Here is a 288,358-nt window from a genome sequence, read left to right on the forward strand (position 1 = left end):
TTCCAAACAACCAACGGGGAGAATGCAATATTGATTAGCCATACATAGTTGAATAGGGGAAAATTCCAACTTGGGTTTTCCTAATGCCTCCCAAGTTTTCCTTGAAAAAATGTTTACATCTAATCCCAAACCTAACATAGAGTATTTAATCTGGAATCCTACAACTTGAGAATTAATGAGGAACTCTCTTCATGTTATCCTCTTGTTATAATGGACATGTCTGGAATGAAGTTTAGGAAAATTGGTAGAGATAGGACTTTCTAAAATCTCTTCATCTTTGACAACAATTTTGATCTTTTTGCTCAACCTACCAAACAATTGTTCATCAATCATAATGTGAAGGAACAACTTAAGCCACTCCATGACAGGATGAGATGTTGCTTGCAAATACCAAGAATTCTTCAATTGCTACTTTAATTGTTGATCTGCTCATGGGCTATAATAATTAACTAGTTATCTAAAAAAAATTGCAACATCCTTGTAGCACTCTTCCTGTTGTGTAAGTTCACAAGACTTCTTTGGAGACATAGGCCTTATTATAACAGGTTTCTCTAATACCTCCTTATCTTCTCTATTCTGCTTGCCTCCTCTGGTGACAATATTAATGTTTGATTGATGAACTAGTTTTTGCTCTCTACATTTTGCATTGATTAAATTAGTGTCCCTTTGTCGTTACCATCTTCCCAATGAGAAATCAACATAGGACAATCTTCAGTAGCATGTGTGTTTACCCGGTAGTGGTAACACTAGGGCCTCATAGGTAACAAACAATCACGGTTGACATGGCCCTCTTTGTCACAGTTGTAGCATCGAATAGTGCATCTTCCTCCATATCTCCCCCCTCTTAGGCCACCTCCCCCTCATCCTCAAGGAGCTTCATTAACCCATAATGCAGTGTGGTCAAGGTGGTCAGCCAAAGCATCCAAGGCTCTACACTGGTTTTTATGGTGGGTTGGAGACCCACAAAAGTCACAAAACATATTGTTTGGAACACTGGAGTACTTATGCTAAACAGGGCAAAGACAAGGTGTATTCTTGTAAGTGTGTCAAATCTCACAGTATTCATTAGCTAACGTACCTTAAAGGTTAGGAAATGCATGATACTAAGTATGACCCTGATATGAAATAATTGTGGAAACTTGTGCAACTCCAGAAGTAGGTCTTAGTGGTGGTGGAGGTGGTCTTATAGTCATAGTAAACAGACCTACACTCCACAACCTTAAGCACTCAGTAGCGTGATGCCCCTCAATATGACAATTAGTGCGCCATACTTGTGGATGAAGGGGTCGTGCGATATGCATATCCTTCAACCTCTCTGTAAAATCAACAATATGATGTTATAAACCAATGATAACAGGATCACTGGAAGTAGTACCCGACCTATACTCATGTGGGTATCTCACCATTGCTTCAATCTTCATAGCTTGTTCCAACGCATCCTATAAAGTATCAATCTTCTATTGCAACAACGAAATTCTAGTCAATGACAACAAACCTTTAATTAACCAATCTCATTGATGATGAGGATCAATTAGATAAGTGAGTTTCTCAATTGTGTCTTTAAACCATTGCATGCACTCCCATGCAGTCTCACCCTCGCGTTGTTTAATATCCCATAACTCTACTAAACCATGTTGGTTTGTATGAGGGAGCTTTAATTCTTTAATAAACTCTCATTTAATCACATCAAGAGTTGGATTTGGATTCAAATCAGACCACTTAATAAATTGTCTAAGTGTGTGATCCCTCAAAGTCATATGAAATTCAATGATCTTAGTAGCATATAGGTTTTGTCTAGTGCTCCAGATAGCTTCACATAGATACCAGTGGTGTTTAATGTCTATGTCTCCTCGGCATGAAAATTCCGGGTATTGAGTGAACAAACTTGCGACATTCCCTACCATAGTTGTTTGACTAGATGTGACTTCTATAAAGCCTTGCAAACTAGGCTATGAATAAACTACAGAATTCATCTGAACACTACTACTAGAAATATTGACTCCACTAGAGCTACCAGCTATGTATCTATTATAAACTTTCTGGAATTTTAAGTTTTGACTAGTTTGGAAATAAAATTAACAAGATTTTGATACAGTACCAGGGGGGTTAGGAAGAGAGTTAATTACATTACTACTTTGCAAATTGCTTCTTGTGGGGATTGAATCATCTTCAAAGAATAATCGTCCCATTATAAAATGAATTTCTTCATCTACGGGAGTATTTTTGTCACTCATCACAATTGGCTATTTAGGTATTTTGAGCATATGGTTTCCTCCTAACTCTTGGTGGGCTCCACTTATTCTATTTTGGTCTCCTATCACACCTCCTCTCGCTGCTCTTATTTCGCCAAAATGAGTCCTTCTCTTACATCACTATTTCGCAAATTTGGGCTAGCCATTGCATCTATCCACATCCTCGAACTACTCAAAGCTTCACCTATCCACTGCAACTCTCTTCTCCTCCTTCTAATCTCTCGCAACTTATTTTCCCTCCACTCATCAACTATCCATGCCCTTACGTGCCCTGAAATTTCCTTCCTTTTGTAATTAATTTGCATCCATCGCAACTTCTCCTCATCTTCCACGACCAAGCAACATCTCTCCCTTAAATCCCACCCCTAGTACCTAGGTTTTTAAGTTTCCATGTTAGTCTCCTTGAATGGTAGTAGGTTTTCTTCTACCATGAGGATCTTGATCCATAGAGGGATTTCTTTCAACAACCTACCCCACAACTCGTACTTAAATATTGCTTCAGATTTGGAGAAGGATTGATGGTTCTTCGTAGCAAATTCAATAATATAACCCTCTAGAGTCTCTTAAACCCAAAATTCAACAAATTTGGTCAGTTCAGTATCAAGCTAGCGTAAAGAAGCTAAATTGGTTGTATTCCAGGTTCTATGAATTTGAAGTAGATTCCCAGTTCCTGTCTTGATCTGCAATCTTCTCAACCAGTTATATAACTTCTAAGGAAACTTACACTAGAAAATTTCGTACTAGTTGCTTATAGGTTCTACAAATAAGATTTCCTCCCTAATCCACTCTAAGTTCTTATGTCTTACCGAAGCTTACAATAGGAAAAACGAATCAAGCTTCCCGTACCACCACTCTTGAATATCACCTTCGAGTACTCAACTATCGGCAATGGAACCATTTGTTGGCGGTAAGTTTTACTTTATAGACCTTGGGTTCGACCTCAAGTTGCCAACATAGATACCATCGAAGTCTAGCACAACATCAACATTTTCATTCCTCCGCGAGGGAGACACATCTAGACCGAGGCGTGCTAAGATGTCTAAAGATGATGGGAAATGCCAGATAGTGTCGAGGTTTGAATTACCACATACATTGTTCATTATTAATTTATATATGCAGGGAACTGAATAGTTTGCACACAATAAACAAAACCAAAATATATGCAGAACATGAAATTACAAACATTTTAAAAGGGCTAACTTAACATATCAATATACATTCCATAGAACTCATAATAATACCCTATAACACCTTTATATTATCAGATTTGGACCATTACATTATAGATCTGCGAAAATATGTGATTTATTTCAGAAGACTATCAAACTGAACCATGACAAAACGAGATTACAAACAAACACAAGAAAAAGGGTTTGGGCTTCATTCCAGCTGCATTTCGGTATAACCTTTATCTCTAACACTCTCTCAGCTCGTTCCCTATGGCCTTATATAGATTTCCTTCTCCATTCTAATCCACTCTCACTTGATCTGGTCCACTTTGATCCCTTTGACGAAATCTAGAGGCTTTAGTCCATGTCCTCTTTATCCTTTCAAAACTAATGCTTATATCCTTCTTCCACGGCTTTAGCAAGTCCTAATATAACCGATTTTGATCTATGCCTACCACTTTCTCTTTTTTGTTCTCAACTTCGAACCTATTTTTCCATTTTCCTTTCTTGCTTCTGTCGATCACTTTCGCAAGTCTTTTCCAGCCAAAATTGATCAAAATTTCCTAAAAAATGAATGACCTAACAGATCCCAACCACAGCCTCTTGACTCACCCTCGCGTTAATCCTATGTCTGTATACACGACTCTTCTTGTGGTTGTGTATCTTCTATTGATGTTTCTCCTCCGTGTTTTGTTATGTCACCTTCAATCGAAGGACCCAAAAATATTGATTAATTTTTATTATGTTTTTGGGGCATTTTTAATGTCCAAATTAATTTCTAGAAAAAGGGAAATGGAAAAAATACTTTTGTGATCCAACATGGCGACATGAAAAGTTATGAAGACATTTTTTATGTCAAGAAGCTATATTTATCTTCTTCTTCTTTTTTCTGGTCTCATGAATAGTTTTTTTTTAGATGATCAAATCGAGAATTGAAGAAGTTGTCATGGTTGAAAATTGGGGAAGAGATAGTGGTGGTACCGATATGAACAGATTTATGGAAGGGTATTGTTATAGATTGATGAGCGCCAGTATTGCAGTAAGGATGTTGCAACTCCTGGGCTACCATCTTTACTTATCAATCCAGGGTTGTACAAACTTGGAGGTGACAATGCTATATGCACAAGTAGAAGTGAAGGTCCTGCCTGTTGTCACTTGTTCATCTGGCAAGAGACCCCAGGGGTACCAAGCCAGACTTCTATAGGGTTAGAAGAAGCTTGATTCTTTGATGGAAGAAGAGCAAATATATTCTAAGAGAGCTTACTCTACTGCAATAATGAAGAAAACAACATGTAATGCTAAATCACACCATATCCTAATTAACCATTTAAACATCTAAACTAAGCATAATTGCTAAATCAACACTAACCTAATGATGGTATCTAAGTTACAGAAGTAAAGAGCATCAAACCAAACTAATGTGTAAGCAAGGAGACTAAACTAAGTCTGTTTTCGCATTTTTGGTGTTTTGGTAAAATCAAACATGCAAGGAGTCAAGCAGGAGAGCAAGCAAAGATAAAAATCAGTGAAAGGAGGACGTAACGAAGAAGCAGTGCATGGGAACTGTTGGATCGACCAGCGAACAGTAAAAATGGAAGATGAGCGGCGGAGATCTTATCGCAGGAGATTACATGAATAGATGGACGAACAAGACTAATGGGAGATGAATGGCAAAGATCTTATCGTGAGAGGTTAAGTCAATAGATGGACGAACAAGACTAACGGGAGATGAATGGCAGAGATCTTATCATGGGAGGTTAAGTCAAGAGATGGACGAACAGGACTAATGGAAGATGAATGGCAGAGATCTTATCGCGAGAGGTTAAGTCAATAGATGGACGAACAAGACTAATGGGAGATGAATGGCGGAGATCTTATCGCGAGAGATTAAGTCAAGAGATGGACGAACAAGACTAATGGAAGATGAAGGCAGAGATCTTATCGCAAGCGGTTAATTCAATAGATGGATGAATATGACTAATTGGAAGATGAATGACGGATATCTTATCACAGGAGGTTAAGTCAAGAGATGGACGAACATGACTAATCGGAAGATGAGCAGTGGAGATCTTATTGCGAAGATGAACCAAATAGATGGATGGATCACATCAAATCACATGGCAATAGAAGGGTAAAAAAACGTGCGGAATGATGGAGCGAGTTTCCGTAGGCGCTAAGCAGTTTCTCGCGTGCCCTTAAAGCTGTAAGCGAAATTCTAAGATTTTACGCGATTAGCCTAACTGGGTGACACGTAGCACGAAGAAACCACTTTTCTCGCATGCCCTCGGGTAGATATTTGTCGTGCAAGAGTCCGCATGAGATTGCACGATAGCAGTTGGATCAAGCTAAACAGATCAACAGTGGAGATTTGGAGCGCATAAAGTCAAATGTTGAAATGAATACGAAGAAGCTATGCGACACGCGGTTGACGGTGGTTGGTCAGGGTTGTTGTGAAAGGAAATCTATAGGTATAATCCTTGCTATCCTGCTAAATGAATACAAAGGCATAAACGGAAGCAAACTAGAGCACAACCAATCTACGCTACATTGTTGTAATGGAAATGCAGCTACTTAAGCAAATGAACGATTAAACCATGAATCTATGCGCTACCCTGTTGTAATGGAAATGCAGCTACTTAAGAAAATGAACGATTAAACCATGAATCTATGCTAACATACATGTACAATAAAGAGGAGCCTTAGTTTCTAGGGTTGGGCCCTAACCCAAGAGCTTCAGCCCTCTGAGTTAACTCAGTGCTGGCTCAAAACAAAACTCATTCTTATTATCAAAACAATGGATTACATCAACAACTTTCACAAGTCTTGCAACTCGAAAATAAAGTAGAGTTTTACAATCAAAAGTTTGAATCCTACTGAGGTCCTAGGCCTCTCTACTTATGCATCTGAAGTCTCCAACGACTTCCTTAAAATTAGGGAGGCTCAGCTCCCAAACTAGAGATAAACTGGTGCTTTGACTTCCACTTGCTCGGCTGCCTTCTAGTCCTCATGATTTGGCTGGTTGCACTCTGAGCTGATGGAGGAATATTCGAATGGGGGGGTAGTAAATGAGGAGGATTTCCCTCCTATAATTCCTCTCCCTTGTCCCATTCGAGTTTTAACCAAGATCTTTGCTAAAACTCTTTTCTTTTATCCTTTAATCTTGCATTACATGCACTTTAGACCACAAAGAAAAATATCAAACTCTAACTCATCTTATAAACAAAATATAATCAAAAGTATGCAATAAGTTGTGAGAATAGTTGGTTTGACTTAGCTAGGAGGTGAATTAAGGCCCATATAATTACCCAATGATGAGGCTTATCATCACCCCCCTACTGAAAGTGTTGCTCATCCTCTGAGAAACTTAGTCAATGTCCATGTCCTTCACGGCTCTGGTAGCCTCTCTGACATCCCATGCCTTTGTTGTGGTCTCTTCTTCTTGTGCATAGAAGCCTACTTTCCTTTCTACTTCTTCCCACTGGCTCTTCCCCTCTTCTTATTTTCTCCCTTCTAGCATTCTTAGTAGTAGTGGTGGACTAAGTTTTAGGACTATCCAATTGACCTTCAACCTTTGCATTGATTGCTTATACATAGGTGTCTTGTTGAGTGCATCTCTCAACCTTTGAGGGGAGTGATATTCTCTGATCTTCAAATTGTGTGGTAGTGTGTTCCATCTCCTTGAGCAGGCATGTATACTATCATCTCCTAGCAGCCTAAACATATCCTCAAAATGTGAAATTGCTTGCTCTTAGGCAACCAGATATCTAGGTGCCAACTGAGGATCATTTGCAATTAGATTATGGGTGCTTAATAGGGCCTTGGGATTTGATTGTTCAGCTCTGATGAAAAGAGTTTCATTCTGCTCTATGGCCAATATTCTTTTCATCTCCGTAGCCCTTGACTCCTCATGGTTCATCCATGATGCCAAAGCCATTAATTGCAAGTCTCCTACCTTGGCATTAGGATCCCAAACATTCTTGTCTGTGAGGGCCTTTTCGTGCAAGTAAAATTTAGCCATTTTGGCCCTATCCTCTAGTGTACTTTGATCACAAAGATCAATAAAATTCTTGTAGTCCTGAAATGGCAAGGTGCCCCTTTGTGCTAGTGTTTTAATCTGAAATTGCAGCCATTGTTCTCTGAGGTAAAGAGCATAGGATTTAGCTAGCATCCTACACTGGATGGCCTCTAAGGAGAGGCTGTCCATACATGCTAGTTGGTTTTCCCTTTCCTACAGTTGTCCTCTCAGCCATGCATTTTCCCTCTCAAGTTGATCTCTCATTATTGCTTCTCTGTCCCTTAAGCCACTTAGCTCTTTGTTTTTCTTATCTTCTTCCTCTTGTTGTTCTTTCTCATCTCCATCGGTTTCTTCCTTCGTTTCCTCCTCTGTTTCAACATCATCCTCCTTCTCTTCTCCTTCATCATGTTCCTCTGTATTAGTTTCTTCTTCATCCATCTCATCCCCATCTAGCTCAGTATCTTCTTCTTCTTGTTTTGCCTCCTCCTCATTCACAGAAGGACTAACATCTTAGGTGAGGGTTTTGATGTCATCCTCTGCTGGTAAATCTCTAAAGACCAACCATGTTATAGGGATTCTGAGGTTTTGGAGGGCATCCTCAATGAGGATCCTGGTCAACCCATTGTGAGCCAATTGTTGGGAATTCCCTTCCTTTACTTTGTTGTTGGAGTCTATGAGTGATTGCATCAAGAAATAGGTTATGTTGAGTCTTTGGTGAACTGGTGTTTCTACCCCAAATCTTAATTCTTCAAGCATTCTAAAATGGTAGCCATAAACCACACTGTATCTACCCTCACATGAGATATATTTAATGAGTTGGTAACCTACCTCACTCCATGGGTATGGCAGACTGTCTCCCCTTACTCCATTTTTATCCTCTATGGGTTCTTCAACTTTTGAAAAGAATTTCCTTTTTGCCACCTGATTGTCTGCTTTGTCTTCTTTTCTCTGTGGAATTCCTAGGGGAAGTGTGGTGACCCTACTGATGAGCTCTAGGTTGAGATCTATAGTGAGCCCTCTAACTATAACAATGGCATGGATTCTATTGTGTGGAGTGAGGGAATGAGGAAATTCTTGAGCCACCTCATCATCATACCCTGTGAATTTTTCAAAAAACCCAACCCATTGGGGTCTTATAAAGATTTCAAGAACTTGGGGGTGTTGTTGTATCCTCATAGTGTTTGTGGGTTCTCTCTTATTAAACCCTCTTGTCAACTTGCTTGTGAGGCTTGAGGAGGAAATGAGAGGTTTGACACAAGAATTTTAAATTCAAGAGAAAACAAAGTTTCTTGTGTATGTAATTCACCTTCCACAGTTGTTATATCCACTAGCTTTTAGAGCATTTCTAGTTCATTTGCTTGTAAATGGGGATGGATTTTTAGATCTTACCTCTTTAGAATGGTGGCAGTGGATAGTTCTCATGATATTCCCTCTTGAACCCCTCTCTGCCTATCTTGTAGACTGCCTCTATGTATCCTGTAGACTGCTCCTATAGATTGTTCCTGTAGGAATTCCTGTGCATGCTCCTGTAGAAATTCTCTTGTAGAACGATGGATCCTTGCTTCCGGTGGGTGGCCAGAGTTATGAGCATGACTTGTGCGAGGGAGTTTCGAGGAGGTGGAATGCACAAATGCATGCAAACAATGTTTTGTTTGCCTTTATAGATTTTTGTGGTGAGGTTCCTCGTAATGAGCTCCCACTCCTCGTAATCAAATCCCACCTCGTAGATCCATAGTTAACCACTTCTTGTCCTACTCCTCCTCTGTCTTTGAGTTGACTGCGGCCATGTGTGAGAGGACACTCGGTTTTGTATGTGATGACTGAACGAAGGTGGCCAAGTTAACTGGCCACCTTTTCACTTATAAACCAACTACCTCGTAACCTTTACAACTTTTGATCAAATTATGCATATGAGTGAGTGAGCAGGATACTTACCTGTGGTCTCGATGCCATGCTATAGTTGTCAAAGATCAGATGTGTTGTGTTGTTTATTTGCTGCATGGTCATTCTTCTTCCTCCTCTGCTATCTGTGACTGAAGAACTGATGTTGTTGTTGTTGTGGAGCTCCTGGATCATCCTAGTGAAGACCTGTAGCTGATGATTGATATGCTGTGGGATAGGTTGTTATAGGACCTGACCAACCTACCATTCACCCTCAGATTTCTCCCTGTAGATTTTCGGGGGATCCTATAGGAATACAGGGGATCCTATAGAAAACACAGTATTCGCCTAAATAGAAGCAATGAAGTGAAAAAAACAATGGAATTGATGGAGAGATGCATGGTAAGGAGTGGATGAGATGAATATATGTGAGGCAGGGTTCTCCTTGGATCCTCTCTTTGCTCCTTGATTGTCTTTCTCGCCCACCTGCAAATAACAATTATGTCTTTTTCTCTTTTTCCCTTTTTTTTTGAAAAGCACCTAAGCTTTCTCAGAGAGGTTTTCACCCTAGATGTTTGCCCTGGGCGCCTCAAGGAAGGTTTTCACCCAGGGATCTTCTTATTCTCTTTTATTTTTTATTTTTATTTTTTTCATCATTGGGCCACCTCACGAGGTTTTCAACCCAAATATGGGACTTAGGCGCCTCATGGAGGTTTTCACCTGAATCCTTTTTTTTTTTTTTTTTTTTTTTAGTGACCTGATGAGGGAGGAGTTGGAACTTGCTCCACCATCATCACTGTCTTATTAATATTGTCAATGAACTCTTGTTTTGATAAAGGCCTCTTGTACATTTTCAATCGGTGTCCATTAACAAGCAATGGAATGGCTTCTTCATCTATAGTCCTGATTTGCACTGAACCATTATCATGGCATCTTTCCACCACATAAGGTCCAAGCCATCTTGTCCTTAGCTTTCCCTTGAAGTCTTTATACCTAGAATCATATAACAATGCCCAATCGCCCTCTTGAAATTGCTTCTCCTTAATATGTCTATCATGTCAGATCTTCCTCTAAAGCTGAACTATCTCTGTATGTAGGAGGGCCTGCATTCTGAATTCATCTAAGCCATTCAACTGGAACAATTTTTCTTTTTGTGCATGAATGAGATCCAAATCTAGTTGGGCTACCATCCTCAATGTGTAATATTCAAGCTCAATGGACAACAAAGCCTTTTTCCCATAGACCAGCTCATAGGGTGTAAATCCAATGGTGGTCTTCCATGTTGTATTATAGGCCTAGGTGGCCTCAACTAGTCTCTATGCCCAATCCTTTCTGTTGCTGCTTACTACCTTGGTTAAGATGCTCTCCAGTGCCTTGTTAGTCACCTCCACTTGCCCATTAGCTTGTGGATGATGAGGAGTGGAGGTTCTATGCTTGATTTTGTGATGGCTGAGTAGTTCTTCAATCATGTTGGAGGTAAACTGGCTACCTTAGTCTGTGGCTAGCTCTCTAGGGTACCCAAATTTGTAGAATACATTCTCCCTTAGGAACTCAACCACCTTCTCTTTTGTTGCTACCTTAATCGCCTTGGTTTCAGCCCACTTAGTCAAATAATAAGTGCACACAATAATGTATTGTTTTTGCTTTGAAGGAGGGTTGATAGGCCCAATGAAGTACATGCCCCATTTGTCAAATGACTCGAAAGTCACTTGAGGTTGTAGGGGCATTTAATCTTTTGGAGTAGGCTTTCCCATCCTTTAGCACCAATCACACTAACTAATGTACTTCTTCACATCTTGATGAAGAGTGGGCCAATAATAGCCCGATTGTAACACTTTGAATGTTGTCCTCTTTGCTACAAAGTGGCCTCCACAAGGCCCATCATGATAGCTCAGAAGGATGTCAAAAACTTCCTCTTCCCTTACACACCTTCTCAAGATTTTATCTGGGCCAAGTTTGAAGAGATTGCCCCCAATCCAGGTGAATTAGGGCGCTTTTATTGACTATCTTGCTCTTTTCTTTGGAGGGAAAGTTTGGTGGGAACTGTGCTGATACCAAATAGTTTGTTATATCAGAAAACCATGGGGAAAGAACTAAAATATCAAACAAATGCTCAGCTGGTAACTGGTCATCCACCATTCCTTATTCATCTGCAGGTAGATTCATCCTAGATAGAAAGTCTGCAACAACATTTTCCTTACCAGGATTATCAAAAATAGTCAGATCAAGCTGTTGTAATAAAAGTAACCATCTTATAATTCTAGCATTCACATCTGGTTTGTTCATTAAATATTTGATTGCAACATGATCAGTATGCACAAATGTTTGGTAGCTTGTAATGTAATGCCTAAATTTATTTAATGAATGCACAACAGCTAGGATTTCCTTTTCAATCAAAGTATAATTTAGCTCAGCCTTTGGCAGGTTCTCACTGATAAAATAGATGGCACAGGGAAATTTCTACTCTACCTGGCCTAAGGCTACTCCTATGGCTTTGTGTGAGGCAACAACATGAATATGAAAAGGGAGGGCCTAGTTTGGGCCTCGAAGAATTGGTGAGTGGTTAACTTATCCTTTAAAATGTCTAAGGCCTCTTAAAAGATTTTTGATCATATAAACTCAGAATCTTTGGCCAACAACCTAAATAAAGGAGAGGCCAACTTTCTGAAGTCCTTTATGAACCTTTGATAATATCCAGCTAACTCCAAGAAACTCTTGACATCCCTCTACTTTTGAGGAGGTGGGACCCTTTGGATGATTGCCATTTTGTTTGGGTCCACCTACAGTCCTTGCTGAGATATTAAATGACCTAGCACGGTCCCTTCAGTCATTAAGAATTCACATTTTTTTGGACTAAGCGACAGGTTCATTTCAATTCATTTGTGCAATACTTTGCCTAGGTTAGTCAAGGCTTCTTAAAAATCACAGCCATAAGGTGTAAAATCATCCATATAAATTTCCACTGCATCATGTACTAGTTCAGTAAAATACTCAAGACTCCTCTCTGGAAAGTGGTAGGAGCATTGCATAGGCTAAAAGGAAGGACCCTATAGGAAAAATTACCCCAAGGACAGGTGAATGTGGTATTATCTTGGTCTTCTGGGCAGATTTGGATTTGGTTGTACCCACTAAATCCATCTAGGAAAGAAAAGAACTTCTTCCCTGCCAGGCCATCTAGCACTTGGTCAATGAAGGGTAGGGAAAAATGATCCTTCTTTGTGGCTTTGTTCAACTCCTTGTAATTGACACAAATCCTCCACTTACCATTTTTCTTGGGAAATAACACTAAAGGAGAGACCCACTCACTGCCAGAGATAGGGTAAATGAATCCTGCATCTAGCAGTTTTTGTATTTCTTCTTTGACTATATCTTTAAGAGTTGGATTCATCCTCCTTTATGGTTGTCGGACTGGCTTTCAACCTTCTTTGATGTATATGTAGTGAGTACACATTGAGGGGTGTACTCCCTTTATTTCCTTGTAACTCCAAGTGAAGGCTTCTCGGTTTTCTCTCAACATGTTGCATAGCTTTTCCTCTTCAAGAGCCGAAAGAGATGGATTAATTTTCAAAGTTTTCTCTGGGCCAAATTCTATGGTTTTGAAACGGAGTGGGTTGGAATTGGCCAAGAATAATTCAATTGGATGATTGTTCTGGGTTTCCCTTACTTCTTCTTCTGATGGTAACAAACTAGGAGTTGGACTTTGGAGCAGGTGCTCAATTAAGTCATCCTCATATTGTTGTCCTCCTCCTATGGTTGCTTCCAAAGCATAAAGTTGGGTTGAATAAGCCTCATCTTCTTCCTCCTCCTCCAACCATAAAGGTAAATCATGCTCTAGAGAAGGTTGAGTAGGAGGGTATAGGACTAACTGCTTGGACATATGCCCATTCTTGATGGTCATATTCCCAGCTCTGCAACTAATGTAAGCATCAGTTGTGGCCAACCATGGCCTCCCAAGGATGAGAGGGTAACCAGTAAGCTTAGCCTTAGGTTGGAGAACTAGAAAATATGCAAGGTACTCCCAGGAATCAATGGAGACCATCACATCCTCCACAATTCCCTCAGGGGTGACTGTGGAACGGTTTGCAAGTTGTAGAACTATTGTGGTCTTCCTTAATGACCCTTGGAGGTTGAGCTTAAGCATGGTGTCCTTAGTCATCACATTAATGGCAGCCCCCAGATCAATCAGAGTGTGTGGGATAATGGTGCCATTGATGTGCACATCTACTACAGGGCTTCCAAAGTCCAAATATTTTGGACATATTACCTGCCCCAGTGTTAAGTTAGACAACTGCCCAATGACATTAATGGTAGGGTCATCCCTTTTTCTTCTTCTTGGGTGCTTGAAGCATTTCTCCTTAATCAACTTATTGTAAATGGGAACATCTTTTATTGCTTGGAGAAGGGAGATCTTTACACATAGATTTTTCAATTCTCCCAAAAGTTCAAGTTCTTCTCGAGTAGGCTGGAGTGGTTGGGCTAATCTCTCAAGAAAGGGTGGATTTACTTTAAAGTTAATTTCCTCTCTTTCTTCCTCAGCCTCCCTATGTGGAGAGGGAGGTTGGTTATCTGGGAGAATTCTCCCAGATCTTAGGTTGATCTCCTGGATTTCTACCGCATAAGCTGGGTATGATGTCTCTCCACTGTAGAGTCTACCTATTGTTCAGATTCCTATTTGGTTGGTCAGGCATCTGGGGTTGCTTGGGTGGAGCAGAGTGCAAGAGTTGTGGTTGGGTAGATGGTGGAGGCAATAGAGCTGGAGCATTGTTGTATTGGGGCCTCCACCCCTGGTTTGGGGTATTCCACTGAGGTTGTGGTAGAACACAAGGTTGAAATGACTGGTTGGCTGGCTGGGAATGATACTGAGATGCATAGGATAAAGGAGGGGGTGTAGAGCAGGAAGGATGAGCAAGGGGTCCTCAAGAAGGTATAGTTGTGGCTTGGTTGGGGTTGTAATATGCATGGCATGACCCTTTCATACCTTGCTGGTATGGTCTAGGCCCAGGAGGTCTCCTTTGGTTGATGTAACAAAGCTACTCTTTGACCCCTTCAGTGCCTTGATATACAGCTTTGAGTCTGGGTAAAGAAGGGCACTTGTTTGTGGAGTGGTTTTCTTCACAGACTGAGCAAATCTCAATGCAGTTCAATGGACATTCATTCCTAGGATGCCTCCTAGTGCATCTAGGACAAAAGATGGCCAAGGCTCTCTCTGCTTCCTCTTACTTCCTTTTGATGTTCATGGTGTCCAATTGCAAGGCAAGGGTTTGCAGCATCTCACTTTTGAAATCTTCCAACATATTTCCAATTTCACCCTTGATGGATGAGTTGGAAGATGATGTACTAGCCATAGGTTGACTACCCCTACCCTTTTTCCTAGCTGTCCTAGAATGGTTTCTAAAGACAGTCTTGATATCCTCATAGGGTAATTGGTAGATATCCCCTCCTGCTAACAAATGTAAGGTATCCAGAAGATCTTCCCTTACTCCTCTGAGCAGGACCAGCTTTAGTGACTCAGGGTCAAGTGTGCACCTGACCCTTTTGTAACTGAGTTGGAATCTTTCTTCATAGTCTTCTAAGGATTCATCCTGATCCATGGTCATCCTAAAAATCTCTTCTTTAGTATCCTTTGACCTACAATAGTCCCTATATTTTTTGTTAAAATCCTACTACATCTGAGCCCAAGTTATGATGCTATCTCCAGGTAAACCCATGAACCAGCGCAATGCTGCATCCTTGAGGGTAGATGGAAATAATTTTAACTTTTTCTCATCATATGTATAGTCATAGGTTCGACATATAACAACAAACTCAAATAGGAAAGTGTCAGGGTCCTCTATGGTCAGGCCATGGAAATGAGGTAGGGCATAGGGGCTTATATTCTTCATCTTGGTGTCCCCATTGGTTTCCCTGATGGGGAAGGCACCCTCAACTCTCTCTCTATTCCCTCTGTCATTTCAGTTTTTAGCCATTGGTTCAGTAGGAATGGGTTCCTCTTCTTCTTCTTCCCCTATAGGTTCTTCAAATATGTCAGGTTGCTCACCTAAGGGTTCCTCCAGTTCACAGCCACCGAAGAAGAGAGAAGGTTGGCTGTTGGATGCAGTGGGGGTATTTGGAAAGAATTTTCCTAAATTGTCCCTACTCCTACGAGGCATGAAAGGAAATGTTTTTGGGTTGGTTTTTGGAAGAATTTTTTTTAGCAAGAAATTACTTTGTAGAAATGAAATTATTGATTGAATGAAAACTACTGACATAAAGAAACTACTTGCTGAATTGAAATTCTACTTGCAGAATGGAAAGGAAAGCAGATAATGACAAATGAAAGAAAGGAAGCTACTAGATTACTTTTGTAGAAATAAACTAATGGAAGAAAGTTGAAGACTAGAAATAGAAGAAAAGAAAGCAGTAATCACATTCTACTCTGACACCTCCCCGGAAACGGCGCCAAAAAGTGATGAGCGCCAGTATTGCAGCAAGGATGCTACAACTCCTGGGCTACCAGCTTTACTTATCAACCCGGGGTTCGTACAAACTTGGAGGTGACAGTGCTATATGCACAAGTAGAAGTGAAGGTCATGTCTGTTGTCACTTGTTCATCTAGTAAGAGACCCCAGGGGTTCCAAGCCAGACTTTTATAGAGTCGGAAGAAGCTTGATTCTTTGATGGAAGAAGAGCAAATCTATTCTAAGAGAGCTTACTCTACTTCAGTAATGAAGAAAACAACATGTAATGCTAAATCACACCATATCCTAATTAACCATATAAACAGCTAAACTAAGCAGAATTGCTAAATCAACACTCACCTAATGCTAGTATCTAAGTTACAGAAGCAAAGAGCATCAAACCAAACTAATGTGTAAGCAAGGAGACTAAACTAAGTCTGTTTTTGCGTTTTTGGTGTTTTGGTAAAATCAAGCATCCAAGGAGTCAAGCGGGAGAGCAAGTGAAGATCTAAATCAGTGAAAGGAGGACGCAACGAAGAAGCAGTGCATGAGAACCGTTGAATCGACCAGCAAATAGTAAAAATGGAAGATGAGCGGCGGAGATCTTATCGCAGGAGATTACGTGAATAGATGGATGAACAGGACTAACAAAAGATGAATGGCAGAGATCTTATCACGAGAGGTTAAGTCAATATATGGACGAACAGGACTAACGGGAGATGAATGGCGGAGATCTTATCGCGAGAGGTTAAGTCAAGAGATGGACGAATAAGACTAACGGAAGATGAATGGTGGAGATCTTATCATGAGAGGTTAAGTCAATAGATGGACAAACATGACTAATCAGAAGATTAATGGCGAAGATCTTATCGGTAGATTTTAAGTCAAGAGATGGACAAACATGACTAATCGGAAGATGAGCGGCGAAGATCTTATCGCGAAGATGAAGTGAACAGATGGATGGATCACATAAAATCACGTGGTGACAAAAGGATAAAAAAATGTGTGGAATGATGGAGCAAGTTTCCATAGGCAGTAAGCAGTTTCTCCCGCGCCCTCAAAATTGTAAGCGGAATTCCAAAATTTTACGCAATTAGCCTAACTGGGTGACACGTAGCACGAGAAAACCACTTTTCTTGCATGCTCTCGGGCAGATATTGACTGTGCAAGAATCCGTGCAAGATTGCGTAATAACCGTTGGATCAAGCGAGATAGATCGACGGTGGAGATTTGGAGTGCATAAAGTCAAGTGTTGAAATGAATACGAAGAAGCTATGTGACACATGGTTGATGGTGGGTGGTCAAGTTTGTTGTGAAAGGAAATCTACAGGAATAATCCTTGCTAACCTGCTAACTGAAGACAAATGCACAAACGGAAGCAAACTAAAGCACAACCAATCTACGCTACACTGCTGTAATGGAAATGCAACTACTTAAGCAAATGAACGATTAAACCATGAATCTATGTGCTACCCTGCTGTAATGGAAATGCAGCTACTTAAGCAAATGAACCATTAAATCATGAATCTACGTTAACATGCATGTACAATAAAGAGGAGCCTTAACTGCTAGGGTTGGGCCCTGACCCAAGAGCTTCAGCCCTCTGAGTTAACTCAATGTTGGCTCAAAACAAAACTCATTCTTGTTATCAAAACCATGGATTACATCAACAACTGTCACAAGTCTTGCAGCTTGAAAATAAAGTAGAGTTTTACAATCAAAAAATCTAAATCCTACTGAGGTCATAGGCCTCTTTACTTATGCATCTGAAGTCTCCAACGACTTCCTTAAAATTAGGGAGGCTTGGCTCCCAAACTAGAGATAAACTAGTGCTTTGACTTCCACTTGCTCGGGTGCCTTCTAGTCCTCATGATTTGGCTGGTTGCACTCCAAGCTAATGGAGGAATATTCGAATGGGGGGTAGTAAATGAGACGGATTTCCCTCCTATAATTCCTCTCCCTTGTCCCATTCGAGTTTTGATCAAGGTCTTTGCTAAAATTCCTTGCTTTTATCCTTTAATCCTGCATTACATGCACTTTAGACCACAAAGCAAAATATCGAACTCTAACTCATCTCATAAACAAAATATAATCAAAAGTATGCAATAAGTTGTGAGAATAGTTGGTTTGACTAAGCTAGGAGGTGAACTAAGGCCCATATCATTACTCAATGATGAGGCTCATCATAGATGCTCGCAGATCCAATTTGAAATATTGTGAAAAGGGATCCATGTCAGTTTGAAGAAGGAGATGGGTGCCTCCATCGAGGTTGGTGCCTCAATCAGGTTGGAGCCTATTGCAAGTTAGTGCTTGCATATTATCAATGTTGGTGCCTAAATAAGGTTGTAGCCTACTCTAATGCCTCCTCCCGCATATACCCACATTTACAATCTCTATAGGGTAAACATGAGTTGAGTGCTACTATGACATGACCTGACCTCCAAGTTCCAGTAATGGAAGTGGGGCCTACAAACCAATAACTTATTGATACTTTTTAGAAGCACTAGATCACCCAAAAGTCACTCCACAACCTTTGATGATCAAATCATGAGCTGGAACTGCTTTTCCACAAGCCTAAAACCCAAAGCTCACCCACCACACAACATGCATGTAGTTATGAGGCTCCATCCACACCCATAAGCCTGTCTCCATGTGGTTATGACCCAAATATTCTAATTATGTGAATGTGGTTTCGAGATATCTACAACCTTTTAAGGCTAACCTCTAGACCACTGCCCAAAACTACCTCTAACTTTCTTGAATCATTATTAGAATGATAACAATGTCAAGAATTCAAACTTATACAAGATCTTGACCTAGACATGCCTAGTACATAATCGACATATCGTCAAACATATGGTAAACTTATAAGCTACAAGTCATGAATGCATATATAATCATAAACCTATGAACTTCATCTAAAAATCACCAAGAAGGTCTAATTCCCTCTCAAGTAGATGCAACAACACTTGTTAGCACATGCATTCATCAACCATACAAATACATATCAAATCATGGACAAGAGCCATAGTTAGAGCACATCATAGACCCATGCTTATAACTAGCATATAACCAGAATATTAACCATGACAAATTAGTCATCAAATAAACATAATAACAAGTACAAGTGCTCATAGATAACAATAGGAAAATAACTCTTATTAACATATGCAAAAGCTAACCAAGTCAAGGACTTCCATGTACCACCTGACCAAATATTGGGATGAACCAAATCTTTCTTTTAGCCAATCACCCCCATGCCATATTCCAACCATGAATGTGGGACATCATGGGATAAAACAAGACATAATCAACCAGTGACTCCATAGGTTAAACCACCTCCACCCTCAAGTTACTGTGATATCACCTAAACCAGTCTCGAGATCACAACACTAAACCAAGCTTGTATGCCTCAGAATTCCTTCACAATAGCTTGAAGAATTTTCTTATCTCCACCCACCTGTCGAGGGCTTCCTAGAGAAAACCATCTCCACACCCAACACTTGGGAATTTTCCTAAGACCACCTCACCCGGTTCCAAAACCTTCCGGCATTCCAAAGCTCAACCAATAATGAATCTCATCACACCATGGCTACCCCAGAAATGGCAGGACATGGTTGAAGACACTATCAAAACTAGGCAAAACCCATTCCAATGACAATAAATGAACCAAATAAACAAATGTATATACCATGCATTCACACCTCAACTAGGAAATCACACATGCAACCTTTTACCACAAAATCCTCCTACTGAAGCTGCAAATCCAACCTTCTCCCTACTTTCCTTCACTTTTCTTTTCCTGCCTTTCCTTTCCTTTCCTTGCTTGCTTGCTTTCTCCTCTTGGAGCTCTCTCTCCCCCTATATCTAACACTATTCTCAAGCCAAAACTGAAAAAAGCTATGAACTGGTTCTTTGATGCCTTTTTATTATTGACGTCTCATTTTTCTTCATTTTCCTTCTAATTTCCTTGGCATGCAAATATGTGTCTCTTTACCTCCCTTTTCTCCTATTTTCCATTATTTCTCATAAATAAATGCCAATTATCGCCTCTTTGCCTTTGCCAATTTCCATAGCCATAAATAAACTGCAAGTGATCCCCACTATGATGTTCACTCACCATTCAACTTGGAATACGTGTCCTGTGGCCTTGGTCTTTTTTGTTACAAACCCCTCCCCCTTAGGGGAACACCATCCTCGGTGTTCTATGACGCTTATGACTAGCAAATCAATGAAAGCAAAACATACTACCTATGGAGCTTTATAACATAACTTGATACAATATTTACAATGACAACTACTGAAAAGATGGCAAACATACCGTTTACTGGAGCTTTATAACACAACTCATTACAGTATTTACAATAACAACCACATATACTCATGCACATTTGCTTCAACTAGCAAACAAACATATTGTTTATGGAGATTTAAAAATCCATCTCAATACAATATTCACAATAATATACACATATATAAATATGCACATTTTCTTTAACCAACAAATAAAAGGATACGATGCTTGCATCAACAACAAGGGAATACAGAGGTTCACACCTCCACCCTCAAAGTAATACTAGGATTTACCTCCTTCCCTGGAAGTCCAAAATCCACTGCCAAAGTCAAACCTGCATCCAATTTCCAGTGCCATGATCCTTACACTCCCCTCAATGAATAATTACTACATCATTGTTCCAAGGAACACTCCCAAAGTGCATCTGATTCCATCTGGCAATGCTAATGACCAAAATAAATTCATTTCATGATCTTCCTTTCTCTGCTACACAGTCCCTTGGGAAATACGGTCACCCCCTTTCGTGCAGTCACCCACCTTCCAAGTTCCTCGGCATCTCCTTCTTTGCTACATAGTCCCTCTGGCGATCCATCCCTTGAAAAGGTTTCTCACATCGGAATGTCCAAAAACCAAGGCATATCCCTCCCTCAAAACCATTATATCGGTTATTGCATGCTCATGGAAATCAATTGACACTATTGGGTACCAATGTCCCAAAATGGACCTATTGTTTTCTTTTTAACAGAGTCGGTTACTGGATTTCTATTACAAAAAATAAAAGAGGAGGCAAGCCCACATTACATCAATGCAAAACGGAGAGGGGCGACCCGGAAGAAAACCAGAGGGAAAACATTCCCTATCTTCCAAACGCTTCCCTTTTAATTTTGAAAGTACCGATTGCACTATCCTTGTAAATACCTACGAACTGATTCAACATGAATCTATATTTACATAACATAATAAACTATTGGAGGAAGAACTTTGAAGAGAGAAGAAGAGCAGAAATGAGGAGTCTATTTTTTGTTAGATGAAGATTCATGATGAGACAGAAGTCGATTCTTGCTGCTTTGATAGTTAGAGTTCTCTCCCATATGATTGATTAGTAAACTCTTCAAATAGTTGATCATTTCATCCATTTGCTTGCATTTGTTCTTTAGGGCTGCAATTTCCTTCCTCTGCTCTTCTAGATGTCTCTTCAGGAATGAGTTCTCATATTTTGCTTCAAATTTATAGTCCTTAATCATTTCTCTAATTTGTTCGATCATGAACTTGTTGGCTCTACACACAGTGCAACTCTTACACTTAGGTACATTTTTCCAGAGGATTCAATTCCATTTTTCCTGAGGAATGAAGGTGTTCTTTCTAGCATGTAGAATAAGAGGCGGAAAGTACATGAAAATAGATGATATTTTTTCCTGAAGACAGGACACCAATAATCAATAACTTCCACTAAGAGGAGAACAAAGGATCAACAATAAACGAGGCTCTCTTTGGATAAAATGAAATAATCCAAGAGTCAAAACTGGAAATAAGCCACCAAAGCAGCGCTAAGGGAAGAAGCACAGACCATCAAGACTGTGCGAGGGGAGGCACAGCCCTCCAGAGCTGCGCGACGGGGAGAGGCAGATACCACCAAAGCAGCACGAAGGGGAGAAATGAATACCACCAGAGCTGCACGAAGGGGAGGGGCAAGACTAAAACAAAGAGGATAAGCTTGGTCACCAAAGGAGCATAGTGACAGTTACAGGAAGATTGAGAGCTTCTTCTGAGACTAGTCAGAAAATAAAGGAGATCATAGGATATAGAGCGACTAGAGAAGTGAAGGCGTCCTTTCCAGTAGGGAGAAGAAGTAGCTATAATAAGTCGAGAATAAATGCTAACCCGACCACAAGGCAAGCCAACAGGGAGCTGTCAGTGAGAAGAGACCAAAGAATTGAAGGCTATAGTGGCGCTTTTTTAGAAAAAGAGATAAGCCAAGAGTCGAAGCAAGAAAAGAAGCCACCAGAGCTGCGCGAATGGGAGGGGCCAAACAATATCAGAGAGGATAAGCTCGATCATCCAAGAGGCGCAGAGACAGATGCAGGAAATTTGTAAGCTGCTTCTGGGACCAGGCAGAATATAAAGGAGAGCGCAAGCAACTAAGCCTAGGGACAGGAGAAAGACAGAGAGAAAGAGTAGCGAAGAGATGGGAACAAGTGCGGAGAGATGAAGGTTATATAGCTACGTTGAGGGCCTCTGCAGGATAGATAACTTGTTCATTTCACGGGGAGCCTGAGTAGCTGAGACTCACTTGATTGACAGAGTTTGACAATGTTGTCTGTACATTATGATTTTCCTGATTCTATTATGCTTCTGAGTTCTAGCTTTTCGTATTGAGGTGATTGATGCCCACCTTGATGTCCTCAGCTTGAGTGTAATTCTCTGCACTTGACGGCTTGAAGTCCTATGGAATGGGTTTTTGAGCAATTTCATTGTCAATTCTGGATTCTCCCATAGGACGATTGACAACCAAATTGGCCTACATATTAATTGTACCATTATTTTCTCTTAGGATATGATTGAAGGTGACTTCTCCAAGATACTGAAGATTTTTTTCCACCCTTTTGATTATTTGACTCAGAGTCTGGTTCTTGAGGCTTCTTCTCTCCACCATTGATTGAATAATTATTATCGAATCCCCCATTATGACCGGGTTCTTCATACCTCATTTCCATAATATTTCAGTTCCCGAGAGGACGTTGTATGCTTCTGCCCTATTGTTGGATAATTCTCCTAATCCCCATTCACAAGTGATGGTATTTATTCCTCCTGGGTCGAATATGAGACCTCCAGCTCCAACCTTGCCTAGATTAGACTGTAGAGCTTTGAAATTACACCTCTCCTACACATTTTCCCAGAATTTTTCCTCTCACCAATACTCCATAAGCTGTCATAAATCATTTCATATTGATTCTAAAAGAGCATTTGAGCGGTTTTCTAACTATGCTTTTGTGTTTGCTGTTTGAACTAGATTTTGCTCATTAGCTGCGAAATCCAGTCACTTTCCGCAGTTGTTTTTGTTAAACTCTAGGTTGCAGGTGTCACCAGGCAAAACAAGCCACATGGGCAAGTTAGAAATGACCTAGACATGGATCAGGTCCTATTGGTTCAGCCGAATTCATCAAGGGAAGTTGTGGTCAACGGTGGTCAAACAGTGGTCCAACATAAGAGTCCTACGGTAGCCAGACTCTGTTTTCAAACACGTGAAGGATTCTGAAGGATGCGTGGCCGTTCCTAAATCTCTGGGGGCGTCTTGCCACCTGTAGACTGCCCCACGATACGAATCAAACAGCCACAGTTGATAGATTTAATAGTCTCGGCAACCATTACGCTAAATCCATGGATGCTGTCTTTCACGTGTCTTTGTTCACGTAGTTTTACAAGAAAACAGTTATGTAAACTTTGTTATAAATAACACGTTTCTACAACGCATAGAGTTGGTATTTTGAATATAATTTTGTTGTTCAAAGTTCATTGTGCCGTGACACTAGTTTTATCGCTGTAACTGTGTTTTGAAATATATGAGAAGACTCTGTTTCTACATGACTGCCTGAACATAATCTTGGATTGATAGCCTGTTGACCGAGGCTGTGCAGAGGGCCCCTGTACGCTGAGGTTTCATTTCCCTTGTTGTTGTAAAGTTTTATGCATTGTTTTCTTATTTCCATTGCATATATTCCATAGTTATCCACTTGTGTATATTTCAGTTGTTATGATATTTCACTTCTGTTCATGATTTTACAAGTTTGTATAACACTGATCAGTACATGTATGTTTCAAGATAGAGTAGGCAGCCCGGGCATCTGCATATAATTTTCACAATGACTAGTGACATGGGATTAATTCTCTGCTGACTTTGCTTTTCTTAGTTTTTTTTTTTTAATTCCATTTCTGTTTTGTTGATTTCAGTCTTGTTCATTTGCTTTGTTAGTTAGTTTAGAAATCAACTTGCTCATGTCATTGACGATTACCTCCGAAAGCCATATCTAGACTAACTGGTGAGGGATCAGATTATGAATGTTGTGAATTGATTTTAGTTTTAATTTTCTGCAATTAGATATCAGATTGCTCATGTCATTGACGATTACCTCCGAAAGCCATAGCTAGACTAACTGGCGAGGGATCAGATTATGAATGTTGTGATTTGATTTTAGTTTTATTTTTCTGCAATTAGATATCAAATTGCTCATGTTATTGACGATTACCTCCGAAAGCCATAGCTAGACTAACTGGCGAGGGATCAGATTATGAATGTTGTGATTTGATTTTAGTTTTATTTTTCTGCAATTAGATATCAAATTGCTCATGTTATTGATGATTATCTCCGAAAGCCATAGTTAGACTAACTGGCGAGAAATCGGATTATGAACGATGTAATTTGATTTTAGTTTTACTTTCCTTGCAATTTTTTATTTCTTTGAGTGCAGTAGCTTAAATCACTTTTCTGTATTTGGACAGCAGCAGAGATAATAGTTTCATGATCAGTAGTTCATTATTTACTTGTTTTAAATAGCAGCACATTTTCCATTCTTGTTTAAACATTACTGTCATCACCAGTATATTCTAAGATCTTTTGAAGTGTTAAGTGTTGGAAACCATAATAGAGGACATAATTGCCTAAAATCTATATCCATACTTGCCTTCTAAAAGACTTAGCAATAGGATTTCCATTCATATTAAGGATGAACGAAGATAAAAACCCCCAAAACAAAATAAAATTTGAAAAACGACAAAAATATAAGAAAGAGGCTGTCTTGCACATATAGTGCGCCACACTTCATCAGTTTAGGACTCCCGGATTGATAATTAATGTAGCAATTTAGGACACGCTAAATTAACCAAACATTTTGGCGCCGTTGCCGGGGAAGTGTAACTAGGTAGCCAATCTCTTAAAAAAAAACGAAGGGAAAATTGATAACTTCTTGAAGTATGCTCTCCTCTTGCACCTAGTGTGATCTGGAGGATCAGAAAAGAGAGTTGTTAGTTTAATAATTTCTTGATTATGCTCTCTTCTTGCACCTAGTGTGACCTAGAAGATCAGAAACAGAATTATTAGCCCGACTTGAAAAATAAATAAATTAAAAAAAAAAAAAAAAAAAAAAATGACATGCATAGAGCAAGAGATTCTAGAGGAATGTTTATAGCTAGGGCCAAAAGTTCGATTTTCACAACTCCAGCTACTTCAAGGCATAGACAGATACACCTCCATCATCTCCGACTCACACTCCCAGCCTTAGGATTCCTGGAATTCAAGGGGCAGCAGCTGAATTAGGAGACTCTCCCACACTATCCATCAAATCTGACCTAGGAGAAGAACCTTTCTTCACTTCTATAGGGGAACACATTGTAATCAAAGAAGTAGAATCACCTAAAGAAGAGGAGGGAGAAATTCTTCCTCGTTCGCCATTAATAGAAGAACCAGAGGACTCTGAGAACTCTGAGGAAACTATCATGACAGAGGAAGTAGTGAATGGATTTGGAGGAGGGGGTCGAGGTAGAGGTAGAGGAGGAAGAAACAATGGAGGAGGTAGAGGTAAAAATGGGGGAAATAGGGATGGAGATAACTCATTTGGATTCCCTAGAGCCGATGATGAGACCCATACAACAATGAAAAACATTTCACCATCTGTCCTCCCAAACTTTTATGGGTTGCGAGGTGAGGATCCTGAAACATTTCTATTTGAGTTTGAAGTCTTGTGCCGAACCTATGACTATATGGAAGACTCTCAAAAACTCAAATTGTTTCCTTCAACGTTGAAAGGAGCCGCTTTGAAATGATTTATGGGATTAGTCACCCAATCTATTAGGACTTGGAATGATATGAAACAAACATTTTTGGATAGATACTTGGATTATTGTATGCCCACCAATCATAAGGATGATGTATTCAAGATGATGCAAAAAGAAGATGAAAACTTGGAGGATTTACTTGAAAGATTTCAATACAGCTTAAAGAGAGCAAAAATGAGTAATTTAGATGAGGAAACCTTGAAAGCCCTTCTATTAAAATCCATTAGAGATGAATGGATAGATATTTTAAACATGATGGGGAAGGGAGATATTTCTCAACTTCCACTCCATGGCATAGTAGAACTATGTGTCCATCTCTGAAGGGAAAAATCTAAAACTAGAAAAGGGCCTAGAGATCCTTCTCTTATTAGAGCAAACAAATCTGCAACTGGATCAGTAAGTAGGGCAGAGATTGGCAATATGCTTGATGAGTTCAAAACTGATATTCTAGGGAGCCTTAGTGAACAACTAGACACCCTTAAAATACAAAACAAGCAGAAAGCAGAAGCCGAAGCCTTAGCCATCTTTTGTCCAAAATGTAGAAAGAAACATGCTTTAAGGGAATGTCCCTTGGATGCAAAAGTTGTAGAGACATGTGTGATTTGCTCAGAAAGCCATGAGACCAAGGATTGTCCTTCAATTCCTGGGCTCAAAGCTGTCTTTCAGGAAGATCCAAATTCAATAGAATCCCTTTGTTTTGTTTCAAGAAAACCATGGCAGGGGCCACAAAATCAAGGATTTAACAATCCTATGAACTTTCAACACCCACCAAATTGGAATTCTTGGCAACAACCTTGGCCCCAATCTCAAAATCCATACCAATCATGGGCACAAGGGATGCAAAATCCTTATGGGAGATTTGCTCAATTTTATCAATATCCTCCATCTTTTCAAAATCAACAAAATCCACAAATTCCAAATCAAAACCCACAATTCTCATTACCATTTCCGCAACAAAAACCTTCTCAACAAAATCCAAATTCTCAACTCTTGCTTCCATTTCAACAAAAGACAAATCAACTACCAGCCCAGCCATTGCCAAATCCCAATAACAAAAATCCTCAAAATGCTTACATGGTAGAAGGACAACAATTTCCTACCTATATGATTGTTCCTCTCAACGATGTACAACTCAGGTCTGGTAGAGTTTTAGAAAAACCTTCTATAGATGTTCAAAAGCAAGATACCTCTGAGGAGGATTCTCTTAAAGCCAATAAAGGTTCTGAGGAAGCATCTCTTCATAACCCAAACATTCAAAAAGAAAAAGAAAAAGAGTCAACCCCCACAACTCCTGTAGTTGAGCAACCTGCATCTTCATCCACACCTCCTTTCCCTGAAAGATTACAAATTGACAAAGGGGTGGAAAAACAAATCTTGTTGCCTGACTATGACTTTCTAGATGAATTAAAGAATGTCTGTATCAAGATTCCCTTGCTACAAGCCATTAGAGAGATTCCTATTCTAGCAAAAACAATAAAGGAGTTGAGTCTTAAAAGACCAGGAAGGAAACCAAGAGATACAAGAAGAATCCACTTGGTAGGAAAAATTGCAGATATCATGATGGGAAAAATTACCATGCAGAAATATGTAGATCCAAGAAGTCCAATTGTCAAGACACATATAAATGGGATAGAAATTCCAAATACTTTGATTGACTTAGGGGTTGCTATCAACATTATGAGTAGACAGACTATGGAACAGCTAAAACTTCCTAATCTTCTTTTTACACCTACCTTACTGCAACTTGCAGATAGATCAATAATCAAACCAGATGGTGTATTAGAAGATATTTCAGTCTCCTTAGATTCTTGGGAATATCTAGTAGATTTCAGGATTTTTACTCCCAAGAGTAATTTAGGAGGGCACCCACTCATCTTAGGAAGACCTTGGCTAGCCACAATTGATGCTTTCATTAGTTGTAGATGTGGGGATATGTACATTTCTGATGGTAGTTTGACAAAGAAATTCAATTTGTATCCTCCAGCAAAAGCAATTACAGAAGTAGGAGACAATGAATGGGTTGATGGTGAGGACAGTATACAACCTGTCTTTACCATTTCTGAAATTAATGAAGATAGTCAAATTCTGAACACATTAGAAAATTTTGGAACATCTTCAGAATATGACCACACACAATTTCAGTTAGATTCTAACATTGAGTATTTATCATCAAGACAAATGTATCTTTACTCTATGGAAGAGTTTGGTAGTTCTACCATTGAGATTTTTCCAGGTAATACATTGAATATCAACAAAAATTTGGAAAAATCACAACAGGAAAAGCTATCCAAAATCTTGCAAAAACATTCTACTGCATTTGCATGGGAGTATACTGATATGAAAGGTATTGATCCTAAGACTTGCATCCATCATATCTATATTGAGTAAAACAGTAGACCAGTCAGACAACTTCAGAGAAGGATGAATCCAAATCTTAGGGAGATAGTGAAAGAAGAGCTCCAAAAACTACTCAATGTGAACTTCATTTATCCAATTTCAGATAGCCGATGGGTTTCTACTTTGGTTATAGTACCAAAAAAGAATGGTAAATGGAGGGTATGCATTGATTACAGGGAATTGAATAAAGCAACTTTGAAGGATCACTTTCCTTTGCCCTTTATCGATCAAGTATTAGATACATTAGCAGGCAAAAAGTACTTTTCATTTCTGGATGGTTTTAGTGGTTATAATCAAATTCAGGTAGCACCTGAGGATCAGGATAAGACCACATTTACCTGTCCATGGGGAATTTTTGCTTATCGAGTGCTTCCTTTTGGATTATGTAATGCACCCGCGACATTCCAAAGAGCAGTACTAGGAATTTTTTCTGATCTAATCCATGATTGTGTAGAGGTTTATATGGATGATTTTACAGTTTATGGTAATTCGTTTGAAGAGGCATTAGAAAATTTGGAAAAAGTCCTTATAAGATGTAAAGAGAAACCTTTCATTAAGTCATGAAAAATGGTTTATGATGTTTACTGAAGGTATTGTTTTAGGACAGGGGATGGGATTAAAGTTGATAGATCAAAAGTTGAAGTCATCTCCAAGTTGCTTATTCCAAATTGTCAAAAAGATGTTAGAAGTTTTCTAGGATTTACTGGATATTATAGAAGATTTATAGAGAACTTCACTAAAATCGCATCTCCACTCTTCAAACTGCTTACAAAAGACTGTGAATTCAAATGGGATCCTGATTGTCAATCAACGTTTGAAACTTTGAAAACAAGAATATTTGAAGCGCCTATCTTGAGAGGACCAAATTGGAAACTCCCTTTACATATTTCTACAGATGCTTCAGATACAGCTTTAGGAGCTGTGTTGGGTCAAAAAGATTTAGTTGCTTATGCCATTTACTATACCAGTAAAAGTTTGACTCCCACTGAGTTGAACTATAATGTAACTGAAAAAGGGTTCTTAGTTGTTGTTCATGCAATCAATAAGTTTAGACATTATATAACAGGGTATGAAACTTTTATTCATACTGATCATTCTGCAATTAGATATCTAATGAACAAACCTGTTACTAATGGCAGAGTTACAAGGTGGCTCCTACTTTTACAGGAATTCAATATCACTGTGTTGGATAGACCAGAGAAACAAAATAAAGTAGTTGATTTCTTGTCTAGGATTCAGAATACTAAAGAAGATTCTCCTGTAGAGGATAAGTTTCCTGATGGATATTTATTTGCAGTAACTACTAAGACCCCTTGGTATGCAGATATAGCTAAATATTTGGTTACAGGGAAACTACCTCCACATTTATTTTCTGGTGAAAGAAGAAGGATTATTCAGGAGAGTTCAAAATATTCATGGATTTCTAACGAATTGTTTAAAACAGGGCCAGATCTTGTGATCAGAATATGTGTTTGGGAAGATGAAATGTTTGATATCCTCAAAGCATGTCATGATGAACCATGCAGCGAACACTTTGCTGACAAAAGGACATCCTATAAAATCCTCTCTTTAGGATATCATTGGCCATCCCTCTTCAAGGATGCAAAACAATATGTCAAGAGGTGTGACAGCTGCCAAAGAGTAGGGAAACCTACCCTTTCAAATGAAATTCCATTGCAACCACAGGTACTCATCGAACCCTTTGAAAAATGGGCTTTAGATTTCATTGGACCTATTAACCCACCATCTAAACAAAGAAAGTATATATTGGTATGTATTGATTATGTCACTAAATGGGTAGAAGCCAAAGCATTATTTTCTGCTACTGAGAATTCAGTTGTTAGTTTTCTTTATGAGGATATTTTTACTCACTTTGGTGTTCCAAGAGAAATTGTGACAGATCAGGGAAGTCAATTCACATCCAACCTAGTGGAGAAGCTGATGGAAGAATACAAAATCAAGCACAGAAAATCTACTCCTTACCATCCGCAAGCAAATGGTCAAGTGGAGTCTACAAACAAAGTTATTGAAGGCATCATCACCAAAACTGTTCATCTACACAGAAGAGATTGGGCAGAAAGGCTTCTTGAAGCCTTGTGGACCTACAGAACTACATGGAGAAATACAACAGGACATTCTCCCTATGAACTTGTTTATGGGAAAGAAGTCCTGCTCCCCATTGAGTTCCAAGTTAAAACTTTCAAGATGGCAGTTCAGTTGGGAAAGGATCTATCAGAAGCCCAAAAGCATAGAATGGAGCAGTTGAATGAGCTAGATGAGACCAGACAAGAGGCAATCCTAAGAACTGATCTAGTTCAATATTAAAGAGCTAAGTGGCATGACAAATACATCAAGGAGAAAAATTTTCAAGAAGGAGATTGGGCATTGCTACTTGATTCCAAGTTTAAAGATTTTAAAGGAAAATTTCAGACTCATTGGCTTGGGCCATATGAGATTGACAAAATCTTTAGCAATGGAGCGGTAAGAATCAAAACTGTTACACAGTAATTTGTCACCGTTTGTCACCGTCCCTGTTACCCCTCTCCTACACCTTGGAGGACTCATGCCGGGACTTGTGAGAAGTGACAAGACTTGAAACCACTTGCATCATTCCCCTCTGAATATGAGCATCACATGCCTTGAAGACATCTGTTGCAGCTTACCCATAAAAATAGCCCTTTTTGCATTAGCGCGGGTTCACCATGTACTTCCCTCGCCAATGGGAAAAATCCTCCAAAGAAGGCGCGCTATTGGCGCTCTATCCCAGAGTCGCAATCGCGCCAACCAACTTGGGTAAACTTTTTAACAAATAAACTTCCAAAAGTTCTCTCCAACTCATTCACCAACTGAGTCTATGTTAGGTGAGGATGGTTTGGCTTCGAATCTCCTTGAATGGGAAGTAGTTTGCCACCCTTCCATGGAAGTTTCCAAGTGATAATGCCAAATCCATGATTTATGTGATTGATCTTATCTTTCCCTCCTTCATCTATAAAAGCTTGTCTCCATACCTTGAGCAAGCTAGTGGTAATGGTAGTGGTGATGCTGTAAGGAAGATATCAAGAGATTAAGAAGAGTTGAAAGAGCTTTCCTTGTGTCCATAAGGCTTAATCTAAGTAAGGAGATCTTGTTACCAAAGAGAGAGAGAGGCTTGTTCCCCATCCCCTCATGCTTTGCAAGACTTGTGTAGCTGAGCACCCAGCTAAAGGAGGACTCAACGTCAGAACATTGGTTGTATTCTCTTTTGTTGATTATCGATAATAGATGACTACTATTATGGTTCCACTCTCATTTGTCTTTGTAATGGTTAATGTGATTTATGTCCTTTCTGACTGATGTATAATTGCATTTATTAGATTTCATGCTTGTGTTTGTGTTTCTCTTTGTGTGTGTAGGTGTCTATTCACGAGGATCGTGGAGGATTGTGACCGGCCAAAGCGAAGGAGCGAGGGCGACGTCTCTTCAACAAACATTAGCGTTGGAATCCAAGTAGGTTTTCATTGCCTACCTTTTATTTGCAATTAGGAACTTGCATGGTAGCATTGACTGATTGTTGCTAGACCCATTCTGGGCTAGTAGGGATCGCCTCTATCCGTAGAGGGGATTTACCTCTCCAACAATTTGGCGACTCCGCTGGGGACCATCTTGTCTCTTTGGTTTTCTTGCTTGCTTGCTTAGATAGCTTTCTGGATTGAATTTCTTGCTGTCTCTTGCTTCCTGGCTTACCTAGGTACTGTAAACCGAGCTTAGGGTCATCTGTTTTTCTTTTTGATTAGGCAAAATTTATTAGCGCGACTTTTCCTCTGACAGTCGCGCCAGTTGGTGCATGTTGCTAAGTAACAACCCGCGCCAATCCCTTTATAGCGCTAGTTACAGCCTGACAGTCGCGCCAGGCCTGTTAACCTTTCCAGTCCGCTTGTTTGCCTGCTTGGTTTGTATCTTGCCACGTCTTTTACAGTTGCTGGAGTGTGTTAGATCCCTGTTTGACTGGTTTTAACCCCCGTCCTCCGGGTGTTTGCTTTTCTCTATTGATTTCACACCTTAGCCCTAGGGCATCTAGTGGCCGTGTGTGTCAAGCCTTCCGTAGGAGTCTTGGGTTTCTTGATTGTCCAGCCAACTTTGTGATTGCTTTTTACACTTGCTCAGCGATTGTTGAAGTATTTTTGGTTGATTTCCAAGTGACTTGCTTCCCTCTTGCTTGGGTTTCTTTTTGTCTTGTTGGGCTTAGATCACATAGCTCGTACAAGCCTTTGTTTTTCCCTTGATTTGGAGAACTGTTTTGGTGTCTTGGGGCTTTCTTGTGTTTTTCATTGAGTGATTTTATTTCTCTTTACTCGGTGTTGCTATCTCTCAAAATTCATTTTAAGTGCGTTGTGCCATTGGAAAAGAAATCGAACTAATATCTTTTGGCATTCAATAGTTAATGGGAAAAAGATTGTTTCATTGATTTGTGTTCTCAAAAGAAAAAGTCTCATTTCCTTGCCATTAGCTGCATTAGATTGTTTGATTGATTGTGTTCATTTTGTTTGATTGAAAATTCTTAACCCTCTCATAGTTAAAATTCATCGAACGAAATGGTATTCTTTGGCATGTAGTTTGCATCTAGGCAATTGTGAGAGATCACATGGTAGGACCTGAAACTGAAACTTAATTCAAGATCAACCATAAAATAAACTGAATAAACCTAAAAACGCATTGGAACTTAACGCAAACGATTAGAGGTCTAGGCTAGAGACGTGCTCCGGCGTCGTTAAAGCTAGTCACTGTCGTTTCACACTACGGTTGGGTGATTCCTCCTTTTGTGACTCGATAGTGGTCTAGCACGGACTTGAGCTCCCACGTACCGTCGCGTATATAGGGGAGACTCCACTAGGTTATCATCCTTGATCCATAGGAAGCCGAGTCTGCCGCCTTGCGAGCCGTAACGCACCGAACACAGCATTCGGGAAGATTGACTGCAGTACGGAAAGTCCTTGGTTCTCATACGATTTCCAAGGTGTATAAGCAGTTTTACGGATTGCCTGGTAAACCCTTTGCCTAGAGTCTCCAGAGTAGTCACTTTTGATCCTTTTCGGACTCCTTAAAAGAAAAGGTGCCAGTGAGCGTCTTGTCACTTCGTGCTCATTAAACATTCGAAGGAGACTAGAGTCATCTTTTCGTCCTTTTCTCGGCTCTTAAAACATGAAAAGGTCAAGTTTAGTTCCTGTGTCTTAAAAGTTTATTCGGCCACGTTAACACCACCTGATTAGATCTTGTGTGCGTTAGTTTGAGTAGGGTCCTTTATCATTAGACTCCCTTAGGTCTTGTTTGAAGTTTGTCATCCTGGCTGACCCGTCAACTCCCGTTCCAAGTGATCAAGGCTCTCCATCTTCCGCTACTCCTGAGGTACCAGTTGTAAGTGATACTCTTCCTGTTATCCCGAGTATCCAACCTATCAACTCTCGTGCCCCGGGCGACGAAGATTACAAAGTCGATTGGAACCCCATCTGGGAGCCCGACGAGGACGATATTCCTGTTACCCCCCCTGGTGTTTTGTCTCCAATGTCTACTTCCCATATGGATGAGACATCTCCTAGCACAAGTGAGACACCTGTGGTGTCAAACATTGACACTCCCATCCCAGCTACTTCTCCACTCCCCCCACGCTATCAGTCGTTGAGGGATAGGGTAGCTGCCAGGACTCCTGCTTCGACCATGTGGGATCCTCATGTCACTCCCACCACGGGACCTTTTGTTTCACAACCCCATACTACACCTGTTACCTCAGTTCCGACGAATCCAACTGTTTGTGTAGCACATTCAACTCCGGTCGTTAGTGCCGTAACAGCGTCTTCATCTTTGAACACTGGTGCTGGTCCCCCTCACGGTCAAGTGAGTAGTGGCCAGCCGGAACTCTCGCCTAGAGTCATCCACCCTGCACAAAGTGCTCCACCCTCTTCTGGTCCTGTTCCAGGAGGGGGGCCATATGATGCCTATGGGCAAGCTATTCAGGATCCAAACGCGCAAGGTCCACTCTTTTATTACGATTCTACTGGTCAATACCTTCAACTTTCTCAACCCTTGCCTACTCAACCTTTCGTTGAGGTTTCAGTATCGTTATCCATTGCTTGGGACCCTAGTACTCACTCTTTTCATGGAGGCCAAGCAATGCCTGCACAGCTCCAAGGACCGCCTAATCAAGGCCAGCCACCTTATGTGCAAGCCCCCCAAGGGCAGCCACATTATGGCCAGTCTTACCCAGGACAATCTGGGGGCCCACAAGGACAACCCTATCAGGGACAACCTTCGGCCGCTGGTGGTCCATCGTTTACCTATCTGAGTCAACCTTCTGGTTATCCGGGGCAACCTGGTACCCAGCAAGGTTACCCGTCTGGACAACCAGGACAACCTTACATCCAACAAGGCCAACCTGGTCTCCAGCAGGGTTATCCCTCTGGACAAGCTGGTCAAACTTATATTCCACAAGGTCAACCGGCAGTCCAACAGGGGTATCCTTCTGGGCAAGCGGGGCAGCCTTACGTACAACAGGGCCAACCCACTGCTCAGTCTAGTCATCCTTCTGGGCAAGGGGGGCAGCCCTACGTACAGCAGGGCCAACCCACTGCTCAGTCTATGCATCCTTCTGGGAAAACGGGCCAGCTTTCTGCGTAGCAAGGCCAACCCACTGCCCAGCTTAGTCATCCTTCTGGACAGGCTAGCCAACCTCAAGGACAACCGGCCGTCCAGCCCGCTCAACCATCTGTTCCGCAAGGACAACCCCTGGTTGCTCAAAGACAACCTGGTACCCAACCAGGCCAACCTTTCGGCCAGATGGTCCAAGCCCAACCTGTTCAAGGACATCTTTCTGGGCCCCAAACTCAAATAGGTTATCGAATGCAAGGTGGGCCACGGCCCCAACCTTCTTACCAAGCGCAGCCTTCTTATCAGGCTCAGTATGGAGCTCAACAAATGTATGGCTACCAACAACCCCAGGGGAAAACTCAGTTTACCCCTTATCAAAATTATCAACAGATGCAGGTCACTCCTTACCAGAATTATCAGTACGCTACACCTGCAGGTCAAGTTGCTAATCCATGGGGTGTTGGGGGGCAGACCCAGGGTCAACTGTCTGCATATGGATAGAATCCGTATGGACAGAACCCCTACGAGCAAAATCCCTATGGGAAAGTCCCTTCGGGCCGGGCCCATCTGGACAAAGTCCATGGGGGCAACCACCACCTGGTTGGAACCCTGGTACTACCTCTCTTCCACAGCCACAAATGTCCTTTAACCCTCAGTTGCCTTTCTTAGCGACGTTGGAACTCCCGGATGTGTCCAAGTTGACGAATGATCCCATTCTTCATAACCCATATTGGCCACCAGTTCCGACTAAAATACCCGGTGATTGCCCAAAATTTGATGGCAAAGCTGGTGAAGACCCTCAAGCCCATGTCATGACCTATCACCTTTGGTGCTCATCGAACTCGTGGCTTGATGACTCTATCCGACTCCGCCTCTTTCAAAGAACTCTCACCGGCTCAGCCGCTAAGTGGTATATTGAGTTGAATCGCAGAACATTTCAAGATTTCAACTCGTTGGCTATGGCATTCCTGACTCATTTTCAGTTACCCATTCGGTATGAGACAGGGACACATCTCCTTACGTCTCTCAAACAGGACACGGCTACGCACATATCCGATCGTATACATGAATGGAGACGGCGTCGTCGCTTGATCAAATTTTGGATTCCTGATCAATTCCTGACCGATTGGTTCACGACTTCCTTTGTCCCTGCTATCGCGCGAGACATCGCCATGGGAGCTTGTGTAACTGAAGAGAAAGCTATCGCGCGTGCTCAGTACCTTGACTTAGTATACTCTCAGTCGGGTACTTTATATGATTATTTGCCAGATGCCCCGAGGCCCGGACAATCCAAGGCTCCGCCAAAACCATCTGTTGACGGAGTTATTGGCTCTGTAAACTCGTCATCAAAGAAATCGGCCGCGAACCCTGGGAAGCAAAAACAGAACGCTTCTAATGGAAATGCTTCTCAGGGCCAATCTAATTCTGGAAGTACCTCCGAGGTAAATGCCGTTCAGTCCACCACGGCGGATAAATCCTCGAAAGGGAAAAAGAAAGGGAAAGCCAAGAATAAATCCGAACAGCCCAAACAGGATTCCCCTAAGCCTCCACCTGAGGAAGGAGCCAAACGTAAACCTAAGTATCCTTGTCTCATCTGTGATGAGGATCACTACACCAAAGACTGCCCTAGGCGGTCCGAAGTTAGTCGATTATTGAAAGGTGCTCCTGGGACTCCTGTCGTGCTTAAAGAACCTTTCCCTTCCCAGCAAACTCAAATGGTGGCAGATCCATCGCAACCCTCTTCTTCATTCGGCTCTCAAGTCTTCATGGCTGGAACGATTCCCATCCATGTCACCACTCGAGCGAAAGAATATCCATCTCATGCCGGGAAAGAGCCGGAGGTCCCCTGCAATGCTCCTCCGTCCAGTTCTGGTCCTCTCCACATCGAAAGACCCAGCACTGAGACGATCCCCCGACCCCCTCCGAAAGGTGTACTCCGGAAGTCGTCTTACAACCCTAATGCTCGTGTTGCCCAGCATTATAGCATTGTTGAGGACTTAGCTCAGGCTCCGTCTACTATGTCCGCTCTAGAAGTCCTCCAGAGCTGCCCCTCCCAGAGGAAGTCCTTGCTATCAGCTATCGGGGCATAGACCCGGCTGATTCAGATTTGATTTCTTTCGATCTCAAGGCCTTTACGCCGAGACTGCCTCACCAAGTCGCTTTCCTTATACAGGTCATCATCAATGGCAAAACAATTCATCGCACAGTCATTGATGAAGGTGCCTCAACTTGCATCATGTCTGTTGCTTGCTGGAAGGCCATTGGTTCTCCTACGTTAAGTCAGTCTCCTACGACGTTAGAAGCCTTTGATGGAAGAGAGTCTCGTCCTTACGGTATCCTCCAACGTTTGCCCATCTCTTTGGAAGGGAAGACGGTAGAAGTGGAGGTCGAAGTTGTCGATGCTAATCTTACCTACAACCTCCTCCTCAGACGTAGCTGGACATACGCCATGCAAGCCGTGGCTTCCTCCCTTTTCCGTGTCATTCGTTTCCCTCATCAAGGGAAGATTGTCACGGTGGACCAGCTCTCCTTCTTCGCCTCTTCTTCCGAAGGTAATGTGCCGTTCGTGGAGCATACCTCTAAATCATTCGAGAGTGTGGGAGCTGGGATCTTTAAAGATCCCGCCCTAATGGGTGTTTTTCCCCTTCCACCTCCGAATCTCGCCCCTATTAACATGATTTCCGTACGTTCTAATCCGTGGGTCCTTCCTCCCGCTAATCAGATAGACTCCTGGGGTGATATGATGCCGTTGAGTCCTGCCAAGCTCAACTACGTCGAAATCGTCGCTGCATCGGCTCCCCCTCCCAAACCTGCTCTTTCGAGCGGTGTTCCCGATTCGTATGTTCATTTCCCTTGGCTTGGAGATGATGCTACGCCGGATCCATTAAAGGAAATATTTCCTTCTGATGAAGCCATCATAGAGACCATGTCTCTTGAAGAGCTCCCTTGGTCAGATCATCACCACCGCTCTTCCTTTCTCCTTGACCATCAGGAAATGATCGCATGTCTCGAGCAGTTTGCTCTGTGTATCCCATCCTCGCCCCTCCAAACACCTATTCAAATTTACCAAGTATCTTCTGAGGGCAATATGGGGAACATTACGCAAACCCAACCTATCGACATCTCTGTGAAACCAGGGATTGTCGAGCACATTCATATTGGAGTCACTTGCACTCCAGAGGAAGTTCAACTCTACACTGACCTATTTCGCGAATTTCGTGATGTCTTTGCTTGGTCCTATGAAGAAATGCCTGGCATCAACCCTAGTATAGTGGTGCACGAGATACCTACGTATCCAGGTGCTAAGCCTGTTCGTCAGCGCTTACGCCCTGTGCACCCCCGAAAGGCCGCAACCATCAAAGCAGAAGTCGAAAAGCTTCTCAAGGCTGGTTTCATTTACCCCATTCCACTGACGAATTGGGTTTCTAATATAGTCCCTGTGAACAAAAAGCAGGGCACTATCCGAGTCTGTGTTGATTACCGTGATATCAATTGTGCCTGTCCTAAGGATAACTTCCCTACACCCTTCATCAATCAGCTTATCGATGAGTGTGCAGGAAGCGAAATTTACTCGTTTATGGACGGCTTCTCTGGATATAACCAGATCAACATTGCACCCGCTGATCAACATAAGACGGCTTTTATCTGTCCTTGGGGCACTTTTGCCTATAAGAAGCTCCCTTTCGGTCTAAAGAATGCCGGCGCTACATTCCAACGTGCAATGTCCTATGCCTTTCATGACATTCGTCACATTGTACAGCCGTACCTGGATGACCTCCCAGCTCATTCAGTCAAGCGTCAGGACCATCCCTCCCATCTTCGCGAAATTTTTCTCCGCTGTCGACACTACCGTATTAGGCTCAATCCTCATAAGTGTGTCTTCTGCGTGGAATCAGGCCGACTACTCGGGTTTATCGTCTCCCGAGAAGGCATCCGTCTGGATCCCCTCAAAGTCGAGGCCATCCTGAATCTTCCTCCCCCTGCTTCTTTGCAGCAGTTGCAGAGCTTGCAGGGCAAAGCAAATTTCCTTAGACGTTTCATCCCGAATTATGCCGAGGTGGCTAAGGGTTTCACACGGTTGTTGAAGCGAGACACACCCTTCCATTGGGATGCTATCGCTCAGGAGTCTTTCGAGTGACTCAAGGGCCTCCTTGTCTCTGCTCCATTATTAAGACCTCCAAACTACCATCGTGATTATACTCTCTATCTGGCTGCCGTCGATACCACTATCGGCATGGTTCTAGTGCAGGATGATGATGACGGCAATGAGCACATTATCTATTACCTCAGCTGCAACCTCTTGGATACGGAAACTCGCTACGCTTACGTCGAGAAGTTGGCATTGGCTGCTGTCTGCGCCGTCCAGCGTTTCCGGCATTATATCTAGTTGCGCACCACGACCGTGATTTCTGACTGCAACCCAATGACGTACATTTTGTCGCGTCAGTTGCTGGGGGGCAAATACTCGAAATGGATCGTAATCCTCCAAGAGTTTGACTCGGAATTTACTGCTGCCAAGTCTAAGAAGTCTCTGGTCTTTGTTGAATTGCTCTGTTCCTTGCCATCTCCTTCTGCACCCTCTCTTTCGGAAGAGCATATCCCGGACGAAACTTTGTTTCTAATCAGCACCCTCGACCCTTGGTACGGGGACATCATAGTATATTTGCAGACGTCTTCCTTCCGTCCCAATGTATCGAAAGACGCTTGACAAAGGATTCGTCATCAATCTCAACGCTATCGCATTATTGGCGATACCCTGTACCGCCTCGGCGCTGATTCTGTTCTCCGCCAATGTTTGACTCTCGAGGAGGCTGAGCGGGTGTTGAATGACTGCCACTCCGGCGCTTGTGGTGGTCACATGTCCGAATATGCCACCACTCAGAAAATCCTCTGTGCTGGTTATTTCTGGCCTTCTATCTTCAAGGATTGCATCCTTGTCGTCCGTTCATGCCATGAATGGCAGATCTACCACCGAGAATGCGTGCACCTCCTGCACCACTGCACCCTGTTGTTACCGTAGGTCCTTTTGCCAAATGGGGCATCGATTATACATCCTGTAACCCTCGTTCGGCCGGGGGGCATGGGTATATCATCGTTGCCGTGGATTATTTCACCAAATGGGCCGAAGTGATGCCTACATTAAATGAAGACGGTCACACAGTGGCGCAGTTTTTGTTTAATCATGTTATTACACGGTTTGGAGTCCCTCAGGCTATCGTCACGGACCACGGAAAGCATTTCCGTAATCATATGATGACGGAACTAACGACCCAACCAGGCTTGCGTCAAGATAGTTCGACGTCGTACTACCCTCGATCCAATGGCCAAGTTGAAGCCGTGAACAAAGTCTTGATCACAATGCTCCAATGTACCGTTGGTACACACAAGTCTAATTGGCATCTGATGTTGTTCCCCGCCTTGTGGGCCTACCGGACCTCTGTGAAGGACGCCACCGGTTTCACCCCTTTTCAGCTAGTTTATGGACTGGAGGCCACCCTTCCTATTGAATGTGAGATTCCTTTGTTAAAGTTAGCTGTCGAGTTGCTTCCCAACACCACTCCGGTGGAGCAACGGCTTCTTTATCTAGAACGGCTAGACGAGACCCGTCGCTTAGCTTCTCTAGCTATCGAAGCACAGAAGAAGAGAGTTAAGGCTCACTTCGACCATACCATTCAACCTCATTCCTTTGTTGAGGGAGATCTAGTACTGCTCTATGATCAAGCTAAGGATAAGCTAGGGGCAGGTAAACTCGAACCTACGTGGCTAGGCCCCTATATTGTGAAGAGAGTTTTGCAGAAGGGGGCATATGAGCTGATTGACTACGAAGGAAATCCTCTCGAAAAGCCACGTAACGGGCTTTATTTGAAAAAATACTATGCATGATTTCGTGCACCTAGTTTGTACATACGTGTGTTTTTAGCAAGTGTGTTATGTGTGTATGATTTCACGTTTTGCTTTGGTGTGAAGGCGTGTTTGCCTCTTATTGTGCTTTCTGCTTCTTGTGCAGATGTCTAGTGCACCTTATGTTGGTTTCGCTGATGGTGCCTACTGTAGCACTTGCAATTTGTCTTCTGCGGCGTGGGCGATCTATGATCCTCACGGAGAGTTGCTAGATCTTCAAGGTGTGTGCTTGGGTCATACCACTAACAATGTTGCCGAATACAGTGTTGTAATTGAGTTATTAGCCGAAGCAGTTGATCTTGGCATTCGTGCATTGGTGGTGAACCTGGACTCTCAACTTGTCGTCCATCAACTCAACGGGCGGTATTCCGTCAGAGACCAACGCATTCTAAGGTTGTATTTACATGTAAGATTGTTAGAAAGGAATTTTGATTACATCACATATCAACATATTCCAAGACGATTAAACACATTAACTGATGCATTGGCAAACCATGTATTAGATAGACATTTGCGTAACAGATAAACATTATACAAGAAGACATAGAAAACATAATAAGACCATAGGATAAGCATATGTATATATATATGTATGTCATAATGTTTGCACCGTGTGCATCAAAAAATAAGTCCAAAAATTAATACATGTTCGAATCTCATATGGCCGGAGACAACGTGTCTCTCAAAAATATGCAAAAATGAAACCTAGGCGTCTAATCACGGTGATGCTCATGATAGCATGTCACCGCTCGCACCAAACGTCTCAGCAGATGGTGGACGTGAGTCGGTACTCCCACTGTGTGCCTCTGGTACGCGAAGGGCACATCCGCCAATCTGGCATAGTCTGGAATCCCTCGAGTGAGTCCCTCAAGGTTTTGTACTAGCTCTTCACCCGCACCACCCTCTACCTGAGGGTTGGCTATGAGTTGTACCCTCCGTGCTATGTGGGACAGACCAACTGGTCGCTCTGCACCAACATCTGCATACATATATATAGCTGTTGTCAGAGACATGCATGTATTACAAAAAAATTAAATACATAAAAAGCATCAAAAACACAAAGAGTTCTTACCAAGCTCCTCATCCCAGTGTTCTCCCGCGGGCAATGGGAGATCTAGGTCTCCAGTAAAATCGGTCCCCGCATAGGGCCAATCCTCTATAACGATCATCTGGTGATGAAGCCATATGAAGAACTCGGGCCTCCAGGCCATCTGCTGGCCCCCTCCTCCTCTGGGCATGAGTGCTGCCCATCGAGTCATCCTCGGTTCCTGTGGCACTGGATCTGCCACTATACCTCCCTGAATCCGGAAAATTGGAAGTCGCTCCAAGAAGAAGGATACCACAATGGATCCATACCCGAACTGTTTGTTGCCCCCACGCTTACACTTCGTAAGCTGTCTCTTGATGTTAAGGGTCACAGCTGTGGCCCAGTCAAATAGAGTAGGGTTGAGACACTCGGTTGCCAGCAGTAAATGATTCTTACTGGCCTCATGGGACGCCTGTACCCCTGCCGTCCATGTAATAGTGAATAGTATCACCCGTAGCACTAGGTCTGGAACTGTGGCGATATCTACCTTGGCACTGTTCTGTCCAAACTGTGCCCCCGAACAAACCCGGTCCATCACCTCCCTCATCTTTTCTCCGGAAGGCCTACTTCCAGTCAAAATGGGTCGTGCACCTCTCCGCGATAACCCAATGATAAAATAGACATCGGAAACATCCAGCTCCAATGTCTGATCTCGCAAGCAGAATACCTGATCCTCTATGTCCCAAGCATCCACGATAAACCGTAGTAGCTCCAGTTGTGCACGCAAATAGGAGGTGAGGAAAAACTTCTTTAAGCCACAATCCCTCAAGGCATCCATGCAGGCTTCATCCTCTAGTGCCAGAGCATCCACAGCATCATGCTCTCTTTCTCTCCACTCTAAAACCATTTTTGACGAATCCCTGCAACCATAAAGTCGAAAATACCATCATTAGATCACTGGTGAAACCATAATTCAAGGAAATTTGTGAAATTAATGGTAAAATCCTCGGAAAAATTAGATCACGCGGTTGGCGCAACTGTTTTCAAAACAGTCGCGCCAATGGCGCACCCCCTTTTGGAAAATAATCCCATTAGCGCGGTCCCGAGTGGGAAACCCGCGCCAATGGCGCAACCCTAAATTTTGCAAATCCCCTTGCAGGGGATCAATCTGTGGATGGAAAACTGAAAAAACGGAACGAAAATGAAGCTAAGGACAAGACCTCTTACCTGCTCCAGACGGCGGCTCGATTGCTTTCCTGGATTGATCACAATCGACGGTTGAAGTTTGCACCCAAAACCCTCCAATGGTAAACTCACAAGGTGAAAAGTAAAAAGTGAATTTGTTTTTTACCATTTCACTATTTTATAGCATTTTTTCACCTAAAATGCATTAAAAAAATTATTTTTTGGGTTAAAATAATGTCTTTTAAGTGTTTTTTGAATATATTTATGTCAAAAAATGGATTTTACGCTATTTTGGGTATGTTTACAGGTGTTGGTGCAACTCGAGCAACGAAACGAGTTTTTTTTTCTACTTTTTCAAGCTCGGTAAAACATGTGAAAAGGTTACTTTGAGGTCCGCTTTCAGCTCTTTTCTGACCCTTTAAAGATGAAAAGATTGCCGAGTTCCCTCTTAACTCGTTAAATGGAAATAAGAGGCGGTCGTCTTTAAACCCTTTTCCGACCGTGTAAAAACGAAAAGATCGTCGGACCCTTGTCGTTTCCGGTTCGTAAATGGTTACGAAACGACGTGATGTTGATCGCTTTTCTACTTTTTCGGATCGATGTCACTATAATTGAAAAGTACTCCTCGATCATAACGGTCGGGCGGTTCTTTCAAGCATTGTTTTATACTTTTTCGGGCTCGAGAGACACAACTTTACGAAAAAGGACCCCCCTGGAGTTTTTCTTTTTGCTGTCTTTTCAGACTCTCTAAATAGGAAAAGACGCCAAGTTCTTCCTTTGTCAGACTCGTTAAAACTTAATGACATCGGATTCCGTCATACTGACGCCCACAAGCATATGCTATCCCCGTCAAGCTTGTTAAAAATAACTGGGGTACTTGCCATAAATGGTGGGGAAAATGGATCCATAATCATTGTCGTGTCGGCAGTATGTCGCTCTTGAACATGGCACTAGTCTGCATTCGTGTCTGGGTGGGAACATCTCATCTTGTTTCACATTAGCCTCCGTGGGTTTGGGTTATCCTATTTGACCTCTCATCTGCTCATTGCCTTATCACCATGACCTCTGCTCATTTGATGTCAAATACTGCCAAGTCCGTTGTCGTGCCGCCGATATGTTCGAGAGAAGTTGACCTCTGCTAAAATACAACCTTCCTCTGATACCTCGCATAATTTTGGTTCACTACAACATCTTTCCTCTGTCTTGTGTCAATGATGTGGGAAACATTATGGCCCACCGTTGATCAAGGTCACTTCCTGTCGACTCCAGCTCATTATCCAGGAAACTGATCTAGAGACTTCCTACTGGTGCCTTGGAGCCTGCATGCCTCAATGGCAGGTTCTTCGTGTTCGACGAGAGGTTTTCATCATTGGCCTCCGATCGAATGATTCTACGAGTGTTCGACGCCAGCTCATTGATTCGCACGCCGTAGATTGTACCTATAGTACCTTGAGGACCATTGTCATTATTGGTGGTACCTCTCGCGTCTGTTAATAGTTTTCATCATTGATTGGTAATCAGACAATGTTCATGCATGTTCGACTTCAACTCATATATTCACATGCTTGAACTTGTACTCTGTTCGGGTCGAGATGGAGCGCAAGACCCTGGGTTTTGTCTTTTAGAATCCAGGCTGCGATTTGTGGCTTGTTATGATTATTACATGACTCATTCACTGGATGGCTGCGACCATGCCTGAGTCTACTTTTCGATCCTCTCTGGATGGCTGCGTCCATGCCTTGGATCTAGATTATTATATACTCTCTTATGGATGGCTGCGCCCATACCACATACATCATGTACTTGAGATATCAGTTGTACTTCTTTACGCAGGTTCTCCGGCGGCCGTGTTTCAGTCACGCATGTTCTTGTAAAGCACTTCACCCCTCTCTCTCCCTCGGGCCTCATGCTTTAGGGGGCATCTGTTACACAGTAATTTGTCACCGTTTGTCACCGTCCCTGTTACCCCTCTCCTACACCTTGGAGGACTCATCCCGGGACTTGTGAGAAGTGACAAGACTTGAAACCACTTGCATCATTCCCCTCTGAATATGAGCATCACATGCCTTGAAGACATCTCCTGCAGCTTACCCATAAAAATAGCCCTTTTTGCATTAGCGCGGGTTCACCATGTACTTCCCGCACCAATGGGAAAAATCCTCCAAAGAGGGCGCGCTATTGGCGCTCTGTCCCAGAGTCGCAATCGCGCCAACCAACTTGGGTAAACTTTTTAACAAATAAACTTCTGAAAGTTCTCTCCAACTCATTCACCAACTGAGTCTATGTTAGGTGAGGATGGTTTGGCTTCGAATCTCCTTGAATGGGAAGTAGTTTGTCACCCTTCCATGGAAGTTTCCAAGTGATAATGCCAAATCCATGATTTATGTGATTGATCTTATCTTTCCCTCCTTCATCTATAAAAGTTTGTCTCCATACCTTGAGCAAGCTAGTGGTAATGGTAGTGGTGATGCTGTAAGGAAGATATCAAGAGATCAAGAAGAGTTGCAAGAGATTTCCTTGTGTCCATAAGGCTTAATCTAAGTAAGGAGATCTTGTTACCAAAGAGAGAGAGAGGCTTGTTCCCCATCCCCTCATGCTTTGCAAGACTTATGTAGCTGAGCACCCAGCCAAAGGAGGACTCAACGTCAGAACATTGGTTGTATTCTCTTTTGTTGATTATCAATAATAGATGACTACTATTATGGTTCCACTCTCATTTGTCTTTGTAATGGTTAATGTGAGTTATGTCCTTTCTAACTGATGTATAATTGCATTTATTAGATTTCACGCTTGTGTTTATGTTTCTCTTTGTGTGTGCAGGTGTCTATTCACGAGGATCGTGGAGGATTGTGACCGGCCAAAGTGAAGGAGCGAGGGCGACGTCTCTTCATCAAACATTAGCGTTGGAATCCAAGTAGGTTTTCATTACCTGCCTTTTATTTGCAATTAGGAACTTGCATGGTAGCATTGACTGATTGTTGCTAGACCCATTCTGGGCTAGTAGGGATCGCCTCTATCAATAATAGACTGATTTGTTGATTATCAATAATAGATGACTACTATTATGGTTCCACTCTCATTTGTCTTTGTAATGGTTAATGTGAGTTATGTCCTTTCTGACTGATGTATAATTGCATTTATTAGATTTCATGCTTGTGTTTGTGTTTCTCTTTGTGTGTGCAGGTGTCTATTCACGAAGATCGTGGAGGATTGTGACCGGCCAAAGCGAAGGAGCAAGGGCGACGTCTCTTCATCAAACATTAGCGTTGGAATCCAAGTAGGTTTTCATTGCCTACCTTTTATTTGAAATTAGGAACTTGCATGGTAGCATTGACTGATTGTTGCTAGACCCATTCTGGGCTAGTAGGGATCGCCTCTATCCGTAGAGGGGATTTACCTCTCCAACAAAAACCATTGATGAACATCAAACTCCTCTTATTGTGAATGGCCACAGATTAAAGATCTATCATAAGCCACTCTCAAAAGAGGAATTTGTCAAAATGTTTCAAGATAGTGTTGCAATAAGGCTGGTGAAGAAGAATCCTTCTTCTCCACCATCCTAGCCTTTGTTCTTTTATGTTTCTAAAAAAAAAAAATAACAATAATAATAATAATAATATGTATAAGCCTGAAAACCAATCACTGATTGGTAGTCTTATACAGAAAATACAGGGCGAAAATCAGGAACTCCTGACGCCCTATATTTTCCAAAAAAAAAAAAATCTCTCTCATTCCACAGTTTTGTGACACTCCACTTCATTTCATTCCATTACATTCCACTCCACTCCATTCATTTCATTCCGCCAATAAAAGTTTTTTTTCATGACCATTTTCATTCATTCAATTATCATTTATCCATCTCCATTCAGTCATATGATTACTGTGTCAGTTTCCGCAGCTGAACCCAGTTTCCGCAGCCAGAAGCAGTTTCCGCAGCCATCACTCTGTTTTTCAACACTGACAGTCAGATGTTAGTTAAAAGATCATGAAAATCAAATGCAGGTATGACCAAGCACATATTTTAAAGACATGAGGCACTTAAAAGCATCAACAAGGAGCAGTTGATCAAAGGTTAATGGACGAAAAGCGGCAAAAATTCCAAGGTATGAGTAAGGTTTATTTCAAATAGCATCTAGAGCACATTTTATATAGTTTTGAAACCACGGCTCCATTATATGCAATGATTGGCATTGATAGCGCATAACCGTTCCACGACCTATGATTCCTCCACGAACCTTGTATTTATTTTTCAAACGGCCTCATGATCAAGCCTCCAGATTTAAATCGTGTTTGGCTGTACTTTGACACTCCACTTGTAATTATGGGGACGTGGTTGATTTGATCACGACTCTTCTCCGCCGCACAAATTCCGTAGCCATTTCTTGAGCATGTTTACGTCTACTCCATAGACATTCAGTTTAAAACTCTGTCGGGCTCACTTTACTCCCCTACTATTCTATTGAAGTCACGTTTGCATTCCTACCCTGTTCACATAAGCCTCTGCTCCGCTGCATAAACTCACTCCCGCTACCTGTTCATTGTTTTCCATCTACAGTCACTGGTTTTTCTCCATAAATCCTGTCCATTTCACGCTAACCCAACCGTCTCACTTCCGTTCATCCAATACCCACACAGACATGTTTAAGACAGGAGGAAAGAATGGGTCCTCTGTTGAGAGCAGAACCGGAAGGGCCCAAATTTATGGAAGGGTATCTGCAAATGAAAAGCATGCTAAGGAAGGCCCGGTGGTTACAATTTATTCAGAAATTCAGAGGCTACAACAAGGAAGTTACGAAGACTTTTGCGAGGTCCTTTGACGGCATAGAAGCAGAGGTTGGAGACCTTAAATTCACAATCACAGAGGCGTCCATAGCAGCTGCAACCGAACTCCCACAGGAGGGAGAACGATGGTTCAAAAATAAGAGCTTTGACGAGAGAGCATGGAGGGTTATCCTACGAAATCCAGGTATGGATGTAACCATCTTTAATAGAGGAATCCTTGTCTCTGCTTTACAAGAAAAATGGGCTAGTTTACTATTAATAATCCAGAAATTCATTACCTGTGAGGGACGATTCGGGTCAATGTACATGTACCACACCCGGTTGCTGATGAATTTTCTAGAAAACCAAACTCTTAATTTGCCCTATTTCTTGCTAAATAGCCTGAAGAAAATGTCCACCACCGTCCAAAAGAATTTGGGGGATGTAGAACCCCACTTGTATCACCACGGCCTTGTGAAAATCTTGATTGAAAGACAATTAAAGGAAAAGAAGGATACCTGGGAGCAGTTTTTAGTTAGAAATTTCTTTAAAGATCCACAAGAAACCCCTAAAAGCAGCACATCAAGGAGAAGCAGAAGAAGAAAAAACAAGTGATAGAATTCAAGACACTCCTACTAACATAGTGGAAGAAACTAGTAGGGAGGAAAAACTATCTGAAAGTAGGAAGGAAAAGATTGAGGGTAAGAAGCCAAGAAAATCAAAAGGGAAAAGAAGTATTGAGGCTGTCCATCAAACCCCAAAACCTTCCTCAGAAGAGGACCACCAAATACTTTCTGAAATACTAGTTTACCTTCAGAAACAGTCAGCTACAGTAAAGAAGAAAGGGAAAGAAAAACAGAGTGGGGAGAAAGAGGACACTAGCCCAAAAAATTTGAGGAGAAGTTCCAGACTTAAAGGGAAATTGAGGAAGATACAAATTAAGGGGCCCCACTTTATTGATTTAGGAGGGGAAACACCAGAACAACCTTCAACAATCCCTCCTGGCCGTGGTCCCCACCATACTCCTATTTCTCAGCCAGATTTTGACATGAGTCCTTCTCGACCAGATTTTGAAATCAATCCTTCTCAACAGGATTTTGGGGTCAGCCCAAGAAAGACCACACCTGAGATAGACCCGAACCAACAAGAAATGTATGATTATATAGAGTCCTTGGAGAAAACGGCCACAGATCCAAGCACTTCATCTGCCCAGCCTAATACAACTCAAGAAGCTCAAATCCAATCACTAAAATAGGAAGTTTTTGAGCTGGAGGTCTTAAATAGACACATCAAAAGAGAAAATGAAACATTGAAGGAATAGGGCAGGTTAGATAAGATTATTCATGACAACACCATGTTGCATCTTGGGCTATGTCAGAAGAAAAATAGGAAATTAAAGAAAAAGAACAGAAGGTTAAACAGGGCTCTCATCAACCTCAAGTTCAGGTGTCTAATGAGGAAGCTGAGGATGCTAGTGGTCCCAAGAACGAAGAAAAGAAGGCTAGATGTATTGGCAGAGGTCTCAGAACACATGAGCCAAAAGGAGGGTGATCAAAGTTTTGGTTGCATGGGGACATGCAACACCTTCACAGTGGAGGTATGTAGAGCTTTGAAATTACACCTCTCCTACACATTTTCCCAGACTTTTTCCCCTCACTAGTACTCCATAAGTTGTCAGAAATCATTGCATATTGATTCTAAAAGAGCATTTAAGTGGTTTTCTAACTATGTTTTTATGTTTGTTGTTTGAACTAGATTTTTCTCATTAGCTGCGGAATCCAGTCACTTTCCGCAGTTGGTTTTGTTAAACTCTAGGTTGCAGGTGTCACCAGGCAAAACAAGCCACATGGGCAAGTTAGAAATGACCTAGACATGGATCAGGTCCTATTGGTTCACCTGAATTCATCAAGGGAAGTTGTGGTCAACGGTGGTCCAACGTAAGAGTCCTACGGCAGCCAGACTTTGTTTTCAAACACGTGAAGGATTCTGAAGGATGCGTGGCCGTTCCTAAATCTTTGGGGTCGTGTTCCCACCTGTAAACTATCCCACGATACGAATCCAGCAACCACAGTTGATAGATTTAATAGTCTCGGCAACCATTACGCTAAATCCATGGAAGTTGTCTTTCACGTGTCTCTGTTCACGTAGTTTTACAAGAAAACAGTTATGTAAACTTTGTTATAAATAGCGCGTTTCTACAACGCATAAAGTTAGTCTTTTGAATATAATTTTGTTGTTCAAAGTTCACTCTGTTGTGACACTAGTTTTATCGCTGTAACTGTGTTTTGAAATATATGAGAAGTCTCTGTTTCTACATGACTGCGTGAACATAATCTTGGATTGATAGCCTGTTGACCGAGGCTGTGCAGAGGGCCCCTGTACGCTGAGGTTTTGTTTCCCTTGTTGCTGTAAAGTTTTATGCATTGTTTTCTTATTTCCATTGCATATATTCCATAGTTATCCACTTGTGTATATTTCAATTGTTATGATATTTCACTTCTGTTCATGATTTTACAAGTTTGTATAACACTGATCAGTACATGTATGTTTCAGGATAGAGTAGGCAGCGCGGGCATCTGCATATAATTTTCACAATGACTAGTGACATGGGATTAATTCTCTGCTGACTTTGCTTTTCTTAGTTTTTTTTTAATTCCATTTCTGTTTTGTGGATTTGAGTCTTGTTGATTTGCTTTGTTAGTTAGTTTAGAAATCAACTTGCTCATGTCATTGACGATTACCTCCGAAAGCCATAGCTAGACTAACTGGTGAGGGATCAGATTATGAATGTTGTGAATTGATTTTAATTTTACTTTTCTGCAATTAGATATCAGATTGCTCATGTCATTGACGATTACCTCCGAAAGCCATAGCTAGACTAACTGGCGAGGGATCAGATTATGAATGTTGTGATTTGATTTTAGTTTTATTTTTCTGCAATTAGATATCAAATTGCTCATGTTATTGACGATTACCTCCGAAAGCCATAGCTAGACTAACTGGCGAGGGATCAGATTATGAATGTTGTGATTTGATTTTAGTTTTATTTTTCTGCAATTAGATATCAGATTGCTCATGTTATTGATGATTATCTCTGAAAGCCATAGCTAGACTAACTGGCGAGAAATCAGATTATGAACGATGTAATTTGATTTTAGTTTTACTTTCCTTGCAATTTTTTATTTCTTTGAGTGCAGTAGCTTAAATCACTTTTTTGTATTTGGACAGCAGCAGAGATAATAGTTTCATGATCAGTAGTTCATTATTTACTTGCTTTAAATAGCAGCACATTTTCCATTCTTGTTTAAGCATTACTGTCATCACTAGTATATTCTAAGATCTTTTGAAGTGTTAAGTGTTGGAAACCATTATAGAGGACATAATTGCCTAAAATCTATATCCATACTTGCCTTCTAAAGACTTAGGAATAGGATTTCCATTCATATTAGGAGATAAACGAAGATAAAAACCCCCAAAACAAAATAAAAATTGAAAAACGACAAAAATATAAGAAAGAGGTTGTCTTGCACATATAGTGCGCCACACTTCATCAGTTTACGACTCCCGGATTGATAATTAATGTAGCAATTTAGGACACACTAAATTGACCAAACATTTTGGCGCCGTTGCCGGGAAGTGTAACTAGGTAGCCAATCTCTTAAAAAAAAAACGAAGGGAAAATTGATAACTTCTTGAAGTATGCTCTCCTCTTGCACCTAGTGTGATCTGGAGGATCAGAAAAGAGAGTTGTTAGTTTAATAATTTCTTGATTATGCTCTCTTCTTGCACCTAGTGTGACCTAGAAGATCAGAAATATAATTATTAACCCGACTTGAAAAATAAATAAATTAAAAATAAAAATAAAAATGGCATGCATAGAGCAAGAGATTCTAGAGGAAGGTTTATAGCTAGGGCCAAAAGTTCGATTTTCACAACTCCAGCTACTTCAAGGCATAGACAGATACACCTCCATCATCTCCGACTCACACTCCCAGCCTTAGGATTTCTAGAATTCAAGGGGCAGCAGCTGAATTAGGAGACTCTCCCACACTATCCATCAAATCTGACCTAGGAGAAGAACCTTTTTTCACTTCTACAGGGGAACACATTGTAATCAAAGAAGTAGAATCACCTAAAGAAGAGGAGGGAGAAATTCTTCCTCGTTCGCCATTAATAGAAGAACCAGAGGACTCTGAGAACTCTGAGGAAACTATCATGACAGAGGAAGTAGTGAATGGATTTGGAGGAGGGGGTCGAGGTAGAGGTAGAGGAGGAGGAAACAATGGAGGAGGTAGAGGTAACAATGGGGGAAATAGGGATGGAGATAACTCATTTGGATTCCCTATAGCCGATGAGGAGACCCATACAACAATGAAAAACATTTCACCATCTGTCCTCCCAAACTTTTATGGGTTGCGAAGTGAGGATCCTGAAACATTTCTATTTGAGTTTGAAGTCTTGTGCCGAACCTATGACTATATGGAAGACTCTCAAAAACTCAAATTGTTTCCTTCAACGTTGAAAGGAGCCGCTTTGAAATGGTTTATGGGATTAGTCACCCAATCTATTAGGACTTGGAATGATATGAAACAAACATTTTTGGATAGATACTTGGATTATTGTATGCCCACCAATCATAAGGATGAGGTATTCAAGATGATGCAAAAAGAAGATGAAAACTTGGAGGATTTACTTGAAAGATTTCAATACAGCTTAAAGAGAGCAAAAATGAGTAATTTAGATGAGGAAACCTTGAAAGCCCTTCTATTAAAATCCATTAGAGATGAATGGATAGATATTTTAAACATGATGGGGAAGGGAGATATTTCTCAACTTCCACTCCATGGCATAGCAGAACTATGTGTCCATCTCTCAAGGGGAAAATCTAAAACTGGAAAAGGGCCTAGAGATCCTTCTCTTATTAGAGCAAACAAATCACGCGTTATAGTTCGTTTCTATAACACGTTTCTACAACGCATAGAGTTAGTCTTTTGAATATAATTTTGTTGTTCAAAGTTCACTGTGTCGTGACACTAGTTTTATTGCTGTAACTGTGTTTTGAAATATATGAAAAGACTCTGTTTCTACATGACTGCCTGAACATAATCTTGGATTGATACCCTGTTGACCGAGGCTGTGCAGAGGGCCCCTGTACGCTGAGGTTTCGTTTCCCTTGTTGCTGTAAAGTTTTATGCATTGTTTTCTTATTTCCATTGCATATATTCCATAGTTATCCACTTGTGTATATTTCAATTGTTATGGTATTTCACTTCTGTTCATGATTTTACAAGTTTGTATAACACTGATCAGTGCATGTATGTTTCAGGATAGAGTAGGCAGCCCGGGCATCTGCATATAATTTTCACAATGACTAGTGACATGGGATTAATTCTCTGCTGACTTTGCTTTTCTTAGTTTTTTTTTAATTCCAGTTCTGTTTTGTTGATTTCAGTCTTGTTCATTTGCTTTGTTAGTTAGTTTAGAAATCAACTTGCTCATGTCATTGACGATTACCTCCGAAAGCCATAGCTAGACTAACTGGCGAGGGATCAGATTATGAATGTTGTGAATTGATTTTAGTTTTACTTTTCTGCAATTAGATATCAGATTGCTCATGTCATTGACGATTACCTCCGAAAGCCATAGCTAGACTAACTGGCGAGGGATCAGATTATGAATGTTGTGATTTGATTTTAGTTTTACTTTTCTGCAATTAGATATCAAATTGCTCATGTTATTGACGATTACCTCCGAAAGCCATAGCTAGACTAACTGGCGAGGGATCAGATTATGAATGTTGTGATTTGATTTTAGTTTTATTTTTCTGCAATTAGATATCAGATTGCTCATGTTATTGATGATTATCTCCGAAAGCCATAGCTAGACTTACTGGCGAGAAATCGGATTATGAACGATGTAATTTGATTTTAGTTTTACTTTCCTTGCAATTTTTTATTTCTTTGAGTGCAATAGCTTAAATCACTTTTCTGTATTTGGACAGCAGCAGCGATAATAGTTTCATGATCAGTAGTTCATTATTTACTTGTTTTAAATAGCAGCACATTTTCCATTCTTGTTTAAGCATTACTGTCATCACGAGTATATTCTAAGATCTTTTGAAGTGTTAAGTGTTGGAAACCATTATAGAGGACATAATTGCCGAAAATCTATATCGATGCTTGCCTTCTAAAAGACTTAGGAATAGGATTTCCATTCATATTAAGAGATAAACGAAGATAAAAACCCCCAAAACAAAATAAAAATTGAAAAACGACAAAAATATAAGAAAGAGGTTGTCTTGCACATATAGTGCGCCACACTTCATCAGTTTACGACTCCCGGATTGATAATTAATGTAGAAATTTAGGACACACTAAATTGACCAAACATAGACTTAGAAGCTCCATTGAACAATAAACATGGCCTATTTAATTTTTCTGACCATGCTTTAAAATTTTATTTTTTAATTCTGATTTTCCAACTATGAGTGCTAATAGCAAATCTACTGATGGTTGATTTGTTGATGTTTGTTTTTTGTTGCTTGCTCATCACAAATTCTAACTAGGTTCTTTCCTCGTGCTGCATATTTTTTATATCCATTGCTTTTGCTCCTTTGGAGTTGATGAACTCGATTGTCATGCTCCAAGTTTTAGCTAGTATTGTTCTGTTGCTTGGAGTGTGGTCTTTGAAGATCCTCTAGTTTCTTGCTAACCAGATTTGCCAACACATAAATGAGGGCAAGGTCAGCCAATATATTTTGATTGTTTCTTTACTTTTTAAAGTATATGGATACTTTTTTTCCAGTTTGTTAGGAGCATTTGCAGAGGTAGCGAATGCTAAATACTTACCCCCAGAGGTCTTATGAGCTCTTGCCAACAGACACGAGCAAAGGGACATCCCATGAAGAGATGTTGGATGTTTTCTTCACTCTTCTAACACATTGCACAGCGTAAAGGGCCTTCATAACCTTTCTTTTTAAGATTATCAGCAGTAAGAATCTTGCCTTTGAGGAGTGTCCACATGAACACTTTGATTTTTGGCAGGGATTCGATTTTCCATGCCTACCTCCAGTGATCCCAATCACAATTTTCTTGTTGATGTAAGGAGGCATATCCAGATTTGATTGAAAAAATCCTCTGTCAAGATCCCAACGGAGAGAGTCCTTTGAGTCCAAACTCAATGGGGTAGCCCCTTTAAGACGCGATATTAGTGACCTCCACTAAGGGACAAGGCCTTGGGGAATATTGTGGACTCTCCAGTCCTCCCAATGTCCATCTATCCAAATAGAGATGTCTTCCAACGTACTGATACCTTTTGAATTCATCCACCTTCTTAGGTCTTGAAGATTTTCTTGGAAAGTTATAGGCTGATTTCCCATTATTTTGTCCTTCCATATTTTGATGAGTCTACCATTCCCATGGATCTTAGAGGAATTTTCTTTGATTAGAGGAAGGGTATTTTTAATCAAACTCCAAATATGGGAACATGGTCTTATTGGGAAATTTTTTTCTAATAATAGAATTCTATTATGGTTCATATATTGTACTTCCAGGATTTGCTTCCACCAACAACTTTCTCTAGTTATAAATGTCCAAGTTATTTTTGGCCCCCAGTGCCAAATTCATTATCCTAGGAAGTCTTATAGCCAAGTTTCATTTCTCATAGGGCTACGTTACTTCATCCCATTTCACTAGGATGTGCTTATTTGTTTCTACTTTTCCTCCTTGCCATAGGAAACCCCTTATTACTAGCTCGATTTGTTTACGTATGCTTGTCGGAGCTAGTATTGTTGTGTATTGATAAATTGGGAGTGTTGTGAGTAATGCTTTGATTAATACCACCCTTCCTGCCATGTTTAGCCAATTCATTCCCTAGTTTTGCACCTTTTTTTCATTTTTTCTATGTATTTATTCCATATCTTAGTCTTCAGATCTTCTTTGGAGATGGGGAGGCCTAGATAATGAAAATGGCTCCATTTTTCTTGTAAAGGAATTTCCAGAATTTCTGATTTTTTTTGGAGAGCACGAAGAGGAGAGTTCCATCCGAAGATTCTACATTTTTTATTATTTAGAAGTCCACCAGAGACTTCCATAAATTTGTTCAACACCTTTTTTATTCTTCTTGCCATTATACAAGATGCCCCTCCCATGACCAAGGTGTCATCTGCGAATAGAGAGTGGTTTATGCTTTTTACTTCAGGGGAGATTGAGAGACCTATGATAGACCACTCTTGTCTGCATTTCTTGAGATTTTGGCTCAGAGAGTTTGCCATTATAATATATAGGAAAGGAGAGAGGGGCAGCCCTGACGAAGCCCTCTTGAACTTTGGAAATATTCACTTGGTCTTCCATTGATCAATGGAGAAATCTAGGGACCTACTATACAGGCCTTAATTATATCTATTGCCTTTTTGAGAAACCAAATCTCTGAAGGACCGCCACAAGGAATTCCATATTGACCCTATCAAAGGCATTTGCCATATCAAGCTTTATAATCATACCTTTTTCCTTTTTAATAAGGCTAGAGTGCAAATCTTCTTGGGCAATTAGGATATTGTCAAGAATTTGTCTTTTTGGTACAAATCCTCCTTGGTTTTTTGAGATAATTTTTGGGAGCACTGCTTTTATTCTATTTGCCAGAATCTTTGTAATAATTTTGTAGGAGGAGTTACATAGAGAGATCGGCCTGAACCTACTAAAAGTGTTTGCATTCGGTTCTTTTGGGACTAGAGCAAGGAAGGAGGAATTTATGAATACTACTATCTTGAATTTCCCAAAAAAATTTATAATCATTCTTATCAAATCTTTTTTTATGATACTCTAATTATTTTTATAGAAGGAGATAGGGAACCCATTCGGGCTTGGAGCCTTATCCGGATGTAGATCCCAAATAACAACAACCACTTCCTTTTCTTCAACTTCTTTTGTAAATTCAATGTTTTCTCCATCGCTGATTTTTTTTGGGGTATGTTGTAGAAATTCTTCATACTCACTATTTGCTGTTGAGGATGATAACAGATTTTTGTAATATCTGAAAGCCTCCTTCTTTATTTCCTCTTGTCCTCTCACTTCTTTTCCCTCATTATCCATAATTCTGTCAATATGATTTTGTATTCTCCTGATCCTGGCAGTATTATGGAAGAAGGTTGTGTTCTTATCGCCTGCTTTAAGCCATAAACTTCTAGACTTTAGTCTCCACTCTTCTTCTTCCACTCTATTTTTCCTATACAATTCCCAATACACTTGTTTTTCCTGCCATAGACTCTCCTACGTTTCCGCTTGCTGCTCTTTTTCAACTTGGATTCTCTCTATTTTTTCTGTTATTTCTAGCTTTCTTTTTGTGTTTCTATTTGTTTGCTCCTTGCCCACTGTTTCAGCTCTTTCCTCAATGATTTAAGTTTAGTTTCCCAGACATAATTAGGAGAGCCAATGATTTGATTTTCCCATACATCTCCAATGATTTTTTTTACTTCTTCACTGTCATTCCAAATGGAACTGAATCTGAAAGGAACAGGGCCAAAGTTCTCTAATAACCCAAGTGAAAGTGCCACTAGTTTGTGATCTGATGCAATGTTATGAATGATTTTGGATTTTATTTCACTGAAGGAGGTGGCTATTGTATCTTGGATTAGGAATTTGTCCAACCTTTCCTTTATATTATTTTTACCAATTCTTTTGTTACTCCATGTATACTTCCCATTGCTAGGAGGCATGTCCATTAATCTGCAAGTTTCCATGATAGATTCTACCATTTCCCTTGATGGATCAACATTATATTTCCCACCAAACTTCTCCTCTGCATTCAGTACCAAGTTGAGATCCCCTCCTATTATTATGCCTCTATTTTGGACTTGCAAAAGATGATTTTTTAAGGTGTCCCAACAAACTTCCTTATCCATGTAATGATTTGGGGCATAAATGTTAACAATACAATATATCTCCTTTGAATTTTTGTTTTTCAAGTCTATTTTTATCCAATGCTGCTCTTTTTTTCCTGAATCAACTCCCACTTCGTTGTGTTCCATAATGTACAAATCCCTCCTGAAGCTCCTATCGTTGGGATTGATGTTCCTTGGTAGTTTTTCATTTTCTGATTCATTGCTTCCATTTCCTTTTCATTTATCTTCGTCTCCTGGATCATAAAAATATCAGGCTTCTTTGATGATATTAAGTCTTTCATTGCCTTGATTTTTGGCATACTTCCCATTCCTTTATAGTTCCAGGAGACTATATTCATTATCCCTTGGAGTTGAGGGTAGAGGGACCTTTCCCTCTGTTGGGTTGAGTGGTTTTCTCCTTGTTTTTTTCTAGAAAGGTGTCCAATGGTTGTTGGGTGCCCAAAGCCATATCCTTTGCCACAACTTCATCTTTGATTTCTCACTTGGATTTTCTGCCTGCCCGTTTAGGGTGGTCGAGGGAGGAGAGGAGATCTTTGGAGATGGTTCGAGTGATTATTCGATCGAAGGAGGAATGGGAAGGGCTATGGGAGAGGAGGGGAGAGGAGGGGGAGGGAATAGAGGGGAAGGGGAGGAGGGAAGATCAAGGTCCCCAAGAGAGCTAAAGGGGTTAGAAGCCAAAAGATCCGAAGAGGGGGAGGGGATAGAAGAAGGAGGTAAAGATGAGGAAGGAGAGGGGGGAGCTTTAGGAGGAGAAGGAAAAGGAGCCGAGGAGGAGGGGGGGAGGGGGAGGGTCGAAGATGGGAGGATGGAGACAGAAGAAGGATGGGATGAGGGTTTGGATGCTGACTTTTTCTTCTTGACCTGCTCCCATTTTGGTTCCTAGTTTTCTATTTCTTTTGATTCCTAATTTTTAGCACATCTATTAGCAAAATGACCATATTCATGGCATACCTTTCATTTGAACATAATTTGTTCATAATCTAGCTTTTGAATGTGAACCCAACTATCCACTTTGATCTTGACTGCTTCCGGAAGTCCTTTCCCCATATCTACTTCCATGCAGGCATGCATGTTTTCCTTTGGCTCACTTCTGTAGATATATTTCCCCACTGCATTCCCTATTGCTTTAACATATTCATCTCCCCAGCAATGCAGATGAAGATGGGGAAGCCTCACCCATACTAGCACTGTATTTGGCACATCCAACTCTGGATCAAAGTCAGAGTCCATTTGTTGAGATATAGCCCTCTTGAATCCATGAAATATGGTCCATTTATGAAGATTAAATCTCTGTCCTCTTTCGATTCGACTTGGAAGGTAAAATAACCTCTTCCACAAAACCTGATGGAGATTTTTCCCATGATAGATGAGGCCCAGTTTCTTTCCACCCATTTGAGAACTGAACGGAGAGAGGGCCAGATTCCAGTAAACTGACCAACCAATCCTCGTTCAGAGAGGGACAGAGCTGCGTGACGATGAAGGGAGGGAGGAAGAATTATTTCAGGTATTTCATCGATCTTCTTAACAAACTTTGATATTGATGGTCTGGGATGAGACGGTCTAAGGGAGGAGATTAGAGAGGCAAAGGCTTTCGCAATCCCTCCCAACTGAGTGAAGTTCCGTAGTTGAGGCAGGGGTCGATGCACCCACAGGACGAGGCTCCACATGGTCCATCGTGTACCAGTCGAGGGCAGCAAGCCCTGGGAGTAGGAGGCCCCAGGAGCTGAAGGGAGAAGACACACTCAGAGTTTGAAAATGCCAAGGCGGGAGCAGAGCACTTCACCGCAACTTTTTTCACTTTAGTACAATGGCCCTACTGTTGAATGCTTTACCATCACACTATTGCATGTTCCAATCATTTTACTACTGCTACTAACATTCTTTTAGTCAATTTAAACCACCCAAACCAATCATTTCCCTGCTTTCATGTACCAAACACATAATTTCCATTAGACTAAAAAGAAATTGAAATTAATTTAAATCATACCTCATTGGTAGGTCGCAAATAAGGTACACCTACAATTCTCTTTACTTCCTATCGCAACAAGTCAAACTAGTTCTTTGATTAAAATCATCATGTATAAACATATCACATATGGTTAGCTCAAAAATCAACCGTCATAAATCACGTGCACAATTAAAAACTGAAATGAAATACTAATACTTATCTTTCAAATGGTGCTTTTCTTTTTCCTTTATTTTTTGTCCTTTTCCGTACACACACTGAATCGTTTTCCAAACCCTGCAAGCAAGCAATCCCTTCTCTTCTCTTCAATCACGTACACACACTAGATCAGTTGCCAAACCCGGCAAGCACCCAGTGCCTTCTCTTCTCTTCAAAGAAACAAGGGAATCTGGAGACTGTATCGCCTCCTCCCTAATTATCAGCAACAAGGGCATCTAGGGACTAAACCACATCTACCTTCAATATCATTAACAAGGGAATCTAGAGGCTAAACTACCTTTACCCTCAATATCAACAACTCAAGATAGGCCTCATCCTAAGTTGTACAGGGCTCTAGGAACTAGTAACTCAACCCACAACTTTGCAAGGCTCCAGAGCATTTGTTCCAACCACAGATCCAAGAACTAGTAACTCAACTTACCAAGGGCTCCAAATCGTTTGTCTCAACCTATGAATCCAGGAACTAGTAACTCAACCCGAACTGTTCCAGGGCTTCCAGAACGTTTGTTCCAACCCACAACCATAGGGAACCCAAGGACCAATCCCCTTCAGAACACATACACATACACAATGTACATCACAACACATACACTTACACCTGGTGTACAACACCACACATACACCCACACCTGGTGTACAACATAACAAATATAGATACACACAGTATAATACAATGAATTCACATGTTACGATAAAACGACTACGCAAGACTTATGAAATAATACCACATGTACAAAACACAATATGTACATCATATACACAACAATAGTATTGCACATCCATAGACCACACTTTCTCTACTAGGCAAACTTGCCTCTAGTGTCTTTCCTGTTATCTCAAAATCAGATCCTGATAGGCTGCTGGTCAGGTTGACTCTAAGTAACTATTTCAACCTACTTTAGGCTGAGGCTTAGCCTCCTCAACCTAAGAGGGCTCTCTCTTGATGGATTAATGATTTTGATTAAAGATAAGATGGCTAACTCTTATAGAACAACTGTGAAAAATATGAATGGTGGAAACACATTAAACAACTATCCATTGGGCTTATGGAGTCAACAACACCTCAATATAACAATGAACTCAACCTTACATGGAAGTCAGGGCATTCAACATTTAAACATTCAGAACATAAACTCATATGGGACCACACAGTTTATAAATGTATACAGGAAGCCAGAGCACATTCAGTGAATTCTGAGTGATTATACATCCATAACACTGTAAGAATTAAGAAAAGGACAACATCACATATTCTGAACATAAAAAATCCTTCATGAATCCTGAGAAGTAAAGTCAAGCATGTATTACTGAAAATGAGTCTTACATAGGCCAAATACAAGCTTTTGCATAAAATTTCCAACCCTGATTACATTGTTGTTTCAGCTATATATAGAGCTCTTATTCTAACTGATCGAGATTCCTCCTCAAGCATGAGGGGAATTCGAAAACTACTTCTATTACTGACAACTCTTAAACTCTAACTACCTAATAAATACAACAAAGTGTTGACTGGAGTTTTTTTAGAGATCTAAATCAACTATGATTCTAACTCCATATTACATGCATGATGGCTTTAATTAAGATGATTCCATTCTATGACATCTGGTTCTCTTTCAGTTGGGATGAGATGGGTGTTTAATGCTCCATGTTAACCTTGGATGCTGTATCTTCTTCACTGTCCAGAAAAATTAGGAGACTATCCTTGCTTCTCAGCTGTATGATCTTCGAATCTTCATAAGTCGATTTTTTAATTGTTGTTCCTCAAAATATGACGGTGGCCACGTTTTGATGTGTTGTCCGCTGTTATGAAACCTGATTTGATGATGTGTCATCCACTGTTTTGAAAACAAAAAGGAAAATGTATTCAAGCTGTCTGATACACACTTCAATTTCCTTATGATATGTCAAAATGCCACTTTTTGATTCAAACTATTTATTTCCACTTGTGCTAGTCTGATTGGCTGTTGTAACTTCAGGTGTTCTCGTTGTATACAACTGTCCTTCAAAATTTTCCCGCTTCAACTTCAAAACTGCTTGATTTATGTTGAAATCATCACTTTCAGCAGTTTCGTAGTGCGCTACGAAACTGCTGAGTTATTTAAAACAACTTGTTTTTAACCTGAGACCTTTATTAACCGAGTGCTTGATTGCCAAAAACTTCTTTAGACTTTCCAAAGGCCGAATAGGGATTTAGATTTCTTTAGAAAGATAAGATCAAGCAAACTTATCAAAATTTTGAAATAGAATCTTACTTGAAATGAAAACTCATTTAGCAGGTCCTTTAAGCTGGCTTAGCTGTGCCTTCAGATCTTCAATTTGTTTCTTCATAACCTTATTCCCAGCTCTCAGTTGCATATTGATCCTTCTGATGTACTTGGCTTCTTTGATTGCTGGTACTGTCCAGGTGTGAAATTGTGAATGGCCATCAACCACTGAATTCATCTGGGCTTCTACAGTTGCATTCCCTTTCCATAGAGTTTTATAATAGTTTGCTTGTATGACTGCATGTCTTCTAGCAGCTTTCTTCAATTTGGCAATCTCGTGCTTAGCTGATTCTAATTGGCTCTTCAGGTCTGCTATATTATCTTCTTTAGATGTGATGACTGTTTTGCCTGTGTTTTTCTTTAGCCAATGTTTTGTCCCTTCCCCTGTTTCCTCTGTTCTTGACAGTGCTTCCTGTACTTGTTGGAATCTCCTTGTCATAGGTCTTCTAGGTTTAAAAACAAACTCTTCAGCTGGCTCATCAAATTTAAGCCTTTTTGAAGCCTTGGCTTTCTTGGTGCTTTCTTGTTTTGACTGTATCAACTCAATTTGAACTGGTAGAGACTGCTCAAAGTCAATAGCCTGTAATAAGGCATTTAAACTTCCCTTGGACACTGGACTTTCTTCGACTGCTACAGCTTTACCTTTTTCCTTATTCATCTGGCTTCTTGTTCTTATCCTTGAGACTACTTCAGATGTGCTTGTTTCAGGTACAATCTTTTTACCATGAGCTTTTTCCTTAGTTGATTGCTGAGGTTGATCTTGGATGATGAGTGGCTTCACTTGTTTTCTTACTTGTGAATTTGGAACTCTTTTAGCTCTTGCTTCTGTTTGGAGCTCAGCTATTGTAAAATCTCTAGCAGGTAGAGGAGTGAGGCCAGTCTGGCTTTTGAAGCCAGCCATAAAAATGAATGAATTCCAATCTCTGTCTACCTTTTGGAGCCCATCTAAAACCAGTAGTTTGATCAAACCATGATGAAACAAAGAGGTTTCACAATCCTCTTTCCTCAGTTGTACCTTATCACACATCTTACTCAAACTACGGAAAAGATAAAAAGGTAAGTCTATGGAGACCTTCCCGGTGAAATGCAAAAGGATTTTAAAATGGTAAGAGTAAACCTTGTTATACCTTCCTTCACAAGTCAGATATTTCTGTATGCAGGTGAGTAAATGAGCATAATATTATTTGACATAACTCCTGGGCACTGCCTTACTTAAATCTTCATTTACAAATTCATCCTTCAAAAACTCCTTGCAAGGATTCATGTCAAACTTGAAATTTTTAAACCATTGCTCTTGTCCTCGTGGGATCTCTGTCACAGTAGATATCACTTCTGGCGAAACCTGCAATTCTATCATGGCTACCTTTGAATTCAAGCCTATGAAGTTAAGTGCAAATTCTTTAGTTATCTGTGCGTGCCCTCCTTGTAACTTTTTGCAAAAATTCCAGCACCCGGCCTTTTTAAATGCTTTCTCCACCTCTTTGTTTCTCAGCGTTATATCTAAGCCTTCAGGCTCAGTCCTTAGACATTTGCCGGATCTGTGCTCCTTTTTCTCCATTGATTCTTCCAAATCTTCGCAAACAATGACTACCAACTCCAGTTGGAATTGTGATTCAGCTTCTATTTGAATTCAACCTCGCTTGATTATCAGCCTCGCTTGATTATCTTTGCAGTTGAATTTTAAATTTTGCCGTTTAAAATCTTTCAAGTTGTAATCTTGCAGATTTGTCATTTCATGCAAGACTTACGACCATCATTAAGTTTTATGCACGGTGGTCTTTCTTGGAAATGATGATTCATGCGTATCAACAGATCTAGTGGTGGTGATAGTGGCAATGAGTGGTGAAATGTGATAAGAGGGGTACATGAGTTGACATGAGAAGACACGGCCTATGACTCACCTAACGGATTTGATATTTCGGGAAAGATTCGCTGCGAAATGTACGAAACCATGATTTTGCAGCGCTGTCAGTTTTAAATTTGAATGATGCGCTGCGAAACTGCCTAATCAGGATTGCGCTGCGAAATTACAAAAAGGCACGGTGACTGACATAAGATAACAGGTGGCTATAAAACAATGGTAGATGGAGGGGAACCAATGGGAGCTGAGAATAACTTGACTCAAAAACTCTTCAAAACTTCAGATTCTAAGGGAAGAAAATTAAAACAAAAATAAACTAGCACTGACCTTTGTCATCGGGCTAGGATGAAAAGTTACATATATCAATTTTAGTTCTAAGTGATAACATTTCCCACGCCTTATTGTGTGCATCCACAACCCAGGTCCCAGGTTTGTGGCTCTTTCCACTATCCATGCTTGTCCCAACATGTCGCAGATCATGTTATTTTCATTTTGTTGATGTATCCTTCAACATTACCTGCCACAGCATAAACATAGGCATAGTTATAAGCACATAATATAAATCATATCCACATGATGCTAACCTCATATATTTGTCATGGCTACTCTTCCCACTTGATTCCTCATAAACCGGGAACCTTTTCATGCCATTCACCTACATAAACAATCATTCTTCCACAAGAATGATCCCTGACGACCCTGCCAGAAAATGACATTCATACACACACACACACACACACACACACACACACACACACATATATAAACATCATCATAATCATGATCACAACATAATTACTAGTTCTCATAAGGTCGGGTTACTAAAACTCCCTTTATCCATGCAACACATGCACAACATCGAGAACAACGGTTCCCAACATAATCAAGGAATTTGATACTTTAGATCCATTTACTTTACTTTTCCTTGATTACCTTTCTCATAACTCTCCTGTCACTGTCCATTTATCCCCATGGACCTAACCAGTCCAACTGGTTGTCATATTCTTGCCTTCAGGTGCTCTTATTCATGCATCGGGCTTCATCCGGGCCTCATATTACATGTTGGATTTTATTCAACTCTCCCTAAGCTCCATTAATTTTTCTCTTCCACCAACCAATTCCCAAGACCCTCAACATAAAAGGAAAGAACAAGAAGAAAACAAGTAGAAAATCATGAAAAACCAATAACAATATGACACCACAACAAAGTGGCATGTCCATGCACCAGATGCAATCAAAATCGCAAATCAAGTGTAAAAAATCACAAAATATTGAAAGCACAAAACTAGCAACAAACACCATGACTCAACCATGACATCCCCAACTACATGTGCCTCTTGCACATTGTAGATCTTAGGTTTTCCATGCATCTACTACGCACTCTGATACAAATGGAAATCCTTCCTGTGATGATCTCCATCATAGGATCAATGCCACATTAGTTCTACATCTTTTGGCATCAAACTCATCCCAAATCAGCTCTTCATCTTTGATGCCTCTAACGTGCATAATACCTTCGCACAAAATTTCTGTTTTTTCGTTTAAGACTAAGGGTAATTATCTTGCCTTTCTTAAATTGTTTTTACAGTACTACTTCTCACTCCTTCTATAAGGATGTTGGAGTAATGGTGGTGGTGTCTCTTGGAACCAGAGTTAGAATGAAATCCATAAGCACTACTCCTCCTATCAGGTGTGTACAACGATTTTCCACCTCTGACTGTATCATCCTTTTCCAACACGTGTCTTCTAAGAGACCTGATACTATATTCCCCATCATTATTCTCCTCCTATCCATGAATAATCCCCATATGTCTCTGCTTCTGCAAATCTAAAAGACTCTGAAGAATGACTAAATTAACTTCTACTTACTTTTCCTGAGCTCTTGCAAGGCCTTTCTTGTGCCTCAATCAACCTATTATTAACTATCTTGCAACTTTTGATCTTTGTCCTCAGACTCCTCAGTGTATCGACCATATCAGGAGAACTCTTCTCCTTGCTGCTCAACTGGCCTTTCTCATTCCATAGAATTCTCATGAGGCCTATAAGGGGAATCACGTGAAATGTAGTCCACCATTTTTCTCTTCATCTTTGATCTTCTATTTCCCTGCAACATACCATGTTAGATAAGCCAAATAGATGACATAATCAAAACCATACCTCAGTGTATCTCAGGGGAGGTTATCACATCTACACAATTAAATCCAGATTAGCACGATACATAATAACATCGACCTTAACCACAATGATAATAGTCATCATGCATATGACCATAATGCACATGAAAACAAGTTAACTATCATACATGTATAACCGTTGCATGTGCATTTGACCACATTAATCAACTAGCATCCATCATGCATGTAACCATGACAAAAATAAAATGGCAGGCATGCATATAACCATGATGCACATAACAACCATTAACCATCGTACCTATATGCCAAACATACAAACCTGTATGATGATCTGCTTTTACCCCGAGGTCCAGTGTTGCAACCTCACTCTGATACCAATTTGTAATGCCTCCTCCCACATTCACCCTCTTTTACAAGCTCTCTAGGGTGAACATGAGCTAAGTGCTACTAAGACATGACCCGACCTCTAAGTTCCAATTATGGAAGTGGGGCCTACAATCCGAAAACTTATTGATACCTCTCAGGAGCACTAGATCACCCAAAAGTTAGTCCACAACCTTTGATGATCATATCTGAGCCAGAATTTCTTTTCCACAAGCCTACCACCCAAACCGCACCCACAACACAACATGCATGTGGTTATGAGGCTCCAACCACACCCATAAGCCTGTCTCTATGCAGATATGACCCAAATCTTCTAGTTCTGTGCATGTAGTTCCGGGATCTCTACCATCTTTTTGGGATAGCCTCCATACCACTGACCAGAACTGCCTGTAACTTTCTTGGGTCATGGTTAGAATGATAGCAATGCCAAACATTCAAACTTGAACAAGATCTTGACCTAGATATGTTTGTTACATAATAGACATTTCGTCAAACATATAGTAAACTTGTAAGCTACATGTCATGAATGCATATTTGTTCATAAACCTCTAGAATTCATTTGAGAATCACCAAGAAGGTCTAATGCACTCTTAAGTAGCTGAAACAACACTTGTTAGATGATGCATTCATTAACCATTCAAATACTTATCAAATCATAGAAGCATGCTTGTAATCAACATATAACCAGAATATTAACCATGACAAATCAAATCAACATAATAAGTACAAGTTCTCGTAGATAATAATAAGAAAATATCACCTATTAACATATGTAAAATCCAACCAAGTTAGGGACTTCCAAGTACCACCTGACCATATATTGGGCTTAACCAAATATTTCTTTCAGCCAATCAACCCCATGCCATATTCCAAGCATGAATGTGTGATTAACCAAGACATAATCAGTCAAGGACTATAGAGGTTAAACCCCCTCCACCCTCAAGCTGCTGTGATCTCACCTAAATCGGTTATGAGATAAAAAAACCAAAACAAGCTTGGATGCCTTAGAATTCCTTCACCATAACTTGAGAAATTTTCCTGTCTCCACTCACCTATTGAGGGCTTCCTGGAGAAAACCATCTCCACCTCCAATCCTTGGGAATTTTCCTGAGACCACCTCACCCGGTTTCAAAACCTTCCGACAATCCAAAACTCAACCAATAATGAATCCCATCACACCATGGCTATCCAATCAATGGCAAGGCAATGCTAAAACCATTGTCAAAACCAAGAAAAACCCATGCTAATGACAAAAAATGAACCAAATAAACAAATGCATGTACCATGCATCCACACATCAGCTAGGAAATCACACACACAACCTGTTACCTGCAAAATCCTCCTGTTTAATTTGTTGATCTAACCTTTTCCTTGCTTTCCTTCGCTTTCATTTTCCTTCCTTTGCTTTCCTTTGCTTGGATTCTCCTCTAGCGCTCTCTCTCTAACACTATTCTCAAACAAAAACTCACAAAAGCTGTGAATTGGTTCTCTTATGCCTTTTTATTATTGATATGTCCTTTTTCTTCATTTTCTTATAATTTCCTTAGCATGCAAACTTGTGTCTCTTCACCTCCCTTTTCTCCTATTTTCCATTATTTCTCATAAATAAATGCCAATTATTTCCTCTTTGCCTTTGCCAACTTCCATAACCATAAATAAGCCGCAAGTGATCCCCACTATGATGTTCATTCACCATTCATATAGGAATACGTGTCCCATGACCTTGGTCATAATTTTATTTACATGGAAAATCAACCAGGGATTGTTACAGACCCCTCCCCCTTGGGGGGACACCGTCCTCGGTGTTCTATGACGCTTATGACTAGCAAACCGCTGAAAGGAAAACATACTGCCTATGGAACTTTATAACATATCCAATATTTACAATGAAACCTGTTGAAAACATGGCAAACATATTGTTTACTGGAGCTTTATAATACAACTCATTATAATATTTACAATAACAACCACATATACTCATGCACATTTGCTTTAGCCAGCAAACATACATATTATTTATGGAGCTTTATAAATCCAACTTGATACAATATTAACAATAATATACACATACATACATATGCACACTTTCTTTAACCAACAAATAAAAGGATGTGATGCCTACATCAGCAACAAGGGAATCTAGAGGCTCACACACTCAAAGTAATACCATGATTCACCTCCTTCCCAAGAAGTCCAGAATCCACTGCCAAAGTGAAACCTGCATCCATTGTCCAGTGCCATGATCCTTGCACTACCCTAAGTAATAGTTACCAACTCATTGTTCCAAGGCACACTCCCAATGTGCTTTTGATTCCATCTAGGAATGTTAATTACCAAAAAAAAAATCATTTCTCGGCCTTCCTTTCTCTAATACAGAGTCCCTCGAGAAATCTGATCACCCTCTTCCGTGCAGTCACTCACCTTCCAATTTCCTCAGCATCCCCTTCTCTGCTACACAATCCCTCGAATGATCCATCCCTTGGCAAGGTTTCCTCGCATCGAAAGGTCCAAAAACCAAGGCACATCCTTGCCTCAAAACCATCATATCGGTCATAGCATGCTCATGGAAATCAATGGACGCTATTGGGTACCAATGTCCCACAATGGCCCTGCTCCTGAATGCTTTACCATCACACTAACAACTTGTAGGGCATTGGAATATCAAGTAGTCTTCACTCGGATATCTTTTGTAGTTTCAAATGTTAGCCTAGGCTTCATGTTTTTAGTTCATAAGACTACAAGATTTTGGCTCTAACTCTAAAGGAGGGAGCAAGAAAAGAAATATCCTTTTAAAAGTGGTCACAATCAACCCCAACAACTTAATATAAAATTCAAATCAGGGGCTTTGCACAATGGGGGAGGAGAATTGAACACAACCTATTGTAGTCTTTGTTGGGATGCCTTGACCATAATAAATATAAATTTAGCCCAATGCTTATTTTTCTTTGAACATGTACAAAAGTCTAGATTGCAGCATAGTGTTTGCCTTGAATGCCAATCGTCAACCCACATTTTCAAATCCACAACACACTTACCAAAGGAAACCAATTTTAATTGAACACCTGAGTGGTTATTCCACTTGATGTAAATCAGTGCACGAAATTGGGAGACATGTAGCTTTATGCTATAAGCCAATTATAAGTGGGTGAACTGCAAGGATCAAAAATGCGTAAGTGGCTAGTGCATACCTCTCAAGACAAGGTGTGAACTAGATGCCTGGCAAGCATGGAGATTCATTTGAGCCTTCAACTTTGCCATCTCAAACTGAAAATTTTGCTCTATGCCATAGTTGACCAAGGATATATAGGAAGGAGTGCATGTGCATTTGGCTCTAGTGCTATATGAGTGCAAAAGTCCCAAAATCTAGTGAGTAAATCTGCCGCCATTTCTTTGGATAATTAGTAAGCACCTTAACAAAGGTTTAGTAGGTGGGGATACCAGGAAATCATTTGACTTAGTGTTGTTGGGAAAAGTATCCAATACGGAATGACCCTATCCCACTCTAAGGGTGATAGTACCTCAGCAACAATCAAAGCAAAGCTATTCGAGATTACTTCTTTATGAGATGTAAGAGAGAGGAGAAAGAGATCCACTAACCGTTATCTTCGGCTAATGATTGATCCAATCTTCCCTCTTTGCTGCTTGCTCCCAGCTCCTTGCTCTTTCACTGGCCCAGCTACACCAAGATCCTGCAAAATAACAAGAGAGGGAAACTACAAGAAGCATACATTCATAATTGATTCAAGGATTAGAATAAATCAAATATACAAGTATCAATTCGCCATAGAGACACATGCATATAGAAGAACCTAAAATGCTTTATTAATGGAAGAAGTAAAGTTCTGAGAGTGTTACAACCATAAAAGGCCCAATCCAGCAACACCTCCCAGCAGAAAGAAATCTCCTCTTCACCTCCTTCAAGCAAATCACCCAATAGTTCTATACTCAAACCAACATCACTTCCTTACATTCACAAGATTCCAGCCTCCATAGACCCCATGAGAGGGCTCTATATATAGGAGTTTTGGAGAAAGGATGAGTCAGCTTGAGGCTGGCATGAAGCTGACTAGTGTCCTCTCCCACTTCAGTTATTCTTCAGTTCTTGAGTCCACTTGGAGTTTCTTGCTTCCACTTGGAGATCTAGATCCTCTTACTCATCACAAGGCGAATTCCCTGATCCAAGTGTCATTTTGGAAGCTTCCTGGGCATTTGACACCTTGCAGAATGACTGTGCCACTTGGCCAATCTCGCCCAGGGTAGGTAGCCTTCATTAGAGTTGACATTCAGCGCAGGTACAGAGTGGAGCAGTTGACATTCAGCGCAGATGCTCAGTGGAGCAGTTGACATGATCCAAAATTAGCTTGTTTTTGAGTGTTTTCAGGTGGAGAACTGATATTTAGTGCTGTGGTTTGCTGACCTTGTTCCTCTAGGGGTAGGAACAACATGTTTAGGGACTTTGGATCCCTTAGATTATCGACATTTCATGCTTCATGCTGTAAGGCACAAAAATGTCTATAACAGTTGCCCCCTAAAGTATGAGGTCGTTTATCGGGTGAAATGCTTTATCAGGAGGATCCGAAGTTCATTCAATCGCTGAGAGGTGTCCTGTAATAAAATACAATACAATACATTATGATTCATTCTGCTTTCATGATCTAGCTGAGGCGGGCATTCCCATGCTCAGCTTTATAAATTCATTTTGGTACATATAACAGACGATCGTCTGATGATAGACTGATAATTCTTTGCTGAAATTATCATCCTTTGAGTAGGATGATCATCTGCTGCAATGATGTACATATCAAATGTCTTTATTTTTCCTGAATATATATCGCAGCCTGGATGGATGAAACTAGATCCGGGGTCTTCAAACTCGTTCGATCTTCACTCTAAGTACAAGTCGATCCATGTGAGAATTGCGCTGAAGTCGAACATGGAAAGACATCGCTTGATTACCGGTCAATAATGTAAACTGTTAACAAGCGCGAGAGGAATCACCGATAATGATAATGACCCTCAAGGTACTGCAGTACAATTCACGTGGTGTGAATATAGGACTTGGCGTCAAACACCACGCAAAATCTTCTGGTCGAAGGTCATTGATGTATACATGTCGCCGGAAGTGAGAAACTTGCCATTGAGGCATGCAAGCTTCAAAGTACTGGGGGGGTGTCCCTAGATCAACTTCTTGGATAATGAGCTGAAGTCGACAAGAAGCGATCCGTCAAAGGAGGGCCTTAATGAATCCCACATCAGTGACACGGAACGGAGCTAATGATTTTAGTGGAGGTGAAAACAATCTGTGAAATATGATTCAGGGTGGCGATCATGGGTGGATGAAGGATAATGTATGGCAGTGGATGGGACACGGTTGACTTTTTCTGAACAACATCTCTTGAACATATAACGACACTGATGTGATGGATCGGTAGCATTACCCCAAATGTGGATGGTTTGGCGAAGACCATGGTGATGAGACCGGTGAATGAAACAACCCAACCCGATGTGATACGGAGGACAAAGTGTCATGTTCAAGAGCGACTTGCTACCATTAAAGCTTTGAGGTTCTCCCAATTTTTCCCCAGTCATTTCTGACCAGTACCTCTTTATTTTTGTCAAGCTTGAGGAGGATAACATATGCTTGTTCTATAACCTGCCCTTCGGGCAAGCCCATCGCTATGTTTTAATGAGCCTAGCGATAGGGAAACTCGTTCTCGTCTAAAGACAAGTTTGTCGCTATTTAATCATTTTAACGAGTCTAACGACAAGGAAAACTCGGTCCTTTTCATTTTTAGAGAGTCTGAAAAGGTACAGAAAGTTAACTCCAAAATTCCTTTTTCGTCATCTAATCCCTTAAGTCCGAAAAAGTATAAAACGATACAGAAGGGATAAGTTTTCGATAACTTTAACGAGCCGAATAAAACAAGCGCTCGACCTTTTTGTGTAATAATCCCTCAGGTCCAAAAAGATTAAAATCTAGAGGAGGGATAGCTCTTCCGGTCACTTTAACGAGCTGGAAGGTCAAAACTCGGCAAACTTTTCATGTTTTACGAGTCAGATGAAAAGAGCTCAAAGAAGACTCGTCTTTTGAGGAACGAGTGATAAACAGGGATAGCAGCAGATTCCAGGTACAGGTTGGAATTTTCCAATCACGGCAGTGTCACAAGGATGGCTAAATGAAATCACTCTTCGCAGTTGTTCCTCAAAATGGGTAAACAATCATATGGGGGTGAACGATTGGCCAAATGGAGTGGAGGTGGCAAGTGCAAACACAACCAAGGCTTTTTATGGCTAATAAATTTACGATCACAATGGTTATTTACCGGAATAGGTTCATTTTTTAATGAGCTTAAACTCTGGAGGAAACTCTTGCTCACGCTTTTCTATTTTTTAACGAGCATAAATTCCACGGTAAAACTGCTCGATCTTATGTTTATTTTTTAACGAGCATGAACTATGTGCTAAAACTGCTCGGATCTCGCTTTTCTATTTTTTAACGAGCATAAATTCCGCGGTAAAACTGCTCGGATCTTGCGTTTATTTTTTAACGAGCATGAACTTTTTGCTAAAACTGCTTGATATTACCAGTCATAAGATAAGAATGTCTCCTGTGAGATCTCTATTTTTTATAGAGCTTCATCTTCACTAAGCTTTGCTCCCTCTCATCCTTTTTTTATGCAAGTTCGGAAACGGCTAATCCCAAAAACAGATAAATAACCGCTCTTAGCTTGCACTCCAAAAGGTTTGCATGCCCCCAGGTATAAAGTACAATTTCAAGGCTGCCCCTACTTATCCGATAAAACATTTGTTTTAAAGGGTGAGGCTTGCCTCTTTCTGGTTACCCAAAGATTGTTTTGTTAACAACATCAAACGAAAACATTTCCTCGGCACTGTCTACCGAAGTAGACAATGGTGAATGACTGTTGTCAAACAAGTAACCTTATCAAAAGAATCTTGTTCTAGAACAACCCCTCTTCCATCCACGGATGGGGTACGGACTAGTCATATTCTTTCGCGGAAATTCTACCTCATACCCAAGGTTTCCTCTGCCCGAAGCAGACCAGGATGCATGCCCCCCTGGGTTCCAGTCCCATCTTTCCGAATCACTCGCACTCATCGGGAAGGAGGACTGGGGGTGGAGACATTTCTTGGGTGAATAGACCATTGAGGGTTGGTATGTGACTATTTGCGATGTGTGATCCCGGAAATGAAAGTTGGTCTACAAGCTTGACCATTCTTCCTTCGTGTGGAAAACACATTACTCTAAAGAGTGAGGAGACTATAGCTCCCATGCAATATATATAGTCTCGTCCAAGGAGTAGGTTATAATCCAAGGGTCCTTGAACAACCATCACATTCATCTGAACGGTCTTCCCTTTCAATGTAACAGGTACATTGGGGAGGATCCCTAATGGTCGACTGGTTCCTTTATCAAAACCCGAGAGATTTATTATCTCAGGCAAAAGCTTCGGGGAACCCAGTGCTTTCCAAGCAATAGAGGAAAGGATACTCACAGATGCCCCTTCATCAATGATAGTTCCAACCATTACCATTCTATAAATTTGGACGATGATTCTGAATGGTATACTGGCTGGTAACCGGGGTCTGTCTAGTTGGTTCCAATCAAAGGACACAACCAGGTTGCTTGGTGGTGGGACCGAATACACGGCCGGATATGACCCTGACGATGTTCCTTCCTGCGATAAAGGAATGGGCGCATTGCCCTGATGCTCATCAGAGTCGGTGTTGATGAAAAGAATCTGGATGGTGTCATCCTTATTCTCTTCAGTGAGGGTGTCATTTGAAGATGAATCTTCATTGACGGTGTCATTTGAAGATGAAACCTCTGAAGGCGGAACCGGGTCAACTGCCGTTTCGACCTTTGGACTTTCGTCCGGTCTGGATTTAGTAGGTTCATTTTCAATGACTGACACTTCAGCTGACCACTTGAGCGGGCCAGCTGTATTTTCAACCAACGAAGGACTTGGCACGAGTTTTTTGTATCCAGGAGGAAGTCTTAACGGTGAAACCGGTCGATCTTCCAAAACTCTCTTCGCTTCGTCTAAGAAGGGACAACGGTGGATGGCGTGATCGCCTTCACACAGTCTGCAGGGGAATCTTGCTCCCCCTCTTTGTCTTGAACCTTCACTTTCGCTGGTTGACGGTAAGCAATCAACATGGATATCAGAGGTTGATGCTCCCGAATTGTGCAACCGAGGGGACCAGTCCCTTAGTATCCGGGGAATACAGGGACAATCTCTATGGAAGTGGTCTCCTCTACATATGACACATGGCGATTTAGGCCCGGTCTGTGCTGTGTGTGGATTTTTGTCAGATGTCTTTTGCTTGCCCCCAGTCGCCTTAGGCTCCTTCTTCTTCTTCTCCTTCTTCTCCATGGGAGCTTGGCTTTTGCCGGCTCTACCTTGCGAAGATGAAGGATTAGAGGAAGAGTTACAGGAAGTAGAAGGCTGGTGGGTAGCTCTAGACTCATCTAACTGTTGACTCGACTGTTCAGGAACCATGGTGGTCTGAACTACATTGGTTGAGAACAACCAAATAGGCAGGCCGATTGTCAGTCCTGGAAGCGACAATGTGGCCATGTGGGGTGCACCAACTTCTCCCCAAGAGGAGAATGGACTAGGATTCCCATCATGTGGAATTCCTTGGTTGGGGCGTTCCATGTTCTCAACCTAAGATCAACGCGGGAATAGGAGGTGATTATGTTCCGTTTAAAATAAATTTTATAACGACGCTTCAGACACAACTTGCTTTTTCACTTTTTAAGAGTCGAGAAAAAGCTAAAGATGACTCTAGTCTCCTTCGATGTTTTAACGAGCCCGAAGTGACAAATGCTCGGATGGACTTTTTCAGTTATAGAGTTCGAAAAAGGCCAAAAGAAACTACTCTGGAGTTCTAGGCAGAGGGTGTGCCAAACTTTTCGCAAAACCACAGAATACGTTTTACGGTACGAGTGGTCGATCTTCGTGAATGTTGTGTTCACTGCATTGCGATCAGTAGGGCGGCCGACACGGTTTCCTATGGATAAAGGCTTTATTCCTATAGGGGTCTCCCAATATATACGCGACGGTACGTGGGAGCACAAGTCCGTATTGATACTTATCGCTTCACCGTGGAGGAATCACCCAACCACTCAACGCTAAGATATCACGTTTAACGACGCCGGAACACGTCTCTAGCTTAGACCTCTATGTGTTTGCGTTATGTTTCAATGCGTTGTTATGTAAATTCAATTTATTTTAAGGTTGATCTTGTTTAGCAGTTTGCCTTTAGGGATCACCACGAGATGTATGATAACACTCCTAAATGCAGTCTAAGATGATAAGCAAGCTTTTCAATCTTTCAACTTTGAAAATCTTAACTACTGAGAGAAAAGAAAGACAACATCTTTTCACACAGATCATAGAGCACACACTAATGCACTTTTTCCTAAATCATCATACAAGCTGTCATAATGCACATGCACAATGCAAGTATTTCTTTTCTCTTTCTTAATGTTTGTGCGATACAAAAAGAAAGCTGTTGTATAACTTTGAATTCAATTTCAAGCGAAAGCAAACAAGCTTGTCCAAAATCAAAAGACACCTTAAGATTTACTCGTTTTGACACTAGAAATATATAAATTCAAACCATATGACGAAAGCAAAAGCTCAATCCGCTATGAACAGCAAACAAACTAACTCTTAAGATCAAAACGACACTTTATCACAGGTCTAGATCTAAGAGGCCACAGCAAGACTAGTTCACTTTCGTTATGGGAAACTGTAAATGATACAAGAAATACACAAAGAACAAACACAGTTTCTTTATACAACCGAGGCGGAATAGTGGCAAGGAAAGTTGGTTTCAGATAGGTACATTGACTGGTAACAGGCAGCAAAAACAAGGGTGAAAACAGGGCAAGAAACAGCAGGAAACCCCAGTAGCACAAGGCAAGACTGGTTCAGCGCAGGTGGTACACAGGCAGTTTGACCTTCAGCGCAGGTAGCCCCTTCGGGAACTGCGCTGAAATGCAGACAGCCTTCACACAGCCTGCACTGAAGAACGAAACTTTCGTTTCTCTTGGTTTCCGGGTCACAGATTGCTAAAAAATTCACAGTTTTTGGTCAAATCAGAAGCTATCAGTCAAGTACACACTAAGGGATGACAAGGAGGATGAAAAGCTATCACTAAGAGCTTATTAGAGTCCTTGTGGATCAGCTCTTCAAATCATAAACTTGCCCAAAAACCGAGCTAGAGTAGCTGCCCTCTACTTTGCATTTGAAAGATCCAAATGCAGTTCGATTCGGTACTCCCTGTGTTCATGAAATGAATAGCAAAAACACAAACAACCAACAAGATACGATCCCCAGTGGAGTCACCAATTTGTTGTTGGGAAAAGTATCCAATACGGAATGACCCTATCCCACTCTAAGGGTGATAGTACCTCAGCAACAATCAAAGCAAAGCTATTCGAGATTACTTCGTTATGAGATGTAAGAGAGAGGAGAAAGAGATCCACTAACCGTTATCTTCCGCTAATGATTGATCCAATCTTCCCTCTTTGCTGCTTGCTCCCAGCTCCTTGCTCTTTCACTGGCCCAGCTACACCAAGATCCTGCAAAATAACAAGAGAGGGAAACTACAAGAAGCATACATTCATAATTGATTCAAGGATTAGAATAAATCAAATATACAAGTATCAATTCGCCATAGAGACACATGCATATAGAAGAACTTCAAATGCTTTATTAATGGAAGAAGTAAAGTTCTGAGAGTGTTACAACCATAAAAGGCCCAATCCAGCAACACCTCCTAGCAGAAAGAAATCTCCTCTTCACCTCCTTCAAGCAAATCACCCAATAGTTCTATACTCAAACCAACAGCACTTCCTTACATTCACAAGATTCCAACCTCCATAGACCCCATGAGAGGGCTCTATATATAGGAGTTTTGGAGAAAGGATGAGTCAGCTTGAGGCTGGCATGAAGCTGACTAGTGTCCTCTCCCACTTCAGTTATTCTTCAGTTCTTGAGTCCACTTGGAGTTTCTTGCTTCCACTTGGAGATCTAGATCCTCTTACTCATCACAAGGCGAATTCCCTGATCCAAGTGTCATTTTGGAAGCTTCCTGGGCATTTGACACCTTGCAGAATGACTGTGCCACTTGGCCAATCTCGCCCAGGGTAGGTAGCCTTCATTAGAGTTGACATTCAGCGCAGGTACAGAGTGGAGCAGTTGACATTCAGCGCAAATGCTCAGTGGAGCAGTTGACATGATCCAGAATTAGCTTGTTTTTGAGTGTTTTCAGGTGGAGAACTGATATTTAGTGCTGTGGTTTGCTGACCTTGTTCCTCTAGGGGTAGGAACAACATGTTTAGGGACTTTGGATCCCTTAGATTATCGACATTTCATGCTTCATGCTGTAAGGCACAAAAATGTCTATAACACTTAGGCTTACAGGTACCTTACCCCATACAACATCCAACTAAGTTATAAGGTAAAGACGTTACAAATCAAATTATCTTTCCGAATTTATACTCCAATACAAAGAGTGGACTTTGGTACATAATTTTAATAAAAAAGACCTACGATCAACTCAAGAGCTTGGCTTCCCATGGTTCCCAATTTTATTCCAGTGGGCTCAAAATAGAGTTTGCATAGGAGAGATAGAAACAGGAAAATCCATGATTATTTTCACTACGAAAACATGCTCTGTTAATATCAACATAAGAAAATATATGTTTTGCAGAACAACCAACCCATAATTGATCTTTTTCCAATGCATATCTGTGCACCCACTTCACAAAAAAAAATCCAGACATAACCCACATATATTATGCCACGCCCATTCAAACAAATACAAAACCTAAAACACATAATTCAATTTTCCTTTAAAAAGAATAACAGATCTACAGGAGTGACTCACCTCAGAGACTAAGCCAATTATGATTAAAGGAATTCCTGGATCTAAATGGATAATCTCATTGTATGAACTGGAAGTGTGTCTCTTATTCATAGTTTAATGTGATATCTCTCAGTCCACTTCACAACTTGACAAATCTTCAACCTTATCCTTTAATGATTCGTCTCCATTCTTTCTCATTGTTAACTACTTCAAGAAATAAAGACACACAAGTTAAATGTCTGAGTTACCGCGTTTCAATTTTTTATTTTATTTTATTTTATTTATTTATTTTTAATTTTTTAAATCTTTTTAATTAATTAATTAATTTATTTTTTTAATTTTTAATTTATTTATTTTTTAAATTTTTAAATTTTTTTTATCATCATTATTATTACTATTATTATTATTATTTTTTTCCCAAGTAGGTTCTAATGGATTTCATTTTCTAACTGTATTTTTTTAAACTAGGGCAATCAACTTAAAACTGCGCTCTTAGAAGAACATATGGCAATGACAACATGAAAATTTCCAAATGACATTTGTAGTCCATTGGCAAAAATGTACATAATCCAATGGGATCAGAAACAAACACCTATGAACCCAACCTTGACTACATTACAAAACGCCCCAATTGTTGCCTCTCCCTTCTAGTATGTGCAACGATTTTTAGACGTTCTCTTCAGAAGGCAAATGAAAATAATGAATAGAAGCATGCAACCTACGAGGCAGATGAAAACACTGAACATAATTCAGAATGCAAAGCTGAAACCCTTAGCAATTTACGACTCTTGGAGTAATAACACTGTTAGTTGCAACAATTTGGCCATTTAATCCATCCGTTCAACCATTGAATCCACTCCGCCGTTACTTAAGAAATAACATTACAAGTACATATGAGCAAAAAATGCATTCCAAAGCTAAATCTACAATCGATATTCTGGCCAAATTTCTCAGTTCGCCCTGCATTAAAGTTCTTAGTTCACCCTGAATTAAAGTTCTTAGTTCACCCTACAATTAGACGTGATCAAAGAGTAAACAATAAATGCAGGTTGGAGATGCCTATACGATGGTGTATGAATCAATGATATGAATGTGGAGGAATCAATAAGTTAATAGAATAAATGCAAGTTGGCAAACGATGGAGGAATTAATGAATTACCCTCGTATTTATTTGCCGACCTCCCAACCCATACGTCAACCCTCAAAGAATGGTTCAGGCATGTGGTGATGCAATGATCTCATCTCATCAAAACCCCCAAAACCTAATGTTAACTTTAGCCACAACACAAAAAATTCCTCGATTATTTTGTAATAGCGTAAACTAATAACATGAAGCTGTAATTAGATATCACACAATGACATAATAATTTGGTTCAGGCATGTGGTGACACAATGATCTCATCTCATCAAAACACCCAAAACCTAATGTTAACTTTAGCCACAACACAAATTCCTCGATTATTTTGTAATAGCGTAAACTAATAACACGAAGCTATAATTAGATATCACACAATTACATAATAATAAGCGCACAAACACATATAAATAAAAGACATTATATTTTTTTTCTTCTTAATATTAAATAGTGAGATATTTTGAACAACATAATGTGTGTGTCTATATATATATGAATGTTATAAAAAAATATTTTTTTGATTTGATTTGATTTAAATTTTAAATTTAATATGAAAATGAGGGAGAAAATTTATATATATATATCACTGGGTTTGTGCAGAGAGTATTCTCCTTTTGAAATAATAATTTGTTGATTGACAACATTTTGATGATCTTCACTCTCCATTTTTGAAATAGTAATTTGCTAATATTTTCATCGTGTCAAAATTTCAAATTAAATTTATATCTTTTATATTTTTTTTGAATAAGCATATGGTTGAGAATAATAATTTTAAATATAATTTATTCATGAATTTTTATTCTTTATGAAAATCACATGCTCTAGAACAATAATTTTAAATATAATCTATTCATTCATATAATTGATATTCCAATATAATTGATATTAAAAAGTAAAAGTTGTATTCTTCCTTGCTTCTTCTATTGCGATTGCTTCTTATATTAAAAAATGTATATTTAACCTATAAAATAAAATTGATCATAAAATTTAAAAAACAATAAATGATTCCATTTTATTTAAAATAATAAAAATATAAATAAAATACAAATAAAATAGGATAAAACCTATATAAAAAAAATAAAACAATTTATTTTTATGAAAAAATATATATAATTATTTTATATTTAATGTATAACTAACCTATTAATATATATTTTATTTATATTTATGATATAATTAACATATTGATATGTAATTTATTTATATTTAACATATAATTCATATGTTATAATGGTTTTTGTTTTAAATTATTAATTAAATAAATAAAATTATATAATATTAATTTTGATTTAAAATTAATATATTTAAATATAAAGAAAAAAAAATATATATTTATCAAATAAATTTAAAATGAAAAGCATAACCAAAATTAAAATAAAAAACAATAAATATAAATTAATAGTTTATGATTTGAAAAATAATCCATTGCATTTCTCAATATGTGGGCAAGAAGGTTGTTTAAAAAAAATTAATTCACAACTATAATAGAATGTGTATTTAGAAGCTCCATTGCAAACTATCTCAAATAAAAGCACATTATTTGTTTATTTTTTTAATGATAAATTTATATAAATATATCTAGTATTTTATATATAGTATTATTTCAACTCATAAATATATTTATTTAAATTAAGATAATATTTATCAAGGTATTATAGCTCATTATATTACTAGTAAGGATTTAAACTAGTGGGAAAGATAACAACTATCTGATTCAATCACTCAAAGTAACCTTAATTGACTAATAATTTATATTTGAACTTGAGTAGGGAAAATAACAACCATTCACCCCAACCACTCAAGATAATCTTAATTGGCTAATAGTTTATATATATATGTAATTTCAATAGATTGGACCACTACGATACCATATACAACTATTCATAAATGCTACTAATAAGTTTGTTACAACATGTTTCCAAATATTTAAACCTATGCAATGGGAGAAACAAATTATTCATCAAACCACTCAATCTAAAATCTTTTAACAAATAATTTTATATTATACTATGGAAAATAAATAATTAAATAATTTTAACTACATGAAAATTTCACAAATATATTTTTTAAATAATTTTCCAATATACCACATTTCATAATTTCAAAATAACAAAATATATAAATATTGCATCATATGTTCCCATGGACATGAATTCCACTAATAGTCCACACATTTCCATCAGCGTTTCATTTGAAAAAGAAATAAATAAGAAGATGCATTCGAATAACAGCTTTCTGAACTTTCGATATAATAATATTCATGGCACATTCCGCTCAATGAGGTCTAGTTTGCATAATGGAACTAGAGTCTTTTATTGTACGCCTTAGTTAGATGGGGCCGGGGCAATCATATGACGGTGGTTCCCTTCTTTCCTGACACCATAAGCAACCCGCACATAACGAAACATAACTATTGCAAACAGGTATAATCAACTGTGTACAAGAGTCTATGCAGACGATGAAGCATAAGATACGGGAGAATATCACGTTCCACATGGATGGACTTCAGAATTTTTAGATTTGTCTAATAGCCGTGACGAAGGCTGTATATTAGAAGCCCAAATATTAGACCACATTAAGGCGGTTTAGTTGTAATCTGTGATCATTTTATGTAAGATTTTCAAGGTTAGTTCCTTCAGATTGATGAAACTAATCCATGTTATAAGTGTGTTTTATAATTTTTGAATTTTCTTTTGAGTTAATTTTTGCTTGCTGGCAATCTGTGTGGTTTCAGAGCAGAAAATGGCTCGTAAGCCTCGCAAGAGACAAAAGGGAGATGTTGAAATCGAAGCGGAGCACGTTTATGAAGATACAAACGTCTCAGCCCCACCATTGAGATTCGAACCGCATCCATGTCCGAAGTCCTCAGAGAACGCAGAGAATGAAAAGCCAGTGAGGGTCTATGCGGATGGAATTTACGATCTGTTTCATTTTGGACACGCGCGCGCCTTGGAACAGGCCAAGAAAGCGTAAGGCTTATTTTTCCGGTTTTGCATGTGTGAAGTATGTTATTTGATTGCCAGTCATCAATTTGCTAAGTTGCGAATGTTTTAAGAAGATATTATGCAGTTATTGTTTCGTTAAGTTGGAACTTGTTGAGGGTTTCATGTGCTGTCGGTTTATTAAACAACCGCATTGCATTTAGGACCTCAATTTTTATATAAAAACCCATTTTAAATTATTTTATTAATCAAGTTCGTGTGTGTAGGGTAAATTTATCATGGATCTCTGGGTATGTTAATTAAATAGTCATAGAAATCTCAATAAGGGAGATACCATTAATTCTCATGGATGATTTTAAATTTTTTGATTTTTGAAAACCTGAATGGAGTCACCTGGAAAGAACAATCTCAATTAATATCAGATCTCCTTGCCACTTTCTAAGCTGTAAAGAGTTATGTCAACAATCTGACATGTGAGGGGGGTGAGTTGTAGATCATTCGCTCTCCCTTCAGTCATTCTTTCAATCTGTCTCATTAGTTATGTAATTGTCCTAACCCTTGCTGCATCTATCGCTTTGTGAACTATGTTTGACCCTTGAGAAAAATAAAAAAGGCTTCCCCCAAAGAGGTTCTTTGTCAAGTTAGGAAATGGGAAGACCGCTGATTCGACACTTTAGGAGATCAAAGCGAAGGGTAGAGATGGGAACTGCCCTCAGGAGTGACTAGTTTGGTATCAAGAAATGATCTAGTTAGTGGAAGCGAACTGTTAAGGAGTAGGAGTCGTCCTTTTGGAAAAACCCAAAAGATTAAAGAGGTAGACCACATGACTATATGACGACCATGGTGTTCAATTAGGAAATGGAAAAAAGCTAACCGGTTTGAGGGCATGTTTGATGCAATGTTGCAAATATTGATGATATATTGTGAGTTTTTCACCTCCCTTATATGATCAGCGAATTTCGTGAGATGATGGATGATATCGGTTGGGGCAAGAGATTTTTTGAAATTTTTGCTCACTTTGAAGACGAAAAGAAGGAGACTGAGAGAAAAGGGTTTCCCATGATTACTTTACCATGAAAGGAGTAGAGGGGCTGCTTTAGATTTAAAAAAAAAATGAAAAAATTGAATATTCAAGTAGTTTTCTTTTTCTTTTTTTTTTGAAATTTAAAATTTGCCAATATTTTCCCATATTCTCCCCGATTTCTGATCAGTTTATTTCTGGATCCTCGATGGTATATTCACCGACACAATATCTGCAACGTTTATGAAAAAAGAGGGAAGGTTAGTGAGTGCTGAAATTTTGATAGAATCCATCAAGAAGATGGTGGCAATTTCGAAGATTGTGTTGGAACTAGGATCAGATGGATGCCATGAAAGATCAAGATGTGACAAACTTGGAGAGGCCACTAGAGCACATATGTCTTTTGTGTAATACCCTAGTTATGACCCATATAATGTATCGGATCAGACTATGCATAGTTTGTAAAAGCGAGGTTATAATTATGGGAGTGAAGCCATGTGAGCTTAAATAAATGAGCCCATGTATAAATGATGCAAATTTGTTTGTATTCATTCCTAGTGTGGAGCTCAAAGCCTGGGCTTGTCTAGTGAATGGCTGGGCATGTAGATGATGTAAATATAATTATATGGATTATGTGGTAGGCTTGCCATGGTGAATTCAAGCTATGTAAATATTAATGTTCGAATATAATATATAATGGTTGAAGATGGTTGTAGAGAGCATGAGAGGGGCTATGATTCTATTAGAGGGGAATAAGAGAAGGGGCCTATGGGAAAATAATCCTCTATGATCAAGTGTTAGCCTTAGAACTCATTTCTTTTTCCATAATGTTCCTTAAATGAAGTCATCCAACTGCATTGACTTGTAAATCCAATCATTGAATGCGTGTAGAGGTTTGTGGGTAAGCCTTCTTATATGGTTATTGAAGCATGGAATAAGTACAATCATTATGGGGAAGTATAAGAGTACTTTGTTCCCCTGGTAGAATGAATGTCAACCATCATTTCTCTTAACTGCCTCTTGGGTATTTGCTCTCTCACAACTCTCACACACTTTGGTGTTCATGCACTATGCTACTCGTGTTCTTCATTGTTAACCATGAATCAACTAGGGATTTGAACAAATTAGCATCGTGAAAGAGGAAACATAAACCTTGGATGAGAGATAGATTATTGTAGGTGAGCATGGATGTTTGGTAAGTTAGGATGCCTTCACTCATTGGTCATTACTCGTTGGTTTCGTTGGAGCCAAGTTCTATTTGCCTTGGCTATTCCTAGAAAGCGTTCAATAGATTGGACTCTTTTGCCTACACTAAAGAACACTAGAAGGGAAGATTATCTTGAGGGAAGATTTGCTCTTGCCATGGATGTTTGATGGTTGGATAAGATGCTTGGAGCACTCTACTTGAGTGTATTGGTTGAGTCATGAGAGCAAATGGTTTGAGTTGAACGAGCTAAAAGACTGTAGTTTGGTTCCTTCACCTTGGTGGCCTCATATCCTGGCTTGAAGGTGGCATTTGCATTGGATGCCTATGACTAGGTAGAAAATTACTCGCACAGAACAAATTTGTTGGATTATGTTTTATTAAAATATAAGTACTCTGTCTATCTATTTATGCATTTACAATTGAATGCTACTTATTATTACGTGAATATATGCATTTTGCATATTGTGTGTGATTATGTTTAAATATTTTGAGAAATGTAGCTTATGTAGGAACTTCTTGCAGAAGTTGTAATGCGAATGTGTAAGAAGTGGTTTGAGACATTTCAAAAGTGAACACTTAGGAAAAGTGGGTATTAATTCCATTTTGTAGTCCATTTAGGAAAAGTTGAAATATTTAATGTTTTGTAGTTGACATAGCCTATGAAGTCTAATAAAGTGTAGTTAATATATTAATGACTTAGATTTAATCTAAGCCATATATCTCAAGTTGAATGAGGGTTTTGGAAAATTAGGGTTTCAACAAAGCATAAATAAGACAATATAGAAGAGGTAAATCACAGTTGAGTAGATCTAGTGTGTAGGAGAAGAGCCAGAGTTCAGGAAGAAGGAGAAGAGCAGGACTGTACAGTAGGGCCATGTAGCAGCAGCTGTACAAAGGCCAGACAAGAGGTTATATTTATGTGTTGTTGTTTTTCCCTTTTTTGTGCAGGTTGTACAACTCTTTAGCAGGCTGTATAGGTCTGGTTTTGGGTGATTTTTTTTGATCGTATAGCTGCTGGTTTTGACTGATTTTTTGATCATATAGCCACTGGTTTTGCATTTTGTGGAGGTTACCTTTTAAGCTTCTATCTAAGAAATGAGAACCTCATTTGAAGGAGAAATCATTTGTATATGGTTATATTTCATTTATGCTTCCACTATTTACTTTTCCAGCTATTGTATGGTTGAAGCTATGTTTAGAAATAAATTTCAGCAGTAAAATAAATTTAGTTTGATTTGTTTGCTTTGAGATCATAAGGACATCAATCATCTCGGGTTGGAAATTTTGACATGTTATTGAATCTAGGTTATGAACTTATGATTGAGATTCTCAAGGATTTACAATAGTAGACCTTGGTAGGAAACAAAGGGCGGTAGTTAGAAGCTTTCAGAGATTATGCTTGAGCCTTGGAGGAGACTAAGTACACATGTAAGACAATTTTTTTTTGTCTTAATCAGATTTGGGAGTTTGTGTTTTAGATATCAGAGATGGCAGCAATTAGCCTCAGATTTGAGGACAGATTGGAAGGTACCTCAAATTTCTTGCCTTGGAAAATCAGGATAACATGTATTGGAGGAGAATGATCTCTGGGATGTCGTCAAAGGTGTTGTAATTGGCAGGTCATGAGAAGGAAATGAAGGCCAAGTAGATGATTATGGATGTTGTAAAGAATCACTTGATTCCTCATGTTAGCCTCCTGTTGCAACAGGTGTTCATATTTCATGATCGACATTTTTACATGCCAAATATGTCATCTTTCATGCTGCAAGGTTCCATATTTCCAAAAGAGGTCAAAGAAAAGGCCATGAAAGAGTGCTAGTCCAAATGCCACTGCTGTATTCCAATTTTGATGAGTTTTCAGTTAAGGGAAGGCCAAACAGTTTAATCTTGGCCTCCCTAGGTTTCAATTTCTTGTTTTAGAATATAGAGAATGATATCTGTCCAAACAGCTTAATCTTGGCAGATTTGTAGATAGGTAGAGAATCAAAGGAGCCCAACTGCTTAATTTGGGTCCTTGGCAGAAATAAGTGTAGATTTAGATAGGTGGACAGTCAAAAGAAAAATTGTAAAGCTGGGTCTGCAAGTCTAAGTGCACCCAAACCAAAAAGAAGAAAAAATGTTAGGCCAGTAGGCTGGGTAGGTAGTTTTGAGGTTGCAGAATGATGATTCATGATCAATTTTGTGTTTTAAAGTGTTATATCTTTTCAGATCACAGGTTGGAGGCAGTTTTCCATTTGGAGGAGCTCAAGCTGGACATCACTAACTCCACTTTCTTCTTATTCCCTAAATCACTTACTAACTTCCCCGAAGAGGTCAAGATCTGCTTGATTCCTCTTAATTTCATCATTTTCATATCATTTGCCTAAGTACAGATCTGCTTTACTTAGATACACTCATATCTTTTCTACAAGTTCTATTTTCCCTCTGTAGCCTAAGGTCCCTTACTTTAGCGCTTTCTTGTCATCTCCATATTAACTCCTAACTCTATTATCTAGCCCCCTATCTATTTTCCTTTCCCCTACTAAAACTATGTATAAAAATCCCAAAAATATAATAATACCCCCTCCCTGGCACTATAGCCCTATTCATCTAAGTCCGGGAAAAAACAGTCCAGCTGGGGCTGTTTTTAGCCCATCCGTGTCCTTACAGGGGTTAGTTTGACCTCTGGTCAAACTAATAACCATTTCCCCTAAGCCCTAACCCTGAAAAAACCCATTTTCCGCCTCATCCTAAGGTCTTACCCACCAAATATTCGACCCGCTCACTTTTAAAATCCCCAAAAACCCACATTTCCTAAGTTTTAAACCCCCCCCGCGGCATTGTATTAAAATTTGAATATTCGCGCGCCCATCCCTTAACCCTCAACTGCCTCGTCCATGCCGCCGGCCATCCGATCGCCCGCGCCCCAGATCTATGGTGGGCGGGCCTCCTCATATCCCAAACAGCCCGAGGGTTAGCGTCCGGGAGATGGGCGGTTTTCCCGCCGTACTCCCGCCACGCGTCGCCCTCTCGGCTGTGGCGGAGCCCCTCCTCCGATACCGCCGTCTGCCCAAAGGCGGTGCGCCCAAAACCGAAAACCGCTTCCGCCCTCCTGCGTCAGCGCCACGTCACCCGCTGACGTCATCTGCCTGCGTCGGCCTCCTGCCACCGCACTGCCTAGTCACCCTGCCACGTCTCTGCCACCGTGTAAATGCCACGTCACCCGCCGTACATGCTGATGTCACCCTGCTGACGTCACCCTGCCACGTCACCGCCGTACTAGGTCCCACCCGCTGACGTCATCAGGAAAAAGGCACGAAGGCGAAAATCGTGCTTAGGAAGCCCGGATTCAAATTCTGAGGTAGTTTTTCATCGCGCATGGCTACGGGAAATGGGCCAAAGTGGAAAGACCCTCATCGCGCAGCCCCCAGCAAGCCCGAAAGGCGCAGAATGACCCATTTTTCTTCGCGAAGCATTTAGAAAGGGGCAAACGAAGGTTTTAAAGCAACAGAAGGCCGAACAACGGCCATTAACTATTGATTTGACAATTTCATACACAGCAAAAGAGAGAAACGACCCGTTTCCACTGCGAAAGAGTATCAGAGGAAAGATGGAGCGACAAAGAGTATCAGTTGGATGTTTTAATCAAAGTCTTCATTTCCCAAGGCAGCTTAGAATTGAATGGCCTCCAACAAAGTCAAATAAAGCGGTGTAAGCCCATTAATACTCTCAAATCACAGTCAAAGCATTTAAAGCCACCGAACAGCAATGGACCAGAGACCCATGCACAGTTATTGCAGAAACCCTACACCAAGTCACCGAGAACAACACATTAACTCAGTTTTGATACGGCTGCCCTCAGCGCAGCTCAAAGATATTTCCTTGCATTTATTGCTGGATAGGATTAGGTTAAAGTAATCATTTTTCTTTCAGACCTGTTTAGGTCAAGCTGTAATAAACAGGTTTTGATATTTTTCCCTTTATATACCACCCTCTGTATTGTTTTAAGGGGGTTGGTTGATAGTCTTCATGAGAGACTCGCACTGGATATCTGAAATGTTTTAATTAATCAAAGATTGCTGAAAAGCTTGGAGGAATGACTGTCTGCTCTGTGTCTAATGGTCTGAAGAAATGAATGTGGAATTCTTGTGCTGCAGTATGAATCAATAAGTGTTTCTTACCTCTGTTATTCCAATTTCACATATGCTTAAGTTACAGAACAAAGGATTGGTTTAGAATTTGCTTAGCCGCACTCTATGCTCAGTTTCTGTGGCTTATTAATGTTTTCCTCTTGATTTAGGCATAAATATGAATTCCTTTATGGCTCATGTTTGATCTATTTCACATATGAATGACTGTTATCTAGGAATTCTTAACTGCTCCTAGATAGGGCTCATTTATCTCCTTTCTGCTAAACTGACTGTGAGATTCTTAATTGCCTCTCATTCCTTAGCCTTTAATCCATCTTTTACCTTAAATGATTGTTTCATATGCAGCTAGCTTGCTCCATATTCTTTCTTGTGACCAGGAAAACGCACCAGCAGTCTTACTCCTTGACTCCACGCCCAATGGTTCTAAAACTTTCGTGCTATCCCTGCCTCTTTACCTGAAATATCATCCTTCCCACCAAAACTTAAACAAAACCCCCTTGAACTCAATAACTAGCCTAAAATCATCTCCAACAAAGCTAAATCAGAAAGAGAGAGCCCTCTCTGATTGCAGGTGGGCTAGAACCTGCAGTCCAAAGATTGGTCTGTGGTTACCTCGGCCGTATCCTTTTGTGCTAATCAAAAGGACAACCTGAGTGATAACACCTCACACATCCTTGAAGGAGGTTGCAAAGGAGATATTTGATTCTGTTGAAATATGTAACTAGGTTTGGTCTTCATAATGACATATGTAATCATGATTTTATGTATTTGATATTAAAGAGAAAAAAATTTATTATTGTCATTCTTGATGCATGGGTTTCATGCTCAAGGTTATTTGATTTATAGGTCAAGCACCCATTGAGTGCTTCTAGGGCTTGTCATTGAGTCAACAAGTCAATTGAGTCATTGTCATGTATGGAAGACCCTCTTGGGCATCATGTATCAAGTCAAAGATATTTATTTGAGTCAAAATAGAGTCAAAGACCCCCTCCAAGACAAGTCGGCCTACATGAAGTGATAAGTCGGCCTCAAATAGGGCTACTTGACCTCTAAAGAACACACTATATATGGGAGCACTCAACCTCATTCAAGGGCATCCAATCAATTCGATCTTAAGAAAAGAAAACACAAGAAGATCCAGTGAAGAAGAGAGAAGACAAAAGGAAGAAGAAATCAGATTATTTAAGGTTTGTTTTGAGCTAATCTCTCACACGTGCGGACTACAATTAGGGCATCTTCTCAACTACAACAAAATCGAATTATAGTCAGGTTAATGAGCATCAAAATACAAGCCGAATAGTCAAAGAAAAGAAGGCAATCCTAGCGATGGAAAAAGGAGGACGATTTCTCCATTATCCTTACACATGCCAAAAAATAGGGTTATCATAGTATCCATAATTGTAGGTCCGAAAAATAGGTCGAAGGAGAAGTTGCAGCTGTTAAAAAGCTAGTTTGACTAAAGTTGACTTTGTGGAAGAGAAGCTCATTAAGGAGAGGTTTGACTTGGTCATGGAGGGATCTTGGACAAGGGTCATAGGTCTTCGAATTCGTCATTCGAAGTTTTACAAGAAGAGAAGAGTTCTTGTGGGTTTTCCTCTCAAGAGGAGAGATTTTGCTCCTAGCTGATAGCCTATATCTTGTGTCCTCTTCTCTCATTGTTTTTTCATAGTTTGGTAGGTGTTTGATGATAAAAACATAATAATAATTAAGTGAAAGAAGAAGCTAATCAAGTAAAGTCAAAATACATCACAAGCAATTATCAAAGCAAGATAAATCACCTAATCTAGCTGCCCCTACATTTCTCAATATGGTTTCAAAGCTAAGGTGACAAGTCAAGAAGAGGCAGCTTGAAGATCACATCATTGAAGAAGTATACATAAGGGCCGAGCACAAGGAAATCATTAAAGAGGACAAAGAAGCACCAAGGAGGAGTACTCATCTCAAAAGATCACATCATCACAAGGAGAAGAAGACCTCAAGGACCCTACCTCCACTCAAAGAAAGAAGGACTACACATTTGAAGCATCTTGAAGTCTCCATATTCTACATTTCTACATCCCAAGGAAGCAAGAAGAAGCATTGCCATCATCATCAAAGAAATCAAGGTGATCTCCCTCTCTTTGAAGAAAGGATCACATCTCAAGCATATTTGAAGAAAGACATCTCTAGAAGAAGAAGTATTGTCATCTTCAAGGAAGCAAACATCATCAATCATCATCAAAATCAAGAAGGCATCAAGTTGAAGATATCATTATCAAAGAAGCATCTTCACTTGACAAGTAAGTATCTTTAGACTTGATCCTCATAGGATAGAGTCTAGACTTGATCTTCATAGAGAATGAAGTTGTTGAATATGTAAAGGGCTCCTTCTCGAGACCATCTCAAGATCAAGCATTATCAAAGTATATGAAAGGGGAAATAAGGGCTCAAAGAATCCTCATAGAATCAATCAAGGATTCACTCATCCCTTATGTAGTAGAGATGGAGACATCGAAGGATATCTATGAGAAGTTGGTAGAATTGTTTTCTGTAAGCACTGCAGGAGAAGTCATATCGTTGAGAATCGAATTATACAAGATGAAGGTATCAAAGGAAGAAGGGATAGCCTCATACCTTATGAGTGTGTCACAAATAAGAGATCAACTACAAGAACTAGGAGAAATAATGTCTGATAAAGAAATGATCACCGTTGTGCTCAATGTACTACCTGATGAATGGGGCAACTTTGTATCAAGTATCTATGGAAAGAAGGAAGCCACTCCCTTTAGTGAACTTTGGTCATTATGTAAGATTGAAGAAACTAGGCGGCAAAAAAAGATGTTGGATCAAATGAACAAATTCAAGCATATCCTGCCATGGTTAGGAGAAAAGAAAAGTTTGGAAAGTTTGATCCTCGGAAAAAAAGAAGATCGATATGTGAAAGATACAATGCTATGAGTGTAATGAATATGGGTACTTTAAAAGGAATTGTCCCAAACTCAGGAAGGACAACAAAAAGAGAAAGGAAAGAAATGAAGCCCATGTTATCGAAGAAGTGGAAGAATCAAAAAAGAAGAAATCAAAGGAGGAAGTGAAAGATCTCTACTATGACTGAGATAATCTCCTTCACTTATTTCTTTTCAGTTATAGAAAAGAATAGAAAGCATCATAAGTATGATAGCATGCATTATAGCAAGATAGAGATGACATCATCATAGAAGCATTGAAGGATGGCTGAAGTAAAAAGTCTACATGGTTGTAGCAGTTACTATGATAGAAAGGAGATAGCTCATGGCATCTCCATTGGAAGCATATAAGGACAACCGAAGTAACAATCTATATGGTTGGAGAAAGTCATCTAGCAAGATAGAAGATAAAGAGATTATCAAACATCATCATCATTAGAAAGGAGCATTTGCAGAATGAGGGTCATTAAGATCCTCCATTGGAATTTTTGTTAGAAGATTCACCTCTACTTGGAAGAAGCAAGTGTTGCGCAAATTGTCCACATTCCACCTTGTGTGGGATCCATTGTTTAGAAGAATGATGGTATGGTGACAAAGGAGTGTAGAATGTCAAGTTGGTTCAAAAGGAAGCTACTGAAGGAAGTCTAGATAACCACATGAAGTACAAGGTATATATATTTGATAGATCGATAAAGTCATGTCATCATATGGTTGCAGATAGAATGGGTAGAATGCTCTATCTCATGAGCATGATCGAAGAAGAAGGATCTCTTCTTCCATTAGAATGATGCATGATGGCAGGTAGACAATGTGCCTTGAACTCTTCTACATATTGATGAGATGAAATCAACATAATGTGACTTCATATGAAATATGAGGTTGTTGACAATCATGGTTCCTATGTTGAAGGAACCATGTAAAGAAGATCCTGAGGGAAGCAATATGTGAAGAAAGGAAGAAGAGTTTGTGAAAGATGCAACTATAATCACGTAAGGTAAGTGATCAACATCTAATAACTAGAAGAATTAGCTATGATATCTACATGGAGAAGGTATAAAGACCTTGATAAAATTTGAAAAGGGAGGAGACCCTTGATATTAAATGTCTTGGAGATGGAATCATACATGTGCAGGATGTTGATGTTGCAAGACGCTGATGTCATGACGAAAGGCCATCACAAAAAGGTAACTCTGATTTGATGTTCATTTTGATTTTTGAAAACATTTGGTTCAGTTGTTACAAGGCTACCGAAAGAAGATTGTAGAAGTCACCTACAATCAATACTCATGTGATTGTATGGAAGATCTTGAAAGAAACATGACTTCGAAGAGGTCGCTGTATGAAGAAAAGCCAGATGTGGACTAGAAGATCACTTTTCGATGAAGAGAAGGATGACATGACTATTGATTCAACCCTATGGTTCGTTGAAGGAAAGTGATGGATGGCCGATGCCCTACGGAGAAGATCTAGGAGATGAAGGCTCCATGATGAAGAAGTTGAAGTTCATGACATCGAAAGGAGGAGCCCTACTAGTAGCTGATAGTACCATGATATCCACCAAAGATCAGATAGCTGCTGTTGGAAACAAGTCCCTAGTTGAGAAGGAGCTTGGGAAAGTCCCTAGTTAAGAGGGAGCTTGAGTATATTCCTTTATAAGAGTGAGTATATCCTCCCTAGTTGAGAGGGAGAGATAGACACATTATTCTTGTCTTCATGTTATGTAGAAAGAATGGAGGATTGGGTAAACATCTGAGATTGATTCTGATACTCTTTGAGGATGTGGTAGGTCATCCAATAGGCAAGCAGTCGAAGAGGAAATTCCTTGAGGATGTGTTATTCACGACAAGAATTGTCCTAAAAGGACATACCCTTTGAACACCCGGGTATGTGCCTTGAGAGACAATGATGATGGTGTCTATTAGTCATTTGTCTCACCAACATTATGCTCTGATCTTGTGGAGAGATAGAGCTGCAAGTCAAGGCCCTTGCTATGTGACAATGTTGGTTGGTACGATGATATGCACTGATATAAGCTGAGAAAATAGCTTATGAGATGGCTTACCAATCTAACTCTTCTTATGAGAATTCTTTAGTATGAGAATGTCCAAGTACCATGTATGGATTATGAATACCTCCCTAGTTAAGAGGGAGTGTTGAAATATGTAACTAGGTTCGGTCTTCATAATGACACATATAATCATGATTTTATGTATTTGATATTAAAGAGAAAGGAAACTTATTATTGTCATCCTTGATGCATGGGTTTCATGCTTAAGGTTATTTGATTTATAGGTCAAGGACCCATTGAGTGCTTCTAGGGCTTGTCGTTGAGTCAACAAGTCAATTGAGTCATTGTCATGTATGGAAGACCCTGTTGGGCATCATGTATCAAGTCAAAGATATTTATTTGAGTCAAAGTCCCCCTCCAAGACAAGTTGGCCTACATGAAGTGATAAGTCGGCCTCAAATGGGGCTACTTGACCTCCAAAGAAGACTATATCTATGGCAGCACTCGACCTCATTCAAGGGCATCAAATCAGTTCGATCATAAGAAAATAAAACACAAGAAGATCCAACGAAGAAAAGAGAAGACAAAAGGAAGAAGAAATCGGATTATTTAAGGTCCGTTTTGGGCTAATCTCTTACATGTGCAGACTGTAATTAGGGCATCTTCTCAGCTACAACAAGACCGAATTACAGTCAGGTTAAGGAGTTGAATCAAGGGTCAAAGAAGCATCAAAATACAAGCCGAATAGTCAAAGAAAAGAAGCCAATCCCAGCGAAGGAAAAAGGGGGAAAAATTCTCCATTACTCCCACACATGCCAAAAACTAGGGTTACTGCAGTAGCCGAAATTGCAGGTTTGAAAAAGAGGTCAAAGGAGAAGTTGTAGTTGTTGAAAAGCTAGTTTGACTGAAGTTGACTTTAGCTCATCAAGGAGAGGTTTGACTGGTCTTGGAGGGGTCCTGGTTAAGGGTCATAGGTCTGGGAATTCATCATTTGAAGTTCTACAAGAAGAGTAGAGTTCTTGTGGATTTTCTTCGCAAGAGGAGAGGTTTTGGCCCTGGCTAATAGCCTATATCTTCTGTCCTCTTGTCTCATTGTTCCTTCATAGTTTGGTAGTTGTTTGATGATAAAAGCATAATAATAATAAAGTGAAAGAAGAAGCTAATGAAGTTAAGTTAAAATACATCACAAGTAGTTATCAAAGCAAGAGAAATCACCTAATCTAGCTGCACGTACATTTCTCAGCATGGTTTCAGAGCTAAGGTGACAAGTCAAGAAGAGGCAGCTTGAAGATCACATCATTGAAGAAGGATACGTAAAGGCTGAGCACAAGGAAATTATTAGAGAGGACTAAGAAGCACTGAGGAGGACTAAGAAGTACTGAGGAGGAGTACTCATCTCAAAAGATCACATCAACACAAGGAGAAGAAGACCTCAAGGACCCTACCTCCACTCAAAGAAAGATGTACCACACATTTAAAGCATCTTGAAGTCTCCATATTCTACATTTCTACATCCCAATGAAGCAAGAAGAAGCATTGCCATCATCATCAAAGAAATCAAGGTGATCTCCCTCTCTTTAAAGAAAGGATCACATCTCAAGCATATTTGAAGAAAGGCATCTCTAGAAGAAGTATTGTCATCTTCTAGAAAGCAAACATCATAAAAATGAAGAAGGCATCAAATTGAAGATATCATCATCAAAGAGGCGTCTTCACTTGACAAGTAAGTATCTTTATATCTATGTTTGAATCTACTATCAAAATGACTTTATTTTGCAAGGAAAAGAAATAAATTGGTTGGGTCATCAAATTTCCTTGTATGGAAGAAGAGGATAGACTTGATCCTCATGGAGAATGAAATTGTTGAATATGTAAAGGGCTCCATCTTGAAACCATCTCAAGAGCAAGCATTATCAAAGTATATGAAAGGGGAAATAAGGGCTGAAAGAATCCTCATAGGATTAATCAATGGTTCACTCATCCCTTATGTAGATAAGCTGGAGACATCGAAGGATATCTATGAGAAGTTGGTAGAATTATTTTCTGTAAGTACTGTAGGAGAATTCATATCACTGAAAACCGAATTATACAAAATGAAGGTATCAAAGGAAGAAGGGATAGCCTCATAAATTATGAGGGTGCCACAAATAAGAGATCAACTACAAGAACTAGGAGAAATAATGTCCAATAAAGAAATGACCACCGTTGGGCTCAATGCACTACATGATGAATGGTGCAACTTTGTATCAAGTATTTATGGAAAGAAGGAAGCCACTCCATTCAGTGAACTTGGTCATTATGTAAGATTGAAGAAACCAAGTTGAAGGCAAAAAGAGATGCTGGATCAAATGAACAAGTTCAAGCATATGTTGCCATGGCTAGGAGAAAAGGAAAGTTGGAAAGTTTGATCCTTAGAAAAAGAAGAAGATCGATATGTCAAAGATACAATGCTATGAGTGTAATGAATATGGACACTTTAAAAGGAATTGTCCCAAACTCAGGAAGGTCAACAAAAAGAGAAAGGAAAGAAATGAAGCCCATGTTACCGAATAAATGGAAGAATCAGAAAAGAAGAAATCAAAGGAGGAGGAAGTGAAAGATCTCAACTATGACTGAGATAATCTCCTTCACTTATTTCTTTTCAGTTATAGAAAAATAAGAAAGCATCACAAGTATGATAGGATGCATTATAGCAAGATCTAGATGACATCATCATAGAAGCATGGAAGAATAGCTGAAGTAGAAAGTCTACATGGTTGTAGTAGTCACTCTGATAGAAAGGAGGTAGCTCATGGCATCTCCATTCGAAGCATATAAGGAAAATCGAAATGAAAGAAGAAGAAAGCTTGAAAACAACATCAGGATTATTGAGGACCCCAAAGGTTTGTGTTTACTTGTATATATATTTGAAAATTTATTACTAATTGGGATTTGTGTTTGTACAGGTAAATCTCTCCATAAGAAGGTTGAATACTTTGGAAGCATGCTTGGACAAATGGATATATCTGATTTAGTTTATTAGGGAGAGATGAAGCATCTAATGGCAGATGCTTGAGAGGACATCTGGCCAACCTATGTGTTGATGTCTAGATCCCAAAGAGGGAGGGTGGCGTTGGTCATGGAGCTCCGACCTTGGATACACACCTAGATCCCTGGGTTGATGGTTAGCAAGTAAGCCTGATGGTACCTAGAGTGGTTGAAAGCTTGAGTCCATCTTAGTCCCACCCGGATAGAATACCCTGGTCAGGTTTCTAGTCTGCAGCACTGAGTGTGCTAGAACTCTTCATAGTTCATTTTGGAGATCTTCCATGTACCTCTATATATTTGTAATTATGAATACCTCCCTAGTTAAGAGGGAGTGTTGAAGAATGTAACTAGTGTTGGTCTTCATAATTATATTTGAGTCATGATGTAATGTATTTGTCAAAAGAAAGAAAAATAAATTTTATTATTAAAGAAATTGACTTATTAAAGCATGGGTTTCATGCTTGGGTCAATTGTTTTTAGGTCAAATTCTCCATTGAAGACTTCTAGGGTTTATGTCAAGTGTCCTTGTCCATGTCATAATGTAAAAGACCCTTCTTGGGCTTTATTTTTCAAGAAAGAAATTTATTTTATTGTAAAATAGGTCAATTAGGCCTCCTCCACCAAGTTGGCCTCAAGAAAGGACAAGTCGGCCTCAACAAGGGAATTCAACCTCACAAACTCACTATATATTGGAGCAACTCGACTCATTTGGAAGCATATATCACACAAGTTCGAATTGCAGTAGCTAGGAGTAGAAAAAAAGTGTGAATTTCAAGAAGGAAGCTGGAATCAAAATTTTTGGGTCTCTCTCTCTCTCATGTGCAACGAAATTTTGAAGTTGCATCGAAGCTGGGAAACTGCATCGAAGCTGGGAAACTGCATCGAAGCTGTGAAGCTGCATCGAAGCTATGAAGGTGCATCAAGGTCGAAGCTGTGAAGGTGCATCGAGGTCGAAGCTGCTAGGCTGGAGCTACTGAAGTTGCTAGATCGAAACTACAATCCTAAAGCTAGGTTGAAGTTCTGAAGCTGGGGGTCGAAATTTTGGGTTGAAGCTGCGTTTGAGAAGATGGCACTTGGTAACTTTGGAAGAGACCATCTATCAGAAGGAATAGCAGACTTGGTGGAGGAGGAAGGTCTTTTGTTCTAGGGTCTTGGTCTATCTCAATTTGAATCCACTGAAGGAAGACTTCTAACTGGGTTTTTCCCCCATAAAGGCGTTTTATCCCTGGTTGAGTGCCTACATCTGGTGTCCATGATCTTCATGTTTTTGCTTTGATAATCACTTGATGAGAAGAAGATAAAAGAAGAACATAAAGAAGTAAATAAGAACATAACAATATCACAAGTAATTATCAACATAAGAAAATATTTATGCCTTTCTGATTTTCTAACATTTACCAATCTTAGTTTTGTGCAATTGAATTTCAAATGACATATTTCGGACTTGCAATAATTGAATTTAGGCTTTTGTGATCAGAAAAGTAAGAAAATTTTCGGTTAATCACATCATCAGATTTTTGTCGACGCGTTTCGAACCATCCAGTGTGGTTCATCGTTAGGAAAAGATGAAGAACCAGATCTTGGCATCAAGTTAAATAGATGAAGAGAAACCTAAATAATCAAAACAATAAAACAATTAATAAAATCAATATAATAATATAAAAAATAAAAATAATATTTGGTTCAAACTTAAATAGTCAAAACAATTAATTCTAAAAACTTAAAAATAAATAAAATTAATAAATGGTCAAACTTAAATAAAATATATTTGGGTGAACCTAAATAATCAAAACATTAAATAAAAATAATATTTGGGTCAAACTTAAATAATCGAAACAATTAATTCTAAAAACTTGAAAATAAATAAAAATAATAAATGGTCAAACTTAATATATATATATAATAATAATAATAATAATAATAGTAATAATAATAAATTAATAAATTAATAAATAATACATTTGGCATCTCATTTTGCATCTAAAAGTGTTCTAAACATAAAAAATTGCTGTCATAAGTTTACTTATTGTTCAACTGAATATCATAAGAACATAGGTAGCATAAAGGTTTACTCTTGTTTGTGTTCTAATTGCTCATTGTGGAAGGGATTTGCTTATGTTGTTTAATGTGCTTTGGAGCTAACATTGTGTTCTCTTGTAAAAGTTACACTTTATACTAATAATCTTACTCTCTAAAGCGCATTAATATCATAATTTTGTTAAATACTTGCTTAAGTGAATAAGCCTAAGAATTCATTGGATATTGGTATCTATTGTTACCATCATTGGCTAATTGTTCTAAGTTGATAAGTGCTCTAGTTCCTTTGCTTGTTATCATTGTCATCATTTCTTGGTTAATATCTTTGTGGATGATAACTTTATCTTGAGCATATTGGTGATCTATATTTTTAAACACTTGAGCAATTGTATCGTGGATATCTCTCATATCTTGTTTGCACTTGTTAAATTGGCACATACCCTTGTGGTTGAGATTGTCTCTTATTTTCCATTGATAAGTACTTGTTGATATAACTTAAGGTCAATCATAACTTAGGTACTTAACATAAACAATCTTAACTCAAAAGGCACTCGTTTATCTTGCATCTCATCCTAAGAGCTAGTCTTACATTTAATAACTTACCTCCAAGCATAAGCTTGGTTGATAGAGAATAGGATCACCTTTCTCATCTAGCTTGAGGAGCCTAACACCTCTTTAGTGGTTAACACGATGACCTTGCAGTTGTTAGAGCCACAGTCTCTGCAGCGCCAAAGGCACCTGGTGGTTAGTACCTAAGGGGAGGTATCATTAATCACGCCTTTGCTTGCTTCCCCTTGGCCTCATTCTCACAACCTACTCTAGAGACTTGCTTCAAAATAGTTAAGAGGAAGGATATGCCTAGAATAAACATTTAAATTAAAAGTAACCAAAATCCTTGCATCACACCTAAGTCTTAGGATTTGCATGGCTTATAGGATAGTTAGGCATTCAAGCAGTGGTTGTTCATTTGGTTACTTGGTCTTTAATTGATATAAAGCAAGAAATTGATTTCATAAGGCTCTGGTCTCACATCTATATCTAGTCTAATCTATAAATCATGCTAAATCAACCAAGTAACTAGGCCATTCAATCATGTCTCCCGGACTCGTTGGTTGCTAACTTGTCTTTCATTTCCATCTTCTATTATGGACTACCTCCCATAGTTGCTGTTGGGAGACAACTAGAACGAAGAGGTCACTGATCAGAGTGACAACCCTCGACGGGCCCCTCCTTGAGCCGGCATCGTATAGTAAGATGGGGCCCCATCACCCCACCTTCCAACCAAACATCCACCAACCCTCAGTGCCTTTGACCCCGCCGGCATGGGGCCCCTTCTACCCCGCCCTCCTGTACAATTTGAGCAACAAAAGTCCCAATATAGGTACAAAAATCTTGTGGCAATTACACAAATCCATTGCAACATAAATGATGAGTCATGTTTAAATGCAAGTGCCACTAGGTGGATAATCCTTAAGTGTCATCCTTTAACTTCAAAGTAACCCATTCAATTTATACCATTTTCCAAGTTTAACCACAATGAGGAGAACATCACCCTTTATTACATGTGACAACTCCTAAGACAAGAAGTAGTTGTCGATGTTTGTAGCTCAGGCAAGGTACTTCTACTCAGGCCTAAGTATCTGTGCGCAGAAGTTGCCTAAAGGACCCTTGAGCCTTAGTAATTACTTTAATAATTTAAGCAGTTTCTTTTATAAGGAAAATGTGAGTTTAATCTAATCTAATGCAAAGGTTATTTGTGAATTAGATGAATCTCAACCATCGATCTCAAGTGAGGCGATATCTAATCTCAACTGTCAATCATTTTGGAGATTAAGGTTGTGGATTCAATCATAACTCGAGGTTATAAATGAAGGGCTAGGCCCAGGGTGTAGACATAACAACGCGCAGGGGCACAAGGCATTGAGAGAGGCATCTCATTGTTGGGTGGAGAAGGAATTCTGCTCAAGTATACTAGGTCTGAGAATGGTGCAAAGGGAGCAACAAGGGGATCCAAATTAGCCAATTCTATTGCTTGATTAGCTGGATCAGATCCAGATTGTTGTGTGTATTTTCCTCAGTTTGGGCCATTTTCCGGGTAAATGATCCCAAGTAAGTTCTAATTAAGAAAAGGAAGAACTTTTGATAGGGTAGAAATTTGTGTGTGTATGTCTATGTTAGATTGGTTATTTAATTTGCTTCTGCTGAATACTTTTGTTTGTTTGTTAAGAACTCATTTGTTCTTTAATTTAGTAGACATAAATCTGCTAGGAATTAATTGCTAGGTTGCTGAGTTCAGAAATTAATAGTAGTTTCTAGAACATTAAATGAAGGGTATGTGATATTCATATCACATATATGACAAAGGTGACTAACTTCTTGAGTTGACTTGCATAGCCACATAAGGTTTGTTTTAGATATTCATCCACATGAGTGCCTTTAAAGATGAGGACCGAGGGAGCACTTTCACATTGAGTTACCATTCCTTATGATTGTTTCATACAACAACTTTTCTTGCCTTTTTCTTTATTTATTAATCCCTTTTCTTTAGATTTGCATTGTTAAGGATGGGACTTAAGGCATTGGTCTCATAGCGAGGTGGCATATCTCCAGCTTTATTATTTGGCCTTTCAGTTTTAATTGCATCAACCTTGAGCTTATAACCCTTAAGATGAGATTTTCTTCATGGGACTATTAATTATGAACATTGTTACGACACATGACAAGCCAACCATAAGTGAAAATATGAAATATGTGCATGGAATAATGGGGAAGATGAAAAGTGTTAAGTATGATTTGGGATACGGATATGCTACACCTTCCTAGGCCTCTAGTAGTACAACTCAACCCAAGAGTGACAACACTTGTCTAAAGAAAGACTATGATCCCCCATGTGGTACTGGAAGCCAAATAATAACAATTCAGAGTGCTATGATCCATTATTAGATTTAACTAATGTTCACCACGGTCATGACAAATACATGAAGCACTATCACCATACGTTAGCAAGAAAGGAAGATATGACAGTGTCCAATACATCAAGCCTATAATCATAATTATCATGGAGCATCATGTGTAAAGCATCATCATCACCGCCAAATCAAGTAAACCATGCTATCATCCTCATGAAATCATCAAAGACGTATCCACTGTGCAAGGAACATCACTGCACAGCAAGATTTCTGACATATAAGTTCTGGAAGAGCAATCTGAAGTGCTCATGATGAAATTTGAACTGGAACATCATGCCACTAGGAGGGTGGTGCTTCTGCAAAAATGTCTAGCATGTGATGAGAATCACATGGTTACCTGTCATGAGAATCACATGGTTACCTGTCATACAGTATGAGAGGTAGCAAACTCAGCTAGCTTTTCTCCAAAACTTTTAGTTCTCTCTTTGTATGTGAGCTGATTTTAATTCTCCATGGTTTGAATTGTAAGTATTTATCAATAAAGAATTAAAGTTTTTAAATATGATCATGTTAGCCCTGAGACAAGAACTGGCTCAGTTATTGCATGACGGTGTTGACACAGGTTGTCTAGATTATTAGTACACAGATCTGACCTAAGCACCATTCCGAAGAAGGGTTGCACTATTGATCAGAAGTGGCTCTGTGAGCTTGGTCAATCAGTGTCATTAGAGCTGATTAGTTAGTTAGGTATGTTCATCAGAGTGTACAGCATACTGGCAAGCCTTGGCACAGAAGATTTTGGTGCACCAGCGCTAATCATCGGAGTGCCAAACTTTCTCAAAATACTATCATCAAAGGCTGTTTCTTTCAGGGCTTAATGGCTTGGATGAGTTATTTGAAGTATATCTTATATATTTTGACGCTCTATATAATGTATACCCGTTTTCTTTCATAAGTAGATAAAGGACCCATTTTTATTCCCCACTAACTCAGTTACCTGGTAGATTTCCATCAATTGTTATGACTATAGTGTTTGCAAGTTGGAGAACCAATGTGAATGACCAATATTGGTAATTACCATCCATTAATCACCAGACCAAACCCATGTTGCTTCATGTGTAAGTGAAGAGATAAATTTTGTTATATTGTTTCCTTCTAACAACTATGCTTTGCATACACCTCATTATAAGTTGGAAATATTCATGATCCATGGCTATGAGAAATGAAAATCTGGAATCTTAATGTAACATATATTTATAGCTATTTTAAGGTGTTCTTGACTAGAGATGTTGCGTTTTGGACATGTTGCAGGTTTCCCAATACGTATCTTCTTGTTGGTTGCTGTAATGATGCAGTCACTCACAAGTATAAGGGGAAAACTGTGATGACAGAGGCTGAACGCTATGAATCTCTTCGCCATTGCAGGTTTGTACAGATAATTTTTTCTTTAAGTACTTTTTTACACAAGTGTTGTAATATTATCTCTTTTTTTGTATGAATGGTTATTGTTAGGCCAGCATAGACAAGCCGGGATATAGACACTAATGTTGCTGTACAAAGTTCAAACATCCTTTTTGGCTACATTGATATTGAATCATGATTTGAGTTCATCCTTATTGTTGTGTCCATCATTAGAAAAAGGTTTTAGCAATTTGGAATTATAGAAAATTTTAAAAGTCATAGGAAGAGACATAGGCATGCATTTAAACATTAAAACCTATTTGAGAAGGGTAAATGGCAAGTTTCAAATGACTCATTTTCTTTAGGTTTTTATATATATTTTTAGTACTTTGTGTTAGATTGTGTACCTCAGACAAGTGTTTTAGTCTCAGGAGGTGTCATTGAGGCTAAGTGCACAATAGAATTTAATATCTCCAAGCCTAGGAATTTTTCTAAGGGAAAATGTCTTAATTAGATTATTAACCAGTTTTTAATAATTTTTCTAAGTCTAACTTAGGAAAATAGGTTAATTAATCAATATTAATTAAGACAAGTCGATTTCTCTCTAGTGACTTCTAGAAAAGGTACTTAGTAAAGTCAAGATGATCTTTTAACGATTGACTTGGATTAGATCTTAGTTGTTGAATTTTCAACGAGAGATTATAAGAGGAAATCGATGGGCATCTTGGAGACATAACAAATGAACAGAGGTGTAGTGGTAGCGTGGGGTTTGACACTAGCAAGGTTTTCAATAGTGATTAAGCGAGAAGCACTTTTGGAGTTATTCTTCATCCTAGAGACTTCCAGCTTTAGAGGGTGTTTTGCTGGCTAGTTTATGTTTCTGCAGAGGAGGCCAAAATTGTCTCCATAAAGTCAGTGCGAATTGCTGGAGGGCAGTGCGAGTTGTCGAAACGGCAGTGCGAATTGCCAGAGTGAGGCAGTGCGAGTTGTCGAAAGGGCAGTGCGAATTTCCAGCGAGTCCGTCTGAGTTTCTAGAGAGGCCGTGCGCATAGCCAAAGAGGTAGTGCGAATTGCGGAATAAGGTCCAATGGGTTATACCCTAGCCGATTTGATTTGCAGAAGGGAAGATCGTTTTTTGTCGAAGTTTTGCCATTTTATGGCGAGCAGTTGTAATTTCTATCAATTATAAATTTGTTGAAGAAATAATAAAACCCTTGTTTGCATAACTGGTTTTCCCCACATTGGGGTTTTTCCAAGGATATTTGTCCAAAAATATCGGTGTTTATTTTTATATATGTGGTTTTATCAGTTCCTGTGAATTTTTAATTGGTGAATATTGCAGTGTCTTTCTTCAATATTTATAGTAAATATTTTTGCCGAGATAAATAATCTTTAATAAAAGATAGGTAGATAATTACCAAATAACTACAATAAGCCTAGATTAGATTTAGATATGGAATTTTCACACTTTGTGGGTGGAAAGTCAACAGACAAAATATTATGTATCAGTTTGAAGATTTCCATTTAACTTAGTGTTGCAAACACCTCGATTTTATCGTGAAAAAATCTCAAAATCGTAATTTGTTGGCCTAGCCTATGTTTGCCAATTTTTATCGATATTATGGTGGTATCTTAATTTTGCCATTGGTTGTCGTTTTTTTCCGATATTTTCTTGATTTTTATGATATTTTGGCTTTCCAGACCCTTGTTGATCTTCACAGATGATCTTGTTCATTGAGTCCTTAGGATCTTCAACATGATATTTCATGGGTGTCTCTTTGTATAGAGTCAAATATGTACCTTCACATGTGGGTATGGCAGCATAAGAGGGGTCCATATGAATACTACTACCAAGGTTCAAAACCCACTTTTTGGAGAGGATGGATCAGGGACATCTATGACAACCATGTGCATGAGAAGTGAAATATCAGGGCATTTAGCAAGCTTGACATGAAGATCCTTGATTAACCTAGACACCTTTATCTTTGTAGTGTCCATGGCACACACATTTCTACATGGATGGGTAATCTTTAATCCTAATTGGTTCATTGCTTTCAAGGTCATCAAATTTGTTGATGCCCTTGAATCCAACATACAATTGTGAAGTAGCCGAAGTTGTGGATTTTTGTCCCCATTGTAACATGCAATTGAACGCTTCGATCCTTACAAGAAGAATTGAACCTCAAATATTAGTGTGATAATGTAGTTGTTAATTGGCCAAGGTACCCCTCGGGGATGGGGATGGGGATGGTAATATTATATATAATCATAAAATAAATATTTAAAAAATTTAGGATTCACTAGAAACTTGAATGATGAACAAAACTAATTTATTGCATAATATTAAATATCAAGTTTAAACTTTTAGAAATAAGCAAGTGCTTAGTACATACTTTGGTTATGAATCAAAATATGAAATATCATAATAGGGTACGTTGTCCAATGTTGAGACATTCCCAAAGTCCAAAACCTTAAATAACTTACAAGTTATGGAATTACAACATGATAGTTTGATGGTTCATGAGTCATATTGCATAGTCTAAGCTCTAAGTTCATAAAATTTAAAAATTACCTATGTTGAATGGGGTAGCGTCCCCCACTAAATGTCCACATATCAACTGATCTAACACTTTAAGGACCTAGGAATGCCTCAAAAACCTTTCAATTTTCATAGGGAACTAGGATGTTTGGGTTGTATGTGAGCCATCTCTTGAAAATTTTATAGACGTTTAATGAACAATATGTTGAAATTTGTAGCTTGGATAGGTACTTCTACATTGGCTTTGTGTCTAGCATGTGGAAGTGTCCAAAAAGGTACTCTCTAGATATTAACTTTATTTTATAAAGTTAAAGTGACTTTTACTTTATAATGATTAAAAGGTGACTTAAGTTGTGTCAATGAGAGATTAAGTCACAACTGTTGATTTCAAGTGATTAAGATTAGATCTTGATTGTCAATCACTTTGGAGATAGGGTTTTAGTCATTGGAAAGTTATAAAAGCAAATCTAAGGAGAGGAAGAGACACACATTGCATGAACAAGTGAGGGTTTGAGTTGAAGAGGGAGAGGGAAAAAGATTGCAACATGAGAAAATTACAGGGGTAGTAAGGAGGGTGAGTTGGGGCATACATTTCAAGGTACCCCATACACAAACTTTGGGCACGAAGTTCCAAGCAACAGAGAAGCAATTTTCAGGTAGTGGGACAATAACAACTTACTGTATTGTATCGAATGGATCTGTACTGTACAAATATCGTATAGTTGTATGGACAAGTCGTACAAGCCTCAAAAATCACATTGTGCAAAGTTGTTTTGGCACACAATTTGAGGTGGATTTCTATGTGAATTTCTCAAATTTTTAGGCCAAGTACATGTTCATAAATTGCTATAATAATAATATAGGGAATGAAATCAGTCGGAATTGGCTTCTCGTGATTAGGCATATCAACGCTTGCAGGTCTTCTGAGGTATTCCAGGTTTGAGCCCTCTCTCCTCACCTTAATCTATAATAAATTATGAAACTGAAACATTAATAAATTAATAATTAGTAATAACCTCTTAAAGAATATTTATTAAAAAAAATCTCAAGTGATTAAATTATTAATTATTATTTATTCAGAATAATAATTATTATTTATTTATTCATTAAGAATAAATAATTAAGTATTATTAACTAAATAAAGAAATAATTGTTATTAATAATATTATTTGTTTTAATATAATATTTATTAGTTTATAAACATTATTAAGTATTTTATTTTATAATAAATAAATAAAGAAAAAATTTAGTAAAATTTAGGTCTTAAGCATTTTATATAATAAATTAATTTTATTATTATTAATAATAGATATTAATTTTAATCTATCAATAAATAAATATTTCATCATAAAATAAATTATAATAAAAATTTATTTATTTTATTAGGTTTTATTGATATTAGTAATCATTTATTATTAATATTTCTTATAAATAAATGAATTAACTCACTAGTAACGAAGGATATGAATATTAATCTACTAATAATAAAATAAATTTATTAATTTATTTATTTGAAAAATAGATAAAATAATTTCAGATAAAAAAGATATTAATTTTTTTTTTTTGTAAACTTGGCAATGCTTCCTCTATTTATATTACTTTTCCAAAATCATTAACTTCCATTTGTTCCAGGTGGCTTACCTGCCCGAAGGAAACCAGATAGCCACCTGTATGCATTAAACCCTGTCCAAAATTTAAAAAGGTTTTTTGCTATCCATCTAGCATCATTGTTTTGACTGTCTATACTACTGATTAGATAAAACAAATTAAACAAGTAAGTGCATGTCATCAAAATTTTCAGATTCGAACTGTACCACTACATCACTCCTCATCCGAGGATATTACTGGAGCTGGCACTTTGGCACTGGAGCCTGGCATCTCGCTCCTCTGCTCAATTCTCCACTTCAAATCTTTTAGTGTCTGTTCGATTCTTCCCAAGGCCAGGTTATTTCTGTAGGTCTATATCTGAACTGTTGCTATTTCCCTGAGTAGTTCAGCCCTGACTGGATCCTTTTCCTTGTTTTTCTCCTGTGCCTCTGTTCCGTCACCCGCTGCTTGCTCTCGATTCAGGGTCATGGCCCGTGCCACCACATTCTTCATTACCCAATATTGCTGTATGGTTTGCCTAAATAGGGAGTTCCTTCCACGAGAATTTCCTGGGTCGGGAACCATGCTTTCCCACTCCTCCATGGGGATGTCCTGTTGCTTGATGCTGTCATTTAGTTCCCTCTCCCAACTCGCAATTTGGGCTCTGATGTCTGGCGGGTTCCCTGCCATATATGCGTCGATAAGAGTCTTCATGTGTACACTGCCCGACTTCCTCCCTTTTTTCCTGGTTGACCCGCTTGTTCCTGTCCTGGGGACCATGTTAGTCCCTGCCTGTCTGCAACTTCCGTCTTCTTGTGGTTCTCTGTTCTCCTCGCTGTACTGTCCTCGGTATGGTAAGATACCTATCACAGAGCCATTGCATTTATCAAAATTATAATAGTAAATCTAAACTATTTCCCGTTTACCCATTTTCTTTCCCTTTCTAGGGTTTGTTGCCTTCGGGGTTTTTGTCGGAAGGGGTTTAGAGCCAATCCTTTTTCTGTTAATGGTTCGTTCCTTGCTTGGATATCTTGCCATTTTCCTTCCATGGCAACAGTCGGCGCTCGACCTATCTGTTTTGGCTAGCCTCATGGGTTCTTCCCTGGATGAGGTTAGTTTTCTATTCCTCCATTCCCAGGGTCTCCCTGGCTTGTCAACAGCTTCCCTCCGGGCGCTGGCTCTAAATCCCTCCCCCCAAGGTTTCTTGTTTTCCTGGTTCGCTATATTCCTTGGTTTCATTTCCCCCGAGTTGCTTCCTGTTTGCCTTCTGGCTCCCTCCCATCGATTCCTACAGGGCTGGCTAGATTCATGCTCTGTCGGGGTTTACTATGAGCTTTTGCCATTGTATGGTCCTCTCCCTTCCTGGGTGCGAGACCCTCCCACCTGATCTCCCTACCCCGGGATTTCTCAAACACTTCTATATTGTTTCTCTCAGTGTTGCAGGAGGTTCTGGTTTCCTTCTTAACAGACTTTTGCATGTTCCATCTTAGATATCCTATATTCCTACTGAAATTAATCCTGGGCCTAACGAGGATGGGGAGCATAGGAACTACATACCAACTTGTAGGTCTGATGCCGCTTTCGTTCGCGAGCTGAATCATCGCTCTTCGGCCACCTTTCCTCTCACCAGCTCTCCTCGCTGTCGTCTCCATGCGTTTAGCTATATCCTGATTTCCGTTCAGTTTTATGCCCCTCCCCCTCCTATCCCTTGCCTTTACTGCCACCTGTCTGGCCTTATTACCTACGCGGATCCCTACACCATCCTCTCGGGATGCTGCCCTCCTGTCCTCACTGCCATCTCCTCTCATTACTCCGCACTTTTTCCCGGCTGCTCTTGCTGTGTACGTGCTGTCCTTGCTCTGCCACTTGCTGACGTTCTTCAGCCTGCCCCCCTGTTCACTACTCTGCCCTCTTCTCTGTCATTCTCATCCGTCACTGCCCTCATTCTCTCAGGAGTTGTACCCTCTCTGCCCTGCTCCGTCACTTGCCAACTTGCCTGTCTGCTCACTTCATTCCCCTCATCTGTTTGTTCCCCCACCTGTCCTGTTCCTCCCCCTTCCTGGTCACTTCTCCCCGGTCTCACAAGATTTCCTATGTTGTTCCCCGATATGGGGTTCCTCACTCCTCCTTTGTCTTGTTCGAGGAGTTGCACTAAGTTTTCCATCTCCTCCATATGGAATAACTCGTCCTCGTTTGCGTCCAGGGTTCTTCCTCCATGTCTGCTCCCCTAGTTTGCCAGGTTGTCTGCTGGTGCGTTGCCTTTCCTTCTCACATGGGTGGGAAGGATGTAGTCTATTTGTCTTATGAGTTTGCCAATCTCCTGCACCAGCCAAGCGGTTCTCCAGCTACGGCTGATTTTCTTCGATTGGGTTCCTTGCTGTAGCTGTTTAACTATATCAATTACCATTTTCGAGTCTCCTTCAACCTGTAGATTTTGGTATTTCTCCCTTATGGCAATTTCCAACCCTTTTTTCAGTGCATGGAGCTCTGCTTCATTGTTTGTAGTGTTACCACAGTCCATTGCATAGATTCTGAGAGTCCTTCCCCTGTCGTCTCTGAATACTCCGCCAGTCCTTGCCTCGCCTGGGTTCCCTTTTGCAGCCCCGTCGAAGTTTAACTTAATAAACCCCTGTTGAGGTCTTTTGAAGTGATTGGCCTCCTCCGCCTTGTTGCTTTGGTGTTTCCTGGCTGTCTTGTGCGTCATGCTTGGCTTTAGGTTCAGGCGTATCATTATTTTTGTTTCTGTTGGGTCAGTTTTCCAATCCTCCTCGAACCACCTCTCGGTAAGAATGGTCTCTCTGATATTTTGTATAATTTGGTTCCATATCTCTGTTCTTGCTCTACCTTCCTCCTTGAATATCAGTCTGTTTCTCTCTTTCCAAATATTCCACAGAACAAAGCCTAGCGAGAGTCTCCATGCCCTGTTTAGGATCGTGTTCTGGTAAGGTTTTTTCCTCTAGTTCTCTATCGTTGTTTGCATGCTATTTATATTTCTGTCGCTGATTTCAAATATTTGTTGATGTTGTTTCCACAGGTTTACGCTAACTTTACAGGCATTGGTTAGATGCTCTATGGTCTCTTCTTGTTCTCTATAGAGGGCACATCTCGATGGGCCTTGCATTCCTTTTTTTCTCAGTTGGTCCCATGTTAGTGCTCTCCCGTGGCTTAGGATCTAGGTAAAGAATGCTACTTTCGGCCATGTTTTTGTTTTTGGGTGTCTGTTGTATCCTGCTTTTAATTGGTATCCTTTTCCTATTGTGAACATACCTTTGATTCTATGGCCCCATCTTAGAGTATCCGACCCTTCTTTTATCGCTACTTTCCTTGTTGCCATTTCCTTTTCATAGATTTCCCATTGGGGTGTTTCTGGCGCTTCTGGCCAGTTTTCCTGTTGTTTCCACTTTCTCCAATATCCTTTAGATTCTGGGCACCAGTAATTTCGTACTGTGTCGCCCTCATTTAGGCTGGTAAATTGGTGGATCTCTTTAAGCTGCGGCTGGTTGTTGAGTTTTTCTCTCTGTTGCCACGCTTCTTCCCAGAAGTTGGCTTTATCCCCTCCTCTGACTTCCTAGAAGTTGTGCTCCTTGATCAGATCCCTGTTGGCACTGGCCAAATTCCATATTGCAGAGCCTTTCTTCTCATTTTGACTTCTCAGCTTTCCTTCTGGGGACCTAGGCATCTCATATTTTCTCTCCCATAGTTTTTTCCACAGGTCTTCCCCTCCCTGTGTCCATCTCCACCACAACTTTGCCCCCATAACCTGGTTCAAGATGTATGGATCTCGAAGACCGAGTCCTCTTTTTTTTATGGATTTGCTTAGCCAGCTCCAGGATAGGAGCGCCCATTTCTTTGTCGTGCTAGGCCCTTACCATAGGAATTTTTTAAACATATCTACCATTTTCTAGCAGATTGTTTTAGGTGTGGCTTGGCTGGTAAGTTGATATATCGGGATGGATTGAAGCACCTATTTTAGTAGAATGATGCGGCTCGGGATATTCAGCGCCCTGAATGTCCAGTTTTGCATTCTCCGTTGAATCTTTCCCATCAGGGTACTCCAATTGGCCACTCTGTTTTGCTGGTCATTTAATAGGATGCCTAAATACTTAGTAGGTAAATTCCCAATTCTAAATCCCATGGTTCTTGCCAAGAAGGCTTGGGAGGAAGCAGGGGTATTGAAGAAATAAATTTCCGATTCTCTTTACTTATCTCTGTCCTAGAGGCACATGTGAAGTTTGTGAGGATTTCCATTATTTTTTTTGCTTCTTTGAGCGTTGCCTGTCCATCATCGACAAATCGCTGGTGGGTTAGAGGGAGATCATTTCCCCATAGTCTTAGGCCCTTAAGTTGTTAGTCTTCCTAGTCCATCCGCTACGAGGATAAATAGGAACAGGGATAGCGGGTCGCCTTGCCTGAGCCCCCTGAACGCATTGAAAGCTTCCGTAGGTGATCCGTTTAGTAGTACTGACAGAATTGGCATGGTTATCATTGATATTACCCAACTTATCCATCTGTCATTGAAGTCGAATGCCTTTAGGATTTTCTGGAGGTATCCCCAATTTATTCTGTCATAGGCTTTGGCTAAGTATAATTTTATCAGCATCCCTTTGGTTTTTGATTTTTTTAGTGAATGAATTGCTTCTTGTGTTACCACTGTGCCATCTATTATTTGTCTGCCTTTAACAAACCCTGTCTGCTCCTGGGATATTAACTTTGGTAGTATTGGTTTTAGTCGATTCACCATAATTGTAGCTAATATTTTGTATATAACATTGCACAGCGCTATAGGTCGGAATCCTTGTGGTTCTTCCGTAGGAACGGGGATAGTGGGTCGCCTTGCCTGAGCCCCCTGAACGCATTGAAAGCTTCCATAGGTGATCCGTTTAGTAGTACTGACAAAACTTGCGTGGTTATCATTGACATTACCCAACTTATCCATCTGTCATCGAAGTCGAATGCCTTTAGGATTTTTTGGAGGTATCCCCAATGTATTCTGTCGTAGGCTTTGGCTAAGTCTAATTTTATCAGCATCCCTTTGGTTTTTGAATTTTTCAGTGAATGAATTGCTTCTTGTGTTACCACTATGCCATCTGTTATTTGTTTGCCTTTAACAAACCCTATCTGCTCCTGGGATATTAACTTTGGTAGTATTGGTTTTAGTCGATTCACCATAATTGTAGCTAATATTTTGTATATAACATTGTAGAGTGCTATAGGTCGGAATCCTTGTGGTTCTTCCGTAGAAACAGGGATAGCGGGTCGCCTTGCCTGAGCCCCCTAAACGCATTGAAAGCTTCCGTAGGTGATCCGTTTAGTGGTACTGACAGAACTGGTGTGGTTATCATTGACATTACCCAACTTATCCATCTATCATCGAAGTCGAATGCCTTTAGGATTTTCTGGAGGTATCCCCAATTTATTCTGTCATAGGCTTTGGCTAAGTCTAATTTTATCAACATCTCTTTGGTTTTTGAATTTTTCAGTGAATGAATTGCTTCTTATGTTACCACTATGCCATTTGTTATTTGTCTGCCTTTAACAAACCCTGTCTGCTCTTGGGATATTAACTTTGGTAGTATTGGTTTTAGTCGATTCACCATAATTGTAGCTAATATTTTGTATATAACATTACAGAGCACTATAGGTTGGAATCCTTGTGGTTCTTCCGAGTTCTCCGTCTTTGGTATCAGGGCTAGGAATGTGGCGTTCAAGGTCGGATGCATTCTTTTGGTGCATCTGGATTCTTCTACTGCATTCACTATGTCTTGGCTCATGAAGTTCCACGTAGCTTGATAAAATTTTGAAGTGAATCCATCAGGCCCAGGTGCTTTATTCTTTGCCATCTTTTTGATTACCTCCTCCACCTCCGCTTTCGTTATGACTCTTAGGAGAGCCAAATTCTGATCTCTAGTTACTAGTTTAGGGATATGTTGACTAATTTTGCCAATGTTGTTCTCCCTTCTGATATTGGGTTCTGTCAGGAGCTCTTTAAAATGTTGTACCAACAGATTCTCCATTTCAACTTTCTGAGTTAGCCTGTTGCCTTGTTGGTCCCTTAGGGAGAAGATTCTGTTTTGCTGTCTATGCTGTACCATTGCTTTATGGAAGAATTTCGTGTTTCTTTCTCCTTCTTTTAGCCATTGGATTCTCAATTTTTGTTTCCATAGGATTTCCTCTTGTTTTCTCCTTTCTTCCAGATTATTTAGCACTAGTCCTTCCTCTTCTGCCAGCTCTTCACTTCTTCCTCCCTTTATGATTCTCTGTTGTATTTGTTTCATCTTTATTTGGAGTGTTTCTTGTTCCTTCTGGATGTTTCCAAATTCTTCCCTATTCCACTTCTTTATCCTTCCTTTTAAGTCTTTTAATCTGAGTTGGAGGGTGTGCATTTTGTTTCTTCCTTCCATCCTAGTCTCAGTCTCCTTCCACCAATTCTTCATTTTATCAATAAAGGTGGGTTCTCTTAGCCAGAATGCCTCAAACCTAAAGGGTCTATTCTGGTTCTGCTGATTCATAGCTATTTCTAATTTAATGGGCCAGTGGTCCGACCCTAAACACGGGAGGATTGTTGCTTCATAGAAAATATCTTTTCCAATGAAGTGTTCTGTTGCTAAGAGTCTGTCTAACCTAGATGTTATTTGTCTGCTCCCTCCTCTTCGATTGTTCCACGTATATTTTCCATTTATGGTTGGGATATCTACCATTTTCAGTTCTTCTTGAAGGTCCCTGAACCTCTCCATCTCTGGCTCTTCTCTTTGCAATCCGCCTTTCTTCTCATCTTTTGATGTTGTCATGTTAAAGTCCCCTGCTATCATCCACAGTTTCTCCTCGTGAAGGTTTCTAAGTTGTTGGAGTTGGAGGAGGAAGCTTCCTCTTTCCGCTGGGGTATGAGGGCCATATACTGCAGAGACTAGAAACCATTCTCTGTTTCCAATTAGATGGAATCTCCCCGTGAGTATTCTTTTCATGCCTATCCAATAATCTATAGTGATTTCTGCAGGGTTCCATAGTATTGCTATGCCTCCCACACTGCCTTTCGCATCTATGGACATGCATTCATATTTCGGTTTTATTTTATTTAGGATTTCCTCCATTTTCCTTCCTGAGATTTTTGTTTCCTGTAACAACATTAGTTGAGGTTTTTCTTTTCTTAACCTTTCCACTAAGTGTCTCTGTTTGCCTTTACTATTAAGGCCTCTTATATTCCAAGATGTAATTATCATTGGGGTGCTTGATTGGTTTGGTGGAATACCGCCGATAGCGGTACTACTCTCCCTGTATTCACTAACATTTCTCCCATGATCTGTATCGATTCCTGTAGGTTTCTTCGACCTCTTTTCTTTCCGCCTTTTGCTTTGCTCTGATGGTCTTGAGCATTGTCCTGTTGAAGGCTTAGTTGTTCTACCATTTCCATTTTCCCTTGTCCTTGTTTCGCTTGGTACTGTTGAAATGTTTCTCTGTATAGTCTTTTTGCTCTTCTGGAATGAATCTTTCGTCCAGGTGTCTCCACTCATTTAATAGTTTCCGCAACACTTCTTCTTCTGAACTTAGTTCTTCTCCTCTGCTTGTATCTATTTCCATTATTGCGTTATCCATCTTCTCCCTCTCTTCCTTTTCCTCCTTTGTCAGTTCGCTTTGTGCCTTCCTCTTAGGTTTTGATTTGCCTTGGCTTGTGCTGCTTTCCTTTCCTTTTTCCCCTTGATAGTCCATTGTTTGGGTCTCGTTGTTATCTTCTTCTTCTTCTTGCAGGATTTCAAAACTGTTTGTATTGCTTAGCTGGGCTTGTTGTTCTTTCTTTCCTTCTTTGGTGTTCTCTCTTGTTTGTCTTCTTTTGCTTTTTACTTCTTGAAACCCTTCCTTGTCTTCTTGGTTTTTTCTCTGCTGTTTATTCCTGCGCTCCTCTTCTTTTATATTGATTGGGCATTCCTTAAACAGATGTCCATACTCATGACATCTTCTGCATCTGAATGGAATATGTTCGTAGTCGAGGGTTTGCTGCCAGACCTCTTCATGATACTCTAGCTCAATTGTGTTTGGAATAGGGTCAGCTATATTCATGTAAACACAAATTCTAGCGTATGAGGTGTATCTTCCATTTTTTGTCATTTTTGCTATTTTAACAAAACTGCCTAATGTGTTTCCTATGCCCTTTAGGATCTCCGGGTCCTAGAAGTTCATTGGAAGCCCAAATAACCTAACCCATACTGGGGTTGCCAATTTTTTTTCCTTGTTTGGGTTATAGCATTCTTCCCAGTATCATTATAATGAAAGTAAGGGCCATTCTCAAACACTTTTTCTTTATCTTGCAGGTTCGAGAATATTACCGTGAAGAAGCCTCTTGCTCCCAGCTTTAGCTCGATGTGGCCTCGGGGTTGCCATTTTTGTTGGATCCATTTGGTGAGGTCCTTTTCTGTCGGCCATACTCCAATGAACTTGCATATGAGCGCATGGTCTTTCATGTAGCTTCTGTATTGCTCCAGTTTGTTCATCGGAATTATGAATCTTGGTTTCTCTGTCGCACATGGTAAACACTTGCCTCTGCTGCCTGCCTGCCATCGTGCTCCAAGGACAGGTCCTGGTTTTCTTGTTTCTCCCGCCTGGTTGCTGGTGTTCTGGCCTTCCCCTGCCGCCGCGTCTCGATAGGAGGGGACGTCTCCCCTCCTCTCCTCTTCTGTCATATTCTTCTGGTTCTTGGTTTTTGGGTCTATCACTTGTTGCAGTCTATGGTTCTTCCTAGCGTCGCCTAACTCATGGCCGCCTGACCATTAGGGTTGCAGAGCAGATCGTATATTAAAATTATTAATTTATTACATTTTAAATAATATAGTTTTATTAAATTAATAAATTAATTTATGATTTTGATATTTTAAGTTTTTCTTAGATAATAAAAAACCTTTGTCATTAAATAAAATTAAAAGCAATTAAAATTTCTTATTAAAAAAATTACTTAAATTACTACATATAAATATAAATTTATTTTCATGTAGGCTTAGGTTTAGTTTAGTTTTTTTTTTTTTTTTGGTGAAATTAGTCGGCTTTTTGTTTTTGTTTTTATGCATTGGTATTTATCTGGTTCAGATCGGTAAGCTTCTCCTTCAATCTATCACTCAAGATTTCTGTCCTGAAGATGGATCCCCGATGGGATTCGAAACGTCAACAAGATGCAAATATTACTGTGGATGTTCCAAATCACAATTTTCCAATTTCTAGATTTATTTTCTTTGTGGGATGAAATAAAAGAATCATTTGTTTGCTGATTTTCCCCATTGGGGTTTCCAGTGTAAATCACTGTCAAATTTTCTATGTAAATGGTTTTTATTTCCATTGCATTTTAAAGTTAGTGAACTCAATGTATTGCTGTTTATAAAATCAAAGCTGGAAAATATATTATTTTGTGAGTTTACAAATCTGGGTACAAATTTTTACTAGAATAGTATATCAAATCTGAGTTCGAGAAAATAAAAGAAGAAAAAAAATTAACATGGTATCAGAGCTCTATCTCTAAAAGGGAAACCAAATTTTTTTGACACAAGGGTTTATAGGTGTGGAGTGTTGCGAGAGCAATTATCTTCCTCATCAAAGAAAAGTTATTTTTGGTAGAGTTTGATCAGTTGGGCAAAGATGGCTACCGATCTTAGGTTTGATGATCATTTGGATGGGTTGTCTAACTATAGTATCTGGAAGGAGAGAATTGCGTTGGTGTTAGAGGAGAACAAGATATGGGAGTCTTTAGATCAAACTTAGATAACTCCTACTGATACGACACTTCTAGCCGCACCCATAAGAAGAAGGATGTGAAAGCCAGGGGGATTATCCTGGACGGAGTGAAGGATCTCATAGTTCCTCATGTGTCTGGGAAGAAAACCGCCAAAGAAATGTTAGAGGCATTGACCAAACTGTACCAAAGTGACAACCAAAAACGTAAAATGGTGCACTGCTGAGAGAGAAACTTAGGAGAACCAAGGTGCCTAAGACTGAGATGGTTTCTTCTTATCTCACTCGGATATCTCAAGTACAAGATGAGTTCGCTGTAGTAGGGGAGATCGTGTTAGAATTAAAACTGGTAAGGACAGCTTTGAATGGTTTTATAGAGTGGTGGGATACCTTCGTTAAGGGACTCGTGGTACAGGAGCATCTCCCAACCTAGGATAGGTTGTGTGGGACGACTTCACCCAGGACGAGACTCGCGAGGAGGTTCTATGTGGCAACTAGGTAAAAGGTGAAGGGGATGAGGAGAATGTTGCTCTTTAGGGTCATGCAAAAAAGGGCAAGGGGATTTCCACACTTAACATGGGAGAGGAAGGATCCTCTCATGATGGGAAGAAGAAGGACATGAACAAGGTCAAGTGGTTTGCATGTCACCAACCAAGATAATATGCGAGCCAGTGTCCAAACAAAAAGAAAGACAAAGGGGAAATACAGCCTGCAACATCAACAAAGATTGATGAGTTTGCAACAAAATTTGAGGAGTTCTCATTGGTGGTTGTTTGTCTTTCTGGCACTAGTGCTAGAAGTGCCCGATTTGTGGATAGTGATGCATGGTTTGTGGATAGTGCACCATATGACGAGAACGAGGGAAGTGTTCCTTAGTGTTTCAGAGACAGATTCAGTCATGCACGTGAAAGTTGTTATGAGTACCATAAATGCAATGAAAGTGGTTGGAACAGTGTTATTCAAGCTAGAATCAGGAGGATCGCTGAAGTTGGCAGAGGTGTTATATGTCCTAGAGATGAAGAAGAACTTGCTTTTAGTCTTAGATTTGGAGGACAAAGGGTATGATGTTGTGTTCCAGAAAGGACAAGTATTCATACGTTCAGAGGGAGCTACCTAGGACACAACAATAAAGCTTGGTGTTAGGAAGGGTAAGTTGTACAACTTGCAGGGCTAGCTTATAGGTAGATCCAAGGGGATCTTTGATCAAGGATCGATGTTGGTGACAAATAATGAGCAGGAGGCGTCTGAAGATTGAGTTGAGACCAGGGACTCAATTTTCTAATTTGGAAGATGGGCAAAAGTCCTCTTATAGATCTGTTATAACCAATTGCTATGAGCTAACATTGATGGATGCTCCGGAGCAAGTTAAGACTCATAGGAGCATGGTTGGGAGAAATATGCCTTCCGTGCAAATTTCAAAGCAAGTAGTAGGGAAGTCTTCTTGTTTATGGGGAGTAGCTATAGATGCGGATGACGTGCTGGGATTGGAGATAGATCTAGTGGGTTTATTCTAGAAGTACCTTCCTCGCTAAGAGGGAGTGCTGAAAGATGTAGCTCAGATAGGTACTTCTACATTGGTTTTGTGTCTAGCATGTGAAAGTGTCTGAAAATGTACTCTAGATATTAACTTTATTTTATGAAGTGACTCTTACTTTATAATGATTAAGATGTGACTTAAGTTGTGTCAATGAGAGATTAAGTCACAACCGTTGATCTCATGTGATCGAGATTAGATCTTGATCGTCAACCACTTTGGAGATAGGGTTTTAGTCATTGGAAATGTTGCAAGTTGTAGGTCAGACATGTACTTCTACATTGGCTTTGTGTCTAGCATGTGGAAGTGTCTGAAAATGTGCTCTTTAGATATTAACTTTATTTTATAAAGTTAAAGTGACTTTTCCTATATAATGAAAAAGGTGACTTAAGTTGTGTCAATGAGAGATTAAGTTACAATCGTTCATCTTAACTGATCAAGATTAAATCTTGACCGTCAATCACTTTGGCGATAGGCTTTTAGTGATTGGAAAGTTATAAAAGCAAATCTAAGGAGAGGAAGAGATGCACATTGCATGAACAAGTGAAGGTTTGAGCTGAAGAGGAGGGAAAAAGATTGTAGCAGGAGAAAATTACAGGGGCAGCAAGGAGGGCGAGGTAGGGCACACATTTCAAGGCAACCCATACATAGATTTTGGGCACGGAGTTCTAGGAAATGGAGCAGTTTTCAGGCAACGAGACAACAATAGCTTGTTGTATTGTATCGTACAGATTCCGTATAGTCAGTGTAGTAATATGGACAAGGTGTTTGTGCCTCGAAAATCACATTGTTCAGAGCTCTTTTGGCACACAGTTCGAGGCAGATTTCTGTGGGTGAATTTCTCAGATTTTTGGGCCAAGTAGATGTTCATAAATTGCTGTAATAATTTCCATGTTTACTTTCTGTGTGGGTTGAAATAAAAGAATCACTTGTTCGCTGGATTTGCCCCACTGGGGTTTCCAGGGTAAATTACTGGGTCAAATTTTCCGTGTAAATGGTTTCTATTTCTGTTGCATTTTAAAGTTAGTGAACTCAGAGTACTGTTGTTCATAAAATCAGATCTGGAAAATATTTTATTGTCAAAGTTAAAAAATCTGAGTAAATTTTCCTACTCTCCAACACCATAATAACCAAAAAAGGAACCAAGAAGAAGAAAATGCCAAGAAATATAACCATGATGTTTGAAATTTGAAGTTTTGAATCTGCAAAATTAAAAAAAATGGAATGGGAATGGGAAATAGACAAAAAAAAATATTTATTTATTTAGGAATGAACATTAAAAAAAAATTGCTAGACACTCTATTGTAGAGCCTACCTCTTTGGCCTCCAATCTCACCTTGCAAGCTCTTCAATCTCCCCTTGCTCCTTGCTTTCTCTTGCTCTCTCACTCTCTTGCTCCTTGCTCCTCACTCTCTCTTGCTCTCTCCTTGCTCCTCACTCTCTCACTCTCAAGCAATGATGAAATGAATGAGGGAGGGTCTATTTATATTCTTTCCCTCCCTCCCTCCCTCACTTTATTTTCACACAAATCGTGTTTTTTTTTTTTTTTTTTAAGTTGTTCCGACAAATTATATCTATATATATATATATATATATATATATATATATATTGTTCGCGCGTTTTTCTCGGGCGTCGCTCACCGCTGTCGGGAGCGACGCTCCCTCTGTCGGGAGCGACGCTCCCTCTGTCGATTTGAAAAAAACCAGGGAGCGGAATTTTTTTTAGGGAGCGCGCTCCCGACCCGCTCTCGAGTCGCTCCCGCCTGGAGCACAGACTGGGAGCGGGATCGAGAGGGGTGGAGGGGCGCTCCCCCGCAACACTGTGAGAAATCAATACAAGTAGATTCCTCTTACTTGATAATTACTTGTGAGTTATGTTGGCTTCTTTTACTTCTTTATGATCTTAGCTTTCATCAAGCAATTACCATATTATGTGTGTATGAATATAACAAAACAAAAGACACAAGATGTAGGCACTATGCCAGGGAAAAACCCCCTTGAGTGGAAAACCCAGTCAAAAATTCTCTTCCTTAAATAGTATTCTTTGAGACTCTTCAACCTAGACAAAAACCAAACCTTCCCTCCACACCAAGTCACCCTTCCAGATCTTCGACCCCTTTGCAGCAACACTTCCACCGCAGCAACTTCGACTATGCAAAAACTTACGGTGTTAGGCGGCAACTGGCAACAACAACACTTGGAAGACTTCGATCTCCCAAACTAGGGCATGAAACAGAGAGAGAGTAGCTCCAAAACTTCGATTTTCTTCTTCTCCTTAGACTTGACCCAACTCACACTTCCTTTAGACTTCTTTTACCTACTCCGCACTTCTGCAACTTCCTTAGAGATATCGAATTAGCTTGAGATGAGATGCTCCAAACGAATTCGACTTCCTTCTATTTATAGGCTCCAAGCGAGGTCGAATTAGTGTCCTTAGGCCGACTTGATCTCCTTTAGGCCGACTTGGTGTGGAGGTTACATAAATTATATTTGACTCAATAGTAAACCTTTTTACATGATTCAAAAGCCCAAGAAGGGTCTCTTTAAATGTACAATGACTCTATAGACTCAATATTAATCTTAGGAGTCCACAATGGAGACTTTGACTAACATAATGATGACCCAAGCATGAAACCCATGCTTTAATAAGTCGTTGATACAATAATAACAATTCTTTTCTTTATTCTTTTGACAAGTACACTTCATGATGTCTCAAATACATTAATGAAGACCAAACCTAGTTACATTTTCTAACACTCCCTCTTAACTAGGGAGGTATTCATCATATACAAATACAATGAAAGATCTCAAACTATATGAACAATGAAGAGTTTAGGCACTGCAATGCCATGGACTAGATTCCTGACCAGGGCAATCTATCCATTGGTCTCTCATCAATTTAGGCACTGCAATGCCACAAACTAGATTCCTGACTAGGGCAATCTATCCAAGTGGGAATAAGGTGGACTCAAGCTTTCAGCCTCTCTAGGTACCATCAAGCTTACTTGCTAACCACCAACCCAGGGACTTAGGTGCATATCCATGGTCAGAGTTCTACGACCCACGCCACCCTCCCTACTTTCGGACCTAGACATCAACAGAAAGTGCTGGCTAGATGTTCTCCCAGGCAATGCTTCACTCGCAAAGCCTCAACAAATCTCTTCCAATCTCTTATCATCAATATAATCAGCGATATCAACTAAACCAAGCATGTTACTTAGATATTCAAACTTCTTATTAGGAAGAGCCTTTGTTAGTATGTTTGTTACCTGCTCATCTGTTGAGACATACTCCAACTTCATGATCCCATCCTGCACCAATAAAGTGGAACTTATTGTTGATATGTTTTGTTCTAGCATGAAACACGGGATCTCTAGACATCTTGATACAACTTTGATAGTCACAATTAATCATAGTAGGACCCAAGGACTTCTCGAACAAATCTGTTAGAAGCTTCCTTAACCAAACAACCTCCTTTCCTACTTCACATGCAACCACATATTCTTCCTCAACACCACTTAAAGCAATAGGACCTTGCTTCCTACTCATCCATGAGATCATAGCAGCTCCCAGACTAAAACATCCTCTGGTAGTGCTCCTTCCATCGGTCTCACTGCCACCCCAATCAGAATCTGTGAAGCCAATCAGCGTGACTTCCTTACTTTCATACTTTAGGTAGTGATGTATAGTTCCACGAAGATATCTCAATATGTGTTTGGTAGCTATCCAGTGATCATGACAAGGCTCCAACTGAAACCGACTAAGCATGTTTACTGCAAAACATATATTTGGCATATTGTTTACCAGATACATTAGGGAGCCCACCAACTTACGATAAGAGTTAGGATCTACGAGACTAGAGTCAAAGCCCCTCAACTTCTTGAGATTTGTGATCATAGTAGTCATCGGCTTGGAATCCATCATCTAGAATTTCTGCAACTACTTGATGATGTACTTTCCTTGCCCCAAATATATCTCACCAGGTCTCTGCCATACTTCTAGACCCAGGTAATAGTGCATCAGTCCTAGATCCTTCATTTCAAATTCAGTTGCCAACATCTTCTTGCATTCTTGAATTCTTCGCTCTACACCTGTGATGAATAGATCATCCACATATAGTAGAATAATGACAGGCTCATTATTCACGACCTTGATGTAGAGATTCGGATCAACAGAACTCTTTACAAACCCAATTCTAAGTAGATATGCATCCATCCTTGCATACCATGCCCTAGGTGCTTGCTTCAAACCATATAGGGCCTTCTTAAGTCTGCAAACATGAGAGTCCCTGCTATTAACTTCAAAGCCTTCGGGTTGTTCGATATACACTTCCTCATCAATGGTCCCATTCAGAAATGTGGTCTTCACATCCATTTGATGGATATTCCAACCCATTGTAGCAACCAATGAAACCAAAGATCTAATGGTAGTGTACCTTGTTGTGGGTGCAAAGGTTTCTTCATAATCAATGCCTTCCTTTTGAGAGAAACCCCTTGCAACGAATCTAGCTTTGTACTTGTCTATACTTCCATCAACAACATGTTTGATCTTATAGATCCATTTGGAGGTGACAACCGATTTGTCACTAGGTCTAGGAACGATTTCCCAAACCCCATTCTTCATGATGGATTGATATTCTTCTTGCATCGCTTTCTTCCAAACCTCTTGATGAGCAGCTTCTTTGAATGTAGATGGTTCAACTTCAATTAACTTTGTCATATATGCAGCATAACCAGAATATCTCTTCGGTCTTTTACTTTCCCTGAAGGTTCTTTTCACAGCTTCATGTCCTTCAACATCTTCTAATGTAGCTTTTAACCAATTTGGCCATTTCCTTGTGATTGGGATGACCACGGATTGAATAGGCTCACTTGGTCCTTCTTCTTCTTCTTGATTTGTAGTAGGGTTTTCATGATGATCTTCTTCTTCTTGATTTGTAGTAGGGTTTTCATGATGATCTTCTTCTTCTTGATTTGTAGTAGGGTTTTCATGATGATCTTCTTCTTCTTCAAATATTGGAACTTCTTCGTCATCAGAGTCAATAGAAACATCCTTTGATTTCTTGTAGGCTTGATTTTCATAGAATATGACATCCCTGCTTACTTCGATATGTCTTCCTTCCTTAATGTAGATTCTATATGCTTTTGAGGAGAGACTATATCCAATGAATATTCCCTTGATACTTGTAGAATCCAACTTCTTTCGCTTGTCCTTTCGAACATGGATGTATGTTGGAATTCTAAAGATTCCGAAGTGATCCACACTTGGCTTCTTTCTTGTGAATACTTCTTCGGGTGTTATATTATTAAGAGTTTTATGAGGACGTCTATTTTGAATGTACACGACTGTCATTGCTGCTTCTCCCAATAAGAATTTTGATAGGTCTTGATCAAGGAACATAGTTCGAATGCCTTCTTCAGTTGACCTATCCTTCCTTTCGGCCACTCCATTTTGTTCAGGATAATAGGGAACAATGAACTCCCTCTTAATTCTTGCTTCCTTACAATATGCAATCAATTCCTTAGAAGTGTATTCCCCACCATTGTCGGACCCTAGAGTTTTTATCTTTCTTTCGGTAAGGGTTTCCACTTTGGACCTAAACTCTTTGAACTTTTCAAATACTTCATCTTTTGTTTTAAGAAGGTAGAGCCATGTCTTTCTAGAATGGCCATCAATGAATGTTACATAGTCCTCTATTTTGAATGTACATGACTGTCATTGCTGCTTCTCCCCATAAGAATTTTGATAGGTCTTGATTAAGGAACATAGTTCGAATGCCTTCTTCAATTGACCTATTCTTCCATTCGGCGACTCCATTTGTTTGGGATAATAGGGAACAATGAGCTCCCTCTTAATTCCTACTTCCTTACAATATGCAATCAATTCCTTAGAAGTGTATTCCCCACCATTGTCGGACCTTAGAGTTTTTATCTTTCTTTCAGTTAGGGTTTCCACTTTGGACCTAAACTCTTTGAACTTTTCAAATACTTCATCTTTTGTTTTGAGAAGGTAGAGCCATGTCTTTCTAGAATGGTCATCAATGAATGTTACATAGTAGAGATGACCTCCAAGTGATTTGTCAGACATGGGCCCACACACATCAGAATGAATGAGGTCTAATATCTCTTTAGACCTAGTTTCACTATTCGGAAATGGATTTCTTGTATGTTTTCCCAAAGAGCATCCCTTGCACACACCTTCATGATCTAACTTCATATTGGGGATGCCATGAACCAATTGACTAAGAGTAGGGATGACCTTATAATGTAGATGACCATACCTCCTATGCCATAGCTCAATGGGATTGATCTCCATGTGAACCAAAGCTTGAGGAGGTGGTGTAATAACTCTATAAAGACTTCCTTCACGAACTCCAATAACCCTAGCTTTATCAATGCTAGAGTCTTTTCCCCAAACCAATACTTTTCCATCAACAAAAGCAACTCTATCCCCTTTATCTTCTAAACAAGAAATAGAAAGAAAATTCTTTTTCAAACCTGGAACATATAGTATGTTGTTGAGGTGCAACTTTGATCCATTTTCTAGCTTCAACGATGTTGATCCCAACCTCTAACAACATAGCTTTTGTTGTCATCCAATTCCACTACATGAGAAGATGGCTCCTTTGATAGTGTATGTAGTGGTTTACTTTCTCCTATCATGTGTCTTGATGCTCCACTATCAATGATCCATGCATTGTCATCACTAAGAGAACCTGTAAGAGTAGCCAAAAACCCTTGACTTTTGACCTTGTTGAATAAGTAGTAGATGACCTTCTTGATCCAGCTTCCAACAATGTTGATACCCATTTTCATGTAGTTTATCAAAGAGGGAGAATCCATGCCAACAAAGTGATCTTCAACTTTTCCTGACCTTAGCTTTGAAACCATGTTGAGAAATCAATACAAGTAGATTAGGGTTTGATTCCTCTTACTTGATAATTACTTGTGAGTTATGTTGGCTTCTTTTACTTCTTTATTATCTTATCTTTCATCAAGCAATTACCATATTATGTGTGTATGAATATCACAAAACAAAAGACACAAGATGTAGGCACTATGCTAGGGCAAAACCCCCCTCAAGGGGAAAACCCAGTAAAAAATTCTCTTCCTTCAATATTATTCTTTGAGACTCTTCAACCTAGACAAAAACCAAACCTTCTTCTTCTCCTTGGACTTTACCCAACTCGCACTTCCTTTAGACTTCTTTTACCTACTTTTCACTTCTCCAACTTCCTTAGAGATATCGAACTAGCTTGAGAGGAGATGCTTCAAATGAATTTGACTTCCTTCTATGTATAGGGTCCAATTGAGGTCGAATTAGTGTTCTTAGGCCGACTTGGTGTGGAGGTTACATAAATTATATTTGACTCAATAGTAAACCTTTTTACATTATTCAAAAGCCCAAGAAGGGTCTCTTTAAATGTACAATGACTCTATAGACTCAATATTAATCCTAGGAGTCCACAATTGGGACCTTTACTAATATAATGATGACCCAAGCATGAAAATCATGCTTTAATAAGTCATTGATACAATAATAAAAAATCTTTTCTTTATTCTTTTGACAAGTACATTTCATGATGGCTCAAATGCATTAATGAAGACCAAGCCTAGTTGCATTTTCCAACATCCCCTCCCACCATGACCTTGTGGCATCCACAAAGCATAATATTATGAACAATGATCATTATAGGGAGTTCTTGAGCTTGGTCATTCATTCATCCATTTTGTGTCAGCAAGAAAGGCTTTGGATCTCTAAAAAGGGTGTCCTTCCCCTCATCCAAGACTCCTTTCTACGTCATATGGATATCATACTTTCCCTCCTCCCACTCGCATCATCCTCCATGTGATTGTGTCTACATTGGCTTTGGGATCTACCGCATGAGTAATCATATAGGCAGGCATATTTATAATGATCTAATGATATCTTGGTTGCACTGGCTCTATGATTACACTTAGTATTTTCCTGAAATGATATGCATGTTAGGGTAGGATGCATTGCACATTGATTTTCTTATTAGAACTAACATCATATTCTGTTATCATGTTAGATTAGATGCATTTAGATTAAAATTGCATTTAGAGTAAATTTTATTTCTTGTCAATTTTTATGGCCTAATATAATCATGGGCGATCATAAGATGCCACAAAAACATATTGCCCCGTGTGCTTGGTCTTTGATATGTGCAGGTAACAGCTCTGCAGTCCCAAGAGATTGCTCGTGTTCTCATGACCTCCCCGTTCGAGTATGTTTGTGCACTCTTTTGAGAGATCATGTCCCAGTTGGAGCCAGATGTGACCCACCACCAGTGGGTAGTATCCATAGGAGAATTTTTTTCTCCTATATGGTCCTCAGCCGATAGCCAGTAGCGCTTTGCAGCCACTGGATAGCTCGATGTGCCACTATCTCCGCAACTTGAGCTAGCCATATGCTCCCTCGTCCATCTGTTATGATCGTATGTTTGAAGGTGGGCCGTATGTTTGAAGGTGGGCCTCCCAACCTCGAAGGTATGGATTTTTATTGTGTAGTTGGGTATTTTTGTTTACTTATCATGGAGACCTTTGGGCATGGATTAGTGGGGGGATTCAGTGGAAAGAGCTGGCTTGGTTTACACTTTTGTCTCCTCTGTCCAACTTGATGGTTAACCTTGTATCTTAGTCCCGTGGGATCTCCTTTATTGGCTACTAGCTTTAGGGGTGGCACTACATGGGAAACCCTGATTTTGGTTTGCGTGGTATCACTTCCCGACACCATATACATCACTCCCCTCTGCTCATTATAACCCCATTCACCATATTGCCCATCTGGGTCCATATTTGTCCATTGGGTCCACAAGGAGTTAGCCTCCCCCTCCACTTGTCCTCACCTTGGGTTGATCCTGGAACGATGTCCCAGAGGTTGATGCAGCTAAAAGAAAAGAAAAAAAGCATAATTTGGCCACTCTCAACAGGAAATGTACCATAAAATGCAAAAGATGGCCAGGGCATACAAATTTAGCACGTGGGCAAAATCCAAATATGAGTTCTATCCCTATCATCGTGACCATTACCTTGGTTCTTAGGGCCCCTTCCATCATTAAGGAACCCATGATTGTCCCAACCCCTGGTGGGTGATGAACTGTCTCACTTTAAGGGGGGTATTCACTGCTATATCTTACATATCATGCTCTCATCCCTTGGAGCCTCGTGCAATTACTATTGGGAATCATGATTGCTGTTAGACCAAAATCCGCAGGTGTTAGTCAAGGATCGCATCGCCAGAGATAAGGATCCGAGAGAGGCGATTAGTCCTTGTCGCAAAACACACTGGGAGCGTTGGTTTATCCATTGTCCAACAGTGTCCCCCCCAATGCGAGTTGGGTGTGTATCGAATTCGTGACCTACGCTCTGATACCACTTGTTGGGAATCACGATTGCTGTTAGACCAAAACCGCAGGTGTTAGTTAACAATCGCATAGACAAAGATAAGGATCCACGAGAGGCGGTTAGTCCATGTCGCGAAAGACATGGGGAGTGTTGGTTTATCCAATGTCCAACAGTTACAGAAGAAAAATCTATAAAAGGCAAAATACATATGAAGAAGGGTAGAAAAACAATGGCTAGGGTAATTCATGTACCACGATTGCTCCCTCCTACATTCATATACCCAAGTGTGGAATTCCCTTATTTCAGCTACCCTTGTTTAGTGGCATGTGGCTTGAAGCCTTCCCCTAATGCCCCACTCCTTTCCATCATTATTTCACATACCACCTACCATTTGATGGATGTACCATGGAAATGTCACCCCCCTTAGAGGTTGAAACCACCTAATAGGGTCCTTGGTTAACCTTCTTCTTGAACTTGGAAACACTTGTATATTTCGACGCCCATTATGGAAGGGCATGCCAATGTGAAATGTCCACTTGGTTCCATGATTTCTAAGCTCATTTACTCAATTGCACTAATGTTTGGTTGTATTGGAATTGTATAATTTTAAAAACCAACCGGTATAAATCGGAAACCGGTCAAACCGTCCAGTTCATTGGCAAAGCTAGCCGGACTGGCCATAAAACCAAGTTTATGCCACCATTTCGCTGATTTTTCACAAAAACCGGACCTAACTGGCTAGTTTATGACGAAACCAACTGATTTATGGGTAAACCGGACGGTTCGTTGCCACGGCCGTCGCGGACCTACTGGGCTGGTTTTTGGAAGCTTCTTAGGTGGTTTGGAGGGAAACTAAGGGTTGTTTGCCTCCAAAAACACCCTCTCCAAGCCAATAAAAGGAGGTCACCCTCCTCATTTGCCTCACACATCTCATTTGGAGTTTTTGTGAGTTTCATTGGGAGCTTAGAGAGTGTTGAGTTTTTGTTGGAGTAGTCATCTTAGAGGCTTGGAGTTGGACTTGGCGCTATTTTGGAGATAGTTTCATTGTTTCTTGCCCTCAAGGAACCATGTTTTTGAGATCAGTTGATGCATCTGATAAGGTGAAGGATGCAACCCTTCTATTTGAGCTTTTGGATGAGATTATTCAGGAAGTGGGGGAGCAAAATGTTGTGCAGGTCATCACAGATAATGCCTCAAACTATGTTCTTGCTGGAAAGATGCTTGAGTCCAAATATAAGACCATATTTTGGACTCCATGTGCTATACATTGCATAGACCTCATGCTTGAGGACATAGGCAAAGTGGAGTGGGTAAAAAACACTATAGAGGAATGATCGTGATGAGGTATGATCATGTTGATCATTGATATGTACCAGTAAAGTTGTAGTCTTGTAGTAGACTGTAGGCCAATGGCCCCATAGCTTGTTGCATTGTTTTTGGACTTTATAGGCCATTTAGAGCCTCATTGCTTATGTATTTTGTCGATGATATGTATTGCACTTGGTTCCATTTTGAGATATTCACCTTTACATGGTATATAAATGAGCAAACTTTGCATATTTTGTCTCTATTGGTTTGGAATCATGGTTTTAAATCTTAAAAATAATTTTTTTCATTAAAAATTATTTATTTCATGTATTTTTTTAAAAACCGGTTCATTGAGATCTAACTAGTCTTGGTTTGAAACCCGGTTTATTAGGTGGACCGGTCTGTTCACTAGTTTTGGTTTTTAAAACTATTTCGGTATTGAGAAATCTAGGGCATTGGCATAAGATGATTTCTCTTCTATTAGTGACTGTTTGTGAATGCTTTTTACTTGTTCCGATTAGGATCTTCTTCATGTTAGATTATTAGTATTCTTCTTCATCAAACAGTGACTAATGCATGAACATAAATAGACTAGAGACACAGCGTGCAGGGTATCAGCTAGGGCCAAAACCTCTCACTCTTTAAGAGGAAAACCCACATAAATTCTTATTATAGAGATTCCAATTGATGAATACCAAGACCAAGACCCTTGACCTAGTAGCCACTCCAAGACCAAGACACACGTTCTCTTGACAGTCCTCTTCTTGACTCCACTTCCACCGAGATCTTCATCATTGTTTGGATACCGAGATCTGCCTTGACACTGAGATCTTTCATTCTTGACACCGAGATCTTCACCATTGCCTTGACACCGAGATCTTCACCACTGCTTTGATACTGAGATCTTCACCATTGATTTGACACCGAGATCTTCACCACAAAGATAATACAAATTGTAGTTACAACGAACTGTTATGTTATTAATGAGATCTTACTGCACCGAGATAGAGGTATACTTCACTGTTCCTTCACCGAGTCCCTTTTCTTTGATGATTGTAATAGAGGTCGAACCACAAAATCTTCACAGCTATTGTTCTTATGAAACCATAGAGAGGCTTCTGAATTTCTTACTGCAATGATATCTAAATTTACTTGACTGTGACTCACCACCAAAGCTAGTGATCCGAATTGCTTGATGACTGTACTAGAGGTCTGAGCCCATCACTGTTCTCCATCCAAAAAATATCTAAGCTGTTGACAGTGATCATCCTCCGAAAATCTCAGAGGAATCCGAACTCTCTTACTGTGCCAAAGATCCGATTTTTATCTCTGTCTTACCCATACAAAAACACAGAGATATCACCAAACTGTCTTCTATACTTCATCACCGAAACTTCAGAAGAAATCCGAATCTGTGTGCTTGACTAATGCGAGGTGCCTTCACACCTATTTATAGTGGTTTGCTTGTCATATTAAGCCGACATGAACCATGTGAACCAATGTGACTTCATAAGGTAGGCCGACGTGATCTTTACTTTGTTTGGAGGCCGACTTCAAGAGAGGAGAACCGTGCTTGTCTTTTGGAGGGCTTTCTAGACACTTAATTGACTCATATACATTTTACACATGCTCAAGAAGAACTCTTCATACATGACATTAATTTCTTTGACCTTAATGACAAATCCTAAGGCTCTTAATGGGAGCCATCTAAAATAAAATCACTTGTTCATGAAACCCATGAAGCAAGGCTTACAATAATAATTTTATTTTTCTTCATTACATCATTTACAAGAGTCACAATTACATGTCATTATGAAGACCGAACCTAGTTACACTTTTCAACATTTGGAAGGTGAGGGGATGCATTGGATCTTATACAAGATTGCAGGTGGGTCTTCATTTGGGGTTTGGTCTCCCTATACGGGGTCCAAGCTTTTTAGAGGGTCATATTGGCATTTGTAGTGTGAGCGTTGAGAGGCACGGGTCTCTACCATAGCAGAGAGCGGATTGCCACTTCATGAGATCCTTTAGTTTCACTCATTGCTTGCTCGTGTTCCACCTATTGGACAATGATGATGCACCTAGACCACCTTGCCCAGCCGGCTCCACCCCTACACCACACACTTGGCAGCTGATCTAGGGTCCAGATGAGGATTTGTCTCGTCATATGATACAATGGGAGGGCTCGCATCGTTTTTCCAACCCTAACAGATGGGATACAGGCTTGTTCGATCCATTTGGAGACCCATGAGGATGTTTTGTGCCCCCATAGCCACTTGGTGACACCATAGGTCATTTGCTTAGATATCAAAGGGCCACCCCCTTTATCACTATGTTTGGAGCCGATTCATTCGTCTTGGCAGGCATTGGACTCCACTAGGCCTCCTTAATGGCCCTTTGACCTATTGTATCTATTATTTTGCCCTCTTGAGAGGCTTATTTTTGTATTATGGAGCTATCCTGGTGGTCTTATGACCAAGGAATGTTATTTTGCAGATTATTTTATTAGTTGGGCCATTATTAGGCAAATCAAACCCCTTAGGGAGGATATATATTGTTGTGATGATCATTTCATTTGATCAACACTTGGATTTGGACTTGTTTTTCTTCTTGAGAATTTCACTAGCCTTATTGATGGACGAATTGGAATCTTGATGCATTTCGATGTTTGGAAGAGCTTGTCTTTAATCTTGGAGCTTCAATTTTTGTCTCTATTGATGATTGGAAGATTTCACTATTCTTGTAAGTGTCTTTTCATGGTTTATTTCTCATGTCTTGCACTTGTATAATGTATGGAAAATTTTCGCTCATGAAGCTGGTGTAGCTACCTTAAATGAAATGCGAATTTGTTTACCTTGTCTTTGTGAGGGCTTTTTCATATGTTCATGCAAAGTATAGTGAATGATTGTCCTAGGGGTATATGATTGTTCATAATTGCCTTGATAAGTCATCAATTGCAACACCAAAGAAGTATAAAATTCCCCAGTAACCTAGTTGCTGCTTCTAGGGCCATGTGAAGTTGTTGGGGAACTCCTTGATTGGGCATAAGCATCTCTAAACATTGAATCTCATTGACTCCATTCTCCCAATAGGCCAGGCACTGGTGTAGTCCTAGGTGGTCACCAAAACGAACATCTTTCTCACCTCTTTTTCTCTTTCTAAGCCCTAACCCTAGTAGGCTTCCTAGGGCATCACACAAAATCCATTTTAGCCATCCAAAGTTGATGAAACTTGGTCAAGAACTGCGTTGGTGTGTCCTCGTGAGGTCCTCCAATTCTCAAGCCATTTCGGCGGTGGAATCTCAAGTCATCCCAAGCCTTGGCTCAGGAACCATTTCTCCCTAGGTTTCCTTTGGTTAGTTGCTTCATTAAGGGTCATTGCATTGAGAATCCAAGTCAAATTCTATCTCTTTGATCCTTTTTTCCTCCCTCACTTGGTCAGGTCCATTTGTGTGAAGTTCAATCCCAAACCCTTGACTTCGTTTGGGTCCACTAGGGCTTCATTGTGGTCCCGCAACCTTGTTACTCCTTTTTCACAAGGATTGCTTAGAAACCCTATTCTTTTAGGATTCTTAGATCTCTAAACCCTAGGTATAGGTCCCCTTTTAGCCCTTTTTGGAGAGCCATCCATCTTGCTTCAAAAGCAAGCAATCCCTATTATTAGAGTCTCTCCTTTGAATAGGCTTTTGGAATCACTACCTTTACACCATTGATATATTTCCCCTAGTGATTTCCCAAATACCAGGACTCCTCCCATCGGTGAAAGTCCGTAAAGAGTAGGGAGCTTTCACTAAGGTGATAGTGGGCTATTGCTCCATTGTTGCCACTTGACCTTGTAGTTGCTCTCTAGGAAGCCCTCCTTGGACCCCTGCTAGTTTGAGTGGCAACAATGGGAACCTATGTTTCTTCTAAGTACTCAACATATTCTCTTCCACAGCCTCTGCAGCACGTTGCCATCAACAATTGATACACTTTTCTAAGCGATTTAGTTTTTTAAATCCCACTAGACTTCTGCCTGAAATTGCTGGGTTCTTGCCACCACGATTTGAGAATATCCTTAGTAGGATTCTTGAAATCACAATACCATCTTGGGCTGAGATAATCTTGAGGTGGGTCCATCTTATAATATACAACAATGTCCCTTGACTGGTATGATGCCAATGGTGCACCATGGATGCTTTTGAATATCATATTCTCATCATTAGTTTGCTGTAGGATCCTTTCAATAGTCTCAGCACAAGGAAAGACAGGTGTATGAGCTGCCAACTTATGAAATCGATACTTTTTAATATTAATACAAACATTACGATCCTCTTCATCTCCTGGAATCTCCTTTCTTGAGAATGCTCTATATACTTCTGGCCATGGTAAAGGCACTGACTTGTCTATGTAATAAATAGTATCCTTAAATATAGGAACTCTATTTCTTGGACTTTCAACCACCTTCTCAATACTACTGTCTGCCACATCTGTCACAGGTCTTTTCCTTGTAGTTAGTGCCACCTCTTGTGGATGATGATATACTAAAACAATGGAGATCAACTGTGCCTGACATTTCAAAAATGTTCATTGCAACATCCATTGTTAACCCAAAAACATAAATTTGTTTACTATTATGTTGAGTGGTGCAATCTATAAAAACACAATGCGTTGGTCTTAGTCGCAGTGTAGGATGGTAGAATGCGATTAGCGCAATCACAATTTACAGGCTGAGGCTAGACTCTTTGGGCATAGTCGGGATTAGCAGTAGTAGAATGCAATGAAGAGGGGTTAGAGACTAAATTGCGCGAATGCGATAATGAGAGTTGATTATCAGTATTAATCGCAATCAGGAATTGCAAGCTCGAGTGAAATCTATTAAGCGCAATCACGATCTATAGTGATAGAATGCGATCAAAAGGGATGAACAGATAGGTTGCGTGAATGCGATTGTCAGGAGTAGAATGCGATAAAAGGAAACAAATATTCAGTGTTAATCACAATTGCAAATTTTAATGAGTAAGAGCGATAGAAGAAAGAGTGGTTAAGGTTAATCGCAGTCGCGAGTTGCAAGGGCAAGGACTAAGAAGGAAAGTTATCGGCGACGGGAAAAATCGTAGTAGATGAGGGTAGAACTTTACTACACTAGATTGCGTCGATGCAATAGAGCAAAGTAGAAAAATGGCTAATGATTGAGCAAAGCAGAAAAATGGCTAAGTGTTGAACAAGGTCAGGCTCAGGTGGTATGAAGAAAAGAGTTTGAAACATTGCCTAAATGTAGGTATATATACAATTGATTATGAAAATGCGAAATGCCATGGAATGTGGAAAGACACAGACACAAAAGACAAAATTGCAGAAAAGAAAGGAAAGATATGCCACCTACCTTAGTCCAACACTCAGTCTCAATTGCAAGTCGCAGCAGTAGAGAAATATCTCTCGGAGAATTTTGTGTTGAGCACTCAAAGGTTTTAGAGCAAATGGCATGGTGAAAATGACATGGGGGGGTGCCCATATATATAGATTTTGCTCACACGTGTGATGATAGGTGCAATAAATGCGCTCTTGCAAGAGGAAATGCGACTTGGGTTAAGGTAGCGTGAGAAACTTCTTTAGTGCATTTTAGCCTTGCGAATTGTGATTGCGCAGGCTAGGTTGGGAAACTGTGCGGAGTGAATTGTAAGTGCAATGTGCGATTGCGACTAGTCGAAAGTTTCTGAGCTAAGATGCGATGAAGCTTTATGCAAGATTTTGCCAAGTAAAAGAGGGTTAGAAAAATTTAAGGAACTTATTCCTTTAAAATTTAATAATGGGGGGACTCCGAATTTTTAAAATGTCGAAAATTTGGTGGCTGTTTCAGCGACTACAACAAGTTCTCAACATCCTTAACTAGCTATATAGCTATTTCAAGAATGCCCATGAGATATTCCCCTTGTTTGAAGAGAGTCCATATGCTCATCAATGGTGAAAGTAATGATTGGATGCTCATGACCTATTGAGGAGCATCTAGACATTGGATGCTCTTCTACATGCCATGTAATGCTTAGACATTCTTGCTTGGATGGAACACATTTCAGGTTTTGAAATAAACTTGTAAAAAGGTTTGTCTCATTGAGCAAGCCCATTTCATATCTTTGTAATTTTTTTGAAAGTTCAAATAAATGAATTTTGATTATTAATTTTGTATTTAATGTTTCATTTTCCATTGTTCAAGATGTTTTTTTCATTTAAATTTATTGTCTTCAAGAAAAATTGCATTTGATGAACAAGAGAGAGTTTGATACAAATGAGCAATACTTGGTAGCCTAAGTTACGACCAATCTATGACTAGTTATGACCAATTTTCTTATCTCCATTATCCTATCTTGCACCTAAGCTAAGGTGTCCTAGGCTTTGGTTGTGTTCATGGCTTCTATGATTTTTTGTTACAACTTACCTATGCAAACTTTCTACCATAGAGAAATGTAATTTATATGCTAATTAAATGAGATAAGTGTGTTGTGAAATTTGTTTGTTGCTAAGTATTTTGATATACAAGAAGATAACATTTGCCAATAAATATATAATAATATTATATTGTTGCAAAATTAGCATTATGGAATATATATTGTGCTTTAGATGGTTGGGTTAATGAGTTTGTCTCATATGCTCCTTGGGTGATTAGTTAGGAGTTCATTGATAAGTAGGTGGTTTAGAGTTTTTTCTGTTTTTATGGCTTGTACTACCCATTCTCACTAATGTGAACTTTCTCCCACATGAAGATATAAAACATATGATAACTAGATTGCATGTACTATGTAGGGTTACATGAAATGACTTTGTTGTGATATTTGTCCGTAGTTTGACTCTTAGTATATAATAATATAACTTTTATCATGAAATATTTCGTAATATTATATGGTGAGAAATTAACATTGTAGAATATGTTTTTTGTTTATACAGATGGGTTGATGAGGTTATCCCAGATGCTCCATGGGTGATCACTCCGGAGTTCCTTGATAAATATCAAATTGACTATGTAGCCCATGATGCGCTTCCGTATGTCGTCTTTCCCTTGGCTCTCACTTTTGCTAAATGTGTTGATTTGAAATTATAACCATATAAGGGATGTAATATAAGATGTTGGAAAGCACATTCTCTCTTTCATTTTTCTTCTTGTGATTGATATCTTTTCATTCCTACATGACTCTTCAATTAATGTGTTAATGATAGTGGACACTGTGCTGATGCTTGTTTCTAGATTTTAGTGCATTTGTAGATTTCAACTTCTTATCATAGTAGGTAATTGTAGATTTCAGCTCCTTATCATAGCAAGACAATGAAAGACATGCATAGAACATATTGCAATAGATATTTAGTTATGAGAATGTTATGGAAAACTAGACATTGGAGGGGACAAATGGATATGACATATGGGGAAAACATGGGGACATTAAGCAAGTTTGGTGGACAGTTGAAGAGAAGATATGATGATTTTATTGATGCCTAACAAATGAACAAAATATAGGTCAACAGGCCTAAAAATTACAAAGAATAATACTAATTTGTAGGAGTAAACAATCTTGAAAAGATGAAACAAAATACAATAGGATCAAATGAGAAAACATGATTGGAATATGACATAAAAACATAGGGACATCAAGCAAGTTTGGTGGACAGTTGAAGAGAAGATAAGATGATTTTATTAATATCTAAGAAATGACAAAATATAGGTTAATGGGGCTAAACATTACAATGGATAATAATAATTTGTAGGGGTAAACAATCTTGAAAACATGAAACAAAATACAATAGGATCAAATGAGAAAACATGACTTGAATATGAAATCAAAAAGAAGAAAAAGGAGAGAGTGAAAAAGATCAAATAGAAGTGTTTAAGAGAGAATGGAGGGGTAAAGGGTGAGGAGCAAGAAGTATTCTTCACAAAGTCAAGCATTGGGAATGATTTAGTGGACTATCTAGTGATGTTATCTAGGGAGCACCTAGGGATGAGAGGGCTTAGTTGGACGATCTTGGTAGGCACATGATAAATGTGAGCAAACCTTATCCTAATAGTCGAGGCCAAAGAAAAGGATCTTGTGATATGGCTCTAGCCCATGTTAGGTTGTTGATCTGACCTATCTAGAGGATGGAGTATGCTTAGCTCTCATGGGAAATACTTGAGTGTACTTGAGGTGTATGATAAAATTCCACCTCCTTGTTATCAACTCAAAAAAATGCTCTAAGTAGACGACTATCTTAGGGCTAATTGCTTTTGAAGGATATCCAAGTAACTTGTATACATTGTTGTTAAATGTTGTCCTTAATCCCCTTGATGAAGGGGAAGAAGATGGCTAAGAGCATCCATAGAATAGTTGAAGGGGGGAATACATTTACATTGAAGTAGCAAGGAGGATTCAAGGAACCAAACTCTTCCTTGTCTTGCGAGGGCGAGGGCAATCTTCATTCAAGAGCAAAGAACTAGGTAAGGATACTTATTTTTTTGGGTACTAAATCAACCATGGATCAAACCTTATGAAGAAAGGAAATTGGTCAAAAAATACCCATGAGGCATGTGGGATGGGCACTAGACTTGCACAATGGCTTGTTGTATTGTTCACCCATCGAATCAACAATTGTAGCATGGGACACTATATTGCCTCAATGTGGACCCAATCAACAAGCAGTGTGATATGGCCCTAGAACAAAACCCCACAGAGAATAGTTGGCTTGATGGTTGTGTTGAAAAGAAGTGTCTTAGCTAAGATGTCATGGAAGTGTGGAGAAACGTTGGTGCACAAACATGGAGAGAGACCTAGCGCTTTGCAGAATTGAGGTTGGGACATTGGCCATAGATTGAACAGAGGCACTATGAAATGGACTTCCAAACAAGTGTAACTTGTGGTGATCTCAATTTCACATCCTTTGTAAAAGAAAAGAGAATATGATGTGGTATTCTAGAAGCTTTAAATACCATGGCCTTAGTCTTGCTAATGTTCAACATCAATTGCACGTGGTCACAAAAATCAACAAAGCTTCAATCTTTCTAGCTCGAACAGGTGCTTCTGGGTAGGCTAGGTGTCAAGCATGTTGAAGATGTCCAAAAGTCTCTTTAGGTACTTGCTCGTGTTGAGTAAGTGACTTCTATGATCTCTTTCCTAAGTTTAACTTAGGAAAAACACATTGATTAATTTATTGATTAATGTTGGCGATTGGGCTAAGGTTTTCTGATGAAAAGTAATTTAATTTACTTTAGTGAGTTAGATCCAGTGTTACTTGGGAGTGGGAGCGAAAATGGGTGCGGGAGCGACATTTTCAGAAGCTCCCGGTTTGGGAGCGAATCTCGGAGCGTTTTATATATATATATATATATTTTATATTTTGATACATATATGTCAACAAAAACATGTAGGATGACGAATTATATATAAAAAACATAGATTGAACCATATAACACCAATCATCTAGAAGTTATAATTTTCATCAACCACGTCCACAAGTTAGTAATATAGTAACATACAACATATTGAATCTCATGATTCATCAATCTTAAAGTTTCAAGCTTTCAAATTCAATATATAACATTTATCATCATTGATCACCAAAGTTGTACTTGTAAGCGGAGTGTAACCATTACAACAAATAATATCTAACATGAAATGAAATGTTATAAAATGAAATGAAATGAAACAACTTTCAACTTTCATGAAGCATCATATTCATAATTCATTACTATTGAGTTACAATTGCCAACTTCAAACTTAAATTGTCATATATATATATATATATATATATATATTTTTTTTTTAAGTATAGGGGGTTTACGCAGTGCATTATATTAGATATCATTTTTTGGGATTCAACTGCGTTAAGTAAGTCATTCACGTATGACCATTTCCACGAGAGGTAGTCGTAAGTGACTAATTTCTCATGATTTGAATAGTTCACTTAGCACTCATTGCATCGGGTGATGCTCATAGGGGTGAAGAAGTGGGATTGAAACTAGTGAAAATAAATCACATAGCGTCAATCGTCACTTCCGGGGCTTGCACCCGGTAACCAGGACTTCCCGGGAGGTCACCCATCCCAGATCGCCTCTGGCTCAAGCGCTCTTAACTGTGCTAGGTTATGTTGAGCCTTGAAATATACCTGATGAACTTTACTATATGATTGGCTGCTGTAAGTGGATCCCCGTCAAATATTGGCACATCCCTCATGTATTCCAGTTTTGGGTATTGTGGGATCCATGTTATATCCAAGGAAAAAAACAACTCACTCAACATTTTGTTGGTATTTATATATCAATGACATGGGAGTTGCCAGGGTGAATGAAAATTGCCTTAAGGAATGGTTGCTTCACCCTACAAGTATTGAACGTTGAAGCTCAATGAAAAACGAGGGCTTCGTTCTTCCAATGGAGTCACCAAATAAGGATTTATATTGTTATTAGGGAAGAAGGTAAATATTTGCTAAAGGTAGATTTACTTCTCCCTAGAAATGAAGCCAAAATGTTACAACAAAATCTAGCTGGCCTTGTGTTAGCCTCACTCTCTTAAAAACAATTATAAATCCAAATAAAATAATTAATTAAATTAAATCATGAGAGTTAGTTCCTCAAACTAGGGAGTTTAGTTAGGAGGAGAGATTCCCTCCAACTAGTTCTCCCAAGTTAGTGTGTAGTTGAGAAATTATCTTAACCAAAGGTGTCTAAGAGAGCACGCACTTTGAGACACTGTCTCTCATCTATTTATTTGTAACACTACATTCAATTATTTTAATGAGAGAGAATACCTGAGGAAGCCATGAGGCTGAAGCCTTTTCCGCCAATATTTTGTGTCTGGTTTATTATGTGTTGTTTATATATTTGTCTAAGTTAATTTCATTTTTCAATATGTGGTATTAGAGCCATGGTGGAGAGACTATAAATCTGTACATCAATGGAAAGTGAGCTTATCGGAACTGTAGAGTTTATATATTAATCTGTATTCTTCTTCAAAGAAAAGGGGCATCGTTGATCAAGACAGGGACAAAAATTCAAGAACTTGCTGTGCGAAAACCTGCGGAATAAGAGAGGAAGCAGAGAACGGGATCTGACGAGAAGAGTCTGTCAAAGTTGTAGAAATTTGACGGACGAGTCCCTCGACGCGCTCTCAAACTGTAAGTTTCTCAAAGAACTGACATTAAAGGGAATTTTTCTGTTTACGCCCTCCGGGCTCGCCAGAGTTGGTGAAAATTGTCCGAGTCTGGTTGCAGTTGGTTTCGAATTCGAAACCCATTTTCCTGATGCCGCTCCTCATATTGATTTTCTGCTTCTAATATTTCATATGCGAATTTTGCCAACTCATCACTGCATCTGTTCAAATTCCCGCTCTTCATGGCCCAGGTCTACTTGATCATTATATTCCAACAGATGTGCAATTCGCAGGTGCTTGTATTGCAATGTCCGTCTATTTATTTGTGTTGGATGTGCAGTCAAAACAATTTCAATCTCCTGTTCACAAACAACAGTGCGACAACTATAAATCTACACAATTGATGTTTTGCTTGCAACTTTACATTCCCTCTTGCACTGTATCCACTAATCCACCTGTAGATGCAACTATAAGTACCGTGCCATATCGCATGGTGTATAACTGGATGAGACCGCAAGGCTCAAATCTGCTAGGAACCAACATGAAATCCAGAACCTGCTCGAGATTTACACATTCTTAATCCTGTGCTTTCCTGTCCTTCTACAATTCTCGGGCGAGAGCGCGCCATTGTCATAAATATAGAGCATATAAAGGCCATTATTACTTCAGATAAAGTGTTGTTGAATTCAAAGGATCCTGTCATCGCTCCTTTCGCAGTTTACCTTTTAGCGTTGGTTGCCTGTTGGTTGTTGCATGCTGTCGCAATGGGAAAGTGGAACAAGAGATCCTGATATGGAAACAACCAACAACGCTAATTTAATAGCACATCCATTTTCCAGAGAATCAGAATCAAACAAATGTGAATGGTAGAGGTCTTCCGGAGACCCTTTTTCTCAACTGTGCCATTGTTGTAGTTGGAGTATTTGGCATGAATATTCATTTCTAGGAATTGGTGATCGAGGTGCTGGGCAATGCAAATCAGTTGCATTCTTTTTCAGAGAGAAGGTTGAGTCAAGTCGAGGCGCAAGTCAACCGTGCGGAAGAGCTGTCGTGTAGCGACCGTGGCAGAGCTTTCACTGTAAAAATCTACACTGTGGAATACTTGCCTGCGTGGAAGTCAAAGGCAAAAATTGCATACGTGGTTTTGTTTTCTAGGCATGAAGTTTACGGTTTGAAGATTTAAGCGGGCACATTTTTATATTAGAATATGCTTGAAAAAAGAAGAAGGTATAAACGAATGGTTTGAAGATTTAAGTGGGCACATTTTTTAGAATATATTAATTCATGCTTGAAAAAAAAAGAGGTGTAATCGAATATTTTAAAAATAGTGTAAAAAAATATTTTATGGAAAGTTTTAAAAGGGTGGTATGTAAAAGTGCTTTAATATATTTTGGGGAGATGTGTTTTTTAATGTAATTTTTTTGAGTGATAAGTGAATGTTGAGAGTTTTGAAGTGATGGTGTGGAGTGATAAGGTGATTTTTTTTTGTAATTTTGGAGCGATAAGTGTTTTGTAAATTTGGAGAGATAAGTGAATATTTTTACTTCTAGAAGGTTGAGTCAATAGTTATTTAGTTCTTGAAGACAGGTTATTTCAAGAGTGGATTCTCATTACTTGAGAAGTCTCAATGACGATGTTGTAAAGATAAAATGCTGATGTGCTCAATGCTTAATAAAGACATCTTTTTGGTGTTGATGTGTCCTAGATCTGCTCGAAACTGAATAATGGGATCTTAGGTACATCATTTGTATGTTTGTGATGGTGGGCATTTCTATTGCTTCATGTTTTTGCTTATGATTTGTGTCTAGTTTTGACACGTAAATGATCTCATTTCATGCACGCATAAAATACAATGCCAGCAAGCACAACACCTGTAATGAAATAGCTGCAAGGAAGGATAATTAAGCTCAACACATACAACAACTAATCAAAGTTTTCAACATCGACATTCTACCTCAACAAACAAATTCACTCAATACAATCAAGTTCATGAATCTGCAAACTCTAGCATTTCAAAGCAAAGTCTACATCACTACAATCAAGTTAATGAATCTGTAAACTTCAACGTTTCAGAGCACAGTCTACATCAACATTATTGAACTTGTAATCAAACTCAAATTACATTGAATTGTAAGGGTGCATTCTCGGTTGAAACCGACACCCAAGTCTTGAATTGAGTCAAATTGAATTCATTGTAGTGAGTCATTAAATCATTAAGCATTTTTTGGGTGCATTTTCGACAGTGTTCGACACCCTTCCTTTAAGTAGAATCAAGTGAATGCACGAATTTTAACTCTAAAGCAAACAAGCAACAAGTTCACATCTCCTGCATGCGAGCGTGAATATTCATTCAAGCAATTTGCGTCAAAACAGTACAAAGTTCAAACCTTCAAGCGAGCCAGAGTGAAGTTCATTGCAGCAACCATCAAAGCAACCAAACAAGTTCAACTCTAACACCAATCAAGCAAGTTGAGATCGACATCAAGCGAGCGTGGCTATTCCTTCAAGTGAGCGTGAAGTCATCAAGTAAGGCAAGTGAGCATTCACGCAAACACGATCGTCATCAAGTGAGCGTGAATTCCAGAGTTTAAGCAAGAAAGTTCTACAACTCTAGCAAGTGTTCCCAGCAAGTGCAATAAGCAACAAATCAAGCGAGTGTGCCATTCAAGTCCCATAGCAAGCGAGCCTGTCATGCAAGTAACAAAATCAAGTGAAATAGTTCACAGCACGACATCTACGACAAGAGAGCCTGATTTCAAGTGAGCAAGTTCAGATGGCGCAACATATTCAGTTGTTAAACATTCTTCACAGTTTGATCATCTCCAGTGATGAAGACATGGTGCACATCAGCAAAGAAACTCTTGCTGATCTTTCACGGCATCTACGACAAACACATGAAACCATTGAGTTTCTTCAACTCGAGTCGCAACTTCAAAGGAATGAATTGCAAGAAAAGAGTGATACTTTCAAGTCTTTGAACCATCCAGATGATAAGTCATTCATCCCAACAGCTTCAAGTGTCGAAGTTGTTCCAGTTCAAATTTCTTCCAAACCCATCATCAAGCCCTGGGAAGAAATTCAAAATAACAAGAATCGACAAGGCTTAGGATATGTCACTGATGACACCAACTTACATATCCCAGATTATTCCAAGCCAATTAAGTTCGTCAGTGCAGGATTTCTTGCACAACTCACCTCAGCAGGTTCTGAGAAAGTTGCAGACAAACAGAATTGCACGCAACCTAAAGTTGAAGTCCAACCGAAATGTTCTCATTGTCAACGAACCGGTCATATGGAAGATCAGTGTTTTGATCTCCATCCTTGTTGCCATTGTGGCAAGCCCAATCATTCCTCAGAAAAATGTTGCAACCAACAAAAATCAGCCAGATTGAAGATACATTATGAATGGATCGATCCTTGGGAATGGTCATCCACAGTCAAAAGATTGTCTCAGTTCTACAACCGACTACAATCACACATAGTGCAGCCAACAGTGAATTGATGATGGTACTCTCATGCAGTTGAACGAGGGAGTACAACAGTGAAACTCTCCTACACCTGAAGGGGGGAGTTCAGATATATTTTGGAGAAGATTGTCTCTCCTTTTAGCTGACAAAGGGGGGAAAATGTCAATGAAATTGACAAGTGGTTGTCAGACTGAAAGTCTCGACAACATCAGCGAAGCAGCCAGTGGGCATCTTCATCAGCCAATGGGCATTTTTCATCAGCAGTGACCATCAACAAATTCGCCAGTGGGCGATCGACAACAAAAGCAGCAGTGAGCAGCTTTCATCATATCAAAAGCAACATTGAGTTGTTTTTCGACATCATCAGCCAGTGGGCGATCATCATCAGCAAATACGCCAGTGGGCGTTCATCTAATTGTGTCAGTGGACACCGGATGCTATTTTCAAGCAAAGGACAGTTGGATCCTTTTGCAGCTTGGCACGTGATGGAGTTGTCAAGCGTCATTCAGAGATGAATCAGGCATGCAGCTGATTCATGTTCTCTTCAGATTTGAGTTTCTTTAGCATCCAGATTTGGCGGTTTTTCAGGCATATGATTTTTGAGGAGCAACTTGAGAACTTGGAAGATGGTTCCTTGTTCTTTTTGGATTTATCATTGAGGGGGGGGAATGTTAGCCTCACTCTCTTAAAAACAATTATAAATCCAAATAAAATAATTAATTAAATTAAATCATGAGAGTTAGTTCCTCAAACTAGGGAGTTTAGTTAGGAGGAGAGATTCTCTCCAACTAGTTCTCCTAAGTTAGTGTGTAGTTGAGAAATTATCTCAACCAAAGGTGTCTAAGATAGCACGCACTATCTTGAGACACTGTCTCTCATCTATTTATTTGTAACACTACATTCAATTATTTTAATGAGAGAGAATACCTGAGGAAGCCATGAGGCTGAAGCCTTTTCCGCCAATATTTTGTGTCTGGTTTATTATGTGTTGTTTATATATTTGTCTGAGTTAATTTCATTTTTCAATACCTTGGAGAGGGAAACCCTACAAGACAAAGATCTAGACTAAGTGCTAACAATGGGATAATGGTCCACTGTCACAACAACCAAGGTTCCCTGCTCTTTAAGGATTTTCACCGATGGGAGGAGTCCGGGTATGAAGGTGATCACTTAGAATAGATATACTAGGTATAGGGCACGAAGTGATCAAGCTAGAGTTCATTCGAAAGAGAGGCTCAATAAAGGTACAAGGCTTCAAAGAAGCAAATTGCTCTCTAAGAAAAGCCCTAGAAAAGAAGGCACAAGACCTAGGGTTTTGAGGTTTTTCGATGGTAATAGGTATTCACAAGGTCAAGGCCCGAGAGAAAAGGCTTCTTATGATTTACTTCAACAAGTACTAAGCTCATACAACCTTCAAGGAAGTCCTCAAGTTGAGGGAGAAGAACCTAGGGTTTCCCTCTTGGAGCAACACCTAGGGCAAGAGATTTTATGGATGAAACTCAAGTGGATGCCCACCAAACTTGGAGCATAGGTAGCCTAGACCCTAAGCTTGATGTTTAGGCTTTCGAATTCTCGAAAAATCTCCTCCCTAAAATTTCGCTGCAAGCCCTAGATCTTTGCCTTGGCTTTAAAAGGACCAAATTTTAAGAGGAAAAATTATGGATGAAAAGTAAAGATGACTAAGAAGGACTTATTAGTGCCTTGTCCTTTGGGCACATGAAGTCTTAGGATGTTCAAGATGATATACATCGCCTCTAAAGAGGCTTAAAAGTGATGCCCTAGGTACCACGCTTAAGCATTTATCCACTTCAAAGATGATGGAGTTTCATGGAGAGTTCAAAGATTTTCCTCCACTAGGAAAATTCATTACATGCCATACATTGAATACATATGCAATACTCTACTAGAAAGCCTTTCAAATTAATTTTCAAGAATTAGGGCACAATTTTAGCATATTCTAGAGCAACAATTCCATACATTAAACAAATTCAAGAGAAAAATTCCATCAACATGAGGCACTTACAAGATGACATGCAATATATCCATCCAAAAATCCAAGAAATGGCTCAAAAGAAGAATGTGAATTAGCTTCCATACATCGAAATGCATCCAAAAGATCTCCAATAGCCAAAGAAACAAGTGCGAAAATATCCGAAGACTAATCCAAAGTGGATGATGATGAGTAGCTCAAATGATCTCTCATCTATTTATACATGATCTACTAAGTTGAATTAAGCCTAGAAGCCCCACAACATTATGAAAATGGGCAAGATACATCCCTTGGTCACAAGCCGACCAAGTAGCTTTACAAAATATGAATTAGCCATCCAAATGCATGCCAAAATGATGATGTCACGCTGATGTAGGGTTGTTGGAAGGTTACGTTGAGTCCTTTTTGTGCCAAAATGTGTGAGAGGGCTCCATAAATCTTGAACTAGGGGATGGCCCCTAACTATGCATGTAAGTCATCATGCGGGCCCCAATTTTGTGTTTGGGGCACAAAAATTGGTATCATGGGTCTCCTGATGATAAGATAGCTTGTAATGCTCCAATAATGATGGCTTTGACGATGGTGCTTGCCCTCCCATGTCTCAGGGGGTGAGACAAACCTCCTCTAGGCCTTGGATGAGCTGCCACACCCTTGTTAAATGCTAAGTCGACTGAGGCACACTAGTCCAAGTGCATCATCTCATGAATAATGTGGGGCAATAAGTAGACTGTTGAGGGTGTTGAATTTGCCCATGGCGTGAAATGATGCTCTACACAGGATGGGAGTCCCATGGTTCTCAACGATTCACCTGGGGGTGTCAATATGATCTTTTGGTGGACTTGGGCACTAATTAAGTTGCCCAACCCATGATGAAACCACTTGCCATTTACATATAATGTCCAATGTTGCATCCTCACCATCAGGTACAATATTTCATTAGTGCATCTCAGTGAACCAAGCTTGTTAATCAAGGGAAAATTGAGACTTAATATGGGGTTTCCCTTTCAAATTTGGGGCTTTGATATCGAAGTAGTGTTACCTCCCTAGGTAGGACTGGATAATAAATGACTCTATTAGGTGTTCCCAACCCCTAAGAGGAAAGACAAGTCCTCGGTACATCCTATAATTGATATATGGCATATGAATGATGATGAAATGGAATCGGCATTGTTGCACGAAGTGGGGATGTTTTTTGGAAGTGAAGTGTCGGAAGCGACATTTTCCAAAAATCTAGGAAGCGAAATGCCTCAGAAGCATCTACTATATATTTTTTATATTTTTTTTGCATTTATATTAGAAAACATCCAAAATACCAAATTAGTGTAGAAGATATGAAAACATGCATATTTGTACATAAATCAAAATAGATATGGCATCCATTGCACATCAATGATTAATTATTTGAGCATCAACCATCTAGATGCAATGTGCATCAACCATCTAGAATCTAGATTCTTCTCCTCTTATCTAGCCTTTGCCTCTACCTCGATTGTCTAGGGATATTACTCAACAATGCCCAATTTTGATCAAACTACTTAATTGAAGCCTTAAACTATGGTAGAGTAATCTTAACATGCTTGATGAATGATTTTGACTTGATTGAAAGGTAATTTTTTGTTAAGGCCATGACAAAGGAGTTCAACAATTAACACCACCAACACTAGGGTAGATATCAGGCTTGGTGCTCTTGATTAAATGCCAATCACATGATATAATCTATTGAAATGCCACAATCCCATTGATCTCGAATTCCTGAAAATTGTTAAGCCTGCTGAATTTTGAATAGGATATGAAATTTTAATTTCTTCATATGAAGTCTGATGAGGCTGGAACCACTCTCCAACATCTCGAGTCATTTCATGGTAATGTTAAAAATTTAAGTAAGAGGATGAAAATGAAAGATAAAGGAGAATGTCACTTTTACTTCAAGAATTTAACATTACCATGAGGGAGCATCTAGGAAGCATCTAAGGAGTGTCAAGGGAGCACTTTGGGAGTGTCCGGGAAGCCCCAACCCAACTTAACTAACAGAAAAAGAAAAATAAATAAAATTAGAAATCGGCCCCTTATGGAACTGCTCGACTCCCTCCGGATCTGCGGATTGGAAATCCAGAACCGGGGATCAGGCCTGCGCGGTTTCAGATTTCCAAGAATTGCCTCAAAACAATGGAATCACGGATCCGATTTTTGGATCTATGGTTACATCAGAGGATCGCCCAAGGATCCGTATAGGAGGTGGTTCCGGCCTTGGATCCTTGGCCGGGGTTGGGGGGGCAGGATCGTGCAACACTGGGATGGGGTCACAGGGGTCTCAAGACCAAATGTCATAGGTGCAAGGATGGCAATAATGAGGGATGTCCACATATTGGGTGTATAGATGTAGGAGGGAGCAATCGTGGATACATGAGTTACCCTAGCCTTTGTTTTTCCACACCTCTTTGTTTTCCTTTTGCCTTTTCTTGAGTTTTCTTTGTATTATTTCTCAAGGCTCCAGGAAAGTAGAGCATGTTGTGAATGATATAGAGCAGGTATTACCCCTTAGTTCATCCCGCATCGGGGGTTGGGACATGCATGGGTTCCTTAATGATGTGGGGGCACTGATGGGGCCTTAGGAACCAAGGTGATGGCCATGATAAAGGGTAGAGGTCATGTTTGGCTTTTACCCACATGCTAATTAATCTCGCGACCATCTTTTGCATTTTATAATATTATTTTTCTTTTTGTTTTTTGCTTGTGGTCATGATAAGCTTTTAACTTTTTTTTGGAGTGGAATGAAAAATGTGGAATGGGAAAATGAGAACACACTACCAAAATCGGGATTTCCCAAGTATTTCCCTTCTTGAAACCATTTATCAATAGGGGAGATCCCACAGGACTAGGATTGAGGATTAACTCCCCATTTAAGGTGAAAGAACAAACCCATTGTCAAAGCCCTTCCTTCTTCTAATTCACCCAATAATCCATGCCAAAAATGCCTAAGAAAAACAAGCATAAGTACCTGCTTGCACAATGAAAAACATACCTTTTGGGTTGGATTGCCCACCTTCTAACATATGTTCTTGACAGATGGGGGAGGGGATATATGACCGGTGCATGGAGTAGAGATCAAATGACACAATAAATCAACTACATCGATGGTTGTCAGGGGCTGTCTGTAACCACCCCATCCCACATTTACCTGCTTCTACAAGCTCTCCAGGCTAAACATGAGCTGGGTGTTACTATGACACGACCCGACCTCCAAGTTCTATTTATGGAAGTGGGGTCTACTAATCGGAAACATACTGCCATCCCTCAAGGACACTAGATCACCTAGGTGATTGACAACAACCACTGGTGATCACTCCCTGAGCGGGAACTTTCTCTTGTCAAGCTTTACACCCGAACCGTAGGTTTGACCCATTGTGCATGCGTTGGAAGGCTTCAGCCGCATGCATAAGCTTTCCTCCATGCAATTATAATCGAAATTCTCCTGTTCAGAGGGTGTGGTTGCGAGATTTGTGCCACGTTTTCAGGGCTAGCCTACAGGCCACTGCCCAGTACCACCCAAAACTCTTCAAAACTCATTCTAGAATGACAAGTATGTATAATGAATACCAAGGGTAGAACTTGCTCAAACATGCCAGTCAAATGATAAACATTTCGTCAAATATGTAGTAAACATAGTAACTATAGGTCATGAATGCATATCTGGTCATAATCTTCTTAACTTATTCTGAGAATCATCAAGAAGGCTCAATGCCCTCTCAAGCTAGTGACAACAGTCTCTAGCCCATGCATACATTAACCATTCCATAACTAATCAAATCATGAACAAGATCCATAGTAAGAGCACATCATTCAACCTTGCGTGTAACCAACATATAACCAGAATACAATACATGTGCTCATAGATCACAATAAAGAGATAACTCATATTAATATATGCAAATGCCAATCAAGTCAGGGACTTCCACGTACAACTCGACCATAGATTGGGCTGATCCAAATCTCTCTTTCAGCGAATCACCCTTGTGCCATATTCCAAGTATGAATGCGAGATCTTATGGGCTAAACCAAAATAGAACCACCTAAGGCTTCCAGAGGCCAAACCACCTCAACCCTCAGCCACAGTTATTTCACCTAACCAATACAAAAATTACTCACACGAACAAGCTTGGATGCCTCCAACTTTCTTCACCATCCCCAGAGGAATTTTCCTGTCTCCACCCTTCCGTCAAGAGTTCCAGGAGAAATCCCATCTCCACCCTTGACCCTCGGGAATTTCCTGAGACTACCTCACCAGGATCCAAAGTTTACCGACTATCCAAAGTTTAAACCAAAATAACGAACCCACTACACCATGGCTATCCAGGAAATGGCAAGCCGAGGCTAAAACCACTGTCAATCTAGGCAAATCCCATGCCAATGATAACAAACATAAAACATAAAATAATGCATGCACCATGCCTCAAATCCCCGCTTGCTAAATCACACATGCACACTGTTACTTGCAATTCCACAACTATTTTCTGTTTGTACTTGTTGCTGCCCAAACTTCCTCTTTTGTTCCCTTGCTTTCCTTTGCTTGCTTGCTCCCTTGCTTGTTCTCTCTCTCCTTTGCTGAACTGGATCAAAGGCTGAGCAAAAGCCATCAACTAATTCTCAGGTGCCTTTTTATCATTGATGTCTCATGTCTCTTCCTTTCCTTTCCCGTTTTCTTTCATTTTCCTCTAATTTCTCTCTAATTTTCCTTGCATGCATATTTGTGTCTCTTCATCTTCCTTTTATCCTATTTTTCTTTATTTCTTATATTAAATTGCGATTTATTGCCTCTTGCCTTTGCCAATTACCATAGCCATTAATTAACCACAAGTGACCTCCAATGTGATGTTTGCCCCTCATTCAGCTTGGAATACATGTCCCATGACCTTGGTTGATTTTTTTCCTTTTTACATGGAAATATAACTCGAGGCTGTTACAACCCCCCCCCCCCGGGGAACACTGTCCTTGGTGTTCGATGACATTGATGACCAACAAAACATACTGCTTATTGAAGCTTTATAAACACAACTCGATATAGTATTTACAATGACAATTGCTGAGAACATGACAAACATATTGCTTATGGAGCTTTATAAACCCAACTCGATGCAGTATTTACAATGACAACACATATACTTATGCAAATTTGCTTCGACCAACAAATAAAGGGATATGATGCCCGCATTGTCAACAAGGGAATCCAGAAGCTCACACCTCCACCCTCAAAAGTAGTACCAGGATTCACCTCCTTCCAGGAAGTCCAAAATCCACTGCTAAGATCATAGTGTGCCTGCAATGTCCAACACTACAATCCTTGCGCTACTTGTTCTCTCAGTGGACAATTACTAGCTCATTGTTCCCGGGCACACTCCTAATGTGTTTCTGATTCCAATCAACAATGCTATTGAGCAAAACGAATTTATTACCTGACCTTCCCTTCTCTGCTTCCCAGTCCCTCGGGCAATTCGGTCACCCCCTTTAGTGCAGTCACTCACCTTCCAAGTGCCCCAACATCCCCTTCTCTGCTTTCTAGTCCCTCAGGCGATCCATCCCTTGGCAAGGTACCCTTGCATCGGAAGGTCAAGGCATATCCTTGCCTCAAAACCATCATACTCGTCATAGCATGCTCATGGCAATCAAAGGACACTATTGGGTACCATTGTCACATAATGGCCCTGCTCATGAATGCTTTACCAACACACTGTTGCATGTTCCAATTCCTTTTACTGTTGCTGCTAACACTCTTGCAGTCAGTTCCAACCACCCAAACTGGACATTTCCATGCTTTCTTGTACCAAGCAAGTAATTATCATTAGACTCAAAAGGAATTGTAATAAATTCAAATCATAGCTTATTGATAGCTCGTCAATACGGTACACTTGCAATTCTATTTAATTCCTGTCATGACAAGTTAGATTAGCTCATTAATCAAATCATCATATATAAACATATCACATCCAGTTAGTTCAAAACTCAACCATCATAAATCAGAATCTTAGACTATGTGCATAATTAAAACTGAAATAAAATACTGATACTTATCATTAAATTGTGCTTTGCTTCTGCTGTTGTTCTTTGTCTTTTCCGGACACACGCTAAATTAGTTTCCAATCCCGACAAGCACCTAGTGCTTTCTCTTCTCTTCTCGTCCAAAGCAACAAAGGAATCCAGAGACTATACCGTCTCCTCCCTCAATATCAACAATCAAGGGCAACCAGGGACTATACCGCCTCTGTCCTCAATGTCAGCAACTCAAGATTGGTCTCTCCCCACGCTGTCTAGGGCTCCTGGTACTACTATCTCAATCCACAACCTCCAGGGAACCCAAGCTGTTACAGGGCTCCAACCCATAGCCTTCAGGGAACCCAAGCTGTTATAGGGCTCCATCCCAGAACCTCCAGGGAACCCAAGCTGTTACAGGGCTCCAACCCACAACCTCTAGGGATCCTGAGACCAATCTCCTTCACAACATGTACACATACACAATGTACAACACAACACATATACGTACACATAGTACAACACAATGAATATGCGTGTCACGATACAACCACTGCACAATACACATGACACAATACCTAAACCGGATTTAAACAGGAACGCAACAAATTACAAAGATAACCATAAACACAATGATGCAGCAGAAATAATACTTCATTTCATTAATGTAAAATACTGAAATATGCTTACAAACAGAAATGGAAATAAACCAGCTAGGGTGATGGTAGCTTATCTCTGAGAAGAAATGCGGTGGCTACATGCCTTTGAACTGTGTTACAATGAGGCTCGAAGGCCTATTTATTGTTGAGAAACAATGGAAAACCCTAAACATCCAAAACCTAACCCTAGAAGATGAAACGCCAAATTGTGGGCCCCGTTTGGGTAAATTGGTACATCAACTTCCCGAGGTCGTAACTTTGGCATACGATCTCCGTTTGACGCGCACAATATCTCGTTAGAAAGATCTATCCGAGAACTACAACTTTGGGAAGAGAAACATCGGTCCATGGACCCATGTTGCTCCCATTTTTCCCAAAAAACGTCGTTTAGGGCCTCAAAACAGCTCCGGAAGTTCAGGACCCGAAAAACTGCTAAAAATAGTAAACTGTGCTACAATTAAGGAAACTGAAAAGCTGAAAGAAACAATGGTGGAGGTCCAAGTGGACTTGGCGGGTGGCCACCAATATCCACCTAGATCATTCCTCCCCCCTTAGGAAGCAATGGTCCCCATTGCGTTGAGTTCCTCCATGAGATGAGGAAACTTCTACTGAACTTGGTCCCTGGTGAGCCACTTGCCCTGGTGAAGGAGTTGGCCTGCTTTAACAACTCGATACAGTTGGATATTCTGCTGGCGAGTGTGCTTGATCTGTGTGTCCATGATCCGATCAGTTGCAGCTTGTTCCATGCAATTTGGATTTAACTTTGCGGGTGTGAGCTGTTCTGCAATGTCGGATGTGTCTAGTAATGGTGGAAAGTATGGCCGAAGGCGGTCCACATTGAACACTGGGTGCAGGCCAAGGAATGAAGGAACGCTGAGCTCAAATGCATTGTTTTCCACAACCTTGGTAATGTGGTTTGAGTTTCCGATAGGCTCCGGTAAGGCGTTCCTTTTGCAAATGCAACCAGACTTTGTCGCCCACCTGAAACTTGGGTGGCACCTGATGTTGATCATGTCGTTGATTGTACTTGGCATTTGATTTCTCCAGAATGTTATGGACTTGCTGGCGAATATGTTAGATGTGCTCAATGAAGTTGTTTGACTTATCTGTTTTGCACTGGACATGAGCCGAATCTGCGTGAGTAGCTGCAAATGGTATGGCCACATCAATGGGACATAGTGGCTGGAATCCCAAGCCCACCTGAAAAGGGCTATGGCCAGTCGAGCTGTGGAGAGCCCGGTTGTAGCTGTGCTGAACATAGGGGAGGCTCTCGTCCCATGTGCGTGGATGCTTTGAGTTGTACATGCGCAGAATGTGTACGATCATCCTGTTGACAACCTTTGTCTGGCCATCAGTTTGAGGATGGAAGGCTGTGGACTTAGTGAGTTTGGTGTCCAGCATCGACCAGAGACTGGACCAAAATGTACTGAGGAACTTGTTGTCCCGATCTGAGATGATAGAATGTGGGATCCCAAAGTGTACCCACACTCATTCAAAGAAGAGTTTAGTAGTGGCTTCTGCTGTGATATTCTTCTTGCAGGCCGCCATAATGGCCATCTTCGAGAACCTGTCGACGACCACAAAAACACAGTCATTTCCATGCTTAGTGGAAAGACGACTTGACATGTAATCCATGGAGATGGATTCCCAAGGTCGACTCGGGGTAGGCAGCGGAGTATAGAGGCCTTGCTTCTTGATGGTCGGTTTGGCAATGGCATAGGCAGTGCATGATCTGATGTACTTCCCGACATCTTGTCGAAGATTCGGCCAATAGAAATACTTCTGCAGTACTGCCACCGTTTTCTCGACCCCGAAATGCCCAGCAGCTCGACTGTAGTGTGCTTCCCAAATCATCTTGGCACGCTCGCTTGAAGGAACACAAAGGTGACCCAAGTGGCATAACAGGGCATCCTGGAGGTTAAAATCTGGAACATGCTGACCCTCCAAGAGTGTTTGGTATGTGTGGCCGAATTCTGGGTTGCTTTTTTAGAGAAGTGGCCAATCAGAAGTCTCGTGCCCACAAGAGTTGAGCATGGTGGTTAATGCCATGATCGGTGGTCGACTGAGGCAATCTGCAACATTATTGGTGCTGCCCTTCTTATACTTGATATTCAAATGGAACTGTTGCAGGTATGTGGACCACTTCTGATGGCGATCATTCTGCAATTTCCCTTGGGTCTATATGAATTGCAGGGGTCGGTGGTCTATGTGGATGACCGTTTCCTTCCCCAAAATGTAATGCTTCCATTGTCGGCAGGCCTGCACAATGGAATACATCTCTTTGTCATAAGTGGGATACTTCCGGACTGTGTCTGAAAGTGTCTCACTGTGATATGCCACTGGATGCCCGTGTTGAGTAAGGACTGCCCCAATAGCATAGTCAGAGGCATCTGTCTCGACCTCAAATGGTTGTTGCAAGTCTGGTAATGCGAGCACTGGTGCTGAGCAGAGGCGATCTTTCAACTCTGTGAATGCCTTCTGTTGAGATTCAGACCAAAAGAATTTTGCTTTCACTCCTCCCTTGGTGACTTGACTCAAGGGCCAAGTGATATGAGAAAATCCCAACACGAACCTGCGGTAGAAGTTGGCAAGACCTAGAAAGCTGTGGAGCTCTGTCAGAGTGGTTGGAGATGGCCAATCCCGAATGACTTGGATCTTGGCTGGATCCACATGCACCCCCTGTTCATCAATAATGTATCCCAAATACTGAACCTGGGTCATGCCAAAAGTGCATTTCTCCAAATTGGCACATAACTTGTGTTGTCGTAGTGTTTGGAGAACCTGTCGGATGTGGTGGAGGTGCTCTTCCCAACTCTGGCTGAAGATCAGGATGTCATCCAAGTATACCACTACAAATGAGTTGGTGAATGGCCGCAAGATGTTATCCATTAGCCTCATGAAGGTTGCAGGAGCATTTGTCAATCCGAAAGGCATATCCAACCATTCGAAAAGGCCCTCCTTGGCTTTGAAGGCAGTCTTCCACACATCAGAGGGTTCGATTGTTACCCGGTGATATCCTGACTTTAAATCGATCTTGTTGAAATATTTTGCTCCCTTCAATTGGTCCAGGAGGTCATCAATCTATGGGATCAGGTACCTATTATGGACAGTGATCTTGTTCAGCGCCCGATAGTCAATACAGAGTCTCCAAGTCCCATCCTTCTTCTGTACCAACACAATTGGGCTCCCACGGGGCGATGAACTCGGACGGATGTGACCTTTCTGCAGCAGCTCCTGAATTTGCCTCTTGATTTCATCGTTCTCCAGAACGGAGCGCTGATAGATTGGCCCGTTGGGCAGTGGCACACTTGGGGTCAGATCGATGGAGTGCTTGACCTGACAGTGCAGAGGAACCCTTGCGGGGGAGGTGAAGATGTCTTCGTACTCCTTCACGACCTTGTCCATTTGTAGTTGTCGTGCGGAGGGGCCTTGTCTGGAGGTCGTGGCCACCGTCTTCTTCTTTCCTTGAGGGCGTATCATCAAGAAAACAAATTTCCCGGTTTTGGAAATGAGCTTACTGCATTGTTTTGCAGTAACCAAAGAGATGGTGGTAGGCGGTGCTACCTCCGGTATCCTGTACAACTTATTTCCCAAAGTAATAATAACAGCACGGGGCCTTGATTCATACACAGCATGTCGCTTCCACAAGTATGGTTGTCCTAATAATACATCACAAACTTCAAGGGGAGCAATGTCACACAATACCTCATCCGTGAAGGGCTTGATGTTGTATGGAAGGCGACACTGCTGGCTCACGCGAAGATCCTGTCCTTGGTGAAGCCACCTGATGGTGTACGGTTGTGGATGTGCTATGGTCGGTAAGCCCAGCCGCTTCACGACCTTTACCGAAATGAGGTTCTTTTGGCTCCTGCTGTCGACAATGAATTGTAGCGGGGAGCCCTTTACCCACATCTGGGAGTGGAAGAGACGCTCCTCCTCCTCTGGATCTTCAGGTTCCTCCTTCTGGATCTTTGTGGTGGCAACGGTGGCGTTGGGCTCCGCATCGATAATATGCTTCCCTTTGTCATTCCCCTTGTTGGGTTCTGACTCAAGAGTTGGAACACATGCATTTGATTCTGAAACCTTTAGCTCAGCCACCAGTGACTGCTTGGCCCGACACTCACTTGTGTTGTGAGTGGAGCTCTTATGGAACTCACACCACTTTCCCGTGTCCTTTTTCGGCTTCGCGGCACTGTTCTTTGCTTGCAGCTTTGGCAAGTTGTCTTGGGCCGCCCCGCCTTGGCTTTGTCCTTTTTTTTGTGGTTTGGGGGCACCTTTTCCTTGCTTCGGATTCGCAGATCCAAAGTCTCGCTTCTTCTGTTTAAACTTTTGCTTGACCTTGATGGCATATCGGTATGCTGTGTCGAGTGAGGAGATGTTCAGGAATTCTATTTCTTCCTGGATGTACTTGTGCAGGCAACCGCAATATTTGAGTACCAAATGCTGCTCCGAATCCTTGATACCCAACTTTGTGCGAATGGTATGGAAAATATTGTAAACTCCAGCACGTCTTGGTCCCCTCCCTGCTGTAGCATGGTCCACTTTATGTATTGATCATCATAGCTTCCGACAGGGTAGTACTGCTCCTTGATGGCATCCCGGAATGAATTCCAAGTGGGTGCGGCTGAAAATATTGGTAAACTCCGGCACATCTTGGTCCCTTCCCTGCTGCAGTGTGGTCCACTTTATGTATTGATCCTCATAGCTTCCGACAGGGTAGTACTACTCCTTGATGGCATCCTGGAATGAATTCCAAGTGGGTGCGAATGAAAATAGTGAGCCTGTACTTTCATCCTTCTGCTTGCAGTAGGTTTCCCACCAGTCCTTGACGTGGGGGGCTGCTTTGAGAAGAGCAAAAATAATCTTTTCCCGACTGGAAAAATCATGAACAGAGAAATAACCCTCTAGCAGATTTAACCATTTATCGACGGCATCTGCGTCTATTTGACCCTCGAATATGGGGATTTCAAAATTAACTTGTACCTTAAATGGTGTGGCGTTTCTCGAGTAGCTATTGGAAGCCAATGCGTCGCCCTTGGGTAGCCGCTGAAGGATCTGTGCAAAGCTGTCCATCATCACGTTCCTTTGTCGTTCGAGGGCTTCTTCGATCAAGATTTTGACAGGATCTCCTGCCCCCTCGTCTTTCTTTTCATCCGCCATGGGAGGCCGTCGAGATTTGCAAGGCTTGTCTTTCAAAGGTTCAACCAATTCAAGCCCTAACTCCTTATATCCCGACCTCGTTGGGGACATGCAAAGAAAAATAGAGAAAAAGCAGACCGCTCTGATACCACTGATCCGGATTTAAACAGGAACGCAACAAATTACAGAGATAACCATAAACACAAAGATGCAGTGGAAATAATACTTCATTTCATTAATGTAAAATATTGAAATATGCTTACAAACAGAAATGGAAATAAACCAGCTAGGATGATGGTAGCTTATCTCTGAGAAGAGATGTGGCGGCTACATGCCTTTGAACTGTGTTACAATGAGTCTCGAAGGCTTATTTATTGTTGAGAAACAATGGAAAACCCTAAACATCCAAAAACCTAACCGTAGAAGATGAAACGCCAAACTATGGGCCCCGTTTGGGTAAATTGGTACATCAACTTTCGGGGGTCGTAACTATGGCATACGATCTCTGTTTGACGTGCACAATATCTCGTTAGAAAGATATATCCGAGAACTACAACTTTGGGAAGAGCAACATCTGTCCATGGACCCATGTTGCTCCCAGTGATCCCAAAAAACATCGTTTAGGGCTTCAAAACGGCTCCGGAAGTTCAGGACCTGAAAAACTGCTAAAAATAGTAAATTGTGCTACAATTAAGGAAACTGAAAAGCTGAAAGAAACAATGGTGGAGGTCCAAGTGGACTTGGCAGGTGACCACCAATATCCACCTGGATCAATACCACATGTACACAACACAACATGTACCACATGTATACAACAGTAGTACTGCATATCTAGAGATCACACTGTCTCTACCAGGCAACCTTGCCGTTAGTGTCTTTCCATGCCTTACTGTGTGCGTCCACAACCCAAGTCCGGGGTCTGTGGCTCTTCCCATTATCCATGTTTGTCCCAACATGCCATAGATCACACTGCTTTCATTCCGTTGATGTATCCTTCAACATTGCCTGTCCATAACATAAACATAGGCATAGTTATAAGTACATAATATCAAAATTATATCGACATGATACTAACATCATCGACCTTTTAGAGCTATTGACGCACTTGATTCTTCTTAAAACTAGGAATCGTTTCATGCCATTCACCTGCATAAAACAATCATTCTTCCATAAGAATGATCTTTGACAACCTTGTCAGGCATTCACACACACACACGCACACACACACACACACATATTAGCATAATCATGATCACAACATAATTACCAGTGTTCATAAGGTTAAGGTTAAGAAAACTTCGTTGCACGGAAAACATTGAGAACAACAGTTCCCAACTTAGCCAAGGCATTTGTTACCTCAAGCCCATTTACTTTACCTTTCCTATTACCTTTCTCATGACTGTCCTACCACTGTCCATTTACCCCAATGGACCCAACCAACCCAACCGACTGTCATATTCTTGCCTTTAGCTGCCCTTTATTCATGCATTGGGCTTCATCCGGGTCTTATATTACCTGTTGGGTTTCACTCAACTCTCCCTGAGCTCCATTAACTTTCCTCTTTCCCCAACCAATTCCCAAGACCCTCAAAACATAAAAGGCAAGAACAAGAAGAAAAGATAAATAAAACAAGGAAAACCAAACAACAATACAACACCACAAACAAAGTGGCATGGCCATGCACCAGTCAGTCAAAACCGCAAATCAAGCACAAACAAATCACAAAACACCGAAAGCACAAAACTTTCAACAAACACCATGAATCAACCCCCATGGGTTCCTAGTGCTTCCAAGGGTTCATGAGTGAAAGCTTAGCCCGAGCCTTCTTCAAGGTCTCATGGCAGTCTCTTTTGCCATGCCATTCCCTGCATCATACTGCCATAAACACACAATTTTCAGTGCATTAATAAATATAACAATATACCAGTTACGTTACCCCGCAGTACCCAACATGCTGCCCTGCAACTAAACACCTGCACATCTCATCTCTTAAGGGATTCCAATTCCCTTGACAAATCTAGCCAACTGGAACCAGCTATCATCCCTGCATCTGATCAATCATCTTCCACATAGCTTCCTCGGCCTCAAAGTGCTTCCATGCACTTTAACTTGCCCTATTGCTTGGTCCCAGAGCATGAGCTTATTCCACTATTGAATGTATTGAGGCTCTGACTGGAACTCTTCCTCTGGTTCCACCTTCCATCTTGATAATGGATGCCTAATGATTTGCCTACCTGTTATCCATTGCTGCATAGATTTGGGGAATTCTCTGACCTACATCTCCAACTGTCTGCACCTCTTGAGCATTGTAGATCTAAGGTTTGCCACACATCCACTGTGCCACTTTGATACAAGGGCAATCCTTTCTGCGATGATCTCTACCATAGGTCCAACACCACAATGGTTCTCTACCATTGCCTTTGTTTTACTGCTCCACGGGCTGAGACCGATGTCCTTTCTCAACTGCATTGAACTTCTTATGAGGTACCACATTTTCCTTGTCACCTACATCTTGAGATCTTTCTTGCTTCTCGAGCCATTTTCCTCTAGTTTTCTCATTACTGTTCTAGTCACGCTTGAACACAGAGTTGTGCTTTGACTGTTCACAACAATGCTTCAACTTTTTGATGACTTCCTATAGTGACTGAGGCATATCAAACTCAATCTGGTCTTGGAATGCTACTGGAAACCCGCTAATGAACCTTTGGATCTTTTCTTTTCCATCCCGAGCTCATAGAATTCCTTGGCCTTTCCATCATAATACCTCTCAGACAGGCACTTCTTCCTGAAGAGTCCTTCAAACTCATCCCAAATCAGCTCCTCTTCTCTAATGCCTCTGACATGCTTAACATCCTCCTATCAAATGTCTGCTTTTCCATTGAGACTGAAGGTAGCTATCTTGGCTTTCGTGTTTTCTAAATAATCATGCAACCTGAAGAACTTCTTCATCCCAAACAACCAGGGTTCTGCATCTTCTGATTTCTTCACTTCTCTATCAAAAGTAGGAGGCTTGGCTTTCTTGATTTCCTTTGGCAAGTACTCCCTCTCACTCCTCCTATAAGGATGCTGGTGATAAAGGCACTGATGTCTCTTGGAACCAGAGCTAGAGTAAAATCCATGAGTGCTACCCTCCTGTCAGGTGTATCCAAGGATTTTCCACCTCTTACTGTATCAGAATTGCCCATCCTGTACCCTAAGAAACCAAATTCGTTGCCCAAGCCTCACGTGTCCCGAATCGGGCGAATCTGACATGATTTGGTGGGACATGTGTGCTTTGGTTTGTGTCTGATCATGTTCCGATGGGACATGATCGTGTCCCGATTCCAAGACACTTGTCACGCTTTTTTGACCTCCGAGCGGCCATAAAAGGTCGATTTGGCCCATTCCAACTTCACACAAGTCATTATCTCTTGCTGTGGGTGTGTAAGAGCGAAGAGAAAAGGCTGTGAGAGCATTTTGGAGGCGATTCAAGCAATAAGTAAGTGCATTTTCTCTCTATTTTTTTGTATTTTTATTACAACAGTTTGCATGTGCATTTATTTTACAAATTTGTGCATTTTTTCTTTATTTTTTTACAACATTCATGGCTCAATCAAGGGCAACAGGGAAGGGGCAAAGGAAGGGGAAGAATGTCCCCATTGGAGATGCCCCTCCTCTTCCAATTTCATCAGGGTCTGCAAGTGTTCCCTCTATTGCAAGTGGGGCTGCAACAACAACTTCAAATGTTGAGGGAAGACAATAGCCTCAAGATAACAAATATCTCTGGTGGAAATATGTCACAAGAGAGCAAGGGCCAAGCAACAAGATGAAGGGAGGAGACAATGTTGCTTGGAAATGCAACTATTGTAAAAATAATTTCATGAGCAAATATTACCGTATGAAAGCTCATTTGTTGGCTTTACCAAGTTGTGGAATCGCAACATGTACATAGGTATCTTTAGCTATAAGGAAGGAAATGGAAAAAGAGGCCAATGTTGGTATGGCAAAGGTGGCTGCAACATCTAAAAAAAAAATGAAGACCCCCTTCCATTCTTGAGGAAAAGCAGCAACAAATTTCCATTTGAGAGTTCTAGTGGGGGACAAGCAGCAAAAAGAAAGGCAATGGCACTTGGTCCAATGGACAAGATTTTTCAGAAAGAGAAACGGGAAGAGCTTGATCTCACCATTGCATTTTTTTTCTATCAGAACTTCATATCCTTTAATGTTGCATGCTCACCTTTATTTATTGAGATGTGCCGAGCTCTAACTCAAGGGGCTCCATCAGGGTATGTGCCTCTTGGGTCAAAGAAGCTTAGAACCACATTGTTGACGAAGGAAAAGAAAGAGGTGGACAAAATGCTTGAGCCTATTAAATCAGCATGGCCAACATCTGGGGTTAGCATTGTTTCTGATGGATGGACAGATCCAGCACGACACCCACTCATCAACTTCATGGTGTCTTCCTTGAATGGTCCAATTTTCTTGAAATCAGTGGATGCACTTGGACAATACAAGGATGCACAATATATGGGTGAGTTGTTTATTAAAGTTATTGAAGATGTAGGTGTTGATTCTTGTGTGCAAATCATTACAAATAATGCACCTGTTTGCAAGGCTATTGACATGATTGTGGAAGCTAAATATCCACAAGTATTTTGGACACCTTGCATTGTCCATTCTTTGAATTTAGCACTTAAATCTATTGCTTCTGATGTGCTTTGGATTGGAAGCATTATTGAGGATGCACGACATATCCGCAACTTTGTACAAAATCATACAAATGCCCTCACTATCTACAAGGAGTACACCAATCTATCATTGTTGAAGATTGCGGATACACGATTTGCCTCTTCATTCATCATGTTGAAGAGGTTGAGGGAGGTCAAGACTGCTCTTGGGGCCATGGTTATTTCAGAGTTTTGGTCTTTTTGGAGAAAGACAGATCAAGCAGCATCAAAAAGAGTGAAAGACACAGTGTTAGATGATGCTTGGTGGGAGAGGGTAGATCTACTTATTCAGATCATGGACCCTATCATTTCTTTGCTTCGATTTGCAGATACAAACCAACCCATCCTAGGAGAGGTTTATGAGGGATGGGATTCCATGATTGAGTCTATGAGGAGCATTATTTTACAGAGTGAGTGCCCCAAGTATGAGACATCATCAAAGGCCTTCTTCACCACCATACAAGATATTCTTGTCAGCAGATGGGACAAGAATTGCACACCTTTACATTGTTTGGCTCACTCATTGAACCCAAAATACTACAACCATGAGTGGCTGAATGGTGGACCTTCCCGCAGATTCCCTCCTCACATGGATGGGGAAATTTCACAGGGGAGGAAAGATGCATTGAGGCAGATTTTTCAAGATAGAGCATCCCTTGATGAGGTGGAGGATGCCTTTGCAGAGTTTTCCACTGGCACTGGTTGATTTGCAAGATATGATGTGATTAGAGATAGGGGGGCTAAGAAGCCCTATTCTTGGTGGGCAACTCATGGGGCAACAAGCCCTCCTCTACAACAATTAGCCATGAGGCTCCTCTCTTAGGTGACTTCATCCTCTTGTCACGAGAGAATTGGAGCACACATGGGAATTTGTATAGTGTCTAGAAGAGCAGGCTTGAGCAGTCCAAGGCAGAGACAATGGTGTATGTGCACACCAACCTTCGTCTTATTTACAGGCAGAGGGATGAGTGGTTGAAGGGAAAGACAAAGATGTGGGATGTCTTTCCTGATGATATGGGTTTGGACAACAGTGTTGAGTTGGCATTGGCCAACTTGGATCTTAATGAGCCAGTGTTAGAGCCTGTCACTTTTGATGATGGTGATACTGTAGAGGGGTCATCCTCCACACCAGCAGATGCAAAGATGACATTGGATACAAAGGAGGAGGATGCAACAAAGGAGAGCAGTGGTGACCATGATGATGAGTACAATGATGCTGATTTTGATGATGAGGATTGATGACTCATGAGCTACCTACTACCTTGAGGCCTGTAGTTGTTTTGTATTTTCTATTTGTATTTGCCATTGGCATTGCTACTACCTATGTAACACATTTTGATTTTGATGACTTAATGAGAAAACTACAGTATCTTGTCTTTCTCCTATTGGATCATTGATGAATATGTATTATGTCACAATTGTATTTGTATGCATAATTTTACTTTGTAAAACTTACATCTAGATCAAGATATATGTTTGAATCAATGAATTTGTATCATGAATGAGAATTTGTGTAAGAAATATCTAATTTTTAATATATATATATTTTAGTAAAATAATATATAATGTGTCCTAACGTGTCCTGTTTTGAGGGGTCAACATGTCCGTGTCTGACACTTGAATTCTCGTGTCCTTCGTGTCTATGTACGACACTTGAATCCTCGTGTCCTTCGTGTCCCGTGTTAGGTGACTTAGCTTGTACCCCTTCCTAGACCTGCTTCCATCTGCACCATTTGTCTTTTCTTCTTGTTCATGACTGATCCCCAGTTGTCCTTGTTTCTGCAAATCTAAAAAGATCTGAAAAATCATTGCATTAACCTCGACTTGCTTTTCTAGAGCTCTAGCAAGCCTTTCCTGTGCCTCAATCATTGTCTCCCTTGCAACTCACAATTTCTGCCTTCAAACTTCTCAATGTGTCTTCCAAACTAGGAGAATGTCCCTCTCCTTGCTACTCAATTGATCTCTCCCATCCTACCAATGTCTCTTTAGGCCTGTATGGAGAGTCGTATGAACTATACTCAACTATTCTGCTCTTCATCTCTTGGCCTTCTATTTCCTGCAATATGCCATTGTTAGCTAAATAAAAACATAATTAAAATCATACCTCAATGTATCTCAGGGGAGGCTATTGCATCTACATAGGCCAATCCAGATTAGCACGATACAACATCACAAGCATACCATCTCATACATGGATATCATAACCATAACAATAAGTAACCAACATGCATGCATGATAAACATATAGACAATTGACATGCATGCATAACAATCTACCTTTACCTCGAGGTCCAGTGCTGCAACCTTGCTCTGATACCACCCTGTAACCACCTCATCCCACATTTACCGGCTTTTACAAGCTCTCCAAGGTAACATGAGCTGAGTGGTACTATGATGTGACCCAACCTCCAAGTTCCAGTTATGGAAGTGGGGTCTACTAACCGGAAACATATTGCCATCCCTCAGAGACACTAGATCATCGAGGTGACTGACAACAACTGCTGGTGATCAATACCTGAGCGGGAACTTTCTCTTGTCAAGATTTACACTCGAACCACAGGCTTGACCCACTGTGCATGTAGTTGGAAGTTGAGTCTTCAACTGTGAAAATGTGGAGACCCAAATTTCTACTGCAACAACTGATTAAGTTTCTTCTATTTGTTAAATAACTGAACAAATTATTTACTGTGTTATACGGTAAATATCGAAACCAATACACTGCAACCTTCACTAATTAAATTATATGCGGAAACAAGAACTGAGAAAGAAGAAATACACAACACACAATGGACACCGTTGCTTTTTGAAAAATGTCTCCGGAAAAACCCAATGCGGGAAAACCGATGCAGCAGCTGAGGGTTTGTATTATTAAGCAGTGGTTTTCTGAATACAATTCTTCGAATGCCCAAATTGGCAATCCTATACAGAGATCTAACTGGGCAAAAAGGTAGTGAGATGATCTCACTCTATCACTCAAAGATCTGGCTCTGATCTGCGCTAGAGATGAGCCTCTGCCCTGCCTTTGCGGAGTCTATGCGTAGTACTGGGTCACACACACGCAGTCACTGTGTCACTGTTGTTGGGACTGCATTGCACCTCCTCTCGATCCTTTGCTAGCTAGAAACTTCGGACCTCTGGCCTCCCGGTCTCACACCCCGACTCGGACACTAGATCTTGACTATTCCTCAGCAGAATTTTGGACTCCCTCTGAAGCTCTGTGCTACCACAACGTAGCTCTATGTGGCCCCTGCATCAACCTCTCTGGACGTCTTTCTGCCCTCTCTGCCTTGTACTCTCCGGATCAAGAAAACTTCCTCCGGAAACTATCCCTGCCCCTCACTGCAAGAAATCACCTCAATCACTTCTCCGACAACTGCTGCGTTGCTCTCTTGAGAAATCGATCTCTTGATCTCTCACTTGATGTATCTCTGAAATGCCCATCAAGCCTCTTCTTATAATCTTCTTGTTGATCAATCAACAACCCATATTAGATTCTAATCAATGGCTCAGATCATTTTGGCTTGATCCTTGTCTTCTTCTAGAAGTTTCACCCCCAGTTTAATTAATACCCTTTAATTATTTTAATTTCCTAAGTTTAGACTTAGGCATCCATTAAAAATAATTAATTAATTTAATAAAACTGTCTCCAGGTGGAATTTCCCAAAAGAATTTCTAGGTATTCTGGAATACATGTGTCCTAGCCTCCCTGCAAATTTTGAGGCTTGGAGCACATTTGATGCTACCAGAAATCAACACTCCTTCTTAGCGAGGAATGTGCTTTAGTAATGCAACCTGCTGAAGCATCACCCTGACTCTGTAACATCTCCCTCTACGCTGCTGATGTCCGACATCTCTGCCCACCAACTATTGCGCAAATGCTGGATTTGTGCTACTGCTGGCCCTCCCACTACCAACGCTGCATCTGCACTGCAACCCTTTCCAACTGCTGCTGTCGCTGCAACAACAACGAAAAAACATCCAAAATACTCAACAGGTGTTCAGCATGATGCATCTGTTGCAAGTCTCTGCGCTAATCCTCTGAAGCCTCTGCGTTGCTGCTGACGCTGCACTATGCCAATTGCACTGCTGCCAAATCTTCTCTCCGCTGCTTAGTCTCTGGCGCTCCTAGCCACTACAACTGTCACTCCGACACTTCTTTGCACCAACTGACACTGGCCAATCCTGCTATTTCTGATATGGGCTCTGTAGCAAGGTATTGATCCAAGAGGTGGACTCTTCAAGGACCCTGCCCATCTGCAGTTCTTTCGAACTACAGTACTAGATCACCCCACCTCTCCCTTGGAGGTATCTGGGCAATCATGGCAAACTCCTCCTCCTCAATCTTTGCGGTTGCAGCCTGCGGATCATGTTTCTTGTCCTTGTCCTTCTTCTTGAGAGGACACTGTGTAGCGTAGTGACCAAATTCACCACACTGGAAACATTTGATCTTTGAGACGTCCTTCTTCTGCCTCCGCTGCTCCTGCTGCCCCTTTGATGCAAGGGCTGTATTCTCTTCCTCCTCCTTGGCCTTCATTCCACTGCTGCTGCTATTATCAAGTTTGCACTTGACTAAGTTTCGCCTCATCTCTTCCAATTGAAGAGTGGCTCACATCCCTTCCCAATCCGACAATGTTTCTTTGCCCAGGATACTCTAGACAAACACTTGCCATTCTTTAGGACTGAATTCAGGGCCAACCTCACCATCTCGATGGGTTGGGGCGTTGATCCTGCAACTGCCAACGAGTCTCGTACCTCCTGACGCTTCGATAGGAACGAATCAATGCGTTCCCCCTTCTGTTTCCTTGTGGATCTCATTTTCTCCTCCAAGTACATCTTCCGCTGCTCGGAAGATCTCTAATACAACGTAGCCAAGGCATCCCACATCTCCTTGGTAGTCCCTTTGCCAGCAATGTGACATACAATATGATCCCTCACTCCATCGAGGATCAACCGCTTGGCCTTCGCCATTTCAGCCTTGTACTTCTTGAGTGGATCCGCATCTGCAGGTTTAGCTACCACACTATCGACATAGGCTTTGAGATTATGCTCATCCAGAAGGCAAGATATCCTAGCCTTCCAGATCACATAGTTGGATGCTCCGTCCAACCGATCTTGATCTCTCAGCTCACTAGCTATCATCTTTGCCAACAAAATGTCGAATTGCCTCTTCTCTCCGCTACTCATCAATTGAGAAATCAAATTCCTTGGCTAGGAATTTTTTAAGGAAGAAATTCCCTCAAAAATGTCTCCTTCTGATGACGTTTTTCTGCCCAGGCAACTACTGCAGAAAGCTGCGTCTCACTTGAAGACTGCTCTGCGCTGACGCTTCTGTTGCGCTTCTCCCTCTGCCGCTGACAAATCTTGATCTGGAAATCTTACCTCTTTGTCAACTCACTCAGCGATAGATTTTCCTTGAGAATCTTGTCCTCCTAGCCTGGACTGCGCAATCCCTATGGGGATTCGATTTGCTGCCTATGCAGCGCTTCGATCTCCCTCCTCTTCAACGCTAGGCTCTTCTAGTCTACTCTTTTGCTTTACCTGCGCTTCGATACTATGTGAAAATTTGGAGACCCAAATTTCTACTGCAACAATTGATTACGTTTCTTCTATTTGTTAAATAACTGAGCAAATTATTTACTGTGTTCTACGATAAATATTGAAACCAATACACTACAACCTTCACTATTTAAATTATATGCGGAAACAAGAACTGAGCAAGAAGAAATTCACAACACACAATGGACACCGTTGTTTTTGGACAAATGTCCTCGGAAAAACTCAATGCGGGAAAACCGGTGCAACAATTGATGGTTTGTATTATTAAGCAGTAGTTTTTTGAATACAATTCTTCGGATGCCCAAATTGGCAATCCTATACAGAGATCTAATTGGGCAAAAAGGAAGTGAGATGATCTCACTCTGTCATTGGAAGATCTGGCTCTGATCTGCACTAGAGACGAGCCTATTCGCAGTATTATGTCACACACACTCAATCACTGTGTCACTATTGTTGGGACTGCGCTGCACCTCGTCTCGTTCCTTTGCTAGCTGGAAACTTCAGCCCTCTGGCCTCTCGGTCTCACACCTCGGCTCCGACATTAGATCCCGACTGTTCCTCAACGGAATTTCAGACTCCCTCTGAAGCTCTGCTTTGCCAAAACGTAGCTCTGCGTGGCCCTGCGTCAGCCTCTCTAGATGTCTTTCTGCCCTCTCTGCCTTGTATTCTTCGGATCAGGAAAACTTCCTCCGGAAACTATCCCTGCCCCTCACTGCAAGAAATCACCTCGATCACTTCTCTGGCAACTGTTGCACTGCTCTCTTGAGAAATCGATCTCTTGGTCTCTCACTTTATGTATCTTTCAAATGCCCATCAAGCCTCTCCTTATAATCCTCTTGTTGATCAATCAATGACCCATATTAATTCTAATCAATGGCTCAGATCATTTTGGCTTGATATTCGTCTTCTTCTAGAAGTTTCTCCCCTAGTTTAATTAACACCCTTTAATTATTTTAATTTCCTAAGTTTAGACTTAGGCATCCATTAAAAATAATTAATTATTTTAATAAAACTATCTCTGGGTGGAATTTCCCGAAACAATTTTAGGGTATTTTAGAATACATGTGTCCTAGCCTCCCTGCAAATTTTGAGGCTTAGAGCATATCTGATGCTACTAGAAATGAACATCAACTGCATGCATAAACTTTCCTCCATGTGGTTAAAACTGAAATTCTCCAATTCAGAGGGTGCGGTTGTGAGATTTGTGCCACTTTTTCAGGGCTAGCCTACAGGCCACTGCCCAGTACCACCCAAAACTCTTCAGAACTCATTCTAGAATGACAACAAGTATGTACAATGAATACTAAGGCTAGAACTTGCTCAAACATGTCAGTCACATGATAAACATTTCGTCAAACATGTAGTAAACATAGTAATTATAGGTCATGAATGCATATATGATCATGATCTTCTTAACTTCATCAGAGAATCATCAAGAAGGCTCAATGCCCTCTCAAGCTAGCTACAACAACACTTGTTAGCCCATGCATACATTAACCATTCCATAACTAATCAAATCATGAACAAGATCCATAGTAAGAGCACATCATTCAACCATGCTTGCAACCAACATATAACCATAATACAATCCATGACAAACCAACCATAAGATCAACACAATAACTATTAGATGTGCTCATAAATCACAATAAGAAAATAAGTCATATTAACATATACAAATGCCAACCAAGTCAGGGACTTCCACATACCACCCGACCATAGATTGGGTTGAACCAAATCTCTCTTTCAACCAATCACCTCCGTGCCATATTCCAAGCATGAATGTGGGATCATATGGGTTAAGCCAAAATAAAACCAACCAGGGCTTCTAGAGGCTAAACCATCTCAACCCTCATCCATAGGGATTTCACTTAACAGGTTCAGAAATCACTCACGCGAACAAGCTTGGATGCCTCCAACTTTCTTCACCATATCCATAGGAATTTTCCTGTCTCCACCCATCCGTCAAGAGTTACAGGAGAAATCCCATCTCCACCCTTGACCCTTGGGAATTTCCTGAGACCACCTCACCAGGATCCAAAATTTACCGGCCATCCAAAGCTTAAACCAAAATAAGGAACCCACTACACCATGGCTATCCAGGAAATGGCAAGGCAAGGCTAAAACCACTATCAATCCAGGCAAATCCCATGCCAATGACAACAAACTAATGCATGCACCATGCACCATAAACTAATGCATGCATCATGCATCAAATCCCCGCATGCTAAATCACACATGCACACTGTTACCTGCAATTCCACAACTATTTTCTGTCCTTGTTGCTGCCCAAACTTGTTTTTGCACTCCCTTGCTTTCCTTTGCTTGCTTGTTCTCTCTCCCCTTCATTGAACTTGATCAAAAGCTGTCAACTGATTCTCAGGTGCCTTTTTATCATTGATGTCTCATGTCTCTTCCCTTCCTATTCTTTTTTCTTTCATTTTCCTCTAATTTCTTTCTAATTTCCCTTGCATGCATATTTGTGTCTCTTCATCTTCCTTTTCTCTTATTTTCCTTTATTTCTTATATTAAATTGCCATTTATTGCCTCTTGCCTTTGCCAATTTCCATAGCTATTAACCACAAGTGACTCCCAATGTGATGTTTTCCCCCTCATTCAGCTTGGAATACGTGTCCCATGACCTTGATTGATTTTTGCCTTTTTACATGGAAATATAACCCGAGGCTGTTACACCGTTGGCTGCCGGCTGAAGAGATATCTAGGAGAAAAAATTCTCCTATGGGGGAACCCACTTTTGGTGGGTAACAAACACAATAGTTTTACCCTTGGAAACCCAAACTTCTGAGAAAACCCAACAATCTTTTTTTCAGGAGAAAGTGTCCTTTAAGCCAGGTTTACAAATCAGAAACTTGTCTAGAAATCTAAGCCAACATTACAAGTCAAAACAATAGTCTCACTTGGTCAACAACTACTGGTCAGCAATGGCCAAACCAGTCAAAATATCAACTTTGGTCAACATTAGTAAAACTAGGCTTATAGTCAAAATCGGCTTGCGATCAAATTCGACACTAGTCAAACTTGCTTATAATCAAACTCGGCTTGCTTATAGTCAACTCACACGTGTGGCTCTGCGATCAACTCGTATGTGCGGCTGTACGAACTGCAGTCAAACTCAGCTGGTCAAAACTAGATCAAAGCTCAGCGGTCAAACTCTCACATGTGCAGCCTCCTAGAGAGAGATAGAATGATGAAGAAAGATGAGAGATGAACAGATTTCTCCTTAGCTGAAATTTCTCCTCCACTAGAAAACATGAATGGACTTGCTATGTTGATGAGTGTCTCCTTACATGCACGTCTATTTATATAGAGCTCTAATGTTGGGTGGAGACTCAATAAGAAACCCCTCATCACAAGGAACCCCTTATTTAGTGAGCCCACATTACAACTCAACATTAGAGTAGAATTGTTTATTCCACTAATGAGTGAAAACCCCATTTAAATAAACAAATCTAACCTGCTCTATAAAAAATAGATCACTCCATCCTGGAGCAGGCAATGTGTGTTCCGTGGGCCAATCTCCTCGAGCCAGACACCAAGGCTAATGGGAGAAAGACTGCCCTGGGCCATTCACCCCTAGCCAAATCAGCATGGCCCCATGGGTGAATGTATCATTCCCCCCTAGTCAAATCAGCATGACCCCGTGGGAGAATGTCTGCCCAATGCTGAAAACTGCAGAAACATCAACAGTATACAGGGGCATAAGGTTTTGAGACAAGTTGAAAGTGAACTCAAATGATTACTGAATTTGTACTCTTTGCTTCTTGTATCCTCTTGAATTATCTTCATCTATTTCATTTTTTTTAGTTTTAGCAAGAAAGATGATTTAGACTGTTCTTTCTGTGAAATAGAGATTTTGGGATCCTGTCTTTCCATTAGGGATATACGAAAGGTTAGTTTATAGGGGAGGATTCACTCCAAGACTATGACCTCAATGACCAAGGTTTGGTTTAGGGGTTTATAATGCATGAGCTTTGCTTTCTTTCTCGATGAAGTGGCCTTGAGTTTATGTATTTGTGATATTTTAGTGGACTTCGATTTTTTCTTAATGCAGTTCATTTGGAAACTGCTTGGGGATATTATTTGAGAGGTTTCATGAGCAGATCCTTCTGATAACTGAACCATTTTAGAAGTTGAGTTGGTCCTATTTGTAATCCTTTAGTCTAAATTTCTTTCTATTATACTTTTTACAGCCTGATTGTTCAACTTTGACCATTAGTGGACATGAATATTTAAATACTGTAAAAACCAAGTTTCTGGTTGGATGGTATTTTGTGTTTCAGAACTTGCAATGATTTTCCATAACTACTGTACTTCTTTGTCTATCTGTTTGTACCTTTTTTTTGGCTACGTATTTAAGGTGAGTACTAGTATTGGGTTGAGATTGAAACAACACATATTGCTTCCACTTGTTTGATATATATATATATATATATGTGATAATCTCACTCTCTTGGTGATGATGTGTAGCTATGCTGATGCAAGTGGAGCTGGCAAGGATGTGTATGAGTATGTAAGTAATGAGTGCTTATTGAATATAGTACTGATATTCACGTGTAATGTTTGGCTGTTTCAATACATTTTGTGGTCAATTGAATACAATGAAATACTGTATGTTCAGGTAAAATCCATAGGAAAATTTAAGGAAACAAAGCGGACTGAGGGCATCTCAACATCAGACATCATAATGCGGATACTTAAAGACTACAACCAATATGTGATGCGCAACCTGGCACGTGGTTACACAAGGAAGGACCTTGGAGTTAGCTATGTGAAGGTCAGAGGGAAATCATGTGTTCTCTGATATGATTTGCTTCTTTGCAAGTTTTTTTTTAATTCAGGTACCCTTTCTTCGTAAATGTAATCCCACTGGGCATGCTGATAGGAGCACAATTCTTATTACCCTATTTTTATGGTCATTCTCTTATTGATTTTGTTCCCCTGAACAATTACGTTAAGCTCTAGAATAATTGTGAGCCATTGGGATTTCTGTCTTTGGGGATATACTTCTAAACTTAATTAATTTTCACTTTTTTGAAATTATGGAATAAATAAAACATTATTATTTTTAGAGGTAATCATAAATCATAAATTACATGAAGTTTCATTATTGTTGCAATGGAGAAAAAGGGCCTTCGATTGGCTTTGGAACGGGCACAAGGCTATGGTCAACTGTCAAATTCATCAATCATTTAAAGTCTGCTTATATCTTCAAATATAACTCAATCTTCAGTTGGAAATCTTTAGTCGTTTCCACATCTGCACCTATAATACTTTATATTCTTTTCAGAACCTTTGAATCTTTGATGAGATTAGATGCTAATGCCTATTTTCTATTCAAAGGATCTATGGATGCTATCTTTCTATTATAAAAACCTCTTATATATTTGATTTTTTTTATGACAAATAAACCAAAACCATTGCTTGTAAGCTTTTCATTCACTTAAAAACTGTTTCTAAATTGAAATTCACACTTCTTGTTTAGAATTCTTCGTCTCTCGAGACTCAAAATGTCTAGATGGAGCTTCCAAAGAAATATATGTTGCTTACAAAAGAATAATCTGGAATTGTGATACTCTGACAGATTCTGTAAATTCCCAATATGGGTGGTTTTAGTTGGTTCAAACAATAAACCACCTTTAAAAATTACATGAAAATTTCCTCCTAGAAATTGTGTGTAACACTTGGGAATGACACTGGAAGTCTCACAGCTGATTTCCAGAGCTGCCTTTCTGCAGGAAAAGCAATTGAGAGTTAACATGGGCATAAGCAAACTGCGTCAAAAAGTGAAGGAGCAGCAAGAGCGTGTGGGTGAAAAGGTATGCGATCAGTTGTGGTACTGTTTGAGTTTTGCTTTTATTTTTTTACCTCGTTCTATTTATGGTTTAAGACATTAGACCTAAGTATAGGTTAATGCCCCTCGCTATCAGTCAATGTGAAATTGCGTTAGGGATGTGTTCCTCATCACCAACATATATATATCTATATATATATATATATATATATATATATATATATATATATATGGACACACACACACAAAAAAACTTATTATATATGCATGTGTGTGACACGTACTAAATATCACACATACACTCACATATTACATGTATAATATTTATACTGTATTGTCTGTCTAATATATTTGATTATACACTATATCTTCTGTAATATTTGTTGTTTTTGAGGGGTAAATGTTCCCCAAAAAGCATCAAGGTTCATGGGGTGTTCCTTGTCCCCTTGTCCCAAAATGGCCAGGAGCATGTCCCCAACCCAATAATGGGAACATATTAGATAGGAAATATATTTTATACAGTTTTTAACGCACATTAGATATTCTCTATCTCTCGATGTGTTTGTGTTTTGCACCCCAAACCCCAATGAACCTTGTTTAAAATGATATCCTTGCTCCTGTGATCTTTGGAAACTAAGCTTTTGGCAAGAACCTGTCGGAAAATTTTGAGGGACATTATTGGGTGGTTTATTGTTTTGTTTCCTTTTTTCATTGTTCCACAGTTGTAGTTGTTATAATTTTTCTTTGTGATTATAATTTTTTCCTGGTATATTTATGATCAATATATTTTGATTCCTATAGTTACACACTGTTGCAAAAAGTGCCGATATGCGTCATCGTGTGTGGGTCGAGATTGCAGACCGATTGGTAGCTGGTTTTCTTGAGAAGTTTGAGGAGGGCTGTCATTTAATGGTGAGTAATATTTTCATTATCTATGATGGAAAGGGAAAGTATTAGCTTTTTGATTGTTCCTACTAGTGTTGCAAAGTTTATTTCAGGATAGAGGTTACCAAAATGCTATAGTGATGTTGATCATTTTAATCAAGATAACAAATCATGTTCAGGACCTCAATTGTTTTTAAATCACACAATGCTACTTTATTTGATATGATATTTTTGATAAATTCTTGTTTTAAAGTGTCCATCATAGATCCTAAACCCAAATTTTTTCTCGAATCACTATAGAGTTGAGGAGTTCAAGACGGCACTCAATTCTTTTGATTCCCTCCCTTTATATGATTGTGTGCTTCTTTAGCTTTAAAGATTTATTATTAACCTACTTTCTGCTATATTCATCGTTCTGAAAATGATCTTCATAGTTTTCAAATACTCAAGGGTTTTTTGACACAGCCAAATTTCCTTATCCTTTTATCCTTTTGGAACCCTTCATGAATGTTTAAGACCTTTGCCTTTCTCTTCCTTGTTGAAACTTTGCTTCCTCTGAATTAATAAATCGGGGCATCTTTCCAAATCGAGCCCTCCTTCACTTGTTTGAACTGTGCCTTGGCGCAATTTCCTTATCGGTCCTTAGTATCACTCACACTTCTTAGTGCAAAGCATTGACTACGTCTTATGCTTAAGTGCAACTAGGAAAAGTTGCCACTGTCACCTATTTCCCTCTCTTTAGGTTGGGTAATCCACCTCAAGTGGGGCTTCCCTAATTGCAACTAGGTTCCTTAAGGTAAGAGTTCTAAGATGGCCTAGCTTACCACTCACTTGAATTAACCTTGTATGATTTTTGGTTGTTAATTGAGTTAACTCTTGATGCCAAAGTTCAGACCTGATTTTGTGATGTTTTTGTTCAAGTAGAGTTAGGATTTATGAGGTATTGCTTATGTGTATTAATCCCCTTAAATTTCAGATCTGAAAAGTAGCTTAATGCTGTTATAAACTTCCTAAGATATGAATTATTTGAACCAACATCCAAGTAAATTACAGAAGATAGTTTTAACGTTGAATTAGATGTGAATTGGAGTAAATCTATGGCTAAAACAATTGTAAATCTGAAGAATTTATGTCACTTACTAAATGTGAAATACAAACTTAATAAACAATGTCAGATGATCTAGATTACCCCATGTAAATGCAGATTTTGGGACAGCAAGCTAGATTTTCATAAATATGTAATTTACAGCTTAAAGATTAGGGCTATCTACCATGCAACCTAGGGTTTCTAGGACTGAAATTTATGTGTAAGCAACAAAAAAATTCCAGATATATGTAAAACAAAAGAAAAAGAATGAATAGGTAATTTGCTTGCCTAGAAGCTAAGTCATAGGACACGGCCCTTAGGTGTCCCGTGTCCCTTATCCCGCGTGTTGGACACAACATGACCCATAAATTGTGTCCGACATGTTTTTCAACATGTCCTAAAATCAGGACACGTGTTTTGAACATGTCGGACACGTGCCCTAATGTGTCCCGATTTTAGGACACGTGTCTTACTAAAATCCAAAATCCAAAAGTGTCATGTCTTGATTTTTATTTTTTTATTTTTTCGGTCAATTTCATGTCTGTTCATAAGAGGAATACTACTGTGTTAATTTTAGGTAGCATCAGAAGTGCTCTAGCCTTGAAAATTGGTGGAGAGACTAAGGCACTTGAGTTCTAAGTAACCCAAAAATCGTTTGGTGAAATTCCACCCGGATTGTATTTTATTAAAATAATTAATATTTTTAATGGAGTCCCTAAGTCTAAACTTAGGAATATTAAAATATTAATGGGTATTAATCAAAATATAGGTGAGAATGATCTAGTAGGTGGATCAAGTCATGTTTTAATCTTAACCGTTGATTAGAGACTTAATCTCGGTCATTGAAGACTCAACAGGTTAAGTATAAAATGGAGGCTTGGGGTTCATTTGGAAACACACATAGAGGGAGAGAATTGATCTAGAATTCGATTTCTGGGGCTAGGAAGCTGAGAAATTCGAACTAAGTGATCATTCTGCAGTAGAGGGGTAGTGAGAATTCAGAAGAAGGACTTTCTGGAGAACACTGATAGAGAGCTGACGTTGGGCCAGTCTCGGTCCACGCAGTCCTGACACAGAGCTAGAAGGGCCAGCGCAGAGCAGAAAAGCTGTTTGTCACGCAAAATCCAAAATTATCGGAACAATTGAAACAACCGGGAACTGTTGGGAGAGCTGACGCAGAGGCAACGCAGTAGCTGGGAGAGCTGACACAGAAAAGGTGCCTGTCAAATAGAATCCAGAATTGCCGAAACTGCTGGGAACTGTCAGAACTGCCGGAACTACCAGAACTGCTGGGAACTGCTGGAACAGCCGGGAGAGCTAACGCAGAGGGCAAAGAAGGTGACGCAAGGTTGACGCAGAGCCTGAAACGCTGATGCAGGGCCTACGCAAAAATAGCCGGGGTTAGCCAGTCTTGTGACGGATCAACTGGAATTCTGCCAGGTGAAGTGAGGTAAAACTCACTCAGATTTTCCGTCAGTATTTTCTCTGTAAAGGATTGCTAGATGAGCATCCTAGATTTGTATTCAGATATTTCTCCTGCATAATAATAAACCCTCAGAGCTGCTGCACCAATTTTCCCGCATTGGGTTTTTCGGGGACCATTGTGTCCAAAAATAAGTGTGTCCTATGTATCTTGTTCTTTGCTCAGTTTTCTGTTTCATGAGATCAAATATTTAATTAGTTTAGGCTGCAGAAGTAACTTGCTTCAGTATTCAGAAGAATAACTTGGTTAATGTATTTTAAAAATCAAGTAGGTGAAGTAGATTCTGATTTGCTGCAGTAGGGGTTCCTTCGAGTCTAGGAAGTTTCACATACTGAGCGTGTGACTATCATTGATTTGTTGGCGTACGAAGGAATTTGTGGGCAGATTTTCACACAGTAAAATAGATCTGGATGCTACATACTTAATTGTGGCTCGTGGGTTCACCTACAAGGAGATCGCTCAAATAGGTAAAATAATAATTTAATAAATAATAACAAGGAGTTCACGTGATTGGTGGCTCCAAACTTTTGGCTACTCGACACCCCTATTTTCCATCACTGATAACATTTATAGTGATGGATTGGCCCCACCTAAGCGTATGTTGGCTAGAATATGGACATGAACCATAAATTTGCACCCTTTAAAATTTTGATAGCTCTAGCCTCCAAGTATGGGTTTAAGTTACAACAATCATCAGGATTCGTTTTAATGATTGAAAGTATAATAATAATACATTTAAATTTTATTCAGATGTATGTATAAAAAATTAAAAATATACACATATGTATGTATGGCATAGCCACATATGTAAGGTTCAAGAACGATTTTAGTTCCCTTCCTAAAATCGGGGTTTCCCAAGTAGTGCCCTTCCTAAATCCATAGGCCTATAGGGGAGATCCCATGGGATTAGGATTGAAGATTAACCCCCCATTTAAGGTGAAGGAACAAAACCACAGTAAAAACCTTTCCTTCATCCACGTCACCGAATAATCCATGCCCAAAATGCCCGAATGAAAATCAAGCCTAAGCACTCGATTGCACAATGAAAAACATACCTTTTGAATCGGGTTGCCCACTGTCTAACATATGCTCTTGATAGATGGGTGAGGGAACATACAACTGATGCAGGGAGCAGAGATAAAGTGGTACATTACATTGGCTACAAAGGTGTCTCTCAGGGGCTGCTTGCTGCCCATTGGAAGAAGATGAATAGAAGAAAGGCTCTCCAGGGGTACCCACTTTTGGTGGGCAACACAGACTTCACAGATCTGGTAGATCTGCTCCTCAGCTCACAGATCTGACGCTCTTCTTCACAAATCTGATCCACTGTGGCTAGATCTCCTCAACCATCTTCAGATCTGCTCCACTACGGACTTTTGTGGCAATATCTCCTCGACCCCTATCAGATTTGCAATCACGCTTTCCTGCAATCGCATTACAAATTCTTGCAATCACATTGCGAATTCCGACAACTGTGAATTCTTGAAATCACATTGCAAAATCTTGAAATCGTGAATTCCTGCAATCACACTGCGAATTCCAACAAGTGCAAATTCCTGCAATCGCACTGTGAATTCTTGCAATCACACTGGAATTCCCACACTGCACATTCCTGCAATAAACATGTCTTCTTCTTAAGGCTTCGACCCGAGGTCTAACATACTTGGGCCGACCTTCCACGATCTTTCTTATAGTAGCTATCTTAGATATATATCCCTCACTCGTGAACAACTCTCATGAATGATCACATGCATAATGTGCCTTTAGGCCTCTCTATTGGCCTCTATTTATAATTCACTTTTAGGGTTTCTTAGGACAACTGTAGATCTTTTTAGAGTTTTACCCACTTTTCCCTTATAATATTAAGTTGAGTTCTTTTCCCACTCACTTAGGGTTAGAACCCATGACTTGGGTAACTTCCCAAGCCTTTTGGTGGGTTTAAAAATCTCCAACTCCATGACTTTCATTGCATACCCATGATTGTCCTCGCATGACTCATGATTTTCATTGCATAGCCATATCTATCCTCACATGTTCGACGTCTTCTTTTATACTTTATCAATATTTAACTTTCATGGTGCATGATTGTTCTCACATGCAACTTGACTTTTCCTTGCACCATCATGAGCGTTCTCACATGGTTCGTGACTGTTGTTGCATGAGTTGCAAATTCCACACTCTTGCTTGAACTTGAAGATTCAGACTTCCATTGGGCAACTGACTTTCCTTTGTAGTCTCCCTCTGAAGTTAGACTCCCTCTGAGCCTAGACAACCTCCACTGGCTCACTCTGATTTCCCTCCTGGAAAGTGTTGCTACTGAACTTGTGTCCTTCAAAACTCAATCCCAAGCTGCAATTGAACACTAGGTCTAATCAATTCTAGACCACCACAATTCATCTCTGCAAGTGATCTTATCCTCTTGGGTCAAATACTTCATGTGCACATGGGTCCCTTGCCAGATTTGCAACTCGACAACCCAATGAAGATATTACCTCGCCATCAACCTGCCATCAGCATGAAGCTACCTCGTCCAAGGAAGCAAAGGCACCTTCTCTGCTAAACCTCTTGCTCCATGTCCAAGCAACACTATTGCTCTCTGCAACAACTCCCTCTCTGCACACTCTGATCCATGTGCTCTTCAAAGAAGCTCTCATACCATTTTGATTTTTCTTGAGCCCTAGATTTGGTCTATGACTAGATCTTAGCACATAAACACACTAGGAACCCCAACACAAAAGTACTTTGCACAATGGAAATATAACAACAATGAATTCAATTAAGTACACATTTATATGGCTCAAATCTTGACCTTTATTTATCCATTAATAAAGAATCATTAGGGATCTCTTACTTGCGATCATGGCCCTTCAGATCTCTGATACAACCAATATACATAGTATACAAAACTAGGGCTTGATATCTGATCCACCAGATTTACAATTTGCCCAACAAAAATCATAGAAAAAGGCTCCTTTGATCCTCTGTACCAACAACTACTCACGGTCAATTTATTCCTTCAAATTCACTGTATAACTTGCCTTCAAAACCAGTTGTTTGGTTGTCCTTCACCAAACAAACTTCAACATATACACTCAACAGTCAAATCTCCTTTTTTTTCAAAACTCCTTTATCAAACAGACTTCATAGATCTGGTAGATCTACTTGCTTAGTTCACAAATCCGACCCTCTTCTTCACATATTTGATCCTTTGTGACTAGATCTCCCTGACCATCTTCATATCTGCCCCACTATGGACTTTTGCAGCAAGATCTCCTTGGCCCTCGTGGTATTTGCAATCATGCTTTCCTGCAATCGTGCTGCGTATTCTTGCAATAACATTGCAAATTCCTACAACTGCGAATTCTTGCAATCTCACTGCAAATTCCTACAATCGCGAATTCTTGAAATCAGACTGTGAATTCTTGCAATCACACTGCAAATTCCTGCAATCACATTGGAATTCCCGCACTGCACATTCCTGCAATAAACTTAGCTTCTTCTTAGGGCTTTAACCCTAGGTCTATCATACATAGCCCGAGCTTCCACAATTTTGCTTGTAGCGACTATCCCTGATGGATTTCCCTCTCACTCATGAATAACTCTCATGAATGATCACTTGCACAATGTGCCTTTAGGCCTCTCCATTGGCCTCTATTTATAATTCACTTTTAGGGTTTCTTAGGAAAACTCTAGATCCTTTTAGAGTTTTACCCATTTTTCCCTTATAATATTTAGTTTAGTTTTTTTCCCACTCACTTAGGGTTAGTACCCATCAATGTGGAAAAAGTCGAAGTCGGGATTAATTTGGCAAGGGTCCAAAAGTTGAAAAACTCGGCAAAGTCGGGAGTTTTTCGAAAAAGTCGGCAAAAAGTCGGCAAAATTAAAAAAACACAAAATTATTCATTTTTTTTAATTTTTTTAAACATCTAGAGTATCCACAACATCAAATAAATGCATTTCCACATAAACATGTAAAGAAAGCTAATATATAATATGTATATGAAGTCTAATGCTACATCACATATCAAAATAGTGAATCAACTCCTGAATTTTGAGTCCTGTCTGAGTCTCAACTCTCAAGAGTCAAATATCAACAAAAAAATAATAAATGTACATCATGAGTCATCTAAAAGTCATCAAGTAATCACTAATCAGTCACTGAGATCCTCTTCCCCTTTTACAGGAATAGGGAATGGCTTTGCCTTTTCCTCTAGAGGAAGAAGACCCTGCCCCCGGGGATACAAAATGAAATGGACTCAATCGTCCTCTAGAAGCCGATGGAAGAGGTGGCCTCTGTGCTATGATGCCGCTGCTGCTGCCCACCCTAGATGGTGTTACCTCCTCCTCAGCATCCTCATCCAGTTCTGCTACTGCCTCCTGACCCTGATGTTGCTCCGCCTCCTCCTCCTCTATCTCTGGCTCTCCCTCCTCTGCAACTGCTACATTCTCTAGATCCACACCTAACCAATCCGGGATCGTGTCCAAGATCAGCCTCTCAGTCTCGACTCTCCATGCAGCGGTGGTATCAATATTGTCCAATGAGATGGCTTCCACATCAATAGGTTTTTGAAGCTGTCTCACCCACAATCGAAGATTGTAGTAGACGTAAACCATGTCATTGAGGCGTTGGGACTCCAATCTGTATTAGGGTCATAGATTGTAAATTAGTACTTAGAAAATTTAAATATTAAAATTAATCAAACGAATTCAAAAAATTTAATTTGAAATCTTTTTAGTTTTTACCTGTTGCGCTTTTTGGAGTGTATTTTGTCAAATACACTCCAGTTGCGCTCACACCCAGAGGAACTGCATGTTTGGCTGAGCACTCGAATGGCAAGCTTTTGGAGATGGGGTACTCTAGCACCATAGCTTGTCCACCAAGCATCTACAAGTTAAAAGAAAAATGAGAAACATAAAAAAAAACATTGAAATTCTAAACTTGAAGGTTTGAAACAAACTGAAGCTTACCTGGCATTTTGGTTGTCCTATTCTTAATAGCCATGTTAAAACCAAATGTGCCACCTCCCATCCTATAGACCTCCATTTCTTTAGAAATCTCCTCACGTTCTTGCTCAGATGACACCATCCTCTCGACACAACTGAAGAATCCATCCATCACCTTGGCATCAAATCTGAAACCACAAGCATAAGAAAATGCAGGGTTGAGGTAGACACCTGCAACATGAATGGGGCGATGGAGGGTATTGTTCCATCGCTGATCAATCACTCTCCATATGACCTGTTGTTTCTCTAACCCCTCGTCTCCCTTATCTGCATAATAAGCACGGATGGCTTCTTTGGCCCTATCCATGGCCTCATACAAGTAGCCCATTGTGGGCTTCTCTCCATCAACCAACCGAAGAACCTTTACCAAAGGTTCTGAAATGGCACACACCTCCTCTACTCCTGCCCAAAAGCTTTGATCATATGAAACTAGTCTGCATATGCCCTCTCCCTCCGGTTTGCGGCTAATAGCTAAAGAACGCCAATCCGCTGAGAGAAATATGCTCTTCACCTCCCACATAGAATTCAACAGAGACTGAAGAGATATGAAAGTAGTGGCAAATCGTGTAATGGCAGGCCGCACCAACGCTTTGTTGTTGGTGAATTTTCTCATCAAGCTAATCATAGATGAATGATTATATATAAAGTTTGTTATGCTCTTGGATGATTCAACAATATCCCTCACAGTAGGAATTTTACTATATCCTCCAACATCAAGTCAATGCAATGAGCAGCACAAGGTGTCCAAAACAAGTTAGGATACCTCTCCATAAGCATCTTGCCAGCTGCAACATAATTTGCAGCGTTGTCCGTTATGACTTGGACAACATTTCTTGGGCCTACTTCCTGAATGAAGAGGTCCAACAACTCACATAATAAACGTGCATCTTTAATGTGTGCAGATGCATCAACAGATTTCATAAACATTGTCCCCTTGGGACAACTAACCAAGAAGTTAAGAAGGGTCCTACCCTTCTGGTCAGTCCAACTATCTGACATGACTGTGCATCCAGTGTGCTCCCATGATGCCCTAAACTCTGCCAATCTAGCAGTGCACTCAGTCTTTTCATCTTGAAGAAGAGGCCCTCTCAACTCTGCAAAGGTGGGGGCTTTGTACCCCGGGCCAACGACAGCAACAGCATCAAACATAGGCTGGTAGAATGGGTTTGTCTTGGCAATGTTGAAGGGAACATCACTCCATAGAAGACACCTACTGACCAACTTGTCAGCTTTTGCCTTTTCCTTTTTTTTCATTGATGATTTGATCCCAGGTTGTGAACCAGCTGTTGTTCTAGGAACAAAAAAAGATGAGATAGAAGGATGAGTACCCATGGGTGAGGAAGGTGATGCTGCTGTAGAAGCACTGCCACTCTCAGGTCCCCCCACTCTTGAGCCCCCTACAAGTTGGTTTCTTAGTGCTGCCCTGGTGTCTTTTCCTTCCTCTTTATCCATCAATGATTGAATGGCCCATCGGATGATTTCTGGACTTGGTTTTGTGCAAAGTTCAATATTTTGGCCCGGAATTTGCCCCAAATGGAATTTTAATCTGTTGATGCCTCCTGACATATGCTTGCCACACAACTTGCAAGTCAAATACATTCTATTGACCGCCCCAGTTTCGGGTATAACATCAGGCTCACCAAACTCCCACATAGAATCCAAAATCCTCGGCATTTTGTTTTAAACTTTGAGCTGGAATTTAAAGTTTAAACCTGGGCACAAAAAAAATTGAAACAAATTCAAATCAGCAAAATATAATTAGTAATTTGTATTGCACTCAGAATTTAGAAACAAATTAGTAAATTTAAAATTTAAATTACAAATTTACAGTAATTTTAATTTTTAATTTTTTAAATTTTTAGACCCACCGAACAGTGAACACTTAAGCCATATATATTTAATATTTATTATTATATGTTAACACTGTGGGCTCAATTTCTGAGCTAGCATTCTTCAAGTGGGACTGATATCCTTCACCAAAAGGGGACTGATATGCTAGAGTCTTGTTATCAAGCTGAATGAAGGAGTCAAGGACTGTGTGTTTTCATTATTTGACTGATATAAAATTATAAATAACTTAACAGCTATACTGTTTGAGAAAATAAAGTTATAAACAAAAACATATGTATCTCTTTTAGCAAACAAACAAATGTCAAAAACATACCTACAGCGGCCAGCCTACCTCACTCAAACTGTTCGATGAAAGTTCTCTGGAGTCTGAGAGTCTGAGACAGATTACACAAAACTTTGGAAAATTTATTGGGTATTTAATAATTAATATATCTCCAGGAGGGTATCACCGTATCTTACAATGGTCATAAGTTGTTAAAACTTAACAGTGAACGCTGAGCGGCTGAACAGTTGTATAATATACAATGACATAAATATTAAATATACATAACAGTTATTTGAATTTTGGATAATGGGCACAGTGAACGCTGAGCGGCTGTCGCTGAACAGTTATAATATATATAATATACATAAATAATAAATATACATAAATGATAACAGTTATATATATTTTGTCGATTTGTTATTTGGATAATGGGCCATGGCTTTCCGCTGCCCGCTATTAATCATAATGTATTAATAATTTAATACGTAGCTTTTAATTTTTAACAGCGTATAGTCTGGACTCTGAGGCTCTGAGCATACCTTGAGGCTTGCGGGGGCTCCTCTTGAGTCTTGACTCTTGCAATGGCAACGTTGCAACTTGCAAATGCACACCGAAAATTTGACAGTTGAAACCCTCGATTCTCCACAGCGGAACAAGCCAAAACACAGTGAAAAACTAAAACGAACGATTTCCGGCTTTTTATGCCCGCGGACATAAATTTTTTAATGCCAGCCGATTTTTTCAATCGACTCCCGATTAAATCGGGATTAATTCGATTTTATCGCGATTTTTTCGTTTCTTAAAAAATCGTCAAAAAGTCGGCCGATATAATCGTTTCGCCCAAAAAATCGCATTTTTAGGAATAAATCCCGATTTTTTCGGGACTTTTTCCACACTGGTACCCATGACTTGGGTAAATTCCCAACCAACTCCCTTTTGGTGGGTTTTCTCCTCTCGGAAATACCTTCCGAGCTACCCAAATTCCAACACTTCTGAAGACATTCTTTCTTGGAGGAGGTTCAGTCCTATGTTGATCCTTGTCCTTGATTACTTCAACATAACTTCTTGGAGAAACAACACTTTCAATCTTCTTCTCCCTTTCATTTTGATTTGGATTTTGAAGGTTGATGACTTTGCTTTCAGGCTTCTCTTCAACCTTGCTCTGTGGGGGCTTGGAACTTGTGACTTCGTTGCATGGAGCTTCATCTACATAGTCAAGACTTGTCAAAATACTTTCTCTTCTTTCTGATTCTTTTTCCTTCATTTTTAAGTGAGCAATTTCATGTTTCTTTTCATTAATGATATGATTCTTCTTTTCAACATCCTGCATTTACTCCTTCTACCATTCCTTGTGCCTGTTTATTTCGGCTAAAGCTGCGTCAAGCTCCTTTTGCTTTTGAATAACTTCTGCTTCATGTATTTGATTTTCCTTCCTTGTTTTCTGAAGATCACTTAAGGCACTAATCAATTCTCTCTTCATTTCCACTTCTGCTTCTTCTTCTTCCTTGTCGTTAGGTTCTTTATTCTGAGTATCTGATCCCATGAGGAGCGCTCTATCTGAATCATGATTATTATCATCATCTTCATCTTGATCTGCATGCTTCTTTAAGTAAAGGTTTTGAAGCTTCTCCTGAAGATGTTTGACTGATGAGCATTGACCACTTTGGTTTTCACAGAATCTGACAAGGCACTTAGAATCACATTCTTTGCTTTTGTATTGTACCTTTTTTATTCATCTGTAGATGTGTTTCTAGAAATAACTGAATCCCATACATCATATCCAAGAGCTCCCAATTAGACTTCCATTCTAGATTCCCATATTTCATAGTCTATTCCATTGAACAATAGAACTGGACCAACCTGTTTCTCTTCATCAGTGTAACAGATTCTGAACTGGTGCAATGCCAGAGACTTCCTTTGATTGTTTGGAGGCGTGCTTCCTTGACCTTCCCATCTCTGTTCTCCTAAGATCTGCCTTCCACCTGTTAGGCTGTAACCGAAGGAAACTGCTCTGATACCAATTGCTGGAAATACAGAGAGGAATGGTGAATCAATATTTCAGGAATTATTAAAAATTTTACCATTTATAATCATTGCACCATTCATCATCAAATCATAAAAGCAGCAACATAAAACAATATAGAAGCACCATGAAAACATACACATGTGACACAGAGATTTTAGGTGGAAACCCTTCCGGGAGAAAAACCACCGAACGTTTGTCTTCTTTTTCTTATTAATTCAATCTTCTTTTACAATGTACTGGCACCAACCAGTATGCAAGCACCAACTTGCGAGGCACTGACCTCAATCATCAACGGGCACCCACTCGCTTCAGGAACGGACCTGATGGAAGCACCCACTTCTGACAACGTTCACAAACATCGATAAACTAGAGGCACCAACCCCCAAGTTGTTCTCAAGCAACCACCTGAAGGAAGCCAATACTCCCTTACTAGCAAGCCACCACTTGGGCTGAAGGCACCGACCTTCAAATCACTACTTGGACCTCGATTTCATGCATTTTCAAACTGGATTCACAAAGTTACAATTACAAAACATCAAACCTCTTTGCAACACAAACCTTGTCTCAACAGCCTTGCTCAGTACATATACATGTCTCTGTCAAACAATAATATATAAAAACATCTCTGCAAATACAAACCCTCTGCTTAATAATCTGACCCTATCATTCTGCGATACTATCACATGATCATGATTCATAAGTAACAATACAAGCTCTTTCCACTCACCAAATGACTCAAACTGTCGAACACTAGTAGGATCTCAAACTTTGACCACTGTATACTCTGTCCACAATAATATTCTCATACCTACATCAACATATTAATTTGGCATACATCACCAACAATAATATACTCAGCCAATACTATTATAATCCTATCAATAGCATACTCAACAATACATCAAACCCTAGCTCAAACACCAGCTCTGCTCAATACATCAACAACTGCATATTACATGGCATCTCACTAATACATTTAGTCACATTGAGATTGGAAATCTCCTAATAGCTTCCAGCAACAATGCCCTCAGCAGGAGTACAAGCATCAATAAATTTTCATGACAATATAGGGCAATGCCATGATAGTACATGACAATATAATAATAGGTTCAATATCAATATGATTAGTTATAATGCACTTAGCAAGATGCCACTCTATCCTTTGAAGCAACTCTGGTCATCAAAATGCTTACTATCATCAGCTGCACTAACTCTGTCCCACTGTACACATACCCTAACACAAATGTGCATCAACCATAATAGGACCAACACATAGTAATCTCTGCAACCAGAACAAATTCAAGTTTCTTTGTTGCACTGACTTATCTCAGATCCGGAAGCATCCACATATGCTATAGAAGTATGAAGTCAGTCTTCAAAATGCGCAACAGCTCTAGCACCTTGTCTTACTGGATCATGACCATACTCATTCAATACGTAGGTTATCCTCTAATTGCACTTGCATCCCTCAGGCAGAGCGCTCAGACCTTTAGACAAAACCTCAGAATGCCTGTGCCTTAGAGAATCGTTTAGCCACAGAGGGATCAACTCTAATTCTTACTATCAGTAAGTTCAACCACCAGTAGAGGGTATGTATCGGATCAGACAAGATCACTATATGTACTTAATCATAACTAGATCAAAGATAGGCCTTTTTTCATCAGGTTAGAATAAACAGGGTTACACTACAACAAACTATGCATTCACATCATGTCTTTATTCCAGGAAGGAACAATGCACGGGTATAACATTCAATACTATGGCTTCAGTTTTTACACATCACTTTTGATTTCGTTCCAGATTAGCCATGTACTGGGCCTCACACTTTCAGATTACCAAGCACTAGACCATCGCTATGCAGCCATGAAAGAACAACCCACACACTTTAACCTGTGAAAATTTCTGAATCTAACAAATCAGAAAGTTTACTGCAGTAAACTGATTTGCATTACCTACTTGTGTTCTTCATTTTAACAAGTTATTTTAAGAAATATTCAGAAAATATTAACGCAAATACACTGCAACCTACACCAATATACAAATCAAGTACTGAAAAATAAATGAGACAACCACACAAAGGACACTTATTTTTGGACTAAATGTCCCCGGAAAAACCCAATGCAGGAAAATCGATGCAACAGATATGAGGGTTTTATTATTAAGCATATTTCTGAATACAACTAGGGTGCCAAATCCAGCTCACCCAACAGAGAATAAACCCGACAAAAGTACCTCTATCTGGAGACATATATTTTGGCGAATCCAGCAACTGGATAAACAAACCCCACAGGTGACTGCACTATCCCCAGTGCTGTGCAACAATGGCTGCTCCCAGCTCTGCGCTGGAACTATGTCACCTCCTTTAGGAGCTGCGTCACCCTCCTAGTGAGGCTTCTCGACTCAGAAATCAATCTGCTGAACTAATGCTTGATCTGCCTCATAGAAACCCCAGCGTTGCCTCTGCGTGACTGCGTCAACCCCTCTAGCTTCTGCGTCACCCTCCTGGAGCTGCGTTGTCTCTCCCTGGTGTTGCACTGCCTCTCTGTTATGTATTCTCGGCCTTGGACGAAAGTCCCGCTGCCGAACTGCCCCTCTCTGCACTAAAAGCTTATTTTGAAATTCTTAGCAAACCACGCCCCAAAATTTCGATCTAGCTCAAGTGCTGCTCTACCTGTGTATGTTCTCCAACTGACCCCAAGCCTTCCTTTATACTTTTCGTGTTGATAAATCAACGACCATGATCTAATCTCTAATCAACGGCTAAGATTAAATTAGATTTGATCCTCGTCACTTAGAAGCTTTTCACCCATATTTACATTAATTCACTTTACTTATTTTAATTTCCTAAGTTTTAACTTAGGCACCATTAAAAATAATTAATTATTTGAATAACATGCACTTCAGGTGGAATTTCTCCAAACGATTTTTGGGTCTTAGAGATTTCATGTGTTCTAGCCCCTCCGCAAAATTTCGGAGCTAGGGCACATCCGATGCTACCCAAAAAATCAACACTCCCTCTTAGCGAGGAATGTGCTCTAGCAATACTTCCCAGCAAAAGTATCACACTGATCCACGACATCGATCCTCTGCGCCGCTGATGCTCGGCTTGCTGCCCTTCATCCACTACGCTGCTGCAATTTGTACTGCTGCCCATGACACTGCCACTGTCACTGCTGCATCTGTATTGCAACTCCCTCTCAATATGCTGCATCATGCTGTCCATAGCACTGCCACTGCTAACTGCTGCACTGTAACTCAGTTGCTGAGAAGTAAGCAACTGAAAATCCACCCAAACGCTGACATGCTGGTCAGTCTGGATGCCCCTTGACGCTGAAGCTACCTCTGCTGCTAATCTGTGCTGACCCTCTGATGCTACTGCACTGCTGTTGTATCTGCTCTGTGCCTTCCGCACTGCTGCAACACTCCACTGCGCTGCTTCAGACTTTGGCACTCTAGCTCTGCCACTGTTGCTCCATCATCCCTTGCACCAACTGACTCCCGTCATTAAGGGCTCCCGTAGCCATATGTGATCCAAGACTTTGGGCACCTCAAGGTTCTTGCCCCCCTGTAGCTCTTTCGAACTACAACTCTAAATCTCCCCACCTCCCTCCTGGAGATGCAACTGCCATCTCTGCCAAATGAATGTCGAACTGGTTCTCTTCTCCCTCTTTCGCTGTTGCCCCAACAAAACTCGGATATGGATTTCTTTGGTGCTAGAAATCCTCTAAGGAACAAGCTCCCTCTGAATTTCGATTTCCTTCACGGAAATCTTTCTGTCAGCCACTATTGAACCACCCCTTTGATGTCTCTTTGTTGCTGCACAACACTGGATCTAGATTTCTTGGCAGGAAATCTTCTGAGGAACTGATTCCCTCTACTTTGCTTCTGCCCCACTAGGTACTGTTTTGCACCAACAAAATCAACACCCCACCAACAACTCTAGATAAAATCTGCACTGCATCCCCAACAACTGGAAAACTGAGTCTCAACAGTCTCTGCGCTGGCCCAGTAACCATTGCGTTGCCTTCTGCAGCAACAATGTCACCCAATCAGGCTGACGCAAGTTCTGCGTGAGCCTTCCTTGGTGACTGCGTCACCCCTCCTCTGCTCTCTTGGCCTGAAACTGCGCTATCTCTCAGGACAACTGTCTTCACGCACATATTTTTCCTGTCCTTTCGCTGATGGCTTCAGTCCTCCTTGATCTGCAATCGCTCTGATACCATGTGAAAATTTCTGAATCTAACAAATCAGAAATCCTACTGCAGTAAACTGATTTGCATTACCTATTTGTGTTCTTCATTTTAATAGGTTATTTTTAGAAATATTCATAAAATATTAACGCAAATACACTGCAGCCTACACCAATATACAAATCAAATACTGAAAAAATGAGACAACCACACAAAGGACACACTTATTTTTGGACTAAGTGTCCCCGAAAAAACCTAATGCGGGAAAACCAGTGCAGCTGATATGAGGGTTTTATTATTAAGTAGATTTTTGAATACAACTAGGGTGCCAAATCCAACTCACCCAACAGAGAATAAACCTGGCAGAAGTACCTCTATTCGGAGACAGATATTTTGGTGAATCCAACAACTGGATGAACAAACCGCACAGGTGATTGCACTATCCCCAGTGCTGTGCATCAATCGCTGCTCCTAGCTCTGTGCTGGAACTGCGTCACCTCCTCTAGGAGCTGCGTCACCCTCCCAGTGAGCCTTCCTGGCTTAGAAATCGATCTGATGAACTAATGTACGATCTGCTTCACAGAAACCCCAATGCTGCCTCTGCGTGATTGCGTCAACCCCTCTAGCTTCTAAGTCACCCTCCTGGAGCTGCGTTGTCTCTCCCTAGTGTTGCACTGCCTCTCTGTTATGTATTCTCGGTCTTGGACGAAAGTCCCGCTGTCGAACTGTCCCTCTCTACACTAGAAGCTTATTCCGAAATTCTTAGCAAACCACGCTCCAAAATTTCAATCTAGCTCAAGTGCTGCTCTCCCTGTGTGTGTTCTCCAACTGACCCCACGCCTTCTTTTATACTTTTCCGGTTGAGAAATCAATGGTCGTGATCTAATCTCTAATCAACGGCTAAAATTAAATTAGACTTGATCCTCGTCACTTAGAAGCTTGTCACCCATATTTACATTAATTCAATTCAATTATTTTAATTTCCTAAGTTTTAACTTAGGCACCATTAAAAATAATTAATTATTTGAATAACATGCACTCTGGGTGGAATTTCTGCAAACGATTTCTGGGTCTTGGAGATCTCATGTGTTCTAGCCCCTCCACAAAATTTCGGAGCTAGAGCACATCCGATGCTACCCAAAAAATCAACATAAACCACAGATTGTTGCACTGAATTGGATCGTTATGATTCCACACATAGAACTAAGGTGTACTCGCACATTCATCAGATTGATCCCACATTCATCAGATCGAACCCACATTTATCAAATCAAACCCACAAACATATGCTTTGCGTGCAAGATCATTAAGGAAACGAGGTACACATTACCTAGAAACATAAGTAAGCTTCATTCAATGATTTATTATCACAGAGTGTACTCTTTATCGTATCTTGGCATACAATTTATGCATCCGTAGGTAGACTCTTTGTGCGCTGAATCAAAGGATCAAAAACACCATATGTGACATCAGAACAAACTGACTTAGATCAATACAACAATTACTTCATCACCAACGACCACCTATGCCATAACATACAAAAACAAAAATAGATTGATCCTCAGATGAATAGGTCTTCAGGTCTAGACCTTCATAGCACCAAATCACCTTTCAATTTAGAGAACACATGCCACTTTTTTCGATCAATTGAATGCCTCATATATATTTTAATGTGGGGGGCTTTTTAAGGGGGGGCCAACTTGCCATATCTTAATTTTAAAATTAAACCATCCCTAATATTTAGGGCCGACCATATCTTGAAAAAATAGTTTTATAAATTGAAATTTATGGCCCTTTTTCCTTGGATAATTTCTCTTAATGCTTTGTTTATGATATATATGTACATTACATTGGCCTTGTTGTAGTCTAGCCTCCAAATTGGTCATTGAAATTGGACAAGTCATAGAAAATTTGTTAATTTTAGTTAACAATGGTATGTTCTATGCTTAGCACAATTACTTCAATGTCCTTTAGCAGCCCAATGACAATTTCCAATTTAGTTTTCCAATAGCAATCACATTAACCATAAATCACATTGACAGTAACTGTAGATAGAACATGAATAACAAAATGCAGAAGACAAGCCAAGACAAGAGAACACCAGATTTGGCGGATGCCAGGGAAAAACCCCAAGATGGGGAAAACCCTTTGATCAATTCTTCTTATTATTATATCAAATGTTCAGCAGAGAGAGAGTACAAAAAGTCAAAATTGACTTGCCAAATCAAAGTCAAAACAACCTTGTCAAATCTGCAGTCAATTGTAGTCAAATTCAGCCCTAACCAGAAAGTAAAAAATGGTCAACATAGCAGCAAAACATCCCCTTTGAAGTTCGGTCCAAGGCAGTCAAACTGGGCCTGAATAGGTTGTCAAAGTCAACCCAAAACAGTCCCAGAGTCAGTGGTCAAACTTGGTCAAATTCTACCTTGGAAATCTGCGGTCAACCTGTAATTTATCTCTGCAACCAAAGTGCTCAGATCACCTCGTTTTTTGTGCCAAATGGTATTGCCTGCCCAAACAGAAAACTGCCCAAAAGATCGAACTCAAATTCTGCTTGGAAAGCCAAAGTCAGTGCTGGTCAACGCTGGTCAAACTGTAGGAGAATTCTAAAATTTTCGGCCTTGTAATTCTGCCCTGAAATTCGTCCTCCTTGCCACGTGTGAGCGAAAAAATATGCCCAATAGCTGTACAAACCAATGAGAGAAGGAGAGAGACAAATGTGTGAGTGAGTGACGTGCCAAATGAGGTTTGAGGTCACTTATATTTATACAAGTTGTTGAGGGTGAAGTGACATGTCCATTAGACATCATGAGCCTACATGATGATGTGACTGACCTTGACAATTTGCACGTGTGGGCTTGATCTGAAAAACATATTTTCCCTTGTCTAAATTTGATGATCTTTAGGTCGATTTTGGTCCTCTCAAAAAGAGGAATTCAATGCAACCATCATCTCCATCAAATGAGCTGTCCAAAATGGAATTTGGCCCTAGTTTCCAATTCTAACATAACTTCTAGATGTGATGCATGCCACAAAATGCTAGTTTTCCTTCCTATTTACTACATATGCCCATATAAATGTTCAATTGAAACATATATAGCTTCCTTTTGTGGAAATTATGGAATTTCCCTCTTAATGCAAGGTATTATTCAATTTTAGACATGTGGTATGACTTGCATCCCTTTAGATGTCTTACATTAGCTATTTGATGTAGACTATCCCCTTCTTCTTTTGGTATTTGGATGGAATGTAGGCCATTGCAACAAAGTTTGGGGGTTGTTTCCCTTTAAAACCTAATCTTCCACTAGAAGATAAAAATTAGTACTACTAATTGTTGAATTTTCAATACTAGAAACTGATCTTGTAATCTTGATAATTACATCTAATGATTTATAATTAAATTATCTCATGTCACATGAATCATTAATCAATTATACATAGAAAATATCAAGAGTAGAACAATGATAACAGTAGGATCATAAAGAGACAGCCAAACACAAGAGGCACCAATTTACCTTGGGAAAACCCAACCTTGAGAAAAACCCAACAAACTTTTCTTCTAAGGAGAATTCAACCTTCAACAAAAGTTTACAATAAATATTGTCTAGAAGTTTGTGCCAATTCTCAAGCCTAACTACCAGTCAAACCCGTTCAAAATTATTCCAAAATGTAACTGCTAGTCAAAACCTTCAAAACAGAGAAGTCAATGCTGGTCAATGCTAGTTAAAGCTAGTTAATAGATAGAATTTCGGTCAACATAGATCTTTGGCCCCGTGGTCAACACTCTAAAGTCAATTCGGCTTGTGGTCAACGTCCTGAGGTTAGATCCAAGCAACATATAGATTCGGTCAATAGTCAAACTTTGTCAAGCTTCTCAAACTTTCAGATTGTAGTCAACTTCGCCCTTCTTCTCTGTCCAATTGTGTGGCTGCTTTAGATGAGATATTAATTGTTGATTGGTTGATCGAATTGGGATGTCTTCGTGTTTATGTATAGTGATCAAATGAGTGCCCTTTTGACCAAGGGTCACCTCCAATGGTGGGGCCGAGTTAGGCTTCTTGGAACCTACAAAAACCAATATAAAAATTGAATTTTCTTTTAATATTTATAATTTCTTTTTGCTGATTTGGAAGGCTCCTTGGCATGCAGGAATACCTCCCGATGCTACAAAAATCAACACTCCCTCTTAGCGAGGCATTTATTCTCCTGCAACAGATTTTCCTTTAGTTGAGAATTCTCCTTCATAAGAAAAGTTTCATAAGGTAATTATGTTGATGTATATAGATTCAAATGGTGTAGACAATGGGACTTGTTAACACACAATCTAGCAGGGCCCTAAGGAATAGAAAACTACTAGACTAAGTGACAACAATGGGACAATGACTCACTGTCACCTCTGTCAAGGTCCCCTGCTCTTTAAGGACTTTCACCGATGGGAGGAGTCTCAAGTAGGAGGGGAATCATTTAGGATGGGTAGATCAATGATTTATGTATGAGGTGATGCCACCAAGCCAATGCAAGGAGAGACACAATAATGGTTTGATCTTCAAAGAAGCTAAAAGCTCTCCAAGAAAATTTATAGAGATCAAGGCCTAGGGTTTTAGATATAATGATGGAAATAGGTGTTCATAAAGTCAAGACTTTAGGAGGTGAGGTAGGACCTCTAAAAAAAGGTCTATGTGATGATTTAACACTTCCAAAAAGCTCTTCGCTTTCTTTGAAAGATTAAAGAAAGACTTGCGATAGACTTAGAGTTTTATGAATAATTGTGGGAAGAAATGCTTCTAAGGTGTTCATTATGTCAAGGCAAGGGAGAAAGGGTTTCTTGTGATTTATTTCATTGAATACAAGGCTCATACAACCCTCAAGAAATCCACCTATCCAAGGAAATACAAGCTAGGTTTCCCTTCTAGGTCACAAGAATTTATGGATGAATTACCATGAGAAATCAATCAAAATTGGAGATCCTCTAGACAAAACCTCAAAGAAGAGTTTTGTCTAAATGAAATCCAAAACTTCCCTCTCTAAGGAATTTTGCTTGATGCCCTAGCTAGTCCTCCTAGGAAAGAAGGGTCCAAAATTCGAAGAAGAGAAAAGATGGAGAAAAGAAGTGTCGATCACCAAACTTCTTGGACTAGCGCCTAGTTTTTTGTGTTATGGAGTCTAAGATGATTCAAAATTGGCCAAAACCGTCCTTAAGGAGGCTAAAGATCGATGCCCTATCAACCAACCTTTAACATTTACCCACTCAAGATTTATGGAGTTTCATGGAAGAAAGACAAAATTAAATCCACCACGAACATTCATCATTTGTCATGCAATTGTTAACCAAATATCTTTTCAAAATGATTTTCAACAAATTAGGGCACAAGAGCATTAACTACCTGCAACAATTCCATACATTAGTGTTAATTTTAGGTATGTTCTATGCTTAGAGCAATTTATTTCAATTTTCACAGTTAGCTCAATATCTTTTCCAGATTAGCAATCACATCAGCGTAATAGTAAATTGCAGATAGAACATAAACATAAATCGCAGAAGACAAGCCAAGACAAGAGGACACAAGATGTGGTGCTACCCAGGGACAAACCCCAATGTGGGGAAACCCTTAATCAATTCTTCTTATATGTTCTTCAATAGTTCAGCAGAGAGAGAGAGAGATAGTACATATATGATAGAAGTCAACACTTTGACTTATCTAAATAAGAGCATATATCATCTCTAAGAAGATGATACATGAGGTAGTTGAACTCAATTAAAGACATGCTGCTTCAACTAATTCTCCAAGGTGATTCCATCACCATGCTGCACCTATCATTGTGTTGCACCTCGTCATCACGCTGTACCTCACTGTGCTGCACCCATCATCACTATGCTGCATCTCATCATGCTTCACTAATCATGACTGTACCCATCACTGTACTGCATCTCCTCATGCTGCACTATGTTGAGCTCTTCATTGCACTATGTTGCACCCAAATGCATGCTGCAATACCTCATCATCCTGCTGCTGCAATACATTCTTGCTGCTGCTATATGCCCATCATTACCATGCTGTCCCATTGTTGCACCATACTACACCATGTAGCCTTCATCATGCTGCCACCTATCACATCATTATGCTATTGTACATACTATGCACAGATCTTCCCCAAGCCTATCCATGCTGTCTCTTGTTCTGAGGTGATAAGGCCTGCTGCCTATCACAGTATAGCTGTCATCTACAGCTCACTCCAAAACCCCTTGATTTGCAGTCCAAACAATCTTGATTGGGCTTGGCCTCAATAGCCCGACACACATCTCCTTGATCCTAGAGACAACCCTGTTCAGGACCTGTTTGCACCCTCAAACAACCCTCAAACTAATCCGTACTTCCACAACAACTTGGCCTCTGATCTAAGCTCTCCATGCTGTCCTGAAGTGACATTACCTTGCTGTCTCTTCTTGCTGTGACTAGGGCATCCTGTCATCATCTTTGTGGTTGCATTTAGCTATGTATAGACTGCGGCTAAGTCTCCTTTTTGCTGCGTCTAAGGGCTGTCCTAAACCCTTCCAAAACAGCGTAGGATGACTGCGTTTAGGTCTTACCTTGCTGCGTATAGATGATCCTCTAAACAACTCCCTTTTTGCTGCGGCTAAGTAGCCTCTATTGACTGTCGTTAGGACATCCTGTAGATAGCGAGTTAGGGCAGGCTAGGGCAGCGTATAGGTGCTGTTGGCTTGATGGGCCCTGACCCAGGTTCAGCGTTAGTCAGCCAAGCAAATCCCTACACTACTGGCCCTTTCGGCATTAGCCCGCGGAGCGTGGACTGAAGTCTCACCCGAAGCAGTATGGGGGGATGCAAGAACCAAGTTTCCGCACCCTGAGATGGTCGTGATGTCGATCTATACTTCCTGATCCTGCCTTTGTGCAGATCGATAAGCCTTTAGGGCTTATCGATGTTCCTTCTCTTTCGTCCTTCAGTACCTCCGTGAAGGTACTCGACTGATCTTCGCGCAACCCTAACCCGAGGTCCAGGCACTTACGTGCCTCTGTGATTGAGTTATTGTATAAGTTCCCAAGTTATCTTAAGGGTTACCTAATCTACCATGCATTTGCAGTTACCTTCGCGTAATCCTTTATTCTTGCTTGTGTTCAATTAACAGATATAATCAGATACATTCACGCATCAAATAAGCATTATAATGTAAACCCAGATCGTAACATAATATAATCAGATACATTAAACAGAGAAAAAATACACAGTGATTGCAGAATAATTCTCTTTATTGATATCTCAAGTTCAGTACAGACTCTATCCGCCCTGCGCACACAGCTGCAGGGGTTCGCGCACTCAGCTGCGGACTTCCACCCTAGGCCTCTGCGCACTCAGCTGCAGAGCCTTTACCTATGCTAAGACTTGAGAATACTTAGAACTTCCTACCCAAAATCCTTCTTGTTGTTACTACTCCCTTAGAATCTTCTAAGACTCCCTTTTTATACAATCCCATGGTTCGCAAACCATGGGTAGATCTTTACAGCCGACATGAGACTTCACAAAACAAGGGCGGACAACCCTTTGACCTCTTTGCGCTCCGCGACCACAAAATGCGGAGACTTTACATCTTTATTACAAAATTTGGGCCTTCTGCCCCAAAACATGGGCTTTTAGCCCCAAAACTGGCTCTTGGGGGAACCCATTCCCAACAGGCCCCCAACACAAACATGGTGACTCGCCCTCGAGTCACTCTGTGGGCGCGAAGATCTTGGCGCGAAGACCCCCCAGCTCAACCTGTACGACTGCTACCTTGGTGGTGCACTGCGTGGCCGCCTACTTTATTTCTTCGACCAACTGCTCTGTTGCTGGCCCTGCACTGTCAGCCTGCAGCTTCTGCTGAGTCTCCTGCAGACTAGCCAACTTGCCTTCAATGGAGGCCGTGATCAAGTAGGCCTCGTCCAACCAAGGCTTCAAGCACGCCTTCAACACTGCCTCTTTGTGTTGAGCTGCATCTACTTGCTCCTTCAATGCCTTGGCCTCCTGTAGCTTCACGAGTCTCTGTGTGAGGGCAACAGTATGCGCTGTCCCTTTTACCTCATCGTAGCGCTGCTGCAGCTCTCGCGCCTCTGTTTCCAGCCTCTGCACAGTAGGGTCTTCTTGTAGGCTGGTTAGTACTTCGAACGACTGTTCAAAAAGCATTGTGCAGTCTGCCACTGCACTTTCTACTGCTGCTATTGCCTCTGTGATAGCAGTCGCGCGCTGCTCCTTGACTTCCGAAGGAGTCGAAGGCTGGATGTTGAACTGCAATTCTGCAATTTGGAGGTTCAGCTCCAACTGAACCTTTGCCAATTCTGTGCGAGTGTTGCGCACCCCCGTAGTGAGTTTGCGAACATGCACATCTATTGGCTCATCTGCAGGAATGGCCAACTCCAGGACCATTCGGCATGCTTCCTCCACGACCTGGACTATGCGCTTGTTCTTATCAGTCACGTTGTTTGCAGTGGCGATGGCAGAATCTCGCTGTATGACCATCTGAGCATTGTTAATGATCTGCTTGTTGATCACTTGCAAAGCATGCTATTCGCGGGCCCTCAGCTCCACGATCACCCCATCCTGCAGCAGGTGGAGTGCCTTGCTAGGAAGTGCTGCCAAGTTCAGCCCTACTCCCTTGAGTGCGCTGATAGCGGGCCTGTCAGCTTCGGTCTCTGTCGTTAGTGCCCCATCTGGCAACACTATGGCTCGAGAGTCCTTCGCATGCAACATCCCGACGGCTTCTGAAGTACCAATGGCCAAACTGGTGGATGTCGCGCCGGTCTGTGTTGCCCGAATCTGCAGCTCTCGCAGATTCGCCTGAATGGCCCCCAACGCCTGCTGCTGTTGCTGCTCAAACTGTTGCAGCAGTTCCACGGTGGCATCCCGCACTGTATCCCCAATGTCGTTCAGATCCCCCTCTGTTAGGGTGATCAGGTCCATGGACGTCTTGCTGGCCTTGGACTTCTTTCGCGGCCCTACTTTTTCTTGTCCCCTTGGATGCTTGATATGGAACGGAGGTGTTTGCGGGTCCGCTCCTCCCTGTTCTGTCAGATCGTCCTCTTCTTCCTCTTCTTCTGGGGAGGGCGACTTCTCTTTGTCGGAGCCGCACTCCTCTCCTCCTGTCTGTCCACCTGTCTCCTGTGTGGTAGCGCGGTCTGCCCTAGCCTTATCCTCAGCCTCCTTCCTCCTTTTCTCATCCAGCTGCTCCATCTTGAGCTTGGCTTCATCCTTCTTCCGTTGTGCGGCTATCTTGCTGGATCCTGTCGTTAAATCCGAGGCAGTGTGCCATTATGCCGGCCAACTGTCAATAACTGCTTGAATCGCATCATCCGTAGCTAAGTAGGGCAAGTCATGCCACTTCTGCTCGGGGTCCTTTCGCGCCCTGATGGATACATGGTGGAAATCAGCCTTAAACTCCGCGTACGGCTGTAATTTATCAAAGACAGTAGGCGACAACCGCGGCTTGCAATTGATGGCCATGTGCACATTCATCTCCATCAAGATCCAAAAGATCTTGTTGTCCTTGATCCGCTGGGGATCCTTAGTCACCCATAGCGAAGCGTACTTCGCGGCCTCAGGTAGGTTCAGCGTGACCGAGGGAAATTGGCTGTCTTTGGGTAGCTCCCAGGCTACCAGCATGATGGACAGCAAGAGCCACGCATAGTGGAAGGTCTTGCTGAGATCCTGCGCCTCGCGGTAGTTCGCGAGGAACTCACTGCAGAGGTAGTGCGCCCAATTAAACTGAACCCCCTCTGCGCATTGGGCCACTAGAGCTACGACGGGCACTGGTACTTCATCGGAGCGACACTTTCGCATGACCTTCCCTGCCAATATTTGTGTGGCCACTTTGACTGCAGGGTCGGAAATACTTGTAATCGCATAGCTGCGCGGCTTCTTTACTAGTCCGAACTTCTTCTTCATGGCCTTCGTGAGGGCCAGTTCACCCGCCTTTCCACCAAACATCATAGCTGGATTCTCCCCTGAATATGGCAGCCTCGTGATTCTGTGGATCAGTCTATCAGTGATGGGTATTGGCTCCTCCATCCAGAGACACCCATCATGTACCAAGCACAACAACTGCTTGATTACCAGCAAGGTAATGGGTGTGCGATTGTAGTGCGGCACCCATAGCAGGTTGAGCAAGCTTGCCTTATCCACTCCTTTGAGCCACTTCCGCGGTTCTAACACGGTTACCCTGTTGGTCTTATGGAGGACATAGTGCATCAGCTGGTCTGTCGCTAAGTGAGGGAATCGCTCAATATCAACTAAGTCCCAGTCCTCCAATTTTAACATTGGAATCCGTGCCAAGCGCGGTCCTTAAAAAAAATCTTGTCTGGCAGTAGAGGTGTGTACAAGGTGACCTTGCTCTCATCAATGTCCTTAGGCACCTTGGCCTTGCCCCTACGCGGAGGGACGTACTTAGGAAATTTAGTAATGGGGTCAAACCCCTCAACTTCAACGTCCTCCGTGTCGATCCCAAGATCCTCATTGTCCATTGGGATATCCCCAATTTCTTCCTCCTCCAGTTCCAGGTTAATGGTTTTGCCCTTTTCCTGAGCGGTGGGCTTGTCCTTCGGCGGGTTTCTCCTAGGTGACGCGCGCATCAGTGGTGTTGCGGCTTGCTTTCCTTTCTTGCCTTTCGCACCTTCCTGGGTCTGGGTAGGCCTTGGTCTAGGCGACCGTGGCGACTTGGGTATCTCTGCAACCTCCGGAGCAATTCCCTCTGCTTCCATAGCAACCTCTGGCACAACCCCTTCAGCTGTCACTGCTTCCCCAATATCTACGGTTTCTGCCGGTGTCGACATGACGCTATCCAACAGTTCTTGGGTCTCCTTTGGTAATTGCTCAAACACCGAACTCACTATCAGAGCTCAAACGCCGAACTCACTATCAGAGCCTCAAAGAATTCATGGTTCATACATGTCATGTAATTTATAGACCCTTTTGAATTCAAATCGGACCGTTCCCCCCAAAATCGGGTCAGTAATGCTAGATTGGCAGCAGATTTTGAAGGATCTCGCCCATAAATTTCGTCTTAAATGCCGCCCCCTACTCCATTTGGCCGTTTTTCCGTCGTCAAATCATGAACAATGACTTTAATGGTCACTTTCCGGCTGACCTGCGCGGTTTCATCCCATTCCGCGCAGCCTTCGGCGCGCTCGCGTGGTCTCTGTGACATCCCCTCATTTCGTGCAGTTCCTTCATCGCGTAGTTCCCCGACCCGGGCAGTGTAGTTTATAGTCCTACGCCTCCTTTCAGCTGCTTGGAGCGTTAAGACTGTGCTTCCTTCATATAGTCATCTAGCCGGATCACCAGTGTATGGCTTCAATCGGCTACCATTCACTTTTCCTGGGAAGGGCTCCCCATTTAACTTAACCAACTGAACTGCTCCACCGTCAGTAATCTCTTTGATGACATAGGGCCCCAGCCAGTGCATCCTAAATTTTCCTGGAAATTTATCAAACTTGCTATCATATAGCAAAACTAGATCATTTACCTGGAAGGTGCGTAGTTTAATGTGCTGATCATGCCATGCCTTTTCGCACTCCTTTTGAACTTGTTGATGAAATCCAGCTAGAAATCGATCCTCTTCAAGCTCTGCTAGCTGCGCGAGCCTCTCTTCCAAGGCTTCGCGGTCCGCCATTCTTGTGAGTGCCGCTATGCGTAGACTAGGTACAATGTATTCCATTGGCATCATAGCTTCTACGCCATACACAAGTTTGAAAGGCGTTTGCCCAGTCAACTTCTTGCAAGTCGTTCTGTAGGCCCATAGCACCATGGGTACGCGCACATCCCAGTCATTTCTCTGAGCATTGCAGACCTTCGTCAGTGCGCTCTCCAGTATCTTATTGAATGCTTCCACCGTCCCATTAGCCTGCAGATGATAAGGCGTACTTTTTTGATGATACACTTAAAATTCTTCTGTCAACGCGCTGATTGTTTCGTTAAGAAAGTGCGTACCGCGATCGCTCATCAAGATTTTTGGATAGCCAAATCTTGTCAACACATATTCAAAAAGAAACTTCGCTGCTGTCGCGCCGGTACAGTCCTTCACAGGTTGCGCTTCTGCCCATCTGGTCAAGTACTCTGTCGCGGTGATGATGTACCGCGCACTTGTTTTCTTCCCTGGAGGCTGAATTGGTCCCACAAAGTCAATCGCCCATTTCTTGAATAGTTGTAATGTCACCTGCGGTGTCAACGGCAGTTCATCCCTTTGCGATGGCCTACCAGTCCTCTGACATGCGTCACAGGCCCTACAATAAGCTTTCGCGTCCTTATGCAGAGTTGGCCACCACAATCCAGCACGCAGAACCTTCTACGCTGTCGCTTTTCCTGCATAATGTCCTCTTGCAGCTCCTCCATGAGCCTTCGCGAGGATGCTACTCCGCTCAAAGTCAGGTACATAGCGTCGCAATATTTCATCAGACCCCATTTTGTACAGATGTCTTGCAATGACGGAAAAGTCTGTTGCACGCACTACTAACTCCTCCTTCTGCTGGCTTGTATACCCTTCTGGAGCAGTCCCTGTTGTCAGGAATTGTACGATATCCTCAAAGTCACTGTCAGCGACGCGTACCGCAAAGAGTTGCGCGTCAGGCAGGTCTTCCTCCAAATTAGTGGGCTCCTCTCCTGTTTCGATGCGTGACAGATGATCTGGTCCCACGTTCAATCGTCCAGGCTTCACAATAACTTCAAAATCATTCTCCTGAAATAATTGTTAGCACTTGAGATTTCACCCTAGGCTGAGGAAGGTAAACCTTCAAGGCAACATCAAACCATTTCACCTCGTAGCTAGCCCTACGGGGTATGAGAAGGCTCTCTCCGGTCAAACTCGGTAGATCTTTCAATAGGATGAGCTGACCCAATTAGGAACACTGATATTAGGCTAGTAAACTGATAAGGAGGGTTGATTTAAAGTTTTTGGGGTTTTTGGTGGCAATTGGAGGGAGTGCAATTCAGAGTGTGGGGATTGAGCTCAGTTTTTGCAGGTGGGTCTTTGGGGCAAGGAAGGAGTTTGTGCTGATGCCTTTAGCTGAGATGGATGATCAAGGAAGAAAGAGAGGGAGCTAAAAAGGGCAAACAATGACTTTGAATCCTCTTTAGACAGTGGAAAACATAAATATTAAACAAAATTGAAAGCTGAGCATGGCATGCATGAATTCAAACTTTATCACTTCTTTTGTTTAATTAGCAGCAATAGAATAAGAGATGGAACACATAAACACACTTACAATGACAAGTAGGAAACACACCATCAACACAATAATCCACAAGAATCCACAATGATGTCTGCAAAACCCTGGCCTTCCTTTTCCTCAAATTGCAGAGATACAAGTAAAATATACAATAGAGCTTCTCCCTCAAGAGTCCAACCATCAAAATGAGGATGAGAAGGCATCATATAGCTGATCTAACTCTTTTCCCCACCTCTAGGGGTCGAGCTCAGCTTCCTAGGAGCAGTTTGAACTAATTCTAAACTAAGAACTAGATAATAGGCAGTCAAAACAACTTGCCTCTAAAACTTAGGAAACTAATCCATGCATTAAATTTTCACTATTTACATCAAAGAAAGTTTTAGAAGTGTCAAAGGAGAGTAAATGTATCCATGTGCCATGAAAATTACCCAACAATCCATCATTTACATACATCAAAAGTCAACCATAGTAAAAACTGAGTTTTGCAGGCCGAAATGGTCAAACTGGCAAAATTTCCCTGAGTGGTCGCGCCCCTTTGCAGCTCTGGTTGAAGGCCTTCCCGGTGTCCAAATCAGGTGCAAGATAGCTCGTTGGAAAGGTCTGGGAGTCTACTTTCCAACCCAAGTGGAATTTCTGAATTTGAAGTTGATTTGACCCCTCAAAAATCATTTCTCCCAAGGCAGCTTTCTGCAACTCAAAGAAGGGGCAGAAAGTCAAAATTTGCATGTATTTTGAGCTTTTGGAGGCCCAAATCTCCATAAAATTTGAAACCCATCCATATCCAAGTGTATTTTGTCATGACAAATCTAAATATGTAGAGTTTTCCTCAATCTGAGCTGTCCCCATGAGTGGTCGCGCGGGGGGTGAGACCACTCAAATGACCAAAACCTGTAAAATGCTAAAAAATGCCAAAAATGCCTCAAAATCCTCAAAATTTCTTGTGTTTGCTGCTGGGAGGATACTAATGAGTATCATGGTGAGTGAGTGATGCCTCAGCCAAGATACGGAGTGGATTGGTCTTCTTCCTCCTCTTGCGGGCCTCGGACAACTTCCTTTGGAGTATCTTCATTTTTGCCTTGCAAACATGCATTCTCGCCCAATAATGATTTTTCATGTTCTGTAGCAGCCTCTTGTCCTCGTTTGCCTTCTCTAACAGCCTCTGCAAGTGTGCATTCACACGGATAAGCATGGATTCCCTCTCCTTGGGCAGCAAGTCACCGGGCCTCCTACGGTTGATGACTTGGTCACTTCGAATCCTCCACATCTCATCCAACTCTTTCTCATCCTCAAGTTGCTTGTTGCGCTGCTCAAGATAGTTTATTGTCCATTGTTAGGGTTTTGGGTAGATTAGATGGAGGGCATTAGGGTTTAGGGAATGTATGTGAGGGAGGGATAGGGTTTAGGTACTGGGGATGGGAAATTTAATATTCTTTGCAAATGAGATAAGATAGAAACATATCATAACAATTGTGAATTTAATGGGAAACAATGGAGGGAATAGATGGGAATCAACACCTTGAAAAAACATCAAACCCTAGCATTATGCCTACATGAACAAGCAGCTACCAATGTCTTCTTTCCTTGCATTCTTGGAGGTATAATCACAAGCATGAGGATCCACAACCACCATCAACCAACAAAACAATTTGTAGAGAGCCTACCTCAACCCAATTTGCAAGTTTGAAGGAGATTTTGAGTGAGTTGGAGGTGATTTTGGCACTTACAGCCTGAGTGGTCGCGCACCTCCTGAGTGGTCGCGCACGTTGTAATTTAACACTGCAGGAGAGCCTCTGAGTGGTCGCGCACCTCCTGAGTGGTTGCGCACATTGAGAGGCCTGTTTGGGGGCCTTCCCGGTGTCGGAATCGGGCGCAGGATAGCTCGTTGGAAAGGTATTTGAGTCTACTTTCCAACCCAAGTGGAATTTTTCAATTTGGAGTTGATTTGACCTGTCAAAAATCAAATCTCCCAAGACTGGTCAAAAAGTGCCCAATGAGGCTGCCTCAAGGAAGAGTGTTGTTGCAGTCAACTTTTGAATACCTTCCTCAACCCCAAATTGAGCTCATGATAGCTCATTGGAAAGCTCTTTGTGTCTAGTTATCATTTTACCCATCAAGCAAGTCATTTGGTCAACCAAGCTAGGAGAAAACTTGATTTTCCCAAGGTCACTTCAGAGGTGCCTTTGATTCTCCTGAGGCAACGGTATTCTTGACATTTCTCTCAAACCATGACACCTGTGCAAAAAGTGAAGGAGGTTTCTCTTCCTTGGCATGTTTTGGACAAAAACCTCTATCAGTTTTGCAAAATTCATCTTTGATTGCTCAGAACCATCATTTTAGTGAAACTTGCCCCGATGTGTGAAACCAGGAATTTTGTCGAAATGGAGCGAAATGAAGGGGATAAGGGGCTTCTAAATTCTTGAGAAAATTTTTGGGAGTAGGGAGGGATGTTAGGAAGCAGGGGAAAGTGGAATCTCAGAGATTGAGTGAGAGGAAGGGGTTCAAAAGAGTGAAACACAGGCCCAACCTAGAAAATTGCCAGGTTGTAGCTAGAAACTAGGGTTTGTGCAAAAATGAGGAATTTGGGGGATCTGAGTGTTGGGAAGTGTTTGATAAGGTACATTAAGGATAGGGGAAGGTGTATGAACATCAGGAAACAAGTTTTGCCGATGATTTGTTCGCCCAAGAGAAACTGCCTTCAAAACCCTAAGAGAGGGAAATGACCTTGCCTGGGCGCAACTGAAGCATGAACAAGGTATCAAATGACCCATTAGACACTGACATGATAATGACAACCCTATGAATGATGATAGACTCAGCTGGATAGTGACATAGACTGACATTTGGGCAAACCCTAGACCTAATGGCTAGTGACCAAATTTTGCTTGAAGACTCACTGAAATGACAAAATTTGACCTTGACAATTCAAAATCACTATGTAAGAGCACATTTGATCACTGGAGGAAGGCTGTAAACACTGACACTAACATTGGCTCCGATTGAGGATGGTAGCTCCTTGGAGGTGCCAAGAACCTTAGACCTCTGGGAGAGCAGACCAGTGCTTTATTCATTGGGCAATGGAGTCATAAACTCAAGCTGAAATGCATGACTGGAAACTGACACAAACTAACTTAACAACAAGACTAAAAATTGACTCATAAAGGACTCATGACTCAACTAGAAACTGACTCGATACTTAAACACAACCGACAAACTGAAAATGATGCTCAAAGTGGAGCTTATTCATCACAACCTACTCTAACAGTTTCATTCATCACCTGATCAAGTGAAATGAAACAACCAATGCAACCAAGTAAGTATTCCGTCTGCTGTTTGAATCCTCCACAAGTGTTCGCCTATGAACAACAAGAGAGAACTACTGAAAGGCAACTCTGATGGCAACTTAGAAATAGATCCGTTGAATGATATGAACTCTCTATCCGCCTCCAAAAACACTGCATAAGGATCTTGAAATTCAAGCACATTGGAACTTAGCTCATACAATGGAGTACTTCTCTTTTCCTCATACCATGCATGCAAACTTTGATCTGAGCCTTGTGACGAGACCCCTGCTGAAAATGACGAAGAAACTGGCTGCCAGATCAAATTCATATCAGCACATTTTTCAAGCTCACATGTAGTCAATGGAGAAAGATTTTGACTGCAAAACTCATCCAAAACATCAGCTATGGGATCATGAAAAACTTGAAAAGACTGCTGCAATCCCATTTCTATTGGTTCCATTGTGATTACATGATTTCCTACATGCTGCTCATCCTGTTCTTTAGAGATTCTACAAAAATTCTGCCTTATAAACTGAAATGCTTCGAAACAAAAGGGTATAGAATCTTCCTGCATCATTACATCATGTATTTCATCCTCCACATCTTCATCTATAATCTGACCTTCATCCTCAACATTAAAACTGAGTGATTGTTGATTTGTTATAGGTTTTTCATTTGAAGATGTACTATGGAATCGACCCTTCAAAAACTGAAATGATTCAAAACAGAATGGTACGGAGTCACCTTGAATCATTAAATCAGCTGCAATTTGACAATCAATGGCTTTCGAGGGTTGCAAATCTGAATATGAGAAGTCTTGAACAAAATTTTCATTGCCCTCAAGATGATCTAAATCAAGACTTGTTGACATTTGATTTCTGATTGCATGGTAGTTATCTCTGATGAACTGACATGAATCAAAACAAAAAGGCAAAGATCCTTCACTTACTTCAAAATTTGCTGCACTTTCCTCGTCACTGTCATAGCTGATATATGATGGTTGAACATTGTATTCAAGCTGCTGAAAATGAACTTCTTCCTCCCACAAACGAGCTGCTGATTTGTCTGCAAGATTAGCTTCTGTTTGGAGAACATAATCATCATCATACTCATCAAACCGAGGCAAATCATCGGTATAAAACATATCATCAAGCATGCAGGTCATATCAACAGTTCTTTCTTCGCCAAGGTGATCTACAAAGCAATCATTATCAGATCTACGACAACTAGGATAAGAAACAAAATGTTTTGGATCAACAACTTGTTCTTCTTCAATCAGCGAGCCTTGAACATCATAAGCATTTCTTGAGGTGACCTTCTCCATCATCTTTTCCACTGCACTTACCAAAATATCAAGCTTCACCTCTAGAGATGTTGATTTTTCCGGATCTATGTTTTTCATCTCTTCTTCCTTCAACCTTGCCTTTTGGATCAACAGATGAGCCTCTACACTTACTGCATTGTTTTGCATCTCGTGAAGTGTTGCAATATCCTTTTCCCTCAACTGAAACTCCATCTCCGGATCAAAGGCACCCGGATAGTGCAAGAGAGCAGATCTAGGAGTAGGTCTTATATCAACTGGGATTGAATAATAAACTTGGTTAAATCTCGCTGAAAACTGTTGTACTGTCTCCCCTGGCAATCTCTTCAGCTGGTTATACTCTTCTACAATCAAGAAAAGGTTCTGCCCAATCATCCACCTATCGAGAAAAACTTTGACGAACTGCTGGAAATCTGAAATGCTTGCATCAGGCAGGGCTTTGAACCAACTCTTCACTTCAGCTTGCAAAGAAAGAGCAAAAAGCCTAATACTGACATCTTCTTCATCAACTTCAAAAAGATCTAGAAAATTCTCAAAATTCTGGACATGTTGCTCAGCGTTGACATTCTTACATTCACCATCAAACATCGGCAAGTATAGATCATAGTTTTTGGGGAAAGCATGAAGAACAGAAGGTAAAACAAGAGGCTTATACCGATCTGGAATTTTACAAGGTGTATGGGTATGTACAGCAGGTATAGAATCAGACTTGGTCGCTTGAGGTTCATCACAAAATTCGGAAAAAGGATCTTGATCAAGCTCAAAGGCATGCAAATCTTTGGTATTCACAATCTTCGAAGGAAAAAAATTAACTGTAGGCCGAGGATCTCTTCTCAAATACAATATGCTTTGCAAAGCCTTCTTGACATTCGTGGGAAAAGAGAAGAAATAATTTATGACAAAGAACAAAATGTCTTGGATGAAATTCCAACTTGAATACCTGATTTTGCCATATTCTCCTTTCATGTTTTTGCTGGTCGGGATCATCCTTCAGTGGAGTCTTTGGATCTGATCTCAAAACTGATTTAGAGTCGCCAGGTGAATGATTTCAGCCTTCCAAGTGTCTGATCGTTGTTCACCATCAACAATCAGATCTGAACTTGATATATGTACTGGGGTAAAATGCAAATGAAGTGCTGCGTTCACAAGCTCACGGAGATTGACTGAAGCAGCGTTTATCTACTAACGCTGATGTAAAACAAGAGCGGTTTCGAAGGCTACCTGGCGTAACTTCAGGCTCCGTCTAAGACTTATGAAACAAACACATCAACCCATAAACAAGTTTGTTCTCCCCAGTATGGTCGCCACTATGTTAGCGCTTGAGATTTCACCCTAGGCTGAGGAAGGTAAACCTTCAAGGCAACATCAAACCATTTCACCTCGTAGCTAGCCCTACGGGGTATGAGAAGGCTCTCTCCGGTCAAACTCGGTAGATCTTTCAATAGGATGAGCTAACCCAATTAGGAACACTGATATTAGGCTAGTAAACTGATAAGGAGGGTTGATTTAAAGTTTTTGGGGTTTTTGGTGGCAATTGGAGGGAGTGCAATTCAGGGTGTGGGGATTGAGCTCAGTTTTTGCAGGTGGGTCTTTAGGGCAAGGAAGGAGTTTGTGCTGATGCTTTTAGCTGAGATGGATGATCAAGGAAGAAAGAGAGGGAGCTAAAAAGGGCAAACAATGACTTTGAATCCTCTTTAGACAGTGGAAAACATAAATATTAAACAAAATTGAAAGCTGAGCATGGCATGCATGAATTCAAACTTTATCACTTCTTTTGTTTAATTAGCAGCAATAGAATAAGAGATGGAACACATAAACACACTTACAATGACAAGTAGGAAACACACCATCAACACAATAATCCACAAGAATCCACAATGATGTCTGCAAAACCCTGGCCTTCCTTTTCCTCAAATTGCAGAGATACAAGTAAAATATACAATAGAGCTTCTCCCTCAAGAGTCCAACCATCAAAATGAGGATGAGAAGGCATCATATAGCTGATCTAACTCCTTTCCCCACCTCTAGGGGTCGAGCTCAGCTTCCTAGGAGCAGTTTGAACTAATTCTAAACTAAGAACTAGATAATAGGCAGTCAAAACAACTTGCCTCTAAAACTTAGGAAACTAATCCATGCATTAAATTTTCACTATTTACATCAAAGAAAGTTCTAGAAGTGTCAAAGGAGAGTAAATGTATCCATGTGCCATGAAAATTACCCAACAATCCATCATTTACATACATCAAAAGTCAACCATAGTAAAAACTGAGTTTTGCAGGCCGAAATGGTCAAATTGGCAAAATTTCCCTGAGTGGTCGCGCCCCTGATCCTGAGTGGTCGCGCCCCTTTGCAGCTCTGGTTGAAGGCCTTCCCGGTGTCCAAATCAGGTGCAAGATAGCTCGTTGGAAAGGTCTGGGAGTCTACTTTCCAACCCAAGTGGAATTTCTGAATTTGAAGTTGATTTGACCCCTCAAAAATCATTTCTCCCAAGGCAGCTTTCTGCAACTCAAAAAAGGGGCAGAAAGTCAAAATTTGCATGTATTTTGAGCTTTTGGAGGCCCAAATCTCCATAAAATTTGAAACCCATCCATATCCAAGTGTATTTTGTCATGACAAATCTAAATATGTAGAGTTTTCCTCAATCTGAGCTGTCCCCATGAGTGGTCGCGCGGGGGGTGAGACCACTCAAATGACCAAAACCTGTAAAATGCTAAAAAATGCCAAAAATGTCTCAAAATCCTCAAAATTTCTTGTGTTTGCTGCTGGGAGGATACTAATGAGTATCATGGTGAGTGAGTGATGCCTCAGCCAAGATACGGAGTGGATTGGTCTTCTTCCTCCTCTTGCGGGCCTCGGACAACTTCCTTTGGAGTATCTTCATTTTTGCCTTGCAAACATGCATTCTCGCCCAATAATGATTTTTCATGTTCTGTAGCAGCCTCTTGTCCTCGTTTGCCTTCTCTAATAGCCTCTGCAAGTGTGCATTCACACGGATAAGCATGGATTCCCTCTCCTTGGGCAGCAAGTCACCGGGCCTCCTACGGTTGATGACTTGGTCACTTCGAATCCTCCACATCTCATCCAACTCTTTCTCATCCTCAAGTTGCTTGTTGCGCTGCTCAAGATAGTTTATTGTCCATTGTTAGGGTTTTGGGTAGATTAGATGGAGGGCATTAGGGTTTAGGGAATGTATGTGAGGGAGGGATAGGGTTTAGGTACTGGGGATGGGAAATTTAATATTCTTTGCAAATGAGATAAGATAGAAACATATCATAACAATTGTGAATTTAATGGGAAACAATGGAGGGAATAGATGGGAATCAACACCTTGAAAAAACATCAAACCCTAGCATTATGCCTACATGAACAAGCAGCTACCAATGTCTTCTTTCCTTGCATTCTTGGAGGTATAATCACAAGCATGAGGATCCACAACCACCATCAACCAACAAAACAATTTGTAGAGAGCCTACCTCAACCCAATTTGCAAGTTTGAAGGAGATTTTGAGTGAGTTGGAGGTGATTTTGGCACTTACAGCCTGAGTGGTCGCGCACCTCCTGAGTGGTCGCGCACGTTGTAATTTAACACTGCAGGAGAGCCTCTGAGTGGTCGCGCACCTCCTGAGTGGTCGCGCACCTCCTGAGTGGTCGCGCACATTGAGAGGCCTGTTTGGGGGCCTTCCCGGTGTCGGAATCGGGCGCAGGATAGCTCGTTGGAAAGGTATTTGAGTCTACTTTCCAACCCAAGTGGAATTTTTCAATTTGGAGTTGATTTGACCTGTCAAAAATCAAATCTCCCAAGACTGGTCAAAAAGTGCCCAATGAGGCTGCCTCAAGGAAGAGTGTTGTTGCAGTCAACCTTTGAATACCTTCTTCAACCCCAAATTGAGCTCATGATAGCTCATTGGAAAGCTCTTTGTGTCTAGTTATCATTTTACCCATCAAGCAAGTCATTTGGTCAACCAAGCTAGGAGAAAACTTGATTTTCCCAAGGTCACTTCAGAGGTGCCTTTGATTCTCCTGAGGCAACGGTATTCTTGACATTTCTCTCAAACCATGACACCTGTGCAAAAAGTGAAGGAGGTTTCTCTTCCTTGGCATGTTTTGGACAAAAACCTTTATCAGTTTTGCAAAATTCATCTTTGATTGCTCAGAACCATCATTTTAGTGAAACTTGCCCCGATGTGTGAAACCAGGAATTTTGTCGAAATGGAGCGAAATGAAGGGGATAAGGGGCTTCTAAATTCTTGAGAAAATTTTTGGGAGTAGGGAGGGATGTTAGGAAGCAGGGGAAAGTGGAATCTCAGAGATTGAGTGAGAGGAAGGGGTTCAAAAGAGTGAAACACAGGCCCAACCTAGAAAATTGCCAGGTTGTAGCTAGAAACTAGGGTTTGTGCAAAAATGAGGAATTTGGGGGATCTGAGTGTTGGGAAGTGTTTGATAAGGTACATTAAGGATAGGGGAAGGTGTATGAACATCAGGAAACAAGTTTTGCCGATGATTTGTCCGCCCAAGAGAAACTGCCTTCAAAACCCTAAGAGAGGGAAATGACCTTGCCTGGGCGCAACTGAAGCATGAACAAGGTATCAAATGACCCATTAGACACTGACATGATAATGACAACCCTATGAATGATGATAGACTCAGCTGGATAGTGACATAGACTGACATTTGGGCAAACCCTAGACCTAATGGCTAGTGACCAAATTTTGCTTGAAGACTCACTGAAATGACAAAATTTGACCTTGACAATTCAAAATCACTATGTAAGAGCACATTTGATCACTGGAGGAAGGCTGTAAACACTGACACTAACAATAACAACAACCACCTGCAGATCTTCCCCCCCCAACACAAGTTTATTAACCAGGTATTTTAACGTAGAATGATCCGTATACATCTTAAAATGTCCACCTAGCAAATAGTGCCTGAACTTTTGGAGCGCGTAGACCATGGCTAGTCCTTCGCACTCTGTAGTGGAATAGTTCTTGTTAGCTTGGGACAACTTCGTGCTCGCGAATGCTATAGGATGGTCCAATTCCCCCTCGCCCGCCCGTGTCAGCACGACCCCCAGCGCGATACATGAGGCGTCCACGCGCACATGAAATTCCTTGTTCCAGTTCGGAAAGACTAGGATCGGTGCAGTGACCATTTTCTCGTTCAGCATGTCCAAGCTCTTTTGGTATTCATCACTCCAATAGAACGTAGCATCCTTTTTCAACAACTTCTCCATGGGCGCGGTGATCTGGGCATAGCTCTTGATGAACTTCCTATAGTATCTAGTATGCCCCAGGGTCGCGCGCAACTGTTTCACATTCCTTGGCGCCTCCAAGTTGATTATCACCGCGATCTTCGCGGGGTCTACCATCAATCCTTGTCTGCACACCACATGCCCTAGCAGGATCCCAAAAGGGACACAAAACAGACACTTCTTTAGATTGAGCGCGATCTGGTATCTTTGACACGTATCTAACATTAAGCGCAGACTTGCCACATGACGCTTGACCAATCCAAACACTGTCCAATCGTCAAAGTACACTTCCAGGAACTTATGAATGAAGTCTTTGAATGCCGCAATGACTACGTGTGAAAAGATGGCTGGCACATTCTTCAACCCAAAAGGCATTACAGTATACTGAAAACATCCCCATTCTGTCACAAAGGTCGTCTTGCTTCTATCTTCAGGCGTGATTTTGATCTGATGATACCCAGAGAACCCATCAGTGAAAGAGTATGCTTCTTGGCCGCCTACATTATCTAGGACTTCATCAGTGAACGGGGTCGGGAAGGGGTCATGCACGCAAGCATCATTTAGCTTCCGGAGATCCACGCATATCCTTATTTCTTCTTTCTGTTTCTTTTCCTGAACCACTATCGGGCTTACCCAATCAAACTCTTCTACTGGTTCAATAATTCCTGCCATGAGCATCTTATCCAACTTAGCGCGAACCCTTTCCTTATACTTAGGATTAAGGCAGTAAGGTCTTTGTTTTACAGGCTTTGCGTCCGGTTTCAGGGTGATCTTCATGACACCCAAGTCTCCTATTATCCCTTTTAGATTAGAGAACTTTGTGGGGAACAAATCCTGATATTCGCGGAGGAGCTCAACAACCTTGTCTATTGTTGCATCATCCCAATAGTCCCCAATTTTTGCAAATTTTGGTTCTGCCTCTGTGCCAATGTTGACCTGCCTGCTTTTCAGTGGCGCGATTATGTTAGGATCCTCTATTTGCGGACCTTCAACCTCGCGGTGACCTTTAGTTTCCGTAATATTAACTTTCTGGGGATCCTCGTCTTCTTCTTCAACGGTCACGTTATAGCATTCTAGTGCATGACTCAACTGGGTAGTCCAATCAGGTTGGATCAGGGCCAAAGGATTTTGTGGTATCTTAAAGATCGCTACTTTAACCTCCTGTAGCGCCGCGTCAATACAGTTAAACCGATTCTCAAAGCTGAACGTCATTAAAAGTCCCTGGCGCAGCATGTCCCATTCCTCCGTGCCATGGTGGAGCTTGGTTTCCAAGTACCAATTCATTGGTATGACGCCCAGGGTATGAAAAAACAGATGCACCCATTCAGGCTGGGGCTCCGCACCATAAGCCTTATTCCATTTAGCTAGGTGATTGCGCAGGTCATCTCGTCCGTCATACTTATCTGTCATCCGCACTTTTGGCTGCCCAAAATGTATTCTCATCATCCTCCTATAGTCGCGCCAATCACTAAAACTATCCTTGTGCGTACCCCACCATCTTGTAGGCGTAGCGCGCAGTACCTAGTCCAAGGCTTGGAAGCGATGTTTCTCCGGTACTTCTCTTTCAAATGCATCCAAAAAGCAATCAACATCAGTTAGCCCATCATAATGAGGCAGATTCTTGACTTTGGATGACACAGCGCAACGATTTGGTCATCATATTACAATGCAACGTCGAGACTTCATGCAGCCGGTTCTGCCAATGCTCCAATTCTTCATCTGAATTTGACGTGTAGGAGCTTTCGCAATCCCATGTAATGCGTCCGTCCATTGTCGGATTCACCTAATCCTGGTCTCACACCGTTATCTTTTAAATCTGGTCCAGATCGTCATCACTTTCGTAATCTTGGATTGGTTCTATATAGTGCGGTCCCTTCGCAGGATCCAGTGGCACCACTATGCAGAGCGACTTGTTTTCAAATATCATCTTCCGCTTCTTCAGGTTGATTACCCCATTCATGTCAGTGGCCCAATCAATTCCAAGGAGCGCAGGGTAGGGATTGCTATCATCCACAATCTCTATTACCTCAAAATCTGCCAGCGTGCTTGTACCCTCAATGTCAACTGTGACCCCTTGTAGCCTCCCCATTGGGATAATTTTTTGTTGATTTGCCATTCTTAATTGTATTGGAGACCACTAGAGCACAGGTCTCCCCATTCTCTCCCAGGTCTATTTTGGCAAAACATTCATGTCGGACCCCAGATCCAGGATAACTTGGTCCATCTCGTATTCCCCTATCTGCGTGGTGAGTCTCATCTCCCGTTCGGTCCTTGCCTTGTGCTTGCCAAGCTTCCTGACCACGCGTGGTTCACCAGTAGCGCCATCCTTACCAGCACACCGATTGATCAATTCCTGCAGGCCCTTCACAGCCTTACTGTCACGGAGCAGCTTCATGCAGGTCTCCAAGAACATGGTAAGCATGGACGGGTCCATTTCTTCAACTGGTTTCTCCTGACTTCCGGAGGTAGAGGCCTCAGCGAAGCTTTTCTTCGCTTCCATAAATGTTTCTTTTGCGCGCTCCAAATCAAACCCAGTCTCCTTCTTTGGTGCTTTGCGGACCCATACACCTTCTGCAGGCTGCTTCCCTTTATCCTCCCTAGTCGTGGTTCCGCTCCGCAGCATAATGTTTACCTTAGGGTCTTCCTCGCGAGGCTCAACCCTCATCATCTGGAGGTTTTGCGTCGGCTGGGCCCCTTTTCGCGAATCTTAGCCAACAATATTGGGCAATCCTTAGTCGCATGGTCAAACTGAGTACAGTAGCGGCATGACAATCGCGTCAGATTTAGACAGTCCCTTGCGTAGTGTCCTGGGCCTTCGCAATTGTAACAAATCAGCTGTCCTCGGCCTCTCCCAGGCCCTTCTCCACCTTGGCCCTGGCTGTGCCCCTGATATTCACCTCATGTTCCTCCAACGCCTTGGTTTGGAGGCCGCGTTTTTGTCTGCATTCTGTATGCAGGTGTCCTCTCCATCATCAATTCGTAACTCTGACAATTGTGCTCATCATGGCCTACTGATTTACATAATTTGCAGAACAGTTGCTACAGTGTTTGTACAAATTTCTGTAGCAAATGGAAATTATCAGTGATGTGTTTCCCTGCGTCCTGACATATAGCACACCACAGCGCAGGCCCTACACTTGGCCCTGCTGTGGCCTGCGGTCATAGAGGCATTGGTCCTCTTGCTGCAACGTAGTTCGCAAACATTGGGCAGTGATCCTTGTCATGCCCTTGACCCTTGCATTTTATGCACCAAACCTCTTCGCGCGCCTCTGGCCGAGCTGTTCTGCCCTGCTTTCGACCTTGCATTTCGAGACAGGTTTTTTCAACTGAGCATGAATCTGCTGAACCCCTAGATTCAGATCTTGCATCGGCGTTTCGTGCAGTCTCATTGCAATCTCCAAGGCTTCCGCCTAAGTCGTAATCTTCTGTTGTGACAGCGCAACCCTTAGGTGAGGCAGGAGCGAAGCCACGAACCACTCGCGGTGTTGCCCATCCGTCAAATTCATATTAGCTTCGCAGATTTTACACTTCAATCTCTGATCTAATTCCCAAGGGGTCTCACCTGGTTTCATCGTGATTTCCTTGAATCCCACAATCAACTGTGCTTCAGACTTAGGCCTACTGAATTCTTTATTCAGTGCGGTCTGGATCTTTGCTAGCGTAGCTGCTTGGTTATCATTAGAGTACTTGATGTACCAGGTTAGTGCACGATCCTGCAAAGCACTAACCAATGTCGCCTTCTTCATGTGATCATCCGCAACGCCTTGAGCTTCCCATACAACCTTTATGACAAACCAAAATTGGTCCGGGTCCTCATTCCCTATGCCCTTGAATACAGGTAGTTTTACAAAGTTCGCCATATTGAACAATGGAGGTGGCGGTGGTGTGGGTGATGGGGTGAGCGGTGGAGGCGAGGATGGAGGTGGTGTGGATGGATGTGATGAGGGCGGAGGCGGTGTAGTTATTCGCAGGAACCCTCGTCTCATCACTTTAGGGGAGAAATCTACAGTGTCCCTTCGTCGTCACTTAAAGGGAGTCCGATCAGTGGGCTATACTCAGGACCCTTTCTTCCTCCGTCCCTGAAAGGTTTTCCGCTTCGCGTAGCTCCAAACATCAAGGTAACCACATAACCCGTTGTTCACACAAGAGCATCTTAATCCAAGTATTCAGTGATTTTAAATACTTACCTCATGATCCTTTGAAGAAGCGGTGCTCTGCTTCGCTGTAACTGACAGAGGTATCAACCGCGAACTCGGTCACAAATCCTCCTATGATGCGGTCGAGCCAATGGTCGACAACGTGCACGATCTTATCTTCAGAAGCTTCTAACCTCCTTACTAGCTTCGGTGTCCAAACAATCGGCTTGTCAAGCCTCCACCTTCCTTGACCGTCTGCCAACTTCGTGATCCACTCGTATAACTCAACCGGGAAGGAACAAAAGAAGATTTCGTGTATTTTTGTGTACAAGTATCTGTCCAACCACTGTTCTTTTGTTAATCGCGGGTTCTTGTTTTCTTGTGCCGCGAATTCGTGGATCTTTCTATCCAACCAGGTTTCAATTTCTTTCTTCATTGGATTCCAATGATACGACATCACACATCTTGTTATGCAGATCCCGGTCTTGGCAACGAAACCATTTGTTGGCTTGATGGGCCCTGACCCAGGTTCAGCGTTAGTCAGCCAAGCAAATCTCTATACTACTGGCCCTTTTTAGCATCAAGCCCATAGAGCGCGGACTGAAGTCTCACCCGAAGTAGTATGGGGGGATGCAAGAACCAAGTTTTCGCACCTTGAGATGGTCGTGATGTCGGTCTATACTTCCTGATCCTGCCTTCATGCAAATCGATAAGTCTTTAGGGCTTATCGATGTTCCTTCTCTTTCGTCCTTCAGTACCTTTGCAAAGGTACTCGACTGATCTTCGCGCAACCCTAACTCGAGGTCTAGGCACTTACGCGCCTCTGTGATTGAGTTACTGTATAAGTTCCCATGTTATCTTAAGGGTTACCTAATCTACCATGCATTTGCAGTTACCTTTGCGTAATCCTTTATTCTTGCCTGTGTTCAATTAACAGATATAATCAGATACATTCGCACATCAAATAAGCATTATAATGTAAACCCAGATTGTAACATAATATAATCAAATACATTAAACAGAGACAAAATACACAGTGATTGCAGAATAATTCTCTTTATTGATATCTCAAGTTCAGTACAGACTCTATCCTCCTTGCGCACACAACTGCAGGGGTTTGCGCACTCAACTGCGGACTTCCACCCTAGGCCTCTGTGCACTCAGCTGCAGAGCCTCTACCTACGCTAAGACTCGAGAACACTTAGAACTTCCTACCCAAAATCCTTCTTCTTGTTGTTACTACTCCCTTAGACTCTTCTAAGACTCACTTTTTATACAATCCCATGATCTGCAGACCATGGATAGATCTTTACAGCCGACATAAGACTTCACAAAACAAGGGTGGACAACCTTTGACCTCTTCACGCTCTGTGACCACAAAATGCAGAGACTTTACATCTTTATTACAAAATTTGGGCCTTCTGCCCCAAAACATGGGCTTTTAGCCCCAAAACTGGCTCTTGGAGGAACCTGTTTCCAACAGGTGCAGGTTAGGGCAGCGTGTATAGGCCTTAGTTCTCCCTGCTTGGACCGCGGCTTGGCATCCTTTAGACAGCGTGTATGGGAGCCTCTTTACTGCGATTAGGGTGTCCCTTTAGGCAGCATATTAGGGCAGGTTTGGGCAGCGTATAGGAGCAAGGATCTCCTCTCTTGGACTGCGGCTAAACCACCCTCTTTAGGACTGCGGCTAGGGCAGTATTGAACCTCTTCATGAATGCGGCCAGACTATGGCTAGGGCTCCTTGTTTAGTCTCCTTTCCTCCTGTGTCTAGGGTTTCCTCCTCTTAGACTTCTCTTCCATTAAAACCCAAAACAAGTGGAGATAAGTCAAGAGTGAAGTGTGTGTACAAATGACTATCAAGTCACCTCCTTTTATACTAAAACGTTGAGCACATGTGGGGGTTATTTGGTTGCTGGTCGACCTTGACGAATTGTCCCATAACACAAATAAATTCATATCTCCATGAATACTTATCGGAATTGGATGATCTTTAGATCAATCCTACACCTCTTGATGAGAGGGATCCAAGAAAAATATCAGCTGCCATAAATAAGATGACCCACATGGAGTTTGGCCCTAGTTGCCAATTTTAACACTCCCTCTCAACTAGGGAGAACTCCATCTGTTGATCCATCTGCGAGAATGTACTATCTCTGCCATCAGTGACCTGCACTGCTCTGCTGAACCATGAAGAAGAAGAATTGATTGAGAATGTCTCATACCATTCTCTACTGACCCGAAGTTAGTCCCAGATAAAGAGAGTGCTCAATAGCGCTCTTACTGACCCGAAGTCAGTTCCAGATAAAGAGAATGCTCAATAGCGCTCTTACTGACCCGAAGTCAGTTCCAGATAAAGAGAGTGCTCAATAGCGCTCTTATTGACCCGAAGTCAGTTCCAGATAAAGAGAGTGCTCAATAGCACTCTTACTGACCCGAAGTCAGTTCCAGAGAGTGTGTCATACCACTCTTACTGATCCCAGATCAGTTCCAAGAGAGAGTGAGCTATATCACTCTTACTGACCCAAAGTCGGTTCCAATTGATCCCAGATCAATGTCGGTCATCCTAGCATAGGGAGTATAGTAGATACACGATGCGTCCATATGTACTACTATGGTAGCTAGCACAACATCATGTGAAGCCATATGGCTTAGAAAGTTGCTTGTGAATCTATTCAAGAGAAGGATGGAAACGACCAACATTTTGTGTGATAATAAAAGTTGCATCAAGCTCTTTGAGAATCTAATTTTTCATGATCGGTCGAAGCACATTGACATCAAGTGTCACTTTATCAGAGACTGTGTCCAGCAAGGTGCAGTACAGTTACAGTACACTCCGACAGGAGAGCAGGTGTCAAACATTCTCACCAAGGCTCTAGGAAGAACAAAGTTTGCTTATTTTAAGGAGAAGATGGGGATGATTGAGAATCCGTTTCAGTGGCAGACATGGATAGTGCAGTTCTTAAGAGGGAGTTCAGTACAGATGCAATAGTGACAGTGGCAGTGTCATGGGCAATAGTACAGGCTAAGTCACCAGGTTCGAGTTCGAGGACCATGGAATTCGAATAAAGTTCGGCAACTCAAATTTTGTCGATAAAATTCGACATATAGAAATTCGAAAAAAAAAATGTATATTAAAGATAGATATATCAATCAAGGCATGAAAAACAAGCCAAACCATCTTCCTATTATTTAGATATACTATTAAGCTACCTAATTGTTCTCGCATAAAAATAGTGATCCAATCCCTCTCACCTCCATCAAATTATTAATCATCTCCATCCTAAAAATACTAAAATATTTTTAAATATATTTCTTATAAAATAATATACTTAATTTCTCCAAATTTTTTAAAATTATAATTTTATTATTTTTTTTTCACATTAATATTAAAATTTAAAATCTAACTGTAAACCCATTAAAAAGGTGAATTCATAGCCATTAAATTTATTATTATATGACCTTTTCTTTTTATACTTGATATCTATATAGAACATATATTACAATCTTTTCGATTCTAAGAATGCAATATATAAATTACATATGTAATCTTTTCGATAATACACTTCATTCGATCTTAGATTCTGGAATATGGTTTATTATTTTTATTTCTATTACATTATATATTTTGGTGAAATGTTTATAATTATATATTTTTAACAAGTTTATAAAACGAAAACATTAAAACGCTACTATCCTTTGCTGCAAAGCGCGGGGACCATCCGTGGAAAAAGTGCTCTAACAATTTTATTTAAGTAACCTTAATAAGATTAGGGCAATGAAAAGATTGGATTTGATCGTGAAATTTAGATAAAATAATTGACATATTAAATATGTTTTATTTGAAAAATGGATATACGTTGCTGCAGAACGTGGCGGGCAAGTGGAAACACGACTGATACTTTGAACCAATAAACAAATAGGTTCGCCATTTGATTCACGCTACGCAGCAACAAAAGCCCACGGTTTATGGATTGAATGTGGGTGAACATATGCAGGAACGCATCAAATACTATACACTCTCGCGGGCGTTCTGCCAGACGTACTCGCAGATTTAAGTAACACTCATATGTCCTACTGCAAATTGTATCCATAATATCATTGCCCTCGGTTTTTGCGAACACATGGAGAAGGCCCACTGGTTTTGGGTTCTTTAGTTACACCTCACGCCTATTTCTATCGTGAAACAATGAAACCCGAGTCAATGAAACAGTCAATGAAACCTAAAACTAAAACCCGCGGGCGAAAAAAAACGAATTTAATCATCAGCAGTCGAATTTCAACGTATTCAAACGAATTTAATGGCGATTTTATTCGTCTCAAATTCGAATTCGACATGAAATTCGAGTTCGCCGAATTTAATGGCGAACTCGAACGAATATGTTCATTTGGCCTTCAAATTCGCCGAATTTCGAATTTTATGGATAAAAAACGGCGAATCCGGTGACTAAGAGTACAGGTTACAATAGCGCAGTGGATGAAGGGCAACAGGCCGAGCATCAACAACGCAGAGGACCAATGCCGTGGATCAGTGTGATACTTCTGCTGGGAAGTATTGCTAGAGCACATTCCTCGCTAAGAGGGGGTGTTGATTTTTGGGTAGCATTGGATGTGCTCTAGCTTTGAAATTTTGTGGAGGGGCTAGAACACATGAGATCTCCAAGACCTAGAAATCGTTTGGTGAAATTCCACCCCGATTGTATTTTATTAAAATAATTAATATTTTTAATGGGGCTCCTAAGTCGAAACTGAGGAAAATTAAAATACTAATGGGTATTAATGAAAATAAGGGTGAGAAGATTCTAAGAGACGAGGATCAAGTCTAATTTAATCTTAGTTGTTTATTAGAGATTAGATCACGGTCATTGATATCTCAACAAGAAAAGTATAAATGAAGACTTGAGAGTCATTTGGAGATATACGCGGCAAATACTCAGTAACTCGAGGGAAATCGATTCTCAAGAAGTAAGAGTTCAATTTCAGAGGGAGAGTTACAGGGTGAAGGAAGAGGAGGGTATCAGTATCAGTCGAAGACTGAGGAGGAGGGGATGCAGTGCATCAGAGGGACAACGCAGAGGGACAACTTAGAGAGGCAGTGCAGCAAGGGACGCAGTCCTCACACAGAGATGACGTAGATGTGATGTAGTGGAGGTTGAAGGGTCTCTTGGGTGTCAAAATTTCTCCAAAGGGTGGAGGAAAATTATCTCAGGTGTTTTCACAAAGGTTTCTCTATGTTCTGCAAATCATTCCTTGTAAAGAGATTGTTGCTGAAGAATAATAAATAAACCCTCATCTGCTGCACCGGTTTTCCTGCATTGGGTTTTTCCGGGGACTATTGTCCAAAAACAACTGTGTTGATGTGATTGATTCTTGTGCTTGTATTTCACTGTCTTTTTCTTTATGCTATTATGTGACAACTGCAATAGAATTTACTTTGATGTTTACTGAAGAGTTTTGTAAATAACTTATTGTGGAAAATAAGTAGGAGAAATAAATTAGTTACTACAGTTGAATTTCATGTTAGAAATTTTCACACCAACTAGACCTCAGACCGTTTGGAGTAGGAGTTCCAGTAGTGGGTGGTAATGTAGTGCCTTGACCACAGTAGCGCGCAAAGATAAGTATGATGACTTTGGTCGGAAGCAAGTGTGTGACCTTGCAGCGAGTCAAGGGAGATGCATGGGGGTTCTAATACACGTAGGGGAAAAATGAGGTGTGTCCCTTACAAACCTGTAATAGTACGCAAATTGAAAGGAACACACGAGCGGACTGACATCACAGGCTGGAAGCGGAATAGTCCACAAACCAAAGTGACGGGTTAATCCAACAACACACCTTCAGCCAGATTCATATAATTGCAAACAAAATACTTCATAAGAAAATGCGTAAGTTAAACAACATACATTGCTAAAATAACTAGAATAGTCGAACTGCAATAACAACATATGCATGAAAATGCGCTGGCTTAGTTATATTATTATTAAGTGAAAGTTCCATCCATACATACACCATTGATAGCCACTAGCGCCAATAGTGGAACATTATAGTCAACATCGCCTGCTCCAAAAAAGCATACTCTCTCTACGCTGTGGAGAAGCCAAGGCTCGTCACAATACTCCCAAGCCTTCTCTAAGCCTAATCCCAGCCAAAAGCTTGGCTCCCAAAAGCCTTTTCTACGAGTTATGATGTTCTATTCATAACAAAGGGTGGGGTGACCCTTGACATTCCCCTTTGACTCTTTGATTACCCTCATGACTCTTCAACTCTTTTACAAACAACTCTTTACATTACATAGTGATTGTTCACATTCCACTAATGACACTTGGAATTTCACTTACAATATATTTACAAATAATATACATTTTCCAAAAATAGGCTAGAGTCAACCTATTAAGACAAACGCTATGACTCGGAAGCTTGGGGAAAGACCAACTTGTCAACATCCTCTTGATGATCTTCGGTGACAAACTGATACCAAGCTTGGTATTGTGCTATGGTGTCCCCATACTGTTTGGTGATGTATTTCTAGAAACAGACTCTTGCCTCCATGGCTTCTGGGTATATGGTCCTGCAACCTTTGTCCAACTCATCTTGAAGCATGCGCAACATTGTCCTGAGTATGGCGGGACCACCAATGTACTTTTGCATGTTTGTTGTGCTCAACTGCAAGTCATTGCTGGTGGCCTCTTGCATTAACTGCTCCATGTACCTATCGACCTCCATCCAAACTTGGCTCTTCTTAATGGCTTGGGTGAGGGAACCGATTGACGGAATCTTGTGTCCTCACCATGACATCTCGACTCTTGAACAACCGTGCATAGGAAGCTTGTATGCTACTGATAAGCGGAGGGAGTTGCTCATATTTCTGGATCAACATTTGGATCCGTGCTTTGTCTAGCTCTGCCTGTGGCTTCATTATCTTATGCAAGTAAAGTGGGGCTCCCTTGTATCTCATTGTCCATTCTTGTACGTGTGCAATAGTAGCATGTATGTCCTTGAGAGTTTGGACAATCTTTATGCACCGCTGTTGAAAACCATATAGATGGACAATTTCCTTGTGCATGGTGACAAATCTGTCATAAAGTTTCCGCATGGTGGTCTCAAGAGTCGATACTTCAGCAAGTATCGCTTTCCTCATCTCTGCCATAGTGGATCCTGTGGATTGTTCTGCCCTCTGCCTGGCCGCTTGCAAGTCCTTTGCCATCTGATCATTCTCTGCTAACAAGAACTTGACATTTGAGCTCGTGGCTTCTGCATAAGCCTTAGTGGCATTGACCATGGCAGCTGGATGCTTTCTAACATCTGACACTATCACCCTTTCCTTCATAAATGTAGGTGATGCGTGATCATCCGAGAAATGCTTTCTCTGCGCCTGTACAATCTTTTGCTGCAACTCATCAAAGGATATATTGTACACATCCATCACCGGATCATCATCAAGGAGAACAACCTCTCCTTGCTTGCTCGGGACTGGTTCTGATACTGGAGGTGGTGGAGACTGCGGGGCGGCCTTGGATGCTCTCGGCATGAGGTCGGTATCTTGGTCCTGTGGCTCCTGTGCCAACTCCATGTCCATCTCTTCAACCATTTGCTCAATTTGTTGAGCAAGTTCCCAATCCTACAACTGCTCACCCTCTTCTTCATCTGCTGGCTGTTCTGACTCTTCAACTTGTATTGGCGCAATTTTCTCTATGATCACGCCTTGCCCTTCTTCTTGTTCTTGTTTCTGCTTCTCTTCCCTCTCTCTCCTTCTTAGCTCCTGCTCTTCTTTCAGCTTCTTCTGTTAATTTTAGGTATGTTCTATGCTTAGAGCAATTTATTTCAATTTTCACAGTTAGCTCAATATCTTTTCCAGATTAGCAATCACATCAGCATTAAAGTAAACTGCAGATAGAACATAAACATAAAATCGCAAAAGACAAGCCAAGACAAGAGGACACAAGATGTGGCACTAGCCAGGGACAAACCCCAATGTGGGGAAACCCTTGATCAATTCTTCTTATATGTTCTTCAATAGTTCAATAGAGAGAGAGAGATAGTACATTTACAACAGAAGTCAACACTTAGACTTTCTAGATAAGAGAATAGATCATCTCTATATGAGATCAGTTGAAGACATGCTGCTTCAACTGATTCTCCAAGGTGACTCCTTCACCTATCATTGTGCTGCATCTTGTCATCATGCTGCACCTCACCGTGCTGCACCATGCTGCACCCATCACCACATTGCTGGGCCTCATGACCATGCTGTACACATCATCATGTTGTACTTTAAGCTGCGACCGCTATTCCATGTGCCATACTGCACTTCGCTGCACCATGTACTAGTTGTCCCATCTATTGTTTTCATGTACTGCTGTCCATGTATTGCGTCATGTACATGCTATACTGCTGTCTCATTTACTTGCTCCATCAAGCTTCATTGTTGCTCCATGCATCACCATGCTTGCAGTTGTCCATGCTTTACCATGTTGCTGTTGTCCATGCTTCACCAAGCTTCATTGTTGTCCCATTTAGACACGTTGTACCTTGCTGCCATGTACTAGCTATCCCAATCACCTCAAGGCACCCTACAGATCTCAGATCTGCTACAACAAGGATTCGCTATCCAATGATAGGCATCCAAATCTGCTGTAGGGTATGAGGCTCCTCCACGTATCCTAAAGCCAACCTGTACCAACCAGCAACATAAAGCAGCCCCAAACAATAAGGAAGAACCTCTGTCCTACTGTGTTTTGTCCAGGGCATATGCGGCCTAGAGAGAGGGCCTCAACTAGCCTTTTGACCCTCACAAAAAGGTCCTCCCACGCAGCTGTAGCAACAACCCTATTCAGTGCCCCTGTGACAAAGATAACCCACACATAAATACTTCAACTTACCTTTGATTTGCTGCGGCTTGTTCTGACTAAGAAGACATACCTACGCTGCCCATAAATCTACCCTTAAGCACCTTCCTAGCTGCTTAGAGCTGCAACCTTCTTCCATAGAGAATCCGCACCAAAATCCGCCCTTCAAATGTTGTGGCTAGGGCTTGCTCTGTACTGCCGCTAGGGCATGGCCTCTTCTCTTGTTTGTAGCTAGGGCACCTCTTCAATTGCGGCTAGGGCTAGGTCTCTTCTTTAGGGAAACAACTTAGGTTTCTTCTAGACCAACGTTGAGGGTAGCTAGGACTTCTCCTTGCTGTGCTATAGTAGTCTCCTCCATGACTGCATTAAGGTTGATTACGACTTCTTCATTAGGGCAGCATAGAGCCTTTCTCCATTAGGGCAGCGTTATCCCGTAGGATCTCTCCTCCTACTAAAACCCAATGACAAGTAGAGAGGAAGAGATCCCAAGTGAGTGTGTAGAAATGACTTGAAGGCCACCTCTATTTATACTAAAATGTTGAGCACAAGTGGGGTTTATCTGGTTGCTGGCCGACCTTGACGAATTCTCCCATAACACAAATAAATTCATATCTCCATGAATACTTATTGGAATCGGATGGTCTTTAGATCAACCCTACACCTCTTGATGAGAGGGATCCAAGAAAAATATCAGCTGCCATTAATCTTACCCATATGGAATTTGGCCCTAGTTGCCAATTTTAACACTCCCTCTCAACTAGGGAGAACTCCATCCGTTGATCCATATGTTTGATTGTACTATCTCTGCCATCAGTGCCTTGCGAGGTACTTCCCATGAGTCCCAGACTGCATGGGTAGGATGCCTCGACATGAGAACTAATCATCCTGTCCCAAAGTTGCCTCGGGGTACACAGGGGAAGGCTAAGCCATTCACCCTGTACATAGCGCACCATTAGTGGAGGGTGAGTCGCCCTATGGTCGTGTGTTGCTCCAGTAAGTACCCCAAGCCCCCTCCAGAGCTCCCAAAGCTCAATGCATGTAACATGTAGGACCCTTATAAGAAGGTCTCTCAACGACTCCAAGTCGTTCGGGAAAGTCAAAAATTTGACCTTTCCCCGGGGCTTAGACATAATTTTTGCGACCTGTACATCGGTCTCAATGCGATGGAGCCTCCTCACTCATCGACGTACCATATCCCAGATAAGGTAGTATCTGATGTCTATAAACTGGAGCAATCATAGAATACAGGATTCCTCAACAATCAAATCCCCCTCTGGTTGACACAGAAGATCACGGTGGTATCCATCATGTGTACAAACAGCTCACTGAAGAGCTCCTGCAACCAGGCAACTTCACACGAGGTCATACTCGTAGCTATGTATTTAGTCTCAGCAGTGCTCAAAGCAACCGTCTTTTGCTTCTTGCTTATCTAGGATATTGAGCAGAACCCAAAGAGAATCAGCACTCAGAAGTGCTCTTGAGATCCTCCATACTGCCTGCCCAGTCAGTATTCGAATATTCATGCAGCTTCATATTTCCGGCAGTGTATCTCAATCTATGAGAGATTGTGCCTCGAAGATATCTCAGAAGATTCTTGGCACCAAGAACATCAATGTGAATGAGTTTCATAAACTGTAAATCATATGTCCGGACGGAAGTTCACCAAGAACATCAATGCGAATGAGTTTATGAAACTCAGAGGTATTTTCCCAAATCTGGTCCGGCATCACTGCCATATAACTTCTGAAAGTTAAGATCCTCAAGGTAGTCACGGGCTTGCAGTTTACCATTCCACATCTAGAATCCAACTCTCTCTTACTTTTGCAAGTGAGAGGGTCTCCACCTACCATAAATAGGTCGTTCTTAGAAGGTGCCGGTATGAGAGGTCTATCATCCACAACCTTCAAACAATGGTTTGGATCGGCTTCACTCTTAGTGAATCTCAACTTCATCTGACAGCTATCAATCCTCTCATATCAAACCCAGGGTGATTTGCTTCAAGCCATAGAGGGATTTCTTCCACTTGCACACATGAGATTCCCCATCATGAATCTCAAACCTCCTTGGGTTGTTCCAAACCTGTGGACCTGCTACATGAGGGGAATGGTCCCCTTGTAAGATTTTCCTTCAGTACATCTCAGACATGTACCTTCATGCTCCTTTTGAATTCAGGCATCCCTGTCATCATCTGACTCATAGACCTCTAGTGCTATGTGTCAACTGACATGGTCCCCAATGGACTTCTTGCAACTTGATTCAAATTGCCAACCCTGAACCCATGAGTAAAAGCATCTTTGAAAATTCTATTTTCAAACACATACCTCTCCATCGATGAATGCCACCTTGAAACCTTTGACTTCCATTGCCGAAATGGACACCAGGTTCTTCTTGCGATCAGGTACATAAAAGAAATTCTGAAAATGAATCGAGTTACCTCCATTCAATTGAGGGGTAACATTCCCTACACCCTTTCTGAGATAGGTGGCATTGACTCCAAGTATAATCCAACGATTGTTTCCATCTCTACCAACTTAGAGAGAGAGCACCCTTCTATCCGATGGAGTGCCTTGAAGCACTACAATCAATAAGCCAGATTCCCAAAGAATCTGAAGGAGATGGCCAATACAAGATAACGCTTCTTTATCTTATCAAAAACAACATTTGATTCTTCATACCTGGGGTTCCTTGTTTTCTCTGAAGAGTCGGTCGTTTCCTTGATGACCTGCATTACCTGTCATTCCTTTGATCATTGAAGATGTCCTGGGAATGATTGTTATTATCATCAAGTGATTTGTCCCTACCTCAGACACTCCTTCGCATAATGGCTGAACTTATTACAACCAAGGCATCTGCGTTTCCTCCTACCCTTAGATCTGGACTTCCCATTGAAGTGATCTTTAGGTGGGCCATCAGAAGCTTCCGCTGCGCCATTCTGATAATATTCTCTGCTTCGATTTCACCCTCGGTGAATTTGAAGAGGGATGAGGAATCCATTGATCCTTTTGTCCTTTCCCAATTGTCTTCAGTGATTGCTCTTTCACTCTTGCTTGGGCATTGTCTTCACCTCAGCTTTGATACCATGTTAATTTTAGGTATGTTCTATGCTTAGAGAAATTTATTTCAATTTTCACAGTTAGCTCAATATCTTTTCCAGGTTAGCAATCACATCAGCATTAAAGTAAACTATAGATAGAACATAAACATAAAATCGCAGAAGACAAGCCAAGACAAGAGGACACAAGATGTGGCGCTAGCTAGGGACAAACCCCAATGTGGGGAAACCCTTGATCAATTCTTCTTATATGTTCTTCAATAGTTCAACAAAGAGAGAGAGAGAGAGATAGAACATTTACAACAGAAGTCAACACTTAGACTTCTAGATAAGAGAATAGATCAGCTCTAAATGAGATCAGTTGAAGACATGTTGTTTCAACTGATTCTCCAAGGTGACTCCTTCACCTATCATTGTGCTGCACCATGTTGCACCCATCACCACATTGCTGGACCTCATGACCATGCTGTACACATCATGTTTTACTTTAAGCTGCCACTGCTGTCCCATGTACCATACTACACTTTGCTGCACCATGTACTAGCTGTCCCATTTATTGTTTTCATGTACTGCTGTCCATGTATTGCATCATGTACATGCTGTATTGCTGTCTCATTTACTTGCTCCATCAAGCTTCATTGCTGCTCCATGCATCACCATGCTTGCAGCTGTCCATGCTTTACCATGCTGCTGTTGTCCATGCTTCACCAAGCTTCATTGCTGTCCCATGTAGACATGTTGTACCTTGCTGCCATGTACTAGCTGTCCCAATCACCTCAAGGCACCCTACAGATCTCGGATCTGCTACAACAAGGATTTGTTGTCCAATGATAGGCATCCAAATCTGTTGTAGGGTATGAGGCTCCTCCTCCACGTATCCTACAGCCAACCTGTACCAACCAGCAACATAAAGCAGCCCCAAACAATAAGGAAGAACCTTTGTCCTACTGCGTTTTGTCTAGGGCATATGCGGCCTAGAGAGAGGGCCTCAACTAGCCTTTCGGCCCTCACAAAAAGGTCCTCCCACGCAGCTGTAGCAACAACCCTATTCAGTGGCCCTGTGACAGAGATAACCCACACATAAATACTTCAACTTACCTCTGATTTGCTGCGACCTTTTCTAAGAAGACATACCTACGCTGCCCATAAATCTGCCCTTAAGCACCTTCCTAGCTGCTTAGAGTTGCAACCTTCTTCCACAGAGAATCCACACCAAAATCTGCACTTCAAACGCTGTGGCTAGGGCTTGCTCTTTACTGCAGCTAGGGCATGGCCTCTTCTCTTGTCTGCAGCTAGGGCACCTCTTCAACTGCGGCTAGGGCTTGTTTGTGGCTCCATTTAGATCTGCGGCTAGGGCTAGGTCTCTTCTTTAGGACAACTTAGGTTTCTTCTAGACCAGCGTTGAGGGCAGCTAGGACTTCTCCTTGCTGTGCTATAGTAGTCTCCTCCATGACTGTGTTAAGGCTGATTAGGGCTTCTTCATCAGGGCAGCGTAGAGCCTTTCTCCATTAGGGCAGCGTTATCCCTTAGGATCTCTACTCCCACTAAAACCCAAAGACAAGTAGAGAGGAAGAGATCCCAAGTGAGTGTGTAGAAATGACTTGAAGACCACCTCTGTTTATACTAAAACGTTGAGCACAAGTGGGGTTTATTTGGTGGTTGACTGACCTTGACGAATTGTCCATGGGACACAAATAAATTCATATCTCCATGAATACTTATCGGAATCGGATGATCTTTAGATTAATCCTACACCTCTCGATGAGAGGGATCCAAGAAAAATATCAGCTGCCATTAATAAGATGACCCACATGGAGTTTGGCCCTAGTTGCCAATTTTAACTTCTTCTCTGTTTCTTGCAACTTCCTTTCTGTGTCCTCCAACCTTTGCTTTTTTGTCTTCCTTTGCTCTGCTCTCTTTATGCATTGTTGCCTCTTCACCTCCACTGCCAAAGCTGCTTTCTCAACGAGAGGATCTTCTTTGAACTTGTAGCTTTTCTCAGCCTCTGGGTTCTCGGCAATCTTCCTCTTGCCTTTGTCTTGCGCTGGTTTGCTGCTTATTGCTGTTGTTGTTGTTGCTTCCTGCGGTGCTACTACCTGCAGAGCAACTTTTCATTCTACATCCATGCTGATTAGTTCATTGAGCTTGGAGGAGTTGTAATAGTACCTCCAAGGATCTTCCTCTGCCCAATGAAATGTCCCGTGGATCCATGGATAATACACCTTCGCATAGTGGTTCTTGCATATACAATGGGGATCGTACAGATTGTAGTCCTTGGTGCCGAACTCAAACTTTTCTAAGTCCTTGGCCTCAATATTCGCATCCTTCAAGGTCCTGATCTCGTATAATCTAATCCGCAAAGGAAGAGCAGGCCATGGTGCCTTCTTCCTCCTATGCAACCCTGCTGATAACCCTATGGAGATGTGATATGCAACCTCTTGCATGACCAACTTATCCGTGGCAAACCTTGGTAGCACATGCGGAGGCTTCTCTCCGCCAAACATCCTGATGAAGGTGCCACTGGGTGAGGCATACCAATCTGCAATGTTAAGTATTGCCTCCATCGCTTCTTGGGACATGTAAGGTGGATCCTGCTCAAAGATCAACTTGTAAACCGGGATGATGAAATGGTTAGATAGCCTCGCCATGACTCCTCGGTAGCTGCACTCGGAAAACAACTTGCAATAAATATTCACGGCAGTCTCTGATGGTGTCCATGTCCAACCCATGCTAGGAAATTGATGCTGGGCATAGATTGCATCAAGTAGGTACGTGGACATATAGAATCTCACTTGCTCATCCTTGGGCAGATTCCGGGCATTAGTCACATGCACTTTCAATTGAAGAGCCAACAAATCTAACCAGTTGAATGGCCTTCCGTCATTCGCCAACTGGTCCAACACAACCACCCAATTCTACGGAAAGGTGTCCGTGCTCTCTTGACCGTATAATCGGCATGCAAAGATGATCAAGAGTTGGTAGGCCTTTTTGAGTGACTTAGTTTTGTAAACATGATTGGGTGTCGATTTGAACTTCGATGACTCTTTCACCCAGCGCTTTATGATGTCTCTAGTGTTCACATTATTGTGGGTGGCATAGAAAAGTGCATCCATGCAGTTCACCGACTGAGGTAGGTGATACATTTGATAATAGTTTTCCGTCCTGAAGGTAGCAAGCTATGTTCCACTGGCATTGCTTAATGTCATCGTCTTGGGATTGGTATGTGAGACAATCCAGTGAATGATTTCTGCACATGGGAAGGTGGGGTACCTGCATGCAACCTTATATAAGCCTGACCGGTGGATGTTGACATAGACCTGTTGATCTTCTAGATCTTCCTTGAAGTTCCCTGCAAAGATATCCTTGATTTCTTGCCATGTTATCTTCATGTCCTTCTCTATGAACAACTGTGTGTCTGCATAGACTGGCAAGTTCATTGACACCTATTCAACTACATCCCCAGTGTTGCTCTCGACAATATCCTTTGATGCAGCTTTCTTGGAAGCCATGTTACCTATACTGCTGAAGAGTTGCTCAACAACTGCTGCACCTGGAGACAGAGAGGACACTCATGGCATGCAAATGTTAGCTTGAAATCAAAGCACTTCAAGAACAAACCAAGCAACAAACTGGGCAACTGCTGGGAAGGATTGCGCAATTCTGGCTCTCAGAGGTGACTGATTGTCAGCTGGATCTGCGCATTGCGTAGTCCCAACTGCCAGTGGGGAGGTGATGTTGACTGGAACTGCGCAATGCACAGTTCAATCTGGCTTGAGCTGGCTGGGATTGCGCATTGTGTAATCCCATTGGCTAAGGCTTTGGGACTAGCTCCTGGAACTATGCAATGTGCAGTTGGAGCCAGGCCTTGGCAGCCTTTGTGCAATTCTTAGAGCCAAGGCAGAGACTTGAGATCCAGAAATGCGCAGTGCATGCCGGGAAGCGCTGGATCCGGGCCAAGGAAGCCTAGATCTGCCCAGATATGCCCAAGGGCAACATGAAAACGAGCAGATATGAAAGTGTAAGTGATGGTTGGAGTAGATCTGAGTGAATGATGATGCATGCAATCAAAAGTAGTGCAAGAATCGATCAAACTGAAGAATAATGAAGCTTATGGAGAGAGTCGCTGCAATGGCGACCGTTAGTGCAAACACTGGGTAATGCATGTGACACTTAAGAAAGACAATGCAAAACTTATAACAACACTTTTACCAGCTAAAACAAATCAAAACACCAGTGGTCATTCAATAAAACGGGTAAAACAACACTCTCACAAGCCAAGCAACCAAAAGCAACAGAAAAAAAAACAAAAGACTAGAAAAGCAAGACTTAATTGGAAAGCTACGACAACTGTGCCGAAGGTTCCTATATCTCCTCAGGAATGCCAGAGCTCCAATATCGAATGTGCAAATGAGCTCTGGTGGCGTCCATTAAATATATTTGGTTGATTTAGGGTTTATAATGCGAAGACCAAAAATCTAGGGAAAAACAACACATGGCGACAATTTCCAAAATAACTCAAGTGTAACTCTGGCTGCTAAAAATATATCCCTATTTTTTAGGGATGCTTTTTTGCTTTTTGTTTTTTGCTTTTTCGGGGAAAAACTGCCATGCATGCACAAAGAGATTGCACAGTTCCCGAGGAAACTGATAAACTCACTAGCTCATGCATTGGGCAATCGCTGACGGAAAGTTTCTGTGCAATTTCTGGGCTGAGTGGCTCACGCTACCTCATGCTCTGCGCAATTTCCCAGCTGAAGGCAGGCTGCCAGCTGGATCTGCACAATTCTGGAGTGGAAGCTCACTGTTGGCTTGAACTGAGCATTTCCCGAGAGCAAGACTGGTTGCCCTCAAAGATTGTGCAGCTCACTGAGGCAATCTTGGAACCGGGTTGCAACCAAGTCAAGAGATCAGCTTGTGGTTAGACAACAAAGCAAGTAAGCGAACACAAGCTATAAAGCAAAAGATAAAACTCAATGAAGCACAAGTACCTGGGTCAGTGCGAGATAAATTGCTGGGATTTTAGTAGAGAGGCTTCAAACAAAGCGTAGGCAAAATTTTGGAGCGATGTTTTAGCTGCTATAACACCACCTACAATTTTTTGCTGTCATTGGGCCACATATGTCAGAATGAAGTAAATCCAAGGTTCCTTTGGATCTACTACCACTACCTGGAAAAGATCCTTTAGTATTTGTACCAAGAGCACAGCTTTTGCAAACACCATCATGTTCAGCTTGGAGTTCTGAAATAGCTGTAGCCATATTTCTTAATGCAGGCAAAGGCTTGTAGTGTAGATGAGCTAATCTTTAATGCCATAGCTCACAGAGACTGATGCTATCATGGACTAATGCTTGAGCTGGGTATCCTATCAACCTATACAATCCTCCTTCTCGAACAATAATTACTTCTGCAGAGTTTATGTCTGATCCTTTAAGCCATGCAAACACTTGTCCATCCACAAATGAAAGTCTATATCCTTTGTCTTCCAATGCTGAGATAGAAAATAGTTTTTTCTTCAATCCTGGAACAAATAAGACTTCACTCATGTGTAGAGTACTTCTAGACTCTAGTTGAAATGGAGCTGATCCAACTCCTTTTACAGCATACTTGGCATTGTCTCTAAGTTCCACCTTTAATGCCGAGTCTCTTTTTGTCAAATCTGTAAGAACATTTAGAAAACCAGTCGTGTGCTTAGAGGCACCACTATCTACTAACCAAACTTCACTGCTAGTTGTTATGGTGCTCCAGAGAGCAGAGATACAAATTTTCTCCCTAGCTCCCTTTGACTCTAAAATAACTTTCTTTTGATATTTGACTTCCATCCTAGGGCTTGAGAAAATTTGACCACATATTTCTCCAATCTTGGCTTCTCCAAGTCTTTTAATGGCTGCTCTTTCACCTAGCTTTGATACCATGTTGAATTTTCAATACTAGAAACTGATTTTTTAATCTTGATAATTACTTCTAATGATTTATAATTAAATTATCTTATGTCACATGAATCATTAAGCAATTATACATAGAAAATCTCAACAGTAGAACAATGATAACAATAGGATCATAAAGAGACAGCGAAACACAAGAAACACAAATTTACCCTGGGAAAACCCAACCTTGGAAAATCCCAACAAATTTTTCTTCCAAGGAGAATTCAATCTTCAGCAAAAGTTTACAATAAATATTGTCTAGAAATCTGTGCCAATTCTCAAGCCCAACTACTAGTCAAACCGGTCAAAATTATTCTGAATTGTAACTGCTGGTCAAATCCTTCAAAACAGAGAAGTCAATGCTGCTCAACACTGGTCAATAGACAGAATTTCTGTCAACCTAGATCTTCGGTCCTGAAGTCAACGTTGTGAAGTCAATTTGGTTTGTGGTCAACACCCTGAGGTCAAATGCGAGCAGCAGATAGATTCAGTCAATGGTCAAAATTGGTCAAACTTCGTCAAACTTCAAATTGCAGTCGACTTCGCCCTTCTTCTATGTCCACTTCTGTGACTAATCCAGATGAGATGTTAATTGTTGATTGGTTGATTGAAATGAGATGTCTTCTTGTGTATTTATAGTGATCAAATGAGTGCCCTTTTGACCAAGAGTCACCTCTAATGGTGGGGCCAACTTAGGTCTCTTGCAGCCTACATAAACCAATATAAAAATTGAACTTTCTTTTAATCAATTGAGGTGAATATTTTTAGATTTAAAAAAATTAAGGAAAGATTTGCACCTCTAGGGATTTGATCCCTCTCGGTGCATGATAGATCTAGAGTTAAGATGGTTCTATGCTGGTGTGTGGGGCTGTGCCTTATGTCAACTTCATGTTGATGTTGGAAGGAATTACACATTTCCATCATAATCTCATGCTATTGAAATGTTTTAACTAAGATCCATCTTAATTTCAGATCTATCATGTGCCAAGAGGGATGAAATCCCTAGAGGTGCAAACCTTTCCTCAAATTTTTTCAATCAAAAAAAAGGTTTTCACCTAGAGGGATTTGATCCCTCTCAGTTTATGATATATCTAGAATTACGGTATATATGTGTGTGTGTAAAGTTTATGTTGAGCATAGAAAGAATCACACATCTCCCTCATGCTCTCACACCATTGAAATGTTTTAATTACAAGTCTCTTTTTACTTTCAGCTGCTCTGTATATATACACACAGTTGATATTAAAATAGTTTAGTTTAGGTGGACATTGAAATGTTTTATTTATAACTGACATGATTGTTTTTTTCTTATTAATGTTTTATTTAAATGCCACACAACTCCATATTAAGCACCAAAGGAAATACCTCTGTCATACTGGATGTATGAGGCACCTATCAGTGGAATAAGAAATCTCTCTCTCTCTCTCTATATATATATATATAAGAAAGTTGATATAAAATTATTTTAGTTAAGGTAGACACTGAAACTTTTTATTTATAGTGAACATTGAGAAATGCCTTTTTGTCATTGATATCTCTTTTTTAAATGCCACATATCAAATCTATGCTGAGCATTGAAGGAATTACACATCTTCCTCATGCTAGGCTGTAGAAAGTGCCTTTTGGTGCAATTACAATAATCTAAAGTTTCTACTTGGGTATCTATTAATTTGTGTTTTTGGGTAAATTTCTATGATCTAAAATCTCTTCCGCCTGAGAACTAATTACTTTATATGCAGCACATTCTCTGTCATGTCAACAGCTTGTTTAGAGACCCCTTAATCATTAATGACTTTATCCACATTACTTATCTTTTCCACAATATGGTCCATAAATCATTGGTTATGCATGAGAAAGTAGAGGTTTAATAATGCCTCATATTTGGGATTTGACGCTTTTCTCTTGTACCCCTTTGACTGGTTTTATTTTCATTACATTGAATTTCTTTAGGGTGTTGCCCTTTCTATTTTTTTAACGTTACTCACTTTTTTCTTTTAAATGATTTTGTGGAGTTAAATTTGTTTTTTCATGGAGAAATAATTCCCCTCATCCTACTGACATTTTTCTTTTAAATGATTTTGTGGACTTAAATTTGTTTTTTCATGGAGAAATAATTCCCGTCATCCTACTGCATTTCAGTATTCAGAATGAGGATGCAGGTACCTTGCCAACACCCTATGGATTTCATCCTCTCTCCCTAGGGTTTCTGGAATAAGGGTGATATTAACTTCCAGTGGCAATAACAGCTGGCAACCCTGCAAGATTCGGTAGGAATGGATATCATGACCTCACTGGGCATTTTCTCCCTAGCAGAAAGGGTTGCACCCACCCTGCAATCCCTAGGGGCTGAGACATAAGTTGTTATATATTCAAAACAACAGAGTTCTAGTAATCCCTCCTTCTTGAGCACTTTAAATCTTGTTAATTTGTGGTGCATGCCATTTACTAGAGTGTCTTAACCTGGTAATTATAGTATCTGATTCTGAAACATGCTTTTTTTCATTCAAGTCCAAATTAACAAGAGTGTTTTTTTTCTAAACTTTAATCAGTGTTTACATTCCAGCTAATTGCATGTTTGAAACTTTATGTAGGAAAATGCTATTAAGACTCGAATTCAGAAAGGCCTGAATCTTGATGAAGCAGAAGCAGTGAAGGCAAGGATATCCAAAAATGCTGGCTAGCGGAGACAGTTAGCGTCAAGTACAAAAAAAATAAAAAAGTCCATTTTTAAAAGTTTTTAGTGTGTTCAGCTTCAAATACTTTTCTAAACTTGTGTCAATGGCATTCTGATTGAAGATACATTTATGAATGGATTAAATATTAGGAATCATGCATATGTTAAAAATGGCCATCTTTATGATTTTCGTAAGTACTTTTATTGTTTGGTCTATATCTTATTACAAAAGACAATGTCTGTGGGTGTACACTGCATTGTAACTGTTGTTACATTCAACTTGAAAACTTACATAATATATAAGCCTGAACATAGTTCTGAAGTATACCTAATTGAAGCTGTTATAATTTTTAATGTAGTCCATGTATATTTGTTTGCAAATTATGAGGCGTCTTTTAGCTTGGATGACATTTTATATAACCGTGTTTCAAACCAGTAAGTGGTAAAATGCACCTATGCCTCAAGTGCTTATCAGTCATTATTATTTTTCTTTCTGATATCAGACGCTTGGGATGTGATTTGATTTTTCTTTATAGGCCCAAAATGTACCTGCATCAACTGTGTATCTTTATTCAACTTTGTGCAACTTTTAGTTACCTTTTAGACCTTTAACGGTTCCAATGTTGGGCTTTTGCTGACTACGAGGTGCATTGTAATATTAAAGGGTCAATATTCTTCATCTGTAAGCAGGATTACAGTAAATTTCAATACGTAAAGGACCTGAAAAGTGAGCCACTACATAATTTTGTAATCGATGTGGGAACATTACAGTTCTGTAGAATTATTATATAAATGAAGAATGTTAAGGGAATCACTGTTTTTTAATGTCAAATTTTAGTCTATGTAAGGTCCCATTTTCAGTTTCCTCCATAGTACAGCCAAGATGGATTTCTAGGGTATGTGATGGTTAGGCCGTAGGAGTAGGATTACATCATTAGGGGTCCCAGAGGGATTTTGAGGGATTTTTATGGGATCTAACGACATTCATTTGGCATATTCCATCATCTGCAAAGCTTGCCTTTTGTTCCGTTGCATTTGGACAACTTCTGTAAAATGGGGTTATTATTGACCCTGACTTGATTAATTACACTTGAGGTGACAATCCAAGAGGAGTATTTGATGGAATACCACAATGTAATAGTTCGTTGGAACTGGAATGAGAAGATCTATAGGATTGAATGATGAGAAGAGACTTTCAGTGGCCACACAAAGTCCCAGATTAAAAATGACTTTAATTATTCACTTAATTGAATAAAAGGAGGGGAAAATATTTAATTGGAGGAAAAAGGCCGAAAGTGATTTAAGTGAAATAAAATTAAATTAAAAGTCACTTAGATGGAATCAAAGGGGAACTTCTAGAATAATATTAAAATAATCAAAATAAGATACTTCTAGAAGCTTGGAAAAAATATATAAAAGGAGGAAGAGGAAATGATTTGAGGACATCTTGGATTTGAGCATTTTGTCTTTTGGTGTTGTTTGGAGAACCTAGTTCTCTGCTTTAGTAGCCCTAGGACATAAATCTTTGAGTGATTTGGTGAGAGTGGAGGGGAATCCATCTCATCCCTTATTTTGATATTTACAATATTTACATGGATTTACCTAATCCCAAAGATTGTCTGAACATTCCCCTCCTTAATCTAAAGGGATATGGGTGAATCCAAGCATCATTATGAATCTTTAAAACTTTTCCCTTCCTAGTGCTTTGGTGAAGATGTCTGCAATTTGCTAATTTGTGGAACAATGTCATCGGTGGATTGTTTTTGCCTCGGCGTGATGTCGAATCAGAGGTTATTTTGTATTGATGTGCTTCGTTCAATCGTGAAACTTTGGGTTCTCCGCCAATTTTATTGCAAAAGTGTTATCAATCAAAAGAGGAATTGAATGCACTTGTTTCTCTACAAATCCTCCAGAATTTTCCTGAGCCACACAATTTCCTTTGTTACTTCAGTTGCTGCCACATATTTTGCCTCAGTTGTGGAATCTGCTGGAACTGATTGTTTGCGTGACCTCCAAGAGACAACTCCTGATCCAAGACTCATAACATAACTTGAAGTAGATACTCCAATTTCTTTATCTCCATCGAAATCTGAATCAAAGTATGCAATCAAGCTGAAGCCATCCACCTTTGTATACTTGAGTTCCCTTCAAGTACTTTAGAACTCTTTTTGCAGTAGACCAATGACCCTCACAAGGCTTTTGCATAAACTTGGAGAGGATTTTAACAACAAATGAAATGTTTGGTCTGGTAGTAGTCATGTAGTTGAGACTTCCTATGAGTTGTCTATACTTCGTTGCATCCTCAATATTTTTTTTTTTGGTTCTTTTCTCCTTTAGTGGATGTAAGCTTTAAATTCTGTTCCATTGGAGTAGTTAAAGGATTACACTCAACCATGCCAAACCTGTTCTACAAATCTCTAATGTATTTCTTCCGTGGGAGGAATATAAACTTGATGTTTGGTTACTTCAATACCAAGATAGTAGTGAACATAACCCAAATATTTCATTTCAAAACCTTTCCTTAGTTTCTTTAGTTCCTTGTTTATGGATGCAATGTAGTTCTCATTGTTCCCTGTCATCAAAAGATCATCTACATACACCACAAAATACACAATTGTTTTGCCAACTTTCTTGACAAACAAAGTTGCATCATCAAGATCATACTGTTTGAAATTGAGTTTCAGAAGATGCTCAGTGAACTTCTCGCCAGGGAAAATTTTAAGAACCACCCTAAGTTTATATGTATAATAAATAGGCGAATCCCCATGATACATAAGGAAAAATGGAAGGCGATTTTATCAATAATATAATATGTATATATAATTTTTTTGGCGAATCTCTCACCAGATTATATTATCTTGTAAAGTCATGGCGAATCTTTCACCGAATTATAAAATCTTGTAAGATCTTGGCAAATCTTTCACCGAATAATAAAACATTGTGAAGTCTTGGCTAATGTTTTGTTAAAGTATACAACCATATATGATAATATGAAAACATATTCATTAAACTGTAATATACTAACATACATGTTTGGAAAAAAGAAACATAATTTTTTCTTCCTACAAACAATGTTGCAAGTTTCAGTGGGCGTGTTTGTCAAGGTTCTTACTGTACACTCTTGCATATCCTTCTATTAGTTTTGATAATATTCCACCAGAAAGTTCTTGTATGTGTTGATCTTGACCACTAGTTCTCTCAAGGTGGGAGAGATTAATCTTCTCTACCACTTTTGTCAAGCTACGAGAGATTAATGTTTGCACAAATTTTGTTTTACTTTTCTCCCAACTTCTCTTTCCTTGAGTGTTTCCATAACTACCTTGTTGATTCCCTATCAAACCAATTTCTCAAATGCCAGCCTAACTGTGACAAAGGACTTTCTTGCTTCTACAAATTTGTAGCCTCATTGTAAGGAGAAGTTGTTATATTTGCAGGGGCAATTTATAAACACTCTCATTCGCTATCCAGGTGACCTTCAGGTAGTTCATCCTTCCATATGATATTTGGTCATTACACTTTGTTCTTCAAGAAATATAGAAGTTATGAAAGTTATTCTACCATGTCATGAGGTGTTGAATCGAGGGAATCCCATATCCATGAACCTTATCTGTGGTCTTACGATGCAATATTTTATTTTGAGTCATTGTGTTAAAGTCCCCTCCCCGTCAAGTAGGCTTTATGCAAGTAGGAAAATGAAATAGGTCCCCCTTACTTACTGACCTTCCTTTCTCTTACCTGAATAGTTGTATTTTACCCAACCAACAAATGGTTCCTACCTTGAATGATGGAGTTTAATAGACCAACAATAAAAGATTTATGTAACTCTGGTCCCCACCACCTGAATACCTTATGGCCCAGCATGAATGAAGGCATGTTAAGGATTTCTTCATTAGTCTTGGTAAAGATCATTTCAATTCATATTCATCATGGCTTCCACTAACCACTCATGTAGGGTCACTTGGCTTGGTAATGCAAATTGTTCATTAATGCTTCCCATCACTCGACCACCTTCAATCATATTCATTTCAACAATTTCATTTTGATTAGCATTTGTAAAATTTGTATGTGGTTTTTGTGATCAACAACTACGATTTTTTCTTGAATTGCTCCATCATATTCTTAAGTAGCATTGCCATGTTCATTATCATCACCTAATAGATGATACCATCCTTGATGTAGACTCAACATGTTTATAACAACTTTTGCATCTTCATCACCAGGTATTTCAAAAACTTGGCTACAAGCATCATCATTGGTAAGAGCATCATAATTGACTAGCCAAATTCCATTGCACTTACATTCCACATTAATATTAGAAGGTGTCAAGGTCCTTTCAATAGATATGTTAGCAATTTCAACTGTTTCAAACCTTTTTACCTCTCTCAATGGGTTCTTTGCCATCCAATTTATTCTCTCAAACCTTAAATAATTCTTAAAAGGCCCAAACACACTTCTAGGGGTTGCAACTTATGAGTAATGTTTAAGCAATGCGAACACTATGTATGCCTATCGTGTTTGCTTCTGTGGTTTGTAAAACTATGTTGTTGTGATGGCCATAAAAAATTAACAAGTATATGTTTGTAAGATAGACGCCTCCACGTAAAAAGTGATAAAATGGTACAGTCAGATCATAAACAATTATTTAGTCATCCATGTATTAGGATGTGCAACCACGAATATTCCTTGCTCACAATCCTTGACATGGTTCTTCATATTTTTATTTCCCTAAACCAAATATAGTCTAGACATTGATAAACCAATTGTAATTGCACAACAAAATATAGTTATCCACGCTGTTGTTAGGAACTATGTCACATGGTTCGAGTTCGACAACGATTAAGTTCGATTCGAATTCGAATTTTCCGATCAGGTTCGAATGAGGTTCGGCATTAGGTTCGACTATACATATTTTTCAATATATATATATTTATATATATATATCTATATATGACCTCGGTCTAATGGAGCAGGAATAACCTTGTATAATGGACGTTGCAAAGATTGAAGGATTAGACATTCTCGGCATATCTGTTTTAGCATACAAATCTACCTAGACATATCACAATTGCATAGCTAGTGATCTCGACATACCTGTGAGGATCTCAGCTGAATGGAGTAGCAAAGATCTAGGACAAAGACACAGTGTCAATGGATCTCACAGCAGTCTTGGCATCAAGGCCTCGGTGATACTCCTGTAGAAGTCTAGACTCTAGACAAAGAATAGCAGTGATAGAACCTCTCTCTCGGCCTAATAAGATTGATGTTAGATGTTGTCTCAATCACACACACACACACACACACATATATATATACTACAATTGTGGCACAATAACAAAGCCACAGAAATGATCATTCTCGGAGGATACAATCCCTGCATAACAAAGAGCCACAGTAACCATTACAGTCTCGGAATAAATGAGACAGTAAGGACCTCAGTATAGTGAGGAATAGTATCTCATCTCGGTGGATCTATTTCTTAACAGTCAATGTATATATATATGTAATGGAAAGATCTTCGGATCCCTCACTATCTTTACATGATCTCACTGTCTCGGTGTAAGAAAGATCACAATGATCCTGCAGTCATGGAATACACTCTTGCATGATCACAGTCAACATGATGGTCTAGAGTAAAGTGATGAAGGTAGGATAAAACAGCTATCATGGCTGTCATAATGAAGTTTTCAGTGCATCATTAAAAAAATCGAACCTTGAAAAATTCGTTAAAATTCGCCTTCAGGTTCGTTGAGGTTCGTTTAGGTTCGAGATCGTTCAGGTTCGACTTGAGGTTCGAATTTCAGGTTCGGCGAACCTGAACGAATTTCAATTTTTTTTTTTCAAGTTCACCGAATTTCGAACCTGAACCTTCAGGTTCGCCGAACCTTGTGACATAGGTTAGGAAACACTTTGGCACATTTTCACTCATTCTCTTGGCATTTATCCACATGCGACAATTCCTTCCAACTTGGAAAGGAAACTCGTCACAATTGCATATATATTTTGTAAACTGTATGAATGATCTTTGTATGCCTTGGATAGAGTGTAATAGAACTTGGTCAGAATTGTAGGTTGTAAATCCATAGCTTTGTCTCTATTTAGACTTTCAATTGTTCATAATGCCAGCTGTTGATATATTTTCTTGACTCCTGCACACCCTGATTTCCCCAAAATCCAACTTTGAATGGACTCAAAGTGGAGCAATGTTAGCCTTAAGTTGTATCAACTCTAAGTCATGGCCAATTTCAAGTATCTCCTTACACCAATCAACTATTTCCTCCTTTTGTTCAATTAACACTATAACAACCCCTTTCTTCTTCTTCCTTGCATGAGGTATTTAGCCAATAATGTATTGATGCTAGTGAGTTCCATATTTTCTCACTGCAACTCTTATTAAGCATCCATTGAAGTCAACATCATCAATTGCCTTCAGCATATCCTCTTTAGTTCGGCCTTTGTTAACACTAATCTTCTTGGTTAAACTTGCACCTTGCACTATAATTCATGCAGAAGCACCACCTTCAACATCTACATCATATGCTCTTCAACTTTTATATCATTATGCTCTTCAAAACCTACCTGATTTAACTCCTCATTTGAGGCAGAGTGTTGTAGATGATCAACCCTTGTCACTTGCATTCTTACCCTCACAAGAGCAACACTATTTCCTCGTGCATGACAGAAAAACATTAAACAAACAAATATTGTAGAATAATAGAGGTTGATGCAGTGCATAGCAACAAGGAAACGAAAAACTTTAAGGTAAACATAGGTGACAAGAAACAAAACTTTAAAAGGAGAGAGTTTATGAAATAGTGTTGATCCCTAACTAAAGATTCATGGTGAGAGAAATGTTTGCAGTGACCTATAGAGCAGTATTGTAAACTGAGTTGAAGAAATGGTGCTTCCATTAATGATGGTTTAGATTTATAATGCTCCACTGGAAATCTTGATTGATGAGTCCCAAGAATAAAGATACATTGTATGAAATTTTGACAGTGATCTAGAGAGCAGTGTTGTAAACTGAGTTGCCGCAATGGTGCTAACATGAATTATAGATTAAATGTATATCATTCCATTGGAAAGTTGAGTGGTGAATGGTCATCGACATGGATTGCATATGCAGAATGATGATATATGTGTCTAGGATTGATTTGATTATGATCTAGGGGCTCTTAGTTGCTCCTACCCAATGTTGGTGCTTCTAAAATGTTTAATGGCCCTGGTAGATTGATTTGATTAATGGTCATTTTGAACATAGTTGAATAAGTTACTCCTTTGCATTATAGATTACAAACTTAGGGGTGGGTCATGGAAAGCATTGAAAGATAAGCATTACCTATTCATGTCTGATCAAATGCACAAGGGGAAAGAAGCATTGGGCTCTATATGGACTTGAGGTTATGCATATTGGAACATCATTTACTGCAGACATTCTCCAACAATCAACCTCTCTATCAGAGGTGATAGGTAATCTGTACACCAAAACTGAACCTTGTTGGACTAATGGCCCTGGTAGATTGATTTGATTAATGGTCATTTTGAACATAGTTGAATAAGTTACTCCTTTGCATTATAGATTACAAACTTAGGGGTGGGTCATGGAAAGCATTGAAAGATAAGCATTACCTATTCATGTCTGATCAAATGCACAAGGGGAAAGAAGCATTGGGCTCTATATGGACTTGAGGTTATACATATTGGAACATCATTTACTGCAGACATTCTCCAACAATCAACCTCTCTGTCAGATGTGATAGGTAATCTGTACATCAAAACTGAACCTTGTTGGACTAAACATTTGATGGTTCTTAATGTCTAAGGATTTGAAGTGTCTTTACGTTAGAGCATTTAAAGATGTGTTTGGACATGATGTTTTGTATGGTAGTGAACTAAGAGTCACTTTCTAGACAATTGTATGCCTAGTGAGTTTATGGAATATTTTTAAACTTGTGAGCATTCTTCGTTATCAGTGTGCTGTATTTTGATGTGTTAGAGTTTCAGAGGTCAGGTTCTATCTCCACTATTGGTCCCCATTCCACTACTAGCTTCCCTCCCCTAGTTTATCACCTGCTTCAAAATCACATACTTATGAGGCATTGATTACAATTGAATAGAACCAATGAGAACTTGACATTAATATCAATGGAGTTGCAAGAAGAAAAAAACATAATCAGGGCACTGTATCAGGACAATACATTAAGCATGCAATAATGCTTGCGAGAACGATCTCCATTACAACAGGAATGACTAGGGATCATGAAGTCAAATACAAAAAGATTCAAAGCATTGATCAACAAGAGGTGCTGCTTAAGAATAATGTATTACCCCACAAACAACACCTCATGTTTAATTTCAAATGTATTATTACCCCACAAGCAACACCTCGTGTTTAATTTCAAATGTATTACAACGAACAACAGAGAAATTGGCAACATAAAATCTTAAGAATCAAATACATGCATAACCTAGCAGGGACTTCTATGTTCTGGGAGCGGAGTAATGAAAAATAATCCAGAGTGAAAAAAATGTTATCTTTTGATGAATGACATATCACAACAACTATGTAAGAATTAAAACAAAGCATGCACAATCACCACATTTTCAGACATAAATTCCCATTGAAAAATCAGAGTAGCTGATCAAAAGCAAAAGATTCTCAATTTTGCAGTCTGCACCAAAAAAACAAGCTCAAGAATTTGAGATGATGCCTAGACACAGGAAAATCATGGCTGATATGCAATAACTGAGCTACCTAAATAATGTTACCTTATTCGATCAATAATACTCAAAAAACAAAAGTATATTCTACCATTTCTGAAAGAGCCGAGTTGGAATGTACATGCAGATGAAGGTTTCTCATCAAAACACCATTACTATTTGATAAACCACCACGGTTGTAGACGACCTTCAATCCTGATCTTCAACACCTGACCTAATGAAAAACTGGGCTAATTAAATCATATTACTTTATGCCATCCATGACACAACAACAAACGTTTTATATTCTGCCATTTTCGAGAGAGCCCAGCTAGGATGTATATGCAAATGAAAATTTTGCATTGAGAAAGAAATTATTACTAATTCAAAACATGCCAAGTTTTTACCTGACACTCAATCATGATGTTCAAAACCTGAGTTAATGGAAACATCCCAATTCATCATGCCCACCATTCACAAAAGATTTTACATCCTGCTAATTCAAGGAGAGATTAGTTGGAATATAGGTATATGCAAATGAAAGTTCACCAAGGTATATAAGCAGTTACTCATATGTTTCACAATCCCAGTTTGGCAAACTCCCATTATTCTTTTCAACACTTCCAACTGAAAACAATCTCTAGCAATGTGAGACTGCACTCACTATAATTTGCGCTACTTTGAACATCCAGTTGGTTGAAAGGCCTTGCATTTGGTGGTCACACAAAAATTTGAGTATTCAAGAGTCAAATATTTTGAAACATCACTTAACCCATGTTCATCATTTAGATACTATGATTCCATTGAATAATACCCTCCCTTGTTAAGACAATTAAGACCAGAAGACTATTAAATCAAAAGCTAAACAATTTTGTCAACAAGGTCTTACCAAGTCAGTGAAAGAGGGGTGTTATTATCACGCCCATTGGGGTTCAACTCTCCCAAGTGACATGTTCACCTCTCGTGCACTGGCATGCCTCCACAAGGGGCTGCTTATTGTGTATGGGACCTGTTATCACTCCAGGAAACTCTCCTAGGTTGCAGCTTGGAGATGCCTGGTAACATATAATCTTCAATATTGTTCTCAGAACTATTGGAATGGATGATGGTTTGGATCAAGTCAGATAATCATTTCAGCTCTATTCTCACTCAAGACATGCATGAACACCCTCAACAATACAAGGCTTTAGACCACTAATGCTCAATAATTTATAGATTCAATGGATAGATGGAGAATACTATTTGTACTAGCAGATTGCATACATAAACACATATGAATGGCCAGCTACAGGAAGTAAATGAGACTTGCAAATCTAATTTATCAATGTAGAGATAAGATGACAGTTATCTGGCATTAGACACAACAGAAAACATGAATAACCTATTCATGTGCAAGCATAGAACAACAGAGAAAATGGACATTGAACATATAATGGCAAAAGAAGCTTATATTGCTAGAATGAAGATGAGAAGCTTGAAGGAACAGAAGAGGAACAATCTCCAGAAGTTGAACCTCTATTACATTTTGCTTTCAGAGATTTATAACTATTTACAATGATGCTGAGCCTTCTGAGGCTTGAGAGGTGTTAATCTATCCCTCTGTCTTATTTAACTGTTTGATCTCTGACTAGGCAAGCATGGCTCGGAGGTTTCTTCTGATATTTTGGATAGTTCGCTGCACTGTCTGGGAGTTCTCTCATGCCAGAGATGCCCCACAATCATTCTGTTTGTTCTGGTTGTGTCATGCTGTGGCTCCACGATCGCTTTGGGTTGATTCAACCTTCTGCTTTGTGGTGGAATGTCTCTTCGGGCCTATGAAATCCCTTTAAAATGTGGACAGTGACTTCTTTCTGTTATGAACAGAGAGAGTATGCAATACTGTAAATTCCCGCATTCTCTGTGTATTTTGGACTTCAAAAGTCCTAAAAAATGGTTTATTCACCTATCGGGTCCACCCTTAGGGTTATCGCAAGTCACATTCGGCCCGTTCCCTGCATATTTCCTTTGTATTATGAAATACATAAAACACTGAAAATACATGGAAAATGGCTTTCCCCGGACTTCAAATATTATATATTTCATTCCCGAACCCTTTCGGGTCCGGGCTTTATCGCATCGGCGCTGCCCAAGGCTCCCTTTATATTTTCGTTATATAACGAAATATATTGAAAATGCACTGAAAATAGCTTTGGCGCGGACCTCAAATATTATGTATTTTTCTTCCCGGACCTTTTTGGGTCCAGGATTTATCGCATATCGCAAATCCAAGCTTCCATTTGTATTTTGTTAAATAACGAAATACGCGACAAATGCATTGAAAAATGGCTTTCCGCGGACTTCAAATATTATAAAATATTATTCGACACTCCGTCGGGTCCGCATCATCGTATCGCGCATATCCCTGTATAAAGGCCCCGCTCCTTAAGGTTTCTGCCGATAGCGATCCGGTGATGTAACGTGGGCCGTCGATCTGCGCGCGCGATCGACGGTGCACATTTAATCGCCGATTGCAATCGCTCATTTCCCTTGGTCTGTGACGATAACCGCCGACTCACCTCTGCCGATTGTGACTCACTGATCCGATCGTCGAAGATCGCTGATCGGCGGTGCCTTCTGCCCAGCCTGAAGTCCTCTCTGCTTGCCGATTTGCGATTTGTCGCTTATATCTGGGCCGTTGATCGGCGAGATCTAACGGCTGCTATGCATTGCACTATGTAAGCCTGCGATAATTGATTTTCATTGTTTTCTTTGGTTTTTTACCTCCTGATAGTGTATTTCCGCCCTTCCAAGGGCTCTCCTCTTGCGTTGATTTTGACCTTTGGATGATTTTGAGAAAACACTGAAGATTTCAAGAGCATTTTTGGATCCCTTGGGATGATTTTTAAGCAAATTTGGAAACTTTAAGAGCATATATGGATCCAATTTTGGGCCTAGTGCTAGCGAGGCTAACACTGGCTCCTTCTGGGGATGAAATATTCCCTGTGAGGTTTCAAGGATCACAGATCAATGCCTTTCCTGTAAAAAACAAAATCAAATCTTCCTCCTAGTGTTCCATTGGGCATGGAGTCTATTTTGTTAATGAAAAATAAAAGCTAGAGAAAACATATTTACAATAACAAGACTTTAAAGCCTTAAATGAAATAAAGTTTCAAGAACCGCCCATTTACTGCGCTACCAAAAGTATCTCTTCCTTCCACACTCTGCAGAATGAATGTATTGTTCTGCTGAATTTGAGCGATGAAAAGCGGACCTGCCCATAAGGAGTCAAACTTGCCATGGTTACTTTTCTTTTCCTTAAATGCATCCCATTTAAGCACCTAATCACCAACTAGGAAATTGTCCTCTTTTGCCTTCCTGTCAAAGGTTTCTTTGATTTTCTTCTGATGAGCCTTTGACTTCTCAACCAACTGCTCTCTGATCCGCTGTAGTTCAATCAGGTTATTCATTCTTCTTACCATGTCATTCTCTTCATCTTGTTCTTCTTGCAAGAATTTAGCCATCGGGAGAATCAACTGGATAGGGAAGACAACATCGGTGCCATAAACTAGTTTAAATGGAGAATTCCCTATGGAATTTTTGATGGTAACTCTGTCAGCCCATAGTGCAAACTTCAACTTGGAATCCCAGCTCTTTTTGTTGTCTTCTAACAGTTTTTTGATTACCCTTACCAGACTCTTGTTAGATGATTTTGCCAGGCCATTGCCTTGAGGATAATATGAGGTAGAATGCACCACCTGAATGCCCATGGATTCAATCATGTCCACCAATTCTTTTGCCTTGAAAGTTGCTGCATTATCAGTGACTAGTTTGGTTGGGCAACCAAATCTAGTGAAAATATTCTCATTCAAGAACTTTATGACAACTTGATGATTGGCATTCTTAGTGGGTATAGCCTCAATCCACTTGGTGAAATAATCAATGGCTATTAAGATCCATTTGTGTTGGCCACTGGAATGTGGGTTGTTCTCACCTATAAAGTCCAAGCCCCACTACTGCAAGGGACAATTGACATCTACTGGCTTCAAGGGCAAAGATTTTAGCTGCTGTCTTCCTGCAAACCTCTGACACTTGTTGCAAGATTTTACAAAAGAAAACACATCAGAGAATAGAATAGGCCAATAATACCCAACCCTCAGGATTTTGTGGGCTGTGGTTTTCCAATAATGATAACCTCCACAAATGCTAGAATGGAATTGGTGTATGACTTCCACAGATTGTTTTTTATCTAGACATCTCAAGAGGATTCCTGATGGGTCTTTCCAATAAAGCAGATTTTTATTAATGCAGAATTTGGCTGATCTGAGTTTAATGGCCCGGGCTTGACTTGAGTTAAGCCCTGGAGGGACTTCTAGCTTCTACAAGAAATGAACTATGCTGGAACACCATTCACAGGTGGCTAGATTTTCAGCCAGACACCGATTTTGATTTTTTTCTTCTGTTGCTCCCTCTATATGCTCATCATCTGAATTTAGACCCATGCAATTTATGTCTAACAAGCTGCAATTTTCTTTAGCCATAAGTTTAACCAAGCCCTGACCTTTGACAAGCTTAGTGGGCTTCACCTCTATGTTAAACTCTATGAATTTTGCAATCCATTTAGCTCTCTTTCCATCAATATCTGGCTGAGTTAAGACATCTTTTACTGAGGTTGAAGGTACATATGCAACTACTTTGGAATGCAGAATATAAATTATGAATGCCTTTAAAGATTTTATGAGAGCATAAACTTTTTTTTCAATAAGGTCATACCTTAGTTCAACATCCCTTAAAGTTTTGTTGAAAAAGGCCACAGGGTGCTCTATGCCTTCATCATTTTTTTGCAACAGAACTGCTGCAAGTGTATCATAAGAGGCAAAAGAGAAGATACAAAACTCCTTAGTGTAATTTGGGCTGATTAGAGTGGGAGCTTCCATGATAGCTTGCTTGATGGCTTCAAAAGAGCTTCTTGAAGCATCTGTCCATTTTATTTCTGATCCTTTCTTCAACATGGAAGTGATGTGCTTTACTAGCTCTGCAAAGTTTGGAATGAACCTCCTTACAAAGTTAATCTTACCCAGGAAGGATTGAATGTCCCTTTTTGACCTTGGGATGGACAATGTCTGAATGGCTTGAACCCTTGCTAGATCAATCTTCACACCTTCAGCAGAAACAATATGTCCCAGAAGTTTGCCTTCTTCTAGAGCAAACTGTGACTTCTTTGGGTTTACTGAAATTCCAAACTGTCTGCACTTTAGGAAGACCTTCTTCAAATGCTGTAAATGGTCTTTGTGGCTGCTGGAGAAGACTGTTATGTCATCAAGATAAATAAGGACAAACTTGTCCTTCTCTCCCACAAAAGCTATGTCCATGGCCCTCTGAAAAGTAGCCCCAACATTCATCAGTCTGAAAGGCATCTTGGAATACATGAAAGTGCCCCAAGGGGTAGTGAAGGCAGTCTTTTCCTGATCTTTTGGATGTACAACAACCTGATTGTAACATGAAAATCCATCTAAGAAAGACATGACTCTGGCCCTTGAAACTCTTTGCAGCAAGTGTTCCATCTTAAGCATGGGGTAGTTATCTTTTTTAGAGCACTTTTTCAGATTTATGAAGTCAACACAAAGCCTGATTTCTTTATTTTTCTTTCTTACTACTACAAGGTTAGCTATCCATTTTGAATACCTTAGGGGAACTATGATTTTGGCATCCAACAACTTCTTGATCTCTTTCTCAATCAAAGGCAATAAGAGAGGGTTGATAGGTCTTAATTTCTGTTTAAAAGGGGTAGTGTTATTTTCCAGTGGAATCTTGTGCTGAATGATGTTTGTATCATAGGTTTTAAGATCACTATATTCCCAGGCAAAAATATCAGCGAATTGCTTCATGAGGGTGCAATACTCGGAATTCTGGGCAGAAGACAAATGAGTGGACAGATTGATGTATTTCGGATGGGCTGGGCTTCCTATATTATGTTTACAAACAGCAAAATCATTTTCTGTTTTGGCAGGCTTATAAGGCACATCGTTATGGTCGAACAATTTCTCTAGAGGCACCAATCCTTTTGGTATATGATTACTAGGCAGCTGGACGATGCTTCCTCGGCCGACCTCGTTTTTTAGCTTGGACTAGCCGCATTCTTCCATGGTTTCATTTTCTTGGTCGATGTGCGTTTCAACAAATTCCTCAATGACTTGTAAAAACCTGTTAATTTCCTCATCGTCTTCAAAAACTCTCCAATATTTGACATTGTTAGGCAGAGACGGTCTATATTTTACCTGAACTTCATATGTCAATTTAGGAGGCAAAGGAGGAATAAACGTGCTAGCAGACACAACAAGGGAGTCGGCAAGCTGGTTCTTCATTCTCGGAATATAAGAAATGCTGAAATTAATAAAAGAATCCTTGAGCCTCCATACCTCATCTCTGTATGCTTTCAGCCTTGGATGCTTATCTTGGAAAGTTTTATTGACCTGTTGAATAATGAGGTCTACATCTCCAAACACTTTCAGGCCTTTGATACCCATTTCTTTAGCAGCGCTTAAGCCCAGAATCAAAGCTTCGTACTCTGCTATGTTGTTTGTGACCTGAAAGGTTAATTTGAAAGATAAATGAATGTATTCCTGTGTTGGGGACACAAGGACTACACCTGCCCCTGCAGCTTCCTTAGAGCAAGCCCCATCAAAGAACATGTCCCAAATCTGTGGGCCTTCTTCCTCAGCGATTTGGCAAACTGGTTTTTTAAGCTGCGTGGAGGCCAACTGGGATTCTTCAATATGAAGAATACATGCTCCAAAATCAGTGTCAACAACATAGATGGGATGATTAGTGGGGTTCTTCTCATCGCTGATGATATAAGCCAACTGCGCCTCTCTGTATAATCTCTTGCTCTCACCTCCGAAAACTAGGACAGTAGCATAAGACAGATCATTTTGTAATGATCCACCTAATCTCTTGATCCAACCTCTGGAAAGTAACATGCCAAACTTGGGGGGTACATCTGCTACCACAATATCCATCATCATGCTTTTCATAGGCAGCTGAGACAAAGTGATGGCTAGGTCCTTGATTAATCCTAGACACTTCACTTTTCTAGAGTCAAAAGAGAATAGGTCATGATAAGGCTTGGTGATGTCAAGACCCAACTCATCCATGACAGCTTTGGGCATTAGATTATGGCTGGCTCCAGTGTCCAAAAGGCAGTTGTGAAGGATTTTTTCATGAATAGTCAGAGAGACATAGAATGATGGGGAGCTGTCTTCACAATTTTCAATCATTGGGCTGAGAATAACAGTTGGCTTGTCATCTTGTAGATTTACATAGTCAGTGGAGGCTTGGATGGCTTTAGGCTCAAGGGCCTCGAGGATGGATCTTTTGAAGGACTTATTCTTCACTAGTTCAATCAGAGGCATAGGTATTCTTAGCTTTTGAATTTCTGATTGAAAACTGAAAGGAGAAGGAGACTTGTCAAGGCCTCTTACCTCATGAGCTGGAGCTTTGAGGATGATGGGATCAACTGCCGGTTGTTTTTGCTTATTAGCTTGCTGTACTGCAGGGACAACAACTCTTTGAACAGGAGTTTCCTTGGCATTATTTATCTTTGACCTCAAATTATATCTTTGCTGATCTACAGTTTGTAGAATAGCTTCACCATCCCATTCTTGGCTGATCTGGTCATTGAATAATGACTTTTCATAGGCAGCTGAGGTCAAAAGGGAAGCATTACCTTTGTCTTCCAGATAATGGATCTTATCATCTTCTTCAAACTGTTCTTCTTCCATGACTGCATTTTGAAAAGGAGCCTTCACCCTTTGGTCTTCATTGGCATCTTTGTTTCTTTGCAAAATCTGCAACTGCTCATTAGTTCTTCTATATGGATTTGGATTTGGATTTCTAGGAGAAAAGGTATTAGGCACTCTTCCTTTCCCCGGGTGCTGCTCAACCTTTAATTTGGAGATTTCAGAGGCTAATGACTCGATCATTTTGGTCATTTTATCTATCTTAGGATCAGAGGATGATGAAGACTCGCCCCTCTGTCTTCTTCTATCAACATTTCCCTTGAGCTTCTCTGCAGCCATGATGTTTGATTCCACTTCCAAGGCTGCATCCTGCATGTTAGCCAAAGTAGCACATCGCCTCTCCCTCAACAGTAGGCAGAAGTCAGAATCAAAAGCACTGGCATAGGTGAGTTTAGCAGAGGTAGTAGTGGGTTTTACTTTAGCTGGTATCTTGCTGTACATACGGTTAAACCTCTTATTAAAATCAGACAACAACTCACCATTTTCCCTCTTTAAGTTCCCAAACTCAGTGTGGTAGTAGAGGAGATCCTTCTTATCCCCCCAATGCTTTAGGAATGCATCATCTAAAGCTTCAATATCTGCTATAGATCTTGGGGTTAGTTCTCTGAACCATTTTCTAGCCTCTCCATCTAGGCTTTGGACAAAGACTCTCATCCACACATCATCTTCACTAATGTCCAGGTTATCAACATAGCTATAGAATGACTCAAGATGTTCTTTAGTAGTAACACCTTCAATCCCAGTGAACTTAGGCATATATTTATGATATTCTCCTGTAGGCATGGCATTCAAAGGAGTGGGCAGTATTAGAGGTCCATACCTAGCACCTATGATTCTTTCCATTTTGGTAGGTGCTTGTGGACCAGCCATAGCTGTGGTGGCTAAAAGAGTACTGGCAGTCTGAATGATAGAGGGTTGAGGAGTGATTGATAAGACTAAAGGAGTATGATGGATAGGAGGTGAGGTTTCCTTTGGGCTTACAAAAAAAGGAGAACCTAAAGAATAAGGAGCTTTATGAATCTCTGAGAGTTTTTCTTCACTGCTAGTATTAGATGCTATACTCTCAACATGTATTTGTTCTATTACAGGCCTTTCTTGAAGAGATATAGGAGATTGTTTAGGTTTACCTGAACCTGATGCTCCTTTCTGCAATACCTTTCTCTCTTTGATGATTTTTTCAGGGTCAGGTACTGGGTCAGCTTGTAGCTTCTAAGGATTTCTCCGAGTATGCCTCACAAACTGAGCCAGAACTATGAAGTGGAGTCGCCAAGAGGTTCGGCCTCTAGTAGAGTCACCAGATAGATGATTACAACCAAAAAAGTGCCCAGACTTTGTCTATCATCAAAGTTGGATCTATGTCGTTTCCCAGGGAAGCTAAGCTTCAGTTTCCTCTCCTCGACAACGACGCCAATTATGTTATCACTCCAGGAAACTCTCCTAGGTTGCAGCTCAGAGATGCCTGGTAACATATAATCTTCAATATTGTTCTCAGAACTATTGGAATGGATGATGGTTTGGATCAAGTCAGATAATCATTTCAGCTCTATTCTCACTCAAGACATGCATGAACACCCTCAAAAATACAAGGCTTTAGACCACTAATGCTCAATAATTTATAGATTCAATGGATAGATGGAGAATACTAACTGTACCAACAGATTGCATACATAAACACATATGAATGGCCAGCTACAGGAAGTAAATGAGACTTGCAAATCTAATTTATCAATGCAGAGATAAGATGACAGTTATTTGGCATTAGACACAGCAGAAAACATGAATAACCTATTCAAGTGCAAGCATAGAACAACAGAGAAAATGGACATTGAACATATAATGGCAAAAGAAGCTTATATTGCTAGAATGAAGATGAGAAGCTTGAAGGAACAGAGGAGGAACAATCTCCAGAAGTTGAACCTCTATTACATTTTGCTTTCAGATATTTATAGCTCTTTACAATGATGTTGAGCCTTCTGAGGCTTGAGAGGTCTTAATCTATCCCTCTGTCTTGTTTAACTGTTTGATCTTTGACTAGGCAAGCATGGCTCAGAGGTTTCTTCTTCTGACAGAAGAATAACCATATTCAAATATTTTGGGTAGTTTGTTGCGCTGTCTAGGAGCTCTCTCATGCCAGAGATGCCCCACAATCATTCTGTTTGTTCTGGCTGTGTCATGCTGTGGCTCCACGACCGCTTTGGGTTGATTCGACCTCTGCTCTGTGGTGGAATGGCTCTTCGGGCCTATGAAATCCCTTTAAAATGTGGACAGTGACTGCTTTCTATTATGAACAGAGAAAGGATGCAATACTGTAAATTCCCCCCTTCTCTGTGTATTTTGGACTTCAAAAGTCCTAAAAAATGGTTTATTCACCTATTGGGTCCGCCCTTAGGGTTATCGCAAATCACATTCGGCCCGTTCCCTGCATATTTCCTTTGTATTATGAAATACGTAAAACACTGAAAATACATGGAAAATGGCTTTCCCCAGACTTCAAATATTATATATTTCATTCCTGAACCCTTTTGGGTCCGGGCTTTATCGCATCGGCACTGCCCAAGGCTCCCTTTATATTTTCATTATATAACGAAATATATTGAAAATGCACTGAAAATAGCTTTGGCGCGGACCTCAAATATTATGTATTTTTCTTCCCAGACCCTTTCGGGTCTGGGTCTTATCGCATATCGCAAATCCAAGCTTCCCTTTGTATTTCGTTAAATAACGAAATACGCGACAAATGCATTGAAAAATGGCTTTCCGCGGACCTCAAATATTATAAAATATTATTCGGCACTCCATCGGGTCTGCATCATCGCATCGCGCATATGCCTGTATAAAGGCCCCGCTCCTTAAGTTTTCCGCTGATAGCAATTCGGCGATGTAACGTGGGTCGTCAATCTGCGCACGCGATCGACGATCCACGTTTAATCGCCGATCACAATCGCTCATTTCCCCTGGTCTGTGCCGATAACCGCCGACTCGCCTCTGTCGATTGCGCTTCGCCGATCCGATCGTCGGATATCGCTGATTGGCGGTGCCTTCCACCCAACCTGAAGTCCTCTCTGCTTGCCGATTTGCGATTTGCCGCTTAGATCTGGGCCGTTGATCGGCCAAATCTAACGGCTGCTGTGCATTGCACTATGTAAGCCTGCGATAATTGATTTTCATTGTTTTCTTTGGTTTTTTACCTCCCGATAGTGTATTTCCGCCCTTCCAAGGGCTCTCCTCTTGCGCTAATTTTGACCTTTGGATGATTTTGAGCAAATGCTGAAGATTTCAAGAGTATTTTTGGATCCCTTGGGATGATTTTTAAGCGAATTTGGAAACTTTAAGAGCATATATGGATCCAATTTTGGGCCTAGTGCTAGGAGGCTAACAGGACCAGTTACAAGTCCTATTAAATTTTGGCAAAATAGATACCACCTAGTCATGGTATATTTTACAACCCTTAGGCACATCACATCATGCCTCGCATCCTTAATCCAACAATCCTTGTACTTGTTTCTTCACCCCATAAAACTCCATAACAAATTATCTATACACTTGTTTGGAATAAGTGAATCCAATAGTAATTGGATCAAATACTCCACTTATTTTTTGTGTGCTTTTGGCTCTCAAATTTGTTTCTATATACTTTGCATTCCTATAGACTAAATGAGAATTTGATTCTATAGACTCAATAAACTCATGATGTAGCTTCCTAATAGTGTAAGTCCCAATTGATCTAATATACTGGCTAATACTAATATAATTCAAAACAGTAAGAGTAGTCAACCAGTCAAATGAAACATAGAAAGGGTGTGTAAAGTGGTAAATTCAGTAATCAAACCCTGTGTGAATACCTACTCAAGCTGCGCCAATTCTATCTATTAACCATGGATAGGGTGATAAATTCATTCTATAAAGGGTGTGTGCAATAAATGTAACAATAACACTTTCTTTCTATTTATTCCTACCTAAGTCTTTATGCCTAGTGTTCCTATTACTTAGTCCTAACCAATAGAAGAGAGTCTAAATAACTACTCAGGAAAATGAAGGATTGAAAGGGTGTACCATACAAATTATGTAGACTTTTTTTGCCAATAAATAAAATAGAAAACTCAACATCCATCACACCAAAACAGAATATGTATGCTTATACTGGGAAAGCACATAAATTCAAGCAAATTACAGATCTCAACATGGTTCATTGCTATAATCTACAAATGGGACCAATTCTTGCCAGCCTATGTGAGAAGATGAATGTAACAATAAAATCTTAGAAGCCCAATTGATTTCAAATGTGTCATGTATACATGGAATCTGTGCATGTGTAGAAGTATCTTAGTGAACACACTTTATGAAACTGTGTAATTGGCCCAATACCTAGGCCCTTGAGAAGTATGGAATATTGCTTTCCAGGCTATATAAAATATCCATAGTCACACCAAATAAATAAGTGCTATAATAGCTGCCATACAAGTTTTCAATATTTTTCAACCTAAAATTCTTGTGATGAACAAAAAGAGAGTCATACATAATTGCCAATAAATAAAATGGCAAACTCAACATCCAACTCATCAGAATAGAATCTATTAATGCCAATGCTGGGAAAGCACGTAAATTCAAACAAAATTCAGCGTAAAACATTATTCAACACTATAATATACACATGGAACCAAATCTTACCAACTTGGTTATCGTCACTGAAGCCCAACCTAAAAGTTAATAAAGGACACTTCTGATCTTGTGAGCACATCATATCTCTAACTAAGATTTCAATGCCAACACTAGACAATGGAAATTGGCTAACAAATGATTCAACCTACTTTTTGAGATCAACAATGCTATTTCGTAGCTGGAAATTGTCTGACTTAATAAGTTTTATAAAATCTTTTAATTTTGTACTTTTCACAGAGCCCTTAGCCTTAATAGCCATCTGCACCCCCTCGTGGATAAAATCTGCAACCTTAATAAAGTCATCCTCAAGAAGCCCACGGGTGGTTAATGCAGGAGTCCCTGTGCGTATTCCACTAGGAACCATAACACTTTTATCACCTGAAAATGTAAGGTATGAAAGTAAGCTATATCATCCCATGGAGTAAGGAAAATCAATGATTCCCTTACATCTAAATATACAAAGAAAAAATTCATGTAACCTGGTACAAAATTCTTATTCAATGTGATAGAAGCAACATCCAAAACGTCCTCTACTCTTGCACCATCAATGCCCTGTCCAAGCCCATTAATATATACCATGTTACATTCAACCAACTAAATCCAATAGAAATCAATATACAAGTAGGTTGTGTACTCCAGCATATGAACATAGGATCCTTACCAAGGGCCTCAAATCAACTAGAACTAGGTGATTTTCACTACCACCAAACACCAAATTGTAACCCAAATCCATTAGGCTCTTTGCAAGGGCTCGACAATTTGCTACAACTTACTAAAACTATTTTACCTTTGATAAGAAACAAAATCCATTCAAAAAATAATTCACATGCATGAATTTTACAAAAGCTTAGACATGTGAGAGTGTTACATCTGTACTTGATAAGCCTTGCACTCTGCAGTTACAACCTGTTTTAAAAAAAAACCAACCCTCCTATGGTATGGTTATGTGGTCCTCCCTAGAAAGACACAAATTATTTCATGTATCTTTTAGAAACGAAATGGTACAAAAAATTGATATATCCAATATTATGATATTAGTGAGCAAGAGAACAATATGGATGATGGAGGAAAGGAAGGAGAACTTAGATTGACCTGTAACCTTGGAAAAACTACATTGTTGATGGTTGTCTCTAGGTCGACCCCCAATACTGGTTCCTTCCTGAAGAATATCATGCCTCCCCAAGGACCTCGTAAAGACTAAAAATCACAACCCTCCAATCCAAAAATATTTCAGAATGAAAAATATCAAAAAGATAAAAATGAAAGGAAAAAAGTGAAACAATTGACAAACAATTCATGGAACATAATGAGTTTCATCGAAGCTTTGATCTAGTAGTGATAAGAAACATAAAGAACATAAAAAAATGAAAACAGAGAATTGAATCAAAGAATATGTAAGAGAATCAAAAGGAAAATCTACACCTCTTGACTCTATAATCAATCCTCCTATGATGGGAATGACATATTTGTTTTAGTTCTTCTCCGTTTCTTGAACATTAATGGGATTCTTTTTCTTCTACAAGGATGGCACAGATAGATAGCATTAAGATAGATCCAAAAAAATACCCATCTAATATAGTCATATTTTTAATCGAAAGGGTGAAGTGCAGAGAAAATTAATAGCATCAACTCACTTTGTGTATTGTAGTTGTTACTACATCACAAAAATCAAATGGACTGGCCATTATAGAAGCAACGATGAGACCACTTATGTGTGCCATGTCCATCATTAAGTATGCCCCAACTATATTGGCAATCTTCCCAAACCATAAAATTTTTAGTACTAAAAATCATAAAAAATCCAACATTACATACTATAAGAACATATTAATAAAATCTGCTTGAATAAACATCGCCGGAAAGAGATTTTTTGAAAGCACTGCCATTATAAGATCTATAGAAATACCCAGCTTCAATACCTGCCTCATGCGAGGGTAATCAATATCTCGGGGATATGCACTAGCACCAGCACCAGCAATGATAAACTTGGTCCTAAAAAGGGTGGCATTCTTCTCAAGCATCTCATAGTTAATGAATCCTATAACCCAAGAAAACAAACCCAACCATTAACACTTTGAACACTTCCCTCCTAATTATTATTATACTAGAAATGCAAGCTCACCTGTGGACTCATCTAGACAATATGGCATTGATTCAAAGTAAATTGATGTAGCAGATACTCACTTTTTTGCTATCATGAATCCATGAGACAGATGCCCTCCATGTGGTAAGTCCAAACCCTAAACGTTGCAAAGAAAATTTTCACATGTTACATGCCCAAATAGGAATGATAATCTTATCAAAGGAGGTTCATAGTTCAGAACCATACACACCATAATGCGATGATGTGGTTGGAGGAGAGTTGTATAAACAACAAAATTAGCTGGGGATCGAGATAATGGTTGAAAATTAACACCCCATGTACTGTTGTCAAGATGGAATGCTTCTAGGGCCCTCTGCTAGCAAAGCCTCTCACTTTGGTCAATGAATTCATTGCCAGCATATTATCTGCATGGCATAAATCCCAACCCAACACAGTAGTGAATAAATATAGAAAAGTGTCCAACAACTGTATCCTTCATTGTGATAATAGATACTCATGCAACAACTACATGTCTCTACACTATAACGCTGAACCCAAAAACCATTACACACATGTCAAACATTCAAACTAAAAAGTACAGGTCCAAAAGCTAAGAGAAACTGAGTTTAAAAAGGAAAAAATACCAAGTGGCAAGAAGAAACTACCAAGCAGCTCAGACACAATCACAATCATGATGGTGCCATTCTTCACATTCCAAGTTATATCTTCAGGCACTTACCTCTTACCAGGGAGTCCTTCTGAATACTTGTTTGTTAGACATGATCCAACAACTTCCATAACCACCCAGGATGTAAATTTTTCAGAAGAAATAAGTTCCAAGCCATTGAATTGTGACTGCTTTTCTTTCTCAATTATCACATTCATTTCAGGATCGAGCTCACTCAGAAGATCTACAGAGCTCTGCTTTCCCTCTGCATGGATTAATTTACAAAATAGATAAATAAATCACAATAAATTTAGTACCCTCAGTAACTGAGGCACGGTTTGACAGGAGCATTAATTGTATTATTGAGGTCTACAATTTCTGTTTGCTGGCATCCCAGGGAAATCCAGATCAAGAACAAAGTCTTTATCAAGCCATTCACTAACCATTAAATCAGCAAAACTATAAATAAAACTGAGGTATTTGACATAGTTCATTAAATGAAGATAAGAAGCTTATTTATAACAACTCAATTCACAAATGAATCTTCTAAGCACCTCCAAGTTAAACTATATTCAACTATGATCTGTGCTTTCTTCACTTGGTCTTCAAATGGCAGGATTATCAAGGATGTCACACATGGTATCTCTACATGTAGCAATTTCAACCAAAAACAGATACATAAATAAATAAATCATCGCGTGAATTGTGAACAACATGCACACCTGGGAAGTTTTAGGGTTGCGCCAGCATGAATGCCAAAGGATTTCCCATTGTCAAGCTTGCTGTGATACAAAAAGGTTTATGTGATGGGCACGGCCTCAAACCTCCTAATTTTCTGCTTTTATGTTGCCAGGGAACCCCCAAAACTAGTTGTGAATTTTTGGGCATCAAATTTGAAGTTGGGTTCAAATTATATTGACCCAACAAGCCCATCCCTACTACTCCACCTCCCATTATGACCTGCAATGAATACGTTCGCACCTAAAACAAGAGCTATCCTTTGTGCCCACTTCAAAATGTGAAAAATAATCAAATATCAGGAGACATGTGAATCCAAAACTTGATGTGTTGTGGATAATTCTCTGGCAGAAGCAAACATGAAAGACACAAAAAGCAACACTAGTTCGAATTTTCCTCCTACACATTAATGACTCGGGTTCGAATCGCAGATAATATACAAAACAAGAATATCGCACATGTAGGAGCAACTGACTTGGGTTCAAATCATAGATAATATATAGAACAAGAATATCACACATATTTGCAGATAATATATAGAACAAGAATATCACCTTGGCAAGCACCAACAAAGAAAGGCCATGGATACGTTTTATCAACCTCCAGATGGCAACCCACCTTGGAACTTTAACCTTTGGAGTCATTTTTATGCCTTCATATAGGTATTTTATTTGATGATGTACCTGGAAAGGAGGGATCTCATTGTCTACAAAATCTTTATTCCTTCTTTCCTGTCCAAATGGCTCTAGAGGCAATCAGGGGCAATGATCTATGTTATTTGAGTGCTCTATCATCAAACAGTCCAACAAGGAAGCCTCCTGCCAAGTAACCTATCCTCAAATAAGGGGAGAATAACACCCCATACCTCCTGAGAAAAAATACAAATGAACACCAGCACGTGGTCTATTGTTTCCCCTTCACATTTGCATAGAGTGCAAATTCTAGGACCCTACCTTGCCCTATTTTGTAGAACCTCTCACGTCAAAACATTATTCATTAGGGCCAACCACATAAAAATCATGGATTTCATTGAAGATTTAACTTTCCAAATCTTCCCCACCACCAAGCTACTACTACTGCTTCATCATCAAAGATAGCCTTGTACCGCAAGCTAGCTGTCAACAGTCATATGGTAGGATCGTTGGACCATACAACTTTCTTGCGTGAAGAAGACATGGAGACAACTCTTTGCTCCTAAATGCAACCAATGTTGAGTTAAAAAAAAAAATTGCTTGATTTTGTACTGAGCAACAACAAAATATACAAAATTTCCTTGTGACAGAGTTGCTAAGATGGAATCTTCATCTACAAACATTTACCCATCAGGATGAGAAAAACTAGATTTTTCAAATATAACCAAAAGAAGTGGAACACGTTTAACTTTTGTTGCATATGTTGTATGGATAAGTGCTCTTGCAACCATTGTAAGTTATACTTGTAAAATCAAGGTAGACCTTCAAAACAACAAGGGCATTGGGAAACCAATACAAGGATTCACAACAAGATCATAATATCTTCTAAGTGCAAACCCATGTAAAAATATCTGTGCAAAGTCATAGATTCAAAATTCATGCTAATTATCAAGCTGTAAGACGTGGATCCATAGCTTTTCAAAGATAGATATTTCTTCATTACATGATCTATTAGAAGATTAGAAGTTACAATTATGTGGGTAATCTATTATATCATATGTCATTGTACATGGAGCAGTTAGAAATCAATCTACTGCCACAGACTGAAATGGAGTACAACCCTACTACAAGGCATATGGTACCAAGTGCAACATCTAGTTTAATCACAGTAATATTCATTGGCTTGTAGCAATCTTCTTTTGGAAAGAAACTAAAAGAACTTTATTATGCTTTGAATTTCAAATGCTTGTTAAAGGATCAAGTGGTGGCTACAATAAACAAATCAAACTGGGTGATCTCAGAATTCCATGAAAAAAAAAACAATTTGATGTATTGAAATGATGTTAGGAGATTAGTAAAGAGGATCAAATTAAGTGATGTTATGGCCATACCATTGTATCTGTTGATGCTTCGAGCGAAGAGACTCGGAAACACCAAGAACATTGAGTGCCCTCCAAGCATTGGTCATCCGAGTCAATGTAGTCCTTGTGGTTTGTAGAGAGTCTTTTCGCTCTAACATCAGGCTTTTCAAACCAGCGCTGCACAAGTTCATTACAAATGTAAAAAATCAGCAAGACACAAATTTGGTAGTAAATATGACCAAAATAAGAACTAGTTCAAGCAATCTTCACAATCCTGCTTTTGAAACTAACATTCTAATCTCCTTAGCATTATGATTAGTTGTCACTGTTCTTCCCAGGGCAACCAACTCAACTCCGCCTTGGCATCAAAAGTGTAATTGCATAAAAGGAATGTTGGTCTCATGCCAATAGGTCTCCTACGATGAATGCGCAGGAACCTAGTACATAGACCATTTTTATCTTCGCTTAGATATCCAGGTCTTATTTCCCTTCCCAAATATCAATAATTCTTTTCCAAGAAAATATAAAATAAGAATAATATTTTGCTATATTCTAAAAGGTGAAGATGCTGAAACCATGCCACAAAGTGAAAGGAAATCAAATATATTTCCTCAAACCACCAAATATATAAAGAAAACAATAATAATTATAAAAATAAAACTAGATCTATCGATCTATGCATGAAATGAGTCAAGGGACTAAATATTTTTGACCAAAACAAAACAAAATTTTCAAACTTGACAAAATTCCCTAAACAAGCAACAAACAAACCGCTAAAGTTATCTAATATATTAGAGCTAGAAATCTATGCAATTTCATGTACTTGAATAAGCCCATTGTTGCTTAGCGTTAGACTTCTTAAATTAGTTATTTATCATTTAATACTAGGACACTATCTATGTGAAAATAAATAGGTCTCAACTTCATCAAATCCGACTTCATTTCCAATCAAAGATCAAATCCAAAGGACACTAACTCGTTACTCTAGGATGGTGCTAAAGTGAAATACACAAAATAACAAAAAATAAAGATATGATAAAAAATAGACCTGCAAGATTGTAATGGTCGAGTGTGACAAGGACACCAATAACTGAGACTAGATATATTTATAGAATGTGGTAGTTACTAGTGTGTGTCTATTGTGCGATTAGTGGTATGGTGGAGAGACCTACCAAGAAGGGACGTTGGTCTCAGGAAAGTATAGTAGGGAGATCCATAAAGCATTCGTGTAAAAGGAAGATGAGAAGTGTTGTCTTCAAGTTGGTTATGTTATGGTAGAATTTTGTTGGTGATAAGTGGTAACAAAACACTTACATCAATAGGTAAAAAGTAAATTCGGGGCATGAGTTGGATTGACTCATGTTATCTCATCCCTTAATGGGCCTAAGGACATGTGGGGATCCGAACAACTTAGTACCTGAAAGACTTGAAAGCATGGCTAACAAATGACTCACAAGACTATACAAAAGAATGTCGGTTTCATGTCAACAGGTCTCCTACGACGAACGTGCAAAAACCTAGTACATAAACCATTTTTCTCTTCGCTTAGCTACCCATGGATCATTTCCCTTTCCAAATATTAATAATTATTTTCCAAGAAAATATAAAATAAACATAGTAGTTTACAAAGTCATGCCACAAAGTGAAAGGAAATAAAAACAACTTTCTTCAAACCACAAAATATATAAATAAAACAATAATAATTATAAAACTAGATCTATGAATCTAAGCATGAAGTAAGAACAAAAATAATTTAAGGGACTAACATAATCTTTGACCAAAACAAAACTCAAAACTCAATAAAATGCGCCAAACACAAGCAACATATAAACCATTAAAATTTTCCAAGATATTAGAGTTAGACATCAAGGTAGTTTCATGTACTTGAATGAGCCCATTGATGCTTTGCATTAGTTTTGTTAAATTAGTTATTTATCATTTAATAATAGTCATACACTATCTATGTGAAAAGAAATAGGTCCCAATCTCATCAAATCCAGCTTTATTTCCTATCACAAATAAGAAACAAACAATGTAATGATTAAATATGAAACATCAACCTTAAAATAACACACATTAAAATAATGTCACTGTAATGTTACAATGAAAAATACAAATATAGAACCTATTTTTACTTGAATTTGACATATAGTAATCTTGCATGATCAATGGAACATGTATACCAAAATAAGAGTCCTAGGGTATTTCAATTTCCCAGTTCTTATATTGCTCCTCATTTTCTAAATTGTGAACATGATCTTCTCTAAATGCACTGTCATTATGAGCCTCCAAAACATTATGTTCTATATCAAGTTCATTAGAGAAATTTGTTATATTGTTTTCTCCCTTCTATCACAATCTGATCGCGAAAGAGTTAGTGCTCTTTCATATGGAAAATTGGCAATGTCATGCTTTGTTACATATAATCTTAAGCATGTATCCACATGTTTATCAAGCTTGTTCCTCAACTTAGACTTCAAGAATGATAATGCACTAAACATTCTCTCATCCTCCACTAATCCCAAAATTATGGTTTGACACAAATCTGCTAATTTGAAATATTCTGATATGTTTTCTTGCAGGTTTTGGCTCGCACTTAAAGTAGTCTATAATCTTGTTATAGCACCATTTTCATTAGGATTCTCCAAAAAAAGATATTGCTTCCACATTGTTTTAGCAAAGCGTCCACCTTGTTGATACAATTTTGATGAATCTAAAATACCTTCAATTTGTTCTCCATGTATCGAGACTTTCTTGCAAAAATGATATACTAAACATTTTAATCTTTTTCGAAAATCGGCTTTTAAAGTTCTTGGACATTGACAATTGTTCCAATATTGAGGGTATACCACACATATGGCCTCCAACAATTCATCTTGAGGAAGTCGTTCTCTTATCTCTAATGATAGTGATCTTGCAATTTCTATAAAATTTTGTCTCATTGAAATCACAGTATTATCAAATTGGTCTCTTGACATGGGGCAATCTTTGGTGATTTGTCCCGTCTTACTAATATAATGAAAGGAAACCATATACCCACGTACTGTGATACATAGTATCCATTTTTCATCAAACGCCAATTATTATTATTATTATTATTTATTTTATTTAATTTATTTTTTATTTATTTATTATTATTATATATATATATATTATTTTATTTTATTTATTTATTATTTATTTATTTGATTTGATTTGATTTGATTTTTATTTTTATTTATTTTTAATTTAATTAATTTATTTTTATTTTTATTTTTTTTATTTTTATTATTTTATTATTATTTTTTTTAATTTTATTTGTTTTAATTTTTACTTTATTTAATTTTATTATTTTATTTATTTTTATATTTATTTATATTTATTTATTTTTTAATTATTTATTTATTTATTTTTATTTTTATTTATTTATTTTATTTTATTTATTTATTTATATTTATTTATGTTTTTCTTCAGTATTTTATATATTGATGATCTTAGTCCAACTTTTAAACTCTGGACTAGTAAAAGAGTCTGGCATCATATACAAATTATCCAATGCAAGACATGCTGACTTTCTCGCATTTGTGTATTTCGCAATATACATTGTGTGATTTTGAGACATTTTCACGAGGATATTCATTTCATGTAGCATAGGAAGAATTCCAACCAATGTCAATAATGTCTCTATATTAGTTAGTCGAGAAAGAAGATCTTGAGCTTTGTCTACATTGTAGCGATTTTCATACATCAACCCTACCAAATATTTGAACTCACTAAATAGTCTTTGAGATAGTCCATTTAATGAGATCCGTTTTGTATCAACATCTTTCAGTAGTTTTTTTCCATTTGTAACACCATTTGCAAAATGTTGAAATTCTAAATATCGTTTGCGACTACTAGAAAAGTATGCATGAGTCTCATGTACAAGATCTTCAACTTTTGAAACTGATGGAAACTTGCTTACTATTTTAAATGCAAGATTCATCCTATGAGCCATACAATGAATATTAAGCATATATGGTGAAGTTGATAGTTGTAGCCTAACACAAAGGCCATTCCTTTGTCCTTGCATTACCGATGCTCCATCTGCTCCAACACATACCAACTTTTTTGCAATCATTAAATGATCCATGTCACTTTCCTTCAAACCATTAAGAACAAGTTCATAAATATTTTTAGCTGTAGAAGTCTCTCTCATCTTTTTAATCCAAAGTAGATAGGAATGCCTAGTATGGTCATTAACCATATAAATGATTATGCAAATCCATGAAGTATTATCTATAGCCGTAACCTTATCCAAAGACAATGCAAAAAACCTAGCATTTGCAATCTTCTCTTTCAAATCATCCTTTTCTACTTGAGCTAGATATCTTGTCCATTCCCAACCACTAGTTACAGACCAATGAGAAGATGGAAAGTTTGACACTTGAAGAAAAGATAGAAATTTCATGTGATTTGGATAATCTGTCATAGGACGACCTTTAGATAAGATGTGAAATACAATGCTCAATTGTATTGTCTTGGATAACAAACTTCTTTCCATCGTCTTTTCAAATAGAGATATGATGGTTCCTCCACTTGCCTCAAGTTTCCTCTTACTTATTAAATACTTTTTATATTCTTTTGCATATTCAATATGTTGACATTCCTTAGAAGATTTCCATATAACAATATATTTCTCTTTACCATTTACAATTTTCTTTTCATACACCTTTCCTGCATGCTTTTGTACTGTATCTAGCTTCATCTGAAATTTCACTACCTTTTGAGTTTTCCAACTACACACATTACATCTAACTTGTCGGAAAACCTCGTTCTCATTTGTAGGAGGTATTTCTTCAATAAATGGAAAACTTGAGACCCAATTTTCTTGGAATCGTCTCCCTATGGTCCACTGACCTTTTTTCCTTTTCCGCGAATGGATTGTGTCACCTTCCAAGGAAAAATATTTAACATTTTCATCACCAATTTCTATTGAAACTACATTTATCTCACCCTGATCACTTGAGGAACCTATTATTTCATCCATCATATGGATATCAAATGCATTTCCACAAGATTTAACCTCTCTCTCAGTAACAGATTGTTCAAAGGAGCTTGAATCATGAAGAGAATGTGTATTTTTGGATGGAGCCTTTTGAAAGTATGATAATACATCCATTTGCCTTGATGGTTTCTTCCCACAATTATCTTTTGACATCTCACTGAATATTCCACAAGTAAAATTTCAAATCGATCTGCAAACCTACATCAACAGTTTCCAAGAGTTGAGATATGCTTCATATAAATTCACTTGTTCATAGAAAATAGAATTGTACTTTGCAAAAGAATTGTTGAGTCAACATTGAAAGAACATATATCAGAAATTGAATTTTGAGGCAAAATGGAATTTCACAAAAATTATTTAACAATGATAATGGGAAACTATTAACTTTTAAGACATAAAATATCATAATTCATTTGTATAATATTGAAACAACATCATCCTTGGAGGTCTATCTTAGTCCTTTTGGTTTACTAGTTTGTCTTGGGTTGATATCCATGCTAGATATCTATGGATGGGCTTTGAATCATTCCCATTCCATGCAGTCAATTTTTTGGACAAATTATATTAGAAAAATTAGTGACTCTTTGAATTCTGTGTAGAAAATAGAATATTAATCCTCATGGATTTGAATGTAGGCATGATCTAGCATGAAATCCATTGTTAAATGAGTAAATTTCATATGGATTTGTTGTAGAATTCCCTTGCTGTTTTACATTTGTGTAGCCATCTATCATGCTAAGAAGTGGGTAAATAAATGAAATTTTCATGTGTTAAATGGGAATTCTATATGAGCATTTGTAATTCCATTTGCAGTTTGCATTACAATTTTAATGAATGTTGTTAAATAGCCACAAATTTGTTCATAATTGGGAATCCTGACTAGGTATGGATCTTGAGGAAATTCTTGAGATAAGGTGAAGTGGATATCTAGTTACCACTATGGGAGCAATGTTGGGGGCACCATTTGGGAGTACAAAGTTGAAAAGTTCATCTCCCAAGAATACAAAAGAAAATCTAGATTCTGGACATATAACAACCATAAGAAAAACCTTAATTATTGTAGTTGCTAATTTCAGAACAATGCAACATCAAACATATTAGTCACCAACTCACCAGTATGAAGTTGGTGTAAATCAAAGGGTATAATGCTTGAGTCCTAGAATAAATGACAGACATCAAACTGGGGAATGCTTCCCTGCCTCTCCCATAAAAACTGATAAAACCATTTGCCTATTGAAAATATTGAAATGCAATTTCTTTGGCCATTCCTGATAAGGACTTCCAGCTACTTCTCTGATCCCTTCCCACTGTGTTGTAGATGGTAAAGTTTACATTCTCTAATTAAAATGCTATATGTAGAACAGAAATGGAACTGAAAAGGAACTCCAACTACTTCTTTGATCCCTTCTCATTGTGTTGTAGGTGGTAAAGTTTTCATCCCCTACTTCTATATGCAGAACAGAAATGGAACTAAAATGCTATGTAATGGTTTATAATACATAATTCATTACCCATACTAAAAAAGTCTTGTCAATCCCAGTCCCTGTCCCAAAACCAGTTTAGTAAAATTCCATAGACCACTAGTAGAAATAATCTATAACACATTACCTTAAAAGAAACCTTGGCAATCCCAATTCACTAACATAATATGGAAATAAGAATTGTTTGTAACAATTCTAAGACAGAAATAGTCTTTGACACATCACTCACACCAAACACTTGTAACACCTCCCCCCCCGAAACCTCAGAAGGTGGTTTTTTTGTTGTTTTATTTTTCTTCTTTACACTAATAAGACATCATACTTCTATTTTGGTCAACCCATATGGTATTTGGTTTTAGGTCATTTCCACACATGATAGTCAATCCTATTATATCTCCATTTTGTAAAGCCTATAGACCTTTATATTTGCCTAATTGTTAGTCAATTTCCCCTCAAAGGGAACAACCTTCTTACCTTAATGTTCTCTAACCCCTTTAGCTAAAATGTTATTGGAAATTCTAAATATTACAATGCAATGAGATGACTGGTGACCATATGCTGCTAATCCATGCAAATCTTTGGAGGAATGTTTCTAGTGAAAGGATTTTAGCTATCCACGTCGTTGTGATTGAGGTGTATTTCCAAGGCATGTATAGCTAGAAGACTTAGTCATTCAAAGTCAAATGATAAGAGCTAGAGCTAAGAATATAAATCCAGAGTGGAAAGCCAAGAGCCAAATTTGAGAGGTAGAGTAGGAGCCTTCCCAAGTAGATACCGAGGGTAAAGGGCCAGCAACCAAGAGCAATGAATCACTGAGTCTTTCAAATTATTAATATTTTGTGTCATCAATTGCTTGTGGTGATTATTATTTTCATTTGCAACAACATTGTATACAAGATGAACAAGTAGCATAAATCAAAGGGTAATATATGAGTTATTCTTCAAGAGAACAATAAATGGAGCTGAAAATAAAGAGACAGAGCCAAAGAAAAAAGTTGAAAATACAGAGAAAAAGCTAACCAAAAGTGGCAATCCATGAATAACTTCTCTGATCCCTTCCCACTGTGTTGCAAATGGTAAAGTTTACATTCTCTAATTAAAATTCTATATGCAGAACATAAATGGAACTAAAATGCTATGTAATGGTTTATAATACATAATTCATTACCCATACTAAAAAAGTTTTGTCAATCCCAGTTTTGTCCCAAAACCAGTTGAAAATACAGAGACAAAGAAAAAAGTTGAAAATACAGAGCCAAATCTAACCAAAAGTGGCAATCCATGAATAACTTCTCTGATCCCTTCCCACTGTGTTGTAGATGGTAAATATTACATTCTCTAATTAAAAAGGTATATGCAGAAGCAAAATTATAACTATAAGCAAGATGAATCTTATGTTAGCACAGAACCAACCTCTTAGAGGCTTAGGGTGAATAGGGTTAATAACATGCTTCATCAGTATATGGAACAACAGGTTCTAGAATGGTTGCAACGATGGAGCGAATCCAGTTCATCGAGAATCTGAATGAACACTCAAGTTGACTGACTTTGACATCTATTTATTAAATACTAGGATTTTCATAAGATTTTGTCATCAGTTTGTTTTCATTTTCCCCTACAGGAATGATAGTCAAGTAGCATTGGGATATGGATTCCATTTTCTATCTCCCAGTTTACAATGGAATCCTTTCTATATTCTCAATCTGATTTTGTGATCTGCCTCCTAAACATATAGCCAGGGACCTATATGGTTTTGCCTTACTTGAATAAAAAATGGTCACCATTTAAAGCACAATATGACTTGATTATTATATTAAGTTCATAATGTAAATCACCCAAGTTAAACTATATTACAAAATATACCATTATTAAGTATCCACTTTCTCAGTAACAAACTATCTGCTTGAGCCTGAATAAATTCCTAAATATTTTATAAACAGGATGATATGACCAATGAAAACTAATGAAGATTAACAATGGAACTGAAAAGGAACTCTAGCTACTTCTTTGATCCCTTCTCATTGTGTTGTAGGTGGTAAAGTTTGTTGGGTGTGGAGCCTGATTATCTTATTTATTTAGAGGTATTGCCACATTGGACCCCAGTTTCTAATGTGGTGGCAACGCCACCCATAAAATATACACTGCAGGGGGGTCCAGGGGGGCGGCTGCGACCTTTGGGAGTCCCCCTTGGTGGGGGGATCAGGGGCATCGCCCCCTGTTAGGACATTCCGACACATAGGAAATAGTTAAGTACAACTTGGTCTAGTATAGAGTTAGGTATAGAGTTAGGTAAAGTGTGTTTCTTTACTATGTACATTTTGTAATTTACAATCCGACGGTCACGATATGTAGTGATTCGACAGTTCATTCTCTCCTCAGTATTACCGACACTTGATCCGTGGCTTAACACCCGATTGGTCCATGATCTCTATTTAAAGAGCATGGAGGGTCATTTGTAGGTTAACCGTTCATGAGAGAAGCTTATGTAAATTTTCATTCTTTTATTAATAAATTGCCTGAAGTGGCCGCGTTGGCTCAGGCCGTGGATTGTTTCCCTCTTTGAGGGTTTTAACCACGTCAAAAGTATTGGTGTATTGATCTGCAATCTGTTTGTGAGCGGTGTCCTTTAGTGTTCTGTCTGACGAACTTACCCTGTAAATTCCTACATGGTATCAGAGCTATTTGAGGGCTGCGTCCGTTGGTGATCCAAATCTGAAGCCGGTAGAATTGCATCCGACTAACGTTTCCTAGATCTACTGTTTCTGACTGCTTTCAGGCCGAGAGGACTGCTCTGTTGTGTTGGGAGCATCTGTTCCAGTTAGGAACCCCTTTCATTTCACGCGAAAAGGTTTCCGGTAGCCCTAGCTGCGTCATTTTTAAGATCTGGAGGTATACAGTGTTTATTTGCAGTTTACAGTTATTTTCTCTCTGTTTATTTCGGTTTATTTAGCTTTTTTTAATTATTGGATCTATACCTTTCATTTCTGCGTATGCTCTTTGCCCTGCGACTCTGTGCGATCTGGGCAAATCAGAAACAGAAAGGAAGGATTTTTCTCATGCGTATGCTCTTTTCCGCTGCGCCTTAGTGTGATCTCGGAAAATCAGAAACATTGAGGAAAGTATTTAGTTTCCGACTAAAGCTAACTTCGAGGCACAAGGTTCGTTTTTGAAAATATCTAGTTTCCGGCTAAAGCTAACTTCGAGCCGCAAGGTTCTTTTTTTTTGTATATCCGTGTTGGGTTTTGTGTTTTTGTTTTGTGGGGAAAAAGAGCTTTCTCAAAGCAAGCACGCAACCCAAAGCATCAACCCCCCCCTCTCTATCTCTCAAACTTTTTGTATAGCTCACTTGGTGCAAAGCTAATTTATGAGAGTAGAGGTTTTGGGTTCAAGTCTCCATTTTGTGGGGGCGGATTTTTCATTTCCGCACATTCCCGCACTTCGTCGGCGACTTCATCAAATTTTCTTCAAAAAGCCATAACTTCTTCATCCGGAAGCCGTTTTCAGAATTGTTTTTTTTGAAACAGCCTAATTTTTCGAGATCTTTCCATTGGTTCACTTAGTTTCAGCATCTATAGCTTCAGTTTTTAAAAAAAAAATGGAAAGCCCATGCCAAGTTATTCTTGACAGCACCAACTACTTCCAATGGTGGTCCTACATTGTGGATTTACTTAGAAGTAAAGGTCTTTACAAAATAGCCATAGGCCAAGAGACCAAACCGAAAGATGAAGACAAGGTAGCTAAATGGGAAAATAGGCAAGACCAAGCACGTGGGTTGATAGGGATGTCTATTTCTCCAGATCTTAGATTCCATATTGCAGAACTTGATACTCCTGATGAAGCAATGAAACAGATTACTAAAGTCTTTGGAATTAAAAATGAACTTAAAGCCCATCAACTTGAAAATGAATTGCTTACATTGGACCCCAATCATTTTTCTTGCATTGAAGATTTTTTGTCCAAGTTCAAGACCCTTAGACTTCTCTTGGAAGGTGTTAAGGTTAAGAAAGAAGATAGTAGCCTTATCTACTCCATTCTTACTAAGTTGGGACCAGCCTATTCTGTGTTTGTTTCCACCTTCCATTCTACAAGAGAAGCCTTCATTTCTCAAGGACAAACCTACAAGTCCCCTTCCTTTGATTCCTTTTGTGATTCTTTAATAAGAGAACAAGAAAAACTCTTACACCTTGGTCTTCTTCATCTTGGAAACTCTTCTAAGAAAGCGTTAGCTGCCCAGCAGCAACCAAATTCAAAGAATCCTAAGAAGTCGTATCCTAAAAGGAATGGTCCTAAACCAAACAAGGGTCCTAAGCAATTTTAGCCTCAAAATGAAAAATCATTTCAACAAAATGATAAGACAAATAAAAATAAAGGGAAGAAAACTGATAGACATTGCAACTTTTGTAATCGAGATGGCCACTTAGAATCCAAATGCTTTAAGAAGATGGAAGCCTTGGAAGCAGCAATGAAGAAGCATAATATCCATTTGGAGCACTCTTCAACTTCAACTTCATCTTCAGGAATGGCACTTTCTGCATGTGGTTGTCAAGCATCTCGGTCTGGCTATGCACTAAATGTATCTTCTTCTTCTCAATCTCATGAGTGGCTCATTGATTCTGGAGCTTCTTATCACATGGCCAAAAACAAAGCCATGTTTTCTTCTTTAAATGATTGTAACACCAAAAATATATATGTTGGTGATGATAGATCTCTTAGTGTTGTAGGGACTGGAACTATTCATCTAGACAATGGTCAGTTTAATGATGTATTATATGTTCCAACCTTATCCTGCAACCTTCTATCTGTATATCAGATAACTCATTCAGGTGAAGGTAAAATCGTTGAATTTTCACCTCATGATGTTGTAATTAAGGACCTAAGAGATCCTAGACAGATTTTAGCTACTGGCATTGCTGATGATTCTACAAGGTTGTATAAGTTTCACAACTTTGGGTCATCAAATCTTCCCTCAGTATTTGTTGCTCATAATGATGAAGTGAGCAAACTTTGGCATGAGCAATTTGGTCACTTAAACTATCGCTCTCTTCAGAATCTATGTAAAGAAAATATGGTGACAGGTCTTCCAATGGTATCTTGCAGAGATGGTGTTTGTTCCGGATGTGTACTCGGAAAACATCATCGGGACAGTTTTGAAAAACGTGCCTCTTGGCACGCCTCAGCCCCTTTACAGCTCGTGCATAGTGATTTATGTGGTCCACTTCCAGTTGCTTCATTCTCTGGCTACAAGTATTTCTTAACTTTCATTGATGGTTTCTCCAGACGCACTTGGGTATACTTCTTAAAACTCAAGAGTGAAGTATTTAACATGTTCTTAGCCTTTAAGGCCTTCGTTGAAAAACAATCTGGACATCAAATTCTTAAGCTAAGATCTGATAATGGCGGAGAATATGTTAAAAACACATTCATCAACTTTTGCACTGAGAATGGAATTCAAATGCAACATACTATTCCATATACTCCACAACAAAATGGTGTAGCTGAAAGGAAGAATCGCACCTTAAAGGAAATGGCTAATTGTATGCTTCAATCTAAAGGACTTAGTCTTAATTATTGGGGAGAAGCAATTAACTATGCAAATTACATAATAAATCGCACTCCTACTAAGGTTTTAAAGAATATCACTCCAGAAGAAGCATGGAGCTCAATCAAACCAGATGTAAGTCACTTTCGTGTTTTTGGAAGTGAAGCATGGGCCCATATTCCAGATGAGAAACATAAAGCTTTAGAACCTAAGAGTGAAAAATGTATTTTTGTTGGATATTCTGAAGATGTCAAAGGATATAGACTTATTCCACTTAAGTCCAAAAATGTTATCATTAGAAGAGATGTAAAGTTTGCTGAAAATATATCGGCTTGCGAGCCTAGTTCGGCGGATGTGCCACCTCTCCCCATCTCTTCTACTTTTGAAAATATTTCTTCTTCAGATGATGAAAGCGAGGATGAAAATCCTCCCCCACCTTCTCAGGATCCTCCTTCAGCTCCTTAGCTTCCAAAATGGGTCCGTGCTACTCGGGATGCAGCAGGTGATCTTGCCGGTGATCCTACAGATCAACGACGTACACGTTCTCAGTTCGAGAGAGCCTCTTCTTTACTGGCTCAAGCTTCAGTGAATTATGATCCTGACACCTTTGCAGAAGCTTTAGGCCATCCAGATTGGGAAGCAGCTATGAATGAAGAATATCATTCATTATTGGCAAATGATACATGGGATCTTGTTCCTCTACTAAAGGGACGAAAACTTGTTAGATGCAAATGGGTTTACAGAACCAAGTATGGACCAGATGGGAAAGTTGATAAACATAAAGCTTGTCTTGTTGCTAAGGGTTTTTCACAAGTTGAAGGCATTGACTATACTGAAACCTTCTCCCCTATTGCCAAAATGAACTCTATCTGCCTTGTTCTTTCCCTTGCTGCCTCTTTCAAATGGGAAGTCCATCAGATGGATGTTAAATCCGCCTTCTTGCATGGGGACTTGCATGAAGAAATCTATATGGAACAACCTATTGGCTTTATACAAACAGACTCCAGCCTTGTATGTCGGCTTAAGAAATCCCTTTATGGTCTCAAGCAAGCTCCTCGAGCTTGGTATGCCAAAATGGATAACTTTCTTTTAGAAAATGGCTTTTCTAGGAATCATTTTGACAATACTGTCTACACCAAGAAAGTGGGCAAGTCTCTTATCATTCTTGTTCTTTATGTTGATGATCTTATCCTGACTGGTAGTGATCCCAACCTTATAAACCATGTGAAGACTAGCCTTAAAAGGAAGTTTGAAATGACAGACTTAGGATACTTACATTATTTTCTTGGTCTTCAAGTCTTGCAATCCAAAGAAGGTATTTCCCTTTCCCAGTCCAAGTATGCTTGTGATATTCTACGCCATTTTCACATGGAAGACTGTAAGCCAACCCCTTCTCCCTTTCAGTCTGGAGTCAAACTTTCAGTCACTTGTACTTCTCCTAAAGTTGATGCTACCTTATACCGTCAACTTGTAGGAAAACTTTTGTATCTAACCCATACTCGTCCTGACCTTTCCTTTGCTGTTGGCCTTGTTGCTCGGTTTATGTAAAACCCACGTGAAAGTCATTGGAAAGCAGCTAAAAGAATACTTCGTTATGTTTGAGGTACAGTTCAGTTTGGGATTCATTACAGTGCCGAAGCATCTCCTCTATTGGTTGGTTTCACTGATTCCGATTGGGCTGGTGACCCTGATGATCGGAAGTCTACTGTAGGTTATGTGTTCACTCTTGGTTCAGGACTTATTACATGGGCTTGCAAGAAACAAGGTGCCATTTCTCTTTCTTTAGCAGAAGCAGAGTATCATGGTGCCGTAGAAGCTAGTAAGGAAGCCTTGTGGCTTTGTTAGATCTTGTCAGAGTTTGGCTTTCATCAGCAGCATCTGACTACACTTTGGTGTGATAATCAAAGTGCCATTCAACTATGCAAAGATCCAGTCCAACATCAGCGCAGAAAACACATTGAACTGCACATGCACTTCATCCGAAAGCTCATTCATGACCATGTTCTTGAAGTGCAATATTGTTCAACAGATGATCAAGTTGCAGACATCTTTACAAAGGCTCTCACAGAGGCAAAGTTCACTAAACTTCGATTTATGGTTGGAGTTCAGGAAGTTGTCACTAAGGGGGGATAGGCTCTAGTGCCTCCTTCCTTCTCCTATTGTGTCATATTTGTAAATCCTTCAATCCTATCCCAAGTTGTTCTTAAGGGGGGATGTTAGGATATTCCGACACATAGGAAATAGTTAAGTACAACTTGGTCTAGTATAGAGTTAGGTAAAGTGTGTTTCTTTACTATGTACATTTTGTCACTTACAATCCGACGGTCACAATATGTAGTGATCCGACGGTTCATTCTCTCCTCGGTATTACCGACACTTGATCCGTGGCTTAACATCCGATTGGTCCATGATCTCTATTTAAAGAGCACGGAGGGTCATTTGTAGGTTAACCGTTCATGAGAGAAGCTTATGTAAATTTTCATTCTTTTATTAATAAATTGCCTGAAGTGGCCGCGTTGGCTCAAGCCGTGGACTGTTTCCCTCTTTTAGGGTTTTAACCACGTCAAAAGTACTGGTGTATTGATCTGCGATCTGTTTGTGAGTGGTGTCCTTTGGTGTTCTGTCTGAGGAACTTACCCTGTAAATTCCTACACCCCCGAAGCTAAAAATAGATGTAAAATTTCCCTGTAAAATGTTGTAATTTCGTAGTCAATCTGGGCCGTTCATTAGGCGAAGATCTGATGGTAGAAGTTATGTTTAATTTAGGGTTTTTTGCCTTAGAAGGCAACCCCTCGCTATAATGAGGGAATTATATTGCGTCTATGTATATCTGTATTCTGAGTGAGGAAGAGAGAGGAGATTGAGATCAAAGAGGGAATTACATCGAATCTGTTGTAGGTTGTATCTCTTCAGTTTGCTGGATAATATAAAAGGAAGGGCTGGTTGTTTCTCCGTGGATGTAGCCCAAACTGGGTGAACCACGTATATCTGTGTCTCTCTTGTTTTATGCATTTTTTGTGTTTATATTTATGCAATATTTTATGTGTTCCATTGCTCTGTAATATATAATTTTCTAACAAAGTTTTCATTCCCTACTGCTATATGCAGAACATAAATGGAACTAAAATGCTATGTAATGGTTTATAATACATATGAAGCCTACTGTGGATCCTATGATTGTGATCTTGCCAAAACTAAGGAATCCGGTGAGAATGGTGGTAGGAATGCGAGGTAGAAATTTAAGGGGTTTTGCATTTTAGGGGTTATCTGTCCAGTGTACTTTTTCCTAATCAAAGGATGATAGATAAAGCAAGTCATTACATACGATCTATCAGTAATTGTTTAGCTTAAAGCTCGAATCAAACAAGTATGTAAGCCAATTACTAATAGACAAGAATTGTCATTCTACAATGAGGAGTGGTAGATACGTCGAGCCAAGGAAAAGTACTAATAGACAAGAATTGTCATTCGATCAACATGGTGAACATCTGTGACCATAGAGGAGGGGAATGGTAAGGAGTGAATGTCAAACAGTAAACTCAGTCCTATTCCTCCGCTGTGACCCAAAGAGAATGAGGGGCAATGCCCGAAATAAGAAACAAGAAATGAAATCCAAGAATGATCCTTTGGGCATGTCCCGAATCGGTGAAGGTCCTCCGAGGACTGAAGCCAGCAAACTATCCATGATGACAAAATTCAAAATCATGAAATTAAGATCAAATATTGAACTCAGAAGTATAATACAAATTGCCACTTTTTAGAAGGCAAAGAATATCGAAAATCGAGCAAATCAGATCACCAAATTAGGAAAATAGAATGTTACCATCATAAATCAAATTTCTATATCACTAAAGAAAATCTGGAAAGGATGAGAAATCATTTCACATACCTCAAGTTCCAGTTCCAAGGTCCTAGTCGTAGCTTGAATTATGCCTACCCAGTGCCTTATAAAAGAAGGAGGCGTCTTCATGTGCTGCTCCCAGGGGCTTAAAAGCTACGCTGCTGCATGTAGGTGAAAGGAGGGTTCATCAAGGAGAGAAGAGAAGCTCGAGGGTTCGGCTAGCCGTTATACTATTCTATTCTCGAGTGAGTTGAGTTTCTCTTCTTACGATCTCTCTCTAGGTAGTTCCCTGGCATTGCTTGAAAGGAGTAAGAAATCAAAAATGGAGGACTCAATCCGAAACTATCAAATTTATACACCCTTCCCATCGATGAAAACTAGATTTAAGAACAGGGATCCGTTCACAGAAGAAACCAGGGTGATTGGGACCAAATCCAACCTCCCAAACCAGAAAATGGGCGATTGCAAACGAATTTAACATTACAAAGCAGAAAATCGGGCAATTGTAATGGAAAATAACTTCCCAAACTAGGCGAATCGGGTCAAATGAGTCTTTGCATAGTTTATCCGCCCCTTCTTTTGGGCTAAAATGAAAAAAATAATTATTTTTTTAAATAAAAGTTGGGATAACTATATGAAATGGGTGTTTTATAAAAATTTCGCCCCTCTAAAATGCAAAACCCCTTAATTTTTTCCCTTGGGCTAAAATTCGCCCCTAAAATTTACCATGCTTCTTGTACCAAGCTCGCGGTGCTTGCTTGAGGCCATACAAGAATTTTACAAGCTTGCATACTTTCTGTTCTTGACCCTTCACAACAAATCCTTCTGGTTGGGACATAAATGTTGAAGAAAGTGTAACTAGGTTTGGTCTTCATAATGAAATGATCTTTGTAAATGATGAAATAAAAGAAATGAAATTATTTTTGTATGCCTTGCTACTTGAGTTTCATGAGCAAGAGGTTTATTTGTTAGTGGATCCCATTGAGAGCCTTAGGATTTATTATTGAGTCAAAGAGCCAATTTCATGTATGAAGAAACTCTTCTTGAGCCTATGTTTAAATGTATACAAGTCTATAGAAATGTCTAAAATCCCTCCAAAGACAAGCACAATCCCTCTTGAAGAAGTCAACGTCCAAAATAACAAAATAAAGTCAAGTTGGCTCACATATGGAGACACACCTATTTAGCATGACAAGTTAGCTTATTTATGATGGGAAACCACTATATATATGCAGCTAGGGTCACCATAGAAAGACAGATTTCGGACAAGCATCTCTGTGGTTTTTGGATGGGTACAAAGATGAAGTCTCGACCTCCTTGCAGTCTTGAAGATCTCTGTCTCGGCATACTAAACACAGTCACAATCTCGGTTTATGTGTGATGTGGAGGATCTAGGTGATCTCACAGTGATACCCTCTCAGCATACACTCTAAACACAATCACAATATCGGTATAGTTGTGATGAGGAGGATCTCGGTGTGGCATACATCCTAGACACAGTCATGACCTTGGCATAGTTGTAATCATGATCTCAGTCATGATCTTGATGAAGACGTAAGTTACAAGGTCAAGATCATGATGAAGACCTCGGTGCAAATCTCATCTCTCTCTCTCTCTCTCTCTCTCTCTCTCTCTCTCTCTCTCTCTATATATATATATATATATATATATATATATATGGAGATCTCATTGTTGTGATGAAGATCTCGGTGAAGGTGCAACAAGGGTGCAACAATAATAAAGATCTCGGTGGTGTAGTAGTGAAGGCCTCAGTGGTACAATAGTGATGACTTCAATAGTAGTGATGATGATCTCAACAATGACAAAGAAGAGGATTGGTGTCTTGGTGTTGGGGTGGCTAAATAGTTCAAGGGTTATGGTCTTGGTATTCGTCAATTGGAATCTCTATAAGAAGAATTTGTGTGGGTTTTCCTCTCAAAGAGTGAGAGGTTTTAGCCTTGGCAGAGAGCCAACATCTTGTGTTCTTGTCTCTTTTGTTTTGATAACTATTTGATGAAGTAAGTAAAAACACTCTAATAATAACAAGAGAATATTGTGCTAATAAGAAAAAGTAAAAAGTACCTCACAAGTTGTTATCGTCGTGAGAAGAATCTTATTAACATAATTGCCATAGATTCTTCAACAGTAAAAACATTCTCTTTCAGAGTTCCATTCAAGAAAGCATGTTTAACATCCATTTGATGGACTTTCCAGCCATTCTGTGCTGCCAAGGCAAGAGTGTCTAGATGGTAGCCCATTTTGCTGTGGGGGAAAAAGTATCCTCATAGTCGATCCCCTCCTTCTGTGCAAAACCTTTTGCCACAAGCCTGACTTTATGCTTGTTAAGTGAGCCATCTGCTTTATACTTGTTCTTGAAGACCCACTTGCAGCTTATTGGTTTCGTTCCCAATGAAGTATAAACCAATTTTTAGGTGCCATTATTTATCAAGGCATCATATTCTTTCTGCATTGCTTCTTTCCATTCATAATGAGAAGCGACTTCTTTGAAGCAAGTTGGTTCAAAATCTATAGATAAATTCAATTCATAATCATAAGAAACATCCATATCAACAGGTGAATCAGAACCATCTACAACACCTCCATTCTGTCTAACAAAACTTCTTGTTCCTGTTTTTTTAACTTCATTGGGATGAACACTTTCAAGTGTCTTTGTCAGCCATTTTGGAGGACCTTTTTGAGATGGCCCAAGCTGCTCAATTGACTGAGATGGGGCTGAATCAAGATTTAGTCTCCCAATTTTGTCAATCACATCACTCAAAGTGTCATCAGTGGTTGGAGCTTCATGCAGGGGAGAGAGTGCTTCAGAAGAAGATTCCACAGATTGATCCAGTATAGGGAACCCCCCTTCAAGATGTGGAATCTCATTATCAAACTCTTGAAAAGACTTTGCATGTCCAAATCTATCCAAGCGATCAAGTTGCCGCTCAACAAAATTTTTAGTCTTGGAAGATTCAAGAAAGATCACATCTCTAGATATTATAAAATTTTTATTCACTTCTTCATAGAGACAATATGCTTTGGAGGTATTTTAGTACCCCAAAAAGATACATTTGTGACTCCTTACACTGAATTTGTTTCTCAATTCCTTAGGTATCAAGGCATAACAAATGGAACCAAAAACTCTGAGATGCTTCACCAAAGGAATGTGGTCATACCACATTTCATAGGGAGTCTTGTTTTTATAGCATTAGATGGACACCTATTATTTATATATGCATCAGTGCAAAATATCAACTTAACATTCTTGAAAAACATCATGGAACATACCATATTTAAGATTGTCCTGTTCATTCTTTCAGCTATTCCATTCTGTTGGGGATTATAAGGCACCTTTGTTTGATGTTTGATCCCATGTTGGTGAAGATAGTTTTCAAATTCATTTGATGTATATTCTTTTCCATTATCACTACGAATAAATCCAATATGAGATTGTTCATCATTTTCAATCCATGCATGAAAGTTCTTGAATGTTTCAAAAGGTTCAAATTTGTTCTTCAATAAATAAACCCAACATATTCTGGTATAGTCATCATATATTTATTACCATTTACAGAAGGAACAAACATTGGACCACATAGATCAGAATGAATGAGTTCAAGTTTTCTATGCACTCTGGAATGAGAATCATGAAAAGATTGTTTGTTGTGCTTTCCTAAGATACAAGCATCACATTACTAAAGTTTCCTAGGAATAGTACGTAAACCAGTAACACCATTTTCTTCAATAAACGAAGGTTGTCATAGTTCAAGTGTCCAAATCTAGCATTCCATAAAATATTTGATGGAAATGTACCTTCATCATAGTGAGAACTATATGAAAAGTTCTGTGCACAAGCAGAGGTTCCTTGTAGCTTCAGAATTTTTTATTCTTCTATTCTAGTCATGAAAAGTGAGTGATTTGATGCCTTTATGACCTCGACCTTGCCGTCAAATATATGAATGGAGTGTCCTTGCTAGGAGATGTGGACCAAAGACAACAAGCTTCTCCTCAACTCCAAAAGTTATAGAACATCATGTAGAAGAAACTCTGGAAGACCAGACAGTTTAAGCTTGATGGTGCCAATCCTTGATGGCTTCAGTTTTGACTTGTCTGCAAAGTATACTACTCCATCAAAATTATTAGTGAATTCTTCAAATAAATCTCTTCTGAAAGTCATGTGGCAAGTTTCTCTTGAATCAAGCAATAAAACATCTTTCCATGAAACAAGTGAAGCATTGAATAAGTTCTCAGTTACTCTAATGTTGCAATGTGCCACAACATAATGAGCAGATTTGGGTGTTTTTCGTTTCCCTTTATCAGGTGTTTTAATTTTTCTTTCATTTATTTCTTTCTCAATTCTATCCCAAGGAATCTTACATGTGGAATCATCATGTCCATCTTTATTGCATCGTATGCAATGAAGATCAAATCTTTCTCTTTGGAAATGTCTACTCCCTCTGCCTCTAAAATTCTTCCTTCCTCTTCCTCTTCGGCCACCTCTTCCTCTAGAATAATCTTGTGCACGATTCTTCTCTTTTTGTGCAAGGCACATGACTTCTTCAAAAGACTGAGGAGTTGTATTCTTCCTAAAAGCCTTCTCTCTATAAGAAAACTTCTTCTCAAGGAAGTCAAAGGTAATCTCCTTAAGTTTGCCACTTGCTTGCAATGGCTCAAGGTAATGTGAATAGGTGGGATATAGTGCCTTGACATAAGCTATGACAGGAATATCTATTTCAACATCAATGTCTTTTATGTCATGCATAATGGATCTTACTTCTGATGCTAAGGCAAGAGGGTCATCATTTTTCAACTCAAGATTGAACAACTTAATCATCAACTGAACAACTTCAAGTTTAGAGTGTGAGTCATATAATTCCTTCAACTTCCTTAAAGCTTCAAAAAGATTTTAAAATGGAGAAATATGACGACTCATTTCTTCATTTACTGATGCTGCATTCAAGACATAGGCCTTGTTGTTCTTGTTTTCCCAAATGATAAGTTCTTTATTTGAAGTGGGTTTTTCAAGTGCATTGTCTCATTCTCTTTCACAAACCTCTTTCCACAACTCATTGAAAATGAGGGTGTGTGTTTTATCTTCCAAGACCACTCATGATAGCTCTCTTTGCCAGAGAAAATTACTCCTACTATGGAGATGAATAAATGCATTCTCAAAAAAACCATTTGTTTTCGAAAAAACTTCACTATTTACTGTGCATATAAATAATCACACTACCCTATAATATATCACTTCACATAATATACTACCATATAATATGCAATTTCATTACCATTCACAACCTCCAAAAATAAACTCAAATTTTATGTCACATTCATTATCATTTTCATATAATACTTCACTTCATATACACTTAAAAAAGCCACTCCATCATACGTATGGTTTATGAATTTTTTAAACAAAAAGGACACCACATTTTATACCATACGCTCCATGGGAGCACATTTGACCCAGCACACCCAGCCTTCAACAATGAGTTCGATTCATATTCCACCATACATGGCCTTCATACAAAATGTTGAACACACATAATATGCCATACATACCATATATATAGCCCAACATGCCACGCACCAGCCGAGAATTGAACAATGAATAACGAAGGCTGGAATACGCAAGTAGAGAATTCGAACTCGGCTTTCAAAATAATGCAACACTTCATTAATAGGTGGTTTGCGCACACGGTCTCACTGTGGCCATTAGCGCAGAGCCGTTACACAACATTACACCGATGCACGAACAATGTAACTATCGACCTTCAAAACATTTTTCAGTGCACAACAGTAGGTAAACAAGTGAACGTACCAATCAAACGCACCATTTATCTTCATATGCCATGATACCCTCGCTTCATATATCATTCAATGCACTCTTCAACATATAACCAGTCAAAAAGTTCATGGTGTTCCCACAAATGGCGCCAGAGTTTAACGCACCATTTCGACTTCAATCTTCAATCAAAGGTCGAGAAGCATCACAACGTGTTAAAGCATTAAAGAATTTTGACCAGCGTTTAACCAAACACAACACTAAGGGTTTAATTCAACATACAAGAATGAGACAGCTCGCACAGGGACTTGAGATTTGCGCTGGCAGAGGGCGGAGCAGAGTTTTAATGGCAGGAAATAGGAGTTACAAGGGTAGGGAAAATTAATTTTGAGAGTTGGCTCTTGAGAGCAACTTTACTAATGAATTTGATATTTTTCATTAAGATTTAATATGGATACATACATGCAGAGGGAGATTATTGAATTTCATCTTTTAATGTCTATTCGTTTTCCAATTCTCTTTATTTTGCTATTTATAATATTTACATACATTTATCTACTCCCAAAAATTATGTATCAACATAGATATTACAGTCTATAATATCAATCGAGTTCGAAAACGCAATGTGACCTAAATATTGAGAATTTGGAAAACATTTGCTATTCACCGTTTTGCACTCATTTTAACTCTTGTATTTCCCTTGTGATAGCTTTCTGATTTTGTTTCGTTGAGAGGCTAGATATGGGTTTGGGTTTTTCAGGGATGTAAACCATGTAATCTTGCATGGAAACTAACTTCCAATTTGCCGAAACCTTTAACATGCATGAATGAGATATTCTTTGAGCTAGTTATGGTGAATCATATAACGCGTGTAAAGTTACGACGATGTTCAAGATGGTTGTGAACACACAACCATCTACAATTGTACCAGATTTGGATAAAAATTTAAAACGTTTAAATTCATTTGTTTCTAAAACATTTTCTTTTGGGATATAAGCTGCCTGCATTTATAAGCAAAACATTGCAAAGACAATGACCATACACATGCACCTTTATCTGATGTTACTTCGAGTAGGCGATATTACTTCTGGTGGGAGGGAGGACACTATGGCATCAACTTGAAGATTTGAAAACCAAGCCTTACTTCCGTATTGGAAAAGATTTTTGTTTGTGTAGTAAGCCACCCATGCCATAGTTTGTATTCTAAACCACCGATGTCATAGTTGATGTCAATGTGTATTAATAAGCCCAAAACAATATCTTATAATACAAGTTAATATTTTTCCATATTGCTTGACACACTTTAGTAGAAGGTCATTGTAAAAATATTTGATGAACTAATCAATCCTTTCGTCTATGTAATAATGATCATATAATTGTGAATGGTTAGATTATCATGATTATAATATATTGAGAGATATCTACAGCTTTGCATAAGTCCTTACAGCAGGTATAGTTTATACTATCATATACATTTTATCCAATTTACTAGGATACATTTTGGAATATAAATATGGCTACTCTCAAGTCATCTTCTTTGCTATCTTATGTGGTATATTAAAAGAAATTTAGTATACAATACATGTTAGAGTCTACACATACACATATGTATACAAATGCATATGTGTACGTGTATATATACCCAAAAAAATGTTTATACAAAACATGTTATGAGTAATTTAGACCTTATAATGTTTATACAAAACATGTTACGAGTCATTTAGAATCTTATAGACATAGCCATAATTTTAGAGGTTGGTGATGGACAAAAAAAACCATACCACAAGAACTATAATAAGTTTAATATCCTATAGATATAAGAGAAACATAATCTAGGATAAACCTAGTTGAGAACAGTGTTGTGATTGTTTAACGTTGAGACCAAGTCACAACATGAATTGAATTTATGTTCTTGTTTGATCTTTTAACATCATCTTCCTTGGTGGAA

The 288,358-nt window shown here is 40.0% G+C and overlaps 1 protein-coding gene across 2 annotated transcripts; it reads left to right on the forward strand.

Annotated features, from left to right (window-relative positions):
* The first annotated feature begins 81,810 nt into the window (after positions 1–81,810).
* On the forward strand, positions 81,811–238,458 carry LOC149166945 (choline-phosphate cytidylyltransferase 2-like). 2 transcript variants are annotated; one of them, XM_089432831.1, is made up of 9 exons: positions 81,811–82,143; positions 82,267–82,501; positions 103,070–103,183; positions 136,124–136,219; positions 172,322–172,364; positions 172,473–172,628; positions 173,590–173,670; positions 174,447–174,557; positions 238,044–238,458. In XM_089432831.1, exons 2-9 carry the CDS (start codon positions 82,275–82,277, stop codon positions 238,131–238,133), a joined length of 918 nt encoding a protein of 305 aa, XP_089288957.1. In that variant the 5' UTR covers positions 81,811–82,143; positions 82,267–82,274; the 3' UTR covers positions 238,134–238,458. The 2 variants fall into 2 exon arrangements, with proteins under 2 accessions (XP_089288957.1, XP_089288956.1); XM_089432830.1 differs by having other exon boundaries at positions 81,813–82,157.
* Positions 238,459–288,358: the final 49,900 nt, after the last annotated feature.

This window comes from Pinus tabuliformis, chromosome 5_1, assembly GCF_031772625.1.
Source record: "Pinus tabuliformis cultivar Carrire ecotype Pingquan chromosome 5_1, CPIR1, whole genome shotgun sequence".
In the NCBI taxonomy this organism is placed as follows: Eukaryota; Viridiplantae; Streptophyta; class Pinopsida; order Pinales; family Pinaceae; genus Pinus; species Pinus tabuliformis.

Excerpts from the sequence above, each read along its gene's own strand:
- LOC149166945 (XM_089432831.1), top strand. The coding sequence starts at position 82,275 with ATGGCTCGTAAGCCTCGCAAGAGACAAAAGGGAGATGTTGAAATCGAA. Across the intron at positions 136,220-172,321 it reads GTAGCCCATGATGCGCTTCC|CTATGCTGATGCAAGTGGAG; the intron begins GTATGTCGTCTT and ends GATGATGTGTAG. Across the intron at positions 173,671-174,446 it reads AAGAGCGTGTGGGTGAAAAG|TTACACACTGTTGCAAAAAG; the intron begins GTATGCGATCAG and ends TGATTCCTATAG.